This window comes from Carassius carassius, chromosome 7, assembly GCF_963082965.1.
Source record: "Carassius carassius chromosome 7, fCarCar2.1, whole genome shotgun sequence".
Classification (NCBI taxonomy): domain Eukaryota; kingdom Metazoa; phylum Chordata; class Actinopteri; order Cypriniformes; family Cyprinidae; genus Carassius; species Carassius carassius.
The window spans coordinates 1,709,937-1,960,435 of NC_081761.1; the positions used below are offsets into that span (position 1 = coordinate 1,709,937).

Genomic DNA, 250,499 nt, shown 5'->3' on the forward strand with positions numbered 1-250,499 from the left:
AGATCTGACACCATATGTTCTCATAATTCTTTACCTTTACTGACACACTTCAGGTTTTAAGTCTCTACTGAGCTGATGAGTTGAATCAGGTGTTAGATGAGAGAGACAGTGCTAGCCTGCTCCGCAACATTTTTGAAAACCACTGCATTTGAGTCACATGTTATGTCTCATGTGACTGTGTCTAATGTCTAATGTGACTCATATATAACAAATACTTATATACATACACATTTGTAGGTAACTTTAATCGCCCTTTTGGTGACTTCATAAGTTTGCATGCATGCAACAGTTTCATTTGTGCTTTAATAAGAAATTATATAGACTACAGCGCACACCACTGCATTTGTGCATTCAATTCACTCTTCGCAAAGGGCTTGATTGAAAGGCGATCTGACCAATCATAATGACAAATCCACCATTTTGTTCGACAAACAAATCAGACAGGATAGAACAGATTAACACACTTGAAAAATTCTGTGTACTGATGTCTTTCAGTTAAACCAATTAAATACAACATTTTTTAGATAAATATACAAACACTGTATATTGTATTATTTATTTTGCATACTGCAGTAAATGAGGTTTCATGAAACATCTCTCCTTGCTTTCTTTTCCAGGTGAAAGAAAAGTTCCAGAAAGATCAAAACCCTTGTCAAACTTATCCACAACTTGTGAAGCCCACGACCTGAGTTTCTGGCATGCCTCGGCAGTCTAGCTGCAAGATGAAGAAGCCTGTCCCACATTACTCGAGAATACTTATCACAAATGAGTGCATTCAGTACCATCAAGCATTGCACATGACACATAACACAAAAGTCGTGTGTGACTGTAGGTGTCAGAAAGCTTCTTATAGTGATTGCCTGATTTTTTCTCTATGGTGTTTCCACACACATTGAATCAATAAACATCTCCTGAAGACAAAGAAATTTGATTACAAGCATTACAGGTGCCCAGTTATACGTCTGGAAACTAATGACATCACAGGCTGGCTGATCCAGTGGATTTGGAGTGTTTTCACACATGAGTCAGACTGCAGTCATGCTGATGGCATTCCCCTTAGTGTCCACTAGAGGACACAGTGTGAGTTCCCTTGAAGGGGAACATCCGTTTACAAACATGGTAGATTGTTCTGCTTCCTTCTTTTTAGAGATTAAGAATGAACTGACAATTGTGCTGTTTTGTTTCAAGCTGGGTGGAAAAAGAAACATACTACAAAACAAGAAGACCTTCTTTTGGGAATAGGTGCAAGAAGACAGTCTTTAGATATTTTCAAAATGAGTCAATTTAAGTTTATAAATTTATCAGATTAAAATCAAAACCTTCTCCCCCATTGATCTCATGAAAGAGAGTTTGAGTAAATGCTTATTGCAGGGTACAAGATAGTAATAGAAGTAGTAGTAGTAGCTCAAAACATAAGCACCTTCTCAAAAGAGTCCTGAAACATGCTTTTTGTTTAATTGCTGACAGACGCCAGTGTTTCCCACAGACTTGCAAATGCAAATTCATTCTCTGCAAGCAGGAGGCACTGTTGGAGCAGGAGAAGTATAGAGGCTGTATTCAGATAAGCACTGTGCTAACAAACACTGCTTTATCAGGCATTACAGGAAAGACGAAATCAAAATGATATTGGAAGCTTTTTTGAAGATGGGCAGTTCTTTTCAAAGATACTACATTCATATAAAAACACCTGCGCTGCATTTTAATTTTGAAATGTGCAGTGCTCAGTTTAGCCTATTCAGTGAAGAATAAGTAGGGTGGCTAAAGCTTTCCTGCGGTGCCCCCCATTCGTTTTGCACCCTAGTCAACTGCCTATGTCTCCTATTTCACGGGCCGGCCCTGGCTGTTGAACACTAGTGACTTGTCTCGAAAACAGTGCCATCTGGTGGATAATGTGTGCCATCTATTCTGATCATTTTCAAAATATTTATGTTATGGTGTCAAATGTATTTTTAAAAGTATTTCAGGCAAGAATATATTTATAAAGACAGCGCCTATTTAAATATGTATTTTGCTGATTTCAGCTCAAATTTCGACAAAGTTCAGATTTTTCAACTCCCGAGGAAGTGAATTAAATGCAATATTTGTAAAATAGCCTACACAGACGTTTTAGAAAAGTTTTCATGAGCAACAGAAACAGGTTTTACATACTGCTTAATACAGCGGTATATTTTCAAGAATAAAGTTCAACATAATCATATACTATTTAAATACTAATACAGTGAGGCATATATGCTTTTATCTGTGTTGTATGATAAACTTGACTCAATACAACAGTGCAACTACAGTATAAAAGCTTTTACCGGTCAAAAAACACAGATTTGTGGCCAATAGTGGAATTAAAAATGATGAATAAACCCCGAAACACAAGCGATCGTTGTCACGTGGTAATTACTGTCTATGGTCAGACTGCGATCGGTTTGCGCAATGCTGCGTAAAGTCGAACGCACCTTATACAAGCTTCGAATCGAGGCTTCATCAGACACGCCCCTTTATTCTCGACACAAGTTCCGATGCCTCGGGTTCAAAAGTTACACCACTACTGAACACATTCTGCTGGTTCCTGTTTGGGAAATGTGTCATTTCGATCCCAGACTAAAGTAAAGAGGGGTTTTTTCCTAATTAAAAAGTATAAATTGCTAATGTTTTTTTGTTTGTTTGTTTTTGCAGAGATGTTGAATGAATGTAAGCTATAAAACATCTTGATGTTATTTGTGATTATCAGGTCAAATGAGATGCAAAGAAATTCGCTTTTTTTGCGATTTGTGTAAGTTTACATGTTTTTACAATGTGCATTCTTTGAAACCTATAAGTCAAATAAACTCAATATTTTCCCCATTAAAAAAAAATTACCCCCAAAGAAAAATATCGTGCTTTACAAAAATGTACACTTATACGAGAAATCATATAGCATAATGAATTAATATTTTGTTTAGCAACAAGCCGTTCACATAATTCGCTAGCCATCCAGTTAATTTCTTACCTCTGAACTGAGTGCATTTTGCCCTTTTTAGTGGCCAATCAGAAACTTCCCAAAGCCATTCCACAAACCTCCAGGTGTATCAAACTCTTTAAAACACTATAATTTAACATGGCATAAATGTGCAGTGCGTTCATTGAAGAAATCGCTAAACCCAGCAGCAGATCTGACCCTCGAGTGAGCGCGCTGTGTGTGTGTGTGTGTGTGTGTGTGTGTGTGTGTGTGTGTGAGAGAGAGAGAGAGAGAGAGAGAGAGAGAGAGACGGAGAAGGAGCTGCGCCCCCCCCCCCCCCCCCCCCCCCCCCCGCGGGGTTCTGACGTCAAGAGGCGGTCACTTCAGTTATTCAGTCATTGACATCACATTTTATAAATGACTTTGAATTATATGTAAGTCTCTTGGTACAAACTAAAACCAAAAAAAGTGCTGAAAACATAATGCTTTGAAAGTATTGAAATTTTCTTCCTTTCTATGTTCAAGTTTCTCTTATGTTAATATAATAATGTGAATATGCAATGACTCTTGTACTCTTGTAATTACTTAAAAAATCTAAATGTGTGCCTTGCATATCACAAATTTAGTTTCCGTTTAGTTTTAAAGGTGTTACTCATAAAATCATCATGACGCTGATCATTTGCATAAAAAAATCCTAAATGACGTGTTGCTATTGGAACTTTATTCTTGGAGCAAATTAGTTTATTTGGTAATGAACGAATACATCAAATAAAGGTGACTTGGAAAGAATGGGGTTTCTCAATGACATCTCTTTTGCTTATGTGAAAACATTTAATTAAGGAAAGGTGTGTAGTTGTTTGATCCACTCTTAAGACTTTTTGGGTCAAACCTTCGCCTCTGCAATGCTTTTGCCCTTGTCCTTTTTTCTTCTCTATTTTGATGTGGGGATTTCCGTGGGTTTTCTGATAATGACTTACCACAAGAACTTCTCCTTTTTCTTCTTTGAATAATTGTGCTGATCTACGCACAAGTTTAGTATGTGCATCAGAGCAGAGACTCATATATTTATCATTTATACAGTACAGGATCCTAATTCATATCAGCCTTTCAATGATGCAGCAAATGTTTAATGTTCAAGGTCCTTTCAGCATATGTTTCTCTTAATGCTTCACTGGACTGAGTCTCTCTTCTTATCAGATGCAGTTAGAAATTATTTAGTAAATAGTAAAACTAAAAAGCAATTTTTGGTAATATATTTGAGATGGTATCTCAGATAACCTTTCCCTCTCTGTAAGTTATTGTTTTTCGCCAGCTGCAGTATGAAGCACCCCTTTTGCAATTTAGTCAAAAACATTTTTACAGCTATTAAAATATTATAAATATCTCTTTTATTCTTGTATTAAAAATCTGTTTTTGCATGGCTATAAATAGCTTGTATATTCACCTCTCTTTAGTCTATCTTTAGTAATCAGCTCTATCTAAATAGTTATTTAATATTTCAAAAATAGATATTTAATGGCTTGTTTGAGATAAGGGAACATTTTTAGAAAAAACCTCTGGTCACGAAGCACCTGCCTCACCCATTCACAGCAAGTTTGATATTATTTCCTTTGTCCGACACGTAAGAATGATTTTCCCAGGAACCTGATATACAGATAGACACGCTGTCAGTTTGTGAAGGAAGACAAAGGTCTATTCCTGATTAAAAAGGCTGTGTGTTTTCAGCAGATTAAAGGCGTCTAATATGAAGACGGAGGTTACAGGTGATGTTCTCAATGCTTGTCACAACTTGCTTTCAACCTTGCTAAGGCTTCTTTCATTTATTCACTCCAAGCATTTGAAAAAAAAAACGAAATCTCTCCAAATCCACACCTTCCTAAAAATAGCCTTTGCCTTGAGGAATGATTTTAAAAGCACGTTTCAAGCTTTCCTCGCAAAGTTAAAGGTTACATGATAGTGACTGTGTACATTAAAACATGCTTTGACTGGCTTTTTGGTGTCATGCAGGTTAAAAGACAAGAACAGTTTGTTGGTTCCTCCGGGACCAAAAGAGAAATTAAAGAGTTGAATAACCAGTTTAATAAAGACTGTTTGTCATTCCCAATAAAAGACAAGTTCATTGTTCCAACAGGTGGATCATTCATCAATCTTGAGAGACTACAGGCAGTGTGTCTTAATCCATTTAAAAATTTAGTATTATACATAATATAGATTTAGATTGATAAGTAAAAATGTAGATTATATGGCACAAGAAAGACAAAGAGCTGTATGCCATCTGTGATGGAGATGTTGTGAAATTCAAGGGGCCTATAAGAGAAAGACAACATTACTACGCTGATGACGTAATGGATTTAACCATAGACAGTCTTAACAATGGCACACACTTTATAAAGGTGGTAGATCATGTTTTTACAACTTTAAAAATTGGTATTATGGAGTTTTTTGTCCACTATAAGGTTTTTTTCTTTTCAGAAAGATGTTTAATCATCGAACAATCAGTATATTGTTAGATACCAAGCCATGTTGTTGCTTTTGTCATTGTTACTTGTCCTTTGTTTTATCAAAAAAGGGGGGGTCCATAAACTGTTTGGTTACTGATATTCTTCATGAAACTCATAAAGTTTTAGAACAACTAGAGGTTGAGTAAATGACAAACTTTTCCTTTTCGGATAAACTATCCCTTTACCCTTGAGAACACCTCTCGGAAAGGTTTATTTATGTTACACCCTGTCCTTAGATCCAAGTTGCAATAAATAGAAATGTTCAAACTGTATTAAAATGCAAACTGATGGTTCCCGTACACTGTTTAATGATGGCACAATATATGCAGACAGTTTGAAGGACATGTGAGACTCTCTTAACTCTGTTCTGTCTTCTATTTAAAGGTCTTTTTTATATAGTTCATATATACATATAATTACATTTTATATCTCCAATAAACCTACCTCAATAAACCCAGGAGAAAAAATAAAAAATAAAAAGAAAGTGTGTTTATAGACTCAACAAAGTTGCATTGTAAATGATAGTGATAAATTAAAGGTGCAGTAGGAGACCTCGGAAAAAATGCAAACTTTAGCCTGAGAGCAACTTTAGCTGAAAGAAAACGTCCCACCTTCCCTGGAATCAGCGTCCAAAGCCACGCCCCCTGAACGCATAAATGGCAATATTTCCGCCCGTGTTCTCTGATTTGTAAGGCTACTTAGATTTCAATGAACTAAGATCCCCGTTCACACCAAGCACGATAACCATAAACATATAGTTCTAAACTCGTTCTTAAAGGGGTCATATAATGCTTTTTTAAATCATTATTTTGTGTATTTGGTGTAATAGAATATATTGAAACACATTATTTTTAAAGTACTGTACATTATTGTAGCTCCTCTATGCCCCGCCTCTCTCAAATGCGTCATTTTCTACAAAGTCCCTCCTTCCAGCACAGTCTGCTCTGATTGGCCAGCTGAAACAGTGCATTGTGATTGGCCGAACACCGCAACCACTCATTGGAAATAAAACACCCATTTTCATAATCATGAGCTTCTTCTTTCCAAATAAATGTAAAGACAGTTAATAATGTCCTTAGTTTTCCCATCAGTTCAAGCCTGAAAGATGAACAGAGAGGTGTGACAGACACAGTGATGAAGCTCGTATGTGTTTGCAGTAACAAGACACTGACAGTTAAGACAGCTGACTCCACTGTGTGACCAACACTCTCTCTCTTTCACACACACACACACACACACACACACACACACACACACAACATGCAAAACTCAGCATTTGAACATTCAATAGCAAATACTTTAACTAATAACAAAACATACCAGGGACGTGTGGTCAGGGTAGGCAGGGTAGGCAGTGCCTCACCAAAGGAAATGTTGACATTACATTTATTAATTCCAAGAGCTTTATTAATTCACCACATTATTAATTGCATTAATTTTATTCCAAATATTATTTTTTGTAACAAAAATTTTCAGGAATACACATAATATACTCATTTTGCCATTGTTTGCTCCTAAAAACCGTTGTTTCATGCAGGAAATTCAAAAGCCATGGCCATTGAGGCAGAGGTGAGCGGTGCCTCTATGGTCCATAGAACGTAGTTTATGTAGATTTGCGCATGCGCAGTCAGTTCTCATGCTGTCTTGAATTATCAACATTGAGGCATAGACCGAGCTTGCTTCATGTCACGTGATCTACTCGCTCTCACTCAATCCGAGCGCTTCCCGAATACTAGCATCTAGTATACTTGCGTGTCGGTGTGTGCGCCTAGCAGTTTGTAGGAGCGAATAAGCTGTTTTTGTACTTTAAAGCTGTACTGCTGACGCAATGTTTTCTGACTGTAGCCTGGTGCGCCGTCACCAGACCAAAAGTGTGTGTGTGTGTGTGTGCGCCGTGGCTGTCTGTGCACGTTTGCGCATTTTGATGGAGTGACTAGGCTGCCGCGCCGCCTCCTTCTCTGTGTCCCGCACAAAACATTTGTTTGTTGTATAAGTCATAAGATAGATGTGTCCATTAATTTGATTATTATATTTGATTGTGCATTAGCCTCACATGACTGACTTTGCTGAATGCAGGCAGCGATCTGATGATGCCTAAAATGAACTTGGGTTGCTAAATTAACTGAATGAATATATGAACATATATTCCACACATTGATAGGTCACAACCTACCCATGACAAGATTTCACCGCACGTTACTGAAACATACTTACAGTATCTGATTCAGAAGTGCAGATTGTTTGAAGCAGTTAGAATGACCTCCTCTCTAGGTTCATGAAACGGTTGTCCATAAAATGCGTTGCTGTTCTGTTGTAAGTAATCTTAAAGATTCCTAAATGCATCTACTTTCTGAAGGACAAATAAAGTGGTTTTTCTTTCTCCTAGATACACACAGCATCTCCCTAACATGACTGCTTCAACACTAACTGTGTTACTGAAACCACGCCTTCTTTCTTTGCTTGAACATTTGGGTGGCATTATGCAAATATTTCCACACAGTGACGTAGACATCAGGGTGAGTGTTTAAACGAGGCGTTTTAGAGTCTTAACTTTGATAAAGAATATCTCTTTGCAACTTTGCAACTTAACAGATCTTCTTTATGCACCAAGAGCTTATAACACTCCAAATATAAAGGAAAAATTTAAATCCCATCATATGACCCCTTTAATATTAAAGTACATAAGAGTCCACACCACAGCTATAATAATAAAGGCACAAAGAAACTATATCGCTGAAATCACTTTTTTTTCCAGCTGATGAACATTAAAATCATTGACACCCAATCCGAATAAATCCTGCTGTCACAAGCTTGATCATTTAAAGCGGCAGACGCACATGGGCTTAGTAGAAACAGATGATATCATCCACTGATGTAGGTGCTAATATCATTATCTTTATCTTCTGCTGCTTTCCCTATTTCTTTCATGCATTCACTTCTTTGCTCTTTGGTGGTCTGGGATTAAATGCATCCTAGAAAAAAAAAGCAGGAGATGATTACGTGTATTTTTTCAAACACACGTGCCAAATTCGCCTACTTATTATATACCCTAACAGTATGTACTCTTATTGTGAAGAAGAAGTACACACTTTTGAGTATATATCAGAATAGTAGGCAAGCAAAGTTTTAAAATACTTTTTATGCATGTTAGTAGTTCTAATTAAATCTTCGTCCACCATGCAATGTGTTGTGGGTAATATTAGTTGTGAATTTTAATCTCAAGTAGTAGACCATCCAGGAATCTTTGGCATACTGTTTTCAACATACTACGATTTGGGACATACTAATTCTATTTTCTAATACTATTTAGGATGGATAGCATGTGAATTGGGATGCAGCAAGATCTTGTTGATCACAGAATTACATATTATTCACACAATAGCAACTAATAATTCAGAATTCTCGGATTTTCCAATAATTCGTCTTTTTCATCTTCTAAAATAGCCTATACCGCTTTATTTATATTCAGAAAGTCTTCCAGTTTTGTGGAGATTCACATAGAGAGAGACCGGACATGATAGTTATAGGATTAAAATATATATATATATATATATATATATATATATATATATTTCAGGTTTAAGAAGTGTTTTAAAATTGCATCAACAACTGATAAATACATCAGTTTCTATTTGAATTATCACTAAGTAGGTTATTTAACCGTGTATTATTATAGCTTTCAAAGGCTTTTGTCTTTCAAACATACTAAAATGCACAAAGTCACATTATTTCTTGCTTTATTTTCATATAATGCAAGCATTCCCCGAAATGTATTTATTTATTTTTGTCATATGAACATCTTTCACCCAGTATATTTATTTGAAGTTTTTAAAATAAATATCTTAATAATTAAATATCAAATATGCATGTTCACTGTTAATGGTCAGATGACATGCAGGTAAAAAAATCAAATATTTAGGAGTTTTATTTTGATTGATGCTATTTTAAAATGACTTGTTTTAGTTGTACTTAATTAGGATTTAATTAATTATTAGCTGTTTATTAACAAAAAAACCCCTGGAGTTGCTTTACAAACCCCAGTTTGTAATGTAATGTTTAATGCATTTCATGGTGTTAAAAATACAAATAAAAATGGAACATATTTTCTTACTATTTGTAATTTTATATCATAATGTTACAAGATTATCCTATTTAAATCAATGTGATGAACAAGTTAGTTCAAAATTATTAGTCTGATTATATTACTAAAATGTGTAATGTAATGGATTACATCACTAACTAGTTTGTGTCATGCAATTAGGAATCAGTAACGGATTACAATTTGTAAGCTCTGTTAGTATACTAAAAGTACAATTGCAGGGTATTTTATTAAATAGATAAACATATAAATGTATTTGTAGTATATTCAGCATTAAATAATGTATTTCAAAAATATTTGAGTATATTTATTTTTCACTATAGGGAATGCAGCTCAATTTATGAGATATTCATTTGAACACTAAATAGATGTTGGTGGAAATAGTAACCCAAATAACAACTCTCTTAACTCTGTTGCATAAGTTAACAACTCATCCTTTTGAAGTGTCTTTGACCTTTTTTATATGTGTATCTATGTTAAAATGTTATATATCCCACCCTAACTAAACAAACCCATGAAAAACAATGAAATAAAGTAGTCAGGATGTAAAACTAGCTGACGGGTGTGAACAGAGTGTGTTTATAGCTTCAACAAAGTTGCATTGTAAATGAATTTTAAAACATTTCATTTCATTTACTGTTACAGAATAGTCTCATTTTCAGCAATACGACCAATTAAATGGAGCTCAGTTTACTAGAAATTAATTCAAACATGAAACATGAGGTTGGTGGAAATAATAACCAAGACATTTTAACCATGAACAGGAATATAGTTTGTTTCGAAATTAGGTAAATAATCCACAATTAATCCCCTAATATTTCTTTTCTAACAGCATGTTGGCTTTCAGAAATGTGATTAATGATCAATACGCTGAAAAAGAAGTTAAAATTGAAAGACTAATCTTGAGAACATCTTGTAAAACATAATCCAGTAATCTTCAAAACACTTTCAACAAATGAACATTTTAACATTTGTTCAACAAATAAATAGAACAACAGATTATATTAATATTTAAAATTCATGGCAGAGTTCAACAAATGAATCAGAGGGATTTAATGAATCATGAATTTAACAATAGACAATCTTTACAATGGCACACACTGTATAAAGGTGATAGCTCACATTTTTAATCTTTCTACAGTATAATGGAGTCGTTGTCTGCTTTTCAGAAAGACGTTTCATCAGCTGAACAATCATTATGTTGTTAGATGCCAGAACAAACCATTAATATACTTCAGTCCCTCACAGACTTGTTTTCATTTTTTAAGCAAAAGTTAAATATACTGCTTCCCTGAAGATCTATAGCAATGCTTTAACGGTGATATATGTTTTTTAAATAATGATAATAATTCCTACCTTGTTGTGATTGTCATTGTTGCTTGTCCTTTATGTTATAATTATTGTGATCAAAAGTGCGTTCCAAAAGAATACTATTATTAGGACCATAAACTGTATGGTTACTGATATTCTTCATGATATCTTCTTTTATGTTCAACAGAAGTAAGAAACTCATAAAGTTTTAGAACAACTAGAGGTTGAGTAAATGACAGACTTTTCCTTTTCAGATAAACCATCCCTGTACCCTTGAGAACACCTCTCGGAAAGGTTTATTTATGTTACACCCTGTCCTTAGATCCAGGTTGCAATAAATAGAAATGTTCAAACTGTATTCAAATGTAAACTGATGGTTCCTGTACGCTGTTTAATGATGGCACAATATGTGCGGACGTTTAAGACGGGTTGAAGGACATGAGGGCCGTGAGACTCTCTTAACTCTGTTGCATGAGTTAAAGAACATGTACTTTTTAAATGTCCTTTTTTAAACCTGTATTTATATAGTTATATTTTATATCCTCAACCTAACCTAAACAAACCCATGAGAAAAAAAAAGAAAAAAAGGAAAGAAAGGAAGAAAGGAAGAAAGCACTCAGGATGTAATACCAGCTTATGGGTGTGAACAGACTGTGTTTATAGCCTCAACAAAGTTGCATTGTAAATGAAAAACATTTTATATTTACTAAATATAATGTATATTTCTTTTTTAAAATGTTACAGGTTTTGGTCCTTTTCAGCAATACGACCAATTGAATGTAGCTTTATTTGCTAGAAATTATAGTATAGAGTATAGATAGTTAGATGAAGTAGTTTAGTAATATTTTAAATATGCATATAATCCATAACTACTGTCTAATATTTCTATTACATGTTGGGTTTTAGCAATGTGATAGGTAAAAAAATATATAAGTTACATTCATATTCGTTTTATAATCAGAAATATATCTCACAAGTTGAAAGACTGAAATAATATATATTTACTTTTTTTGTAAAACATACTCCGATAATCTTCAAAAATAATTGTTTTACAGTGTTACTACCAATAAATGAAAAAAAGCTTAATATGAAACATTGTGCATACCATTTTAGCATTTAATCCAACAAATCCTAGAATAAATAACACAACAGATTATATTAATATTTCAAATGCATTGCAGAGTTTAACAAATAAATCAGAGGGAAGTTTATGCATGAAGACCATATTCTCACAGTCTTGTTTACCAATATAAATGCCATTTTGATTTGGGATTTCATCACAAAATGATTTGCATTTCTTTCAGATGTAAATGTCTTCAAATGTAAATTAAAAAAAAAAAAAGGTAAAAGTATTAAAGGAAACCAGGGTGCAATTATTTCCATAGCAATACTTCATAAAAGACCAAATAAATACCAAGAACTAAACAAATAAGGATCTGAATGAACATTTAAAGGAAGTTATTTGTCCTGAGTTATTATTAACAAGCCGTAGATCTGTTGATAAGACAATAGTTAATAGACCAGTCCTTCACCTGGGTGTCACAGAAATGACCTACCTGTATAAACGAAGGTTAAATAAATGTTAAAACTAAATGACACCAGACAAACCCCTCCCTATTTTCCCAGAACACCTCCCCATTACACAGGTGAGATGGAAGGGTATAAATCAGGGAACCTGGTTTGGACACACAGGGACTTCTGTCTCCAAGACCAGACACAAGAAATCACTGGATTTTTGAGTGGACACCAGTAAGGAAAATGGGGCTCGGGGTAAGTCAGCCAAAGCTATACTGCGCTTAATTTCTTTCATTCTGCATGCATTTCATTTAAACATTTTTTGGGCGATGTGTTACATTTATTTGTTTTACATCTTACAGACAGGGAATGATACGTACAAATTGGCAGCAACGTCAGAAGATGGAGTCAAAAAGCCCAAAAAAGGGAAAAAGATCAAAAAGGACATGGATGAACTGAAGAAAGAAGTGGAACTGGTAAGAAATTATTAATTCATTCATTCATGCTTTTTATGCTTTCTGAATTTTCGGGATTTCAAACTTCTTTTCTCTTCCGCAGGAAGATCACAAGTTGACCTTTGAAGAACTTAACCGAAAATACGGCACTGACCTAAACAAGGTAACTAAGTTTTAGTGACACTTTTGGGGGAAAATAATGATGAATTATTTCTGTTTTGAATCATTTGTGTGAAGTAAATCTTACGTTTAGTTAGAAAGTGTAATGAAATAATGAATCTTTAGCCCATATGCATCTGAAATTATTATTTATGAGCATCTGTTTTCTGTATGCCTTTAATCGCTCCATTTTTATAACTTGTGGCAGGGTTTGACCAATTTTCGAGCAAAGGAAATCTTAGATCGTGATGGACCGAATGCCTTGACTCCACCTGTTACGACTCCAGAATGGGTCAAGTTCTGCAGACAGCTGTTTGGGGGATTTCAGACACTGCTGTGGATTGGTGCATTTCTTTGCTTCTTTGCATATACGATCCAGGCTGCCTCGTCGGAAGAACCAGCAAATGACAATGTATGACAGATAATGTTTTGTCTTCCTTACTGCAATGACATAACATAGTTAATATGTCAATAAACCTAGTAAAATTATAGTGTGTTTTGTTTATTAAATATTTGAACTGATACATTTAATTAAAAATTAAAATTACATTTATGCATTTAGCAGACGCTTTTATCCAAAGCGACTTACATTGCATTCAGACTATCGAATTTTTACCTATCATGTGTTGCTGGGGAATCGAACCCCCAAACTTGCACTTGATATCGCAATGCTCTACCAATTGAGCTACAGGAACACTTAACCATCATACTCTTGAGCACTGCATTTAAAATGAGGTTTCTCTCAGCGGATTAGTCTTCTAATAAGTGTGTTGTGAAATTTCGATAAAATAATCTAATTAATTACTAATTATTAATTTCCTTGCAGCTGTATCTGGGACTTGTGCTTGCTTTCGTTGTCACAGTCAATGGATGTTTCTCATACTATCAAGAGGCCAAGAGCTCCAGGATTATGGAATCTTTTAAGAACCTTGTTCCTCAGGTATAAAAATGTAATTTCTCTTTATGCCAAAAAAAAAGCTTTGGCAATGTACAAAGGATATTCATGTTTATGTACATTTGTTGTCATGTAGAAAGCCCTGGTTGTGCGTGATGGAGAGAAAAAGATCATTGACGCTGAGGAAGTAGTTGTAGGTGATCTTGTGGAGGTCAAAAGTGGAGACAGAATCCCAGCTGATATTCGTGTCATCTCTGCACAAGGATGCAAGGTAAAAGCTAAAGAATTTAATGGAAAAAAAAATTGTCATGAAACATCTCTCCTGACTTTCTTTTCCAGGTGGACAACTCTTCCCTCACTGGAGAATCTGAGCCCCAGACTCGTTCTCCTGACTTCTCTAGTGAAAACCCCTTGGAGACAAGAAACATTGCATTTTTTTCTACCAACTGTGTTGATGGTACAACATTAAACTATCTTTAAAACAGATGTGGACAAAATGTATGACTAAATGTCTTAAATGATGCTTGAACATGACAATATTCCATATAGGTACCGCCAGAGGGATTGTCATCAACACCGGTGACCGTACTGTCATGGGTCGTATCGCCACTCTTGCCTCCAGTCTGGAAGGTGGACAGACACCAATTTCTAGAGAGATTGAGCACTTCATCCACATCATCACTGGTGTAGCTGTCTTCCTGGGTTTGACCTTCTTAATCCTGTCCCTGATTCTTGGCTACTCCTGGTTGGAAGGGGTCATTTTCCTTATTGGTATCATTGTCGCTAATGTACCTGAAGGTCTCCCTGCCACTGTAACCGTAAGTCAGCGTAATATTATGTTTTATACATATTTCCAAATTCCAATGATTGCTTACTGTGCATTTCCTCACATAGGTGTGCCTAACTCTGACTGCCAAACGGATGGCAAAGAAGAACTGCCTGGTGAAGAATCTCGAAGCCGTGGAAACTCTTGGCTCAACGACAACCATCTGCTCTGACAAGACTGGAACTTTGACCCAGAACCGAATGACTGTCGCTCACATGTGGTTTGACAACCATATTCATATAGCAGACACCACAGAGAACCAAACTGGAACCTCATTTGAGAAGAGCTCTGCTACTTGGGCCGTCCTCTCACGTGTTGCTGGCCTTTGCAATCGTGCCGTCTTCCTATCAAGTCAGGACCATCTTCCAGTCCTTACGGTGTGCTATCTTAATATGTAGATTTTAGAAGTACATCAAAAATGCATTTAAAACCATGCACGTTTTAGAGTTTGTATCATTGAGAGTGGCAGCTTTTTCACATCACATCTGTTTTGCAGCGAGAAACAGCTGGTGATGCCTCAGAGTCCGCCCTGTTGAAGTGTATTGAGCTGTGCTGCGGTTCAGTCACTGAAATGAGAGAGAAGTATCCAAAAGTTGCTGAGATCCCTTTCAACTCCACCAACAAGTATCAGGTATTTTTGTTGAGATGTTCTTGAGAGTTTGGTTTTTAGATTAACTGGTCATCCTAATAGGCCTTTAAAATGCCTTTCCTAGCTCTCAGTCCACAAGAATCCCAATTCTTCGGAGTCTAAGCACCTGCTGTTGATGAAGGGAGCCCCTGAGAGGATCTTGGATCGATGCTCTACTATTTTGATTCAAGGAAAACAGCAGCCTTTGGACGATGAAATGAAAGATTCATTCCAAAATGCTTATGAAGAACTCGGAGGTCTTGGAGAAAGAGTGCTGGGTAAAGACACCTTATGAAGTTCACCTTGTGAAAACACTTGTTATGATTACAGATAAGTAACACAGAGCATAGTAGATCACATAATTATGAACAACTCAATGTTTTCCCTCATAGGCTTCTGCCACTTTTCCCTGCCTGATGACCAGTTTCCTGAGGGTTTTCCATTTGATAGTGAAGAAGTGAACTTTCCCACTGAGAACCTGTGTTTTGTTGGCCTCATGTCTATGATCGATCCTCCTCGTGCAGCTGTACCAGATGCTGTTTCCAAATGCCGGAGTGCTGGAATCAAGGTGTTGTACTCATTCAAGTTATACTGCTCGACTACACTGTAAATACACTAAATGATGGTTAAAGATAGGTGGTCAAACCATCTGAGAAGGAGGTTGAATTTACTGATGAAGTCCTTGATAATGGCCGTTTTAAATTCACAAAGTTTCTCATAGAGTGAATGTTGCACCTTTTTTCAACTGAAATATGTGAAACGATCAAATGATAAATCTGAATAATCTATTACAGGTTATCATGGTTACTGGTGACCATCCAATCACAGCTAAAGCTATTGCAAAAGGTGTAGGCATCATCTCTGAAGGCAATGAGACTGTGGATGATATTGCAGCCCGGCTGAAAATCCCAGTTGAAGAGGTCAATCCAAGGTATACTTGTTACCTTTGCCACTTACAACATATTTTCCCCTTCTATTTCAATATTCAGCAAACAAAAATGTTGCTCTAGATTTCTGTTAATACAAAGTGTATCTCCAGAGATGCTAAGGCTATTGTGATTCATGGTGGTGAACTGAAGAACATGACCCCAGAACAGCTGGATGAGGTCCTCCATTACCATTCAGAAATTGTGTTTGCCAGAACTTCTCCACAGCAAAAGCTGATCATCGTGGAAGGCTGTCAGCGACAGGTAACCTCAGACTGTTATCTATCTGATCCTACTTATCCTAGAGGATTTTACATAGCAAGTTCCATTTTAATGCATTTTATTTCTCTTATCAGGGTGCTATTGTAGCTGTAACTGGTGATGGTGTCAATGATTCTCCTGCTCTGAAGAAGGCTGATATTGGTGTGGCTATGGGTATCGCTGGATCTGATGTATCTAAACAGGCTGCTGACATGATCCTTCTGGACGACAACTTTGCCTCAATTGTCACTGGAGTAGAAGAAGGCATGATATTGAAAACTTAGTTTCAATAAAGAATAATAAAGATTACTTAGACACTTATTTCTCAAATTTATCTTCAACTTCAGGACGTCTGATCTTTGACAACTTGAAGAAGTCTATTGCCTACACGCTGACTAGTAAGATCCCTGAGATGTCACCCTTCCTCTTTTTTGTCCTTGTGGGTATTCCTCTACCTTTGGGCACCATCACCATTCTCTGCATTGACCTGGGCACTGACATGGTATGGAGAGGAACTCAGTTTAGATATTTAAATGTAGAGAAAGCTGTTAAATGTGCATGCATTCATTTTGATCTACTTATTGCCACAGGTTCCTGCGATCTCACTGGCCTATGAAACTGCTGAAAGTGACATCATGAAGAGACAACCCAGAAATGCTGAAAAAGATCGGCTGGTGAATGAGAGGCTCATCAGTATGAGCTATGGTCAAATTGGTAAGTGCATACTATTCTGTACAAAGCACTCTAGGTGTGCATTGCTGTTCGTTTCTTACTTGTCTTTATACTTAAATTTTAGGTATGATGCAAGCAGTTGGTGGGTTCTTTACTTACTTTGTAATTCTTGCTGAGAATGGATTCTTGCCTAAAGATCTGGTGGGAATTCGAATTGGTTGGGAAGACAGATTTGTCAGTGACTTGGAAGACAGCTATGGCCAGCAATGGGTAGGTGTCACAGCTTCACCAAACCAGAGAGATACCAAACCAACATTTCTATTGAAATACCTTTCTTTTAAATAATGCTTCTTGTCCGATGCAGACCTATGAGCGCAGGAAGATTGTGGAGTATACATGCCACACAGCCTTCTTTACCAGTATTGTGATTGTGCAGTGGACTGACCTGCTCATCTGCAAGACCAGGAGGCTTTCCATCTTTCAACAGGGAATGAAGTATGTACACATCAAACAAGCCATAAAATATTGGCGATATCTATCAAACAGATTTTTGTTCTTTTCAGTTCTACCAGTTGTTACTCATTGTACATCTATAAGCTCAGCTTGGCCAGTTATTAATCTTATTATTTTAATTTCTTTCACAGGAATAGAGTCCTTACCTTTGGTCTGTGTGTGGAAACCGCTCTGGCAGCATTCTTATCCTACTGCCCAGGCATGGATGTTGCTGTCCGGATGTATCCAATGAAGTAAGTGAAATCAGAAAGTTTTAATGATACTTGCTTAAAGGCATTACATTTCCTTTTTAACCTATTAATCGTGTTTTCTTTATTATTTAGACCACTGTGGTGGTTCTGTGCAATGCCATATTCACTGCTCATTTTCATCTATGATGAAGTTAGAAAATACATTCTTAGGCAGAACCCAGGAGGTAACATTCACTTTCACAGTACATCTAAACACGTTTCCCAATTATAAAGTTTAATTTTAATGACAGAGAGGACTTACATTTTAAATTTGTTTGTCACATTTCATTCCTTTTAGAGATCAAGAATTAACTAATATTTGTGCTGCTTTGTTTCAGGCTGGGTGGAACTAGAAACATACTACTAAATCAACATTTCTATTGAGGATGTTCAAGAAGACATTCATTTTGATGTTTTCAAAATGATACAAAGTCAATAAATACGTAAATTAAATGAGCTGAATTTGTATTTGTCTTTTTAGGAAATATTATAAAAAAGATTAAAGTGACTTTCACGATAAAGTCAACTTTACATTAGTTGCATGAAGCAACATATGATATTAACTTGGGAATCATAAGAATATAGTTTTCAACACACCCTTAAATGAAAGCTATCACCATTGACTGCACTATTTAAAATACACATTTCCATATTTGAAGTTTTGAGTGGTTCATCCTCTTTGGGGCGCCTACGGACACAAGGCACATCCCTTATCAATTATTATCGTTATTTAGTAATAATCATCTGAATGACACTATCACACTTTATTAGACACCAAATTGAAAACACACAGTAAGTTATTAATAAGAATTTTGTTTTAAACTATTCAGACATTTTCACCACTATTTTCATTGCACTATTGTTTCATTATTGGTGAAACAAATGTAAGACATTTTATGCTGACAAGACAACAATTTGGAATTCTACCAAATGTACAACAAGACAACAACAATTTCCTTTTGAAGGACTCGGTCCATACATTAAGACCTACAACACCAACACTATAACCTAAAACTCACTATATATTGATTGCAAGACAGCACAACTGAACAAAACAAATGACAATACTTATTGAAGATGGAAAATAAAGTTCTAACACAATGTGTTCAAAGTATTTTCAAAAAATGTATTTGTCACATCAGCTCTTTACAACTGCCTGGAAACCATAGCATTGATTGGATCCAGACTTAACAGTGTCAGTAATACTGCACCTGATCGTGTCGGAATGATAATGGAAGGTGAAATAATGATCACAACTATTACATTTTAATTGTGCATCCCCAAGCACATGCTAGTAAAAAAAAAGTAGTGCAATTACCATGTCCCAAATAAAAAAAGAAGTTTTTTTTCTTTTCTAAAATACATATTTTACAGTCACGGTTATGCACATTTATCATAAACAGAGCTCAAATTCTTCCTACGAGTGTGTTCCAAAACATTTAGCAGTTTTATTACAGCAAAATGTTTCATATTTCAAACAAATGTAATTTATGTACATAATCAACCCATGGTAAGTTTAAAAGCAGCCCAATTTCCTGGGAAAAAAACAGCAACCCTGCATCCAACACCAGCTGCAGAAGTCAGATTGGACTGATCACTGACAAGATGGGAGGATTTGATCCTCAACAGATCCAGAGCGTCCTAACGGATGACGTCAAATATAGCATTCCATAAGTAAACTACACAGAACGCCATTACTCAGACAAATATACATAATGAAAAGATGATAGAAAATTGAATACCTTGGAATATGCATTTTACAATATTTTTTTATACTTAAGGGCCTTCATTTAAAAATAATTATCAACTTTAAATACTATTTAGACCCCCTTTTAAGACAAAATCATCTTTTTTATTTAATGCAAAAAGAAAATTAACTTTTTATGAAAAATAAAGTGGTAAAACAACTAAAAAAGTCAAATAAATCAAACCAAATAAATAGGCTTAATCCAGACCATAAAATCTATAGCTTTTTGTTTTTCTGGATAAGAGCAAATCTTTGACAAGCCAAATGGAAAAACAGAGCAGGTAATCTTCACTGTGACACTAAAGTTTATTAGTGATGGTGAACTCCTAAAGGTAAGTGCAGGCATACATTGGGTACTTTTTAGTTCTGCCATTTCATGAAGATTAGTAACATGAAGTCAGAGAAATTAACTCTAATTTGATGTTAAATGACTATAAAAAAAACTTGCCAAATTACATCCAAAAAATAAATAAATGGCAACATAAAGGTAAAAACATTTCATACGTATTGTATTTAAAATATCAGTTTTAAGGAATATGAAAAGGGCAGTATACAAAATAGTGATATAAGGTTTGCCACATAAGTAATATAGGTTTGCATTAACATAAGGTTTACAAAGTATGGCTGCAAATCCGTTATTTCAGAGCAAGCAAACAAAAACCTAAATAATTATAAATACACTTCAAGTAAGCCAAGATTCAGTGGAAAAAATGATGACATGAAATTCCAAACATAACATCTATGGGTGTAACCCACTTGGCTCACAGAACCTGAGGCCTTGAAAAGGAAAGTTTTCGATTAAAAGTCATTCTTTTAAATGTTGAACTTGAAAAATCCAGTGAAGTTCAGTTTAGAAAGGTCATATATATATATATATATATATATATATAAAATGAAATGTATGGAAATAAACTACATTAACAGCAAACAAATCTCAGGTTATTACATGGTTCACTGATATACTTGATTCTTATTAGCCATTATTTCTGAAAAATGTCCAGGACAACATTGAGATACCAATGTTTCCTATATGTGATTGCACTGCTTCTCCACCTTCTCTACATTTAAATTAAACTAATTTTAACTTAAATAAAAAAGTAACTATATGTATTAACTAACATGCAGCCATGTAATAACTGAGCTTTGCTTCAGGGTGCAGATCATTCTGTTTTGCTATAATGACAGAGCTAATTTAGGATCATCTAGCACCAGCCACATCTTTGTCTTACAAACAGCCCAAACCCATTTATTTGAAACATTCAATTTATATAGATAATAGATTTATGTACAATACTTTAAGGATTTATTTTGGTTAATGTGCTCTCCCCAAACTTAAAATTACTGAATCATTTACAATGTCGAAGTCTTGGCCTTTGCCAAAGCATGCACTAGGGCTCTCAAGTCTCGAGTCTAAGATAATGAAAGCTGATGTTGGGTAGCCAACTCATGCTAAAGTTTTATTATTGCAGTCAAAAACTGCTTTGCAACCAGAAGCTTAAACTTAGCTCTGGCTCCCAGAAACTAAGGGAATAGCTAGAGAGGTTATAACATTTGGTAAATCTGATAAAACTGACAAGTTCATCCAAAATAAAATAAATTGTTCTGTATATTAAAAAATACAAAGACATTTGTACTGCTTGAAAATTGAACTCCTAGCAAAACCTTGAGAATTGGGTGCTGCAAATATTTGAGTGGCTCCTCCCCTTTTAGTGGCTCATCATATTCCAGTGCCCCTCCCCTTTGTGTGGCCCCTCCTCTAACAGATGTAGTCTCACTCCAAACATTTGCCCTAACTTGAGAGCCCTGCATACACTGGCAAATTACATTGATTGAACATACAAATTTAACTAAGCACATCTGTTCGAGAGAGACGATCTGTAACAGATACATAAAGTGTCAACGTAGGTCAACATGTAGGATGATTTATGAATTATGTATGAGTAATATTGTATAACTGCTCCTTTCTAAGAAATTAATTTCAGTTCAATGCAGGCAACAATTGTTTCAGTTCCTTGATCTGTTCCTGTGGAATATTTTTTTTCCCCCAAGATGATAAAATGTACAATGATTCTTCAGCCACCATAATGCAGGAAGTGTTGTTTCATGGATGTAGAGCAGTTATTTTCTAGAAAGCAAAATTCAACAATGACCTAAGAGGAAATATTTTATAAACAGATTTGATAAAATAATGAGATATGACAATTACATAAACGGCAATAAAATCAGATTATGAAAGGAGAAACATCAGTCCAGATGCTAACCTTGACCTACTGTTGTTTCTCATCTTCTGGAGAGGTAACCTCAGACTGTTATCTATCTGATCCTACTGATGCTAGAGGATTTTACATAGCAAGTTCCATTTTAATGCATTTTATTTCTCTTATCAGGGTGCTATTGTAGCTGTAACTGGTGATGGTGTCAATGATTCTCCTGCTCTGAAGAAGGCTGATATTGGTGTGGCTATGGGTATCGCTGGATCTGATGTATCTAAACAGGCTGCTGACATGATCCTCTTGGACGACAACTTTGCCTCAATTGTCACTGGAGTAGAAGAAGGCATGATATTGAAAACTTAATTTCAATAAAGAATAATAAAGATTACTTAGACACTTATTTCTCAAATTTATCTTCAACTTCAGGACGTCTGATCTTTGACAACTTGAAGAAGTCTATTGCCTACACGCTGACTAGTAAGATCCCTGAGATGTCACCCTTCCTCTTTTTTGTCCTTGTGGGTATTCCTCTACCTTTGGGCACCATCACCATTCTCTGCATTGACCTGGGCACTGACATGGTATGGAGAGGAACTCAGTTTAGATATTTAAATGTAGAGAAAGCTGTTAAATGTGCATGCATTCATTTTGATCTACTTATTGCCACAGGTTCCTGCGATCTCACTGGCCTATGAAACTGCTGAAAGTGACATCATGAAGAGACAACCCAGAAATGCTGAAAAAGATCGGCTGGTGAATGAGAGGCTCATCAGTATGAGCTATGGTCAAATTGGTAAGTGCATACTATTCTGTACAAAGCACTCTAGGTGTGCATTGCTGTTCGTTTCTTACTTGTCTTTATACTTAAATTTTAGGTATGATGCAAGCAGTTGGTGGGTTCTTTACTTACTTTGTAATTCTTGCTGAGAATGGATTCTTGCCTAAAGATCTGGTGGGAATTCGAATTGGTTGGGAAGACAGATTTGTCAGTGACTTGGAAGACAGCTATGGCCAGCAATGGGTAGGTGTCACAGCTTCACCAAACCAGAGAGATACCAAACCAACATTTCTATTGAAATCATTTCTTTTAAATAATGCATCTTGTCCGATGCAGACCTATGAGCGCAGGAAGATTGTGGAGTATACATGCCACACAGCCTTCTTTACCAGTATTGTGATTGTGCAGTGGACTGACCTGCTCATCTGCAAGACCAGGAGGCTTTCCATCTTTCAACAGGGAATGAAGTATGTACACATCAAACAAGCCATAAAATATTGGCGATATCTATCAAACAGATTTTTGTTCTTTTCAGTTCTACCAGTTGTTACTCTTTATATGTCTATAAGCACAGCTTGGCCAGTTAAAATTAATCTTAATTTCAAAAACAAAAAGTGGAAAGCATTGCAAAAAAAAAAAAAAAAAAAAAACGACGGGTTTTGTGCTCAAAGGTCACATATCTAAAAATCTCAAGGGACATGAAAGTGGGGAAAAACTGCAAATTGAACAAATACCAATAAAAAACACTTACAAACATATCTAAATATTACAAAAATATAGAAAAATCTATATCTCCATTAAGACCAGGATATTAGAAAGCATTCTTGCAGTGGTATCCACTTTTTGTTTTTGACATTTTGTTCCTTCTCTAGAGGACCCATAGTCTCGCCTCTGAGTACCTGATGTGCCTATTGACTATTAATCTTATTTTAATTTCTTTCACAGGAATAGAGTCCTCACCTTTGGTCTGTGTGTGGAAACCGCTCTGGCAGCATTCTTATCCTACTGCCCAGGCATGGATGTTGCTGTCCGGATGTATCCAATGAAGTAAGTGAAATCACAAAGTTTTAATGATACTTGCTTAAAGGCATTACATTTCCTTTTTAACCTATTAATCATGTTTCCTTTATTATTTAGACCACTGTGGTGGTTCTGTGCTATGCCATATTCACTGCTCATTTTCATCTATGATGAAGTTAGAAAATACATTCTTAGGCAGAACCCAGGAGGTAACATTCACTTTAGTACATCTACACGTTTCCTAAGCAGAAAGTAGAATTTTAATTACTGAGATGACTTGCATTCACATTAGTTTGATGTATTTATTTTTTTATTCCTTTTAGAGATCAATAATGAGCTAATATTTGTGCTGCTTTGTTTCAGGCTGGGTGGAACTAGAAACATACTACTAAGACACCACACTTCCATTGGGAACGTGCAAGGAGACATTCATTTTGATGTTTTCAAAGTGATATAATGTCTATTAAAGTCAATAAATGTGTCAGATTAAATGAGCTGAATTTGTTTTTGTGTCGTTTTAATGAAGAATGATTAAAACAAGGATCCAAGTGGAAAGTCAATGCGCAAAAGTATATGTAACATAATTGCATTTGCAAAATACCACAAGTCATCCTACAAATATAGGTTTCAAAAAACTCTTGAGTAAAATCTAACACAGATGACAGTAATATTTAACATATCCATTTCCCATTATTTTAATGACAGACAATTAGTAGTGGTGACCACAATTACAAATTTATTTAAAATGGCCAAAGTTTTTAAACTTTTGGTCAACATCTGTCCATCCATCAAGACTGCTTTTTAATCATGCAGGCCAATGCTTTGCATTAACTGAAATAGATCATGCTAGTTTTTCAAACTTTTGGGTATGGGGTGATTTGTGCCAAAGGGCCTGTGTTAAGTTGTGCCAGTGGCACCCCCACTTGTGATTATTTTCAACACATTAATTTGTAATTGTACATTGCACTCTTGCATTTTAGCAGTTAAACTATGTGGCTCCTTAATTTTAGACAAAAACCCATTATGCCACGCACTTATAAACAGAAGACCGACAGGGCATCAACTGCTCTTGAGGAGTTGGACAGAGCAGTGAAAGAGATGCAACAGGGAAAAACCATATGTCAGGTGGCAAGGGAGATGAATATCTGCAGGATGACCTTGAAAAGATTCAAGGGAGAAGAAAAAGGGTTGCCATGATTTTGCCAAGTAAGACATGTTCCTGGATCAACATCTTCTGATGATCCTGGATCAACCTTATTGTCCAAAAATATAGACTTAACCCAATCCCTTTCCCTAAACCTAACCCTACCCATAATTTAGTCCTAAAATCAGAGGGAAATGAGAGCTGATTAACAATGGTGTAGAAGCTCCTAATCCTGATTGTAAGCCTAAAACAGATATTTCCTGAAAAGTTATATCTCACTTCTGATTGGTTGATTGGAATGTTGTTCCTGGATCAACAAGGATGTTGATCTAGGAACATGTTGTACTTGGTGAAATGATGCTCGCCAAGAAAAAGATAGGAGAAGTAACTAAGAAAGGGTATAAGAGAACATCTCTAAAGTGATGGACAGGTAATCATCAATCATATAACAAATTCTATATAACACACACACACACACACACATTTAAAGAAAATAATGAAGGGGTTATCCCTAAAGGTGATGTGCTCAAGAAACTACCCACAACCCAGTTTATATTGACAAGTGGGATGTTAAGTAGTATGCCAAATCCAGACCACCTAGACCTACATACCATAGTTTGTGTTTCCCCAAAAACTACAAAATATGTATGTCTTATTTCAACAGTTTAATAGGGTGACAATATCTGAATAAACCTTAAATTTGTAATTTTGTATTGAATTTGTCTTGCTTTCATATAGCATTACAGTTCATAACATTAAAATGTTCTGTTTTACTTCAGAAATCACTGGCACAATTTACCCCAACGTATTCTCCCGCACCAGGGGCAAGTTGTGCCACGAGACCACTTTTTTCCCAAAAGCTATATTTCTGAAACAATTTGTTTCAGATCCAAAGTTATTGTTCTCAGGGATGCACCACATCCTGAAATATATGTAAATTCTAAAGTGCAAGAGATTACTGTCATGGCTTCACTTTAAAGTCACTGAGTAAAAACTGGCACAACTCACCCCACTTTCCCCTAATAATACTTTTAATTTTTGTGGGTGTTACAGACAAATGAGCAGTAGGATAAGATTAATTAAATTCTGTCATCATTTACTTACTATGTCACCTAAAACGTGTAAAACTGGAGAACACATTTTGAGGCTTCACTTCCCTCGGACAGGGGCACCTGCAGGATTTTTTCCAAGGTTACGCACAAGGCTTTTTTGGTTGCACCTTATTTTACCGTATTTCCTATGTTTATGTCAGAGTGGCAGTGTCTCTCAGAAGTCAAGAAGGGCAGAGGTTCAGCAATTCCCCCAATGCTGCGGCAAAAAATAGTGGAGCAATATCAGAAAGGAATTTCTGAGAGAAAAACTGCAAAGAGTTTGCAGTTATCATCACCTACAGTGCATAATATCATTCAAAGACTTGCGTACTGTGCGTAAGGGTCAAGGCCTGAAAACCATACTGAATGCCCGTGATCTTCAGGCCCTTAGACTGCACTGCATCACATACAGGAATGCTACAGTAATGGAAATCACAGCATGGGCTCAGGAATACATTGTCGGTGAACACAATCCACCGTGCCATTCGCCGTTGCCGGCTAAAACTCCATAGGTCAAAAAAGAAGCCATAATCTAAACATGATACAGAAGCGCAGGCATTTTCTCTGGGCCAAGGCTCATTTAAAATTGACTGTGACAAAGTGAAAAACTGTTCTGTGGTCAGACGATTCAAAATTTTAAGTTATTTTTGGAAAACTGGGACCCCATGTCATCCGGACTAAAGAGGACAAGGACATACCAAATTGTTATCAGCGCTCAGTTCAGAATCCTGCATCTCTGATGGTATGGGGTTGCATTAGTGCGTGTGGCATGGGCAGCTTACACATCTGGAAAGGCACCATCAATGCTGAAAGGTATATCCAAGTTCTAGAACAACATATGCTCTCATCCAGACGTCGTCTCTTTCAGGGAAGACCTTGCATTTTCCAACATGACAATGTCAGACCACATACTGCATCAATTACAACATCATGGCTGCGTAGAAGAAGGATCCCGGTACTGAAATAGCCAGCCTGAGGTCCAGATCTTTCACCCATAGAAAATGTTTGGCGCATCATAAAGAGGAAGATGCGACAAAGACCTAAGAGAGTTGAGCAACTAGAAGCCTGTATTAGACAAGAATGGGACAACATTACTATTCCTAAACTTGAGCAACTTATCTCCTCAGTCCCCAGACGTTTGCAGACGAGGGGATGCCGATGTGTTGATGCCATGAAATTTAAAATCAACTTATTTTCCTTGGAATGATACATTTTTTTTTTCAGTTTAAACATTTGATATGTCATCTAGGTTGTATTCTGAATAAAATGTTGAAATTTGAAACTTCCATATAATTGCATTCTGTTTTTATTCACAATTTGTACAGTGTCCCAAATTTTTGAGAACCGGGCACTTTATATAAAATGAATAAAATAAATAGTCCTAAACAAACTATATTTATCTGAAATAATAACCATTTGAACAAAAAAAAAGTAATAAAAAAAGTAATAAAAAAAAACATGCAACAAGTTAAAGAAAACTGAAGAAGGCTGAAAGCCTTTAATAAAAGCACAATGTTTTGTTTTTATTGTGAGTATACGCAAATAAAAGTTAACACTTTATAGTTTTAAACAGTCTTATTCATATCTGTATAACCAAAAATGACAGTATTTTAAGTAATTTCCACTTTTATCAGGAAAAAATCCAACCCTAAGCCAAACCATAATTCTAATCATAAAGTACATGTAGTTAATTAATAGGGCCTATAACTCAGTCCTTAAATGTAACAAGGACACCTTAAAATAAAGCGTAACACCGGGACTGTCTACTGCTTTTCACAGAACTTGTGTAATTACCCTTCATACATTTGATATAGCCTGGTTTGATGGTTCGTTGGATCGGATTGCTTTCTCATAACAACCGAATCGATCCAGTTCGTTTTCAATCGAGCAGAGACCACCTCGTTCTGGCAGTTACATGAAGAAACAGAACAAACTGAGACAGACTAAATCCAGAGGAACTGTGGCAACATCTTAAAGATGCTACAGGAAACCTACCTACAAAGCTACAGTACTGTGAAAAGTTTTAGGCATTTGTGTAAAAATGCTGTAAAGTGAGGGTGCTTTAAAAAATAATGTCATAAACAGATTTAATCAATTAACTAAAATCAACAGTTGGTGCGACTCCACTTTGCATTTAAAACAGCTTTTGTCCTAGATGCACTTGTGCAAAGTTTTTCATCTAGCTTTACAGGAAGGTTTCTCGTAGCATCTGAGACGTTGCCAGTTTTCCACAATTTTATTTTACTGTTTCTTCATGTAATTCCAGGTGGACTGATGATGATGAGATCAGATCTCTGGGTGGAGCACTGGCTATCGTCAGACTCCTCTTGTATACAAAAATGTCACTATTATTATAATTAATAGAAAAAAAGAATGTTTGGAAAATGAAACTATTATTTCCTACAGACACCCTAAAGCAAAATATTGAAAAAAACTGGCTTAAAACCAATTTCTTTTTTTTTCGTGTGTGTGTGTGAAAATACTAATGGGTTAAGACTTCTGCACAGTACTGTATACACACACACACACACACACGTTTGAATGTAAACACGCCTAGCATAAAATCTTTTGTCATAAACTGTTGCTTTAAACATTTTGTTTATACAGTACACTTGAACATTTTGCATAGGGCTACAGTAAATGCCTCAACATTTCATCAAAACATTATTTGCAGACACAAACAACAATTAAAAACATACAACAGTTAATTGCTTTTGCCAACATTTTTAAATGGCAATTTTATTCAAACTTGATACATATTTTGGTATTTAAAAGTTGTTAGACATTGCAATAATGGACTATTACATAATATGCGAGATGGCGTGGCTGATTAGTAATTTACATTAGCACAAACATTTTAAAATAATGGCAAAAACTTTTTTTTTTATATGCTGAATCTTTTACATCTTTCGTATATGCTGAAAGAATATAATAAAATAAATTAAACTTAATGTAACTACAGTCATTGCAGAATGCATTATCTGTTACAAGCCATCTTTAAGCTCTAAAGGACACTGAGAGCAGAGGGAGTTTTCTCGAGTTCATGTAAATGCTCATATTCATTGCCACAATAGAGCACAATGGTGACCTGAGAGCTTCCTTAAATCTATTTTAGTCCCCAATTAAAGCAACAGTTGCGAAGGTAGTGTTTCACTGCAGTTCCTTTTTTTTTTTTGTAAGAAAGAAACGCATAGCAACCAGGTTTAACAGCATTTAGGGACGAAGCTCATGCAATTTTTATACATTCAAATACAGGTCTTAAAATACAAAATACATGTATGCATCTTGCAAACCACAAACAGGAATACTATACCCCCTCTCTTATGGTAAAAGATGAATTTCCATCCTTCAAACAGAGCTCCTCAGGGTCAATGTGATCAGTTATTGGGGCACATTTAGATTCTGCTAATAAAAGGTTGGAAGTGACCCCAGAGAAAGAGATACATTGTAGGCCTCAAAACTAACCAGCATTTTAAAAAAAAAGAAATAATAATTGTAATAAAAAGAAATCGCAATCTTTTACACTTTATATTGTAAATAACATTAGATATAAAGTAGTGATAGAAAAATGTTTACATAAAGCAGTGATAATATAATACAAGAATATAATAAGCAAAATCAAATGAAACCATGTCATTAGTCAACTATGAGAGAATCAAAACTGCACCCTTAACATGAAGATAAAAGTCCAAGGATTGTGGTAGTTTCTCATTTGGCTCAAAGAAGCTGAGGCCTTGAAATGGGGAAATGTATTAATGTTCCAGAGACATGGCTTTGTATGCGTTTTAAATTCCAGAATGATATACACAACACACTATAGACACTGAAGCATGGAAATATAAAAGCAAAAAAACAAAACAAAAAAAAAGTTTTACATTTGGATAAAAAACTAAAACCTGAATATTTCGTAATTAACACAGTAATTGCACATTTGCACAAACTACGACAATTGACCTAAAATAAAATGATATTTTATGTTTTTCTTTAAATTGTAATTTTGTAATTCATAACCAGCTTAAAAATTCTCTCAAATTCTTGCGACAAATTTGATATTCAGAACACATCTGAATAGCATTCAAGGCCAACACAGCTGACACAGAAAACATTTATCAAAGTAACTAAATGAATTGTAATTGTCTGGAAATGAAAGTAAGAATGTGTTCAAAACTATAAATCTTGCACTGTATGCCATTATTTTTCAGATTTCACATTGCTGCAAATATAAATTACACACTTTGCTCATTTAGTAGTTAACAGTCTAGAAAATAACTATTCTGAACATATTTTTTTTATTTGATTGTTTTATTTCTCAGTAAATCAGCTTTTCCCCAATCAATTTATTCCATCTAATATTCATTACGGCACTGTCTATTTACACTGGGTGCAAACACAAACTATTTTTACCAACTCAACCAACCAAAGCCTAATTCACCAAATAAATACTAATCACACTTTGTGTGATCACCATTATTGTCTGCACTAAGTGCAGTCTGTTGCTATTTCTACTTGGTACAAACAATATATACACCTATTTACACCCAGTGTAAATAAAATCTAACCTTTGCAATACAGATACACCACCTACACTGGGCACATGTCAGATAAAAAAAGCAAAAAAATTTAATAATAAATCTTTATAAATGATACTGTCCACACTGGATGCTTCGTGTCCACATCAGAAACAGTTTCTGAAACGCATGCTTGCACTACTTCTGACAAGAATGGATTTGCACCCAAATCTGTATCAACAGCTTGAAGTGATCGCTGTGTCTTGTATCAACATTTGTTACATGTAGTTAACAGCTGTGTTAACAAACAGTTATGAGACTCAATATAATTTAAAACCATATCTCATGTAACTCATACTGATCTTTGGCTGTTCACACATTCGATTAGTATTATCACTGTGACCGAGCGGAACACGCCAGAAGTGACCGCATCAATACACTTATTTTGTTTGTTTCTCTTTCTAGTGGACACCAATGTCATCACAGGGCCAAAAAGGAAACTGGCGTGTATCAGTAAGCTTCTGAATGACAATTCTAAGTCAAGATAAGTCTATATCATCCCTAACGCAACCAATGCAGATAATACAGATTGTCAAAAACATTGCAAACAAGGCACAGATTAAACTGATTATACACAAACAGTGTGGATAATTGGATAAAAAGAGAATTCCCAGTGTGAACAGTGCAGCAGTTAAACTGAGGGATGATTTGTGAACGCAGGGGAATAATATTGAAAAGTTTAGAAATAGGACTTTAAAAAAATAATAATTCCACATTCAAACAAAGTTTACATCTCATGTCTGAGAAAAAAAAAAGAGACTGTTCTTCAAAAGGGGATCCGATGAAAAGTCCTCATTCTGAAGTTTGTTTCTTGACCAAATCATGCAGAAATTTTACAGAAGCAGAGCTGTTTTTTTCTCTAGAAATTACAATAAGTCATGATTATTTGTATTTGGAGCATCAAAACAGGAACTATCTACTAAACAACATGCTGACCTGAGCAGCAAAGAGATTTTCTTGATCTCGATCAAATTACTGGTACTGAAACTAAACATGACATCCAGCAGTATGAACTTACCTACCAATACAGTCTCGGGTTAATTCATTTAATTAGATTCATCCGTGAGATTTTGACCTATGAAATCACAATAAAAACAAGAGTTTAATTAAACATTATACAAGTGTCAATGAACACATGTTCAGAGAATGCAGAGTAAAGCATTATAAACATCTCAGTACTTATGTTAAAATGAAGCCAGCTCTCCAGTGTCTTTGTCATCATTATGATTACATATAGATATTATACACTTTAAAACAACTTACACTAGAACTGTAATAAGAGAGCAAACCACTTTAAAAATAACTTGAGTAAAAGTTAATGATAAGATAAACTAGAAGTCTTTTTCTTTGTGAAGGACTGTTTATGAGAAAGCAATAATTTATTATAATCTTACCTGAGCTGTCTTTGTTTTTTTTCCCCTCATCACCTTCATAATTACCAAATAACAAACAATTAGACTTATGATGAAATGTTAACTCTTTTTGTAATAAGTTACAAAAAGTTGGGAGCTAACTGGTGCCTTAATGTTCAACTAGCCAATCTCTAATTTAAACCTGGATTCATTCATTGGTGTACCAGTGTTGCTAATGATTGATCAAATATATGAATTTAATGATGGCTTTAACATTAGTGTTAGCGTCACTGATTGTTTTGGTTTATTTTTATGATTGTTCTTACCGGTCTGTTTTGTTGATTCCCCACCAGCCTGTGCACCTTTGTTTATAATGAGAAAGGAAGAAGAGAGCATTTATCAGTTTTATGTACACTGCTAAAGAATAAATTGTGTATAAAGTGTTAGCGTCACTTTTTTTTTAGATTTCTTGTGACAGATTTATTTTTCTTACTGGTCATATTTGTTGTTTCCTCATCAGACGGTTTAGCTTCATCTATTATGAGAAAGGAGGAAGATGGAGTTCATCAATTTCATGTATATTGGTACAAAATAAATTACTACTAATAAAAATACAAAATGTAATGGCCTAAAAATTTTTTTTAAAAGCAATTAATGTTTAAAATCTCTCACTTTGTTAATTTTATGTCAATATTACAGTAGGAAGTATCACAAAACTTTTAATACACTGAATTTCAGCATAAAAAATATGATTTCCTTTTTTTTTTTTGTCGTTTTGTAAAGAAATCTTGCACAGCCCAGAATAGAAAATAACAAATAATCTTTCAGAAGAAAAGATGAACATACGTTCAAAATAAATAGTTCTAGTTACACAAAATTAACATTTAGCAACTAATTTAAGAGCATGCTTGTATATAATATTTAAAAATTATTTAGAGAAAATGTTAAAAACGTGAATGAAAAAATGACATACTATCTTTATTTCCACCGAGACAGTCCAAAAACCCTGAAGAGAGAAACAATGTTATATGTAATTGAATGTTAACTGGTTCAGACTTATCAAGTATTTCACATAAAGTTGGTTGGGCACATGACTGAAGACAATAAACTCCAAAACAAACATAAACCTACCTCCTATACATGGTTTGCCTTTGAATTTTTTGTTAACATTTTCTGTTGTAGGATAAAAACAAAAAACAATTACAAATCAACTAAAAATACAAAACATACAACGAGAATCCAACGCCAAGAGCTTATAAGATTCCACAAGAAGAATACAATTAATTTCAACACTCTGTGCTCATCTTCATTTTCCTGCATTAACACCAAAAGAAGTATATATATATATATATATATATATATATATATATATATATATATATATATATATATATATATATATATATATATATATATAGATAGATAGATAGATAGATAGATAGATAGATAGATAGATATATACATAAATTTAATCTGCCTTCAAAATACACTTTCACAGTAATCATAAAGCATACAGAAATACAGTAGCGGCCAAAAGTGATGTCCAGAGGTAACATTCACACTATTTGCTTTAAATAACCCTACAAGTTTAATTAAATACTTGAAATATGAGACACACATTGGTTAAGGTATTTAACTGTAAAAACTATTTGCCAAAAAAAAGCATACTACAGCTTATCGTAGATACAAGCATTTTTTTTTAACTATGCAAAAAAAAAAAAAAAAGTATAGAAAAACTAAAAATTACAGAACAGGGAGCACATACAATAGTTTTACACTTTCCAAGCACAACTATGCAATACACTTAGAAAATCTAGGACGAAGATCATTCTTCCTATGCTGGACATCACTTTTGGCCACTGCTGTACACTACTACTGTATACACTGGGTACAAGTTTATAGACAGTATTACACTTCTTAAACAACATAAGAGCAAAAAAAAACATATCTTAAAAGAAAAATAACACAATAGGTAACTTACTACGAAACTTTTCCCAGACCTTATACAGGAGAACAAAAACAATAAAGAGAGCCAGTATCAAGATTAGGATGATGATGGGAGCTATCCACACAGATCCACCCTCTGAAAGAAAAGAACATGACGTATAAACATAATAAATAACTTATACATGACTTATAATATACTTGCACAGCTGATTCATAATGCACTCTAAATGACTGGAAAACAATATCCTGGTAAAATTATCAGTAATCACAGAAACCAAATTGTATGACATGAACTCTTTCCATTTGACTTGATACAAAGTCCAAAGTGCTTATTTTGCCACTAGAACAGAGTATGTTGCCAATATAGTATTTTGTTAACATTAATAATATATACATTAATGCCATTTGCTGTCTGTTACTCTGCTAAACAGCCAGTAGACGTGTAGTAATGGTTTCCTTGACAGAGTTATCACTGTATTACTGTACTACACTAGTTGATATTTTCTGATGAAGGGTAACATACTGTAATTTGCCGGTCTCTACGATGGTAAGGCCATCATTTACAGTATTACATGGCATACTGTATTAAAAAATAATGCCTGACAAATTGCAAATACTCTCTCTCTGACAAATACTTGAAAACTAAGGGTAGATTACATGATATAAATTACTCCTAGTACGACAAGAACTGATTATATTTGGTCGTCTGGTTTGGAAATACTAAATAGCTGAAAATCTGTACCAATTGATTCACCGAGTAGCCATTAACATAAATTGGATTAATTTGCTGTCAAATATATTGTATAAAATGAAAGAGGATAGATGAAAATGTTATGTTCTATGTAACAAAGAACAAGGTACACACTACCAGTCACATTTTTTAACAGTAAGATTTTTTATGTTCTTTAAAGAAGTTTCTTCTGCTCACCAAGCTTGCATTTGTTTGATTCAAAGATCAAATTCTAAAATATTTGTACTATTTAAAATAACTGTTTTCTATTATAATATACTGTATTTTTCGGACTATAAGTCGCACTTTTTTTTCATAGTTTGGCTGGTCCTGGCACTTATAGTCAGGTGCGACTTATTTATCAAAATTAATTAGACATGAACCAAGAGAAATGAATCAATAGAAAACATTACCGTCTCCAGCCACGAGAGGGCGCTCTATGCTGCTCACTGCTCCTGTAGTCTACACTGAGCAGCATAGAGCGCCCTCTCGCGGCTGTAGACGGTAATGTTTTCTCTTGGTTCTTGGTTCTAAATAAATTCGACTTATAGTCCAGTGCGACTTATATGTTTTTTTTCCTCATCATGACGTATTTTTGGACTGATGCGGCTTATACTCAGGTGCAACTTATAGTCCGAAAAATACGGTACATGTTAAATTTTTTTAAATCATTTATTTCTGATGTGCAGCTTTATTTTCAGCACCATTACTCCAGTCTTCAGTGTCACATGATCTTCAGAAATCATTCTAATATAATGATTTACTGCTCGAAAAAACATTTCAGATTATTATCAATATTTAAAAGTTACAGTAAATTTTTTTTAGGATTCTTTGATGAATAGATCCAAATATCAGCATTTATCTGAACTAAAAGCTTTTGTAACATTATACACAAGCTAAACCATTCAAAAGCTTGGAGTCCGAATATTTTTTTTAGGAATAACTAATAATTTTTTAATTATTTTATAGAAATTATTTTATTCAGAAAGGATACTTTAAATGGATCAAAAGTGATACAGATATTTATAATGTTACAAAAGATTTCTATTTCAGATAAATGCTGAAACTTACATTTTAATATGGACAGTCTTGGAATTTGTCAAAGTTAGCATAAATTAATCAAATCAAATCTCCATATGGAGCAGTATCTGTAAATGTTAAGCCGCAAAGTTGTTTGAAATATGAATCTGTGTTCTGCGCGTCTCTGTGTGAATTAATGAATGGCAGAGATGTGCGGGTTTGTTTACTACATAAACTGAAGCGCGTGACGCTTGCATTAATTTCAGCATCTGAGCTTCAGAGTTCTCTCTCCATCAAGCGAACATTTCAGTTTCTCACACATGCAAAAGAGAGAGAGAGCGAGAGTCTTACCACGCTGAATCGACACGCTATATGTAAACTATTCTTTATTGTCTTTTCCTGTAATGGAGTTCATTTAGAATTATTCATATTCATTTTTGAACAAGCAGAAGACATACCGGTTTCTCCAGTAGTGGGCGGAGCTAATGCGCAAATGCCAATTTCATTGGCTGGCGCTGATCTAGTACCACCCCTGTTTTGATTTCAGCAAATCATTTTGACCGAACGCAGACAACGTGATTAATATTCATGAACCCAGCAGCTCATCAATTCATAGTGCATTGTATATATATTAGTATGATAGTAGAATTAGTAGTAGTATTATCTTTTAATAATAATTAATATGATCTATTACTATTTGTTTTTACAGAAACCACCAATGACCAACAATATCTTAAGCATCACCACCAGTCTTAAGTTCAGTTAAAATGACAAATATGCATTCATTAGGCCTAAAAGTTAATTTTTTCATAAAGGCATAGTGCTAGAAATATTACTATTATTATTTTTTAAGAAATAAATCACAATATTTCTTCCATGTTTTAATTTTAATAGCAAATCCCCTTTATTTACCAAAAATAAAATGTGTTTAAATTTCATAAATTAAAAGACAAATTAAATTTGGGTGAAACTTGTTTACTGTTTTTCATAATTATATAACTTGTAGAAAAACTTTAAACACAATTGTAAATAAGTATAAAGAATGGCATTGGTTTTATTTTTAGTGCTACAAAGTTTTTTTTTTAATTAGCATATTTTTGTGTTTTGCTTTGGTACCGAAATTGGTACCGAGAACCGTGGATTTTCACTGGTATCGGTACCGAATACTGAAATTTTGGTACCGTGACAACACTAGTATAGTGTATAGTTAGTAACTACAGTAAGTAGTGTTTAAGTAAATCACTGTCTTACCTTCAAACAGATCTCTCCTAAAGACCTTATCACTGGTTTTCTCACTCACTTCATTCTTGAGTGTGCATGTGTAGTAGTCGTCTGGATGTCCATTTTTATGAACTGTGATGAACTTTCCTTTCGGAAGGTGATCTTTTACATCCAGTATTTCTCCAGCAGAATTATTCCAGATGATCGTTTCACTGTACTCGCAGATTAAATACACAAAATCAGACGTTTTATCTGACCTATCTGTTTTTATCTCAGGGTTGGGGACCGGATCTGTGAAATAAATGATTAAAAACATTAAGTTGCAGTCCACAAAAAAAAAAGAAATGTAAAACAACTATTCTACCTTTAAAAAAGTCTTGTTAAAGTACAATGCTATGGTACTAATACGATGGTACTAATAATGAGTCGTTTAGCAGACGCTTTTGTCCAAAATGACTTACAAATGAAGACAACGGAAGCAATCAAAAACCTCAAAAGAGCAATGATATATAAGCATTACATTAAATGTCTATCACTTAAAAATTGTAAACTATATTGTTTATTTGGAGAAGCATCGTTCATGGTATGATATTAGAATCACACACACTATCTGTGTTAAACAGTGTAAGTGCATCAGTGTAAAGGTTTTAATGTATATCCACTCACCCATAAAGGACAATTTGTATTTTTGTTCCTGTTCTTTACTATTGATGTCAATGGTATAAAGTCCTTCATGTTCAATATTTAATTTAGTTATAGTGATTTGTCCAGTCATTCTATTAAGAGATGTGATGCCTTTGAATCTCGGATGCGGGATCGATTCACCATCGTCAGTATCCCATTCAATCGCTTTTACAACAGGTCCAGTGCTGCTTCTGTGTTTCCATATAATGCTACTGACAGTTGGATTTAAGCTGGTAGGACCAAAAGACACTCTACCACCAAGTGCACCAAAAACTTTCACTTCTTGACCTAGTTTGTGAAATAAAAGAGTATGTTAGTCGACATTCAACAAGCACATTTCTGTATAATAGTTACTAATAGCTTCCGGACCGGAAAGCACGGCAACAAAAAATTGCCTTGTAGGGTAACTTATGTCATATACACACACCGTACAAATATAAACAAAACTCATAATTGTTATTGTTATTATCATCATGTAATAATAACATATCCAAGGCATAAACATCTGAACTATAAGCTAACGTTAGGCCAGCTTTGTTGCGGTGTAGACCTCGGCCTGCTGCTAATAACTTTAAACTAACGTTACACAAAACTAGGCCACGACAAAGACTGTCGTTGATATAATTACCTTCAATACACCGCAGTCAATTGGTATTTGTAAATTATACACGCTATTTTAATATCCTTTAAAATTAAACGACTCTGAAGTAATGTTAGCTAAGATCTGAGCTAATGTTAGCTAATAGCAGGACGCCGCCCCGCCATCGAGAAAATGTTGAACGAAATTTCGAGTAACTTTACCAGAAGCAGCTCCGATGGTGATGAACAAAGTGCAGATGACGGTCGTCAGGTATTTAAGAGGATACATTTTTCATTCAAAATACACTTTCATGTGTAATTCTAGATTTTTTTGAAAATATTTGAGGAAACGCCTCAGAGGCCAAGCGAGCACAAACTGTAGAGGAAGCCAGTTTGAAACAAAACCGAAAGTAGGTGGGGTCCCCGGATTTAGCTGAAGGTCAGCGGTCTTATGCTGCCATCTCGTGGCTGGTCGATGTTAGCATATGCACTTGGATTTCGGAGGCTGTCCTCTGGAGGGAGATAACCGCAGAACACTTACGTCACAGCAGTCTCTCGTGTGGAATGATATTGCGGACATTATTCAAAAGGAATTGCAAATTCCTTGCAAAGGAATTGCAAAATTGTATTTGCAATTGCGTTTTCAATTTGTGGACGCATAAAATGTGACATAATCCAAACGCAAATGCAAATCGCGCATTACCGTTTTCATTTTCGATTAAGTGAATACACAGTGTCTGCCAAATTTAAAATGGAAATGCAAAGTCCGTTTGCAATTGTGTTTCCCATATCTTATGAGCTATGAGCCTGTCATATTTAAACAGCAATATTAATTACCACATTTGCCTTTTCACTCTCTCTGCACTGTGCATGTAAACTGCCAAAACTCAAATGGAATCGCAATACCTTTTGCATTTGAATTTCCAACGTCTACACGGAAACCTGTCAATCAAAAAATGGCTGCCCACTGCTCCGGGTGTGTGCTCACAGTGTGTGTGTGTGTTCACTGCTCTGTGTGTGTGCATTTCGGATGGGTTAAATGCAGAGCACAAATTCTGAGTATGGGTCACCATACTTGGCCGAATGTCACTTCACTTCACTTCACTTCACTTCATCAAGTGACAGGGGTGGGGCCATTTTATTGGGCGTGTTTGCATTGGGAAGTGACGCCACTCACAGTCGATGGTAATAAATAATTATTAATTAATTTGTGTGGACTTTGTCATCTAAATACTTAATAACCAATAAAATTAAGGATGTGTCTTACAAATTACTTCATCTTTTCTATCCTGTGAAGCTTTAAAAAAAGATGTTTCCTGCTATTGACACCTTATGCTCTTTTTGTGGTGCTGAACACGAATCCATTTCTCATCTCTTCTGGGAATGCACATATACAAGTCTGTTCTAGTAGAATTTTTGTATCTTCGATCGTACTAAAATGTACCATGTTTTTACTAGGGTAAATATGAGTTAACGATAGTGTTTATAATTAAGCCACAGTAGCCACAAATGTACAGTTGTCTGAGACGTTATGAAATGTTCTTTAACATCATGAACCATAAAATGTAGTCAGTGTTCTGCTATTGTTTATTTTCATAATAGGTAAACACAGGTCACAAGTTAACACGGTCACATTTCCTTGATTCAGCAGCTGCACGATGTAAAGCCGAGAGTCCTGTCTTGAATCTAGAGATCTGGTGTTGATTTAGTGTAGCTTGGTAGCTCAGTGCTTAGTGACTGTCATCTCTTATGGCATACTGTCTTTTAGCGCGTGTTCGAAACCCAGGCCAACACAGACGTTCTTTATTTTTTTGTTTATCCTACTAACTTCAGCCGCCAAACGGGCAATCATACAGTGAGGAAAATTGCAGTAGTCAAGGCGAGCTGACATGTTATCAAGTACGCTGCTGTTTGCAGAATTACCGGACCTGCGTCCTCGCAGACATCACACTGCCGAGTCGAATGCACAAAGTCTGATTGACTGAGGATGCAAGTCCGAAATCAGCGTACTTTGTATTGAGAAACGCGCGCAGACCTACGTCACCAGTCTATTTGCCTAATCTTCCCGGTGTTACGGTTTAACTGGTTACTGTGTTATCTGGTGACCAACTTTCTGGTTCTGGTCTCCGCTGCAGATGTGCTGGAACGACGGCAGCAGACTTGGCGATTCTGAAAGCACAAACTGACGTGATATTAAGTGTTAATAAACGCAGACTTGCTGATTGCATGATTCAGATATTCTAAAAGACAGTATGCCGTGAAAGATGACAGTCACTAACCACTGAGCTACCAAGCTACACTGAATCAACACCAGATCTCTAGATTCAAGACAGGACTCTTGACTTCACATCGTGCAGCTGCTGAATCAAGGAAATGTGACCGTGTTAACTTGTGACCTGTGTTTACCTATTATGAAAATAAACAATAGCAGAACACGGACTACATTTTATGGTTCATGATGTTAAAGAACATTTCATAACGTCTCAGACAACTGCACATTTGTGGCTACTGTGGTTTAATTATAACACTATCGTTAACTCATATTTACCATAGTCAAAACATCGTACTAGAAAAATTCTACTAGAACAGACTTGTATATGTGCATTCCCAGAAGAGATGAGAAATGGATTCGTGTTCAGCACCACAAAAAGAGCATAAGGTGTCAATAGCAGGAAACATCTTTTTTTAAAGCTTCACAGGATAGAAAAGATGAAGTAATTTGTAAGACAAATCCTTAATCTTATTGGTTATTAAGTATTTAGATGACAAAGTCCACACAAATTAATTAATAATTATTTATTACCGTCGACTGTGAGTGGCGTCACTTCCCAATGCAAACACGCCCAATAAAATGGCCTCACCCCTGTCACTTGATTGACAGGTTTCCGTGTAGACGTTGGAAATACAAATGCAAAAGGTATTGCGATTCCATTTGAGTTTTGGCAGTTTACATGCACAGTGCAGAGAGAGTGAAAAGGCAAATGTGGTAATTAATATTGCTATTTAACCACATCAACTCTGGGGACCCACCGGTGGGTCCAATATTGCATATGCCTAATTCTCAAAAAATCAAAATAACAGCTCAAGTGGTTAAATATAACAGGCTCATAGCTCATAAGATATGGGAAACACAATTGCAAACGGACTTTGCATTTCCATTTTAAATTTGGTAGACACTGTGCGTTCATTTAATCGAAAATGAAAACGGTAATGCGCGATTTGCATTTGGATTATGTCACATTTTATGCGTCCACAAATTGAAAACGCAATTGCAAATACAATTTGCAATTCCTTTTGAATAAAGTCCGCAATATCATTCCATACTCTCACGTGCACGTTGAAAATTCCAGTCGCATTTAAAGGGATAGTTCACCAAAAAAATCATAATTATGTCATTAATAACTCACCCTCATGTCCTTCAAAACCCGTAAGACCTTCATTTATCTTTGTAACACAGTTTAAGATATTTTAGATTTAGTCCGAGAGCTCTTAGTCCCTCCATTGAAACTGTCTGTACGGTATACTGTCCATGTCCAGAAAGGTAAGAAAAACATCATCAAAGTAGTCCATGTGACATCAGAGGGTCAATTAGAATTTGCTGAAGCATCAAAAATACATTTTGGTCCAAAAATAATCAATCACCAAAAGAATCAGTTCGGTTCAGACTATCTGTGTATACATGAGCAGTATCATCAGCTCCTCGGTTCTCGAATTGGAATTCTGTCTGACAGAAACGGTTCTTGACTCGTGAACATTGCTTTTTAACAATTAACATTTATAGCTTTACAAACATATTCTGTGATCAATTTGTCATTTACCAGTTCATAATTCAGTCTTGCAGCAGCCTAATTATGACTGCATGAGAGAAGGTACATTTTTAAATATATTTGAAATGCACTTTTTTTCTAAGTATTCACTGCTCTTTTTCACACAGATGGTGGCAGATGGATTTTACTTTAAATTTTACTTTAAATTGTGAGTTCCATTGAGGTTTCATGCCATTGGCACTTTATTCAAAGGATTGTTTACAATTTCACAGCATAAGCTGTAAAGCTGTTTCCCAGGTATAAGCTGTGTGTTTACAGGAAAAAAAATGATAAAATGCAATTTACTGCAATTTTATTCTGTTTTATTCTTATTCTTTGTGATAATATGTTCTGAAAAATTCCTTAATAAGCTTTGTTCGGGATGTTAAACTACGTTAGGAGCCCTAAGGACTGCCATGGTGAAAACATTATTTGAAATCTCCTTGTGAAATTTGCTAGAGTACGTATGGGTCAGTGTTTTTATTGCAGAAGAGTTCGACAAAGGATTACTAACACATAATAAAACACAACTCCAGGTACGTTTTTGATGAGGATATGACAATGCAAAATAGTTAAAATCTCTAAAAAGTCTATGTTGAATGATAAAGACCCTTGGGCAAAATCGGCAAAACTAAAATATAAGTACATAAACCGATCAATCGTGAAAATAATCGACAGATTAATCGATTATCAAAATAATGGCTGAAAAAATTCCCAAACTCTCTGCTAGTTATAGGTGGGGATTTCAGTATTGCAATTGACAGTGTTCTTGATCAAATTTAAACAATTAATGGAGAGACTTGACGAGATTGATGTCTGGAGGGCCAAATTCCCTAATACGAAAGCATTTACTTGGAGCAACAAGGCTACTTCTCTTTTTTCTCATATACACTTTTGGCTGATCTCTAAATCTATTGACATTTCCAATACTTTAATTGATATTCTCCCAACTCCCCTAACTAAACATAAGGCTATCTACAGTATATAAAAATTAAGATTTCAGTAACCACTTTAAATTCTATCAAACCATCATATTAGAAGTTAAACGGCTCTTTATTATGTCATAATACCGTTAAGCTTAGAAGAAATTATTTAATTAACCATTATTTGAAAAAAGCAGTAGCCTAAAGGAATGCTCTTTTAGTAATAATTGGGAGTTACAAAAATTTGATATTGGTAAATTTATTAGAAGCTATGGGAGTAGGCTAGCCAAGCTTAGGAAAGCTGAGGAAGAGGCAGTAATTAGTGAAGTTGCTGTCATTACTCAGAGGCCCCCTGAATATCTTTCAAATGTAGAAACTGCTTTGCTTTCTAAATTACAAAACCAACTTGATGATATTTACAAATGTAAAGCTGAAGGCGCTTTTGTGCGATCTAGCAGGAGATGGATGGAGCAAGGCGAACAAAATTCTGCATACTTCTTCAGATTAGAGAAATCTAATGGCAGTTATAATAGCATGACTAAACTCAATGTTGATGGTATCATAACAGATAACCCCAATACTTTTTTTAATTATTGCTATAAGATTTATAATTTGTTAAATACCTCTAGGTTTGATGAGGATGACACATCCTCATTTTTAGACTCAATAGTAGGGCTGTGCAAAAAATCGCATGCAATTTTCATGCACATCTCATCAGTAAAAACGCTCCTGTAATTAGAAGTATATCTCCAGCACGTGCGTTCGGATCAGGGTTGCCAGGTTTTCACAACAAATCCTGCCCAGTTGCTTCTAAAAACTAGTCCAAAAATAGTCCAATCGCGCTTCCAGGAGGTTCCCCGATAAAAATTGCTTCCCGGGGTTACAATATAAGTTTTTTGGAAGGGTTGCTTTGGTAAAATTCGCATTTAGGGGCTAAAAAAAAAAAAAAAAAAACAACCACAGACTTGGCAACACTGGTTTACATTTACTACACCGAGCCTTAATTCACTGACAATCTACACAAAATCTGTTAAAATCGCAGGCGATTCTTTGCCGATTTTGAAAACGATTTTGAGACTACAGCTCTGTGTAGTAACTGCCGCTCCACCTGAACCAGTGTTGCCAAGTCTGCGATTGTTTTTCAGGTCCGTGGTTTGAAGCAACCCCAATACCAATAACGTGATATTTAGCCCCTAAAATGCGAATTTTACCAAGGCAACCCTTGTGAAAAGTGGGTGTCCTGACGTGCTCCAAAGTGAGTGGGCTGTCGGTCACTCGCTGCTTTCTGTGGAGAAACGAGAGAAGGATTAGACCAGCGTTGCATTCGGCTCGAGACCGTCTTCTGAGTGCCGCGTGTGCTGCTTAAAAGTGCGCAGGCTGATGGGGAGCAGCTGTGACCGATCAGCCGGCGGTGAGGACGTGCAGGTGTTCTATGTTGATTGCCAGGGCGACGCTGATCCCTCCGAGGACGCTCGTCACATCCCCCCCCCTAAGCGTCATTCTGGTCCTGTGAACATAGGCAGAGAGTAGGGGTGAAGTTAGGGGAGGGTGGGGAATGACCCCTGACAGACCTGCGTAAGCTGTCCAGATTCGGGAGAGGCCATCGGCGTTCGCGTTGGCGGCCCCGGCTCGATGGCGAACTTCAAAGTGGAAGTCCTGGTGTGCTAGGAACCAGCGAGTCACCCTGGGGTTGGTGTCCTTGGCGCGGGCCATCCACTGTAGGGGCGCGTGGTCGGTTACCAGGGTGAACTTGCGGCCCAGGAGGTGGTATCGGAGCTCCAGGACTGCCCACCTGATGGCCAGGGCTTCCTTCTCCACGGCGGCGTACTTCCTCTCGGCTGGGGACAGCTTCCTGCTGATGTAGATGATCGGATGCTCTTCACCTTCCTGAATTTGGGAGAGGACCGCTCCCAGTCCCGTGTCGGAGGCATCCGTCTGCAGCAGGAAGGGGCAGCTAAAGTCCGGGGAGCGGAGCACAGGCGAGGACGTGAGTGCCGCTTTGACCTGGGCGAAGGCCTCTTCCCCCCAAGGGAGTCCAGCATACTTGCTCTGGCTGCCCCTTCCTGGACAGGTCTGTCGGGGGGGGGGGGGGGGGCGGCTAAAGAGGAGAAGTTGGGGATAAAACATTGGTAATAACCCGCCAACCCCAAGAAGGCTCGTACCTGGGTCTTTATCCGGGGCCTTGGGGTGGCGTGGATGGCCTCGACCTTCTTGTCCTGTGGCCGGATGAGACCTCAGCCGACTTGGAAGCCCAGGTACTTGGCCTCAGAGAGGGCTAGGTGGCATTTTCAGGGGTTGGCAGTGAGTCCAGCCCGCCGGGGCTCCGAGAGCACCCTCCGCAGACGATCCAGATGTTCTTCCCATGCCTCGGAGTGGATCACAACATCATCCAGGTAGGCGGCTGCCTATGCCTGGTGGGGCCGCAGGAGGATGTCCATCATTCACTGGAACGTCGCGGGGGCCCCATGTAGGCCGAAGGGAAGGGTCCGGTATTGCCAATGGCCACTGGGGGTTGAGAAGGCAGTCTTCGGCTTGGCGGCCTCGGAGAGCGGTACCTGCCAATAGCCCTTGGTTAGGTCCAGGGTACTGATGTACCGGGCCCTTCCTAGGCGGTCCAGCAGTTCGTCTACTCGAGGCATGGGGTACCCGTCGAACTCGGAGACTTCGTTCAGGCGGCGGAAGTTGTTACAAAAACGGAGGGTGCCATCCGGCTTTGTGACCATCACAATAGGGCTGTACTACGGACTCCGGGATGGTTCTATTACCCCCAACTTCAGCATTTGTTGGACCTCTTCCTCAATAGCCTGCCGACGAGCTTCTGGGACCCGGTAGGGCCGTTGCCTGATGACGACTCCAGGGGGTGTCCTAATGTGGTGCTGAAGCACGTTGGTCTGACCGGGCTGGGAGGAGAACACATCCTGGAACTGACTGACCAGGTGCTGCAGCTCCGACTTCTGGGCAGCCGACAGGTGGGGGTTGACATCCACAACCACGGGTTCGGTGAGGCTCAGGCCAGCTACTTGGTCCCGGGTCCCCACCCACTTTTTCAGGAGGTTGATGTGATAGAGTTGCTCCATCTTCCACCGTCCCGGCTGTCTCAAGCGGTATGTGACTGGTCCAATCCTCTCCACCACCGAGTAGGGTCATTTCCAGGAGGCCAGGAACTTGCAGGCGGAGCTGGGGACCAGGACCATGATGCGGTCATCGGGTTGGAACTCACGTGGTTGGGCTGCCCGGTCGTAGTGACGTTGCTGTGCTTGCTGGGCCCTGGTAAGGTGTACCCGGACTAACGGCATCACTCGGTCGATCCTTTCCCTCATTTATCGTTCGTGCTCGATGATGGTGCGATGAGGGGCAGGCTGCTGCTCCCATGCTTCCCGGGCCACGTCCAAGAGCCCCCGTGGTTGAGGGCGAACAGGAGCTCGAAGGGGGTGAAGCCAGTTGAGGCCTGAGGAACTTCGCGGATCCCAAAGAGCACGTAGGGGATCATGAGGTCCCAATCCCGCTTGTCCTCCGCCGCCATGTGTCTGAGCATTTGCTTGAGGGTTTGGTTAAATCTCTCCATGAGCCCATCTGTCTGTGGGTGATAGACTGTGGTCCTCAACTACCTCACCCGCAGCAGCCTGCAGAGGTCCGTCATTAGCCGGGACATGAACGGGGTTCCCTGGTCAGTCAGGATCTCTGAGCGGAGGCCGACTCGGAAACAGCTCCTGGGCGATGGACTTCGAGGTGGCCTTTCGCAGGGGGACTGCTTCTGGGTACCAGGTGGCGTAGTCGACGATGACCAGGATGTGCTCATGCCCACGGGCAGACTTTGGCAACGGCCCCACTATGTCCTTTCCAATCCGCTTGAAGGGCGACGTGGCCTGACAGGTCGGGCAGGCTTGGCAGAACCGCTTTACTTCTGCCTCCAGGCCCGGCCAGTGGAAGCGGTCGCGGATGCGTTGGGTGGTGTTGGCTGCCGCGAGGTGACCTGCCATGGGTTGGGAATGTGCCAGTTCCAGGAAGGTCTCGGTCTTGGCTCGAGGCACGACTAGCAACTTTTTCTCCTCCCCCCTCCGCTGGGCGACACAATACAGCAGGCCATTCTCTATGACAAAATGTGGGAGAGGGTGGGGCCGGGGGAGGACGTCCTCTCCATCCACGACTCTCACCTGAGTCCAACAGTGCTTGAGTCGGTCGTCCTCCCACTGTTCCTTGGCGAAAGAGCCCCCTCCAGCGGCCTGTTGGTACACATCATAGAAAAGATTAGCAGATTGGGAGGGGTCCAGGCGGCCGCCTCGGCCTTCGACGGTTCCCCTTGGGGCTGGCAGGCTGAGTAGAGGCGGTGAGCAGCTTGTCGAAGCCAGGCCAATCCCTTTTGAGCAATACGGCCACCGGCAGGTCCTTCACCAGGCCTACCTCCACCGGCCAGGTGCCTTGGGGGGACCAAATGACCATCTCACGGGCCGGTACTTGGCGAGTGTCTCCGTGCACGCAGGTAATCGGCAGGAAGTTTTTCTGGCTGCTTCGGGGGGCGCACAAATGTGACTGGATGAGGGTGACCGCACTGCCTGAGTCCAGCAGGGCCTGGAATCATCTCCCATCCACCTTCACCTCTGCTTCGGGGGCTCCCGCTGGTGGACGATGCAGCCTGCCAGCCAGGCTCGCGGGGGTGATGGTGGGTCAGCGCTAGGCATGGGCTCATTTCGCGGTCGGGGAACCGTCGGCCTGCTGACCGGTTGCGCGGTGCCTTCCAGCGGGCGTCGCTCCTGGACCACCTTCCGGGGAAATGGCAGCAGCCGGTCCGCTGCCCCTCTGTGATGGACAGCATCCGCCAGCTCGATCGCCTCCACAAGTTCCCGGACGTTGTTCGGGTTCCTCATCCCGACGGCTTGACGGTGGGCGTGAGGTAGCGCGCTAAGGAGGCGATCGACCACCACTCGTTCCGCTACCTGTGTTGGGGTGGGGTCTCCCTCCAGCAACCAATGCTGGGCGATGCGACCGAGTTCAGCTGCCTGGGCACGGGCTGGCACCTGGGGCTGTTATTCCCATCCGTGAAACTGCTGGGCGGCACAGACAGGGGAGAGGCCGAGCCTCGCCAGGATCTCTCGCTTGACTTCGGCATAGTTGTTGCCAATCGTCAAGGGGAGCGAGAAGTAAGCCCTCTGTGCTTCTCCGGTGAGGAGGGGTGCCAGCGCACGTGCCCATTCCTCCTCGGGCCATTCCTCACGGTGGGCGGTGTTCTCGAAGACCTGTAGGAAGGCCTCCACATCGTCATCGGCTGCATTTTTGGTAACAGGCGGGTGGCTTGTGCCCGAGGTTCAGGTAGCGGAACGCGCTGGGCTACGGTGGCACAGACGGCGGTGAGTTCATCCTCCCTCCTGCCCAGGCGAGTGGCGAGGTGTTCCACTATTTGCTGCTGGCGGATACTCACTTCAGCGAGGCGTTGCAAGACATCTTCCATCGCGGGGACGCGCGCGCCGCCTTCCGTGGTGCTGGTGACACAAACAAGGAAAGAGGGAAAAAAAAGTTAGGAGTTGGGGCGGTGAACTTGTTGGTAATCCTCCACTACTCTGCCTGCTTTCTCCACCACTTGTCACGGGGTGAAGAATCACTCGACAAGGGTTCGTGAATTAAATGCCCCGGAGGGTGCACTTGGTGAAGTAAGGTGAGCCACTTCCTGATGGCTGGTGCTTCCTGTGCGTTCCCGTGCTCTTCGGTGCAAATCCAAAGTGAAAGTGGGTGTCCTGACGTGCTCCAAAGTGAGTGGGCTGTCGGTCATTCGCTGCTTTCTGTGGAGAAATGAGAGAAGGATTAGACCAGCGTTGCATTCAACTCAAGACCGTCTTCTGAGTGCAGCGTGTGCTGCTTAAAAGTGCGCAGGCTGATGGGGAGCAGCTGTGACCGATCAGCCGGCGGTGAGGACGTGCAGGTGTTCTATGTTGATTACCAGGGCGACGCTGATCCCTCCGAGGACGCTCGTCACACACTATATAAAGAAAGGTACCTTGAAAGGAATTCTCATTGCAGAAGGAGAAGTAAAGATCAGCCAATTAGCAGATGACACTGCTCTTTTTTTAAGAGATGCCTCTTGGGTCCCTATTGCCATCAGCACAGTAGAAAGTTTTTCTAGAGCTTCTCACCTTTTTTTTTTATTTGTCTAAATATTTAATTTAATTTTTCCCCAATTATTGAGAAAACAAAGAAAATTTAATTTATGGCTGCAGAGACTTATCTCTGAGGGGAAGAATATTACAAAGAGGAGGGAATCTCCAGATTATCATATGCTGCTCAGTCTCTCCATGTTGATAACAACATTCTCAAAAGTATTGACAAAATGTTATTCAATTTCATATGGAAAAATGGCATACATTATATCAAGAAATCTGTTGTTTTAAAATACTTATGAAAATGGTGGTCTCAATATGTCAGATTTTTGCACATTTAATAATACTCTTAAAATTAATTGTGCTAAACGCTTTCTTAAAAATCCAACCTCATTCTGGAACTTTATTCCACATTATATTTTCTCCAAATTTGGTGGATTAAATTTTTTATTACTTTGCAATTATAATGTTGAAGAAATACCAGCTAAATTATCTAAATTCCATAAGCAGGTCCTTCTCACCTGGTCTCTTCTGTACAAACATTACTTTTCTCCTCATAAATACTTTATATGGAATAACAGAGATATTCTATATAAAAAACAGATCACTTTTCTTCCAGGGCTGGTTGGAGGCAGATATTTTGCTTGTAAGTCAATTATTTAATGCAAATGGCCTTGAGGAATTAGGGTTCGTCTTAATCGTTTTAACATTCCCATTACCCCTAAAGAATTTGCTATTGTATTCGATGCCATACCATCTGGAGTTATTTGATTATTTCAACACATCCCCTACCCCTCTGTTTTACCTTCTTTAGACCCTACTGTTACAATGGTAGGGAAATATTGCTTTTCATCCACTTCTTCTAATAGATCAATACATTTATTATTTCTCAAGGAAAATGTTTCAGTTCCAAATGCAGACATCCCAAGTCTCCCGGAAGTTCCGGGAGTCTCCCGCATATTGAAAGCGGCTCCCTGAGACCCGCAAATTAGTTAAAATCTCCCGGAATCTAGACCGAGCGAGCAAAAGCGCGCATGCGAAACAGATACTGTGTTTCAAACCGTGTAGTGCACGCACGGCAGAGAGGGAGAGGGAGCGAGAGACCTTGCGTGTGTGTGCTAATGTGCGTGTGTGTGAAGCGCATGTAAGACAGAGAGCATCCTGATTGGCCTGTTTCTGCAAATCAACCAATCAATTGTCAGTGTGGGCGGGCTTTTATCTCTACTCCCGAGTCCCGAACAAAATTAATCTATTTTAATTTATGTCTATCTAGAAACAGGAGCACCATGGCAGAGGGAGAGTGCCACAAAACAAAAAAAGTATAAGACACATTTTACATTTTATAAGAACCTCTCTGAAATGACCTTTTGCAGGTTGGGATGTCTGCAAATGTCATTGTTTATTGGAAAACCTTTGTTTTTGATATTGCCTGGAGGAAAATTTGGCCGATTCCAAATAGATACTTAATTACTAATAAGATAAGAGAAGTTTCTTTTCGTATTATCCATCGTGTTATCCCGTTAATACCTTCTTAAAGGTCACGTTTTTCATGTTTTTTTTTTAAGTTTTGATTGTGTTTACAGTGTGCAATATAACATGCGTTCATGTTTTCGCGTGTAAAAAAAACATAGTATTTTTAACACAATTCACTTATCTGTATACCGTTTTCACTGTCATAAAAACGGGCTGATGACTTCCTTGTTCTATAAAGTCCCTCCTTCAGAAATACGTAACGAGCTCTGATTGGGCCAGCGGTTCCTGTGTTGTGATTCGACAGCTGCTTAGCGCACGCTGCCCTCCTGGAAACGCGATTGGGCTAGTTTTGGAGTAGTTTTGAGAAGCAAGTGGGCAGGATTTGTTTTGAAAACCTGGCAATCCTAATATGAACGCACGTGCTGGAGATGTACTTCTAATCACAGAATGCCTATACTGACGAGATTCGCATGAAAATTGCATTCGATTTTTTGCACAGCCCACCATCTAGTTAACAAAGCTAAACAGTGTTACCCAGTAGTGTAGCCAGAAAAGAGACTCTGGGTGTGCATATGAAAATCTGGGTGTGCCACATTTATTGTCAGATTACTGTGCAAAATTATGGGATAGTATTTTTGTCCCACTGCTTCCGTCCAACCATACTCCTAGTGGTAATTTGCAGGTCGTGTCAATGTGTAGTTAATTGTTAAATGTAATAATTTTCTTCCAAATACGATCATTTAGAACTTCTGGTACGATGGTTGGACATTTCCAATCTGGCAACACTGTCTGTTGATGTTGGCATGATCTCATCAGATGTAACGTTAGGCCTTGTGTCCGGCTGTCCATCAAGCCAAGGTTTTTTGCTAAAAAAAAATTAAGAAAGGAGCTCTGCGACATATTGCTAGCTAGCAATGTGCAATCAAAATTATCTGTTTATATCATAGACAGTAAGGTTTATATGTAGCAAAGATCTCTGGGGAGCTTCTGGGGTCACAGTCAGCTGCTGTTTGCTGATTGGTTGGCAGTCCGAATGTCGGCAGATATATTTTAACAAAATTAATTTAAAATGTAAATTACATTTTACAATTAGCATTATTGCACCATATATTGGATTCTTATTTCTGTGCCCCTGAGAGTATGATTTATAATGTTCAGTGGCGTCACAGAACTGCCAGATTCAAACTGTTACCACAGCGTAACTTGAAGTGGGCGTAACTTGTAGTAGGAGGCGTAACTTGAAGTTGTCCAAATCACACAGAACCACGCGAGACTTCAAAACGATAAGTTGTTGGCAATATGGCGGCACAGAGTAGAATATTGATTACGTTTTAAGGGAGGCAGGGGTTTTAGGCAGGATTTGATGCATGATGTGTGTGTAGATAATAAAGTTAGGGGACAATATGAGAGTGTACGTTTTAGTAGGAAAACATCTCGGTTACGTATGTAACCTTGGTTCCCTGAATAGGGAACGAGATGCTGCGGTGACGTCACCACTATGGGAACACCTTTGGTGTGACGAATGTCTGAAGCCCTATACCATCCCGCCAATCGTATTGGCCAAATAGCACGTGGCACCGCCCATGCATGCGTACGCATATATATACCTGGTGCCGTGCGCCATTTCACTCAGATTTCATGACTGAAGAAGAATGCTATCAAGGTACGGCACGGCCAGAACCGCAGCATCTCGTTCCCTATTCAGGGAACCAAGGTTACATACGTAACCGAGATGTTCCCTTGCATAGGTCACTTCAATGCTGCGGTGATGTCACCACTATGGGAACGCTATACCATAACGCCTGACGTACCTGATAGCTGGGATCCAAGGAAGCATCTGCTCAAACGGAGAGAACCCGGGAGCCAGGAGCCATCCTCACATCCAGACTGTAAGTCTTGATAAAAGTGCTCGGTGAGGACCAGCCTGCCGCAGCACAGATATCATCCATAGAAGATCCACTGAGAAAGGCTTGAGAAGAAGCCACTGCTCTCGTGGAATGACCTTTTACTCCTAAGGGCGAAGCGAGCCCGCGCGCCTCATAGGCTAAATATATTGCCTCCACCAGCCAATGGGACATGCGTTGTCTGTAACCGCATGGCCTTTATTCCTTTGTCCAAACAGACAACAGCTGGTCAGACTCAACCATGGGGCAGTACGATCCAAATAAGTCTTAAGCTCTCACAGGGCAAGACTTAGATCCCCAGACTTCACCACAGCAGGGGAAAAAGCCTCCAGGACCACCTGCTGAAAGCGAAAGTAATAGATGCGACCTAGGGACATAATTAGGCCTTGGTCGCAACAACACTTCCACAGAGTCTGTGTTATAAAAGTCAGGATTTATCCGGAACAAATTCCAAGGGCTCAAACAGATGCCCTGATAAACCATGCAACACAATGGAAAAACCATAAAGGAATTCGCACGGGGCGGAAAGGCCTCAGCCGTCGCGCACACTGTATGAACGAGAAACAGTGGATGGCGGCCCACTGAGGCACCATTTATATATTCGTGGTAAGCTGAATGGCTGCCACGTAAACCTTAGGGTAGCTGGTGTCACTCCATCCGAAAAACGTTCCTGAAGGAACTCCAGTACTGACGCCACTGGGCAGTAAAACTGGATCCATATTATGAGTTTCACACCAGGCCGTAAACAGTCTCCACTTGAAAACATATAAACGTCTCATAGAAGCTGCTCTAGAATTCAGTATAGTCTCGGTAGTTTCAGCAGAAAGACCGGGACATATGAACTCACTCCGCTCAGAGGCCACGCCCACAGATTCCATAGATCTGGCCTCGGGTGCCAAATCAGTCCCTGTGCTTGTGATAATAAATCCTGTCTGAGGGGAATCTCCCATGGAGAGCCCGCTAACAGATTGATCAGATCCAAAAACCACGGCTGTGTGTGTGCCACCGCGGAGCCACCAGCAGCAGCTGTTCCACCCTGTCCACCCGTATTCTGCATAATACCGCCGAAATCAGACAGATTGGGGGAAAACGCATACAAACTGGTCCTGGGCCAGTTGTGGGCTAATGCATCCAAGCCCAGGGGTGCTGGAGGGCATAGGGAGAACCAAAGCGGGTAATGCGTAGTCGTGTTTCACGCAAACAAATCCACTTCGCTTCCCCGAAAATCTGCCATAGGAGACTCACCGTTTGGGGGTGTCAATCCCCACTCCGCTTGCTCCAGAGTCTGCCTGGATAGCAAATTCGCTCCAAGTCCAACGTCCGGGGACATTAACAGCTCGGATCGATAGAATTTAGTTCTGAAACCAAAAGAACATGTTTCGCCAGCCTGCACAGGGGGCGAGAGCATAATCCTCTCTGATGATTCAGGTATGACACAACCGCTGTGTTGTCTGATCTGAGCAGCACATGACGGCCGATCAGCAGATTCGAGAAATACTGGAGAGCCAGAAAAACAGCCAGTAATTCCAACCTGTTTATGTGCCAACTCCCTTGACAAACAGCTCCCCAGTCGGTCAAAGACGCATCCGTCGTGACAGTCTCTCGGGAAGCGCAAATCCCCAGCCGGAATCCGGTCGGGAGAATTCGGTTGACATACATAGTTTTAGCGACATCACACACCACCGTGTCACCGGAATCGTCCGATGCGGAGACAACGGGGTGAAATATTCCATGCCTAAGCCCAGGCTGTTAAATGATTCAGCACAAGATCCCCATGAGAGTGTGGTTGAGTCTGCGATTTACACCAGCCAATTGCCAAAAATAGTTCAAACACGAACGCCCTGGGGTCGCATCATCCATGCACTTTGAGAAGTACTGATACGCTTTGCCCTCTACAGCGAATCTGAGGAACTTCCTGAGTCTCCTGATGATCATCAAAATCTTGAATTTCCTCGGCGTGAGTGCAAGATTCAGATGGTGTAAATCCAGAATGGGTCGTAATCCGCCGTGTTTTTTTTTTTTTTTACCACAAAATGACGGCTGTAAAAAAACCCGCCTCCATCTGAGAGGGGTGTACTTCCTCTATAGCCCCTTTGCTCAGCAGAGTTGACATCTCCTGTCGCAGCACCGCTATTTCCATCGGTTTCGCCACCGTGGAAAGAATTCTGCGGAAAGGAGGCGGGCCTTATTGAAACTGAATGGTGTATCCGTGACAAATCGTGCGTAACACCCATAAATGTCGGGCAAGCGTTCACACACGGCCCGAGACCATACTAGCGGTCTCAAAATTTCCGCTTCCTGCAACGCTGTCATACATGTTAAAATGTCCGGGCACGACAAGCTCGTGGCGTTCGTGCACAGGGGAAGTGTATGTATAAGAGCCATTGTGTCTCGTTGTGTATAATCCTGAAACGTGTCCACGGCAGGATTTAATCCAACAAGATAAACATCGGGCCACGCTGCTAGCGAGAACGCGGCAGCTGTGTGAGCCGTCATACACTGGCCATCTTTGCCAGCCTCCGCGCCGTCCCTCAAACTCTGAAGGCTGGATTGTGCAGAGTGTCTGAGGGGGCGCGCGAATGAGAGCTCAGTTCAATGACGCTCGAGGTGCATTTGCTGCGAGACAGTCAATGTTAGAGAACATGAAGGAAAAAGCATGCATCAAACTCGCTGCGTTTCGTTGTGTATAATCCTGAAGCGTATCCACGGCAGGATTTAATCCAACAAGATAAACATCGCGCCACGCTGCTAGCGAGAACGCGGCGGCTGTGTGAACCGTCATACGCTGGCCATCTTTGCCAGCCTCCGCGCCGTCCCTCAAACTCTGAAGGCTGGATTATGCAGAGTGTCTGAGGGGGCGTGCGAATGAGAGTTTAGTTCAATGATGCTCGAGGTGCCTTTGCTGCGAGACAGTCAATGTTAGAGAACATGAAGGAAAAACGCATGCATCAAACTCGCTGCGTTTCGTTGTGTATAATCCTGAAGCGTATCCACGGCAGGATTTAATCCAACAAGATAAACATCGGGCCACGCCGCTAGCGAGAACGCGGCGGCCGTGTGAACCGTCATACGCTGGCCATCTTTGCCAGCCTCCGCGCCGTCCCTCAAACTCTGAAGGCTGGATTGTGCAGAGTGTCTGAGGGGGCGCTCAAATGATAGCTCCGTTCAATGACGCTCGAGGTGCCCTTGCTGCGAGACAGTCAAATGTTAGAGTGTGGAAACTGCAGTGAGAGGATTAGATGTGCATTAGCAGTCCAACAGAGCTCTCTGGAGGCGGGCACAGTCCTTGGCAAACATGAAGGAAAAAGCATGCGTCACGTTCGCTGCGTTTCGTTGTGTATAATACTGAAGCGTATCCACGGCAGGAAATAATCCAACAAGATAAACATCGGGCCACGCCGCTAGCGAGAACGCGGCGGCTGTGTGAACCGTCATAGGCTGGCCATCTTTGCCAGCCTCCGCGCCGTCCCTCAAACTCTGAAGGCTGGATTGTGCAGAGTGTCTGAGGGGGCGCGCGAATGATAGCTCCGTTCAATGACGCTCGAGGTGCATTTGCTGCGAGACAGTCAAAGTTAGAGTATGGGGACTGCAGTGAGAGGGTAGATGTGCATTAGCAGTCTAACAGCACTCTCAGTGAAGGGCATAGTCCCTGGCATATTAACATGAAGAAAAACGCATGCGTCAAACTCGCTGCATTTCGTTGTATATAATCCTGAAACGTATCCACGGCAGGATTTAATCCAACAAGATAACATCGGTCCAAGCCGCTAGTGAAAACGTGGCGGCTGTGAGAGCCGTAATCCACCATGCGAGTAGCCACATAAATAACTCACTGAGGAAGGAGAGGCGCGTTTCTCCTGTCCGCTCGGAGGGAGAGAACCGCGTATGCCGGCCAGAGCCTAGTTTGAAGAGCAAAACTGCTGATTAACGCGCTCGAGTGGGGGAGAGCGAGCACATGGAACTCCAGTACATCACTGTATTCATAGTCAAGCCGCACATATCGCCCCTAACCAACACCTCGTGCGGGGCCTCGGCGACCGCAGAAGCGAAACGGTGGGGGTTAGACGCGAGGCGACTTAAGAGCGCGGATACTTCCTATTGGCGTTTGTGCACAGGGGAAGTGTATGCATATTTTACTGTAGCCGTAGGCTATCAAGGAGAGAACCTGTAGAGAGGCTGCAACAAACCTCTCATAAGTGCCTCCTCGTGATAACCCATCATACGGCTCCTACCTTTCGTTGACTCATCGCGTCCGTGGTTGAGGAGTATACTGCTCGTGACGATCGCTGTTGAACGCGAGATAATAGGGCACAGAAGATTCGCTTCGTTACTGAAGGAAAGAAATCTGAGTGAAATGGCGCACGGCACCAGGTATATATATGCGTACGCATGCATGGGCGGTGCCACGCGCTATTTTGCCAATAGGATTGGCGGGATGGTATAGGGCTTCAGACATTCGTCACACCGAAGGTGTTCCCATAGTGGTGACGTCACTGCAGCATTGAAGTGACCTATGAAAGGGAACGTATGATCTGACCCACACTCCGGAACAGAAGAAGGCGGTATTGCATCAATAAGCTGGATGCCAACTGCCGTTAAACTGGAAAGAAGACCAAAATGACAGCTTGCTGTGAGAGACAACGGTGAGAATCTTATTTTTTTCCGAGATAATTATTTAAATTGAAGTGTATAAGTCATTTTCATACAGTGGTATTGTTTTTGGAGTTAATAATTTATTAAAACTAAGGCGTAATTTTTTGTGCCTTTGTGATTTAGCTGTAAACATGTTTTATAATGCATAACTAACAGGGGAGCTCCATTAAGTAACGTTACACGACTCAATAGTGGATTTACATAAACCATATATACTTCTTGAAGACTATTACTAAAATGTATATTTATCATCTGACTGGATAATGTTTGATAAGAATTGTAGATGAGCACATCTAACAGACATGAAACAGGTGTCTGAGTGATGTGTGTGTGATATTGTGTAGAATTCACTTTTGTCAACACTGCTATAGATGAGTGTGAGTAATGTAAACAAACAAATCTACATAAAGTAACTAAACATAAGTTATCTATTTTATTTGTCCATTTGCAATATTGATAATTTAAGGAACATTTGTGTTGGATAAAAAGTGAGTTACATCAGTTATTAACTCAACATGTAAATGCAGTATATCACAGATAAATCACAGAGGAGACTGACTCTTGTCTGGATATTACAGGGACAGATGAGACACATGTGTTTTTATCTGCTGCAGAGACACTGATGAAGGAATGCTGCCATCAAAGGATTGGTGTAAGTACACTACAAAAATAAATGAAACATTTTAAATCTTAAGTTGTATTTTATTTTAATTAATTTAATTTCAAACAACTATTACACCTCCTTCCTTATTCTTGATTTCTGTGCATTTGCTTCAGATCTTTTGTGGTGCAGCAGGGCCTGCAAGGAAAGGTGAAAAAGAGGGAAAACCTGAAACAAAAGAATAATGTAATTACTTTTTGTATTGTGTATGTGTATTTTTGTAGGGCATAAAATGTCTGTAGACTGGTGTGTGCACTGAGGATGGAGAAGACCACAGCATCATCCTGGAAATGATCGAGAGTCACAGATGAGACGCTCCATCACTCCAGCTCTTACTGTCTCATCAGGACCAGATGCTGCTGTGGTGTCTTCATCCTCAGTAACCCCAGAGCCAGTGAGAGCATCTAGAGAAAGACCACAAGACACTGAGGATGTGATTTTGGTAAAGTTTGTTCAGCTGGTTAATGTTTAAACAATGAAGGCTGACTTTCAGAAGCTTCAAAAGCATCATCAAAAAATGTGATGGAGCTTTTATCTGAAGTGATTGACAGTGCTATTATTACAGGGGCCTACAATCCCCTGATCAACCTGGAGAAAAGAGCCGTAGTCAAGGACACACTGGTGTTCCTGTGGCTCAAGTGGTAGAGCATTGCGTTAGCAGTGCAAGGTTGTGGGTTAGAATAGCAGGGAACACATGTTAGGTAAAAACTGTTAGTCTGAATGCACTGTAAGTCACTTTGGATAAATGTATAATTTTTTTTTTTATTTATAAATTTGAACCACTTCAGTGGTTTAGCCCACTACAAAAGTAATAAATCAATGCATGTACTTGTAAATTCTGTGTAAATAATAAATAATAATAATTCATTACATTTATATAGCGCTTTTTCTAGGCACTCAAAGCGCTTTACATAGTCTGGGGGTATCTCCTCATCCACCACCAGTGTGCAGCATCCACCTGGATGATGTGACGGCAGTCATAGTGCACCAGAACGCCCACCACACACCAGCTTACTGGTGGAGAGGAGACAGAGTGATGAAGCCAATCAGCAGATATGGGGATTGTTAGGAGGCCATGATGGTCAGAGGCCAATGGGCGAATTTAGCCAGGATGCCGAGGTCACACCTCTACTCTTTTCGAAAGACATCCTGGGATTTTTAATGACCACAGAGAGTCAGGACCTCGGTTTAACGTCTCATCCGAAGGACGGTGCTTGTTGACAGTATAGTGTCCCCATCACTACACTGAGGCGCTAGGACCCACACAGACCACAGGGTGAGCATCCCCTGCTGGCCTCACTAGCACCTCTTCCAGCAGCAACCTAGTTTTCTCAGGAGGTCTCCCATCCAGGTACTGACCAGGCTCAGCCCTGCTTAGCTTCAGTGGGAAACCGGTCTTGGGCTCCAGGGTGATGTGGCTGCCAGCAAATGTTTTTCAGGTAGTCGTGCTCATGGGGTGCAGGCACACGAAAGTTTGGAGCAGACACAGCAGTCAGATTGTCCTGCACGTATTCTCCTGCTCGAGCTTCAAGGTTGTGTGGCTCAGAGAGCCGTCATCAAGGTCTTCTTCATCCTGTTGCTCAATGACATCCCCGTTGAAAAGAGTGAGATTGTGAAGTGCAGCAGCAGAACTGTATCAGCTGTGTTCAGATGGCAGGAGGATGTTGGGTTCACCATCTGTTAATACTTGATTGTTAGAACAATAAGTTTGAATGAAGCTTTGTATCACGTGTTGTTGACTTGTACATGTATGCATTTATTGTGATGCTAACTTTTATACATTATTTTAATCATTTAGACATGTTTTTTGTTGTCAGTAAATAACATATAAATATTTGATCCATTCATGTATTAATTGCTCGACTGAAAATGGATGTATTCACATCGACTGCATTTATTTAACTAGTATATATTCATGTATAGCGGTGTCACAAAAGAATATACATTTGGCTTCTTTTACTAAAATGTAATTTTAAGAAAATAAATTATATAATTATTGGTTGGCATTTATCCTTATTATTGCATGGTAAGTGTTGGGGTGGGCGAAAGATGCAATTCATTATGGGGTAATGTTAATTTTCGAGTAGTAATACTTACATTTTTAGAGTGTCAAATCAACAGTCTTCTGCAAAGCTGAGATCTTCAAGCAGCTGATCGAAGTACCCTTTGTGCAGATATCGCAGAGTCGCTGTGAGGTGTTTGTGCACCTGACCCTCTTTTTTTATTGTTATTGCCAAATTATTTCATAAAAGATCATGGTAAGACGGTTGTATCTAACAGTAAACAATCATAATGCCATAAAACAGTAAATAAAAAATCATGTTTTCATCATAGTATGAGATGCTATACAAGAAAAACATTTTTCACGTAACATAATTGAAAAAATATTCAAGAGATGATGAGAAATGATTTTGGGTTTTCAAATTATAAAAAAAAATGCTTTAAGGATAACACTTGGTCACATTAGTGGAGTTAAAAATATTAAAAAATTAAAATCAACAGTATTGGCTATAGCCTACTACAATCACAAAATAAAAAGGCAGCCGTTTCTGAAACATGTTCTTCATTATCAAGATAATTACAAATACATTAATTAAACCTGTCACTTATGTCTTTTACGTTTTTGTGCTTGTTTTAACTTTGTAGTTCACATGATCAACATAGCGGATGGTGATATACAATTTGCATTCATACTTCATACATACGCATTTAGGCTGTAGAGTATGTACTCTTTTAGCGCTCGTTAAGTTAGTACTTATTGAAATTAAGTGCCTAATTAAAGGGTATGCGGTTTCGAACGCATCCCGACAAAGGTCTCGCGTGGTTCTGTGTGATTTGAACAACTTCAAGTTACGCCTCCTACTTCAAGTTACGCCCACTTCAAGTTACGCCCCCGTCTTGCAGTCTGCAGACAGACCCTTCTCTGGCACTGAGCCAGAGACGGACGCGCTCATTAATATGCAGTGTTTTCAACCATATAATGTTTATTTTAGGTTTCATACATTTAAATATACATAATCACTAGTAAAACAATACATTGGTAGTTTGTAAAATACACACTGATGTCTATGGAAGCAGCAAAAACTATCTAATCAAATGTAATTTGCCGACGTGTTTTATTCATATATCAGACACACATAGCAGAACAATAAAGTTTACTCTATTCTTCGTCCAGTTCAACAGCCACTTACTTTCATGTATTTCGGGAGAAACTGGGGAATTCAAATGCTGTACGTTAAATCCGGCTGACAGGACTCTGAACTGCAGCGCTCATCTCGTTATAGATCAAGATAATTTATAAAGGTTTTTAAACGAAGAATCGGAATATCAGATAGTTGACATGGTAAGCAAGTTTGTGTATATATTTTAATAAAAAATGAAAAACTAAATAAAACGAATAGAGATTCATCTGTTAGTGGCTGCGGTGTGTCACGTTACAATCATGACGCGTCGCCATGGAAACAAGGGGTCATTTAAAATATATGAACTTACGCGTGAAAGGGTTGATTTAATATATATATATATTTTAATATATATATATATATATATTTATATATATATATATATATATATATTCTAAGTAAACAACAATAGCCCAAATTTAGTAAACATTTTTTATTGAGACTATAAAAAATAATTCTATTTTTAGGTATTACCCTTTGTGTAATAAATACGTTACAGAAACTGTTAAACGCACCAACTTAAATAGTAAAATAAACTTACATTGTGATCCATAAACAACGCCTTCTCCAGACAAAGAGGGAACTGCTCCATCTTTCAAGAATAATCTTTGTGCGAATCCGGCATTAAACTGAATGAGATTGAGGAAGCTCGCTGTCCAAAGCAAAATGTGCTGCACATAGTTTTGCATAGGCTACTGATAAGTATTAACATAAGTATTAAATAAATTGTGATTATTAATATATTATATTCTTTAAGAAAATAGTTTATTCTTAAAGAAAATAAGCGACAAACAAAGGGATGCTCCAAATAATTGGACTGTACCCTAATGTAGGCTGTCTGCATGCAGGTAAAAAGTTCATAAAAATAAAATGGCCTTATATTTTAAGAGCACATAAATGGCAAAACTATTTTAACTGCATGCGCCATGCATAATGAATGTGTTAGAATGATGTATTATATTTACGTCATGAGTCATGACATGACTTCCGACAAAAAAAAAAAAAAAAAGACTTTCGTGCAGCGCCCCCATTCATTTTGCTCCCTAGGCAACTGCTCAGTAGTAGTTATATTTCTTGAAACTTATTAGTAGATAATTAATAGTAGTTCTTCAGGAGGTATGAAAGAGAAAAAAAAACCTTTATTGATTAGCTTGTTACTTAACAAAATCATATAATTATATTACATACTGATTAGTTAACACATTTTCCTTTGTAGTTAACAGTAGTGAGTTAAGTGTTAATAAATAATCACCTGTTACTTCTTCAGTAATTCTTTATTAGTTATGGCTGGATATGGCTGAATAGGGATTTACATTACATTAGCAAAAACACATTTTAAAATAATGGCAAAAACATTTACTTCTTTCTTCACACATTAAAAGAATACTGTAAAAAAAAATAACTAAACTAAATTTAAATTGTCATTGCAGAATATAATAATTGTACAACCCATCTTTATGATCCAAATAACACTGACAGCAGAGATAGTTTACAAGAGTTCATGTAAATGGTTTATGTTCATTGCCACAATAGAGCACAATGGTGACCCGAGAGCTTCCTTAATTCTATTTTAAACCCTATTTAAGAAATGGTTGTGTTTCTATGCAGTTCCTTTTTTGAAACAGAAAATAAACAGCAACAAGGTTTAATACCATTTAGGGATGAAGCTCATGCAATTTTTATTCATTCAAATACAAGTCTCAAAATACACAAATAAACGTATGTATCTTACAAAAACCACAAAGAGGAAGTCCACACTCTCTCTGTCAAAGACATATTTCAATACTTCAAACTGAGATCCTCATGGTCAATGTGATCAGTTGTTAAGGCACTTTCAGATTCTGGCAAATAAAAGTTAAGTAATGTCACCCCAGAGAAAGTGCTCTATTGTAGGTTTCAAAAACAACCAACATTAAAAAGACAAGCATTGATGGTGCTTGTATTATAAAAAAAAATAAAAATAAAAAAAAAGTTAAAACTTTATTTGAGGGTTTCTTGGTTTAATTTGAGGAAAAAGTCATAGTTAATAGAGAATAAGTGTTCCCTATTCCCTATAGTTTTACCAAAAAAAAGAAGAATATTTTACACTTTACATTGTAAATAAAATAATAGATATAAAATAGTTAAAAAAAGTTTGCATAAAGCAGTGCTAATATACAATATATGAGAACACATTAAATAAAAAATCTATGGGCTATTAGTGACTCAAACAGCACCCTTGACAAGCAATGCGGGAGTTTCTCATTTGACTCTAAAAAGCTGAGGCCTTGAAATGGGAAATGTAACATCATGCCACAGACATGGCAGTGAATGCGCTTAAAACACCAGAATGAAAAACACAACACATCTGACATCGAAACACAGGAATATAAAAGAGAAAAAAAATTAAATTGGTTTTTCAATTGGATTATAAAAACCCTGATATTTCTGAATCAACACAGATGACATTTGCATAAACTGCAACAAATTACCTAAAATGAAATTTTCCAGTTTTTCTTTGAATGACAATGTTAAAATTCATAAAGTAAAAAATAAATAAATAAATAAAAATTAATTTGTCAAAGTAGCAAAAACAGAATTCTTACAGTCTGAAAGCACACGTAAGAATTTCAAAACAATGAAGCCATCAGCAAAGTTTAGCATTGTATGTCATTATTCTTTCAGATTTCACATAAAAAAAAAAAAAAAAAATTAAACACTCTGCTGATCATTCAATTTAACTCTTCTAACCAGCATTTCATTCCTCAGTAGCAAAGGACAAGTTCTTACTATTTTTACTAACTTACTAACTATTTTTTACCAACTCCACTCTCCAGTGCTCAGTTTTTAATCTTTATAACAAACAGCATTATACCCTTAATCACACATTACTATCTGCTAGGGCTGTCAACAGTACTGACCGCGATACCATTTGGTAAAAAAATGAATAAAAAAAAAATAACCGCAAATCCCCTGTCCATTTCCTGCGAAGAAAGCACTGCTGTTGAGCAGATTCTTAAACCATGCTGATCAGTCATTGTGTTCACACACTCAACAGATATTAAACACATACATCTTCATGAGAAATGTGTACCCTACATTACATACTGTTTTTCATGTACAACATAGTACGGAAGCTGCTGCTCTCAAAAGTGGCACACAGATGCCTCATCATTATTACCTTAACACATAGTTCTCCAGCTTGTTTCAGGAAGTCAGGAAGGGCCTTTCACACCGCAGGAACTTTTTCATAGTACCAGAACTAATTGTGGAACTGCCCACTTTTGGGCATTTTCGCACCACAAGAACCTGGTGTGAATTCAGTACCGTACTGCCTTGTACGGCACTGCCTTGTCTTGAGAACCAAATTTGCTCCTAAGGGTCTAACCAGCACAACTGTAATAACCCAAGTAGACACTGGTTGGCCAGACATTTTCGAAAACACCCTCACCCACCATGATTTAGAATGCTGTGTAACACACTGTAAACATTGTTTCAACTTATTTAGCAAGTATAATGATCAGAAATAAATATACAGATGCTGAAGTGCAGGAACTTGTAGCAAATGTATCACTGCCAGTTGTCGTTGGAGATTCTTAATCCTACTTTCCATTCAAAATGCAATGCCAAGAATATGCCATGATTAAAATAACAAATAAGAATAAAAAAATAACAGATTAACAGAAAAATTATAAAGAGCTGTTATTTTCTAGGAAGTAAAATAAGAAGATTTTGCATTCAGAAAATGTTCAAAAACAGGAACAATGTACTGAATAACATGCTGACCTAATAAGAGCTAGATTTTGATCTTAATAAAAAATAATAATACTGAACTTTGATTATGAATGAGAGAAATTCAGAAACTCATTCATGTGCAATTATCTTACCATCACTGATTCTGACTTTGTGTCACATCTGAAATATTCTCATAGACATTTTCCTGGTCTGTAATCAGAGACATACTGACCATTAAAATCACAAATATGAACAAACAAGAGTCAAGGACTGCTAAGCACTAAGAGTGTCAAAAACAACAACAACATATTCAGAAAATTATTATAAGTATTATATATACTTACTATATATAGTATTATAAAGTATTTTTTCCCCCAAGTTTCTCATCATCATCATAATGTGAAGAAATTATTCAAATTAAAAGATGCCGCAAAACTATAATTGACAGTCCACTGTAGATATAACTTAAGAGAAATTGTTAAGTGTGTTGCTTAACTAGCCACAATTCTGTAATTTAAACCACCTGAATATCGGTGTAGCAGATACTGTTTAGTTAGTGATGATTTATGGGAGAATAATGTTTTTCAAAGTAGCTTGAGGAGAAAACAATCAATCACGATAGCTTTACTGAAAACGTAACATAGATATGTTAAATATTTGTAAAGAGATGACAATTTATTACATCTTAAGGTTAGGGTTATTACATGCTTACCTGTTGATGGTGGATTAAACTGCTCTCCTTCAGTGTCATTTGTGAAAAAGAAAGAAAATCCAGGAGTTACACAGACATATAGAGCAGGTCAACCTACTGCTGCATTCCTTAAAGGGGTCATATGATGCAATTTAAAATTTTCCTTTATCTTTGAAGTGTTACAAGTTCTTGGTGCATAACGGAGATCTGTAAATTTGCAAAGACTAAAGTCTCAAATCCAAAGAGATATTCTTTATATAACTTAAGACTTGTGCACGCCCCTCTAAACGGCTCATTTTAACACGCCCCCACATGTCTACCTCACTATGTGGAAAGAGTTGCATAATGCCACCCAAATGTTAACACAAAGAAAGAAGGCGTAACTTTTATTCTTGCTGTTGCCGCCTACAATGGGTCTGTGATCAAAGACTATTCCTATAAAGTTGGGCAATTCCAAATTTGCAAGGACAGTCTGGCGCTTCTGACTCACTGCCTGTAAGTACATTTTTTTATATTGACTTTTGAGCAGTGTAGAGTAGCGCTTGTTGTTTGTCGTTCCTCTGATCACAAATGCAGGCATGGTTTTATATTTACGCAGAATGATACGCAACACGATGCATAAAAACACAGTCAAAGTCATTATAATCAGTAATTATGTTCCCACTGGATGCAACGAATGCCTTGTTTTAAATGGGTTTTATAGAATTTGTCTCGTCACTGTGGGACACACGACTGAACAATATGTTAAGGGGCGTAACTTTTTCTTCACACAGTATTCAGCCAATCACAATGCACTTGATAGCTGGCCAATCAGAGCACACCTCGCTTCTCAGACCAATGAGCTTTGTAAAAATCGACGCGTTTCATAAATTCGGGGCATAGAGAAGCAGTAATAATGCACATTGTGTGGAAAATAACGTGTTTGTTTTTTTTACCTTAAACTGCATAAACATTAAATTACACCAAATAATGTTGTTTTTAGCAACGTCATATGACCCCTTTAATTACAAAATATAATGGCCTAAAAAAAATATGAAAAGCAGTTAATGTTTGAAATGTCCCACTTTGTTCATTTTATGTCACTATACACTGAACTTGAGCATAGTATGCATCTATCAGAAGAAATAATGAACATACGTTCAAGATTATTAGGTCTAGTTACACAAAATTAACATTTAGCAACTAATTTGAGAGCATGCTTGAAATATACTATCTTAAAATGCTTTAGGGGCAAATTATAAAACTATTATTCTAGTGTAGAATATCACTCCGTACTCATCTACATTTTCCTGCATTAACACCACTAGAAGTATATATATTAATTTAATCTGCCTTCAAAATACACTTTCACAGTAATCATAAAGCATACAGAGATACAGTAGCAGCCAAAAGTGATGTCCAGAGGGAACATTCACACTATTTGCTTTAAATAACCCTACAAGTTTAATTAAACAATTAAACAACTACACAATACACTTAGAAAATCTACATCAACATTAATATGTTTGATTAAAGGGTAAAGATATCATTCTTCCTATGCTGGACATCACTTTTTGGCCACTGCTGTACATTACTACTGTATACACTGGGTACAAGTTTATAGACGGTATTTTAAACTCCTTAAAAAACATGATAAGAGCAAGAAACCCATATCTTAAAAGAAAATAACACAATAGATAACTTACTATGAAATCTTGACCAGACCTTATACAGGAGAACAAAGAGAGCCAGTATCAAGATTGGGATGATGATGAGAGCTATCCACCAAAGTCCACTCTCTGAAGGAAAAGAACATGAGGAATAAACATAATAAATAACTTATACATAACATACAGTGGGGAAAGTGAGTATTTGACACATCAGCATTTTTATCAGTAAAGGGATTTCTAAGCTATTGACAAAAAAATTCCACCAGATGTAGCCATCAAGCCAAATATTGAATTCATACAAAGAAATTTGAGTCATAATAAATAAAGTAAAATGACACAGGGAATAAGTATTGAACACATGAAGATAACAAGGTGCAAAATGGCATAGAAAGCCAGGAGATCACCTGAAATCTGTCCGTATTGAAAGAGAAACCCTGCCCCCCATCAGTACTAATTGATATCAGCTGCTTTTGTCCTAATTGATGGCCTATATAGGCTTTTCATTACCCAGGAGGCACACAGGAAAGACTTCATGATGGGTAAAAGCAAAGAACTCTCTCAAGATCTTCGCAATCTTATCGTTGAAAAGCATTTTGATGGGAATGGTTATAGGCACATTTCCAGAATGCTGAATGTTCCTGTGAGCACTGTGGGGGCCATTATCCGGAAATGGAAAGAGCATCAGTTCACCATAAACCGGCCACGATCAGGTGCTCCAGGTAAGATCCCTGTCCGAGGAGTTCAAAGAATAATCAGAAGAGTTCTCCAAGAGCCAAGAACCACTCGGGCAGTACTTCAAGAAGACTTTGCATCAGCAGGTACTGTTGTTTCAAAGAAAACTATAAGCAATGCACTGAACCGCCATGGCATCCATGCACGCTCACCACGAAATACTCCATTGCTGAAAAAGCATGCTGAGGCTCGGTTAAAATTTGCAAAAGAGCATTTTTCAAAAAGCCTGTGGATTATTGGGAGACTATAGTATGGTCAAATGAAAGCAAAATTGAACTTTTTGGCAGTCATTATAAACCCCATGTTTGGAGAAGAAATGGCACTGCTCACAACCCCAAGAACACCATACCAACAGTTAAGTTTGGCGGTGGAAGCATCATGGTTTGGGGCTGCTTTTCAGCAAGGGGTACTGGCAGACTTCATGGTAGTGTTGGGCGATATGGTCATTTTTCAAATCGTCATATCGTCAGCCCGTGAGATCGACGATACACGATCTTATCGTGCATGTGTGGAGCAAGAGAGAGACTCTTTGTTCTTGTGTTTTAAACCGTCCAGGTGCGTGAGAGAGCCTATGGAATCACCAATTATTGAAAAAAATATACTTTAAAACATACTGATAAACTAATGTTAAATATAAAAATACTGTATTGAAACCGCTACATTCTTATATATAGTCGGACACAACTGTCATATTGTGCGTCCTGTGACAATTTGCCGCATCTGCGCACGGAGGTTATCAGTCTAAATGTTCTGCATAATCAGTCAACGGTGAAAATCAATGTTACATTTCATTTAAAGTCCAACAGTTTAACACTAATATTGGGCATAAACCAACAAGTTAAATATAAAGTATTTAAAACAGGTAAGTTGATATATTTGGAGTAAAGTTGAATTGAACTGATGCATCAGTCATACAGCGCTCCGGACCGTGCGCCTCATGACGAGCTCGACGCACTGCAACAGAAACAAGAATGAGATGCATTCTAACATAACTGTGGCATTAAACTCAGTGAGGGCTCGTTTAAAATAGTGCACATATATAGGCCTTAGTAACGGCCAAAACTCTGTATTTTGCATGCATCACATTATATATAGTGCGGAGTGCATGAAAATAATAACAAGGCTGCAGAGCAAACTTATCCATAGTGGTTCTCACGTAGTCCTTCTACGTCATCACCACATAGTGAGTGTTATAAGTGATAAGTCTAATAGAAGGACTACGTGAGGACCACTGTGGATAAGTTCGCTCTGCCGCCTTGTTAATATTTTGTCTTTACTTTATTTGTAACGCCAAGAAAGAGTTAATCTGTCATGTATGAGAAGAGTGTGTTGTCGTGTAGCAGCCATTAAATGTGTGGGACACCAACTCCTCGTTTTCTCTCTTTCATTTCATGGATTTAACGAGTTATCAGAGTCTAGGCGGACAGTTTCAGTGACTACAGGCTCTAATCCTCCTGCGCTCGCACGCGCTGTGTGTGTGTGTGTGAAATGCGATTCTGAAATTAAATAGCTGGGCAGTTTTATTTTAATAAGCAGCCTAATAAAAATAATAGTTATTATTATTATAATAATCTAATACATTAATAGGAAAATGAGCCTAATATCATCTTGATTATCGACAGAGAAATCTGCTTATGTCAATATCTCTGACTATCGTTGATACGCGATATTATAGTCTATCGGCACAACCCTACTTCATGTTATTGAATGCAGGATGAATGGAGAAATGTACAGGGACATTCTGGATAAAAATCTGCTGCTATCTACCAGAAAATGAAAAGAGGTAGGACATTTCAGCAAGACAATGATCCCAAACACAAGGCCAAGGAAACAATGAAGTGGTTTCAAAGAAAGAAAATGAAGTTGTTTGAATGGCCCAGTCAATCACCTGACCTAAATCCCACAGAAAATCTATGGAGAGAACTGAAGATCAAAGTTCATGAAAATATAAATTATAAATTTTTATTTTAATATAAATTTTAATTTTATTATCAATATTTAAAAGTTACAGTACTTCATTTTTTTTAGGATTCTTTGATGAATAGATCCAAATATTAGCATTTATCTGAACTAAATACCATTCAAAAGCTTGGGGTCAGTTTAAATCACAGGAATAATTTTTAAATATATTCAAATAGAAAATAGTTATTTTAAATAGTAAAAATATATCAAAGTTTTACTGTTTTTTTTTTTCTGTACTTTGGATCAAATGAATGTCTGCTTGTTAAGGAGGAGATACTTATATATATATATATATATATATATTTGAAAGTTAAAGGGGTTGCGAGTCAGTCTAACAAATGTGTTTTCCAAGTTCAAGTCTGCTTTATTGTCAATTTCCACATGTACAGTACATACATACAGAGAATCGAAATGGCGTTACTCTCAGACCCCGGTGCATACAGATAACATTACATTTTATATTTGATCTAGATTTTTTAGGCTTTAAATGTTAGATACAACTATACAATAAGGGAATGTAAAAACAAAAAGGCATATAATAAAATTAAAAATAAAGTTAAATAAAGCAGCGCAAGGCAAATGACAGATATAGTGCAAATCAATGAAGTGAACAACAGTGCAGATAAAAGATTTTTAGTACAAAAAAAATCACTTATTAAAAAATACCTTATTAAGTCTGAGTAAAGTGACAAGTGACAAAGGGCTCAAGAGCAGTTATTTTATTTAACTGACTGATGAGGTAGTTTCCCATTTCAAAATTATCAAAAAAGTATTACTCTACCAAAACATAGTGGGGGATCAGACACTAATTTATCTATAAAGGTCCTCTAGTATGCAGATAAATACATTGCATTTATATATGTGTATATGTGTGTGTGTGTATATATATGACATCAGTGTCCATTTCCATGTTTGTTCAGTAGTAAAAGTTTATGGACATTTAAGTTAAACTTAAAAAACACTTAAATACAAATAAAAGCCTTTATAACAACTTTCCGGCTCTCTGGTAAAAACATACTATAGCATGAAAACCAGTAAGTAATATTTCCCACTGATATCATCCTTGGTTGTATGACAGCAACTGAGAGATTTAAAAATCAAAATGAATCACAAGAATGTGTACCACAACGTCCTTTTGCAAAATTTTTGTGTAATATTTGCAAAATTTGCTTTGATTTTTATTCTATTTATTTTTTATTCCAATGCAATAACATACAGATATGTTTAAGCGTGATGTAGGTCAGGGGTCATCAACTATATTTGTCAAAGGGCCAGAATTTTTCTCGGCAGACACTGTAAGGGCCAGATACTCGTAATATAAAATACAATTCGAATTGTATCCTAATATGTTATTATTTGATATACTAATTCTAATTCCTAATTTATGTTATTTTTTTTTACATATTACCTGTACTGCAGCGAGCCACCAGGGGGCGATAGCGATATTTTATGCTTCATATTTGTGAGGCTGTCAAGCTGTCCATCACAGTCACATGGAGGTCGTAGTTTGTGGAGAACACTAGAACAAAGGCCTTCTGAATATATTTAAATGAAAAAATGGCACTCTCAAAGAGCCTTAAGCGAAAAGTTGATTCAGAGAACCTTAGTTTTAATGAAGAATGGACTGATAATTACCTATTCATATAGTGCCTGTTAGAAATGCTCTACCTGCGTGCCTCATTTGCTTTTTTTCTCGTTAGATTTAAAAATAAATAAATATGGAACTGAACCCGAATATTCATTCGGTGGGTTGGTATTCGATTTGAAAATTTGACATTCGAATATTATTATTATTTTTATTGTATTTTTTTGCACATCTGGGACCCCCCCGCGAAACTGTTCTCATTCTCCGGCAACACACTGGCTGTGTGAGCGTCTCAGCTGCGTGGCGTGTCCGTTTTTTATTTCAGCTCCCATTTAACAGGTTGGAGTTTGCACACTGAGACACGCGTCTCAGGCGCGCTCGAGCCACGCGGAAAACGCGTGCATGCTAGAAATAGAACCGACGCGTGTTCCAGCAACGGGAGTGTTCTCTGGCTAGAGCGCAGAACAGCGGAGTATGTATGGACCGAAGTGCATGTCTGAGCTTGTGTTTTGTTGCTTTGACATTGTGGAAAATAGAATAATAGAAACAAAATGTATTAGCATTTTTACCCGTTATTATTTATCAGATAAATAATAATGGGTAAAAATGCTAATACATTTAAATTAAAGAAAAAACGAAATTTAAATAAGAATAAACTAATTTTAAATAAAGAAAAAACGACATTTAAAAAAAGAAAAAAAAAAGAAATTTAAATAAAGAAAAAACGAAATTAAGTTAAATTAAAAACGAGATTAATTTAGATTCTATATTCTATATTTATGATCCCTCCATGCGGGACCACAGAGACAGCCAGATGGCACAGAATTCCTGGAGAGAAATTGCAAAGACGTTGGGGAAGGAAGAAGTTTTTTGTCTAAAAGTATGGAAAAGTCTGAGAGACAAGTTTGTCAAAGCAAAGAAAAAAGTCCATGGAAGAAGTGGTGACTCAGGTGGATACAAGAACAATCCTTCGATATTAAACGAACTTGGTTGGCTGTTCCAGTTCGTAAAGCACCGTGAAACCGATTCCAATGTGGAAGTTGAGGTGAGCAATATTTTTGTTTAATTACTTTTTCTCTTTTAAAAGAAAAACAAGGTATTACTCACATTTTGGGGGGGGGGGGTAATTTAATTTCGTTTTGTTCTGACGTAATTATATGATGCACTGTAACACTTTTTGCATTTTGTCTTTTAGTTAACATCAACAAACACAACAACTCTTCTTCAGCATTCAGCACGTCCAGAGCCAGAGGCGCCATGTTCTCAGTGTTGTTGTTCCGGCAAACTACTTCTTCGCCGCCGATTCCAGGTGGTTTAGAGGAGAATTACTCCGAGTCGCCCCCTGTCGGTTAAAAAAATAGTACAACGGCGAGCGCGTCAAGTATAAACGCCTCGTCCGTTTGCGGAGGTGCGCGCAGTCTGCGGAGACTCGCGCTGCGGAGCCAGGCGAAAGTATAAACAAGGCTTAAGCCCTGCCCGCGTGAGGTGCGCCGCTTCCAGCTCGCGCTGTTCTGATTGTAGTTTACTAAAAGTTAATTAATTCTGAATGTGTCGCTTCTTGCGTGTCCATCTATATTGCACCAAATGCGACACTGCACTCCCTTGTGAAGCCGATTGGATGAACGGTTCTCGAAATAAAAAAAATGCAAACGGACATACAGACACAGATTCCTGCATTTATTAGAGAGAAAAATGTTAATTACTACCGAAGCTTCGAAGCTCAAAAAATGGTATTCGGACCAGCCCTAAACCTTTTCCTCTTACAAGGCTATTCCTGAATTCAGTATTATTCTGGGGGCCGGATGGAAATCTCTGGCGGGCCGGATTTGGCCCGCGGGCCGCCAGTTGACGTTGCATGATGTAGGTAGTATAGTGTATAGTTTGTAACTACAGTAAGTAGTGTTTAAGTAAATCACGGTCTTACCTTCAAACAGATCTCTCCTTAAGACCGGATCACTAGTTTTCTCACTCACTTCATTCTTGAGTGTGCATGTGTAGTAGTCGTCTGGATGTCCATTTTTATGAACTGTGATGAACTTTCCTTTCGGAAGGTGATCTTTTACATCCAGTATTTCTCCAGCAGAATTATTCCAGATGATCGTTTCACTGTACTTGCAGATTAAATACACAAAATCAGACGTTTTATCTGACCTATCTATTTCTATCTCAGGTTTGGGGACCGGATCTGTGAAATAAATGATTAAAAACATTAAGTTGCAGTCCACAGAAAAAAATAAATAAATGAAATGTAAAACAACAATACTACCTTTAAAAAAAGTCTTGTTACAGTACAACGCTATGGTAATAATACATAAAATTTTATATTACATTTACATTTGAGTCATTTAGCAGACACTTTTATCCAAAGTGACTTACAAATGAGGACAACGGAAGCAATCAAAAACACCAAAAGAGCAATGATATCCACTCACCTAAAGGATTATTAGGAACACCATACTAATACTGTGTTTGACCCCCTTTCGCCTTCAGAACTGCCTTAATTCTATGTGGCATTGATTCAACAAGATGCTGAAAGCATTCTTTAGAAATGTTGGCCCATATTGATAGGATAGCATCTTGCAGTTGATGGAGATTTGTGGGATGCACATCCAGGGCACGAAGCTCCCGTTCCACCACATCCCAAAGATGCTCTATTGGGTTGAGATCTGGTGACTGTGGGGGCCATTTTAGTAAAGTGAACTCATTGTCATGTTCAAGAAACCAATTTGAAATGATTCGAGCTTTGTGACATGGTGCATTATCCTGCTGGAAGTAGCCATCAGAGGATGGGTACATGGTGGTCATAAAAGGATGGACATGGTCAGAAACAATGCTCAGGTAGCGAGTGGTTATTTCAGTCAAAGTTGCTCTTCTATCAGCTTGAATCAGTCGGCCCATTCTCCTCTGACCTCTGGCATCAACAAGGCATTTTCGCCCACAGGACTGCCACATACTGGATGTTTTTACCTTTCACACCGTTCTTTGTAAACCCTAGAAATGGTTGTGTGTGAAAATCCCAGTAACTGAGCAGATTGTGAAATACTCAGACCGGCCGTCTGGCACCAACAACCATGCCACGCTCAAAATTGCTTAAATCACCTTTCTTTACCATTCTGACATTCAGTTTGGAGTTCAGGATATTGTCTTGACCAGGACCACACCCCTATATTCACTGAAGCATCTACCATGTGATTGGTTGATTAGATAATTGCATTAATGAGAAATTGAACAGGTGTTCCTAATAATCCTTTAGGCGAGTGTATAAGCACTACATTAAATGTCTATCACTTAAAAATTGTAAACTATATTGTTTATTTGGAGGAGCATCGTTCATGGTATGATATTAGAATCACACACACTATCTGTGTTAAACAGTGTAAGTGCATCAGTGTAAAGGTTTTAATGTATATCCACTCACCCATAAGGGACAATTTGTATTTTTGTTCCTGTTCTTTACTGTTGATGTCAATGGTATAAAGTCCTTCATGTTCAATATTTAATTTAGTTATAGTGATTTGTCCAGTCATTCTATTAAGAGATGTGATGCCTTTGAATCTCGGATGCGGGATCGATTCACCATCGTCAGTATCCCATTCAATCGCTTTTACAACAGGTCCAGTGCTGCTTCTGTGTTTCCATATAATGCTGCTGACAGGAGGATTTAAGCTGGTAGGACCAAAAGACACTCTACCACCAAGTGCACCAAAAACTTTCACTTCTTGACCTAGTTTGTGAAATAAAAGAGTACGTTAGTCGACATTCAACAAGCACATTTCTGTATAATAGTTACTAATAGCTTCCATAAGGCACGAAAACAAAAAGTACCCTATAATGTACTATATTCAGACAATATGTAATATACATACCGTACAAATATAAACAAAACTCATAATTATGATTGTTATTGTCATGTAATAATTAAATAACCAAGGCATATACATGAACTATAAACTAACGTTACACCCGTTTTGTTGCGGTGTAGACAAAGACTGTAGTAGATATAATTATCTATCTAAAATGTTGAGCGAAATATCGAGTACCAGAAGCAGCTCCGATGGCGATGAATAAAGCGCAGATGACGGTCGTCGAGTATTTCAGAGGAGACATTTTTCAGTCAAAGTACACTTTCATGCGTTATTCTTTTAGATTTTTTAGAAAATATTCTAAGAACACGCCTCAGAGACATCTACAACAAAAACGGTGGAGGAGGAAGTCGGTCAGATGAAGAAACTTAAAGTAGGTGGGGTTCCGAAGATTCAACTGACGCTCAGCGGTTTGCTGCCATCTCGTGGCTGGTCGAAGTTAAATGTTAGCACATACATTACCAGTCAAAAGTTTGTGCATTTATTTGCATTTATTTGTGCAAAAATACAATAATTTGTTTTTATATTGTGAAATGTTATAATTATGTAAAATAAAGTTTTTTTTTTATTTTAATATACATTAAAATCGAATTTATTTCTGTGATGTGCAGCTGTGTTTCAGCATCATTCCTCCAGTCGTCAGTGTCACAAGATCTTTCAGAAATCATTCTAATATGATGATTTATTATCACTGCTAGAAACTGTTGTGCTACTTAATATTTGTTTTGAACCTGTGATAGTTTTTTTCAGGATTTTTTTGATGAAGAAAAAGTTAAAAAGAAGAGCATTTATTTAAAATAGAAATATTTTCAAACAATATACAGTTTAAAAGTAAAATTTTTAAGTTAACATTTTTATTCTTTCTATTTTTTAAAGAAATTACAACTTTTATTCAGCAAGGATGTGTTAAATTGTTGAGAAGTGGTAGCAAAGAAAGCTTTAAATATTTATATATATTGAATAAATGCTGTTTTATTATTTTTATTTATCAAAGATTCCTCAAAAAAGTATTGATTTTCAAAATATAATAAGAAAAATTGGCAGCACAACTGTTGCCAACATTGATAATTCTAATACATTACGTTCCTGTATTAAAAGTTAATCTGTAAATAGAGTAAAACCACTTTTGTAGAAAATGGGTGACTGGTTCTTTTTGAAAAAAGTGTATTTTCTCCTGGTTTTTTTATTAGACAGGGAAGTGGGATGTATTTTTGGTTTTATATTTCTTTTAAGCAAGATCGTGTCTAAACAAACAGTTAGTTTTGGTTTGTTATTTTGGCTCATGCCTATTTCTGAAGCTGGCATTGTGGCTTAAAAGTTCAAAGAAAATTAATTGTTTGCTCCTATAGTAAATGGAAGTCTATGCTTTCAGTTTGTGATGTTGTTCATTCATGTTACTCCACATTACCCCTAGATTCTGGGACACAACAAATAATAAATCAGCATATTAGAATGATTTCTTAAGGATCATGTGACACTTTATACTGGAGTAATAGATTATGTAAATTCTGCTTTGCATCACATAAATAAATTAAAGGATATTAAAATAGAAACCATTATTTTACGTTCTAATATTACGTATGCAAGATTAAGGTTTTTTTTCTGTATTTTGATCAAATAAATGCAGCCTCGATGAGCAAAAGAGACTTCTTTGTTAAACATTAAAGGACTGCCTATGCATAGGGCCCGGCATCTTGTGCAGCGCCCCTGCGTATAACATCAAATCTGTTTTGTAAGCACAAAACACAAGATACTTCTCTTTTCAACATGGATAAAACTTTATTAGATAAATCTAAGACATATAAACTAATCTAACACATAAGCACACGCACACACACATTCATACAAGTTGCAGTAAGATAGAACGTTAGGGAAGAATGAGTTTAAGAGAATGAAAATGTGGAATCCTAAGTTTACAGCAATACTTGAAATTGCATAGACATGAACAACCATCAATCACTTAATTAACCCTCGCATGGAGTTCCTCAATAATGTTAAAATTATATTAGATACACCAGTACAGATCAGAGTCTGGAGGTTAGTTACTTGCGTCGCCTGTGTAAAGGGGGTTCCCTTTGTCAGAATCAGAATCAGAATCAGAATCAGAATGAGCTTTATTGCCAGGTATGTTCACACATACGAGGAATTTGTTTTCGTGACAGAGCTCCGCAGTGCAACATAACAGCGACAGAACAAAAAACACAATAAGGAATAAAAAATACAAAAAAATACAAATAGGTGGGTAAGGATTGACAATATACAAATTGACAATGTATGGCAGGTATATTAAAAAGAGCATTTATGTATGTACATGTATATTATGTGGAAAAATTGTAACTGTACGCTAAGTATGTGTGTTTGGATAAATAAGTGTATGTGTATATAAATATAAATATAAGTAGTATAGTGTGTTCCATGTATGTACATGTATATTATGTGCAAAAGATTTACGTGTACGCTAAGTATGTGTGTTGGATAAAAAGTGTAGTGTATATAAATATAAATAGTGTAGTGTGTCCCACAGTTATTATCAGCTGTTCATAAGATGGATTGCCTGAGGGAAGAAACTGTTCCTGTGTCTGGTCGTTCTGGTGCTCAGTGCTCTGTAGCGTCGACCAGATGGCAACAGTTCAAAGAGGGAGTGTGCTGGATGTGAGGGGTCCAGAGTGATTTTAACAGCCCTTTTGCTCACTCTGGATAAGTACAGTTCTTGAATAGATAGGAGGGTTGTACCGATAATTCGCTCAGCAGTCCGGACTACCCTCTGTAGTCTTCTGAGGTCCGATTTAGAAGCTGAGCTGAACCAGACAGTTACTGAAGTGCAGAGGATGGATTCGATGATGGTGGAGTAGAACTGTTTCAGCAGATCCTGTGGCAGGTTAAACTTCCTCAGCTGGCGAAGGAAGTACAACCTCTGCTGGGCCTTTTTCACAATGGAGTCAATGTGAATGTCCCACTTCAGGTCCTGAGAGATAGTGGTGCCCAGGAACCTGAATGACTCCACTGCAGTCACAGTGCTGTTCATGATGGTGAGTGGGGGGAGTGCAGGGGGGTTTCTCCTGAAGTCCACGATCATCTCCACTGTTTTGAGCGTGTTAAGCTCCAGGTTGTTGAGAGTGCAGCAGACAGCCAGCTCTTTAACCTCCTGTCTGTAAGCAGACTCGTCACCGTCCTGAATGAGGCCGATGAGTGTGGTGTCATCTGCAAACTTCAGGAGCGTGACAGAGGGGTCCTTAGATGTGCAGTCATTAGTGTACAGGGAGAAGAGCAGTGGGGAGAGAACACAGCCCTGGGGAGCTCCGGTGCTGATTGTACGGGTGCTGGATGTGTATTTTCCCAGCCTCACTAGCTGCTGCCTGTCTGTCAGGAAGCTGTTGATCCACTGACAGACGGAGGTGGGCACGGAGAGCTGAGTTAGTTTGGGCAGGAGGAGGTTTGGGATGATCGTGTTGAAGGCAGAGCTGAAGTCCACAAACAGGATCCTCACATAGGTCCCCGGTCTGTCTAGGTGTTGCAGAACATAATGCAGTCCGATGTTTACTGCATCGTCCACAGACCTGTTTGCTCTGTAGGCAAACTGAAGAGGATCCAGCAAGGGTCCAGTGATGTCCTTCAGGTGGGCCAGCACCAGTTTTTCAAATGACTTCATGACTACAGACATTAGAGCCACAGGCCTGTAGTCATTTAGTCCTGTAATTTTGGATTTCTTTGGGATGGGGATGATGGTGGAGCGTTTGAAGCATGAAGGCACTTCGCACAGCTCCAGCGATCTGTTGAAGATCTTTGTGAAGATGGGGGCCAGCTGGTCAGCACAGGATTTAAAGGGTTAGTTCACCCAGATAGCAATATTATGTAATTAATAACTTACCCTCATGTTGTTCCAAACCCGTAAGACCTCCGTTTATCTTTTGGAACACTGTTTCAGATATTTTAAAATTTAGTCCGAGAGCTCTCAGTCCCTCCATTGAAGCTGTGTGTACGGTATACTGTCCATGTCCAGAAAGGTAAGAAAAACATCATCAAAGTAGTCCATGTGACATCAGAGGGTCAGTTAGAATTTTTTGAAGCATCGAAAATACATTTTGGTCCAAAAATAGCAAAAACTACGACTTTATTCAGCATTGTCTTCTCTTCCGGGTCTGTTGTGAGAGAGTTCAAGACAAAGCAGTCTGGATATCCGGTTCGCGAACGAATCATTCAGTTCACCAAATCGAACTGAATCGTTTTAAACGGTTCGCATCTCTAATACGCATTAATCCACAAATGACTTAAGCTGTTAACTTTTTTAATGTGGCTGACACTCCCTCTGAGATAAAACAAACCAATATCCCGGAGTAATTCATGTACTCAAACAGTACACTGACTGAACTGCTGTGAAGTTTGCAGATGACACCACACTCGTCTGCCTCATTCAGGACAGGGACAAATCTGCTTACAGAGAGGAGGTTAAAGAGCTGGCTGTCTGGTACAGTCTCAACAACCTGGAGCTCAACACGCTTAACACATTGGAGATGATGGTGAACTTCAGGAGAAACCCCTCTGCAATTAATAATCAGCAAATTAGGACTTCTTAAGGAAATAGTCCTAGTTAATAGAGAATAAGTGTTCCCTATTCTAAAGTTTTACCAAAAAAAGAAAGAATAAAAAAATATTTTACACTGTAAATAAAACAATAAATATAAAATAGTGATAGAAAACCTTTGCACAAAACAGTGATAATATACAATATATCAACACATTACATAAAAAATTAAACTATGACAACATCAATGAGCTATGAGTGAATCAAACCGCACACTTAACAATAAGGCAAAAGACCAAGCATTGTGGGAGTTTCTCATTTGGCTCTTAAAAGTTGAGGCCTTGACAATTTGGGGAAATTGGTTATCAATCCAGCGATATGGCTGTGAATGCGCTTAAAACACCAGAATTATGGGATTTAAATGCTGCCATGATTCAAAACTGAAAATACAGGCCTGAAAGGTTGAAACTAAGTGTTCGAAAACTCAAAATCTTACAAAAAAAAGTTTTGCAAGATCGAAAAATAAGATTTGCAAGCTTGCAAAATGTAAAAAAAAAATAAAAATATCTCTGCAAACATTATGTTGTTTTTGAGATTTCCTTCTTCAGAACTGCAACATTTTTTTACGATGTTGCGCAAATAATTTTTCAGAGTTTCAAATTTGTCAGTGTTCTCCCACTGTATTAGATTGTTTTCCAGGTTTGAAAACTGGTGTGCGAATGTGTGAATTTTTTTTTGAAACTCTGAAAACAGAGCTTTGCAGGCTTGCAAAGTGGTAAAAAAAATTACATCTCTTCAAACGTAATTTTGTTTTTGAGTTTTCCCTCTTCAGAAGTGCAACACTCTTTTTTATGGTGTTGTGCAATCATTTTTTCAGAGTTTCGAATTTGTCACTGTTCTCCCAGTGTATAGTTTGTTTTCAAGATTTGAAACCTTGTAAATAGTGATCTGAAAACTGGTGTGCAAATAGGTGAAAACAAGTTTTGAAACTCTGAAAACTGAGGTTCGAAAGGGCGAAACTTATTACATTACATTACATTTGCACTCCTATTGCAGACTATTTTTTCAGAGCTGAGTTTACAACACCCACTTTGCGGAGATACGCACACACAGTTGCGAGCTTGCGTCTCACGTGATTTGTGGCAGTGTTGTCACGCAGCTCTGCTCTGAAACTCTGAAACTCAGACTGAGCGAAAATGAAGCTTCGCAACCTCGCAAATAAAAAAAGGCCTGGAGGGAGGGCCTTCTGCTCTTGGCCAATGCTTTGCTGTCTGCTGACGTACAGTCCAATCACAAGTCGTATTTACTGGAAAGGTGGGATTGACAGACTGCTCCGCCAATAACAAAAGCGCACAGGATACGCAAACAGAGGATGCACAGATTTCTGTCCACAAGGCGGTCCGTCAGCTCTATCCTCTCTCAATCCGTCACAAACAGCGTATGAGGACAATGGAAGCAATAAAAAACAACAAATATACAAGTGCTATAACAAGTCTCAGTTAGCTTACACGTAACAAAGGCTTTTAAATAAAATAATAAAGAAATACTGATAACAGATAGAATAGAAAAAGAATAGAGCAAGCTAGAGTTAGAGGTCTTTTGATGTTAAGATTATAATTCAGGTTTATTTTTACAAAATATAGATTTTAAAACGTCTCAATACATATAGCCTATAGTGATTGCAGAAAAAAGTTAACCATGCATTCATAAATTTGTAATAGGCAATTATTTATAATTTTACTGAAATATTTTAATAAAAGTAAAAAATACACTGTACACCTTTCTGAATATTTCAATATAATATCTAAATATTCTTTTGGATGCACTATTGAAGTCACTTTAATTGTAATATTCGGTCTCTACATGAAGAGAGAGTCAGTGGTCCACTGCGTGAGGAAAGTGAATCGTTCGCTGCGTGAGGAAAGTGAGTCGCCAGCTGAGGAAAGTGAGGTGAGTGTGTATACTGATGCACCGCCGGTCTATCAGTGGTAAACTCAGTAGCTACTGGCAATTGTATGGTGAATTTCAGCGACAAGTGGGTAAACCTTTATTTTAGAACTGGACCGCGACGGGACCGCCTTGTGGACAGAAATCTGTGCATCCTCTGTTTGCGTATCCTGTGCGCTTTTGTCATTGGCGGAGCAGTCTGTCAATCCCACCTTTCCAGTAAATACGACTTGTGATTGGACTGTACGTCAGCAGACAGCAAAGCATTGGCCAAGAGCAGAAGGCCCTCCCTCCAGGCTTTTTTTTATTTGCGAGGTTGCGAAGCTTCATTTTCGCTCAGTCTGAGTTTCAGAGTTTCAGAGCAGAGCTGCGTGACAACACTGCCACAAATCACGTGAGACGCAAGCTCGCAACTGTGTGTGCGTATCTCCGCAAAGTGGGTGTTGTAAACTCAGCTCTGAAAAAATAGTCTGCAATAGGAGTGCAAATGTAATGTAATATAATAAGTTTCGCCCTTTCGAACCTCAGTTTTCAAAGTTTCAAAACTTTTTTTCACCTATTTGCACACCAGTTTTCAGATCACTATTTACAAGGTTTCAAATCTTGAAAACAAACTATACACTGGGAGAACAGTGACAAATTCGAAACTCTGAAAAAATGATTGCACAACACCATAAAAAAGAGTGTTGCACTTCTGAAGAGGGAAAACTCAAAAACAAAATTACGTTTGAAGAGATGTAATTTTCTTTTACCACTTTGCAAGCCTGCAAAGCTCTGTTTTCAGAGTTTCAAAAAAAATTTCACCTATTCGCACACCAGTTTTCAGATCAACATTTACAAGGTTTCAAACCTGGAAAACAATCTAATACAGTGGGAGAACACTGACAAATTTGAAACTCTGAAAAATTATTTGCGCAACATCGTAAAAAAATGTTGCAGTTCTGAAGAAGGAAATCTCAAAAACAACATAATGTTTGCAGAGATATTTTTATTTTTTTTACATTTTGCAAGCTTGCAAATCTTATTTTTCGATCTTGCAAAACTTTTTTTTGTAAGATTTTGAGTTTTCGAACACTTAGTTTCAACCTTTCAGACCTGTATTTTCAGCATTTAAATCCCATACAGAATAAGATTATAAAAACCTGGATATTTCTGAATCAACACAGATGGCATTTGTACAAACTAAAACAAATGACCTGAAATTATATTTTGCAGTTTTTCTTTGAATGACAGTATTATAATTCATAAGAAAACAAATCAATGACGTTTTTTCAAAGTAGCAAAAACTTTATTGTTATAGTCTCGAAGCACAAGTAAGAATTTCAAAACATGAGCCATGAGCAAAGTTTAGGACTGTATGCCCTTATTTTTTCAGATTTCACATAAAGTAATAATAAAAAATAAATAAAAAAAATACTTTGCTGATAATTCAATTTAACCATTCCAGCATTTTATTTCTCTGTAGTTAAGGACAGGTTCCTCCTCCAGTACAAAAGGATAAACTATTTTAACCAACTCCACCAAAAGTACTGACTGTAATACCATTTGGTACTTAAAAAAAATCTGTTGAGCAGATTCTTAAACCGTGCTGACTGGTCATTGTGTTCACACACTCAACAGATATACATTGCTTAAACCTTAGTGAGAAATGGACTTTTTAAAATTTCAGTACCGAATGGTGTCGCAGTCTGTACTTTTGACAACACTACTGTCTGCACTAAATGCTACTTGTTTCTATTTTTACTTGGTACAAACAGTAATACACTTATTTAGATGGCCCATTTTACATTCATTTGTGCCATTTCTAACACCAGAAAAAATGATATGCGACAATGGACACTACCAATTAAGACAAAGTGCAAGTGTAAATAGCTGATGCATTCTATATAATGGCAACATCTTGGAAAAAATACAATGTAATACACCCTCAGGGCCGGCATCTGCTGGACGGGGCGCGGAGATGCCTCATGAGATGAGATGCCTCATCATTGTTACCTTAACACACAGTTCTCCAGCTTGCTTCAGGAAGTCAGTTTTATGTCAAGGATTTGGTCTAAATTTGGTCAAAATGCAATGCAAAGAATATCCTATCACAAAAAAAGAAAAGAAAAAAAAAGTCCAATAAAGATTGCTGAACATGTAACAAATAACAAATAAGTCCAAGTGATTTGCACATGACAATGTGGACAGTTAGATTTGGGTGGGGGAACAATCCACTGAAGTGTGAACACAATTAAACTGAAGGCTATTTCATGAAAATATACAAATAATTTTTAAACCTTTAAAACTAGCCATATTTAAGCAATTTAATAAATATGAAGCTCACTGCCCAAAATATATTTTGTAAGCCAATAAGAAGAAAAATCCTCATTCTGCTGCTTTGTTATCGTTTCTTGTCCAAACTCTACTGACATTTTTAGAGAAGCAGAGCTGTTATTTTCTAGGAAGTAAAATAAGAAGATTTTGCTTGAAGACTTAGAAAACATGCAAAAACACCATAGATCATGACATTGTAACGGTGGTTGACTGGTCTCAAAGTCTCAAAATATAACACTGTAATAATAAAACCTTCGTAATCATTGGGAAGAAGGAGGCGGGAACCGGCGGACAATCAAACAAAGACTTTAATAACAAAATAAAGACAAAACAGCACATCAGCCCCTCACGGACGACTGATGCGCACAAATAAAAACCAAAACATAAAATAAAGCCCAGGCCTGGTCCTCTCTCGTCCTTCACTTTTGTCGCTCCAGTTTTATATCCTTCCATCTCCTCTGTGGGACTCGAGACCGGTGGTGGGTCGTAGGTGTCGCTCATTTCCCAATCACTCCACCGGCCTCGCTCATTCCCACATCCCTCGGCCCCGCCCCACTCGTCACAAACACAAATCAAATACACCCCACCCCCACCCCAAAACAAAAACTTCTGAAGCAGGAACCAAACCCTGGTCATCCGTGTGATGACGCAAAGTCCTTATCGCCAGACCACACCTTACTCTTAGTGATGACTGCATGCAGACTTTAGTCGACTTTCCGACTGAAAGCCTCAAAAGAAGAAAAAAAAAACCTATTATTGTTCGGGGTGCCAGACAAGTCTATACCTGCCACATTTGTATATTCATTTCATTCATCCCGGATAGCACAACAGACAAACCAATCCATCCACTACATACAAAAATAAAGACAGAAAACAGGAAAGTTGTATACATTCTTATCAGTGTTTAAAAAGGTAACGTTACTATATTACAGAAAGGTTTTTAGATCCACACATTTCCACTTCAAGGAAAAAAAATATAATAACAACAACAACAATGATAATAATAATAATAATAATAATACCAATAACAGCAAAAATAATAGTAAACTAATGAAAAAAACAAGACAGAAATCAAAACAAAGAGCACACACACACACACACACAAACACACACACACACATATATATATATATATATATATATATATATATATATATATATATATATATATATATATATTATCTAATATACCTATATCTATCTATCTATCTATCTATCTATCTATCTATCTATCTATCTATCTATCTATCTATCTATTTATATATATATATATATATATTATACAGAAATGAGTGCAAGGTGTATGTGTGACTGATTAAAGCGAACACTGACCAAGCTGGCAGAACAGGTGGCCAAAGTAACTCAGGAACATCAGCCTGACTTGCTCTTTCTCCAAGTCGCTGTTTTTTTTAGGGGTAGAGTGCGGAACTCAAGTTCAATCCCAGAATTAACAAAGAGGCATTCGGTGGCCAAGAGAAAATGCCCGTTAGCAACAGGCTAAACAGGTAGCACCACCTCCTCTTCTCAATTCCTGAAAACTCATACTCTGAAAGATCCACGCGTAAGGACTGCCTCCAACGGGAACGTATCACACACGTTCTGGTCAGTCGAATTTCCTCAGTCTCTAAACCTCACTCTATATGTACACGTACTCCTCCTCTTAATTGGTCCTTGCCTCCAGTCGCTATGTATTTTAGCTGGAGGGTGGTGACAGAGCAAATGAAAGTAAACAAAACACAAAACATCACACTATGCCAGTTATTTCTCTATTTGTTTCTCTCTTTTGCCACGGACTTTACATCCTGTGGTAACTAGGACATACACAAGCTCCAGTCTGGATCCAGAACACCCGAGAAGAGATGATGCCAACGCCTCAGAGGACCCCAGATGTAGCTAACCCTGAAACAACATACAGAACTAAAAAACAACTGGTATTCAATAAGAATGCTCTGCATTTTCTGAATATTGAAAAATTATTCACTTTAAAGAGCATGCAATAGGACTGAAATTGACAGTCCACTATAAATATAACTTAAGTTAAAATGGTAAGTCTTCATCTTTGTAAAGGACTATCGATGTAATTATTTATTTTTTATTTTTCCTACCGGGGATGACTGCACCTTCTTTTTTCTTATCACCTTTATAATAAACCAAATAATAAACAATTAGCCATACAATGAAATTCAACTTTTATATATTATGTTGACAGACATTTGTCAACATATCATCATCATAATGTGATAAAATTATTCACTTTAATAGAGCATGCAGCAGAATTATGAAAATAATGAAATGTAACTTTTTATATTATACTGACAGTCATAAAAAGTTAGAATTGAAGTGTGTTGCTTAACTAGCCACAATTCTGTAATTTAAACCACCTGGATATCGGTGTAGCAGATACTGTTTAGTTAGTAATGATTTATGGGAGAATAATGTTTTTCAAAGTAGCTTGATGAGAAAACGTAATCACATTAGCTTTACTGAGAACATACCATAAATATGTTAAATATTTGTATAAATAGATAACAATTTATTACATCTTATGGTTAGGGTTATTACATGCTTACCTTTTGACGCTACATTATACTTCTTTCCTTCAGTGTCATTTGTGAAAAAGAAAGAAGATCCAGGAGTTAGACAGACATATACAGCAGAGTAAGCTACTGCTGAATTCCTTAAAGGGGTCATATGATGGGATTTAAATTGTTCCTTTCTCTCTGGAGTGTTACAAGCTCTTGGTGCATAAAGAAGATCTGTAAATTTGCAAAGACTAAAGTCTCAAATCCAAAGTGATATTCTTTGTAAAAGACTTGTCCACGCCCCCCTAAAATTCCTCGTTCTAACATGCCCCCACATCTCTACGTCATTATGTGGGAATATTTGCATAACACCACCCAAATGTTCACACAAAGAAAGAAGGCATAAATTTTATATTGAGTTTTGAGCAGTGTCGAGTATCGCTTGTTGTTTCTCTGATCACATGCAGACATGGTTTTGTGTTTACGCAGCGTGATATTCAATGTTATATTATAATGTTATAACGTGATATTCTGCCCCACCCTGGTGGGCTCCAATGCCACCTGCTCTGCCTTGGTGGACCCGTGTTCCCGAGTTAGGCCCACAGCAGGTTCCTGTTACCGAATTAAGCCCATGGCGGGTCCCTGTTTCCCCTGTCAGGCCCAGGAAGGGCCCTTGTTTCCCATGTCAGGTCCAGGAGAGGCTCCTGATCTCCATGTTAGGCCCAGTTCTGCCTGCTCTGCCCCGGTCCTCGACCACTGCACTTCCTCATGGACCTGGCCCTCCCCCCCTCCCCCTGTTCCGCCTCCGCTCCACCGCCCTCCTAGATTGTTTTGAGCGTCTGGAAGCCGCTCCTTTGGGGGGGGGGGGGGCTATGTCACGATCATTAGATGGAGTGCCCATGAATTTCAGTAGAGGGCACTCCAATCAGGACCTTTCCACATCAACCACCAGATGTCACTCGGACTCTAGCACTCATCTGTTGCACCACACCTGAACTACATTCCCCATGAGTCACTGCATCACAATCACCCTGCCACACCTGCACATCATTCATCAGCCAATTTCCTTGCCACACCTGCACCTCATTTACACACACATAAAAGCAGCACACTCACTCCCACTCTCTGCGAAGTCTTGTTTAGCCAGTCTGACTTTTCCGAGCGTTTTCCTTATGTTTTCCTTCTGTACCTGACCTTTGGATTGTTTATACCAACTCTGATTCTCTGCTGCTTGCCCCCGAAATCTGCCTGTTTCTGTTATCGATTCTGGTTATCCCTACATACCTGACGCCGTTACTGATCATTGCCTGTCTGACCATTCTCATCATTAAAGTTCTGCACATGGATCCGAACGTCTCTGTCTCATCATTACAGATGTTCATTTATATATTTCAACATGACACAATACCAGTCAATACCAGTTTGCTAAAGCAGTAATATTGTTCAAAACTTTTACTATTTAAAATAACCGCTTTCTATTTGAATATATTTTACAATTCAATGTATTCCTGTGATCATAGCTAAATTTTCAGCATCATTAGTCCAGTCTTACTCCAAGTGTAACAATATACACTATACCATTCAACAGCCTATAGAGTCCCAACCGTATATGCTGAGCGTGATTTCACCAAGTACAACATGTTACTGGAACATCATTCCAATCAACCAATCAGAATTAAGGATGAACTTTTCAGGGAATTTCAGTTTTAGGCTTACAAACCAGATTTGGTGCTTCTACAGTCTTGTTAATCAGCTATCATTTCCCTCTGATTTTAGGAATAAATTATGGGTAGGGTTAGGTTTAGGGGTAGGAATTGGATTAAGTATGTATTTCTGGATAGTAATGTTGATCCAGGATCATCAAAAGATGTTGATCCAGGAACATGTCATGGCAAAATCACGGCGACCGTCAGTATATATAGAAATTAAAACTTTTATTTAGCACACACGTGATGATAAATAAAAACAATTACTACAATAAATGTTCAATCAATTCTGTTCTTTCAATTTGAAAAAACAAAAACAATATTCTCAACATAAATAATAATAATAATTATATAAACTTATATATATATATAAACAGTAGTAGAAAATCTGAATATTAGAAGGATTTCTGAAGGATTGTGTGACTGGAGTAATGATGCTAAATATTCAGTTTGAAAGTCAGCTTTGAGTGTGCCTAATAAACTGTTTAACTGCACTTGCAAGTGAATCTCAAATAATTTTGTGGGATAATTAAATATATTCCAAATAAACTACAAACATAAAAATATTTATTTTGTCCTCAAATTCTTTCTTGTAACTCTTCCCTCTCAGTCACACACTTGACTGAATGGCTCATTATTCAGCTCATTATGCGGGTCTTTGTCTTCTCAGGTTTAAATCACAAAAATATTCATGATAGTTGATGCCTACTTGCATATGACTTTTGCAAACAAAGGGCCCTATAATACACCTGGCGCAATGTGGCACAGCACAAATGCATTTGCGCTCATTTATGCGCCCATAAGCGTGCTGGTCAAAAAAAAGAGGTGTGTTCAGGTGCATTGCTGGCACAATGCTATTTTAAGGAGCTGAAAATAGACTGTGCCATAGACCAACTCAAAACTGGTCTATAGTCTGGTGCAATGTTATTTTTTTGTTATTTAAAGAGCATACACGCTGCTTATTAAACACAGGGATGCACAGCAGCACACAAACATGCCAAATATTACAAATTAAAGGATTGCAATGCATAAGATTTTTTTTGTATGCTAATTAATATATATATATATATATATATATATATATATATGCCTACATGTCATAATGGATAGTCATCGCATGTATCAGAATTAGGCTATCTATTTGCTCACACACGAGCAGCTCTATTTCATCTCTGAGACGTGTTCTGTCTTTGCGATTGCCAAATTCCACCGTGTGAATAGTAAATCTGCCTTGGCACGAGCGAAACTGGCTCTTAAAGGGAATGGAAGATGAGACTCTGATTGGTTTATTGCACGTTATGCCTAAAAAAACACTCATTACTCATTAAGGGAATAGGGACAACCCGTTTAGACCATGCGCCCGGGCACACCAACCGTTTTTCCGTTGTTAAAATAGCAAAAGCCGTGCGCTTTACACTTTGCTTTATATTGTTAAAATAGGGCCCAAAAAGTGTCTTAGAAATATTTTTTATCAATCTATTGTTTTCTGAGAGTAAACAAGATGATTTTCACATCATTTAGAAAGAAAAATTCTACGCTTCAAGATCCAGGTTTGACAGTCTTGTGAACAAATATTCTGTATTTGATTTATGACCTTATTTCAGTGACTTCAAAATTTTAGGTTTTCACTAACTACGCATGAGCGTTGTTTTCTCAAAAACAAAATCATGTAGATACATGCTATTTACATATTATTTTAGCCAAGTTTGTGCTGATTACAGTGTTTTCAGACTTAAGCCATGTATAAGCTTAGAAGCAACTGAAAAAAGCACAAAAGTCAGGGCATGTCAAAACTTCTCCAGGCCCCCAAAACCTCCTAGACCTCAAAGGGTTACACCGCATAAACAAATTTCATTACACCAAATACACAAACTAATGCTCTTTTGAGCAATGTCATATGACCCCTTTAATTACAAAATCTAATGGCCAAAATATTTTGAAAAGCAGTGTTTGAAATGTTCATTTTATCTCACTATTACAGTAGGAAGTGTAACACACTTTTTTAATACTCAAGTTTTTAATACACTTTCACAGTAACCATAAAGCACACAGAAATACAGTAGCAGCCAAAAGTGATGTCCAGATTCCAAAATCCAAATTAAACACTTGTACAACTACACAATACGCTTAGCAAATCTACATGAACATAACATTAATGTTTGATTAAAGGGTAAAGATATCATTCTTCCTATGCTGGACATCACTTTTTGGCCACTGCTGTACATTACTACTGTATACACCGGGTACAAGTTTATAGACGGTATTTTAAACTCCTTAAAAAACACAAGAGCAAAAACACATATCTTAAAAGAAAATACAATAGATAACTTACTATGAAACCTTGACCAGACCTTATAAAGGAGAACAAAGAGAGCCAGTATCAAGATTAGGATGATGATGAGAGCTATCCACCAAAGTCCACTCTCTGAAGGAAAAGAACATGAGGAATAAACATAATATATAACTTATACATAACTTATAATATACTTGCACAGCTGATTCATAATGCACTCTAAATGACTGGATAACAATATCCTGGTCAAAACTATCAGTAATCACAGAAACCAAATTGAATGACATGAACTCTTTCCATTTGACTTGATACAAAGTCCAAATGGCCCAAAATGTTTGTACTTATTTTGAAAGTAGAAACAGAGTATGTTGCCAATAAAGTATTTTGTTAGCATTAAGATATACATCAATGCCATTTGCTGTCTTCTATGCTAAACAGCCAGCAGACGTGCAGTAATGGTTTTCTAGACACTGTATGTTTGTACTAGTTGATATTTTCTGATGAAGGGTAACATACTGTAATTTGCCGGTCTCTACCATGGTAAGGCCATTGTTTACAGTATCACATGGCATACTGTAATAAAAAATAATGCCTGACATCTCAAATGCTCTCTCTCTGACACACACTTTGAGAACTGGGGTTTCATTACTTGATATAAATTGCTCCTAGTACGACAAGAACTGATTATATTGGGTCGTCTGGTTTGGAAATATTAAATAGCTGAAAATCTGTACCAATTGATTCACCGATTAACCATTAACATAAGCTGGATTAATTTACTGTCAAATATATTGTATAAAATGAAAGAGGATAGATGAAAATGTAATGTTCCATGTACTTAAAATTGCAAAAAAATAATAATTTTTTTGAACAGTAAGATTTTTGATGTTTTTAAAAGAAGTTTCTTCTGCTCACCAAGCTTGCAATGTTTTATTTACTATTTAAAATAACAATTTTCTATTATAATATATATTTTAAAATGCTATTTATTCCTGTGACGCACAGCTGTATTTTCAGCATCATTCCTCCAGTCTTCAGTGTCACATGATCTTCAGAAATCATTCTAACATACCGATTTACTGCTAAAGAAACATTTTATTATTATTATTATTATTATTATCAATATTTAAAACAGTTGAATATTGAGTAAAACATTTTCAGGATTCTTTGATGAATGGATAGATCAAAATGTCTGAACTAAAAAGCTTGTGTAACATTATACACTAGCTATACCATTCAAAAGCTTGGAGTCAGTATAATGTTTTTCTGAATAACTTTAATTTAAAAATATTTTGTACAGAAATTAATCCTTTTATTTAGCAAGGATGCTTTAAATCGATCAAAAGTGATGATAAAGACATTTATAATGTTACAAAAGATTTCTATTTCAGATAAATGATATTCTTCTGAACTTTCTATTCATTAAATAAACATGAAATAAGTCTACTCAGCTGTTTTCAACATAATAATAATAATAATAATAATTATTGTTTTATGAGTAGCAAATCAGCATATTAGAATGATATCTGAAGGATCATGTGACTCGAGTAATGATGCTAAAAATATATATTTGAAATCACAGGAATAAATAAAATTTTAAATTATATTCAAATAGAAAATATTTTAAATATATATTTTTTTCTAAATTGTCAAACAAATGTCATTTGCTTTGATATATATTGTTTAATTCTATTCCATTTACATTCAGAACATTAGAAGTGTGAAATGTCCAAAAACTTGAATGTACATACAACATCCAAAAACAATCCACCTTATTTTTCATGTAAGAGCAGAATTTTCTAATTTCTTTATCGATGATCCTATTTGGGCATGAATAATATTTAGTGCTAAGCTGAAGTTGTTGATAACAGTAGAAACCTAACATAAAAGCACAAAGAGGGATAGCTTGAATGAATATTCTGTCATTTACTTACTCTCAGGTTGTTGCAAACCTGTGTTCATTACTTTTTTGCTGCTGAACACAAAGGAAGTAATTTCGAAGAATGTTTGTTACCAAGCAAATCTTGGGTCCAATTGACTTCCATAGTAATAAGAAATAATATTATGGAAGTGAATAGGATCCAAGAATAGTTTGTATATTAACATTATTCCAAACTGTACTGGGACTGGAACACCATGGTGCCATGAACAAAATACTTTTGCTATTTTTGGTAAATAGGGGGTACGGAGTTTATCGGTTTCTCCTGAGCATCTGACTGACTTCAGTGTTTTGTTTTGCAGATTATGAGCAAGGTGGCCATGAGACCACACGAACTGAACCATTGCAGCTGCTCCTTCAGTACAGTGATGCCTAAAGTCCAGGCATTGACAGACCACACTTATGCCTCAAGGGTTAAAATAATGTTACACAAGGCAATATAATTCCACGGTGAAGATCCCTTAGCCCTTGCCATTTTCAAGAATGACACTAGCACTTTATTGTACACTGTTAAATTCTACACTTCCCATTTTAAGATGCACATAATTAATCAAATTCCAATGATCCAAAATAAAAAATATATTTTAGTTATATTTTTTTATCACTCCTACGCACATTAACTAACGGCTAGCGAAACGGAAGTCTAACACATAATAAGGAATTATATCATCGTACATGTCACAGTATTCTGTCTTTCTGTCACTGTCTTCTGTGAGTGTTGTGTTTGTTTGGTGCCATGTGCTTTTGTCCTGTCTCTTTTCTTACCCCACCTATCTTGTTACCTCATCATTGTTTTAGTTGCTTCACCTGTATTTCTCCCTTGCTCCCAGACTCATTTACCTTCACTCTGCACACCTGTCTCTTAATCACACACACAGCTGTTGCTCATTGTCATGGACTATATATTCTCGTCTCACACACCACTCTGTCAGGCTGTATTAATTGTTAGATGTTAATCGTGTTTGCATTTTGCCCTTTTCTGATTCTGCTCTTGTCCTTGTTATCGGTTCTGTTTTGTTTTTGCCTGTTTTGTTTTAATTAAAAGATTCTTCCCTGCATTTGGACCCAGACCCTGTTCTTTCCTTGGCGCCCTCTGACGCGACATGACAGTACCTATTTCCGCATTTCAAAATAAGGTGGATAGAACATCTCGGAACCACCTCAACATAAAAACTAATCTGACACTCAGTGATTTTAATAAATGATACTTACCTTTAAACAGATCTCTTTCATAGACCGGATCACTGGTGCTATTTCTCAAGGCATTCTCGAGTGTGCATGTGTAGAAGAAATCTGGATTTCCTTGTTTTTCAACTTTGATAAGTTCTCCATTTGGATAGTGGGGTGAACCCTTCAGTGTGCCTCCAGTAGAATTCTTCCAGATGATCGTTTCACTGTACTCACATATTAAATACACCGCATCAGGGTTAGCTTTAATCGTCTCTATTTTTATCACAGGTTTGCGGACCAGTGCTGTGAAAGAAACAAAGAAAAAAACATATTAAGTTCCACTTTTCTTTTTAGAGTACAATATGATTGCACCAGAGAATAATGCTGCGATACTAACACAGACTATCACTTACAAATGTAGTATATTGTATATTTGGAGGTGTACCATGTTTGGTGATATTAGAATCACACATACCATCTGTGTTAATCACTGTAAATGCATCAGTGTGAATTATATCCACTTACGCAAAACTTCCAATTTGAATCTTTGTTTCTCCTCTTTATGGTTGATATCGATGGTATAAAGTCCACTATGTTCAACAGTTAAATCAGTTATAGTGATTTGTCCAGTCATTTTATTAAGAGTTGTGATGTCTTTGAATCTCGGATTCGGAATGGAAACAGCAACTTCTTCTTTATCCCATTCAATCGCTTTTACAACAGATTCACCGTTTCTTTGTTTCCATAAAATGCTGCTGACAGGAGGATTTATGCTGGTCGGACCAAAAGACACTGTACCACCGACTTCAACAAAAACTTTTTTCACTTCTTGACCTGGTTTGTCAAATGAAAGAATATGTTAGTTGACATACAACAAGCAAATTTTAGGGGTGCACGTTAAATATCGTCCGAAATCACGCACCTGATAGAATTTACTACTGATTAGAGAACCAGCTTTACTCATGAGATGTGCATTCATTATCAGCTGATATCTATTGTGAACCCCTAGCAAAATTCTAGCTTCTGGAAAGCATGGCAACAAAAGTACCCGATAATGAACTATATTCAGACACGATATGTCATATACCTACCATACAAATATAAACAGAACACATAATTATAATACCTTACATTTATATAGTGCTTTTCTAGGCACTCAAAGCACATTACATTGTGAGGGGTATCTCCTCATCCATCAGCAGTGTGTAGCATCCACGTGGATGATGTGACGGCAGCCATATTGCGCCAGAACGCCCACCACACACCAGCTTACTGGTGGAGAGGAGATAGAGTGATGAAGCCAATCAGCAGATATGGGGATTGTTAGAAGGCCATGATGGTCAGAGGCCAATGGGCTAATTTAGCCAGGATGCTGAGGTCACACCGTTACTCTGATTGTTATTATCATGTAATAATAAAATAACCAAGGCATCAAAATCGAAACTATAAACTACACAAAACTAGGCCACGACAAAGACAGTTCTATATCTTTATATAATCTTTGCACCACAGTCACTTGGTATTTGTAAATTATACACACTATTATAATGTTTTAAAATTAAACAGCAGTGAACTAACATTAGCTAAGAGCAGCCACCACCCCGTCATGGAGAAAATGTTGAGTGAAATATTGAGTAACTTTACCAGAAGCTGCTCCGATGGCGATGAACAAACTGCAGATGACGGTCATCCAGTATTTCAGAGGAAACATTTTTCAAAGTAAACTTTCATGTGTTCTTCTTTTATTTTTTTTTTTAGCAAGTATTTGAGGAACATGCCTCAGAGGCCAAGCGAAGACAGAAACCGTAAAGGAAGTCAGTTTGAAACAAAACTGAAAGTAGAATGTGGTTCACATTGTTGGATAGGCCTATACCACCGTTTGTTGTGGTTTTCAAAACATTTTTAATTAGGCCTATAATAAATATAAAATACCGTTTAATCTTTTTAATAATTTATAAATACTAAATATACCTCATATATTGCATTTGAGGGTTTATAGTCATCACTTCTAGCAGAGTTAGGGCTGAGGGATCATAAGATTCAGGGAATATAAGGCTGAAGGAACACATAACATTGGATACAACATTTCTATACATAATACAGTTTGTTTATATTCTGATCATATGTTCTGTTCTAAATGTTCTGTATCATTTTTGTATCATTTAGTTAGAAGGTTCATTAGTAAATATTAGTTAACTACCTTAGTAATGAATGAATGATTGAATGAATGAGGCATTTGCATAGTACAATTCGACTCTTTACAACAAGTGCAATGGGATCTTTAATGACCACAGAGGGTCAGGACCTTAGTTTAACGTGGGTTTTCTTTCTTTCTTTTTTTTTTAAATCTGTTTATTGAACCTGTACAATAATAACAGGATACAAATAAAGGAGAATCATGAAAAAATATATCTGTATCCACAGCAGGAGAATGTGCTGTCTAGCTAATAATGTTAAGAATGCAAAAGTCTTTGCAGTATTTCCAGATAAACCAGTGACATTTGAAGAAAGTCCAAAAAGTGCAACCAAAGTGCAAGGCTCGATCTGTTTCTCTGTCACTAAAGAAAAACAATTAAAGATTGATAGCCAAAAAGAAGTTATTGATGGACATAACCAAAACATATGTATTAAATCTGCAGTGTTCTGATGGCTACGATCACAGAGAAGATCAATACCAGGTTAGATTTTTGCCAAACTCACTTTTGTCCAGTAAATCCGGTGAAAAAAATTTAATTGGATAAGACTATGATGTGTACAAATGGAGGTGGTCTGAACACGGGACAGGATCTGGTTCCAAGTCTCGGCAGAGATCCGACTCCCATTGTTGTTAAATAAAAGAGAGAGAGGAAGTGGAAATGGAGGAAATCAGCCTGTATAGCGTTGACAACACCCCCTTTTTATCTAAGGCTACTTCAAGAATCTGATCAAGCAATGTTCTTTGGAGGAAGATTCTGACAATCAGGGAATGAGTTTTTAACAAAATTTTGGAGCTGCAATTATCTAAAAAATGTGCACCAGAGAGAGATAATTTTTATTTCAACTGAGAAAAGCAGGGAAAACATTATCAATGTAAATTCCCAACTGAAATACTTTTCTGAAGATACTCTAAATCTCCTCCTGAATTTGAATTTATGAATTTAAAAAATCTTAAAACATTTTACTTTCGCCAGAGGATTTTATTTAAAATGATTTACATTCAATATATAGGCTTACCATGTAATTAGTTCATGCATGCCCTGAGGAGAAAAAAAATCAATCCCATTGCATTGATATCTACATTTAACAGAAAATAATACATCATCTACTCTTCACCCAGTCCAAAAACAAAGCTATGGTGCCATTTAGAGATTATGATATTGTCCTTCCTTGAACAACAACAAAAAAAAAATCTTTGCATATGTATTCATATTCATTCATATATTCAGGACATTCATGTTATTCATAAATGTTTGTTTTCGGTTTTAGAAAGCAATACACAGAATATTAGAAAACACATTTCAAATGTTTTAAAAGATTACACAATAATAGTGTCATGAAAAGGAATTATAATCAGGAAAAGGGTGATAATAAAGTTACACAGAGATGTATTAGTTTGCTAAACATGTCCTCTATGATTAATAATGTTGTACTGCTAGTAAAGGCTGTCTAGTCTTTAAACAGATCTCTCTCATAGACCGGATCACTGGTCTCTGGACTTGTGCTGTTCTATAGTTTGCATCAGTAGAATTAAGTTTTCTGGATTTCCTTTTTTCTCAGCTGTGATGGATTCATCTGTGGGATGGTGCTCTGCGCTCTTCAGAATTTGTCCAGCAGAATTCTTCCAGACGTTCATTCCACTTAGATACACAACATCAGGGCTATATTTTAATTCTCTCTATTTCTAATCACAGGTTTGGGGACCGGCGCTGCGAGAGAAATGATAAAACAGTTTATGCATTTCAAGTCCACAGAAATGCAAAACAAAACAAAATGAAGCAACTACATTAGCCTTTAAAATTGTTCTGACAATATCATAGTACAATAATTATGTCTGTTTGTAATACCATGGTACTTTAAACCAAAGCCAAATGCTTAAAAAAAAAAGTACAATAATAGTACAGTGTTTTTCGGACATGTACCTTGGCAGTACTTTGACATTTTCTTTGCGGTACTTTGGACTATCAGGTAAATATGAAAGAAACATGGTATTAAAACCTGACATTGTTGTATGTGAGGTAAAGCAAAACAACCATAATATTAATACAAAAAATAATACAGTCTTTTTTACACTATTAGTATTAATGAATAAAATAATCAATATCCTCTCACCCATCACTTCCAAGTTGAATCTTTGTTCCTGTTCTTTACTGTTGATGTCAATGGTATATTCTCCACTATGTTCAGCATTTAAATGAGTTAAAGTGATCTGTCCAGTTTTCTCATCAAGAGTCGTGATGTCTCTGAATCTCTGATTCGAGATGAAAACACCATCATCAACATCCCATTCAATCGCTTTTACAACAACTCCACCGTTTCTGTGTTTCCATATAATGCTGCTGACAGGAGGATTTCAGCTGGTCGGACGAAAAGACACTCTACCACCAACTTCTCCAAATACATTCACTTCTTTTCCTAATAAATAAAACATGAAAGTAGCAAATGAGAATCAATAAAATTGTTACATGTATATGAATTATTATACAGTTTGAGGCATGTCTTGTAAATTATATATTTTTAATTAATTTGAATGACAATAGATTTATTGAAAAAAGATGGCCAGCAGACTTCAATCACAGGTAATAAGGCAAATACAAAAGCGCTAAGTTTCACCGCGGCAGCCCTCGTGTGAGCCCTCCTCGTGTGAAGACTGACGAGTGTAAAGACAATCGACTCTATCTGCGCGACTCCGCCGAGCACGGACACCGACAGGGCACTTGAATATTGCTTTTCTCCTCTTTCTTTACTTTTTGTATACCTTGTTCTCAAATATCTCTTACACTTGTAGTCACTATGTGCTTTCAGATCTCTACTATCACTACTAACACTCGGAGAGCACGCAAGTACGTCGCAGGAAGGCCTGTCTGACAAACCTACGGCCTGTCCCTCTGACCTCTACTACTACGCTCTCTATTACAGTTGGTCTCTGGAACTGCCAGTCTGCAGTTAACAAAGCAGACTTCATTTCTTCTATTGCTACTCATTCCGGTCTCAACCTCATGGCACTGACAGAGACTTGGATCAAACCTGAAGATACTGCACCCCTGCAGCCCTCTCCACTAATTTCACTTGTTCCCACACTCCTCGTACCACTGGGAAGGGTGGAGGTACAGGTCTCCTTATATCAAAAGAATGGAAATTTGATCTTCAGCCATCACCTACAGGTAATGGTTCATTTGAATCACATGCCATCACTGTAACTCACCCTGTTAAAATCCACTTTTTGGTCATTTATCGTCCCCCAGGTCAATTGGGAATCTTCTTGGAGGAGTTGGATGTGCTGTTATCAAACTTTCCTGAATATGGTACTCCTCTGGTACTGCTTGGTGACTTCAACATCCACCTAGATAAACCCCAGACTGCTGACTTCAAAACTATGCTCACCTCATTTGATCTCAAGCTAGTGTCTACTACAGCGACTCACAAATCAGGCAACCAACTGGACCTCATCTACACGCGCTGTTGCTCTGTGGACAACTCTTCAGTTGCTCCACTGCACACCTCAGACCACTTCCTCATTACTGCCAACCTAGCACTTACTCCTGAAGTGCCTCACACTCCAACGCCATCTCGCCTATCTTCTGTGGTTTCATCCTCACTTCCTGCACTCTCTCAGTTTTCTGCTCTGCACACGAACAGCGCTACGGACACTATTTGCTCCACTTTAAAATTCTTGCTTGGACAACTTTTGCCCACTGTTGTCTAGACCAGCACGCACCGCCCCATCTGCCCCCTGGCTGTCCGAGGTTCTCCGTGAACATCGCTCTAAACTCAGGGCTGCAGAGAGGAAATGGCAGAAATCAAGAAACTCTACCGGCCTCAGTGTGTCTTCCTTCTCTGCAAATGTCTTCACGGCTAAAACATCCTACTACCACAACAAAATTAACAACTGTTGTGACCCTTGGACACTCTTCAAGACTTTCTCTTCTCTTCTTAATCCGCCGCCACCACCTCCTCCATCGACTCTTACAGCTGATGACTTTGCAGTTTTCTTCACAAATAAGACAAGATCCATCAGTGACCAATTCTCCACACCGCAGACTGAGGACAACTTCACAATGACCGACGCACACTCTTTCTCCTCCTTCTCCCCACTCTCAGAGATAGACATCTCCAAACTTCTCCTGTCCAATCTTCCTACTACTTGTCCACTTGATCCGATCCCCACTCACCTCCTTCAAGCGATCACATTTTCAGTCATACCTTCGCTTACTCACATTATCAACTCCTCTCTTCACTCTGGAACATTTCCCTCAGGATTCAAGCAGGCTCGGGTAACCCTAGTAAGGTACTGCTCAAGAAACCATCTTTAAATCCAGCGCTTCTTGAAAACTACAGACCGGTATCCCTTCTTCCATTCATTGCAAAGACACTTGAGCAAGCTGTGTTCAAACAGTTTTCTATGTTCCTTGTACAGAACAACCTCCTGGACAGCAACCAATCTGGCTTCAAAAGTGGCCACTCAACTGAGACTGCTCTGCTCTCGGTTACTGAAGCCCTGCGACTAGCAAGAGCAGCTTCGAAATCCTCGGTACTCATCTTACTGGACCTGTCTGCTGCTTTTGACACTGTTAATCACCAGATTCTCCTGTCCACCCTCAGAAAGATCGGCATCTCTGGAACTGCACTCCTGTGGTTTAAGTCCTACCTCTCTGACAGATCCTTCAGTGTGTCTTGGAGGGGTGATGTTTCAAAGTCACACCACCTTGCTACTGGGGTTCCTCAAGGCTCAGTACTTGGACCACTTCTCTTCTCCGTCTACATGACATCATTAGGATCTGTCAGTCAGAAGCATGGCTTTTCTTATCACTGCTACGCTGATGACACCCACCTCTACTTCTCATTCCAGACAGATGACCCGACGGTAGCTGCTCGCATTTAAGCCTGTCTGAGTGGCATTTCTAGCTGGATGAATGACCATAACCTTCAGCTTAACCTTACGAATACAGAACTCCTGGTGATTCCAGCTAACCCATTGCTTCATCACAACTTCTCTATACAGCTGGGCTCATCAACCATTACTCCTTCGAGGACAGCCAGAAACCTAGGAGTTGTGATGGATCATCAGTTAAGCTTCACAGACCACATTGCTACAACGACCCGGTCCTGCAGGTTTGCTTTATACAACATTAGGAAGATTAGACCATTCCTGTCAGAGCAAGCAACCCAACTTCTTGTCCAAGCTCTTGTTCTCTCCAGACTGGACTATTGTAATTCTCTCCTGGTGGGCCTTCCTGCATGTACTGTCAAGCCTCTGCAATTGATCCAGAATGCAGCAGCGAGGGTTGCTTCAATGAGGTTGTCTTTCAAAAAAAGCTCACATTACTCCTCTCCTCATCAGGTTACACTGGCTACCAGTAGCCGCTCGCATCAAATTCAAGGTACTGATGCTTGCCTACAAGACGACCACTGGCACGGCACCAACTTACCTAAACTCACTGGTTAAATTTTATGTGCCCTCCAGAAGTTTGTGCTCTGCAAGTGAATGACGCCTTGTGGTGCCATCCCAAAGAAGTACAAAATCACTCTCACGGACATTTCCTGGACTGTGCCCAGCTGGTGGAATGACCTCCCAATCTCAATTCGTACAGCTGAGTCTTTACTCATTTTCAAGAAACATCTAAAGACTCATCTTTTTCGCCTGCACTTAACCAACTAACACTAGCACTTTTCCTTTTCTTGTCTTTTCATTTAAAAAAAAAAAACACACACCAGGCTATGCGTTCTATACTAGACTAATTGAGACTTGTCATGGCACTTGTATACTGTTGTTGTTCTCTTCTTGTAACGATTCGTGTACCCAGAGAGACACAGGAGAGGGAGATCCAAAAGCAGTTATGCTTTAAGGGGTAATCCAAAATCGAGGTCAAACAATCCAAGGTCAAAACCAACAATCAGTCCAAAACAAAAACAAACAAAGGAAAGGAAAGGGAAAGTAATGGAATGGAAACTCGGAAAACGAGAAGGCAGGGAGGAATCTCGGGGAACGAGAAGGCTGGATATATGAACGGTAAGGACTCCAAACAAACAACAGGGAAAGACAGGTATTTATAAGGAGGCTAATGACAATAGATTGCCTGCACCTGGTGCAATTAATTGGAGAGCAATTACTGTGAAGACAGGACCAGATTAGAGGAATTATAGTGACTATGGTGAAGTGCCTAAGGGGAAGTGAGCCCACTAGTGGACACCCAGGGAAACAGAACTCCTGGTGATTCCAGCTAACCCATTGCTTCATCACAACTTCTCTATACAGCTGGGCTCATCAACCATTTCTCCTTCGAGGACAGCCAGAAACCTAGGAGTTGTGATGGATCATCAGTTAAGCTTCACAGACCACATTGCTACAACTACCCGGTCCTGCAGGTTTGCCTTATACAACATTAGGAAGATTAGACCCTTCCTGTCAGAGCAAGCAACCCAACTTGTTGTCCAAGCTCTTGTTCTCTCCAGACTGGACTATTGTAATTCTCTCCTGGTGGGCCTTCCTGCATGTACTGTCAAGCCTCTGCAATTGATCCAGAATGCAGCAGCGAGGGTTGCTTCAATGAGGTTGTCTTTCAAAAAAAGCTCACATTACTCCTCTCCTCATCAGGTTATACTGGCTACCAGTAGCCGCTCGCATCAAATTCAAGGTACTGATGCTTGCCTACAAGACGACCACTGGCACGGCACCAACTTACCTAAACTCACTGGTTAAATTTTATGTGCCCTCCAGAGGTTTGCGCTCTGCAAGTGAACGACGCCTTGTTCTGCCATTCCAAAGAAGTATAAAATCACTCTCACGGACCTTTTCCTGGACTGTGCCCAGCTGGTGGAATGACCTCCCAATCTCAATTCGTACAGCTGAGTCTTTACTCATTTTCAAGAAACATCTAAAGACTCATCTTTTTCACCTGCACTTAACCAACTAACACTAGCACTTTTCCTTTTCTTGTCCTTTCATTTAAAAAAAAAAACACACACCTGGCTATGCGTTCTATACTAGACTAATTGAGACTTGTCATGGCACTTGTATACTGTTGTTGTTCTCTTCTTGTAACGATTCGTGTACCCAGAGAGACACAGGAGAGAGAGATCCAAAAGCAGTTATGCTTTATTAAGGGGTAATCCAAAATCGAGGTCAAACAATCCAAGGTCAAAACCAACAATCAGTCCAAAACAAAAACAAACAAAGGAAAGGAAAGGGAAAGTAATGGAATGGAAACTCGGAAAACGAGAAGGCAGGGAGGAATCTCGGGGAACGAGAAGGCTGGATATATGAACGGTAAGGACTCCAAACAAACAACAGGGAAAGACAGGTATTTATAAGGAGGCTAATGACAATAGATTGCCTGCACCTGGTGCAATTAATTGGAGAGCAATTACTGTGAAGACAGGACCAGATTAGAGGAATTATAGTGACTATGGTGAAGTGCCTAAGGGGAAGTGAGCCCACTAGTGGACACCCAGGGAAACAGAACTCCTGGTGATTCCAGCTAACCCATTGCTTCATCACAACTTCTCTATACAGCTGGGCTCATCAACCATTTCTCCTTCGAGGACAGCCAGAAACCTAGGAGTTGTGATGGATCATCAGTTAAGCTTCACAGACCACATTGCTACAACTACCCGGTCCTGCAGGTTTGCCTTATACAACATTAGGAAGATTAGACCCTTCCTGTCAGAGCAAGCAACCCAACTTGTTGTCCAAGCTCTTGTTCTCTCCAGACTGGACTATTGTAATTGTCTCCTGGTGGGCCTTCCTGCATGTACTGTCAAGCCTCTGCAATTGATCCAGAATGCAGCAGCGAGGGTTGCTTCAATGAGGTTGTCTTTCAAAAAAGCTCACATTACTCCTCTCCTCATCAGGTTATACTGGCTGAAGTGAAGATGGTGAAGTGCCTAAGGGGAAGTGAGCCCACTAGTGGACACCCAGGGAAACAGAAACAGCGTGACATTACCCCCTCCTCCACGGAGCAGCTGCCAGATGCTCCACCCGAAACCAAGGGAAAACCAACAGAAAAAGAGACTAGGAAGGAAGTGGAGCTGCGGAGGACTAGGGGGAGGGACGGAGGGCCAGATTACATGGTAAAACAGAGACAAGAGGACCAGGTAGAATGGGGAGACAGAGACAAGACAACCAGGTAAAATGGGGAGACAGAGACAAGAGAAGTGGAACACAAAACAAGGAGTCCAGGAAGGTGGTGGACTGGCGGAGGATCAGGGGGAGGGACGGAGGGCCAGGTCCTAGAGGGAAATGGAACAACAGACACAGACTCAAAACCCAGGAGGGAGGTGGACCGGCGGAGGATTAGGGGAAGGGACGGAGGGCCAGGTCCAAAGGAGGAAACAGACAGAAAACACAAAAGAAAAACCAAAACACAAAAACATAAGTCCATAAAGGACATCACGTGACACCCACCAGGGCGGAGCAGAAGACCACCACAACCGTGTGGTCAGGGCGGAAGCCCCCCAGGGCGGAGCAGAAGACCACCACCTCCGTGTGGTCGGGACGGATGCCCCCCAGGACGGAGCAGAAAACCACCACCACCATGTGGTCAAGGCAGAAGCTCTTCAGGGCTGAGCAGAAGACCACCACAACCGTGTGGTCAGGGTGGAGCAGAAGACCACCACATCCTTGTGGTCGAGGCCGGAGTCCCCCAGGGCGGAGCAGAAGACCACCACAACCGTGTGCTCAGGGCGGAAGTTGAAACTCTGGTAATCCTATGGTGTTTCTACTGGATTCCAGAAGATCGGTGCTGACTTGACTCCGCTCATGAAGATTATTGTTGACTTGCAATTTTTCATGAAGATACCCGTTGACTTGACTCAGTCCTTGAAGATCACCAGTGACTTGACTCTGTCCTTGAAGATCACCAGTGACTTGACTCTGTCCTTGAAGATCACCAGTGACTTGACTCTGAAAGGTCAACAGTGACTAGCCTTGTCTCTGAAAAGTCAATGGTGACTAGTCCTGACTCTGGAAGGTCCACGAGCACCTGACTAGACTCTGGAGGTTCAACCGGAACCTGACTCAACTCTGAAAATTCAACGGTCACCTGACTCGACTCTGGAAGGTCCACAGGAACAAGTCCTGACTCTGGAGGGTCAACGGTGACTAACACTGACTCTGGAAGGTCGACGGTGACTAACCCTGACTCTGGAGGGTCTACGAGCACCTGACTCGACTCTGGAGGGTCCACGAGCACCTGACTCGACTCTGGAGGGTCCACGAGCACCTGACTCGACTCTGGAGGGTCCACGAGCACCTGACTCGACTCTGGAGGGTCCACGAGCACCTGACTCGACTCTGGAGGGTCCACGAGCACCTGACTCGACTCTGGAATATCAATGGGCACCTGACTCGACTCTGGAATGTCAACAGGAATCTGACTTGATTCTGGGGAATCAACTGGAACGTGACTCGACTCTGGAGGGTCAACCGGAACCTGACTCAACTCTGGAAGGTCAACCGGAACCTGACTTGATTCAGGAGGATCAACTGGAACGTGACTTGACTCTGGAAGGTCAACAGGAACTAGCCCTGACACTGGAAGGTCAATGGTAACTAACCCTGACTCTGGAAGGTCGACGGTGACTAACCCTGACTCTGGAGGGTCCATGACTCTGGAAGGTCAATGGTAACTAACCCTGACTCTGGAAGGTCGACGGTGACTAACCCTGACTCTGGAGGGTCCATGAAGACCTGACTCGACTCTGGAGGGTCAACCGGAACCTGACTCAACTCTGGGAAGTCAACGGGCACCTGACTCAACTCTGGAAGGTCAACAGGAATCTGACTCAACTCTGGAGGGTCAACCGGAACCTGACTCAACTCTGGAGGGTCAACGGGAACCTGACTCAACTCTGGAGGGTCAACGGGAACCTGACTCAACTCTGGAGGGTCAACGGGAACCTGACTCAACTCTGGAGGGTCAACGGGAACCTGACTCAACTCTGGAGGGTCAACGGGAACCTGACTCAACTCTGGAGGGTCAACGGGAACATGATTCGACTCTGGAAAGTCAATCGGAACCTGACTCAACTCCGGAGGGTCAACGGGAACTTGACTCAACTCAGGAAAGCCCATTGTAACTGCCATCCTCTGCAGTGGCTCCAGGCTGGCGGCCATGTTGCGCAGCGGCGCTGGGTTGGTGGCCATCGTATACTGTGGTGCTGGCTCAGCAGACGTGATGTGAACAGTCTTGGGAATCTCTAGGATTTTTGACAGCATGGAGAAATAATAAGCTGATAAGCTTATTATAAGATAAGCTGGCGGCCATCTTGCACAGTGGCGCTGGACTGGTGGCCACTTTGTGCTGTGGCGCTGTGCTGGCGTCCATCTTGCCTCGTGGCGCTGGGTTGGCAGCCATCTTGTGGTGTGGCGCTGGACTGGCGGCCATCTTGCCTTGTGGCGCTGAGCTGGCGGCCATCTTGAACTGTGGCGCTGGACTGGTGGCCACTTTGTTCTGTGGCGCTGTGCTGGCGTCCATCTTGCCTCGTGGCGCTGGGTTGCCAGCCATCTTGTGCTGTGGCGCTGGGCTGGCGGCCATCTTGCCTCGTGGCGCTGAGCTGGCGGCCATCTTGTGGTGTGGTGTGGGGCTGGCTTCCATCTTGCCTCGTGGTGATGGGTTGGCGGCCATGCTGCGCAGCGGCGCTGGGTTGGCGGCCATCTTGTGCAGCGGCACTGGACTGGCGGCCATCTTGCACAGCGGCGCTGGCTCAGCTGATTTGCGCCTCCTCTCCCCTCTCTGTCCACAATGGGGAAACGGCGGCTCCCATCCGAACCCCGGGTAAACTGGAGGCCACAGTGGAGATCACTGCCGGACATCCTCTCGACTACTCGCTCCGGAGCGACCTCCCCTGGTTCCACGGAACACAACCAGGCGAGTACCCTCAAAGCCATTCCTCTCCCGCTTGATGGCTGGGGAGGAAATTGGAGCAGACATACCGCTGGATCTCTAGGATGGAGTCCTTCTGTAACGATTCGTGTACCCAGAGAGACACAGGAGAGTGAGATCCAAAAGCAGGTATGCTTTATTAAGGGATAATCCAAAATCGAGGTCAAACAATCCAAGGTCAAAACCATCAATCAGTCCAAAACAAAAACAAACAAAGGAAAGGAAAGGAAAGGAAAGGAAAGGGAAAGGAACGGAACGGAATGGAATGGAATGGAATGGAATGGAATGGAAACTCGGAGGACGAGAAGGCAGGGATGAATCTCGGGGAATGAGAAGGCTGGATAGACGAACGGTAAGGACTCCATACAAACAACAGGGAAAGACAGGTATTTATAATGAGGCTAATGACAATAGATTGCCGGCACCTGGTGCAATTAATTGGAGTGCAATTACTGTGAAGACAGGACCAGACTAGAGGAATTATAGTGCCTATGGTGAAGTGCCTAAGGGGAAGTGCGCCCACTAGTGGACACCCAGGGAAACAGAGACTGACGGCGTGACACTTGTTGACCTGACTGCTTCTATTGTTCTCATTTGTAAGTCGCTTTGGATAAAAGCATCTGCTAAATTATTAAATGTAATGTAAATGTAAGATAAGTATCAGAAGAGACTGAAAAGTTTACAACCATTGCTGAAGTGATTGTTTTGAACCAGAATTAACTTGCAAAACATACAATACTACTTGAGCTAAAATATTTGTGTCAGTAGTGTGGGGTAAAAGGCCCTCCTCACCACCTCATACAAGCTGCTCCATAAATGTTCAATAAAAAACACATTTTACCCCTCTGCAATCATAATGTAAGTAATAAAAAGCGCATATCCTTAAAGTGTATCTTCAGGTGTGTAGGCCTATTGCGATACCATTATTGTATCATGGCACTTCTTTATGTATGACTAAAAAAATACACAATATTAATAATAATATAGCTGTCAGATTCTGTTCTGTGTTTTGTGTGATTTGCTCCTCATGTGCCTTTCTTGCCCTTCTTTGGTCCTTCCTGTTCATGTCCTCATTGTTTCTTTATTAGATCATCAAGTTTCAGCTGTGTGTTATTAATTATCTCGTTTAGTTCTTCTGTTTAAGCCCTGTGTTTCACTGTCTCTAGCGTCTGCTGTTAAATGTCATCTCTTCACTCTGTGTGATTTCCTCATTGTGATTCCTATGAATGATTCAAGACTGTGATATAGTAATTCTCATGTGCTTCATATTTCCTCACTCCTGTGAATCGTGACAATAGTGTTTTATTAGTATTATTTTTAAGAACATATTAATCATATTATGCACTCACCCGTAACAGTCAACTTGAATCTTTGTTCCTGTTCTTTACTGTTGATGTTGATGGTATAAAGACCACTATGTTCAGCATTTAAATTTGTTATAGTGATCTGTCCAGTTTTCTCATCAAGAGTTGTGATGTCTCTGAATATCTGATTCGAGATGAAAACACCATAATCAACATCCCATTCAATCGCTTTTACAACAACTCCACCGTTTCTGTGTTTCCATATAATGCTGCTGACAGGAGAATCTATTCTGGTCGGACGAAAAGATACTCTACGACCAACTACACCAAATACATTCACTTCTTCACCTAATAAATAAAACATGAAAGTAGCAAATGAGAATCGATACATTTGTTACATGTATGTTAATTATTACACATTTTGAGGTTTGTCTTAATTATATTTTTTTAAATTAACATATTTGAATGACAATAGATTTACTGAAAAAAGATGAGTATCAGAAGAATCTGAAAAGTTTGCAGACATTGCTGAAGTGGTTGTTTTGAACAAGAATTAAGTTAATAAATGAAACATACAGTACAATATTACTTGAGCTAAAGTATTTGTGTCAGTAGTGTGGGGTAAAAGGCCCTCCTCACCACCTCATACAAGTTTGAAAACAGAACAGACTTATTTTATCATTTTGCAAGATGTGCTGCTCCATTAATGTTCAATAAAAAAACACATTTTTCCCCTCTGCAATCATAGATTATGTAAGCAATACAAAAAAACAAAAAAAAAACACATTTCCTTAAAGTGTATCTTTACTGTAGTTGTAACTGTTATACCATAGTACCAGGGTAGGCTTATTACAATACCATTATTGTATCATGGCACTGTATTATGTATCACAAAAAAAGCATTATATTAATAGCCTAATATTATAACGTTTTAACAGTATTACGTTTAAGAACATAATAATCATATTATGCACTCACCCGTAACAGTCAACTTGAATCTTTGTTCCTGTTCTTTACTGTTGATGTCAATGGTATATTCTCCACTATGTTCAGCATTTAAATTTGTTATAGTGATCTGTCCAGTTTTCTCATCAAGAGTTGTGATGTCTCTGAATCTCTGATTCGAGATGAAAACACCATCATCAACATCCCATTCAATCGCTTTTACAACATATCCACCGTTTCTGTGTTTCCATATAATGCTGCTGACAGGAGGATTTAAGCTGGTCGGACGAAAAGATACTCTACCACCGACTTCTCCAAATACATTCCCTTCTTCTCCTAATAAATAAAACATGAAAGTAGCAAATGATAATAGCTAAAATGATATGTTACATGTATATGAATTATTATACATTTTGAGGCATGTCTTGTTAATTATATTTTTACAATTAATTTGAATGACAATAGATTTATTGAAAAAAGATCAGAAGTATCAGAAGAAACTGAAGTTTACAACCATGGCTGAAGTGATTGTTTTGAACCAGAATTACTTGCAAAACATAAAATATTACTTGAGCTAAAGTATTTGTGTCAGTAGTGTGGGGTAAAAGGCCCTCCTCACCACCTCATACAAGTTTTAAAACAGAACAGACTTATTTTATTATCATTCGCAAGATGTGCTGCTCCATAAAAGTTCAATAAAAACATATTTTTTCCTCTGCAATCATAGATTATGTAAGTAATACAAAAGTATATCTTTACTGTAGGTGTAACTGTTATACCATAGTACCAGGGTAGGGCTATTACAATACCATTATCATTTCATGGCACTGTATTATGTATGAAAAAAAAAAAAAAAAGAAAAAAAAAACGTCTAAGGTTACGTATGTAACCCTGGTTGCTCGAAGGAACGAGACGCTGCGTCGAGAACGTTTGGGGAATGCGTCCAGCTCTGAATAATGTGTATAATCAGTCCAAAGGAAGGGCGAGACGTCATAGGCAAGTGACGTCAGAGACCAGGAAGCATAAAGCATGAGCGGCAAAGCCGGAAATCAGCCTCAAAGGATGAAGCAAGCACCAGCCAGAGATGCCGGAAGTTTGGCACTGCGACGTAGCGTCTCGTTCCTTCGAGGAACCAGGGTTACATACGTAACCTTAGACATTCCTCTTCAGGATCTCGAGCTGCGTCGAGAACGTTTGGGGAACGAGAATGCCCACGCCGCCAGACTTTCAAATCTCTGCCTAGTGTGGAAGAGCTAAAGCAAGAGAAGGAGCCTGACAGAATTCGGGGACAACCCGTCCAATGGTCAAACTTCAGAAGGAGGGAGTCTTGACCCCCAGGAGAGGGGAGATCAGAGGAATCGAGGCTTAGGATAACATCCTGATCACCGCTTAGCATAAGCTTCTTCTGGCCAGAGGCCTCAGCCTCAGGGCACCATGGAAGAAACATGTAACCAGAGGGTTTCTGCCCACTGACTGGCCACCGAGAGGGGCGTGGTAGGCCACCATGGCCGCCACATAGACCTTCATGGTGTAGTGGGTCAACCCTGTGGAGAGCCTGCAGGAACTCCAGCACTGTACCATACAGGCAGTTAACTGGGTCGAGCTGGCGGTCTCCGCACCAAGAAGTGAAAAGCTTCCACTTCAAGGCATACAGTTTCCTCATTGAGGGAGCTCTGGATTGGAGAACGGTCTTACAACCTTGGTTGAGAGACCGGAAGCTAAGAGTTGTGCCTCCTCAGAGACAGCACCTACAGCCTCTAAGCTCCATGCGGGGGCGCACCCTCCGCCTGTGAGAGGAGATCTCTCCTGACGGGAACCTCCCATGGAGTGCCGTCAAAAAGAGAAATCAGGCCCAGGAAACCATACCCGGCCTGTCCAGAACGGGGCAACTAACAGCAGCCGGACTCCGTCCCGGCGCACTCTCTCCAGAACTCCCGAGAGCAGAGCAATCGGGGGAAAAATGTACAGATGAAGCCTCGGCCATGTCTGTACCATGGCGTCCAGCCCCAGTGGAGCTGGATGAGTCAGAGGAAGCCAGAGGGGACAGTGCGATGTCTCTCGAGTCGCAAACAGATCCACCAGAGTCTGGCCCCACTCTCCAGCTCTGCTTCATCACCTTGGTGTGAAGCCGCCATTCCCTGGGCCTTGGCCCCTGCTTCAACAGGATGTCTGCTCCCATATTAAGATGCCCAGGAATGTGAACTGCTCTGAGCGAGAGGAATTTGTCTTGGGCCCACACAAGGATCTGGTACGCTATTTGTATAAACGGCGTGAGTGCAGACCTCCTTGGTGGTTGATGTAAGAGACCACCGATGTGTTGTCGGTGCACACCAACACATGGCAACTTCTTAGGTCTGGGAGAAAATAATGAAGTGCACGAAGCACGGCCAGCATCTCCAGACAGTTGATGTGCCATGTCAGATGGCGACCACTCCACAGACCGTGGGCAGGGTGGCCACCGCCCAGCAGCCCCTGACCGCCTCAACCTCCTCAGAGGAAGAGCGGTACACACGTGTTCTCACATAAGAAATTACATCCCTAGAGCCCCTGCACATCTAACTTCACATAGTCAGATAAATATTAATATATAGTAGTCAACAACCAGACGATGTCAACACGGTCTGGTGTAGAAAAAAAACTCACATAAAGATGAAACAATGTAATACATGTGTTGCCTCTGCAGCGTGCATGTTCTATTTTTTTTTTATTATATATATATATATATATATATATATATATGCTACTCAGTCACACAGACAGCATCAATCTCCTCAGAGAAAGACGAATGCTGCAGCGAGCTCTGCCTCCGAGGACGAAGAAACCACATCATGGGTTTTTAAACCTTGAGACCGAGCTCTAGATCTAGTGAACACGGGTGGAGATAGAACGAGCCGTCTCCAACCCGTTCGCCAGATCATGTGCGATTCCCGCTATCGCAGTCGCCGCCGTGCATCAGCCCCAGCACGACCGCAACCGCAAGATCGCATGCACGGATACACTCCTCATAGCGTGCCCGACGAGAGAGCATGCAGCAGCAGCAGCGAGCTGTCTCAGAAGGCGAAAAACCCGTAGGACTCTGCAACCCAGCGCTGGTTTCCAAGCCTCGAGAACGAGCTCTAGATCTAGTAAACACGGGTGGAGATAGGACGAGCCGTCTCCAACCCGTTCACCAGATCATGTGCGATTCCCGCTATCGTGGTCGCCGCCATGCATCAGCCCCAGCGCGACCGCGACTGCAAGATCGCATGCACGGACACACTCCTCAGTGCCCGGCGAGAGCGGAGCACTTAACAGCGAGAAAAGCACAATCAGCCCCCCGAGAGCCGACTGCGCGAGCTCCACTCCTCATTAATGCTGCTTATTATAATATTAGGCATAATATGCGTGTGTAACTGGTGCTTGTGTGACTGGTGCTTGAACAACTGGCGAGCTCATCGACGCCTTTCCATATCAATCTCCTCTGAGAAAGACAGGCAGTGCGTCGCGCCCTCTCATCAGGGAGAAAGTACCGCAAACGCGGGCTTCCGAACCCCCGAGAGCGGGCGCCGGATCTGGTGGCTAAGAAAGAAGATAGGGACTTGAAAAGACGAATCCCGCGAGCACAACCACCGCTCCGTTTTTTCCTCGACAAAAGCGGGGCTGGCACCGCGAGAAATGCCAATGAAGGCTCTCTTTGAGGAGAGTGAAGCAAAGGCTCTGAGAGTGAAACAAAGGCTCGCATCGCAGCCGTCAACTCCCTCGAGAGCTGACACTGCGCACTTCACTCTCAAGCAGACAACACACGAGCTGCGTGTGTCCCTACCTTTTTTTTTTTTTTGGCAGGGAAAACACACAGCCTGAACGCTGCCTGCTCTCGCCCAAAACTTTTTTGATTGAAGCTTTGACAATGGAGTTTATCAGTGGACAAACGACACTAAATAAGACTCACAAACAGATAGTGACTGACACACACACACACACAGAGCGCTTGCTGGAGACACAAGGCTGATTTCCAGCTTTGCCGCTCATGCTTTATGCTTCCTGGTCTCTGACGTCACCCGCCTATGACGTCTCGCCCTTCCTTTGGACTGATTATACACATTATTCAGAGACGTCACGCTGGACGCGTTCCCCAAACGTTCTCGACGCAGCTCGAGTTCCTGAAGAGGAACTTATATTATTAGCCTAATAATGTAACGTTTTAACAGTATTATTTTAAGAATATGTTAATCATATCATGCACTCACCCTTAACAGTCAAGCTGAATCTTTGTTCCTGTTCTTTGTCTGGACGAAAATAAATTTCGTCACCCACTGCTTTCTTCACATCTTCGCCTAAAATATGGGAGAGAATGTTCGTCAGCCTAAAATATGCAAAAGTCTGCCATACACTGCAGTTAGGCTAAATTAATTAATTAATGTAAATTAGACTACTAGAATATCGTTTATAACTGCTGTGCCATCGTCGATTAAAACGTTAAACACATAATGCACCTGAAACAGTTTCTGTGGAGATGAACACAACGCAGATTAAGACCAACGTCAAGCATCGTGGAGACATTTTTGTTATCCAAAGGACACGTTAATGCACTGTAATACAGTATTTTGCTCAGAAAGTCTTTTACAGACCCAAGACGCAAACAGAAACCGCAAATATGAGGCGTTGTGCTGGTCTTCCACTAAGAGCAGTGTGGATATTTCCCCCCAGGGGGCGCTCTGTACCGTTTCAATGGAGAGTAAAACACTGATTTAAACTTTACATTTTGATATAGAAAGACTTAAAATACAATTTTCTTTTCAAACATATGCCAATAAATATGGCTGATTTTCCTTTTTATTTACAACTTCAAATATTTCAAATAATTTTGCCATCATGCAAAATGTAAAATTACGCATGCATTTGCACCAAAATATACAGTGGAGTTGACACACAACCACTAACGTTTCCTCCTGCAAGCTGCAACCCATTTTTAGATCATGAAACAGCTATAGCGTTCCCTAATCGATAAAAAGCTGACACTCAGTTCACAAAGCTGAAAGTCTTGTTACAATCAAGAAGCTCTTTACACTGCGCAATCTCATTTATATCATGTATACACTGTTTGTTACAATGAGAGGATCCTAATCAGAGCCGTATGAGAAATCAACAGATATATCTGTGATTGACTGCATTGCTCAACGCTACAAAAACACAAACTAGGAGCTTTCAATGATCTCCAGAGCGCAATCACAAACACACACTGAGAGTTGTCAAATCTGATTCGCTAGTATCATATTATTACAGTTTCAACTGAGGACTCTATTCACTGCGTGCACAACTGAGATGTGACGTGAGAACAGTGTCAGTGGTGAATTTCACTGCATTCAAGGTGTCATATGATGCTTTTTTAAAGATCATTATTTTGTGTATCTGGTGTAACAGAATATATTGACATGCTTTAATTAAAAAAAAACTTTTTTCAAATACTGGTGCGTGGCAGAGTCTTTACTTTGATAAAGAATATCTCTTTGGATTTTAGACTTTTGTCTTTGCAACTTTAGAGATCTTCTCTTTGCACCAAGAGCTTGTAACACTCCAAAGAGAAAGGAAAACTTGAAATCGCATAATATTAAAGGTTGTTCCTCCTTTAAAAGGTTAAAGAGTTTGCAGCCTTTATTTAATTTGGTCTGTATAATCACTGACATCTTAAGCTGATGATTCTGCATAACCAATAGCTCCCTGAATGCAAACTTCCTGTTTTTTTATTTTCTGTTTCTGTGAACGGAAGTTATTTCTGTGTCGTCGAGCTGCTGGTGTAAAGGTTCTGGAATATATTTGATGGTTTCAGAAGAGCAATGACCTGCCAACACCTTCTCTTATTTTTATTCCTCTCTGGCTTTGCTGCGCTCTGTGGTATGATTTCATTTTGTGTATAGCTATTTTAATAAACTTAAGTAAAATCTTGTTTTTCCTAAATTTTAGTGATTTTACTGTTGGCTGAAGTTTTTTATTGTTGAGATAAAAAGTTACAACGTGATTAAAATCTAAGAATAGTAAACCACATTAACTTTTGTTCTCATGCACATAGTGTTATTTATAGAAATAAATGTCTAATACATTTATACATTAAGATACGTGTTAAGGGGCAGGTCAGATAAAAGCCAAAAACTGCATCACAGTAATTTATTTGACACTTTTAAAAGTTTGTGTGTGTGTGTGTGTGTGTGTGTGTGTGTGTGTGTGTGTGAAATTTCAGTATTATATGTTTGATAAATTGGTGAACAAAAATGTAAAGGCAGTGTTGAATTGAATTTTAATAGGTGTCAGGTCAGTAAAAATATGTTGTACTGTAATTTTACACTTTGTTTAATTCCTATTGGCTTTAACAATGGTTAAGTTTGTGGATAAGATCATCTGGTCCCCACAACTTACCCCACACAGTGTGATGACAGCCGCTGTTGTTATAGGAGTCGGTGTGTGTTACTGTAAATGATCTGTAACGTTTTCGTGGTAAAATAATGGAAGAACAGAATATTTTACTATTACTGTTGTCTACACAGAAATTGACTTTAAAAAAGAAACAAATGTTTATTCTTCACTCTAAACCACATATGATTGCATATGAACCCTGCTGAGCTTATTAAATTCTAATATGATTTTATTTTTTATAGTTGCAGAGATATGTAAAACCGATCTACTCGAGGGAACGTCCTGCACCTTTAAGCTGAAAACAGAAAACACTGACAAATCTTATGAGATCAAATGGATCCATCTCTCTAGTGATGCTGTGGTTCACAGGAAAAATGGGAGGATTAAGAAACCAATTCCAGGTCTAAGAATGGAAGAAGATGGATCATTAACATTTGAAAGTGTTAGTCTGAAGAACACCGGCAGATATACATACACTGTTTTTAATGATGTAGGTACACAGCTTGATGCTGGAGAAAAGGAAATTAAAGTTTATGGTAAGAGGACAAATATCTAAACCCTTTCACCATAATAACAAAATAAGACTGTACATTTCTATTGTAGTTTCATTACTAGGAAATAACACACCATGTTTCTTTCACAGCAAAGGCTCCTAAACCTACTGTGAATATCAACTGCACAGATGGGATCGCTACACTCACCTGTGACTTTAGACACCGTACAGATCTGACTGTATCCTGGTATAAAGAAGACAATATCATCCAGAATGAAAACAACCCAAACCTGCTCTTGACATCTGCTCAAGTACAGGAGAATAAACCGTACTCATGCAGTGTGAGCAATCCTGTCAGCAAAGAGCAAAGTGACAGCATAACAGTATCATGTAAGTGTTTTTTATTTTACATGCTTCTCATTATTTAATGTACTAACTTTGTGTTATATAATTATGCTTAGTGCAGCTTTTAGGATATTCCTTTTTTAAATGGATGTTTTATTTTTATTATTATTTATTTTTATGATTGACTTGTTTGTTATGATTTCATGACATCTGCTATTATCTTACAGGTCCTACAGGTGAAGGTGTCCCAGGTCCTACACGTGAAAGTGTCCCAGGTCCTCGTAAAAATCTCTTTGGTCCTGATTTCTGGGTAATGTTGAGCATTTTAGCAGGTGGAGGAGCCCTTCTGCTGCTACTGATCTGTATTCTTATCATCTGTGCATGTCGAAGCTGTAGCCAACTCAAAAAAGCACAAACAAGGTGAGAGACATCCTCATCCCCTCTGAAATTAAATTATGCAGTGTGTGTTTGTATTTTCAACTAAAGGGATACAAACTATGAAGCGATTGCTGTTCTTGTTGAGCTTTAAAAGCCCACACCACAATCCTCCACAGTCATATTACATTTATTCATTACGCTGATGCTTTTATTCAATGTAATAATAGGAGTATAATGATATAAATAATATTTTTTTGCTTTAAGTAACCTGCAATTGTACAGGAAATTCAAAGGCTTTTACCACAGGTTCCTGTAGTCTATTAGATTTTAGTAAACAGATCTTAACATCCTGTTCTGAGGCAACAGCTCTTCAAAGAACCCACACTTAAAAAAAACAAGTTTATCTGTCAGAATGATTCACGCTGATTCGTTTTCAACTTTACTTAATCGTCTGGATTGATCTGAATAACTCTAATTTTTGTAACATATTGTCTTTGATATCTTCCAGATGAAGAAGTCTTCAGACTGAGGATTATTCCAGCTCTGGGGTGGAGGGGGGTTTCAAGAAAGACATCAAGAAAAGAAAAATGCTCTCTTCTGAAGACTTAAAGGAAAATGACTGTGGTGTTTTATTTTTTCTTTCATTTCTTAATTTATTTATAGTCATTTATTTACATCTACATTTAACCATATAGTAATGTATAATAACCATAGCCATTTATATACTCATTTCATTTATTCACTTATTGATTGGTCATTTATATTACATTATTGTCTTTTTATATTATTTTTCCATTGTTGTTTATTCTTATGACTGTGTGGTTTTTAATGTCATAGAAACTGAGAGCTCTGTTGACTTTGCCATATTTTCTTCAGCACATGCATGGTCTAAATGTATGTATCTGTAACAGCTCAAGCTTAGTTGTGTTTTAATACAATTTTGTTCCATTCCATAAAATAAGTGACTTAAAAACAGCAATGCTGAATAGGGGTTGAACAATTATGACACAGCTGTTTTATAAAACATTACATTATATATTGAAATTATCACTTTTAATATTTCAGTTGTCAGGTTGTGTTTTGTTCCACATGCATGCTCCCGGTGTCCTAATGTTTAGCCCTTTTTTGTTAATTTCCTGTCCTGATTATTTCATTGAGGTCGTTAGTTTCCACCTGTGTTTGATTTGATTCAGGTGCATTTAATTCACCCCCTAGTTATGTCTTGTATTTAAAGTGTATGCTGTGAGTTGTTTCTTTATCGAGCCTGACCGTCATTATCTGTTATCTGCTGTGTGTTTTCCTGGTTCCATGTTAAGAAATAAAATAATGCGTCATCGTAAATTCCCCTCCGTCTCTGTGAAAGAGAACCAGCAAACTGCTGTATATGCAATATTTATAAAATGCTGGATCTTCAGAAAAACGTGTATTTTTGAAGTACTGGAGTCTTTCAATTTTATTTTTTTTGTTTGCACATGTTGCACATGCATGTTTCTGAAGACAATCACCTATCGTTCCTTTAATTAACAGTATGTTGCTGCCAAACAAATGATTTATTACATATCGGAGTTCATTTGTACAACAAATATTGAGTTCATACAGTATATTAAGATTAATGGGGGGGGGGGCTTCTTTCTTTGCATGAACATTTAGGCAGCGCTATGCAAATCTTCCCACATCGTGATTTAGACATGCGGGGGGGTGTTTGAACAAGCCATTTTAGGAGGACACGATTGACTCTTACATTTATAAAGGATATCTCTTTGGGTTTGTGACTTAAGTCTTTGCAAATTTACAGTTCATTGCAAATAAGCAAGTGTGCATTTATTAGACAGCTTAATATCTTGTCAGTTTGTGCTTTCAGAATTGGCAAATCTGCTGCGGTCGTTCCATCACATCTGGACCGGAGACCTTAACCAGGAAGCTGGTCACCAGATAACACGGTCACCAGTTAAACCGTAACACAGGCCTTGATCGACAGCTCCCTGAATGCAAACTTTCTGTTCTCTTTTCTGTTTCTCTGAACAGAAGTTATTTCTGTCTTGTCGAGTGGATTTTGAAAAGGTTCCTGAACATTTGCTGTTTTCAGAAAAACAATGAGCTGCCAATATAGTCTCTTATTTTTATTCTTCTCTGGCTTCATTACTGCAATCACTGGTAAGTTATGGATTCATTTTGTGTAGATATTTTAATGAACTGAACTAAAACAGCCCGATTTACAAATCTTAGACGCAAGCTGCTGCAGTTAGAGTTTGTGCACATCCTCCTTTACTAGAAGACACTTACATTATGTCAAATATATAGGAGAGACCAGTTGAATATTTAACATTGCATTCTACAAGTACAAAGTGGGAAACGATTATTTAAATGTTCTTCAAACTAAGAATTTTTTATTTTTTTTAAGGGAAACAGGTAAATTTAGCTCAAATAGAATCATTTAAGATTTTTAAGGGAATTTGAATAGAATCACTGCGGGTGATCACTGACACATCCAGCGATTCATTGAATGAGCCGTATAACATCAATTTTGCAATGGATATTAATATCCAAAGTATAGTAAACACTATCAATTAGCACATTAACAAGATCGGCAGTTTAATACATTAACTTGTAAGCACGAAACACAAGATACTTCTCTTTTCAATATGAATAAGGCTTTATTAGATAAATCTAAGACATATAAACTAATCTAACACTTAAGCACACACACTCACACATTCACACAAGTTGCAGTAAGATAGAAAGTTAGAGAAGAATGAGTTTAAGAGAATGAAAATGTTTCAAGTTTCAAGTTTAATTTATTTATGTAGCACCATTTACAACAGCAGCAGCCGACCAATGTGTGTTACAGCATCAAAATCAAATAAATAGTAAATAGAGCATCAGAATGATAATTAAATAAAAGCTAAAACCAAAATTACAGTATATCCACATTTAAAATATATAACAAAATATAAGAAATGAAACCAGAATTGTCATAAAAATCGAGTACAGAGATGGAGCATCAAGGGACATTGAAAGCAATGGAGAAGTAATGTGTTTTGATTAAAGATTTAAAAACCTGTAACGTAGCAGCAGATCTAACATGAAAAGGTAGGCTATTTCAAAGTTTAGGGCCTACAACAGACAATGCGCGTTCACCCCTTTTCTTTAATGTAACTCTAGGAACAGTGAGCAATCTAAGATTACTAGATCTCAGAGCTCGAGAGGGGTTATGTAAGGAAAGCAGTTCAGATAAATATGAGGGAGTGTTTAAAGACCTATAGACAAAAACAAGGATTTTAAACTCTACTCTGAAACACACAGGCAGTCAATGCAGAGAAGCTCAGACATCAGTAATATGAATACATTTACGTAGGCCCATTAAGAGTCTTGCTGATGCATTTTGGACCAACTGGAGACGGGCCAAGGTAGTCGTATTCCACAATACAAGGAGTTATAGTAATCTAAACGTGATGATATAAAAACATGAATTACTTTCTCAAAGTCTTGAAAAGTGAGGAAAGGCTTGATTTTAGAGAGAAGACGGAGATGGAAGAAACAAGATTTAACCACTGAATTTACTTGACTATCAAGTTTCAGCTCGCTGTCAAGAAAAAACACCCATGTTTTTAACAAAGGTTTTGGCTTGGGATGTTTCAAAGTGACTACTGAGATATTTTAAGGGAATGGCACGAGGGGGACCAAAAATAATAATTTCAATGTAAAATCAAGTTTACAGCAATACATGAAATTGCATAGACATGAACAACCATCAATCACTTAATTAACCCATGCATTGAGTTCCTCCGCACCAAAAGGGGCTTCCCGAGGTTGCTGATTGGCTGGAAGTTCAGTAGTCATTGAAGTTACATCTTGGGAAGCTCGTGGTTGGCCGCTGGCTGACAATGCAGTGTTTTCGGAGAGGTCGGACTAGGAGGCACAGCGTTACAAAACTTAACTCAGAACACAAAACTCTCAATGGAAAAGAAAAGAAATTAAAGTAAAAGAACAGAAGTAAAGTTTGACAAGAATAGGTGGTGTTTCTTCTCATCGTGGCTAAGTAGCAGCAGGCTTGCAGGCCAAAGCACGCTGGAAACCACACGCTAAAAGTGATGACTAAAAGCAGCCGCTAAGAGCTGCCATGAATAAAAGCAAATGCTAAAAGCTGGCATGACTAATAACAAAAGCTAAGAAGCAAAAGATAAAAGCCAACATTTGATGGTGGCTGATTTGGTAATTCTTTGATGTAGTTTTTACAGATTAACAGAGATTCTGTGTCTGACCCCCCAAGTGTTATGGGAAACCATTAAATGTTTTATTGGGGTAAATGTATACGTTTCTCATCCTATAATAAAAAACGTTGGTAGAGCCGTAAGTTTGAATTAGAAAAACAAATAGATCTACTAGAGAAGGAATTTAAAAATAATTTTATTCAATTAAAATCAATATATTTATATAGAGCTGAATTAATCATAAATATAGGTAAAAATTGGTAGCTTGAATGCACTGTAAGTCGCTTTGGATAGAAGCGTCTGCTAAAGGCATACATTTAATTTAATTTAAATTGAACTATCAGTCTCTTCAGGATAAGATTAAGAGCGATCTTCTGTGCTGGTCTTCACTCTGTTTGGCTCTTCATGGAAGGATAGCCACGGTTAAGATGAATATACTTCCGAGGCAAAGCTATTTATTTTCAGTGTTACCTCTGACACCACCTACTGACTATTTTAATGAGATCAATACAGCAGTATCAGAATTCTTGTGGAACAATAAACGGCCTAGAATTCGGCTTAAATCTATGCACAGGTTAAAACGTCATGGTGGCTAATCCCTACAAGATTTTTGGTCCTATTATTTAGCGTATCAGATGACGCTACCAATTATATGCCATTCTATCAAAACCTGGAAAGCAGCAGAAAAGATTATGGGAGCTTCAGATTCTTACAGTGACTCTACCCCCCATTCGGCAAAAATAATCTTCGTACTGGTAACAAACCAAATCCTGGTCTGAATGTGGTATTTACACTTTAAAAGACCTGTACAATGATCATGGGTTCAAGTCCTTTCAAATCCTAAAGGATGAGTTTTCTCTCCCAGGATTCCCCTTTTTCCTGTTTTTAGATTAAGATCTGCACTGAAAACTTATGGAGTACCCTGGCCAATTAAAATAACTCCTCATCCCATGATAGATTTTAGTTTGGCTTCTAAAAGGTTTTGTGAGTATAATTTATAAATCACTTGTGGTACGATAGTATTCAAACATTCCAATACGGTTTTGCTGCCTCTAAAAACCCAGCTAACAAAAAGATTCATTATAAGTTAATCTATAGGGCATAAGCCACTCATTGTTTATTATATAAAATAAAAAGAAAGCCTGACCTCTTCTGTCACTTGTGTAATAACTCAAGTCAAGGTACATATATACATATGTTCTGGGACTGTTCCTGAATTGCGTTGCTCTGGTCCTTGGTACAGGACTTATTGTCAGATCTTCTGAAGACGAAATGACCCATGCTTTTTCTTTTGCTGGATGATTTGTTGCTGTCATTGTCTGTTAATCAAAATAGGATTCTGTTTGCTGCACTGACCGCTGCCAAAAAGGTTATCTTAAAATTGTGGTCCATCTACCCCAATTAGACTGATGTGGATGTCATGCTTGCTGCACATCGACCTTTTGGAATGTACCACAGCCAAAATACACGGTGCCACCAGAAAGACAATACAGTTTTGGTTGGACCTTATTGATACGTTATCAGATTTATTGAAATCCTGAGATGTACTTGTTAACCCGCTATTACTGTCTCGTAAAACTGTATTGTAAACCCCGGGATTTATAATAATTTTGAAATAATAATTCTTTATTTATTTCATTTTATTTTTTTATGTATATGGGCAGATCTTGGGCTCTGCTGTAAAATAAATATTATAAATAAAAAAATTAAATATAATAAATAAATAAAAAGAAATGGCCTTTAAAAAAGAAACCAACCCTGAGAAACCTAAAGTACATTAAATGCTAACATTATTGTATTTTCTTATAGCTGCAGAGATATATAAAACAGATCTACTCGAGGGAACGTCCTGCACCATCAAGCTTCCAACAAAAAACACTGACAAATCTAATGAGATCAAATGGGTCCATCTCTCTAGTGATGCTGTGGTTCACAGGAAAAATGGGAAGATCAGGACAAACACTCCAGGTCTAACAATAGAAGAAGATGGATCATTAACATTTGAAAGTGTTAGTCTGAAGAACACCGGCAGATATACATACATTGTTTTTAATGATGTAGGTACAAAGATTGATGCTGGAGAAAAGGAAATTAAAGTTTATGGTAAGAGAAAAAATATCTAAACCCTTTCACAATAATAACAAAATAAGACTGTACATTTCTATTGTAGTTTCAGTAGTAGGAAATAAACACAATGTTTCTATCACAGCAAAGGCTCCTAAACCTACTGTGAAGATCAACTGCACAGATGGGATCACTACACTCACCTGTGACTTTGGAGACCGTACAGATCTGACTGTATCCTGGTATAAAGAAGACAATATCATCCAGAATGAAAACAACCCAAACCTGCTCTTGACATCTGCTCAAGTACAGGAGAATAAACCGTACTCCTGCAGTGTGAGCAATCCTGTCAGCAAAGAGCAAAGTGACAGCATAACAGTATCATGTAAGTCACTCTTATTTCATGTGCTCCTAACTCGTAGCCAGACCCCTGCTCTCTCACACACAATCCTGTCAGGAGCTTTGTGAAGAGCAGCGATTAAGGGACAGGGTGATGATGATAATTAGCGGGAGTCAGCCAGTCCGTCACTTCAGCAACACATTGACTGTGCAGAACAGCATTAAACTGTGCACTAACTAACTGTACATCACACATCCGATTTGAGAAACAATGAGCTGATTCTCGTTCTCAAGTCAAGAGCCAGTTGCATTGATTTTATGGATCACCAGCAGTGTTGGGAAGATTACTTTGGAAATGTAATAGGTTACAGATTACAAGTTACCCTGTTTAAAATGTAATAGTAGTGTAACTTTTTCAATTACTTTATTAAAGTAATGTAACTAATTACTTTTGAGTACTTTTTGATTACTTTTCTAAATTTGTGAAAATAAAAGAATAATAAATGAAAGCATATACATCAACTTAAATACATTTATCTAATAAGCATGTGACGTATTCTGTGTAATAAACTCCTGAAACATTGGTGTTTTTTTTAAACTGCTGTCTCTTTGTATATGATGATAGTTTTGTCAAAATAAGTAAAATGCATATGAAGTGACACAGAGCAGTTCTAGAAATTATGTTTATGTGCTCGTGTACTCCTATATTGAGGCAGCAGAGGTTGAAAACACTGCGAGCTTCAGTAGGACTATGTGTAGTAAATGAAACCATGTCTTTGCCATTAATTTACAGCAGGGGCGGACTGGGATAAAATTCAGACTGGAAAATTCAAACTCACACAAACAAATTCATGGACAAAACTATTTTTTTGTATGGACCTGACATAAAAAAAGGTTTAAATCTTTAATTTGGGGACATAAAAAATAATTAAAAGTTCTCTCCTGAACTGCACCTTCACTTCTATTTTTCTCTTCAGTCTCTTTATTTTGCCCTGTTATGCATCTCTCTCGTGACTTAAATACTCAAGATTGAACAAAACTATACTTTACAATACAATACTCTACAATACTACAATATCTTTATAGAAAAATCCTAATACTGTACACGAGTCATGTTTTTCCCTTACAAAAAATTACCATGCTTTTATTAGCCTATATAAAAGTAAAATAACCTTGTTTTGTTTTTGTTTTTTTGCAAATGGATTTGTATTTATTTTTAAATAAATACATTTGTAAAATAATTGTAAATTCTTGGTTACCACAGTTAAACAATAGTAACCATTTTCTCTGGATTTATAGTTAAATATTAAAATGTTAATTTTCGTAAGGGTTGTGTTGTTGTCTGTCGTAGCTCCCCCTAAACCTATAAAACAAAATCTGATTTTTTTTCAGCTAAATTACTACTGTAACATTACAACTGATAATAATGATGTCCTTTATATAGTATTTTGAGTGATGACTGATGAGCAACGTGCTGCTGCTTGATTAATTAAATAAAAAACAAAGACAAAAAAGCATCTTTACAGATGAAACTGACCTAAAACCCTGAACAGTAGTTCTGCTTCTCTGCTCCAGCTGTGAGCTTCCACAGTCCACTCTTTTCTCTCTCTCTCTCTCGCATTTATTACTCGGAGTCTGATCCAAACCGTTTGGCGGAGGCGCGGAGAGCGCGCGAGTCATGACTAACAATTCATGACTTATTAGAGATTTAATTATCAAATGGCGAATTCGCAAATGATCACTTTAGTACATTCAGCAGGCAATTATACAATAATGATATTAAATAGTGGGGCAAAATCGGCTGCCAGGCCACCGGGAATTGTCCCGGATCTCCCGGTGTCCAGTCCGCGCCTGATTTCCACAGACACGCAGAATGTGCAAGTCATATATTGCATTTTTGGGGCTTTATATTCACAGACACTAGTCCATGTCATGTTTTGATTCAAGTGTACTGACCTACTGTTGATTTAGTAATCCAAAATGTGGCATATTCCGTCCGCGTTAGGCATTCCGTTTTTATGACTGGATTCTACGAACCAGACTGTATTTCCGCATCCCGGAAATTATTAGGGCGGTATGTCTCAGAATAGTCAGTGCAATTTGGGAGAGAAATCAGTTAAATCTGTATGTGGATGTGTATAAATATTCAAATGTAATCCCCTTTGTAATCGTTAAAAATTTCATAAGTAACTGTAATTTAATTACTCATTTTTTCGTAGTAACTGTAACTAATTACAGTTACAATAATTTTGTAATTAAATTACGTAACGCCGTTACATGTAACTAGTTACTCCCCAACACTGATCACCAGTACACTGAACCGAGAACCGTTTCTTTTGGACACGTCTGATTTAAGAACCGATAAGCTGATGGAACTGCGCATGCTTGATTCAGCGTGAAGCTACTGAACAGAACATGATTTGCCTACTATTACTGCACAGCACGTCTGAACCAAACTGGTTTCATTTAGACAACTGATTCTATGCTAATGTTATGAATGCGGGTAAACAGAGGACTTGAATAAAGGGCAATCTGGCAAAACATAAGTTTATTTAATAACAAAAAAAACACAATGGATTATGTAAAATAGGTGGATTATGGTTTCTGTGCTGATGACAACTTATTTATTTATTTTATATTGTCAAGACTTAAATCCTCACATTCACATGACTGCCTGTTACTGTATTTGGGTGCTTAGTTGCAAAATTAATTTTTAATTTCATGATTATGACTTAAGTTATGATTACTGACTTTATATATTTGAATGTGCATTTTCATCCCAGCCGTGGATGATAAGGTGCGTCTCAAATCGGGTACTTACGCACTATTATATGAGGTTTTGTAGTATAAAAAGTGTGAGAGGTGTGTTCACACTGACAATTCCACAAAGAAAAAGTGCACTTTAAACACCCCGATGATGCATTAAAAAACAGAAAAAAATGAAGTGTGGAATGTTGGACTCCTTATGCACTCAAATGTTGCAGCTTTAATTAGTCTATGTAACGAGGGGGGAGGGGCTACCAGACTCCAATTATGAATGACAAAATAACCTTATATCATTGATACACTACACTGTTGAGTACATAGTGCATAAGCACAGTGTATGAGTGTATAGTGAGTCATTTGGGACACAGCTATAGACTTCCAACAAAAAATTAAAATTACATAATCTCGAATTATGTTACGTTAGGGCGTTAAAAAAACCCAATATTTTTTTTTAACCAGTTAATTTAAACAAAATATCCGAAAGAACCGGTTTGCAGAAAAGAACTCGACTTCCCATCAGTACTTTAAATCAACCGTATTTTTATGTTCAGTAATGGCAGAATATAATATTTAACAGAGTTCATCAGTTTTGTCTAAAGTTAATGTCTAATTAGAAATTGGCTTTTAAAAAGTAACCAACCCTGAGAAATGTGAAATTAATGCTAATATAAATGTATTTTCTTATAGTTTCAGAGATATGTAAAACAGAACTACTCGAGGGAACGTCCTGCACCATCAAGCTTCCAACAAAAAACACTGACAAATCTAATGAGATCAAATGGGTCCATCTCTCTGGTGATGCTGTGGTTCACAGGAAAGGTGGGAAGATCAGGACAAACACTCCAGGTCTAACAATAGAAGAAGATGGATCATTAACATTTGAAAGTGTTAGTCTGAAGAACACCGGCAGATATACATACATTGTTTTTAATGCTGAAGGTACACAGATTGATGCTGGAGGAAAGGAAATTAAAGTTTATGGTAAGAGAAAAAATATCTAAACCCTTTCACAATAATAACAAAATAAGACTGTACATTTCTATTGTAGTTTCAGTAGTAGGAAATAAACACAATGTTTCTTTCACAGCAAAGGCTCCTAAACCTACTGTGAAGATCAACTGCACAGATGGGATCACTACACTCACCTGTGACTTTAGACACCGTACAGATCTGACTGTATCCTGGTATAAAGAAGACAATATCATCCAGAATGAAAACAACCCAAACCTGCTCTTGACGTCTGCTCAAGCACAGGAGAATAAACCGTACTCCTGCAGTGTGAGCAATCCTGTCAGCAAAGAGCAAAGTGACAGCATAACAGTATCATGTAAGTCACTCTTATTTCATGTGCTCCTAACTCGTAGCCAGACCCCTGCTCTCTCACACACAATCCTGTCAGGAGCTTTGTGAAGAGCAGCGATTAAGGGACAGGGTGATGATGATAATTAGCGGGAGTCAGCCAGTCCGTCACTTCAGCAACACATTGACTGTGCAGAACAGCTTTAACTGTGCACTAACTAACTGTACATCACACATCCGATTTGAGAAACGATGAGCTGATTCTCGTTCTCAAGTCAAGAAAAAGTTGCATTCATTTTATGGATCACCAGTACACTGAACCGAGAACCGTTTCTTTTGGACACGTCTGATTTGAGAACCGATAAGCTGATGGAACTGCGCATGCTTGATTCAGCGTGAAGCTACTGAACAGAACATGATTTGCCTACTATTACTGCACAGCACGTCTGAACCAAACTGGTTTCATTTAGACAACTGATTCTATGCTAATGTTATGAATGCGGGTAAACAGAGGACTTGAATAAAGGGCAATCTGGCAAAACATACGTTTATTTAATAACAAAAAAAAACACAATGGATTATGTAAAGTAGGTGGATTATGGTTTCTGCACTGATGACAACTAATTTATTTACTTTATATCTTCAAGACTTAAATCCTCACACTCACATGGCTGCCTGTTACTGTATTTGGGTGCAGTTAAGTTTTAACTTCATGATTATGACTTAAGTTATGATTACTGACTTTATATATTTGAATGTGCATTTTCATCCCAGCCGTGGATGATAAGGTGCGTCTCAAATCGGGTACTTACGCACTATTATATGAGGTTTTGTAGTATAAAAAGTGTGAGAGGTGTGTTCACACTGACAATTCCACAAAGAAAAAATGCACTTTAAACACCCCGATGATGCATTAAAAAACAGAAAAAAATGAAGTGTGGAATGTTGGACTCCTTATGCACTCAAATGTTGCAGCTTTAATTAGTCTACACTGTAAAAAATTTTACGCCAGTACAACAAAAAAAATCTTAGTACCAATTTCCTTCAGCTTTTTTTTGTTCACTCAACTTTTGTAAATATCAGTTATACTGACTGAAATTAATTTGTCAGTCATACAAAAAATATTTAATTGGGTCAACTTAAGATTTTTAGTTTTGTGAAGAGGTGCAACTATTTTTTTTAACAAACCTTTTTAAGTTGCGCCAATTCAACATTTTTGGTCTGTAGAACTCAATTTCTGAAGTTGAGTGAACAAAAAAATTCTATTGGAAATTGGTACTAAGTAATAATATGTTACAACTGGAAACTACAATAACATTGTCCAAGTCAAAAACTGAAAACAGTGAGTCAATGTTAACAAAACATTTATTTTTGTTGGAGGCAAAAGTTGGTTGGTAAGTGTAATTTGCAACACTGCAAATTGAAATACTGCAATACAGTAAAACAGTTTTACAAAACACTGCCAATGCACATGAGAAACACAAACTTTACAAATACTTTTCAAATTTAAATGGTAAATGGTAAATGGACTGCATTTATATAGCGCTTTCAACAGACCACATGGCCATCCAAAGCGCTTTACAATTTGCCTCACATTCACCCATTCACACACACATTCACACACCGACTGCGGTGTCTGCCATTCAAGGCGCCATCCAGCTCGTCGGGAGCAGGTGGGGTTAGGTGTCTTGCTCAAGGACACCTCGACACTTGGTCAGGTGGAGCCGGGGATCGAACCACCAACCTTCCGGTTTGTAGACAACCTACATGAACCACTGAGCCACTGCCGCCCCGGCATGCTAAAAGAGCATCCATCTACAAAGTAATGGCGCACCTAAACATGAAACATTTAAATATCAATTGAATCAAAAAATATAAAATAAATGAATAAGCATTTGGCTCTTTAGATAATTCAACCCAGTACAAGTCTTAAAAATTCAAAATATTTAAGCCAAAGCGATTCAAAAATAAAAATTGAAATACTGCAATACTGCAAGTAAAACTCCTCACTGCTGTTAAAACAGCATTACAAAGCACCAACTCTGGCTATCAATCCAACAGGGAAAATTGAAATACTGCAATACTGCAAGTAAAACTCCTCACTGCTGTTAAAACAGCATTACAAAGCACCAACTGTGACTATCAATCCAACAGGGAAAATTTAAATACTGCAATACTGCAATTAAAACTCCTCACTGATGTTAAAACAGTATTACAAAGCACCAACTCTGGCTATCAATCCAACAGGGAAAATTGAAATACTGCAATACTGCAAGTAAAACTCCTCACTGCTGTTAAAACAGCATTACAAAGCACCAACTGTGACTATCAATCCAACAGGGAAAATTTAAATACTGCAATACTGCAATTAAAACTCCTCACTGATGTTAAAACAGTATTACAAAGCACCAACTCTGGCTATCAATCCAACAGGGAAAATTTAAATACTGCAATACTGCAAGTAAAACTCCTCACTGCTGTTAAAACAGTATTACAAAGCACCAACTCTGGCTATCAATCGAAAAAATAAAAATTGAAATACTGCAATACTGCAAGTAAAACTCCTCACTGCTGTTAAAACAGCATTACAAAGCACCAACTCTGGCTATCAATCCAACAATGAAAATTGAAATACTGCAATACTGCAAGTAAAACTCCTCACTGCTGTTAAAACAGTATTACAAAGCACCAACTCTGGCTATCAATTCAACAATGAAAATTGAAATACTGCAATACTGCAAGTAAAACTCCTCACTGCTGTTAAAACAGCATTACAAAGCACCAACTCTGGCTATCAATTCAACAATGAAAATTGAAATACTGCAATACTGCAAGTAAAACTCCTCACTGCTGTTAAAACAGTATTACAAAGCACCAACTCTGGCTATCAATCGAAAAAATAAAAATTTAAATACTGCAATACTGCAAGTAAAACTCCTCACTGCTGTTAAAACAGCATTACAAAGCACCAACTCTGGCTATCAATCCAACAATGAAAATTGAAATACTGCAATACTGCAAGTAAAACTCCTCACTGCTGTTAAAACAGTATTACAAAGCACCAACTCTGGCTATCAATTCAACAATGAAAATTGAAATACTGCAATACTGCAAGTAAAACTCCTCACTGCTGTTAAAACAGTATTACAAAGCACCAACTCTGGCTATCAATCGAAAAAATAAAAATTTAAATACTGCAATACTGCAAGTAAAACTCCTCACTGCTGTTAAAACAGCATTACAAAGCACCAACTCTGGCTATCAATTCAACAATGAAAATTGAAATACTGCAATACTGCAAGTAAAACTAAACACTGCTGTTAAAACAGTATTACACAGCAGTAACACTATGTTATGTATATGAAATCTTGCTAAGCAGTAGCAAATGTAAACATAAGCATTTTACTTTTAGAGAATTCAAGGCTAACTTTTAAACACTACAAGCATCTTGAACTGCCTATACAGTAAGTAGCTTATTCTTCAGGGACTGAACTCTGTTGGTGCACTTTTCACCCAATCCCACAAAGATGTTTTGCACTGCCTCAAATGTGTATTTTAGTCCTTTTGAATACTCAATGTTCAGTGCATAGAGAAGTCCAAAGAGTACCATGAAAGCAGTAGGAAAGTCAGGTAGGTCCTGCATGACCACAGTTTCCTCCAGAATGATGCCGAAGTTTAGACATGACCTTGTTGTCTGTGAGATATCGTCCTCCATAACTTCAAGGATGCACAGTTTCACTCCTCTTGTGTAGGTCTCCTCCAAATCACTGTCCTAAGAATTATATAAATTACATGAAAAATTGTTGTTCATATGTACAAATATAAAAAAATAAATCAAAGCTCAAACTCTAGCAAAAAAAAAAAAAAAAAACAACAAAAACAAGCAGGACAAGGATAAGAACCATGGGAAAAAAACGCATCCTGCCTCGTGACTCACAAAAGAGGCCCAGATGACTAAAAGGATCAGAGACAACAGTGCACGACGAGGGAAGACCAGGCCTGGACTATTTTTGGTATGTTTTATTTATGTCTGTGATGCTGTCGTCCGTGAGGGGCTGCTGTTTCAATTTTATTTTGTATTTTATATGATTAAAGGTCCGTTTGAACGATCGCCGGTTTCTGACTTCTCCTTCCCTGATCCTTTAACTGTGTTGGAGCTGAACCCCAGGAAGGAGGAGGCAGGAACCAGCAAATGTTCACAACTTTAATTATAAATAAACACAAAACTAAAGTAAAAGCGGCAGCTCACAGAGCACTGTCGCTCAAACATAATCAAAACATAATGCAAATAGTCCAAGCCTTTATCCTTCACTGTCGTCGCTCCTCCTTTTATCAATCCAAAGCTCTTCTGTGAGACAATCGAAACCGGTGCTGCACGCAGGTGAATTGCCTTATCAATCACGCCACCGGCCTTGCACCATTCTCACGGCTCTCAGCCTCGTACTGCTTGCCACAGGCACAGTACGTGTTAACAACTTAACCTGATGTAAATACTTGATGAAAACAAGCCACATGGAAACTGTCAGCACCTTTATTAAATTTAACCACACATTTCATAAAATAACAGTGGTCATTGAAAATATGACATGAACAAAAGCTAAAAACTTACCAGACAAGTCTTTGATATTGCATCGTGCTCCCTGAGGTACAAGGGGAGACCCCGTAAAGCTGTAGCGTTTCTGTGTGATAAGATGTCTGTTGTCTAGAGGGAGATAAATAATTTTAATTATGATTTACTTCTGCATGAATCCTTAAAGATCGTTTAAAGAGACTTAAAAGCAGAACTCCGGTCAATTTTAACATTGAGCTAATTTTTTGGGTAAATTTGGAGTGCTGTCAATACAGAGAACAACGATAAAAATAGGCGTTGCCTACACCGTGTTATCTTCTTTTTAAAATGGGCACCCTGTTGACTTCAATGGGGCAATAGTTAAACCTGCTTTTAGCCTCTTAACATCCTTGATGTGTCATTACAAGTGCACAGCCAATGTGAGTGATTCCTTCAGAGTGAACGTGGGTGAATCTGACTGCAGTAGATGTGAAAGATATGAAAAAAAAAAGATAATTATTCAGCCAGCGCTCATACCTGTATTTACATCCTGTTTTCGGTCGAAGTCCACAGTAATCGATTGTCGAGTTCACGCACGTGATCATAGGTAACTAAACATATGCACGTAAACTCCACAATCGATTACTATGGACTTCGACCGAAAACAGTATGTAAATACAGGTATTTGCGCTGGCTGAAATAACAATTTTTATTCATATCTTTCACATCTACTGCAGTCAGATTCACTCGTGTTCACTCTGAAGGAATCACTCACATTGGCTGTGCACTTGTAATGACACATCAAGGATGTTCAGAGGGTAAAAGCAGGTTTATCTATTGCCCTATTGAAGTCAACAGGGTGCAAATTTTAAAAAGAGGATAACACGGTGTAGGCAACACCGATTTTTGTCGTTGTTCTCTGTATTGACCGCACTCCAAATTTACCAAAAAATTAGCTCAATGTTAAAATTGACCGGAGTTCTCCTTTAAAGGGATACTCCACTTTAAAATGAAAATTCTGTCATTATACTCACCCTCATGTTGTTTCAAACCTGTATGAATTTCTTTCTTCTGCTGAACAGAAAGGGAGATATTTAGAAGAATGTCAGTAACTAGGCAGTTTTTGGTACCATTGACTTCCATAGTAGGAAAAAATATATAATATGGAAGTCAATGGTACCAAAAACTGCCTAGTTACTGACATTCTTCTAAATATCTCCCTCTCTTTTCAGCAGAAGAAAGAAATTCATACAGGTTTGAAACAACATGAGGGTGAGTATAATGACAGAATTTTCATTTTAAAGTGAAGTATCCCTTTAAAAGAGTGTCATGGGGCTCAGGGCAAAATAATCTACAAAAACTGACAACAAAAATGTAATCATACTTCCACAATCTTTTGAAATTAGTGGTTATATATTTAAATCGTTAAAATTAATGTGACAGATTTTTGTATTATATACAAAATTATAATATAGAATATATAATAATATAATTATAATATAATATAATTATATTATAATTGTATATACAGTATGTCACATTAATTATAATGATAATCTTAAATAAGATTTAGAGAAATAACCCCAATTTCAAAATAATCATGAGTATAGAAATCATACCTGCTCATCAAAATGATCCAGAATTCTTTTCATGTCATCTCCAAGGTCTTTACTCTTTGCCCGATACATTTTGATGAGGGCGTTGCTATATTTGTTAAGAGCTGTCATGAAAGCTGTTTTAAGGTCCACACAAGTGATCCTTTGGAACTCTTTACAAACCTGAGGAAAAGAAAGGGGAAAAAAAATATGTGAACAATAAACTCCATATACAATCAAGACAAAATAATGTACAGAAAAATTGTAACTTACTTGCTCCTCCAAAAAGAGGCCAGGCCATCGTTCTTTGATGACAGAGACCAAGGGTTGCTCATTAACCATTTCTTTTCTCCTGAGAGGGAATGTAGTTTCCATTTTGGTGTTCAGTTTTGTCATGTCAATGTTCTTCTTCTTCACTTCAAGCTCAAGCTGTTCCCTTTCATGTTCCAATGCAGCATCATCTAACCCAACAGGATTGTCTGGAAGGAAGTTGATTTCTGATCTTCTTGGTTTCTTCTGGGGTACTCTTGAACCATCATCTCTTTTATTGTCAAGCTCACTACATCCAGCACTGCGTAATTTTTGCCTGTAATTCCCCATTTTAAATTTTAAGCTCATCTTCCAGCCTTTGCATCCTGTGTCACAGCCAAGTTCCCTTAGACAGGGATGTCTGGAAACTAATGCAAGTGCCACCTGCTCAATTTCAGAATCACTTGGGTAAGCTTTAAAGGAGTACATTGTTTCTGCTAACTTATCAAGTATTTCTATCTTGATGTCTCGTGTAACACACATGGTAGTGTTCTGTTTTTCATAGACTTCATTAGCTTTTCTCAGTCTGAACTCTACATCATAGGAGAAATTTGGAATTAGGAAATTGGGTGGCCAACGCTCTTCCCGGACTGTGGAAGAAGATGGACTGGACAGATTGGATGAGATGCTTGCTGTGTCTAGGGTAAAATCAGTTTCAGACCCTGTTCTTTCATTTCTTGGGGGTTCTTCTATTGAGGCAGTTTTGAACATTTCCCAGATAATCTTCAGTGTGACCTTTTCAGATGGAAGTTCTTCTATGTCACTTAAATTACAAAGCGAACCATCAAAATCGGGGTCCTCATACTGGATCACAAAGTTTTTTATCAATTTTCAGTTTGTCACAAAGAATTTCTTTGAGCTCATCTACTGATGATGGCACTTTGGGGAGTGTCAGCTTTTTTATGCACTCTGGATTCACGATCACTCGCAGCAACATTGTGGTCTTCTGAAACAAAATATACCATTTAGTGATTAACATTCTCTTGCTAAACTGTGTACAAATGTTAAAGGAGAACTCCGGTCAATTTTAACATTGAACTCATTTTTTTGTAAATTTGGAGTGCTGTCAATACAGAGAACAACGACAAAAATCGGTGTTGCGTACACCGTGTTATCTTCTTTTTAAAATGGCACCCTGTTGACTTCAATGGGGCAAGTTTTAAACCTGCTTTTACCCTCTGAACATCCTTGATGTGTCATTACAAGTGCACAGCCAATGTGAGTGATTCCTTCAGAGTGAACACGAGTGAATCTGACTGCAGATGCAGTGAACGAGATGGATACAAATGATAATTATTCAGCCAGCGCAAATACCTGTATTTACATCCTGTTTTCGGTCGAAGTCCACAGTAATCGATTGTCGAGTTCACGTGCGTGATCATAGGTAACTAAACCTATGCGCGTGAACTCGACAATCGATTACTGTGGACTTCGACCGAAAACAAGGATGTTAAGAGGCTAAAAGCAGGTTTAAAATTTGCCCCATTGAAGTCAACAGGGTGCAAATTTTAAAAAGAGGATAACATGATGTAGGCAACACCAATTTTTGTCATTGTTCTCTGTACAGACAGCACTACAAATTTACAAAAAAATGAGCTCAATGTTAAAATTGACCGGAGTCCTCCTTAAATGCTGCTTGCAATCCCAATCTGAAAAATGCTAACTTTAATGTAACAAAAAACGTTTAGGTGACACCATGATATTTCCCCCGATACTGTAGGCTGCAAGTGGGTAGAAGTCATTTAAATCCTTGAGCTCCGCAACAATCAGATCTTCGTATGGAAGTTCTTCAACCTTAAAGGCACGAACATGTTCAACATACCAAGAAGAAAATCTCTCCAGCACAAAAGCAGCCTCACTGTCAACAAATAAAATGCAGTGGATCTTTGCAAATTCTGGCAAGCCGCCACAATGTCCAACAGACACCATCATACCTTTGGAGTATGAGGTCCCATGCAATTCAGTGTTTGATGCAAGAGATACCGTGTTAAGGTGAGCATATTTTTTCTCAACAGCTGTTTTCACCCTTCTTTGCAGAGAGGACACCTTCACAACTTTTACTTTGTCAACATGAATGGATTGTTTGAAAAAGCTGGGAGACTGCATGACATGTGCAACCATAAGTTGGTGCTGGGTAGACAATGTCTGCAATATGTTTTTGAAATTGTGCATGTTATGGACAACACGCTTGAAGAAACTGTGTTTTGCCTCAAAGCGCATTGTCCATAACTCCACACAAGGACCAAAATGGCGTATGAGGCTTGGGTAGTGTTCCAGAAAATGGTGTTTTGGTTTCAATTTTTCATTTGGAAACACTTCTTTAAAAAGGTTGCGATGGTCAGATATTTTTGTCTCCAGGTAGCAAAGACTGTCCTCTGAAAACTTGGGTGAAACAACAAGCTCCACTATGTCTTTAAGATCCATCAACAGTTGCCATGCCTTCTCAGTTTCTGGAATAATTTTGCCAATCATGAGTGGTATGAGCCTAATGAGTGTCCAATTTTCGTGTCCATTTCCACCAATGGTTTTTTTGGAGAAGAACGTTTTGGGGATTTTTTGAGGCCGGTTCACCTTGTCAGAGAAACAGTAAGGGAAAGACTGAATTACACTGTTCAACTGGTCAAGGGTAAAGAACTTATCAGCTATTAGCTTCTGGAGACACAAAGACAACTCATACGGCACAATTCCTTCAAACAAATCATGCAATGCATCTGGAGGAAATCCAGTTACTGGGTGAAAGAAAGCGAGATGAGTTTGTAAGACACATTCTCCTTTTACACCTTGTACATTTGTCAGAGTTGGGGTTGCTTTCAGCTCCTCAATAAATTGGTTGTGTTGTTCTATAATTCTTAAGGGAAAAAGTCCCTTGCTCACATCAGTGGTCTGTATATCCTGGAAAGAAGCGAGACAAAACCTACAGAACTTCTCAACACGAAAACTTTCCTGAAATCCTGCTAGGCCATGTGCTCCTAGATTGTCTGCAGAGACAGTAACGACTGTCCCTTTGATATTTTCCCTAAAATGATCTACATACAAACCCTCTCTTTCAAGTGTCTGCACATCCTTCATTAATGGCTCAAAAAACATGTCATAGCCAAATTCTCTTACATCAGCACTCTTACCCAACAAGGCTAGTTGAATAGCATGCAAATTTGCTCTGAATTGGGAGGGCCAGTTCAAAATCACCCAGTAGACTGCTGTAATCTTGTGCTTTTTACGTGATGTTCCCAAAGGATTGGCAACCTCAAAGTCATCAATATATAGACCAAGTGCAATAGCTACATTCTCATCACAAAACAGAGGATGCTCTTTGAAATGCTGGCCATCAAAACAAGATGCATAGAAGCCATTTGTGGTAGGATTAGAAGAACAAGTCTTTTGCACGGTCTCACTATGGTCTAGAAACTTTTTCAAAACTTCAAGAATAGGAACATAAACAAATGATTTATTTTTTTGCCTACTGAATACAAACTCAACAGGTTCAACGACATCAAAGTTTTGTTTGTAATATACTTTTCGTTTATGATCAGTTGATAATGTTCCTTTGTTAGTGGTAGCATACAGAGGATTTGTTCTGAGAACAGCTTCATTGATTTCTGTGATTAAAGATTGGTCAGCTTCACAGTTGTGGTGGCATAAAATATCTGTAATCACCTTTTCTGTGGATGGTTTAGACAGGTTTAATATTTCATTCAGACTTTGAAAAATGTGCTGTGTAGCACTTCTAGATACACATAGTTCTGTCTGCATACAAAGGAACAAAGAAGCTAACTTCTTCTCAAGAGTTTTGTTAATATCTTCAACATCAGCAGCTTCTACATGTATATCATGCAATGTATCCTCAAAGCATTCTGAAGCAGAATCTAACCAATTATCAGAGTCTGTGCGATCGACAGTTACAACTGATGAACTATAATCACTTATTTTGCATTTTTGGTGATGTTTGAACTTGTGACTGTGAAATGTTACATAGACATTAGTTTTAAAATTACAGTGCAAAAATGGGCATTGCACTGTCTCATTCCTTTTCAGATGTGTACCCAGATGACTGATAAAGTTTTTTTCAGTACAAACATTGTGATAATCACATAGGTCACATTTAAATGTAGCTTGCCCTGTTGTTTTATCAGAATTTGTGTGGACCCTATATAAATGAGTTTTCAACGCACCTGGTGTTTTGAAAGAGCAGACACACTCAGGGTACAGGCACAACAATGGTTCACGTCGGCCTGGGCGCCAGTGCTTTAGCCTGTAGTGTCTCAGCAGCAGATTTTGACTGGCACAATTGTATTTACAGTGTCTACACTGCATGAAGTTTGCTCTCAAGGTAGATCTGTTTAAGAGAAGAACACAAAGTGAATGATCAGTTTGAATGATCAGGCAAATACATGAATGAACAATGAAATAGAAAATGAATTTATACTTATGCTTTTTAGTTTTTAGTGTATGACAACTGCTGAGACAGAGACTTTCAAAAATCATTATCTCTTCAGAGCATTCAATTAATCTAACTTACTAGGCCTACTGTTGTAGCAATTAATCAGAATTCTTAGCTGCCCTTCAGTACTAACGTTATTAGCAGATCAAGAACCATGTAGCCTAATATGGCTGAAATCAACAGAATGTGAACGACTTCAAAAATATTAACGTTACTGTGCAGCAAAATCCATCTCAACAAAAGATAAAAACTTAAATATTTCACGTAACATGTTGAAATTATTAAAAATAAAGCTAATTTAAACATTCAGTAATGTTTATAACTTACAAAGTAAAGTTGTGGCATTTCTATTTTTCCAACGAACCAATATCATCTAATTCAGAAGTAAAGTACAACAAAACCAAATAAAATCACTCACCATTTATTCCTCTGGATTATTATCGCCACGTGCTGCTTTGTCTTTAATAAAGATTTTCTTTCTCCGACCGCTTGATGAACACGCCTTGTCTTCTCAAGTTGTTTCTCCCGCATTAAAAAGTGAACGTTGACGTTGACTCACATCAAGGTTGTGCAAAGGTTACGTACTGAGGGGCGTGGTTTGGCCCGAGAGGAAAATATCATTTTTATCGTAAAACATGCTGCTAATTATTTTTAAATGTATGTTTTATTCAAATGTAACATTTCAATTAAAAAATAACTCCTAATTAGGCTAACTGTGTTCTGTTCTGTCTTCGAGGGCATGGGTATTATGCAAACTAGTGAGATGAGAGCATTGGCGCCCACTAACGAACTTCACAGTAAAAGTCTTCTTCCGCCAATTTAATGCTGCCTTACTTAAATTTCCTCCCGCTTTTGAAAGACTTGAGTTCAATTTTGACTTCATGTGTGTGTGTATGTGTGTGTGTGTGTGTGTGTGTGTGTGTGTGTGTGTGTGCGTGCTTGCGTGCGCGCGTGTGTGTGATGAAACTAGTATTTATAAGAATTAAATTAGCACGTAAAGGCAGCATAATTTCCAGAGTTCACAATATACTGCTGTGCACAATATACTATACTATTACTTGTAACAATAATAATACTAATACATTACTATTGTACATTATCTGTACAATATATTATAATTTATACAGTGGGGATGATTTAATTTATTAATACTATTATTCACTAATACTTTATTTCCAGACTCCAGACTTCCATAAATAAATAAATATATATATATATATATATATATATATATATATATATATATATATATATAATAACACTATTACATTTGACACAATGAAGTTATTTAAAAAAAATAACCAAACAACATTTTTTCTTTAATGTGCCATAAACAAATGGTATTAGTATTTGCTAGTGGGAGGGCAGGTCCTAACTCAACTTAATAAGTTGGCCAAATTTTTTTTGGATGAACTTGCAAAACCTTGTTCACAAAACTTAACTTTTTTAGTTTATAGAAAGAAACTTGGTTTAGGTTGAATAAATGTATTAAAAATAGTTTGACTGACTTTTTCATAGAAATTTGCTGAGCCAACAAAAAAAACCCAGTAATTTGAACCTTTTTCGAGTTGGATTTTTTACAGTGTATGTAACGAGGGGGGAGGGGCTACCAGACTCCAATTATGAATGACAAAATAACCTTATATCATTGATACACTACACTGTTGAGTACATAGTGCATAAGCACAGTGTATGAGTGTATAGTGAGTCATTTGGGACACAGCTATAGACTTCCAACAAAAAATATCATTACATCATCTCGAATTATGTTACGTTAGGGCGTTAAAAAAACCCAATATTTTTTTTTAACCCGTTAATTTAAACAAAATATCCGAAAGAACCGGTTTGCAGAAAAGAACTGGACTTCCGATTATTACTTTAAATCAACCGTATTTTTATGTTCAGTAATGGCAGAATATAATATTTAACAGAGTTCATCAGTTTTATCTAAAGTTAATGTCTAATTAGAAATTGGCTTTTAAAAAGAGACCAACCCTGAGAAATCTGAAATTAATGCTAATATAAATGTATTTTCTTATAGTTTCAGAGATATGTAAAACAGAACTACTCGAGGGAACGTCCTGCACCATCAAGCTTCCAACAAAAAACACTGACAAATCTAATGAGATCAAATGGGTCCATCTCTCTGGTGATGCTGTGGTTCACAGGAAAGGTGGGAAGATCAGGACAAACACTCCAGGTCTAACAATAGAAGAAGATGGATCATTAACATTTGAAAGTGTTAGTCTGAAGAACAGCGGCAGATATACATACACCGTTTTTAATAATGAAGGTACACAGATTGATGCTGGAGAAAAGGAAATTAAAGTTTATGGTAAGATCACAAATATTCATACCACCATAATTACAAAATAAGAATGTATATTTCGACAGTAGTTACAGTAGTAGGAAATAACCACCATGTTTCTGTCACAGCAAAGGCTCCTAAACCTAATCTGACGTTTCAAGTAGTGACGATGCTGTCCTGTGACATTGGAAACCATACAGATCTGGCTGTATCCTGGTATGTAGATGGCAAAATCATCCAGAATGAAAAAAACCCAGTACTGCTCTTGACATCAGCTCAAATGCAGAAGAATAAACCGTACACATGCACAGCAAGCAATCCTGTGAGCAGCATGGAAAGTGACAACATGACGTTAACACGTAAGTCGGTTGATTCCCTTTCTTCAATATATTGGCTTAATGTTATAATTATTTATAGCATATTTCATTTTTATCTTTTAAAAAATGCTCCTCAACAATCTAATCTATTGCAATGTATGTTGCTTTGGACAAAAGCGACAGCTAAATGACTAAATATTAAATGTAAATGTAAATCATGATCTTTTGGACTTTTGATTAGATTTGACCAGATTTGATACAGATGTAAAAAAAAAAAAAAAAAAGTTTAGGTCTGGTAGATTTTATGTTATTTTATGTTATTATTATGTCAATTGACCGTGTTATTGATTTCACTTGTGTTTTATGAAATATGCTCAAACATTGACTGTGCAGAACAGTATTAAACATGGAAACATATTTTACACTGGCAGTCAAAAAGTTTGTCAAAAGTTGCACTTATTTACTGTTGAAAAAGTTGTCACTGAATTCAATGGCATATTTTAATTTGAATAAAGTCACAATTTTAAGTCAGCAGAAATTTGTACATTTGAAATGAAGAGAAAATTCAATCAACTTTACTGACTTAATGACTTAACTTTCTGACTTACATGCATTTTATCGACCATCTAATGAAATAACTGTGGCCTATGTAATGTTTAATGCATGTCATTTGTAGGATTTTTAATGAACCCATAAATATATCTTCTCAAAACTATTTATTTGTCATAATTAGCCAGCTGACAAGAGGAAGGCAACGCATTTCGCCAGTTTCCTATAATTACATATGTATTTGATTCTAATAAACAGATCTAAATCCAGATTCAAACAAGATCCTCCTAATACCCTCTATACAGGCCAATGTGTAACCAGAGGAATCAATTGTTTAGTGTCAAAAAAAAGGAAATTCCAGGTCTAATTCCAGTTGGTTACATTTGCCATTCTTTATTTAAAATCCAAAAATACTCAGAAAAACATAGAGGAAACCACTAATCAATCATAAACTTAAAATCGCGATAACATTATATATAATTTTTTATTTTTTTTGCCTAAGAATTTTAAAATGAAAAAACAAAACAAACAATTAAAAATAAATACAAAATATAACACACAAAAATACTGCCATGTGACCATTAACCATCATCAATGAACCACGAGCATGGTAATTTATGTTTAATTATTGAAATATTAACTAAAATTGTAAATATTTTACTGTTTTACTGCACTTTTTGTCTTTGATATCTTTCAGATGAGACAGGATAACGGAGTTCTGAGGAATCTTCAAGCTATACCTAAATCCTACCAAAACAGATCCAAACTCAGTGAAAACAGATCATTACAGATGTAAACCTGAGTGTCCGTATTTCTCTAAACACACAGAAATCACCTTATGAATTTGAATTTTGGAATTCAATAAAAGCCTTAACAAGATGCATTTAAAATTTACATTTGGCAGATCATTTAATGTTACTGACTATTGGTCCATCCCTCTACCATGTACCTTGGTATCTATTGTGTGCTTGCATTAAAAAACAAAAAAAAACAAACACACACCTGTCCTTTTCCATAGGATTATAAATATGAGAAAGAAATCCCAAATTCTCTTAATCATCACAAAAGTCTAAATAAAAAATAATAAAATAAAATCTCTTTCACCACACATTCTGTAGGATTTAAGGATCCTAAAATGCAAACGTAAAGTTTCTGATGAAAAAAAAACAAGCATTTCTTTTGTGTTTTGCTTTTACTTTCATTTGTTCATTCATTCCTTTATAATCATTTACCATTAGATCATTTTATTATTACATTTAATCATTTACAAGAACCATTATAGCCATTCATATATACTCATATCATTGATTCATTCCTTAATCGGTCATTTATATTATATTCTTGATTTTTATAATATTATTTTTCCATTGTTGTTTAGTCTTATGGGTGTGTGGTTTCAAGGGATGTTTGTCTTCATGAATAAGAAATAAGAGGCAATGTTTATGGAGATTTAAAGTTTATGGAATGTTGTTGTGAAGAGGTTTGGTGTAACATTACTTGTTGGATTTGTGCTGGTCAGACGAAGTTCGAGCATTGAAACAAACACAGCTAAGATTATTCAATAAACTCTTGTTGCTTTTTTATCATCACTTTGTCTCATGCTTCTGCTCTTTACTGGCTTCTTGGCTTCTTGACTGACAGAAGACTGTTAATACAGTTGTGGGTACAAGACAATAATTTCTGTTAACAGATTTTGGGCATTAGACAATTTTATTGTTCTGTTACCAGACAAAATGTATAGGCTATTTTATTTTGATGCATGATGTAACATATTCAAGAACATACTCCAGCATATTCATTTCTCAGACACTACTGGAACTTCAAATGGGACTGGGTTTTATTGTCATCTATTTGTAAAGTGCTTTTAACAATACAGATTGTTTCATAGCAGCTTTACAGTGTCAAATATGAAAATATTGTGTCAATAATGCTAAATGACAATAATAAACACTCAATTTTCAGTTAAAGGCAGTTCATTGTTGAATACAATGATGTCATTATCCAGCTCAGTTCAATTTAAAAAGTGTATGTGCAAACAAGTCAATAGCCGTGTTTTCACTATCAAACTTAAAGTGGGCGTGCTAGTGTGTGCCAGGGCCAGTCGCGTTTCCACTGTCACTTCCGGGGCTTGATCGTGCCTCGTCGGGGCTTCCTCGGGGCCAACGGCCAGGTTTTTTTGGCCCGAAGAAAACCTTGGGCCAAAGCGGGCCAACTGGGGCTAGAGGAGGGGTTATGAACAAAGGCGGAGTTTCTCTGCGTCTAGAGCGCTCAGCGCTGCGGATCATTTCAGAAAGATAACAGCTTTATCACCGGTATTAAAGACTTTTTAAAATAAGTTGAGCTCAAAACTCATTCTTGGTTAGCAGCAAGTGTTTGAAATAACTTGATCCGATGTGGAATATAATCACTAAACAAGACAGAAATATTTATAAGCGATGTAAAAGACTATGCACGCTAAAAATTTACGTTACCATAGTAAACATGGTAAATATGACTGCTTGGATAAATCAGACGTCAGCTTCTTATTCTCTATCACAATTGTGTATTTATTAAGTAACATTTTATCTGTCGTCTCGTTTCGTGAGTTTAGCTCCACGTTGCATATCAAAATATTATAATGATTTTTGTTCGGGAGCTTTTATAAAAATAGAGAGTCTGCACTGTGGATCATTTCAGAAAGATAACAGCTTTAACACCAGCATTAAACACTTTTTTAAATAAGTCAAACTCAAAACTCACTTTCAGTCAGCGGCGAGTGTTTGAAACAACTTGATCCAATGTGGATTATAATCACGTAAACAAGGCAGAAATATTTATAAGCGATGTAAAAGATATGCACGCTAAACATGTTACCATAGTAAACATGGTAAATATGACCGCTTGACGAAATCAGACGTCAGCTTCTTATTCTCTATCACAATCGTGTATTTATTTAGTAACTTATATTATCTGTCACAAGCCTCGTCTCGAGAGTTTAGCTCACGTTGCCTATTCATAAAAAAAATATAATAATGTTTTTTGTTCGGGAGCTTTTATAAAAATAGAGATATTATCATTCATTCTAAATGTGACGTATAGGCTATAAAACTGTGGCTACAAATAAACAGAAACATACTCGACTGAATAAGCAGGCTATTTTCATAAGCGTTAAAAATAAATAAATAAAATAGAAATAAGTATTTATGTGTGATTAATTTTGAGTCCTGATAAATTAAATCAATATGATCAATGTATCCCTTATTCTATAGTTAAAACATCAATGCTTTTGAATTTCAATATATAACAAAGCATGCAAACAAACGGCCGCTTTTATCATGTTCGTTTTGTGATTGCGCATGTTCCAGTGACTTATTTTTTTGTTTTCTGATAACTTCTCTCTGTTGGTGAAATGATGGGGTTGCGTGACGTTGTTCTGAGAGGTGTGTAAAGGGCGTGTTTTAGTGAAGCGCAGCGGAGCTTCAGGCTCGACTGTGGAAACCCTGCACTATTCTGGCCTCGGTGCTACTGGCCCGAGGCTATTAGCCCTGGCTCGCACTAGCCCGACAGTGGAAATGCGGCTAATGATATCTCTGGAAATTAAGTGTCCCCAACTAAGCAAACCAGAGGTGACAGTGGCAAGGAACCAAAACTCCATCGGTGACAGAATGGAGAAACCTTGGGAGTAACCAGACTCAGTCGGGGGGTCACTTCTCTTCTGGCCAGATGAACCAGCAGGTTGTTCCATGCTGCAGCAAAGTTAGATTGTGCAGTACTCATCTGGTTCCTGTGGTCTATTTCTGGTGGCCGTCTAGGAGACAAGGTCTTCACTGGGCATCTGTCTCTGGGGCTCATCTAGTTGTCCTGGTCTCCGCTGACATTCAGGGCTGTAGAGGTCATCTCTAGGTGCTGCAGTGACCATCTGATCTGGATACAGACTGGATCTGGTGGCTACAGTGACCTTGGAATAAGATAGGAACAGACTAATATTAGCATAGATGCCATTCTTCTTATGACTATAACAAGTACATTGTGTGTTATGGGAAGTGTTCCCTGTTCCGGTTGACCTAATAACGACCTAATAATCTAGAATCATTCAGAATAACAGTTGCCAATTCCTATCTATGATATACTTCACAGTCAAGTTATATTCTTTTGAATTAGTTTTTATCTTATCAAAATTTAATGCCAATAAATTTCATATTTCTTGTGACCAATTTCAATATCACAAAAAAAAAATAATAGTAGCTTAAGAAAAGAATCGCAAGCTTACTGATGACAAGTCAGGAATAACAACAGAACAAAGGCACACAAGAAATCGACCTAATCAAATATACAATACATAGTTCTCTTACGAGAGCTCTCTCGTACTGCGTCTTAGCTAAGACGCTACGGGAAAAGTCTCTTTTCACGAAATACTGAAGCAAAAAATTATCCTTAATTTTGTATTTTTGTAAAGCGCATTTGCAGCAGTACACAGCCATAGGCGAGACGGCTCGCTCGCTCACTGGCTTGTTCTGCGGCAACTGCACAGCCTATCGAGCGCAGGCTGATGCAACATCAGACCAATAAGGGCGCTTCGCGCCCTTCTTGCCACTTCCCGCCGAAACGGGTGTGGCCCAACCTATAAAAGGAGCTCGAAAAGGCTGACTCACCTGATTTTTCATCTCTTCAGCGAAGCTCACGCATCGCTGGATCACGAGGAAGCAAGCGCCGTCTGGAAGAGCATATCAGCAAGACGAGCCATCCTGAAGCCGCTGGCACCGCCGCCTTCCACTGCCGTTCCTGCTGCGCTATCCGGCGCCCATATCCTTTATAATCCTTGTTCTGTTATATTCTGTGTGTGTGTTCGCCCTGCGACGCACATTCACAAAAGAGCTGCGTCTTTTTAAAGATGCCTTCGTGCGGCTCGTGCAGAACCCCGCTCAGCGAAGGAGATCGTCATGTCATCTGCGTCTCCTGTCTGGGTGAAGACCATGCAGCACTGGCGCTCGCTGATGGCGGATGTCCTCATTGCGAGCTGATGCCTATGGTGACTCTGAGGACTCGCCTGGCATCCTTCTCGAAGCCTGCATCATCCGCTGCGCCGCAGCGCCGTAAGAAGCGCCGCTCGCAGCGCCTACCAGAACCGCCTCCAGCTCGGCCGAGCTCGCCGGTTCCCTCCGCTTCGCCGGTCTCCCCTGCATCGCTTCCCGATGCTCAGTGTCCGCTGCTTGCCGACGCGTCATCGGAGGAGGTGGATCTCAGGCCCGCGTCGGAGGAAGAAGACACGTGCTCTCTGCTTGCTTCGGGCAGTGAGGGTTGGACGAGCTCCGTGGATCTCGCGCCAGCTGCTCAGAGGCCCAGCAGACGGGGGGATATCGATAAGGAGCTGATGCGTGTACTCTCGTTGGCCATGGCGAGCCTCGGCCTCGAGTGGTCTGCACCAGCGCCCCCTTCACGTTCCCGGCTGGATGGTAGCTATCTTCCGGATGAGCGCTCTTCCTCAAGCTCAAAACACGCCCCTTTTCTTCCTGAGCTTCACGAAGAAGTGGCGAAGGCTTGGGACGCTCCATTCTCGGCGAGAATCCGCTCATCTGTTTCGCCAGCATTCTCCACACTGGACGGTGCTAAGAACAGAGGCTACCTGTCACTTCCGCCGGTGGAACAGGCTATAGCAGCGCACCTTTGCCCGCCCTCTGCTGGACGGCGGACTAAGGCGGCGTTGCCATCCAAAGCCTGCCGCATGACGTCATCGCTGCTCACACGGATATTCTCTGCTGCTGGGCAGGCTGCGTCTGCGTTACACACCATGGCGACGCTACAGATTTTCCAGGGCGATCTTCTCCGCAAGCTGGATGAGATGGGACCTGAAGCAATCTGTCTCGCGGATCTGAGGAGTGCTTCGGATCTCTCCCTCCGCGCTTCTAAGTCCGCTGCACAGGCCATGGGACGGGTTATGGCTTCCGCTACGGTGGCTGAGAGGCATTTGTGGCTGACGCTTTCTGACATCAAGGAGTCTGAGCGCGCTGCGTTTCTTGACGTTCCGCTAACTCCTGCCGGCCTCTTTGGATCTTCCGTCAACGAGTTTGTGGAGAGATTCGCCGAGGACCAGAAAGCTTCGCAGGCGTTCAAGCACTTCTTGCCGAAGCGCTCCAGTTCTGCAGCTAGCCGCTCTAGACCGGCCCCACAGAGCTCTCAGTCACGCCCACCGCCTCCTGCTGCGCCATCACGACAGCGTCAGCAACGCAGCTCGGGACCCCGTTCTCGCTCTTCGAGCCGTCGCCCCGCGCCGCGGGAGCCGCGGCAGAGGATTGCGGTGAAGCCAGAAGCCCCGAAAGCATCCTAGCACTGCTGGGAAAGCGCCGGTGTTCGAGTTCCGCTGCGGCCGAGCTCTCACCCAAGCGCGCCGCTGTTGCAGTTCCAAGAGTTGTGACTGCCTCAGTGTCTTCTGCAATGCGCAAGCCTGCACGAGTGCCCGCTTGCCTGCACACAAAAGCCGTTATCACGGCTACCCAGATGTTTCACAAAAACAGCGTTTTTTCTGGTGTCCCGGCCACGGCCGATGGTGCTATAAATGTTGTGACGATGCCCACTCCTCAGTGCCCATCTCCACATGTAAGCACAGCCCTACACACAGGGCCTGCGCTCATAATGTCGGCTCAAGTCGGTCGCGCACACTACATAGTAAACGTGCCCACCCCTCAGTGCCCACAATTACTATGTCACACGCGTCATGCGGTTTCTGTAAAAACGAAACCCGTGCACGCTCGTCCGGCCACGGCCGATGGTGCTTTAAATGCAGTGACGATGCCCACTACCCAGTGCCCATCCCCGCATGTAAGCACAGCCCTGCACACAGGGCTGGCGCACATAAGATCGACACAGATCGGTCGAGCGCGCCGCATAGTAAACGTGCCCACTTCCCAGTGCCCACATACACTATGTCACTTACGGCGCGGGGCTTCTGTAAAAACGAGGCCCGTGCACGTACATTCTGCACAGGCAGACGGCGAGTTGGAAGTGGTAAAAGTGCACACATGCAGCCCACGGTTACTCGCAGATATATTGAGTCCCACGGGACCCGCTCAGCCTCCCTCCAGTCGGTTAAGCGCCGGAACGGGGTCGAGGGTGAGCGATCTGCCCGCTGTGATCAGCGCGCTCCCCGCCTCAGATGCGCAGCACACTCGAGCGCCGCCGTTGCCCAGTCAACAGAGCGCGTGTCACATCCAGCCCTTAGCCATTCATGCAGATGCATGGTCAGCGCTTCCAGGGGTTTCGGATTGGGTGCTAGGCATTATAAAGAGAGGCTACTCGCTACAGTTTTCTCGACGCCCACCGCGCTTCTCAGCGCGCGTCGAAACTACGGTCAAAACAGAAGTAGCACACATACTTCGGGCCGAAATATCGAAACTGTTGAGCAAAGGGGCTGTAGAGCCTGTGTTTCAAGCTCAAAGCGAGGGGGGGCTGTACAGCAGATACTTTCTGGTGCCCAAGAGAGACGGGGGTCTCAGGCCCATACTGGATCTAAGGCAGCTGAACAAGGCATTGATGAAACGCAGTTTCAAAATGCTCACGACCAGGAAGCTCCTCGCGCAGATTCGCGGAGGGGACTGGTTCATGTCAATAGATCTGAAGGACGCGTATTTTCAAATACAGATAGCGTCAAACCACAGGCGGTTTTTGAGATTCGCCTTCGAGGGCCAGGCATACCAGTTTGCAGTCCTGCCATTCGGCTTGTCCGTAGCTCCTCGTACGTTTACGAGGTGCATGGATGCAGCGCTCGCTCCTCTCAGACTCAGAGGCATACGAGTGCTGAATTATTTGGACGACTGGCTGGTTCTGGCCCAATCACGAGCGGAGCTCGTGGACCACAGGGCTGTTTTACTCGATCACCTCGAGAAGCTCGGCCTCAGTGTCAATTGGGCGAAGAGTTCGCTGAACCCCAGTCAGACGATCCTGTTTCTGGGTATAGTTCTGAACTCGTGTTCCATGACGGCGCGACTGTCACCACAGCGCACGATGGGCATTCAGCGCGCAGCGAGTTCTTTCCGCTGCGGCGCGACTGTGTCGCTCAAACACTGTCAAAGGATGCTGGGTCTCATGGCCTCAGCATCTCCGGTTCTGCGGCTGGGCCTGCTCCGCATGCGCCCCCTGCAGTTCTGGCTGAAGGCTCGGGTGCCGCGCAGAGCGTGGGCGTCTGGCCGGCTGCATTTCAAGGTCGATCAGAGCTGTGTTGCGGCTCTAGCACCTTGGACAGCGAACGGCTGGTACCGATCAGGTGTAAGCCTGGGGACTTCCCCGAGTGTGAAAATGGTGTCGACAGACGCCTCCACTTCGGGATGGGGAGCGCTGCTCGAAGGCAGACCGTCCTTTGGCCTATGGTCAGAACGGGAAAAGCTCCATCATATCAACTGCCTGGAAATGCTGGCAGTGGAGAATGCGCTGACGCGCTTTTGTCCCCATATCAAGGATCACCACGTCATAGTCCGTTCGAACAACATGTCCGTGGTGTCCTACATAAATCGCCAGGGCGGTCTTGGGTCCCGAAACCTGTACAGGCTGACGGAACGCCTCCTGATTTGGGCTCAACGCAACGTGCGCTCGCTGAGAGCGGTGCATGTGCCTGGACTGCAGAATCTGGGTCCAGACAGGCTGTCCAGAGGCAATGTCCCTACGGGCGAATGGTCTCTACACCCGCAAACAGTTCGGCTGTTGTGGGAGAGATTTGGCATGGCGGAGGTGGACCTCTTTGCGTCCCACGAAAACGCTCACTGCCCCGCATTCTTTTCCAAGAACGAAAGCGCGCTGTCACGGAAATGGCCGTGCTGCCCGCTTTATGCGTTCCCTCCCGTCTCCCTCCTTCCGCAGGTGATAGAACGGGTGAGAGAAATGAGATGTTCAATACTGCTTGTGGCACCTCTTTGGAAGAACCAACCATGGTTCCCAGATTTGATGCAATTAGCAGATGTCGCCCCATGGCCGGTACCGTTGAGGAGAGATCTCCTCTCGCAGGCCAGGGGCTCGATTTGGCACCCTCAACCGGAGTTGTGGTCCCTCCATGTATGGGCACTCAACGGTTACCCGCTGATCTCGCAGGGGGAGTGCTAAATACCATCACTCAGGCTAGAGCTCCGTCGACACGACGTCTGTATGCCTCGAAGTGGTCGGTGTTCTCCAGCTGGTGCACAGCTCGAGGTTATTCACCCATTAGTTGTGAGGTGACGGAGGTCCTCTCCTTCCTACAGGAGCTGTTGGATAAGGGCAGAGCCCCATCCACGCTCAAAGTTTATGAGGCGGCCATCGCGGCGTTTTCTGAAACGGCGTCCGGTCAGTCAATAGGAAGGAACGATTTAGTCATCCGGTTCCTCAGAGGAGCTAGGAGGCTGAATCCTCCCAGACCTCCGTCAGTCCCTATGTGGGACCTCGCGGCGGTTTTGGAGGCCTTGAAGGGTCCCCCTTTTGAGCCTATCCAATCGGTTAGCCTTCAGCATCTGTCGTTCAAGACAGTATTCTTGTTGGCTCTCGCTTCTGTGAAGCGTGTGGGTGATTTGCACGCGCTCTCGGTGAGCCAGTCGTGCTTGGAGTTTGGGCCCAATGACTCAAGGGTCATACTCAAACCTAGGCACGGTTATGTGCCGAAATCCCTCAACACACCGTTTCGGGCTCAGGTTATTGCCCTGTCTGCCCTGCCGGTGTCAGGGGAGGATGGAGACTCGAGTCTTCTTTGCCCTGTCAGGGTTTTAAGAGCTTATGTGTCTCACTCTGCTGCCTTTCGGCAGACGGAGCAGCTATTTGTCTCGTTCGGTGGACGTTCCAAAGGAATGGCTGTTTCGAGACAGACTCTATCCAGATGGATAGTTGACGCCATAGCGTTAGCTTACGCTTCCAGGGGCCTTCAGTGCCCGTTGGGCGTCAGAGCACACTCCACAAGAGGCGTCGCCTCGTCGTGGGCGTGGTCTACTGGGATCTCCTTGCAGGATATATGTATGGCAGCGGGTTGGGCCTCGCCGTCTACATTTATCAGGTTCTATAACCTGGAGGTTCCCGCCTTGCAAGCAAGGCTGCTGTCGGTATAGAAGAATCAGGGCCCTGAGGGGAATTCTGAATTCATGAGCGCTAGGCGCTGCCGACTGTTATATGGGCAGTATTGCGTAAGACCCGCATTGCCACATTGGTCAGGCCTTGCCTCGGCTGTGTGATGTCATATTGCCGCATCTACGGATGCTGCTAGATATGGGACGGAGGGTTTTTCCCCCTTTGTTCTGTCCCGGACTCTCTGTGAGTCCCTCAGGTGACTGTGCACTGTAAATCCTGGGCGTTGCTTCAGGTTTATCGGTGTGTGATCCCTGCGCGCACGGCGTTTTACATCGGGTTCCCGTAGCGTCTTAGCTAAGACGCAGTACGAGAGAGCTCTCGTAAGAGAACGTACTCGGTTACTAAACGTAACCTCGGTTCTCTCTAGAAGAGCGAACGAGTACTGCGTTCTCTGCCGTGCGTACGATTCACTCTGGTTCGCTTCGGCGATGAAATAAATCAGGTGAGTCAGCCTTTTCGAGCTCCTTTTATAGGTTGGGCCACACCCGTTTCGGCGGGAAGTGGCAAGAAGGGCGCGAAGCGCCCTTATTGGTCTGATGTTGCATCAGCCTGCGCTCGATAGGCTGTGCAGTTGCCGCAGAACAAGCCAGTGAGCGAGCGAGCCGTCTCGCCTATGGCTGTGTACTGCTGCAAATGCGCTTTACAAAAATACAAAATTAAGGATAATTTTTTGCTTCAGTATTTCGTGAAAATAGACTTTTCCCGTAGCGTCTTAGCTAAGACGCAGTACTCGTTCGCTCTTCTAGAGAGAACCGAGGTTACGTTTAGTAACCGAGTACGTTTTCACTATAAATTCAACATTCATTCTTATTTATTTTACAAAAGTGATTCAGTCAAGGGCAGTCAATTACTTCCTTTCTGATGTTTGATTAACATTGACACAAATGGTGACAGCAGCTTTATTAGCAGCCTCTGTCACTTTAAGACCTCAGGGTCTGAACTCAAGTCAAGCGCCCTGTGCAAAACTGTCTCAAATTCAGCATGGTCTCAAACTAGCATTTACAAAATGAATTCTCTCTTGCTGCTTATTGTGCCTGAGCAGTTTTAAATAAATATTTATCTAAACCACAATGCTTAAAAACGCATTTAAATTATAAACTTACATTTCGATGGTGCAGCACAATTGACATATTTCTACCAGATATATTATCGCCATTGGCTAGTAGTCAATCTCCTCCTGGCTATAGCCCCGCCTAGCCCTATTGTTAATGCGGCTGTGTGTGTAAGGGCCCTATTTTAAAGATCTAAATGCAAAGTGTAAAGCACATAGTGCTGGTGTACTCAGGGCATGTCCATTTTTATATTTATGTAGCCTACACAATAATATTCTTTTACACTGTATTCCTTTTGTCTTTTAATATTTGGCATGTTTGTGTGATGCGCATCCCTGTGTGTAATAAGCTAAGTCAACGTGCACTGTGGACCCGCTGTGCACTGCGCTTTGTGTCGCATTGCGCTGGGTGTATGATAGGGCCCTAAGTGTGTTAAGTGTAAGACAGGTAAAAGAGATGGGTCTTTAATCTAGATTTAAACTGACAGAATGTGTCTGCCTCCCAAACAGTGTTAGGAAGATTATTCCAGTGTTTTTGATGCTAAATAGGATAAGGATCTGCTGCCTGCAGTTGATTTTAATATTCTAGGTATTATTTAATTGGCAGAGTTTTTAGAAATTCCTGGAAAAAAAGAAGGGGGGAAGCCGTGGCCTACTGGTTAGAGAGTTTGACTCCTAACCTTAAGGTTGTGGGTTCGAGTCTTGAGCCGGCAATAGCATGACTCAGATGCCCTTGAGCTAGGCACAGAACCCACAACTGCTCCCTGTGCGTTAAAAAACTAAATAAGTAGCTGCCCACTGCTCCAGGTGTGTGTTCACAGTATGTGTGTGTTCACTGCTGTGTGAGTGCACTTTGGATGGGTTAAATGCAGAGCATGAATTCTGAGTATGGGTCACCATACTTGGCTGTACGTCACATCACATTCCTGAAAACAGCAGAGATGGAGGACTTTAATGCGATAAGAGCTTGCTCAAGTACTTACATGCTAAACCATTCAGGACTTTATAAGTAATTAGCAAGATTTTAAAATCTATACAAAGTTTAATAGGGAGCCAGTGCAGTGCTGACAGAATAGGCTAATATGGTCATACTTCCTGCTTCTGGTAAGAACTCTATTTAACACATTGTTTTTTTTTCTTCAGAATTTAGCATTAAGAAACTACTAGTCATCCAGTTTTTATACTGTCGATTATGCATTCCATTAGTTTTTATCAAATTGGCGTTTTGCTAGTTTGTGAAAAAATATAAAGCTGAGTATCATCAGCCTAACAGGGAAAGCTAACACTAGCGGCATTTCCACTGTCGGGCCAGTGTGAGCCAGGGCTTAAAACGGGCCGGGCAGAGCTAATAGCCTTAGGCCAGTAGCACCGAGGCCAGAATAGTGCAGGGTTTCCACAGTCAGGCCTGAAGCTCTGCTGCGCTTCACTAAAACACGCCCTTTACACACCTCTCAGAACAACGTCACGTAACCTCATCATTTCACCAACAAAGAGAAGTTATCAGAAAACAAAAAAATAAGTCATTGGAACATGCACGATCACAAAACGAACATGATAAAAGTGGCCATTTGTTTGTATGCTTTGTTAAAGGGTTAGTTCAGCCAAATATTAAAATTATGTCATTAATAACTTACCCTCATGTTGTTCCAAACCCGTAAGACCTCCGTTTATCTTTGGAACACAGTTTAAGATATTTTAGATTTAGTCCGAGACCTCACAGTCCCTCCATTGAAGCTGTGTGAACGGTATACTGTCCATGTCCAGAACAACATGAGGGTAAGTTATTAATTACATAATTTTAATATTTGGCTGAACTAACCATTTAAGGAAGTTATTAGAAAGAGAGTGACAGACAGAGAGAGAGAAAGAAAGAGAGAGAGAAAGCTTGAGTGAATTAGGCTAACGTACCTCTGTGCGTCTCCAAACACTCTTCTGCTGCAGCGTTTCTAAACACCGCTCTCCTCGCTAGTGAGAAATGCCACGTGTAGTCTTTAAGATGCTACACTATATGGCTAACTGATAAAATAGTCAGAGCAGTGCTGACAACACCTTTTTGTGCAAACTGTGTGACCATTATAGAGGGTTTTCACGGACGCGTCATCAATCCAGAAGTCGGCCATGTTGGAGGCACAGAACGTAAACAATGCCACTGAACGGACTCGCAAATTTGACTGAGATTATTGCTGCTAAAAAAATTGTCGAGTTTTTGTCTGTACTAATCAGTCGCAACGGTTAAAAACATTTCGAGTTCTGTCAAAAGATAAAGAGAAGAGAGGAAAAAAAATGATTAAAAAAGGCGTTTGTAGTTTAGAGAGGTACAGTTACAGCATCAGCTCATCAACTACATGCACATGTGTAAATGAATTTTTACAAAAAGCTCATCCACCGCTTCCAGTGATTCGATGGGCACATTCAGGACACTGGCTCTTGAGCAACCTGCTGCTCAAGTGATTGACCTTGGCCACCAGCTGGTCCTGCTGATGCTTAATGTGCTCCAGCAGGCTTAAAATGTGGACCTGAGCAGCTGTTGAATACATAGTATTATAGAATAATTATGTTATAGGGAACATGCTTAAAGTCGCTGCCGAAACAAGGCTTTTTTTGTTTTCTTTTGTTTGTTATTTTTGAAACCAGCGCAGCGCGGAAAAAAAGCTGTAACATTACATACCAGCCTCCTACAGTTCTGCAGCTCAAGACGCAGTAGTCCAGCGCCGGCTACACATTTCCACGTTGTAAAATTTTAATAAAACAACATATCTATCGCAAATGTAAACACCTCCATCAACGCAACGTCATTCCCGTATTGCCAAAGAGCTACATGGACACACAAATCAGATCTGAACAGTGTGGACATCATTATTTTAGATCAGATTCCAATCAAATACAAAGATAATAGTATTTGGACTAACAGTGTGAATGTAGCCATAGCTAACTATGTCAACATTTAAGCCATAGTCGACACTTCATTTAGACATGTGCTGTAACTGTACCTCTCTCAACCACAAACGCCTTCTTTAATCACTTTTTTGCTCTCTTCTCTTTAACTTTGACAGAACTCGAAATGTGTTTAACCTATGCGAACGGTTAGTACAGACCAAAACTCTACCATTTTTTTTTGCAGCAATAATCAGCCAAATTTGCAAGTTCAGTGGCATTGTTTATGTTCAGTGCCTCCAACATGGCCGACTTTGGGATTGATGGCGCGTCCGTGAAAACCGTCTACTATGGTTTAACTATGCGAAGTGATAATGGAACTGTAATGCGGTCAAGAAAGCTGCCTGGAACTACAGTACGTTTGCATGCGTTTCCCAGAAAATAATTACATACCTCAGAACGTTCGTCAGCCAATCAGATTCAAGCGTTCAATGGCAGTAGTAAGATTACGATTACTGATAAATAAACTTGCGGTGGTGATGACGTCCATAACCAATGACATGCAGAAGTTTTGAAGGTACTTTCAAAAGTAAATTTAAAATAATATTCGTAATATCATTAACACCATTTTACCTTGGAATAATTCAATTTAGTTTTATAGGATTTTGTTGAATTTATTGCTTCCTTTTGATCTGTAGGCCTATAGCGATTAAGAGTATGGCTCGCCAGCTTATATTTATTTATTTTTTAACATCCAGCTTTCGCATAATCTTTTGGGACGCCCCCTACCTTTCGTTTCACCAATGAGAAAGCTTTTGGCACAGATTTCCAGCTAGGAATCCGTTAATTCATGCAGCAAGTAATTACTATGATTGACAGTGGCAACGGAATTAATCATCTGACGAGCCAATGTCAAAAATAGAGCTGTGCATCTTCATTCTTCATACTAACAAAGCTACAGCAGCAACAAGTCTGTGTTGGACAAAACTTTAGTGATGTAGTTATTAAATTAAATCTAAACATTTCAAAATATTGAATGCATTATTTAATGTATTTGTAATGCCATTTTATTTAATTTATATTTAACTATATTGGTATTTAAATAATTCAGCATAATAGATTGTTGTCTGGCCTTATTTATTTATTTATAAGTCATTAAGTGACTTTGTAACTACCTGCACTTGCTATATTAATTTATACTTTAGTGCGATTAAGTACTACATTTTTTCTAAAATTAATTGTATAATAAATCAAAAGACATGAAGAAAAAAATTAGTTGAAATGGCAGCTGCAGCCAATGAATGATCCTGAAGCCCTATTGCATGGGATTAGTATTATGGGTATAATGGGGACCTCCAGTCATTTTCTGTGGTTTTTGTTTCCTGTGTGCCTTTTTATCCATCTTTGGTGAAAAATGGAGCTGCATTTGATTGTTGTCATGGTTGGTAAACCGTGATCTCGGGTCTTTCACTATGTGGGTGAAGTTTGTGTGTTTGTGTTGTCCTGTCTTCCTGGCTGGAACCCCGTCCACTCATCTCATCACTGGATTTCACCTACCTTCACGGCTCGACCCCCCGCAGTTCCTGTGTCACCCTCTCCTCACCATCGCACTCTGGATCCTCTGAATACCTGCCTCTTCCCAGACTGTGTATCCCCCACCAAGAATCACCAGTTTCCCTGTCTTCATGTTTATTGTTTGTGTTTATCATTAAATACTGTTTACTCGCACTTGCTTCCTTCCCTTCCTTTGCAGAAACATTATAATTGTTTGATAGTTACACAATTTGCGGAAAGCAGAGCTGAAAAGGTTTTGAGGTTAATGTGTATAAAATAAATCAAGAATAATGCTTGAGATATATTTTAACCTGGTGAAATAAATTATGTTATATTAAGTTTCGGGAGAAAGGCCTAATCATTGATGGTTTATCAGCGTGCTGGTTCACTCTGTCTGTCATCTTATCACAGACCCAATTTTCCTACCAACGAAGAGATTTATACCGAGGATTTTTCAGATCTGCTGCTTTAGCCAGACCCTTGATCATTCCTAGCCAGCCGAACATGGCCGCTGAGCACCATTAAGCATCATCGCGACAGCTGCTCTTCTCGCCAAGCCACTCATTGTGGCCAATAGACCGTGCAAGCCCTGAGCCGCTCAAGACCGGGCTCTTCTCCAGCGCTGGATCACAGCATGTCACTTCCCGCCTTTTCCGGCCGAGGCGCAGTTTGAGGTTGCTTCCACTAGCGGTGCAGACGGCGTGTCGTGAATCAATACATTTTCAGGTGAAGATGCTAAAAGCAGGTTCGCGGCTAAAGTTTGTTAAATGACGTCATGACGTAGTTCTGTCAGATGACGATGCAACTTTTAACCACGAAGCCAAGGCATTATTTCCAGAATCTTCATCCACACTGAAATGTCCAAAGACATTACATTTGCCTTACCGTGCCTTTTTAGAATTGTAATACGAAAAGCAGGCAAGTAAATATCTTTAGAAACTGCTTGGAACTGAATAGCACATAACTGCAATTAACGTTACTGCTATAATCATGTCTTTTGGTACAATGTTATACAAGACTAAACGTGCTTCATCGTTTTCAAAAGCCTCTGTTTCCACAGTCCATACTACAACGTGAAAACAGTGTTCCAAATTTATCCGCCCTGGAGAACATTTAAAAAGGCCAGAGGCCAAAATGAGAGGAAAGATGCTTTTCCAACAGGAACACACTAATGTGGACAAGGCTTGAGGAATTGTCAAATCAGGCAACCAATTGCTAAGCTGGCAACACAGTAGGCTACCCATTCATTTTTAGCTTGCCCCATCAAATGTTACTAACCCTTTTACTCTTCCCGCAGCCAACATCTACAGCAGCTGAAGCAAGCTACGCAGGCAGACCAAGCAGCTATCTCTCCATGCCCCCCTTTACTTCTCTGTTTTCTGTATCTCCCCACTGCCGCTGCAGTGTCTGTTCCCGCAAAAAAAATAAAAAAATCATAATCTAATAACAATGTTTTTTATTATCATTATTAGGCAGCCTACTATAATTCGACTATCAAACTGCTCCGTTATCCCATTTCAGCACGCTCGCCCGTGCTTGCAAAGGATGATTTGAGCCTGTAGGCAGTGAAGAAGTCTCCATCCACAAACAGATATACATCGTTTGCAGATATAAGGTATTTCATTGCACTTTAACAGGTAATCCGATACGCGCAATATTTTAAACAAGCTCTCACTAACAGAGTTTAATGCCACAGTTACGTTAGAATGCACCTCATTCTTGTTTCTGTGGCGGTGTGTCGGTCCCATCATGAGGCATGTGGTCCGGAGCGTGCATGACCAAGGCATCAGTTCAACCGAACTCACTCATATATGAACTTACCTGTTTTGAATACCTTATATTTAAGGCGTTTGTTTACGTCCATATTAGGGTTAAATTGTTGGACTTTAAATGAAATCGACTATTGTTTTTCACCGTTGACTGATTTTGCAGAACATGTAGACTGATAACTTCGGTGCGCAGATGCAGCAAATTTGTCACAGGACAAGCGAGATGACAGTAGTGCAGATTACATGAACTAGCTGTTTTAAATATAGTATTTTTATATTTAACACCAGTTTATCAGTACGTCTGAAAGTATATTTTTCGATTATTAGTGCCTCCATAGGCTCTCTTTCGTGCACCTGCATGGTTTAAAATGGCAAATAGTTATGCTATGACAAGAATAAAGAATCTTCTCTTACTCCACCCATGCACGATTACATTGTCGAAATGTACCATCGATCTTACGTGCTGGCAATATGACGATTCAACAATGACCATATCGCTGATTCATGGCACCTATTTGGGGTACACTGGCACAGGAAATTCAATTTATTTTTCCTACGCTCAATTTTCGAATACAATGACTGCACCAAGATTTTCAGACTCGTTATCGGAAGCAGCTCATTGGATTTGCTAAACAATTATCCAAGTAATCCTCACGGCGTCTACCCTTGTAGACAACCAAATTGTTCTTAGTATTGAACTCCCTGTCAGGCGCTGCAAGAGTGCTCCTGGTTGAGCCAACCTTTGCCTTCTCCATTCAACTACCAGCAAAGCTTACTCTTATGATATCTCGAGTATTAAACTCCTGTCAGATACTGCAAGAGATTTCCCGCTTAAGCAATCTTGGCCTTTCCATCCGACTACCAGTGGTGTTGTAAGTTTTTAAACTCCCACCGGATGCCGGCAATAGCCTCCCGGCTAGATAACCTTACCTTTTCTATCCTATGGTCAGCAAGGCTTCCCTCTTTCAATGACAAGAGCTCGAGCTCCCATCGGATGCTGACAAGAACCTCCCGGCTAGACAACCTTACCCTTTCTATTCTGCGGCCAGCAAGGCTTACCCGTTCATTGCCAGGAGCTCACGCTCCCTTCAGATGTAGGTGAGAGCCGCCCGGCTACCCTACTTTGCCTATATGTCCTACGCCCGGAGCTAAGCTCCTATCGGACATCGGTGAGAGCTTCTGGCTAGACAACCTTACCTTTTCCATCCTTCGGCCAGCGAGGCTTACCCGTCCGATGTGCGTGCTCCCTTCGGACGCCGGCAAGAGCCTCCTGGTTAGACAACCTTACCTTTTCCATTTCTATGGTCAGCGAGGCTTACCCATCCGATGCGCGTGCTCCCTTCGGACAGCGGCGAGAGTCTCCTGGCCAGACAACCTTTACCTTTCCATTCTACGGCCAGCGAGGCTTACCCGTTCGATGCGTGTGCTCACATCGGACGCAGGCGAGAGCCTCCTGGCCAGACAACCATTACCCTTCTATGTTGTTTTGGTCGCCAAACCGATCTACCCAATATGCAAGCCGTCCGGTGCCGCAAGTATCAAACACACAAACAAACCCATCTTCCATCCTACGGTCGTCGAGGCTCACCCGTCTCATACATGTGGTTGTTTTTTTGTCATGTCACTTGTGGGGTTCGTGCTGGGTGGGGTAGAGCATTGTGATCTGGTATGTGTGTGTTGTTGTGTTTTGTTGTGCTGTTTTTGACTGTGATATTTGCTCTGCTGTTTTGGTTCATTTTGCTTTGATGTACTGGAGGACCCCCTCGAAAACGAGATGTTTCATCTCAAGGGGTTAATCCTCACAATAAAGATATGTTAATAAATAAATAAAATATGCACAAAGCTAGCACGCAAAAAAAAAGAAAAAAGAAATTCATTGACGATCTGCTGCATGAGATCACATGAGGCGCTCCCTCTGGCATGATAATCTTAATGATATCTTGCCGTGCGTGATGTGCCACGATGTTCAAATCTTGTAGTGTGTTCATGTCATCTATTTGAGGGAAGATAATCTGTAAAGATTATCCTCGTGTGTGCTGCAACCAGATTTCAAAATTGGTTATGATTTTAAAACTCCTGTAGTGTTAGCCGGGCTTTAGTGATCTAACTCTGCCATGCCATCTATCAGTAGGCTATGCAATGAACACTGATCGAATGCGTTATTCTCCACATTTCATTTCGACTTTTTTTTCTGGAAACACAAAGACTTTATTCTCGAAATTTAATGAATTTATTCTCAAGATTGTATTTCGACTTTTTTTTCTCTCGAAATTTATCGAGTTCTTTATCGAAACACAATGATTTAATTTTCTATTTATTTCGTTTATTCTCAAGATTGTATTTCAATTTTTTTCCTCGAAATGTTACGAGTTTACTCTCCCAATATAATGACTTTAATCTCAATATGTTTTTTTTTTGTGTTTTTGCTTGGCCCTTATCCTTTTCCGTACCTAACTGCCTAAACAGATATGATAATGTTTATTTGTCAGTATTTAAATGTACAGTTTTGTGTCTGGGTAGCTACTTTCCTGGGATTACCAGACTCTGCATATAAAATGTATATGTTCTTTAATAACATGAAACTGTATGTTATTCCGTTATCATTATTTATGAGGTTGCAATTATTTTGTTTCTCAGTTTCTGTTAAGAATAACTGGAGAGTATTCTGTGAGAGTCTCTAACTATAGCCTATATATCGCATATAAAATGAGAAAAGATTAGAGCTGATTTATCTTTATCCGGAAGTTATAAATGGCGCTCCTTTCATGTGGTCGATTCCGCAGGAAACCACGGACTTGGTAGTGCGTGAGAAAAGAGTCAGTTGTGTATCTCACTGCATTAAGAGTTTGCAGCCTTTATTTTGTTTGGTCTGCATAATCTCTGACATCTTTAGTTTATGGAAACTTTCTGTTCTCTTTTCTGTTTGTGAACAGAAGTTATTTCTGTGTCGTCGAGATGGTGGTTTAAAAGTTTTTGAAATATATTTGCTGTTTTCAAAAGAAAAATGAGCTGCCAATACAGTCTCTTATTTTTATTCCTCTTTGGCTTCATTACTGCACTCACTAGTAAGTTATGGATTCATTTTGTGAAGATATCTTAATGAACTGAACTAAAACAACCCTTTTGCAAATAGGGTTACCAACATCAGATGTTTTTAATGAAGTCTCTTATGGCCATCAATGCTTTATTTCTTTGATCTAAAAATACAAAAAACAAAACAGTAATATTGTAAAATATTATTGAAATTTCTAATATTGGTAACTCTTTACAACTTTAAAACATTATTTATTTATGTGATGTGCAGCTGTATTTTCAGCATCATTACTCCAGTCCTCAGTGTCACATTATCCTTTAGAAATCATTGTTATGCTTATTTATTATCAGTGTTGAAATTGTTGTGCTGATTAATCTTTTTTGGAACCTGTGTTTCATAACAATATCACCTTTTGTTATCCAAAAAAAAAAAAATTACTGACCCCAAACTTTTGAATAGTATGTATACTTAACAAAAAAAAATTATTTTAATAAATACTGATATATATATATTTTTTTTTATCAAAGTATCAATGAAAAAAGGAATAATAAACTATTTCACAAAATAACAGTTTTTTTTTTCCTGTAATTTTGAAAAAATAGATGCAGGCTTTATGAGCATGATAAATTTCTTTAAAAAACATTACAAATCTTACTGATCCCAAACTTTTTATCGGCAGTCTACCTCATGAACAGTTAAATGTTTGTGCAACACAAGTTTGTGTAATAACCTTACTATTTATCACTCTACATCCTAGTAGGGTGTAGTCAGCTAAAATGGGCTTCATACACACACGTTTACACTGAAATGGGGGTGAAAATAGGTTTATAGGCCGAGATATGTATGATTATAGAATCTAGTTTTAAAATAAAAATAAAAACACACATAAACTACCAGTCAAAAGTTTTCGAACAGTGAGATTTTACATTTTTAAATATAAAAATATTTTTGCTATTTAAAATAATTGTTTTCTATTTGAATATCTTTTTACAAATTTAATGTATTCCTCTGATCAAAGCTACATTTCTAATATTCTGATTTGCTGTTCATGAAACTTATTTTATTAAGTTGTGTAAATTTTTTCAGGATTCTTTGATGAATAGAAAGATACAAAGATCAGTATTTATATGAAATAAAAAAGCTTTTGTAACATTCTACATTCTACCATTCAAAAGCCTTGGAGTAGATATTAAATAATACAAATATATTTCAAAATTTTACTGTTTGCTATGGCACAATAAAAACAAATAAATAAAGTCAATTTACTGTTAAAAATAAAATAATTTCAGCCGAAATTAGCTGTGTTGTTATCTTTTATATTAGCATTTTACTTGAATGTTGTGCCAAAACCTTCTTTGGTTTATTTGCTAGCTCTGTCATTGTGTTGGTTTTGAGACCCAGGCTACGAGTAAAATATCCCTTGCATCCCAATGTGCATACTGTCCTACCTATCCACCATAAATAGTATTGATAATTACTAATATCACATATCATGTGTGATGGATAGTATGCACATTGGGACGCAGGCTAAGCAGGTCGGACTATTCTGTTTTAGCTGATAGGAGGCTCAGGTAGCAGCAGCAGAAGAATTCATCCGGTTAAGAGTTGTTCAACCACTGAAATAATTTTAGAGGTAAATTATGTTAAGGTAAAAAAAAAATCGACATTGTGTTCCTTTAAATCAACCGTATAATTTTTATGTTCAATTATGGCAGAATATAATATTTAACTGAGTTCAGCGGGTTTATCTAAGGTTAATGTCTAATCAGAAATGGGCTTTAAAAAGAAACCAACCCTGAGAAATTTGAAATAAATGCTGAAATAAATGTTTTCTCTTATAGTTGCAGAGATATCTAAAATAGATCTACTCGAGGGAACGTCCTGCACCATCAAGCTTCCAACAAAAAACACTGACAAATCTAATGAGATCAAATGGGTCCATCTCTCTAGTGATGCTGTGGTTCACAGGAAAAATGGGAAGATCAGGACAAACACTCCAGGTCTAACAATGGAAGAAGATGGATCATTAACATTTGAAAGTGTTAGTCTGAAGAACACCGGCAAATATACATACATTGTTTTTAATAATGAAGGTACACAGATTGATGCTGGAGAAAATGAAATTAAAGTTTATGGTAAGAGGACAAATATTTAAACCCTTTCACCATAGTAACAAAATAAGACTGTACATTTTATTGTTGTTTCTTTCACAGCAAAGGCTCCTAAACCTACTGTGAAGATCAACTGCACAGATGGGATCACTACACTCACCTGTGACTTTGGAGACCGTACAGATCTGACTGTATCCTGGTATAAAGAAGACAATATCATCCAGAATGAAAACAACCCAAACCTGCTCTTGACATCTGCTCAAGTACAGGAGAATAAACCGTACTCCTGCAGTGTGAGCAATCCTGTCAGCAAAGAGCAAAGTGACAGGAGAAGAGTATCACGTAAGTCATAATTATTTCATGTGCTTCTCACTCGCTGCCAGACCCCTGCTCTCTCACACACAATCCTGTCAGGAGCTTTGTGAAGAGCAGAAAATAGTGGTTTTCATCTGACCACTTTCTTGGTAAAGAAAACACATTTTTACTCAAATTAATCTAAATTGATTTATTGCATTTACGACCAAACTCTTCAAATATATTATATTGTTATGTTTCATAATAATTTCTGATGAAATGAAACTTATTATTTTATGGTTGTACAGACAACACTTAGGCTGCGTGAAAGTCCATAAGAAAATTCCAAAAGGCAAAGGTGAACAGGCAGGCAAAATGTTCAAATACAGTCATCAGTCCAATCAGGCTGCCAAAACAAATTAATAATCCACACAATCATGAACGGAGTAAACGGGCAAAACCATACACAAGAAAATCAGGCAAAACAAAGAAACTGATCAGTGAACTGGCAAAAGTGGCAATACTTCATAATGACTAAAATCAAATGTGCATACTATCAATCCTAATTTCTATGTGATATTAGTAATGTTCTATACTATTTAGGGCAGGTAGGGTGGATAGAAAGCACATTGTCAAGCTTTATGGCAGTCAAACAGGAAATGATAGAAGAGGGAGCATGTCAGTACTGTCAGAGGGCTCCCTCTGCTGGTGTGGTGTTACAGAGCTCACTAATGGCACAATAAAATAGTTCTGTCTAAGGTTGGTAACTAAACAGAAATCGACTTTTAAAAAGAAACACACCCTGAGAAATATTCATTCTCTATAATGTTTGCTTATTCCTCATAGTAAACTTCTTAAGAGTGCATGCATCCTGCTTTGATTTATTAAATGCTACAGTAATATCATCTTATTACAGCCTTAAAGATGTGCATACAAGAGCTAGGCTACTAGAGGGAACGTCCTGCACCATCCAGCTGCCAACAAGCAACAAAGAAAAACCTAGTGAGATAAGATGGACCCATCTCTCTAGTGGTGACTTCATTCACTGGAAAAATGGGATGATCATGAGAAGCACAACAGGTCTAACAATGGAAGAAGATGGATCATTAGGTTTTGAAAGTGTTAGTCTGAAGAACACCGGCAGATATAGATACACTGTTTTTAATGCTGATGGTACACTGATTGATGCTGGAGAAAAGGAAATTAACGTTTATGTTAAGATCACAAATATTTGTACCACCATAATTACATAATGAGATTGTATATTTCTACAGTAGTTAATTAAGGAATAATTGACTACGGGCCATTAAATTATTAGAAAAATAATGCACACCCGATGTGGTGATGCAAACACGGTGTAGATTATTTTTCTTTTATTTTTATTAATCAACGGCCCGAAGTCAATTATTCAGTTTATACTACAGTACCTTAAAGCATCGATCAGATTATATATTTAAAGGGATTCGTCCAGTTTTTGTACTTAAATCACTAGGATTGCGAGTAGGATTATTTCTTCCGCATCCCATCCAATGCCTCTTTTGCTGTTTCCAAAATGTCATTTTAAAGCTGCTAATGGAGGCTTGAGCTGCTGATAGCATTCTTCTACAGTTATTAATGAAGTTATTATAACGAGAGTGAGAGAGAGAGAGACACAATAAGGAAGAGAAAGAAAGATAGAGAGCTTTTGTGAATTAGGCTACTGTACCTCTGTGCGTCCCTCAACAGTGTTCTGCAGCTGCGTCTCGAAAAGTGCTGTCACTACGACACAGTCTTCAGGGCATTAGTTATGGCTTTTGTTCACACAGTGCTCGTTCAGGGACTGAACCCAGCAATGTTACTAGATCCAAATATGGGCACAGAGGGAGAAAACACAAACACAGTCCAATAGTCCACAGGGCTGTGAAACTAGAACAGTCTACAGGGTTTCCCATTAGGGGGTTTCTGAGTTAATGAAAGTCTAATAATTAAATGCTAATGTCAAATTAAAATGGAGAAGAACAATTCATTGCAATAAAATTGAGATCGTGATATAATTTATAAAAACACTTATAGATAGATATGGTTTTCATATGAAATTAAATATTAAGTTCAAATCACAAATATATATATATATATATATATATATATATATATATATATATATATATATATATATATATATATATATATATATATTCTACGGACCGTTGAATGCTTGAATCTGATTGGTTGACAAAGGTTCTGAGGTATGCAATTATTTTCTGGGAAACGCACGCGAACATAGTTCCAGTCAGTTATCTTGACCGCATTAGAGTTCCATTTCACTTCGCACAGTTAACTGTAATAATGGAAAGTTCAGGACTAACAAAAACAACAACATGACAGACGATTTTCCGAAAGTAAATACACATGACATTTCTCACTAGCGAGTTAATAACAGCACTGTTTCGAGATGCAGCTGCAGAACACTGTTGAAGGACGCACAGAGGTAGAGTAGCCTAATTCACAAAAGCTCTCTCTCTCTCTCTCTCTCTCTCTCTCTTTGTCTCTCTCTCTCTCTCACTCCCTCTCTCTCTCTCTCTCGCTCACACACACACACACACACACACACTCACTCTCTCTCTGTTTGACTCTATGTTTCTCGCTCTTTTCCTAATAACTTCATTAATAGCTGCATTAGAATGCTATCAATGGCTCAAGCTTCCATGACCAGCTTTAAAATTAAGTTTTGGAACCAGCAAAAGAGGCCTTCATCTGATTAATGTCTTGAGGTGTGGTAACCATAGTATAAGCGGAATAACTGCCTCAGAGCCATTGAATTATTAGAAAAATAATGCACAGCCAAGGTGTAACTCCCCTTTGCGTCCCCTTTTTCTAATAATTCAATGCCTCGGAGTGATTTATTCCTTACATATATTAATACCCCTAGAGATTATTATAAGAAAAATATCTGTGTATTATATTCCCATTCATATTTACAATTTAAGTGCACCAGGGTGACTATGCTTCCTGTTCCATATGATTATAAATATATATAAAAATAAAAGCCAAAAAGTCTATAAGAAAAATTATAAAAATAAAACATCTTTCACCACACATTGTTTGGGAGGCTTTCATAAAAAAATTAAGAAAAGAAAAAGCTATTTTCTGAAGGATTTAAGGATCCTAAAATGCAAACTATGTATGTTTTGCTTCAAGAGAAAAACCATAAGTTTCTGTTGTGTTTTACTTTCACTTTCTTTCTTTCATTCGTTCATTCACTCATTTAATCATTTATCATTGAATCATTTTATTAGTACATTTAATAATTTACAATAACTATTATAGCCATTTAGATACTAATTTCATTGATTCATTACTTAATTGGTCAATTATTTTGTAGCTATTCTTTTTTTTTAATATATAATTTTCATTGTTGTTTAGTCTTATGGTTGTGTGGTTTGTAGGGCTGTTTATCTTCATGAATAAGAAATAAGAGGCAATGTTTATGGAGATTTAAGGTTTATGGAATGTTGTTGTTGTGAAAAGAGTTGGTGTAACATTGCTTGTTGGATTTGTGCTGGTCAGACGAAGTCTGAGCATTGAAACAAACACAGCTAAGATTATTCAATAAACTCTGCTACTTTTTATCATCACTCTGTCCACTGCTTCTGCTCTTTACTGGGTTATTTGCTTCTTGACTGATAGAAGACTGTTAATACAGTTTTGGGTACCAGACAAGAATTGCTGTTGACAGGTTTTGGGCATTAGACAATTTTGTTGTTCTGAAAGTTCATAATTGAATTCAGTGATGTCATCGTCCAGTTTAGTTCTGTTTAAATAGTATCTGTCGAATCAAGTCAATGATATTGCTGAAAAATAAATGTCCCCAATTAAGCAAACCAGAGGTGAGAGTAGCAAGGAACCAAAACTTTGGTGACAGAATGGAGAAACCTTGGGAGTAACCAGACTCAGTCGGGGGTCAGTTCTCTTCTGGCCAGATGAACCAGCAGGTTGTTCCATGCTGCAGCAAAGTTAGATTGTGCAGAAGACTCATCTGGTTCCTGTGGTCTTGTCCCAGTGGCCGTCTAGAAGACAAGGTCTTAGAGGTCTGCAAGCCTGACGGTCCCGACACGCTGAGTCCATTCGGGCTGGGCTCTGGAATTTTTTTTTTTTTTTTTTTTTTTACAGATCAGGCTATGGCTCATTTAGCTTCTCTCCTTTTGTTGTGCCCATATACATGCAAAACACACATAGGCTATTGTATGAAATTCTGTTAAAATGATTATAGGCTATTATACACAGACTTCTCTTAAATCCAAAACAGTCATAATTATTTAATGAATTATTGGGTTATATCAAATTAATTGTTATATGTCATCATTACATCAACATATATAGCTACATATAACAAATAATATGGCTATTAATAGGGATGTGCACAAGTTTTCTGAAATGACAGCGACGACTGATAATGTAAACATGATCGGTCATGATTAGCCTATGTGTGATGCTACTTTTTGCTGACTTCAAAACTCAGTACCAACTCTAAAATGAGTCAGATAGGGAGCTTTATTTATCCTTTTATTTATCATTAAGACTTTTTTCTCTGGATAATGTTATATGAAGCACCATTACTTCAAACAAGTTACACTTGAAGCCCGCCCTCAGAGAAATACTGAAAATATTGCTATAAATCATAGCAACACCTCCCCCTTTACCCTTTGGACACGGCTCATGTTTATAACAGTAATCTTGCGGGATTGATGCATTTAAAATAATGTAATCATCTGTTTTTTTTTGTAATCAGCCAGGTTTCTGTCAAACAGAGCACATCTACGCAATGATCAGTGATCATATCATTTACAAAAAGTGTTTTTGTAGAAAGTGACCTGATATTCAATAAGCCCTAGCTTTATCAATTGTTTCTCTGTATTAAATGCAATTTTTATTTGTTGAACATTCATTAAACTGTTACCCTTAAATAGGTTTGGAAGGGTTTTTCTTTTTTTTTCTTTTTTTTTTTTTTTGCATTTTCGAGTTTGGGGGACAGACACAGTCTCTGTAGTGTTATATCTAGGTGAAAGAGTCTCTATGTGCTGAGAATTAGCTGATTTCTGTGACATGAGGCGGCTAGCAGACGGTCGGCTTAGCCAGTCTGTCTGCTTCCTGACCTGGGCTCCAGTTGGTCAAGTACAAACTCTAAGACTATGTGCCATATTTCTAGAGAGAAGAGCGCCGCCACCCCAGGAGCGATGAAGACCATCTCTTTTCAACAGGTCAGGTCTGCCCCAAAAGCTTGTCTCACACCTCTTTAACATTATTTCTAGAAATTTTCGAGTGGTGAGGTCAAACATCATTAGCGCCAGTGTGAATAACAGTCTTGATTAATTAACATTTAGCATTAACCAGCACTGTTAAATGTCAGGTGCTCTGGCTCCCGATAAACATTGGACTATGGTGGCTGGTGTCTCTACTTTGGCTCTACTCCCTCAGCTGAGGGAGGGAAAAACAGGAAAAATGCAGTTAATTTAATGTACATTTTAAAAACATAGCTGAAGTTGATCATAGATTAAAATCTATTTGATTTGTCTGTGATATTGCACATAATATGTTCGGTATTTATGATATTGCACATAATACTTTCACAAGGAATTAAGAAAATAAACTACTCTGGAAATCTTGTTAAATCATAATGGTTGAAATTTGTCTTTGACCACACCAGCAAAAACCAAACACACTTACAAACACATACTACAAAACACGTAAATACCATTATACTAAATCACATACCTATTTGATTAACAAATCCAATTGCAGCAGGTACAAAAGATCTTTTATAAATATTTGTCTTTGCTCTAGACATTAAAAATCGCTTTCTAGTGGGCAATAAAACAAACCGATCACACAGGGGATGAGTTGGGTCTTTTAATATAATCTCCGCTTTCCCAACACATCTTGAAGTGTAATAATAAATGTTAAGCTCATAAAGCAATTTCACAACCGCGCACCTTTAAGTGATTAGATATAGGTTTTTAAAGACATTGTTCACCCAAAAATTTAATTACTGTGATTAATTACACTAGTCTCGCTTATGTCGTTCCAAACCTTAAGATCTTTGTTCATCTTCAGAAAACAAACTAATATATTTTTTATGTGTTATTAGCCTACAATACTTTAAAACTAGGTTAAAACTAACTGGTTTATGTCTTTTACAAACACACTCAAGATGCAAACTGCAAATACAGAGGAAGTTCAGAAACAGAAACAACAAACATATGGCATAGGTTTGGTCTTTCATTAAGTGTTCAGCATTTATTGCTGCTATCTTGTGTTTATCTTAGTGTCTCACCAAAAATATTAATAATGCAAATAAGTCCTGTGTGGAAGAGAGCATAAGGGTTTTAAAATTGCAATTAAAATGTTAAACTTAATTTAAGAACACCCAAGAAAAGTATTTTTTGTGAAATGTGGCTGAAAAGTTAAGTGTGTTTGTGTTGTCATTCATTCTTCCAATAGATTACACTTTCATTGACATTTTAATACCTAATCCTAATGCAATGACATTCAGATATTTTAAGCATTAATATAAATACTTGTTGAATGTAATTACTTCAGCACCATGGTATATATCACAGGACCTTGGTATCACAATCTGATACCATCAGAGTACCGTAGTACTGCCACAAGGCAGTGACATAATTATTCAGTACAATTCACGCAATTGCACAGAATGATTATCTCCTGGTATTATTATGTTACAACAACGCATGTCAAAACACATGATAATACCATGCTACCTTTTGTTTGCTTAATAATAGTTGTTTTATTATTATCACAATTAATTAAAACATATATTAACAACATGAAAATTATATTTTACACACATACAAAGATTGTTAAAAAATGATGACAGAATTAATAGATGTAGTATATGTTTATTAAAAACATTATAATGATTACCCAAAAATTTAAATTCTGTCATTAATTACTCTTGCTTATGTTGTTCCAAACCTTAAGATCTTTGTTCATCTTCAGAACACAAACTAAGATATTTTTGATGAGATCCGAGAGCTCTCTGACCCTGCACAGACAGCAAGGGTCTTATCACGATCAACGTCCAGAAACATAGCAAGGATATCGGTAAAACAGAGCATGTGACATCAGGGTTTCAACCGCAAATTAAGCTATAAAACTACTTTGTTCATTACCTTCAGAAAGTATGAAAACAAAGACAAAACCTGGATATTTTAGGCCCTAAAATTCAGTTCGGCCTTTCGTCCACGCGAAAACGCAGTTTCAGGGTACCGAAACCGAACATTTTTGAAAACTACGGCCAGGGTGAGCATTTTCAGAAACGCCAGTTGCCGTGTTGTCGTGTGGACAGTATTTGCCTTGCGACGTCACAGTGTGCGCCGTTATCCGCTGTGTTTGACGTCAGATTGTGCGCCGCTGACTGCTTCTGATTGGCCAAGGTGACTTTACAATTTGGGTTATATCGCCCCCTGCTGGTGTGGCATGCTCTTGACAACGCTTGATAACATGTTTTGGCATTTTCATGTGGACGGGATTTTTTTTTTAAACGCAGGAGGAAAAACTCCGGTTATAAAAATACCCGTGTCCGTGTGGACTAGGCCTTAGGCAATATAGAAACCCCGGCCAGGACGTGTCCGGTAAAGCCACCCTGATAATGACAGAATTAAAAATTTTGTGTGAATTATCCCTTTAAAAAAACAAGTCATATGTAAATGACTTATTTTCATGTTTTTAGGGACTAGTCAAGTTTAAATTAGTTTGGATAAGGAGATATTGTAGGGTAATAAAGAATATGAAAATATGTAATAATGTAATGATCGGGACACAGGAGACGAGAGATCCAAGAGCAGTGTGTGTTTGAGCAATCCAAAAATCATAATCCAGTAAGCAAAGGTCAAAATTTCAGGTAAGCAGTCAAAACATGAAACAAACAAGAAACAAGAAACTAGAACCACAAGGGAACGCAAGGAAACTGGGTGACGGAAAATAAGGACTCCATGCTTCATATAGACAGGATAATGAGGATGAAAGTGAAGACAGCTGAGTGCAATTAACAGGTGTGCAATTACCGTGATGAAGGGACAAGGCTTTGTGGGAAATGTAGTGCCTGCAGTGAGGTGCCTATGGGGAAGTGAGACCACTAGTGGACACCCAGGGAAACACAGACCAGACACCATGACTTTACCCCCTCCTCTATGGAGCAGCTACCAGATGCTCAACCTGAAGACGAGAACAAACCAAGGAACACGGAGACCAGGAGGGAGGGACGGGGGGCCAGGTAATGGAGGGAAACAGACAGGAAGTGCAAAAAACAAGAAGACCAGGAGGGAACAGAAAGTTCGGGGCCCAAGGCCGAGATGACAGGGCAAGTATCCCGGGTGGATCAGGAGGAACTGGAACCGTGCAGTCGAGACCGAGACCAGGGCGGCGCAGAAGACCACCACAGCCATGCGGTCGAGACAGAAGTCCACCAGGGCGGCGCAGTAGACCACCACAGCCGTGTGGTCGGGACAGGAGCCCACCAGGGCGGCGCCGAAGACCACCACAGTGGGATCTATGGCACAGGAGAGCAAGTCTGGTTAGGTAAGTCTGAAATAGAGAACATGAACAGATTAAGGGTGGCCTACGTGGCCCTTAGGAGATGGTAGATGGTCTCCATAGCCATGACAGGGCAGGCGGTGAGTTCCTGCATGGCCTCCGTGGCCACGACAGGATAAGTTGAGTGCTCCGAGAGTTCGACTGAGACGTGGAGAGACTCTGGAAGTTCAGCAGAGATGTGGAGTGGCTCTGGTAGTCCAGCAGAGACGTGGAGAGGCTCTGGTAGATCCGTGGTGTCTTGACTGGATTCAGTAAGATAAACGGTGACTTGACGCTGCTTATGAAGACCAATGGTGACTTGACTTTGCTCATGAAGATCATTGGTGACTTGACTTTGCTCATGAAGATAGTCGGTGACTTGACTTTGCCCATGAAGAACACTGGTGACTTGACTTTGCCCATGAAGATCAACGGTGACTTGACTCCTGAGGTCTAACTGTGATAGTGCTTAACTCATGAGTGCTAATGGTCACCTGATCCGACTCTGGAGTGTAAACAGTGACCTGACCCGACTCTCAAGGGTCAACGGTGACCTGACACGACTCTCGAGGGTCAACGGTGACCTGACCCGACTCTCGAGGGTCACCTGTGGCTGTCATCTTGTGTAGAGGCGCTGGGCCGGCGACCATCTTGTGCAATGGCTCTGGGCCGGCACCCATCTTGTGCAGTGGCGCTAGACCAGCAGCCAACTTGTGCTGTGACACTGGGCTGGCGACCACCTTGTGCTGTGGCGCTGGGCTGGCGGCCATCTTGCACAGTGGCGCTGGGCTGGCAACCATCTTTCGCAGTGGTGCTGGGCTGGTGGCCACCTTGTGCTGTGGTGCTGGGCTGGCGACCACCTTGTACTGTGGCGTTGGACTGGCAGCCATATTGTGCAGTGGTGCTGGGGTGGCGGTCCTCCTGTCTGTAGACCCCAATCTAGAGTCGGCCATCCTACCTGGAGAGACAGGTGTGGCTGGGGTATCCCACTGAGACCAATGTTGCAGGTATAGTATGAATCCCCAAAAATCAAAGACCTCCAGCTCATTAATTTCACTCTCCGGCACAGGGTTGTCCAAACAGACGTTAAAAAAAAAGTCTTTCAAGGCCGCATCATTATATCTCAATCCTACCGCCAAAGTCCAGAACTCTTGTGCCACACCACCCACCTCATTCCCTTTCTGACGGAGGGTGGTTAATTTTAAGAATCTTCTCCTCCACTCCTCCATGCTGGCCCCCACAAATCCCACACCGCTGGATCTGATCTGGATGGAGTCCTTCTGTAACGATCGGGACACAGGAGACAAGAGATTCAAGAGCAGTGTGTGTTTATTTGGGCACTCCAAAAATCATAATCAAGTAAGCAAAGGTCAAAATCCAGGTAAGCAGTCAGAACATGAAACAAACAAGAAAAAAGGAAACAAGAAACTAGAACCACAAGGGAACACGAGGAAACTGGGTGATGGAAAATAAGGACTCCATGCTCAGACAGAAAACAGACCGGTTTATATAGACAGGATAATGAGGATGAAAGTGAAGACAGCTGAGTGCAATTAACAGGTGTGCAATTACCGTGATGAAGGGACAAAGCTTTGTGGGAAATGTAGTGCCTGTGGTGAGGTGCCTATGGGGAAGTGAGCCCACTAGTGGACACTCAGGGAAACACAGACCAGACACCATGACAAATAATCAATAAGTAATACTGTATTTTAAACATAGTATTGTAGTATCATAGTATTGTAGGCTAATATATATATATATATCGTTTCTCTTTTTTATTTAGCTTACAATACTATGACCTTGTTTAAAACTAGCTGGTTTATGTCTTTTATAATCACACTCAAGATGCAAACTGCAAACTACAGAGGAAGTTCAGAAACAGAAACCACAAACATGCGGCATTTAGTTGGTCTTTCTCTAAGGATTCAGCATTTATTGCTGCTATTTTGTGTAAGTTCATGGCAAATATTCAATTTTAATGTCTGGTACAAACACACAAGACTAGCATCAAGACTAGCAGAACCACAAATAACCTATCAACACTTGCGAGACGGTTAAAGCCGGTCCACTGGGCAGTGGAGTTGCTAACTTGGCGACTTTGTCGCTAGATTTAGCGCCTTTTTTGCAAAAGCGACTCGCGACAAATCGAGCGACTTTTTGGACAATCATTATTTACAGTCGTGGCCAAAGGTTTTGAGAAGTACATAAATATTAGTTTTCAAAAAGTTTGCTGCTAAACTGCTTTTAGATCTTTGTTTCAGTTGTTTCTGTGATGTACTGATATAATTACAAGCCCTTCATACGTTTCAAAGGATTTTATCAACAATTACATGACATTTATGCAAAGAGTCAGTATTTGCAGTGTTGGCCCTTCTTTTTCAGGACCTCGACTGGGCATGTTTTCAATCAACTTCTGGGCCAAATCCTCTTTAGGAGACGATCCTGGCGCTTGCTGGACTTTCTTGGATGCCCTGAAGCCTTCTTTACAAGAATTGAACCTCTTTCCTTGAAGTTCTTGATGATCCTATAAATTGTTGATTTAGGTGCAATCTTAGTAGCCACAATATCTTTGCCTGTGAAGCCATTTTTATGCAACGCAATGATGGCTGCATGCGTTTCTTTGCAGTTCACCATGGTTAACAATGGAAGAACAATGATTTCAAGCATCACCCTCCTTTTAACATGTCAAGTCTGCCATTCTAACCCAATCAGCCTGGCATAATGATCTCCAGGCTTGTGCTCGGCAACATTCTCACCTGAGTTAACAAGACGATTACTGCAATGATCTCAGCAGGTCCTTTAATGACAGCAATGAAATGCAGTGGAAAGGTTTTTTGGGGATTAAGTTAATTTTCATGGCAAAGAAGGACTATGCAATTCATCTGATCACTCTTCAAAACATTCTGGAGTATATGCAAATTGATATTATAAAAACTTAAGCAGCAACTTTTCCAATTTCCAACATTTATGTAATTCTCAAAACTTTTGGCCACGACTGTAGTCTCTGAGACTCTCTGGTGCTGCCGCACGAGCGCGAGCTCTCTCTCTTTCCCAGCGCGAGCCTCTCTCTCTGTATCTGCTGTGTTCAGCGAGCGCATAGAGGAACAGCACTTTCAGTAAAAAAAAAGATATTCTGTTGCTTCTAACTCTATTTTACAAGCAAGTATAGCCGACATCAGTCACAGCACAGTCTGACTTTATCGTATGTGTATTTGATTTCATTAGTGCAGATAAATGTTTGAGAGCTGGTTGTCTAGTCTTAATGGACCGCGTTTCAGTCATTGTAATATTCATTCCGTTGTCTGACAACAGAAACATTAAAATATAGTAATAAAAACAGTTTTATTGAGAATTAAATTAAATGGCTAAATTAAAATTGCAGTATGTGAGCATAGGGAGGCAATACAATACGACGCACTTACGTCATACATATGCTAATTAGCATATGACGTCATATAGTTAATGTTCTCATGATTTATTTTTATGAATTACAATGTTTCAAAACATCCCCCCCTCTGTTTTTCACAAATCGCACCCTGACAATAATAATAATGCAAATAAGTCCTTGTGTGGAAGAGAGCATCTGAGGGTTTAAAATTTGAATTAAAATGTCAAACTTAATTTGAAGAACACCCGAGAAACATAATTTTTACTGAAATGTTAAGTATGTGTTTGTGTGTCTAATAGATTACACTTTTGACATTTTAATACGTAATGCAATGACATTCAGATATTTTAAGCATGAATGTGAATACTTCTTGGATGCAATTACAACTTCTGAAGAGAAAAGAGCAAACAACCTAACCAAAGCATCACCTAAACATTAAAAAAAAACATTCTCTTTCTTGTTGAAATAAATCTTACCTTTAAACAGATCTCTCTCATAGACCGGATCACTGGTTTTCTCACTCACTGCATTCTCGAGTGTGCATGTGTAGAAGAAATCTGGATTTCCTTGTTTTTCAACTATGATAAATTCTCCTTTTGGACTCTGGGGTGAACCCTTCAGTGTTTCTCCAGTAGAATTCTTCCAGATGATCGTTTCACTGTACTCACATATTAAATACACAGCATTAGGGTTCATTTCAATCTTCTCTATTTTTATCTCAGGTTTGGGGACCAGTGCTGTGAAAGAAACAATGAAAAACTTCAATGATGGTATCAGACTGTAATATCCTAGTAATCAATCATAACTCACACTAAGAAAGCGTCATTGTATTATCATGTTTTGGGGCATGTGCTATGTTATTCTTTGAAGTACTTCAACACCATGGTATATATCACAGCACCATTGTATCACAATCTGATACCATCATAGTACCGTAGTACTGCCACAATGCACAGAATGATTATCACATCTCCTGGTACTTTTACATTACAACAATGCATGTCAAAACACATGATAATACCTTGCTACCTTTTGTTAGCATTATAATAGTTTTTAAAATATCTTTATTATTACCACTAAAACATATATTAACAATATGAAAATTATCTTTTTTTTAACACATTCAAAGATCGTTTTAAAAAAAGTTATTTTTATAAGACAGAATTATTAGCTGTAGTATATGTTTATTAAAAGCATCATAAAAATTTATTTTACAGTATCAATAGTAATATAATATAATATAATATAATATAATATAATATAATATAATATAATATAATATAATATAATATAATATAATATAATATAATATAATATAATAATCAATATCCTCTCACCCAACACTTCCAACTTGAATCTTTGTTCCTGTTCTTTACTGTTGATGTCAATGGTATAAAGTCCACTATGTTCAAAATTTAATTTAGTTATAGTGATTTGTCCAGTTTTCTCATCAAGAGTTGTGATGTCTCTGAATCTCGGATTCAGGTCGAAAACACCATCATCAACATCCCATTCAATCGCTTTTATAACAGATTCACCATTCTTTCTGTGTTTCCATATAATGCTGTTGACAGGAGGATTTATGCTGGTCGCACCAAAAGACACTGTACCACCAACTTTATCAAAAACTTTCACTTCTACACCTAATGTATAAAATATAAAACTTAGTTAACCTTCAATAAGCAAGTATCACTAGTCATTTAAATGTATAACTTATTCCCATACAGTCATTTATAATTTATAACTTATAAAATACAGTCATTTATAATTTCTATATAACTAGGTTATACTTCAATATAATTTAAAATCAAAATGTTTTAGGGTCTACAAAAACAGGTATTCGATAAAACCTTAAAAAAAAGATTTACCTGAAACGGCTTCTGTGGTGATGAACACAACGCAGATGATGATCAACATCAAACATCGTAGAGACATTTTTCTTTCTCAGAAATGTCTTGTAAGAACAATTTAGAGGAAGCTTGAAAGCTAAAACCACACTGGATGCTATTGGTTGGTAATGCTGCTATCTTATGTGCATACATGGCAAATGCTTGATGTCAGACCAAAGTGTGTGTTTGTGTTCAGGAGGACTACTAACCACGACCCACATGATGCACTATATACATAGTGCATGAAAAATGACCACGAAAGATGATGTCTGGGCAGATCTCACTCGCCAGGGGGCGCTCTGTTGTGTCTAACTAAAGGCCAGAGAAATGCATATTTCAGTTAAATAAGAAAATATATAGCCTTTAAAGCTATTAAACTAAACTGTTTGATGAAACGTTTGCTATCTTCATACTTCCCCAAAGATGCTCTAAATCTGCTTCTGAAATATGAATGTTTACTTTAAATAAAAGTCTTAACACATTTTACTTTTGACAGACAATTTTTATTCAGAATGACTGACATTATGTCCAGTGTACAATATTTCAGTAGTTCATGTATTACCTGAAAAAATAAAAATAAAGAATAAAACCACTTTCATACAGAAAACTTTTACAGAAGAATTTTTTTCTTACTTTCATCAGAAGGATAGATTTGAAGTTGAGTGAATAGCCAACCCAAAATCAACAAAAGAGCAATGATACGCAAATGCTATAACAAGTCTTTGTTAGCTTAACGCAGTACACATAGAGTTTTTATAATAGATATATAATATAGTTTTTATATTAAACAGAGTTTTTCATATTTTTTTTTAATTATATAATAAAAAGAAAAACAGTCCAGAAAAGGAATAGAGCAAGCTAGTGTTAAAGGCCCTTTTTTTCTTTTTCTTTTTTTTTTCTTTTGTTAATTGTATAATAAATAAAAATACACAAATGGATAGAACACAAAACTATTTTTTTAAGAAAACAAGCAATAAATGAATAGAGTGCAAGTCTAAAAGTGCTAAGTTTTTTTAAATAACAGAATTAGAATAGAGAGTGCTAAAGTTAGAGGGTCAAATAAAGATGGAAGAGTATGTGTGATGCGTTTTTAGCCGTTTCTTGAAGATGGTAATGAAGAATATAAAAGTCTGTAAAAGTGACTTTGTGTTTCTTTGGGATGAACAATCAAGCTACGTTCACTTGCAGAACACAAGCTTCTAGAGGGCACATAAGTCTGAAGTAATGAATTTAAGTAAAGGGGTGCAGAGCCAGTGATAGTTTTGTATGCTAACATCAATGCCTTGAATTTTATGCAAGCAGCTATTGGTAACCAGTGCAAATTGATAAACAGAGATAACTTAAATCAATACACAGGGATAAATGACCCCTGTAATTGAAAAAAAAATGCAAAAAAAAAAAAAAAAAAAAACCTTCCCTGAAAGTTTCTGTTGAGATGAACAAAGTGCAGATTGCGACCAGCGGCAAGCACTGTAGAGAAAATTTTGTTATAAGGAGGACACATTAATGCACTTTTATCCATATTTCTCAGAATCTCTTTTACAAACCCAAGACACAAACAGAAACTGCAAGCATCTTATTGGTCTTCATTATAACCAAGAAGCTCCCTACAGTACTGTTCAGTGAATGTCATTTATGTTGTGTGTACACTGTTACGAGAGGATTGCAATCAGAGGTATTTGAGAAATCAACAGATAGAGTGTGTCTGTGATTAAAACTGTGCTCAAAACTACAAAAACATGAAATAGGAGCTTTCGATGCTCGCCAGAGTGCAATCACAAACACACACTGGAGAGTTGCCAATATCATATTATTACGGTTTCAGCTTAGGACTCTTCTTCTTCTAAAGCTGCTGGACTGGAGTGTGAAACAAAAGACTGTCTGAGAAAAATAAATAAATAAAGTTTCTCTGAGCTATTGGATAGGCTGAGGAATTGAGATAAATTATAAAATTTACTTACAAAGCAATCTTTTGTGGTAGAAGTGATGGTTCTACCATACTTGTAACAAGAAGTAGAATTTACAGTTTTAGATATATGGAATTTACACAAGACTAGATAATCATCTAAGATAGCATCGCTTTGCTGCAGATTTTCAACACCATTTACATCGATTCCATGTGACGGTATTAAATCTAGAGTATGATTTCGACATTGAGTATGACCTCACATGTGTTGTATAACTCCAATAGAGTTCAGACTGTCTAGAAATGCTGATCCCAAAGTATCTTTTTCATTATCAACATGGATATTAAAATCCCCCAAAATTAAGACACTATCTGCAGCCAGCACTAACTGTGATAGAACATTTTTAATAAAGTCTGTATGGTTCCCTGGTGGCCTTTATACTGTAGTCAGTACAAACATCACAGGGTTTTATCATTAAACTTGTTCTAGATTCGGCCCGGGCCAATCCGAAGTAATGGACCAGATCCGGCCCACATTTAGGCCAAATGATCATAATCCACATTTTTTTTAAGTTCTTATACAACGCTCTTAGAAAACAAAAAGTTTAGTACTGATTTAGATAGTCAATTACTTTACTGAACACTAAAACAATATTCATATTAAAATGATTGAATTACTACAAAAAACAATGCAAAAAAATGTGCTACTGTGCATCTTTTCTTTCCTTCTGATAATTGTTGTACAAAAAAAGCTTATTTAAAATGTATTTAACACACTACCCCAAGTAGTACAAGTCTCTACTTCTAGGGCTTCTTGTACATAATATTCAATAAGCTTAAAGGGTTAGTTCAAAATTTTTTAATTCTGTCCTCAAAAGGGGGCTACAATGGTGTTTCATGTATTCAGAGTTGTTCACAGTGTTAAAGAGATGGAGAAGTATAAAAAAAAATGGACGGATGACATAGAATTTCTGTGCTGAAAATCTTACTTCCGGGTTGGTACAAGTTTCGTCTGTAATTTTTTCAATCGTGGATCTAATGACGTAGACGATAGTGGAGCTCCTTATATGAGCATTTCTCTTGGAAAATCACGCACACGTTGACAAGAGGAGAGCGAGACTGCGCACATCAACGTGCTTCATCTGGAAATCGTTGGCAGCGCTGAATAGGATTTGTTTGAAAATGTCTCCAAATAAGTGTGTTTTTGGATGTGAGGGAAAGTTTACCGTGTTCAGCTTCCCAAAGAACCCAGCGTTACACGAACAGTGGATGCAGTTTAATTTTCCGGGGGGCAACAATGGATTGTAACAAGTGTAGCACGCCTCCAGGAGCTCTGCTTTTTCCAGAGAGAATCGGAAAGCTGTATTTTTCTTTTATAAATATGATAAAACTAAAGACTTTTTGGAGATATGAAGGATGTATATAGGTTCTCAAGATTAACATGAGATTAGGGGAAACTGTGTATGTTATGTATCCTTTAATTACTCACCCTCATGTCTTTCCAAACCCATAAGCCCTTCATTCATCTTTGGAACACAAATTAAGATATTTTTGATTAATCCTGAGACCTCTCTGACCCTCCCACATACAGCAAAGTAATTACCATGATCAAGGTCCAGAAATGTGGCAAGGAGATCAGTAAAATAATCCATGTGACATCGGGGGTTTAACAATAATTTTATGAAGCTACGAGAATACTTTTTGTATGCAAAGAAAACAAAAATAACAAATTGTCTCCTCGATTTCACCGTAGTGCCATTTTGGAGAATATCCTCGCACTGAATGTAAACAGCGCATTCCATTCTGTGTCAGCTGCATCACGCAGGTACGCTGAAAGGTCAGAGAGGTCTTGGAATTCTTCAAAAATATCTTAATTTGTGTTCTGAAGATGAACAGAGGTCTTACAGGTTTAGAACGACATGAGTAATTAATGACAGCATTTTCATTTTTGAGTTTAAACCAGTGCTACACAATACGAATGAGAATAATCTGAATAATTACCACAGGGAAATGTTTATATCATAGAGAACATTCTCATAAATGTGTGTCACCATTGTGTGCATGAGTTTGTTCTAGTTGTAATAGAGTCCTCTGCAAAAATTTAATTTTTGGGGTAAATGTGAGGCCTCCATCTGACTCCACAGTTTACAGACAATTCCCTCCCTCCCCTCAAAAAACATTAAATGTGGACAAAAATGTTATTGCCATATACTCACATGCATGCATACATACTGTACACACTCAAACATATTGTATATACACACACATACGTTTAAAAGTTTACATACACCTCGCTACAAAAATGTTACAAATTTTAATAAAAGAGGCATCATACAAAATGCAGCTATTTGTTTATTTAGTACTGTACTGAATCAGATATTTCACATAAAAGAAATTGTCCTCAACAGAAAATAAAAGTTGACTTTATAAAAATGACCCTGTTCAGTAGTTTACATAGACTTGGTTCTTGATATTGTATTGTTAGCTGAATGATCCATAGCTTGTTTTTTTTTTTTTTTTTTTTTTTTTTTTTTTTTTTTTTTTTTTAGTGATACTGCCTGCTGTTCTTTAGAAAGATCCCTTAGGTCCCTCAAATTCTGTGTTTTTTTTCAGCATTTCTGTGTATTTGAACTCTTTCCAACAATGGCTGTATGATTTGGAGATCCATCTTTTCACACTGAATACAACTGAGGGGCTAATATGCAACTATTACAGAAGGTTCAAATATTCACTGATGCTCCAGAAGGAAACAATGCATTATGAGGGTGAAAACTTTTTGAGTTTGAAGATCAGCGTAAACTGAACTTATTTTGTCTTGAAACATGCAAGTATCACTTGTAGCTTCTGAAGGGAAGTACTAAATGAAACATATATTTAGGCAAAATTAGATAAATGTAAACATCTTCATTCTGTTCAAAAGTTTTCACCCCCCTTTAATGCATTGTGTTTCCTTCTAGAGCAAAAGTGAGCACTTTTCACTTACAGTTCATATTGATTATATAATTATAAGATATATGATTGTAAACTAAATTAATAGTAATTGATGTGGTTAGGAATTGGTAAAAGTGCTTAACAGATTATGATCAGAATGTTGACTCGCCTAATAACTATGCACGCACTATGTATGCTTTTCCACATTATAAATGTTATCCATGTTCAGCATTTTTGATTTTCCTGTAATCGAGTCATTTTGTCCTGCTTTGCTTGTCAAGTCAAGTCAAGTCACCTTTATTTATATAGCGCTTTAAACAAAATACATTGCGTCAAAGCAACTGGACAACATTCATTATGAAAACAGTGTGTCAATAATGCAAAATGATAAAAGCAGTTAGTTCATCATTGAATTCAGTGATGTTAAATAGTGTCTGTGCATTTATTTGCAATCAAGTCAACGATATCGCTGTAGATGAAGTGACCCCAACTAAGCAAGCCAGAGGCGACAGCGGCAAGGAACCAAAACTCCATCGGTGACAGAATGGAGAAAAAAAACCTTGGGAGAAACCAGGCTCAGTTGGGGGGCCAGTTCTCCTCTGACCAGACGAAACCAGTAGTTCAATTCCAGGCTGCAGCAAAGTCAGATTGTGCAGAAGAATCATCTGTTTCCTGTGGTCTTATCCTGGTGGTCCTCTGAGACAAGGTCTTTACAGGGGATCTGTATCTGGGGCTCTAGTTGTCCTGGTCTCTGCTGTCTTTCAGGGCAGTAGAGGTCCTTTCTAGGTGCTGATCCACCATCTGGTCTGGATAGGTACTGGATCGGGTGACTGCAGTGACCCTCTGATCTGGACACAGACTGGATCCGGTGGCTACGGTGACCTCGGAATAAGAGAGAAACAGACAAATATTAGCGTAGATTCCATTCTTCTTATGATGTAGCAAGTACATAGGGTGTTATGGGAAGTATTTCCGGTTCCGGTTTACCTAATTAATGCAGCCTAAAAATTAAAAAAATAAAAATAACGGATTTGGATATTAAAAGCATATTTGTATGTTATGTGTAAGCCAGGTTAAAGAGATGGGTCTTTAATCTAGATTTAAACTGCAAGAGTGTGTCTGCCTCCCGAGCCATGTTAGGTAGGTTATTCCAGAGTTTAGGCGCCAAATAGGAAAAGGATCTGCCGCCCGCAGTTGATTTTGATATTCTAGGTATTATCTAGGAGTTTTGAGAACGTAGCGGACGTAGAGGATTATAATGTAAAAGGAGCTCATTCAAATACTGAGGTGCTAAACCATTCAGGGCTTTATAAGTAATAAGCAATATTTTTAAAATCTATAGGATGTTTGATAGGGAGCCAGTGCAGTGTTGACAGGACCGGGCTAATATGGTCATTCTTCCTGGTTCTAGTAAGATCTCTTGCTGCTGCATTTTGGACTAGCTGTAGTTTGTTTACTAAGCGTGCAGAACAACTACCCAATAAAGAATTACAATAATCTAACCTTGAGGTCATAAATGCATGGATTAACATTTCTGCATTTGACATTGAGAGCATAGGCCGTAATTTAGATATATTTTTGAGATGGAAAAATGCAGTTTTACAAATGCTAGAAACGTGGCTTTCTAAGGAAAGATTGTGATCAAATAGCACACCTAGGTTCCTAACTGATGACGAAGAATTGACAGAGCAACCATCAAGTCTTAGACAGTGTTCTAGGTTATTACAAGCAGAGTTTTTAGGTCCTATAATTAACACCTCTGTTTTTTTCAGAATTTAGCAGTAAGAAATTACTCGTCATCCAGTTTTTTATATCGACTATGCATGTCATTAGTTTTTCAAATTTGTGTGTTTCACCGGGCCGCGAAGAAATATAGATCTGAGTATCATCAGCATAACAGTGAAAGCTAACACCATGTTTCCTGATGATATCCTAAGGGTAACATATAAAGCGTAAAGAGTAGCGGCCCTAGTACTGAGCCTTGAGGTACTCCATACTGCACTTGTGAGCGATATGATACATCTTCATTCACTGCTACGAACTGATGGCGGTCATATAAGTACAATTTAAACCATGCTATTGCTAATGCACTTCCATTAATGCCAACAAGGTGTTCAAGTCTATGCAAAAGAATGTTGTGGTCAATTGTGTCAAATGCAGCACTAAGATCCAATAAACCTAATAGAGAGATAAAGCTTGTAACAGAGATAATGTTCATTCTGCTTACTGCCCATAGGTGTGAAGTATAATAACTGATATTACAGAGAAGAAAAGCAAGGAGAAAGGTGCCACCTGTATTACAAAACAAAAAATACACAACTAATTGCATATTACACAGATATGTTATGAATGCGTTTGTTTAATTTAGTATTAGAAGTAAGGAAGGCTTACACATAAGAGTCTCAGTCTAAGTTTATTAACATGCTCTACTGTGGTTTTACGGTAAGTAAGATTTTCAACATTTTTTCGCTAGCGGCAGAGCCCGATGTTCAATCTGTTGGCCTAATTCCTGCCGTGGACACGTTTCAGGATTATACACAACGAGACGCAACGGCTCTTACGCATACACTTCCCCTGTGCACGAACGGCACGAGTTTTTCGTGCCCGGACATTTTAACGTCTATGACAGCGTTGCAGGAAGCGGAAATTTTGAGACTGCTAGTATGGTTTCGGGCCGTGTGGGAATGCTTGCCCGACATTTCTCAATGGGTGTTACGCACAATTTGTCACGGATAGACCATTCAGTTTCAATAAGGCCCGCCTCCTTTCCGCAGAATTCTTTCCACGGTGGCGAAACCGATGGAAATAGTGGTGCTGCGACAGGAGATGTCAACTCTGCTGAGCAAAGGGGCTATAGAGGAAGTACACCCCTCTCAGATGGAGGCAGGGTTTTTACAGCCGTTATTTTGTGGTAAAAAAAAAAAAAAAAGACGGCGGATTACAACCCATTCTGGATTTACACCGTCTGAATCTTGCACTCAGGCCGAGCAAATTCAAGATGTTGATGGTAAAGTCTATTTGTCTCAGATTCAACCAAACGATTGGTTTGTCACGATCGATCTGAAGGATGCATATTTTCATATTCAGATCATCAAGAGACTCAGGAAGTTCCTCAGATTCGCTTTAGAGGGCAAAGCGTATCAGTACTTTCTCAAAGTGCATGGATGGAGCTCTGGCCCCGTTGCGGCTCCAGGGCGTTCGTGTTTGAACTATTTAGGCGATTGGCTGGTGTTAGCACAATCGCAGACTCAAGCACACTCTCATTGGGATCTTGTGCTGAATCATTTAACAGCCTGGGTTTACGCATGAAATTCAAGAGAAGTGTTTTAATCCCCTCTCAACGGATAACCTTCTGGGATTAGAGTTGGACTCTCGCGCGATGACAGCGAAGCTTTCTCTCCCGCGCGCTCAGTCGATTGCATCGTGCGTGCGGCGCTTCAAAGCGGGTCGCACAGTGACAGCAAGATTGTGCCTCAGACTTAGGTCTTATGGCAGCGGCATTCCCTGTTATTCATCTGGGATTACTTCACAGGCGCCCTTTTCAGTGGTGGACGAAAAGGCGGAATGTTTCACCCCGTTGACTTCCGCATCGGACGATTCCGGTGACACGGCGGTGTGTGATGTCGTTAAAACTATGAATGTCAACCGAATTCTCCTGACCTGGGTTCGGCTGGGATTTGTGCTTTCCGAGAGACTGTCACGACGGATGCGTCTTTGACCGGTTGGGGAGCTGTTTGTCAAGGGCGCCCAGCCCACAGAGTGTGGACAGCGGCGCAACGCAGTTGGCACATAAACAGGTTGTAATTACTGGCGGTTTTTTCTGGCTCTCCAGTATTTCTCGAATCTGCTGATCGGCCGTCATGTACTGCTCAGATCGGACAACACAGCGGTTGTGTCATATCTGAATCATCAGGGAGGATTACGCTCTCGCCCCCTGTGCAGGCTGGCGAGACATGTTCTTTTTGGTTTCAGAACAAATTTCTATCGATCCGAGCTGTTCATGTCCCCGGACGTTGAACTTCAGAGCAGATTTGCTATCCAGGCAGACTCTGGAGCAAGCGGAATGGAGATTGCACCCCCAAACAGTGAATCTCCTATGGCAGATTTTCGGAGAAGCAAAAGTGGATTTATTCGCGTCGAACACGACTACGCATTGCCCGCTTTGGTTCTCCCTATGCCCTCCAGCACCCCTGAGCTTGGATGCATTAGCCCACAACTGGCCCAGGACCAGTTTGTATGCGTATTCCCCAATCCGTCTGATTTCGGCGGTATTATGCAGAATACGGCTGGACAGAGTGAAACAGCTGCTGGTGGCTCCGCGGTGGCACACACAGCCGTGGTTTGCGGATCTGATCAATCTGTTAGCGGGCTCTCCATGGGAGATTCTCCTCAGACAGGATTTATTATCACAAGCACAGGGACTGATTTGGCACCCGAGGCCAGATCTATGGAATCTGTGGGCGAGGCCTCTGAGCGGAGTGAGTTAATATATCCCGGTCTTTCTGCTGAAACTACCGAGACTATGCTGAATTCTAGAGCAGCTTCTACGAGTCAGTACTGGAGATCCTAAAGGGACCGTTTTTCGGATGGAGTGACACCAGCTACCCTAAAGGTTTACGTGGCAGCCATTTCAGCTTACCACGAGTATATAGATGGTGCCTCAGTGGCCCGTCATCCACTGGTTTCTCGTTTCATACAGGGTGCGCGACGGCTGAGGCCTTTCCGCCCCGTGCGAGTTCCTTCATGGGATTTATCCATTGTGTTGCATGGTTTATCAGGGCATCCGTTTGAGCCCTTGGAAACTGTACCGGATAAAATCCTGACTTTGAAGACACTTCTTCTTATGGCTTTATCCTCTCTCAAGAGAGTTGGGGATTTACAGGCTCTTTCTGTCTCACCCTTGTGCATGGAGTTTGCACCGGGCCCTGTGAAAGTGTTGTTGCGACCAAGGCCTTATTATGTCCCTAAGGTCGCATCTAATCCCTTTTGCTTTCAGCAGGTGGTCCTGGAGGCTTTATCCCCTGCTGTGGTGGAGTCTGGAGATCTAAGTCTTTGCCCTGTGAGAGCTTAGAGACTTATGTGGATCGTACTGCCCCATGGTTGAGTCTGACCAGCTGTTTGTCTGTTTTGGGCAAAGGAATAAAGGCCATGCGGTTACAAAACAGCGCATGTCCCATTGGCTGGTGGAGGCAATATCTTTAGCCTATGAGGGGCACGGGCTCGCTTTGCCCTTAGGAGTTAAAGCTCATTCCACGAGAGCAGTGGCTTCTTCTCAAGCTTTTCTCAGTGGATCTTCTATTGATGATATCTGTGCTGCGGCAGGATGGTCCTCACCGAGCACTTTTATCAAGGCTTACAGTCTGGACGTGAGGATGGCTCCTGGCTCCCGGGTTCTCTCCGCTTGAGCAGATGCTTCCTTGGATCCCAGCTATCAGGTACCCACCCAGCTATAGCGTTCCCAAACGTGGTGACGTCACCGCAGCATCGAAGTGACCTATGAAAGGGAACATCTCGGTTACGTATGTAACCATGGTTCCCTGAATAGGGAACGAGATGCTGCGGTCCTGGCCGTGCCATACCTTGATAGCATTCTTCTTCTTCAGTCATGAAATCTGAGTGAAATGGCGCGCGGCAACAGGCATATATGCGTACGCATGCGTGGGGCGCTATTTGGCCAATAGGATTGGCGGGATGGTATAGGGCTTCAGACATTCGTCACACCGAAGGTGTTCCCATACGTGGTGACGTCACCACAGCATCTCGTTCCCTATTCAGGGAACCATGGTTACATACGTAACGAAGTGTTCATTCTTTTTTTTCTGAGGAAATCCATTTCTCAAATCCTCAACCACATGACATCTTTTTGGGGTGAATTATGTCTTATTCCTCTCATCGCGAAGCAAACAGTAAAATAAAAACTTGAAGAACAGTCTGGCTGCTTTTTCTTCTGTGTGGGCGTATTCAAGCCGCGCGCTTCAGTTTGAATCTGAATAGCGCTTCAGCGCGGGGGCGTGGTCACATTAGATATAATGAAGGGAGACATGAAAAACAGACATCGCGTTGTTTTCATATGGATTACTTTATCACAGAATATCTGTTTTCGGCGGCACTTGTTTAGTTTAAAAGTAGACATGTCAAGCTTTCTATAGATATCTCTCTCATGTCTCTTCGTTGAGTATTCACGGAGTTACAGTTCATTTTAATGACGTGTTTGTAAATGAAGATCAGCGCAGACTGAGTGCACAAAGTTTTGTTGTTATTATGTCTGTATCCAAAGAAAAGTAGACCCTTTACAGATTCGATTGATGTATTGCTCTTATCTGTACGATTAAAACTGAAAGTGTAATTTAAGTTATTTTCGGGGTTATCAGGAGAAAATGACTCAAAACGCGTATCCGCGTTAATCGACTTCAGAGGACTGACTTGAGATGAAAAATAGTTTGTGCCAAAATGACACACAGACTTATTATAGCATTGATATAGGACTATGACTCATAACAAGTATGTTAATGATGCTGAGTGTGAAGTTATTTTAAGGAGTATTTCTTCAGAAAGCTGCAAGCCACAATCGGCCCTAACAAACTTTAGTTAATGAGTTAATGAACAGCGCTCTCTTCCACCCTCAATAACCATGGCTGAAGTGCCCTTGAGCAAGGCACTGAACCCCCAGTTGCTCCCCGGGCGCTGGATATATAGCTGCACACTGCTCCGGGTGTGTGTTCACGGTGTGTTTACTTCTCACTGCTGTGTGTGTGCACTTTGATGTGTTAAATGCAGAGCACCAATTCCGTCCCGGCTCTCAGGTGGAACCTAAAATTTAAACAGATTGTTATAAAGTGCGGCTTGACAATTTCTAAATGAATTTACTTAATTAACATGGAGCATACCATTAACAGAAATAAAAACATCTTCTGGCAAAGATTGTATATATATATCCAGTCCAATACAATCCATTCTTTATTAATCCAACACAGGGGTAAATACAACATGGAGAACAGGAGAAAGACAAACGTATTTGACTTGTCCAATCCCGACAAATATATTCAAAACCATGATATGCAACCATTGAAATGTTTGATGTGTGTGTGTGTTTTTAAATAGAAATGAGTGTTTTCATTCAGCATACAGGCGTTACATTGATAGAAGTAAAACATTTATATATATATATATATATTGTGACACGTGTCCCGATGCCTCATCAGCGTCGCCCTGGAAACACACGAGGAGCACCTGGAAACCTCATCACCGGCCGATCGGTCACGGCTGCCGACAATCAAGTGGCGGCTACATAAGCCGCCGCCACTGATACACAAGTGAGTGATCACTCCAGAAGACTGGATGCTAACGCTGTTCTCCGTGTTCCCTTACAGAAAGCTCGTGACCGATCAGCTCCCCCACGCACGGACACGCCGCACCCGGGATACCACCACGACCAGCGCACCAGCACCTCCCACCGCTAGCCAGGTGTCGGAGCGTGTGGTCGTTGACTGGTTCTTGCGCGCACTACCCCGGCCCCATCGTCAAGCGACAGGAATGCTGAATCCCACGCCGGAGGGCGCCTCGTGACCAGTGAGCAGGCCGGCGGCTCCCACCCCCCAGGATGAGCCCATGCCCACTGAACCACCCCGCCCTTCCATGCGGACGTGGCTGGCAGACTGCATCGTCCACCACGCCCCACTCCGCCGAAGACCCCTCCGGAAGAAGGGGGACCGATGTCGTCCCGTGCTGCTGGCATCCGACAGCGCTAGAGAGGGTGAGTCCCCAAGTGTCCTTGCTATATCTTGATGTCTTCCAGCAGGTGTCAGGAGAGGGCGACTTCAGCAAGGCCCAGCACGAGGACGACCGGTTGAAGCACTGTTGGGCCCAGGTCCGGGTCATCGAGGGGAAGGAGGTCCGGCCAGGGCCCCACCCGGTCCCACACTTCATCGTCAGGAAAGGCCTGCTCTATTGTGTCGCATCGCGAAGAGGGGAGGAAAAAACCTTGCTGGTAGTGCCTCGGACGAAGACGGATGGAGCTGGCCCACTCACATCCCATGGCACGAGCACATCCTGGTGATTGTCGACTACACCACCCGGTACCCGGAGGCTATCCCCCTACAGAAGGCCACCGCCAAGGCCATTGCCCAGGAGCTGTTCCTCCTCTGTAGCCGAGTCGGCATCCCCGCTGAGATTCTGACCGACCAGGGGACCCCCTTCATGTCCCGGCTGATGGCGGACCTTTGTCGGCTCCTCAAGGTAAAGCAGCTCCGGACCACGGTCTACCACCCTCAGACGGACGGCTTAGTCGAACGGTTTAATCAGACCCTCAAACAAATGCTGAGACGTGTGGCCGCTGAAGATAGACGGGATTGGAACCAAATGCTGCCCTACGTCCTCTTCGGCATCCGAGAGGTCCCGCAGGCGTCCACTGGTTTCACCCACTTCGAGCTCCTGTTTGGGCGGCAGCCCCTGGGCCTCTTGGATGTCGCAAGAGGGGCGTGGGAGCAGCAGCCAGCCGGCCACCGGTCGTCGATCGAGCTTGTCCGTCTGATGCGGGAGAGGGTCGACAGAGTGATGCCCTTGGTCCGGGAACACCTCAGTCAAGCGCAGCGAGCCCAACAACGCCACTACGATCGGACGGCGCAGCCACGGGAGTTCCGGCCGGGAGACCACGTCCTGGTCCTGGTCCCCAACGCGGCTTGCAAGTTCTTGGCCACCTGGCAGGGGCCGTATACCGTGACCGAGAAGGTGGGCCCGGTCACCTACAGGGTGCGTCAGCCCGGGCGAAGATGGGAAAGCCAGTTGTACCATATCAACCTGTTAAAAAAGTGGATTGGAACCCGGACCCAGCTCTCCGCCTTTGCCACCTCCTCTCCCGTGGTTGTGGACATGGAGCCCCACCTGTCAGCTGCCCAGAAGACTGAGCTCATCGTGAGGCAGCGGCCCTATCGTGTCCCGGAGGCTCGGCGACACGCCATCGAGAAGGAAGTTAAGGAGATGCTGAGGTTAGGGGTGATCGAACCATCCCAGAGCCCCTGGTCCAGCCCCATCATCCTGGTCCCGAGGCCCGATGGCACCCTCCGGTTCTGTAAATGACTACCGTCGCCTAAACAAGATCTCGGAATTCGACGGCTATCCAATGCCCAGAGTGGACGAACTCCTCGACCGACTCGGGAAGGCCCGGTATATCTCCACCCTCGACCTGACAAAGGGGTACTGGCAAGTCGGACTCAAAGAGGAGGCCAAGCCCAAGACCACCTTCTCCACTCCAAGTGGCCACTGGCAATACCGGACCCTACCGTTCGGCCTGCATGGGGCGCCGGCAACCTGCCAGCGCATGAGGGACATCCTCCTGCGGCCCCATCAAGCCTACGCGGCCGCCTACCTGGACGATGTCGTCGTCCACTCCGAGCGGTGGGAGGACCACATAGAGCGGCTCCGGAGGGTGTTAGGAGAACTGCGGAGGGATGGACTTACGGCTAACCCCCAGAAGTGCCACCTCGCCCGTACCGAGGCCAAGTATCTGGGGTTCCAGGTGGGCCGCGGCCTGATTAAACCCCAGCAGAAGAAGGTAACAGCTATCCTCTCCGCGCCACGTCCCAGCTCCAAGACACAGGTACCCGGGCGAAAGACACCAACGCCCGTGTAACGCGGTGGTTCCTATCGCTCCAGGACTTCCACTTCAGCATACAACACCAAGTCGGGACGGCCAACGCCAATGCCGACGGACTCTCCAGGATTTGGTCAGCTTTTGCAAGTCTGTCAGGGCGCACTCCCCACCCACCCCCAATTTCCCCGTTGTACAAGAGGACCAGGACAATGCTTAGGGGGAGGGGAGTGTGACGCGTGTCCCGATGCCTCATCAGCATCGCCCTGGAAACACACGAGGAGCACCTGGAAACCTCATCACCAGCCAATCGGTCACGGCTGCCGACAATCAAGTGGCGGCTACATAAGCCGCCGCCACTGATACACAAGTGAGTGATCACTCCAGAAGACTGGATGCTAACGCTGTTCTCCGTGTTCCCTTACAGAAAGCTTGTGACCGATCAGCACCCCCAAACACGGACATGCCGCAACCGGGATACCACCACGACCAGCACACCAGCACTTCCCAATTCCGACCACTGAACAAAATTGCTGAACGTTTACAGGAATAAATTAAGGTTTTTGAAAAAAACTTTTTCTCTAAATAGTGGACTTCAGTGTTCAGTGTTCATATTTTATATATAAAAAAATAAAATACTTTTTAATCTCAAATGCTTGTCTTGTGTAGCTCTGAAATTTGATACCAGAAACGCAGTAACTGTAAGAGTAAATAATAATTAGTTAGTTAGTTCAGGCAGGCCACATTAGTCACGCTTGCATCAGCCGACTATCAGCTGTTTCTGACGTGTACCAATCCAGTGTTGACAACCATCACATGTGGCCTATTTAAATTCCCATTCTTCTGCGTCTCTTCCATCACATCACTGATGGCAGTTAACTCCGTCCACTAACTCCAACTCCACCAACTGAACCTGTAATCCGATCTAACTTTGTTCTTTCTTTACAGTCACTTCATTTGAAGCAGTCTGTATCACCTTTCGTTTACAACTCATGTAATTGTGAATTGTAATTATGTATTCATAAAACGGTTCTGTTCTGTACCCCAGGGGGGTTTGTCTTGCCGCTCGCCCCGCTCTGTACAAGCATGGCTGCATTGACAGGCGTGTAGAGTGTTGCCCAGAACATTACCACACCGCCAACACTAACCGTATGCAATATAATTGTCATAAATATACTTGACGGAAGTAGTCCTGATTGAAGTATGCTTTTAGTTTACTTTTATGTACTTTTCAGAAATGGGCTTTATGTACTCCTCAGAAATATAGTTAAAATGACATTTAAGTATACTTGACTTATACTTACAAAATTTCTAAATATATTTGAACTACTGTATGCTCCTAGAATCCATGTTTTCATTATTATACGGTAGAGGGCACTAGTACACATCTTCTGCACAGAATTTCCAAAAAAAAAACACAAGTGAAGAAGAAACAACAGATACTAACATGTAATCTAACATGATCATCTGACATGAAACAGGATCAAAACTGTAATGATATGGAATAAAATGTCGACTGATGAAGAGATAATAATTACAGTCAAGCTTTGGGGTGTTGATCGACTCCATCTACGTTTTGATAAGCATTGTGAATGCAATTCATAGTCTTTTTTCAGCTTTTTGTTCAAAATGTTATTTCTTTATTTTTTATTAAACTTACCCACATTAAAGTGTTTAAAAAATAATGCATGAAGCTTGAATAAAATGTTTTTGTTTACAAGCAGATACCATGTTCTTTTTTTTTTCTTTTTTTTGTATGTTCAGATATTCATATAACAAAATATATACAAATTAAGACCTAAATAGGGACATAGTAGTATACTTAAAGTATGATGTAAAGTTCACTTAAAGAAAACTTATGAGTATACTTCGAGTATAAAACGTACTCGGTTACTAAACGTAACCTCGGTTCTCTCTAGAAGAGCGAACGAGTACTGCGTCTTAGCTAAGACGCTACGGGAAAAGTCTCTTTTCACGAAATACTGAAGCAAAAAATTATCCTTAATTTTGTATTTTTGTAAAGCGCATTTGCAGCAGTACACAGCCATAGGCGAGACGGCTCGTTCGCTCATTGGCTTGTTCTGCGGCAACTGCACAGCCTATCGAGCGCAGGCTGATGCAACATCAGACCAATAAGGGCGCTTCGCGCCCTTCTTGCCACTTCCCGCCGAAACGGGTGTGGCCCAACCTATAAAAGGAGCTTGAAAAGGCTGACTCACCTGATTTATTTCATCGCCGAAGCGAACCAGAGTGAATCGTACGCACGGCAGAGAACGCAGTACTCGTTCGCTCTTCTAGAGAGATCCGAGGTTACGTTTTGTAACCGAGTACGTTCTCTTACGAGAGCTCTCTCGTACTGCGTCTTAGCTAAGACGCTACGGGAACCCAATGTAAAACGCCGTGCGCGCAGGGATCACTCACCAATAAACCTGAAGCAACGCCCAGGATTTACAGTGCACAGTCACCTGAGGGACTCACAGAGAGTCCAGGACAGGAAGGGGGACGCCCTCCGTCCCATATCTAGCAGCATCCGTAGATGCGGCAATATGACATCACACAGCCGAGGCAAGGCCTGACCAATGTGGCAATGCGGGTCTTACGCAATACTGCCCATATAACAGTCGGCAGGGCCCTGATTCGACTATACCGACAGCAGCCTTGCTTGCAAGGCGGGAACCTCCAGGTTATAGAACCTGATAAATGTAGACGGTGAGGCCCAACCTGCCGCCATACATATATCCTGCAAGGAGATCCCAGTAGACCACGCCCATGACAAGGCGACGCCCCTTGTGGAGTGTGCTCTGACGCCCAGCGGGCACTGAAGGCCCCTGGAAGCGTAAGCTTACGCTATAGCGTCAACTATCCATCTGGATAGAGTCTGTCTCGAAACAGCCATTCCCTTGGAACGTCCACCGGACAAGACAAACAGCTGCTCAGTCTGTCGAAAGGCAGCAGAGCGAGACACATAAGCTCTTAAAACCCTGACAGGGCAAAGAAGACTCGAGTCTCTATCCTCTCCTGACACCGGCAGGGCAGACAGGGCAATAACCTGAGCCCGAAACGGCGTGTTGAGGGATTACGGCACATAACCGTGCCTAGGTTCGAGTATGACCTTTGAGTCATTAGGCCCAAACTCCAAGCACGACTGGCTCACCGAGAGCACGTGCAGATCACCCACACGCTTCACTGAAGCGAGAGCCAACAAGAATACGGTCTTGAACGACAGATGCTGAAGGCTAATTGATTGGATAGGCTCAAAAGGGGGACCCTTCATGGCCTCCAAAACCGCCGCGAGGTCCCACATAGGGACTGACGGAGGTCTGGGAGGATTCAGCCTCCTAGCTCCTCTAAGGAAGCGAATGACCAAATCATTCCTTCCTATTGACTGACCGAGCGCTGTTTCAGAAAACGCTGTGATGGCCGCCACATAAACTTTGAGCGTGGATGGGGCTCTGCCCTTATCCAACAGCTCCTGTAGGAAGGAGAGAACCTCCGTCACCTCAAACTAAGGGGTGAACTAAGGTCCCTCCTCAACGGTACTGGCCACGGGGCATCATCTGCTAACTGCATCAAATCTGGGAACCATGGTTGGTTCTTCCAAAGAGGTGCTACAAGCAGTATTGAACATCTCGTTTCTCTCACCCGTTCCATCACCTGCGGAAGGAGGGAGACGGGAAGGAAAGCATAAAGCGGGCAGCATGGCCATTTCCGTGACAGCGCGCTTTCGTTCTTGGAAAAGAACGCGGGGCAGTGAGCGTTTTCGTGGGACGCGAAGAGGTCCACCTCCGCCCTGCCAAATCTCTCCCACAACAGCCGGACTGTTCGCGGGTGTAGAGACCATTCGCCCGTAGGAACATTGCCACTGGACAGCCTGTCTGGACCCAGATTCTGTAGCCCAGGCACATGCACTGCCCTCAGCGAACGCACGTTGCGCTGAGCCCAAACCAGGAGGCGTTCCGCCAGCCTGTGCAGGTTTCGGGACCTGAGACCGCCCTGGCGATTTATGTAGGACACCACAGACATGTTGTCCGAACGGACTAAGACGTGGTGGTCCTTGATTTGGGGACAAAAGTGCATCAGCGCATTCTCCACTGCCAGCATTTCCAGACAGTTGATATGATGGAGCTTTTCCCGTTCTGACCACAGGCAAAAGGACGGTCTGCCCTCGAGCAGCGCTCCCCATCCCGAAGTTGAGGCGTCCGTCGACACCATCTTCACATTCGGGGAAGTCCCCAGGCTTACACCTGATTGGTACCAGCCGTTTGCTGTCCAGGGTTTCAGGGCTGTGACACAGCTCTGATTGACCTTGAGACGCAGTCGGCCAGACACCCACACTCTGCGCGGCACCCGCGCCTTCAGCCAGAGCTGCAGGGGGCGCATGCGGAGCAGGCCCAGCTGCAGAACCGGAGATGCTGAGGCCATGAGGCCCAGCACCCTCTGACAGTGTTTGAGCGAAACGGGTCGCGCCGCAGCGGAAAGAACTCGCTGCGCGCTGAATGGCCAACGCGCGCTGTGGTGACAGCCGCGCCGTCATGGAACACGAGTTCAGAACTATACCCAAAAACAGAATCGTCTGACTGGGGTTCAGCGAACTCTTCGCCCAATTGACACTGAGACCGAGCTTCTCGAGGTGATCGAGTAAAACGGCCCTGTGCTCCACGAGCTCCGCTCGTGATCGAGCCAGAATCAGCCAAATAATTCAGCACTCGCATGCCTCTGAGTCTAAGAGGAGCGAGCGCTGCATCCATGCACCTCGTAAACGTACGAGGAGCCCGGACAAGCCGAACGGCAGGACTGTAAACTGGTATGCCTGGCCCTCGAAGGCGAATCTCAAATATCGCCTGTGATTTGACGCTATCTGATCACAGCGGGCAGATCGCTCGTCCTCGACCCCATCCCGGTGCTTAACCGATTGGGAGAGTGCTGAGCGGGTCCCGTGGGACTCATGATGTCTGCGAGTAACTGTGGGCTGCAAACGTGCACATTTACCACTTTCGACTCGCTGTCTGCCTGGGCAGAGCGTACGTGCATGGGTCTCGCTTTTACAGAAACCACGCGCCATGTGTGACATAGTGTATGTGGGCACTGAGGAGTGGGCACGTTTACTATGTGGCGCGCGTGACCGATCTGAGTTGATCTTATGTGCGTGAGCCCTGTGTGCAGGGCTGTGCTTACATGTGGAGATGGGCACTGAGGAGTGGGCATTGTCACGACATTTATAGCACCATCGGCCGTGGCCGGACGAACGTGCACCGGTTTCGTTTTTACAGAAACGACATGACGCATGTGACATAGTAATTGTGGGCACTGAGGAGTGGGCACGTTTACTATGTAGTGCGCGTGATCGACTTGAGTCGCTTTTATGGGCGCGGGCCATGTGTGCAGGGCTGTGCTTACATGTGGAGATGGGCAATGAGGAGTGGGCATCGTCACTACATTTATAGCACCATCGGCCGTGGCCGGGACACCAGAAATTACACCTTTTTCGGAAAATATCTGGGTAGCCGTGATAACGGTTTTTGTGTGCAGGCAAGCGGGCAACCGTACAGGCTTGCGCATTGCAAAAGATGCTGAAACAGTCACAATCCCTGGAACTGAAACAGCGGCGTGCTTAGGTGAGAGCCCGGCCACAGCGGAACTCGTACACCGGCGTTTCGATGAAGCAGCCATCGTGTGTAGTGCAGACGCAGCGTCACACAGCAGGCTGTAGATTGCAACACTGCTTTTGCCACCGTCCAGCAGAGGGCGGACAAAGGTGCGTCCCTATCGCCTGTTCCACCGGCGGAAGTGACTGGTAGTTCCTGTTTTTAGCATCATCCAGTGTGGAGAATGCTAGTGAGACAGACGAACGAGTTCGCGCTGAATATGGAGCATTCCAAGCCTTCGCCACCTCTTCGTGAAGCTCAGGAAGAAATGAGGCGGGCTTTGAGAAGTACGCTCATCCGAAAGGAAAATACCATCCAGCCGGGAACGAGAGGGGGGGCGCTGGTGCAGACCACTCGCGGCCGAGACTCGTCGCGGCCAACGTGAGCACTCGCCCCGGCTCCTTCTCGATGTCAGCTCGTCTGCTGGGCTTCTGAGCAGAAGGCGCGAGATCCTCGGAGCTCGCCCAGCCCTCACTGCCCAAAGCTAGCAGAAAGCGCGTGTCCTCTTCCCCCGACGTGGCCCTGAGATCGACTTCCTCGGACGACGCGCCAGCAAACAGCGGGCGCTTCCCACCGGGAAGCGATGCAGGGGAGGCCGGTGAAGCAGGGCGAACCGGCGAGCTCGGTTGAGCTGAAGACGGTTCCGGAAACCGCTGGAAGCGGCGCTTTAACGGCGCCTCAGTGCAGCGGAGAATGCAGGCTCAGAGAAAAAGGCCAGGCGAGTCCTCAGAGTCACCATGGCAACAGCTCGCAGTGAGGGCATCCGCCGTCAGCGAGCGCGAGCGCTGCATTATCTTCACCCAGGCAGGAGACACAGATGACGTACCGGTCTCCCTCGCTGAGTGGGGCTCTGACGAGCCGCAGGAAGGCATCTTAAAAAAGACGCAAGCTCTTTTACGAGTGTGTGTCGCAAGGCGAACACACACACACACACATAAAGAACAGTTGGATATAACAGAATTGAAAGGATATAGGCGCCGGACAGCGCAGCAGGAACGGCAGTGGAAGGCGGCGAAGGCCAGCAGCTTCAGAATGGCTCGTCCCGCTGATATGCTTCTCAGATGGCGCTTGCTTCCTTTGTGATCCAGCGATGCGTGAGCTTCGCTGAAGAGATGAAAAATCAGGTGAGTCAGCCTTTTTGAGCTCCTTTTATAGGTTGGGCCACACCCGTTTCGGCGGGAAGTGGCAAGAAGGGCGCGAAGCGCCCTTATTGGTCTGATGTTGCATCAGCCTGCGCTCGATAGGCTGTGCAGTTGCCGCAGAACAAGCCAATGAGCGAACGAGCCGTCTCGCCTATGGCTGTGTACTGCTGCAAATGCGCTTTACAAAAATACAAAATTAAGGATTATTTTTTGCTTCAGTATTTCGTGAAAAGAGACTTTTCCCGTAGCGTCTTAGCTAAGACGCAGTACGAGAGAGCTCTCGTAAGAGAACTACTAAACTAGTAGTTTACTGAGACTATACTTCAAAGTGTACAAAGTATTTAATTACATAACTATCTACTTACATAAGTTCACTTTTAGTATAATTGCAGTACAAATTACAAACACAGAGGGAAACTAGTTGTGTACTCAAAATGTGCTACTGTCATACTTAAAGTATGCTTAAAAGTATCGAGAATAGGGACAACCCATTCCAAAAATGTGCCTGTCTGAGGTTTATGTGCTAGATGAAAACATTACTCATACAACATGTTTATCTGATTATTGCCAAATGAGGTTATGCTTATTCAGCTTGTATTTTCAAGAGGGTTGTGTCTTTCACTTCTGCAAATTCTATATATATGCAGCACCATGTATAACAAGTTGAGTCTGGCAACAAGGATGGAATGATTCAAGGGATTTTCTTATAATACAGTCTACGACAAACCAACAATACTCTTGGTATTAAACAAAACGTAGCCGACTACGCCACCTAAGTTGTTTACAGAAACCCAGGACCCAAGTTCACCCGATTCAAAAATTTACTGAGGCTGGACACTATTGACACTCAACCAGTAGTATATTGAATTACAAAGTATTTTATTACCATACAATTAGGAGGATATAAATCTTAAAACAAGTAGGAAAAAAAGGAGATGCAGTCCTTAGCACAATCTGGTATGACGTCTTTATGGTCAAACAAATGAATGTCCTGGGTTGGTTCCACTGGATGTAGGTCTCCACAGATCCAGACAGTAGTTTAAATATGACCGGGTAGCAATTCCCACTACCCAGTCTAGTCAGTTTCCAGCATTGTGCAAACCCTCCGTCGTAGTCTCCGAACAGCTCTCGCTGAATCAGTCGTCTCCAAACAGCTGTACGAACGTGGATACTTTGGTGGTGCTCACAAACCGAGGATGCCTCATCTCCAAACAATCGCAGCATCAATACATCATAGTCGTGGCAACACTTTGACTCACCAGTTCCACACAGCTGTAAAATGTTCAGTCATCACTGTGCGGTGTTCTTTCTCAGATGCCAGCACCTGTGCCCAATACACTTGACAGGGCGTCAACTTCCATGTAAGTGAAGCAATCCAAACAACACACCTGTCAGTCTCTCAAGCACGGTCTTAAAGGGCACCATTCTCCACCTTCTTTGCCAACTTACCTATGACACTAAGTCACTGATTAGTCCAAATTAGTCCATCAACCGTCGTAGGAAAATGAGCATAACAATACAAATCCTTGATCGATGAGCCAATCAGATAAACATTAAAATATATATCAAAAATGCATTCATCTCAATTCACTCCCATCACATCCCCCCACACCAAAATGTCACCAGTCCCTGTGATTACTTAACACCCTTCATCTATACCACAAGGGATGTTGCCCTAAATTCGGACATACAGAATGTCTAACTTTGTTTTCTTCATTCACATGATCAGGCTCTGAGGTAATCCATAGGCTGGAAGGCATGGGATCCAACGCTCGCCTAGTCTCTTCACGCACTGTTGGTTGTGGGTGTCTTAATTATGGAGCAGAACATAGCTTAAGGTCTCACCCCATACACCAGTCCAGTATTTCCCAAAGTTCATAGTACAACATAAGGCGTAGGGTCCCACCAACTGCATAACTTCCTATGCAGTGTTGGGGCTAGTTACTCAAAAAAGTAATATATTACATATTACTCTCAAAAATAGTAATGCCTTAAAGTAACTAGTTATATTACTAGTTATATTACTAGTTACATTTTTTTTCTTAATTACTCTATAATTGCCCGAGATGCATCAGATGGAGGGAGAACATACAAAAGAGGAGTGTTCTTTAGGGTCTTTATTACGCCAACAACAGACTGGCACTGTCTAGCACAAATAACTACAAACAACTGTACTTGTGCAATCAAGTACAAACAAGTATTAACTTCCTCAATGTTTAACAAACACTGTCTAGTGCAAACATTCAATGTGTTTGTCAATTTATAACAAGTACAAGAACATATTAACTTCCTCAATGTTTAACAAAAAACATCTAGTGCAAAAAATCAATTTGATTGTCGATCAACAAGTACAAACAAACAAAAAATATTAACTTCCTCAAAAAAATATATCCATAAATAAAAACAGACTGGCCTTACCAGCACTGTGTAGAGGAGAGGTAAATTGTTAAAAAGCAAAACACAGTGCAGAGGAGAGGTAGGTTGTTGAAATGAGTTAAAGCAATAAGGAAGACTCAAAGTAAATAAAAGGAAAAATACAGTTGGCATTTACTGTAATGCATTTTTCTGGTGCAAAATATGAGCTTCTGAATGTGTCAGCTTATTTGTCAAAGTAGTTGTTATACCTCATAAGGAGGAGTCTCTCAAAGCGCCTGTCTCCTAACCTGTTCCTCCTTGGAGTGAGAACAAGGCTTCCCAGGCTGAATAGCCTCTCCACTGGAGCACTGGATGCTGGTGCTGTATTGTATTTTAAAGATAAGTTCTTAATTCTGGGGAAGTTGTCTAGGACCCCCATCTCTGACCCAGACTTCAGGTATTCCATCACCTCCCTGTCTGGGCCAAAAGATCCTGAATCCTGCTCTTCCTCAAACACAAAAAAGTCATCCTCACTACTGCTGGATGCTGGACTAATCTGTGGAGGCCTGACCTCATGTTCCTCATTGTGGGGGGCAGCCAGGGGTGAAGCACGACACTCTGTTATCAGCAGATTCTTTAGGGCCTCTCTCCTGGTCTCTTCCCTCAACCACCTCATCTTGAACTTCGGCAGAGTGACAGCAGCCAGGAGACCCTCCCTACTGTCCAAAACAGAAGCAAAGCGGGTTTTGATGGCCTGTAAGAAAGAGATTTCTAAAATTAGATTTCTCTTAAAGAGGAATGTAATAATATCAACCTTCATATTCATCCGGAAGAAGGAGGCGGGAACCGGCGGACAATCAAAAACATTTTAATAACAAAATAAACACAAAACAGCGCACCAGCCCCTCACGGACGACTGGTGCGCATAAAATAAAACCCAAAACACAACTAAAAGCCCAGGCCTGGTCCTCTCTCGTCCTTCACTGTCGTCGCTCCAGTTTTATATCCTTCCATCTCCTCCATGGGCCTCGAGACCGGTGGGACGAACAGGTGTAGTTCATCTCCAATCACTCCCCCGGCCTCGCTCCCATGTCCCTCGGCCCCGCCCCACTCGTCACAAGGAAAAACATACCTTCCTGTGGAAGGAGTTGACATGTAAATGATGTAACAGGCATATTGACTATACCAGTTCTTCAGAAACACAGTACCAGTATACAATTCTTACATTCTCTAAGAGCCTATTTCAGTGAGAAATTTAGAAGACTGTGATAATGGAAGCATCTGTGATAGTGGAGGGATGTGCAATTGTGCATATGACAGGCTTCTCTCATATCACACAAAGTTACAGTCAGTAAGTCTTAAATACACACTCACAGCCTACCTGCACTATGACATCAGGCAGATTTGCCATAATCTCGGAGAGGCCGGGACGCAATGCCAAGGTCTTTGACATCAGAGACCCCAGTGTCGGTAATAGATTGCCATAATAACAATCATTTTCCCCTGGAATGAATGAATATGAATCAATGAATGAATGAATTGTTTGATTCAAATGTTTAACATTCAAAAAAAGGAAAGGCAAGAAGTCACAGGTTTACATTAACCGATACTTTATCTCACCTTGTAAACGGTCCAAAGCTTTTGTAAGCGGTTTTGTGACTGTGCAATACTCTACAAGGAATTTGTACTCTCGCTCGGAAAAGGCTCGTACACCTAACTGACTGCAGAGAGTTGTCAACTGTGGTCTGGATATCTCAGTTATTCGTGCAACTGCATTGTGGAAAGAGTTCCATCTCGTCACTGAAGGCACCATGAGCTTTTTTCCACAAAGGCTTTCCACTAGCTCTGCAGCTACTGTAGACCGGCTGGCCTTAGTCCAGAGGGCAGAGCACTTTGCAGTGGCACTTCTGTAAATTGTTTTGTTTGTCACTGTCAACCATTTTTCAATATCAACAGTTGATATCAAATTAAGTGTGTGCGAGGCACATCTTAAGTGAGGGGGGAGAGTAAAGTGTCCTGGGTCTTCTTGTTCCGTGGAGAGCACTTCTTGTACATCGGTAAATGACACTTCTTCATCCTCCCCTGATCCCTCGTCCTCTGAATCGGATGCTGCTGCTGCTGCTGCTGCTGGCTTGGGCTCATACTACCTGAATGTGAGAAGTGCAAGAAGAAGAAAAAACTATAATGTGTGGCCTATTCAATTCAAATTTTATTTTTGTTATAATTGTGATTTTATAATATTTAGATATGAATCCAACTGAATCCAACTTGTGAAAAGATATCTTTCAGGTAGTCATATAGCATATAGCATATAGTGGAGCTCTATCTGAGCTCTATCTAGTGGTTAAAGTGATTTTTTTTATTTTAAAACTGCATTTTCCAAAAAATGGGCATAAATGTTACATTAAACCATTTAAAATGATTCATGTTATCCCCATGAATGAAAGTTAGAAATCTGGGTCTTTTATAAAGTGAATTTTACATCAAATGCTGTTTTTTTGTAAAAAGCTTATTTAAATAAATATGTATTTATTTATTTATAGAAATTTAAAAGATATCAAAAATTCTCCAAAAACTGCACAAATGTTGAGTAAAAACATTAACAAACAGAATAAAATTACATTTGTAAAAAAAAAAAAACTATTATCTTGTTACAAAATTAAATGTTATTGTCTGGGGTCTCTGGAGACCCCAAAAAACACGAGTGTACAAATAAATAAAGACCATCAGAGGGGTAATGCAATCAAATTAAACAATTCATTAACTTATACATTTGCAAATAAGTACAAGTAAGTAAACTATTATTCAACTGACCTGAAAGCCTTAACAAAATTCGATCCATTGTCTGTGACTGTGGCTGTGACCTTCTCTGACAGTCCGTAAGATGAGTGAACCTGCTCAATTTCAGTGGCCACAATATCATATGTCTGTCGTCCTTTGATTCTTTTGCAGGCAAGGGCTGCTTTTTCACGATGGAAGTTGCTTGGATCAATCCATTGGGCAGTCATGCCTATGTAGCTTTTGTTGTGCCAGGTCCAGATGTCAGCGGTCGTTGACACATACTCAGTGCTCTCAAACGTTTTCTTCAGCTCACTTTCCATCATGGTGTAACATTTATCTAGGTACATTGCGAAGGTTTTCCTGTCGGAAAACGGCTGGTCTGTCCCTGCTATCGGTATTTTGCAGAGTATGTTTCTAAAAGACAGCGATTCGACGGTAGAAAGAGGTAACATTTCTTCTACTACGTACGAGGCAACAAGCTTATTTATCTCGGATTTTGATGTTGGTAGTACTTTATGTTCAAATGAAAGTTTTTGCTGCTTGTGGGGCTGCTCGTTCATGTCACTCTGTCGCTTCGCAACGAGCTTGATGTGTCCGTGCTGTCGCTGCAGGTGCTTCTTCAAGTTGGAGGTAGAGTTACAAGCGGTGGAGAGCAGCTTTCTCCCCGGGCAGAGTGTGCACTTCACCGTCAAGTTACTTTCCTTCCGTTGAACATATTCAAAATAATTACTGAATCTCCACCCGTCGAAACTAGCTTTCTGTTGCTGGGAACCTTCCTCTGAAAAAGAGCTTGCCGTTGTTGACGCTTCCATTTTTCCCCATCTGTCTTTGAGGGTGCCGCTCTGCTGCTGGCTGCCGGGTGTCGACCAATCGGTGATGGTAAATGATACCTCGTGCCAAACCCAGACCAATCACTGTTCCATTCACGCCCTCCTCCCCTTCCCTTCTGTTCTCTGTGTTGTGTGCCTTGTGTGTGATGAAGGTGCTACTGGCAAATGTAACGCAAGTAACTAGCTCGGGAAAATTGTAATAATATTAAAATTTTCAGACGAGTAATGCCTTACACTACCAGTTACTGAAAAAAGTAATATCATTACACCCAACACTGTTCCTATGTCCCTGCCCATTTCAGTCCCGAACCCAAACATGCTGGCCCGCCAAAAATGGCATAGCTTTGGCCCTACGATCATAGATATGTTTAGATAGTGTTGCAGTATTATCCATGGCTCTTTTTGCCAACGCATAAGCCCATCTCAATTTTTCATGGTGCTCTTGTACCCACCCAGACTAGTTTTTCCTACTCCAAGGCTCATATCTACAGGCGTCCGCAAGGAATGACCAAACATCAGATACGAAGGTGTAACCCTGTAGACCCATGTATGGTATTATATGCCTGCATCAACTCGAGGAGAAATTCTGGCCACCTATCCTGCTCTCTCTCTCTAAAGTATGCAGCATTCCCAATAAGGTCTCATTCACCCTCTCTACTCTACCATTCCCAGCCGGATGGTAAGGGGTTGTTCGGCTCTTAGCTGTACTGTACAAGTGGCAAAACTCTTTCAATGCGGATTCAAAATTTGCGTCCATATCAGAATGGAATCACAAGGGACAACCAAAAGTCTGGATGACTTGTTCCCATAAAGCCCTGACTGTCGCTTTAGCAGTTTGATCCCTCATAGGAATAGCCCATGCATAACAGCTCTCAGGGTCAACAGAGGGGCATCACCCAATCTATAGCTAGGAAAAGTATCTTCTAGCATACTCTGCCACATTAAAGTTATTTGCGACTCAGTGTCTAACAAGCCTTTACAAGGAACATTCTGAATCACACTATAGGACAATCAGCAAAAAAGGAGTGGTTATCAATAAAGGAGTGGGTTCCTTGATTATCGGTTGGAACATGTAACCCTGTCGTCTAGACCTCTACAACAGGGCATTCTCGTTTAAAGCTTGTCTGGGCTCTCTATTATCTCTACAATGGCGGGCAACATGACCTGATTTCTGGCAGCGTCTACAAATGGGCCTACCATCAGTTCATCGACTGATACTCTCTCTTCCTAGGCACAGGAAAAGCCGGCTGTTGCGAGGATGCATGATTTACAGGGGCGGCACAATTAGAAGTCCTCAACTCTCTTACCATTTCCTGAGACTCTTGAATCTGGCCCTTGACTTCCTCCAAAATTTCATGCTTTAACTCAGCTTTCCAGTCAGGCTTATATGGGCGTGGATTCGGTGTATCAAGCTGACTTATAGCAACATATGTGGTCTCATACCTCCCATGGCCATACTCCACCTCCAGCAATAATGCCTCTTGATGCAACTCAGCAAAAATCCCTTTTGCGTGATGGCGGGCATGCATCTTCAAGGCTCTCTGCATCGGCCCATGCTCCATCCCCATCAATAGCTGTTCCTTCAGCTGATCTTCCACCAGGGTTCCCTCTGGACTGTGCCAATGTAACCTACAAAAGAGTTCTCGCAACCGTAAAACAAAAGATTTAAAAGACTCAGATTCACTCATCTCCAACAGCTGCGCCTGTGATTACATCAAAGTCTTCACAACACTTCGACTCACTCGTTCCACAAAGTTGTAAAATGTTCGGTTATCACTGCATGTATATATATATATATATATATGACTTATTTTCATGTTTTTAGGGACTAGTCAAGTTTAGATTAGTTTGGAGAAGGAGATAATGTAGGGTAATAAAAAAAGATGATATAAAATACTAATCAATACGTTATACCCTAATTTAACAGTATAATAATAATAATAATAATGAATAGTTATATATCAAGATGCAAACTGCAAACTACAGAGGAAGTTCAGAAACAGAAACCACAAACATGCGGTATTAAGTTGGTCTTTCACTAAGCATTCAGCATTTATTGCTGCTATCTTGTGTAAGTTCATGGCAAATATTCAATGTCAAGGTCTGGTACAAACACGCAAGACTAGCATCAAGACTAGCAAAACCACAAAGAACCACCACAGACTGTATAATGCTTGACATATGCCATACAAATTGATGGTAGGGCAGAGCTCAGTCTGCCTCTCTACATTGATTAAAAAAATTTTTTTATTTAATTTATGCATTTAGCAGACGCTTTTATCCAAAGCAATTTAAAGTGCATTCAAATCGAAACACATGATAATACATTGCTGCCTTTTGTTAGCATAATAATACAGTGTAGTTTTTATTTTTATTATTATTACAATTAACTAAAACATATATTATTATTTTTTACATACCTACAAAGATTGTTTGAAAAAAATGACAGAATTATTAGCTGTAGTATATGTTTAGAATAAACATAATAAAAATATAATGATTTTACAGTATTTATAGTAATTAATATAATAATCAATATCCTCTCACCCAACACTTCCAATTAGAATCTTTGTTCTTGTTCTTTTCTGTTGATGTCGATGGTATAAATCCACTATGTTCAAAATTTAAATTAGTTATAGTGATTTCTCCACTCATTTTATCAAGAGTTGTGATGTCTTTGAATCTCGGATTCCAGATAACAAAACCATCATCAACATCCCATTCAATCGCTTTTACAACATATTCACCGTTTCTGTGTTTCCATATAATGCTGCTGACAGGAGAATCTATTCTGGTCGGACCAAAAGACACTGTACCACCAAGTACACAAAATGCTTTCACTTCTTGACCTAATGTATTAAATATGAAACTTAGTTAACTGTTAACTGTCACCCGTCCCCTCTGTGGGACGTCTACATTTACTTCACTATATTACAATTAAATCTAATCTAATCTTGACAAACTATATATCGTTGGAAAGGTCTAAGACTCCCAAATATATATTTTACCAATTCTTTTTGTTAAAAATTATGTAGGAAAAGTAATCGATTAATTTATTACAAGAGTGCACCCTCAAAAATCTAAATTATAACTGGAGTTTTGACCTTTGTTTTAAAAAAAAGACTTCTTTGTTGCCTTTTTCTCTATCACATTTTAGAAATCATCAGAAATTATATATCGGCTGAAAACTTAAAATCTCAAAATTCATCCTTTAAAACCCATTTTAAAATCAGACATTGCATTACCATGTAAATGGTACATAAATATCATGTTACAAAATATTTTCATTCATGAATTATAAAAATTTAAGTTTGGATTGTACACTACAAAGTCTATGTTTAAAAATGTGAGTGACAGTTAAGGGGTTTTAACCTTAAACAAACAAGTATTACTTGTCATTTAAATTTAAACTTATTCCCTACAGTCATTTATCATTTATAACTCATTAACTACAGTCATTTATAATTTATAATTTGCACATAACTAGGTTATACTTTAATATAATTTCAAATCAAATTTTTTTAGGATCTACAAAAACAGATCCTCGATAAAACAATCTTCATAAAAAAGAGATGTACCTGAAACAGCTTCTGTGGTGATGAACACAACGCAGATGACGACCAACAGCAAACATCGTAGAGACATTTGATGTATTGACAGATGATGTCTTGCCAGATCTCACTCGCCAGGGGGCGCTCTGTTGTGTCTAACTAAAGACCAGTAGAGGAGATGCATATTTCAGTTGAATAAGTAAATGTATAGCCTTTAAAGCTATTAAACTGAACGGAACTGTTTGATGAATCATTTACTATGTTCATACTTCCCCGATGACGCTCTAAATCTCCTTCTGAAATATGAATGTTTACTTTAAATAAAAGTCTTAACACATTTTACTTTTGACAGACAATTTTTTTATTCAGAATGACTGACATTATGTCCAAAAAAAAAAAAAAAAAAAAATCACACGATTAGAATGAAACATCATTTTAACATAAAAAAATTTACAGAAGAAATATTCATTTTTTACTTTCATCCAAATCAGGGTCAAAAGTTAAATAAATCTTAATATAAACTTAATATAATAATTTAGTAGCTTATTTATATACAGTTACCAGAGCTGATTACTTTTTTATGTAATCAGTCCACTCTTTAATTACTTTTAAATAACTTTTGTCGTAACTGTTTAAACACACTTTGATTTAAATACAAAATATGTGATTTATCCCTAACGAAGCCTACTCTACAGCGATGAGAGATAAACCTTTAACCGTTATACAATGGACACGTTAATGAACTTTTATCCAGTATTTCTGAGAATGTCTTTTACACATCCAAGACACAAACAGAAACTGTAAGAATTGTTTTGGTCTCCATTATAACCAAGAAACTCCCTACAGTACACTGTGCATAGAGTGTGTCTGTGATTGAAACTGTGCTCAACTCTACAAAAACATGGACTAGGTTGCTTTCGATGCTCTCCAGACAGTGCAATCACAAACACACACTGGAGAGTTGCTAATATCATATTATTACAGTTTCAGCTTAGGACTCTTTTTCTATAGCTGCTGACTGGAGTGTGAAACAAAAGACTGGCTCAGAAAAATAACAGGATAAAGAAAAGAGGGGTTAATACGTATATTTAAAAACCCCTACTATTCTATGTTCTTCATATTCGTATCTCTTTCAGATATGAAATTAGCTGTATATTTTCCTTAGTGCTGTTCCAAGTATATTTTCCAAAGTAAATTTAAGTTTACATTTTTTCTAATACTTCTTTTAATATTATTATCTTAATTTCATATGCATGACATTCTATTATTATATGTTTTACTGATCCAGGTTGGTTATAATGTGTATATAATCCATTTGTGTGTTTACCCATTAAATGCAGAGTCTTATTGAGCCCTGTATGTTCTATTCTGAGACGTGCAATGACGGTTTCTTTTTTTACTCATTACTCATTTTTACCCTACACCAACTTTGAATATTATAAAAATGTATTTCTGTATCATTAATATCCCAGTATTCCTGGCATAGATTTTGTGAATGTACCTTTATTCGTCTTGGCTTCATCTCAACTTTATCTGGATATCTTTGAGATGTGAGAGATTGTTTTGCTAAAATATCTACCTCTTCATTTCCTTTCACACCTACATAAGCAGGAACCCAAATACATGAAACATTCGCACCATTAGCTCAGGGCTCTCTTTTCACTGCGTGCAAAACAGATGTGTTGCGTGGGCAGGGTTGCCAGGTTTTCACTGCAAAAACCGCCCAATTGCTAATCAAAACTAGTCCAAAACTAGCCCAGATGCTTTTCAGTGGCGATCCAACGGTGTAAACACATATTTTTAGGTCGGTTTCCCCTGGTACAAGTCGTATCCCAGGGTTAAAAATCACGTTATTGGGGTCGCTTTAACCCGCCGACATGAAAAACATCCCTAGCGCAGTTACGCGGGAAACCGCGGATTTGGCAACACTGGTGAGAACAGGGTCAGTTGTTAATCTCACTGTTTTAAGAGCTTGCAGCATTTTTTTTTTTTAGTTTGGATCTGCATAATCACTGACATCTTTAGTTGATGATTCTGCATGATCGACAGCTCCCTAAATGCAAACTTTCTGTTCTCTTTTCTGTTTGTGAACGGAAGTTATTTCTGTGTCGTCGAGCTGGTGGTCAAAAGTTTCTGGAATATATTTGCTTTTTGCAGAAGAGCAATGAGCTGCCAACACAGTCTCTTATTTCTATTCCTCTCTGGCTTCATTACTGCAATCACTGGTAAGTTATGGTTTCATTTTGTGTAGATATTTTAATGAACTGAACTAAAACAGCCCGATTTGCAAATCTTAGATTAAACTGCTGCATTTCGAGTTTGTGCACATCCGCCTTTACTAGAAGACACTTACATAATGTCAAATATATAGAGAGAGACCAGATGAACGTTTAACCATTGCATTTTACAAATACATAGATTATTTAGATTTATTTAGTTCTTCACCTTAAGAAAATAAAATGGTTCTGCCTTAAAATGGTTTTGATAGTATCTAATGTTCATTGGTGAACCTTTTTAATTTTTTCGAGCATTGACACGAAAAACTTTTGAAACATTTTTCTGACAGAGAATCCGTTTCTTACCAGGTTTTTACTGAAAAGTCTTATTTGCTAATTCAATCAAGCACTAATTTGTGGGTTTTAAACATCTAGTTCAAAACTGTAAAAAATAAAATTCAAATAAATAAATTATATATATATATAGTATAAATGTCAGGTCAGGAACAATAGTTTGTAATGTTATACATTTTGTTTAATTCCTATTGGTCATAACAATGGTTTATTTTTAATTGAATATTTTTTATTTTATTTTTTATTTTATGGTTTTATAATAGTTCTGCTATTTTTATTCTGATAAAAAGCCTTGTTCCCATTTGTGACATCTTATCCCACACAGTGTTATTTGTGACATCTTATCCCACACAAAACATTATTTTGTGTGTTTGGTGTAATAGAATAAATTGACATGTTTCAATGCTCAAAAAACACATTTAAAAAAAAATACTGTAGATTATTGAAGGTCCTCTATGCCCCGCCTCTTTTAAATGTGTCATTTTTTTACAAAGTCCTTCCTTGCAACAAGAGCAGTCTGCTCTGATTGGCCAACTGACCCAGTGCATTGTGATTGGACGATCACTGCAAACACTCATTGGAAATATAACAACCCTTTCCATATTCACGAGCTTCATCTTTCAAAATGAATTTAATGAAGAGAGTCAATAATGTCCTTAGTTTTACCATCAGTTCAAGAACAAAGAGGAACAGAGTTGCGTAACAGACACAGTGATTAAGATCGTATGTGTTTGCAGTAACAAGCCACTGACGGTTAAACAGCTGACTCCACCAGTTTTGCGCCGCGTAAACATAAAACCATGTCTGCATTTGTGATCGGAGAAACGACAAACAACAAATGCTACTCTACACTGCTCAAAACTTGTATTTGAATCATCAGTGGCAAATTCTTTAAATATAAAAAGCGTACTTACAGTCTGTGAGTCATAACAGACATCATTGTAATCTATTCTCCCAGAAACAGGAAACAGTCCTCCATAAAATGTATTTGACACATCTGAATATTTGGGTTCAACTGTTCTGGAACAGTGTTGTTAATACATAACCTCTGATTTCTAGTCTTGTTCTCTTTTGGAAGGACAAAATGTAGTTTCGCTTTCACAATAAAACACAGCATCTCCACAACAAAGCAGCGCTGCAACAACAATACTACAGTGAGAATAAAAGTTATGCTTTGTTTCTTTGCTTAAACATCTGGGGGGTGTTATGCAAATCTTCCCGCAAAGTAGGGCTGGGCGATATGGTCTAAAAAAAACCCCCAAAAAACAATCTTTTCACAAAAAGTCTGATTTATGATTTAAATCGGCTACCAACCCACGCAACCACCCCCACTTAAAATCAATATTTAGATGACAAATAAATTGTTTAAAACTAGTTTTAACTTTATGTTGTTTTGATTTTAACTTCTGGGATAACATAAAGTGTAACATAACATTATTAACATACTGGATACAGTTTGTTAATTTTTTTAAGACTGTCAGAGTTTTTTTTTTTTTCACGGGAGCTGCACTGATAGGGCAAAGTCAATCAGAGAAACAGTTTTACCGCAAAGTATCTAACGTTACATTTAGTCATATATAGGCTACCATGTCTTTTTTTTTATCAATCTGTCATCCCTGATATGCAATGAAATGCAATACAAAAGGGGCTATCACTCTTTCTTATTTACCAGTCAGATTTGAAACTGAGACAAGATGATAAAAAAGCAGGATTACCATAATGCTGGAAATACCTTAATTATATATATATATATAAATATATTACCAATGATATATTTCCATCTTGTAATGCCGCTGGTGTAGGTTTTATATATATATATATATATATATGTGTGTGTGTGTGTGTGTGTGTGTGTGTGTGTGTGTGTGTGTGTGTGTGTGTATATATATATATATATATATATATATATATATATACATTATTAAATAAATAGAGCATATACTGTCTAATTGTGTCTATACTGGACGCGAGTCTGTCTAAACTTGATGAATGACCAGACTACAGATGCAAATCTGAAAGTAGTGTCAGTACACTTCATCATAAATAGAACGAGGCATCAGTTTACTGATGGGGATTGTGTCACATCACGCTGCTTCCAGTGTAGGCAACATCACTGGGTTCGATTGTCTTTTGTCGGATTGCGTCACTCGTGTCGGGTGTAGACATGGCGTGAGTCAATTAATGGGTTATGTTATAGCCTTGCTTGTTTTTAATGAGTTTATGAAATATCTGTATTGACTGCATTATCATATCATCATATTATTTACTGCCATGCGAGCCACAAAAGTAAAGCTTGGAGAGCCACACAATGAGTAACACTGCTGCAGGTTGCTTTTGGCGAGTGTGCTTGTGCTGCCGTGGACTTGTTCATTTCGTAGGGCGAAACATTTCTCTCAGCAGCATGAGTGGAGCGTCGGCAGATGTTAAAAAGAAAATGATTTTCATTCAAAAATTTAAATTGCATCAAAACTACATTGTGTTGCTTTAAATCAACCGTATGGTTTTTATGGTCAAAAATGGCAGAATAGAATATTTAACTGAGTTCAGCCGTTTAGTCTAAAGTTAATGTCTAATCAGAAATGGGCTTTAAAAAGAAACCAACCCTGAGAAATCTGAAATAAATGCTGAAATAAATGTTTTCTCTTATAGTTGCAGAGATATGTAAAACAGAACTACTCGAGGGAACGTCCTGCACCATCAAGCTTCCAACAAAAAACACTGACAAATCTAATGAGATCAAATGGGTCCATCTCTCTAGTGATGCTGTGGTTCACAGGAAAGGTGGGAAGATCAGGACAAACACTCCAGGTCTAAGAATGGAAGAAGATGGATCATTAACATTTGAAAGTGTTAGTCTGAAGAACACCGGCAGATATACATACACTGTTTTTAATAATGAAGGTACACAGATTGATGCTGGAGAAAAGGAAATTAAAGTTTATGGTAAGAGGACAAATATTTAAACCCTTTTACCATAATAACAAAATAAGACTGTACATTTCTATTGTAGTTTCAGTAGTAGGAATTAACACACCATGTTTCTTTCACAGCAAAGGCTCCTAAACCTACTGTGAAGATCAACTGCACAGATGGGATCACTACACTCACCTGTGACTTTAGACACCGTACAGATCTGACTGTATCCTGGTATAAAGAAGACAATATCATCCAGAATGAAAACAACCCAAACCTGCTCTTGACATCTGCTCAAGTACAGGAGAATAAACCGTACTCATGCAGTGTGAGCAATCCTGTCAGCAAAGAGCAAAGTGACAGCATAACAGTATCATGTAAGTGTTTTTTTTTCACATTATTCTATGAGTTTGTTTCAGTTTTTAGGATTTTAACAGCCTAAAATAGATAAATGATCCACTTGTTTGTTACTGATTTCATAACATTTGTTCTTGTCTTACAGGTTTTACAGGTACTACAGTTAAAAGTGAACTGGATCCTACAACTAAAGTTGTCCCAGTTCCTCGTACATTCTTTGGCTTTGATTTCTGGATAATGGTGAGCATTTTAGCAAGTTCAGGAGCCCTTCTGCTGCTGCTGCTATGTGTTCTTATCATCTGTGCATGTCGAAGCTGTAGCCAAAGCAAGCAGCACCAAAAAGGTAAGAGATGTCTTCATCACCTCTGAAATTATACTGTATGAGCATTTGCATTTTCAACAAAAGGGAATCTGATCAAACTATGAAGCTGTCGCTGTTCTTGTTCAGCTTTAAAAGCCCACACCACAATCCTCCACAGTCATAAGCATATTTAAATGCCAAACCATAAACTTACATTTATTAATTTAGCAGATGCTTTTATCCAATATTAAATTATAGTATAGAAAGATACTAGTCAGGTAAATACAATTTGAAATCTCTGGAATTAAGCTATAAATTAATCTTCTGAAAAATAGGTTAAAGTAAATAAGAAAATAAAAAGCTTATAGAAAATGTATTATTAATTATTATAATTATTTCAGAAAATGTACATACAGTTAAAGGGATGGTTCACTTTCAAATTAAATTTTGGTATGTTTTAGCTTACCTCAAGGACATCCAAGATGTAGGTTTCTTTGTTTCCGCAGTATTTCCCATTTTGATATTTTTAGGTCAAACCGTTCTTGTCTGTGACTCATATAATGGAGGTCTATGGTCACCACCTCAAAGAGCATGCACAGAGAAGTCCAAATTAAACAATTCCCCGTCGTTAGTACACATTGATGACCTAAGACACGAAACAAGTGGATTGTGTAAGAAAACGAACAGTATTTATATCATTTTTTACCTCTTGTACACAACCATGTCCAATTGATCTGAGGGCGCGCGTGCTTCCTGTTTTCATGTGACGTTTGCACGTGCTCTGGCTTAGTCTGCGCAAGCGCAGAAAGCGCCGGAAGTGATCTCTCGCGCATGTACGTCACTCATTGTTTACACTTACTGTCTATGGTTTACACAGAGATTTCGGAAGTGTTACCTTTCACTGTGAAGATTTAAACATATTTAGACTTACAGGAAATTGAAATGGAAGACGATTTCAATATATCAACAGACAAACATTGAATTTTTTTCACAACCATATTTATTTGAACCAGAATACATAGATCAAGTACTCAGAAGCGATCCGCTGCAGCAGCACGTCTTCAAGCCTCAGAGAGACAGAGATCTCTTTAAAATTGGTGGTGTTTTAGTAGCAAGTGTTGTGAGATGCCAACAGAAGTGGAGAGCATATGTTGTCACGAATGGAACAACTACAAGACGACAACGAGGACATTGACAGTATCGCATCACACACCTGACTGACTGACAGTGTTGGGAAGATAACTTTGGAAATGTAATAGGTTACAGATTACAGGTTACCCTGTTTAAAATGTAATAGTAGTGTAACCTTTTCAATTACTTTATTAAAGTAATGTAACTAATTACTTTTTAGTACTTTTTGATTACTTTTCTAAATTTGTGAAAATTAAAGAATAATAAATAAGAGCATATGCATCAACTTAAATACAGTTATCTAATAAGCATGTGATGTACTCTGTGTACTAAACTCCTGAAACATTGGTGTTTTTTTTAAACTGCTGTCTCTGTACATGATGATAGTTTTCTCAAAATAAGTAAAATGCACATGAAGTGACACAGAGCAGTTCTAGAAATTGTGTTTATGTGCTCGTGTACTCCAATATTGAGGCAGCAGAGGTTGAAAACACTGCGAGCTTCAGTAGGCCTATGTGTAGTAAATGAAACCATGTCTTTGCCATTAATTTACAGCAGGGGCGGACTGGGATAAAATTCAGACTGGAAAATTCAAACTCATACAAACAAATTCATGGACAAAACTATTTTTTGTATGGACCTGACATAAAAAAGGTTTAAATCTTTAATTTGGGGACATGCAAAATAATTAAAAGTTCTCTCCTGAACTGCACCTTCACTTCTATTTTTCTCTTCAGTCTCTTTATTTTGCCCTGTTATCCATCTCTCTCATGACTTTAATACTCAAAATTGAACAAAACTATACTTTACAATACAATACTCTACAATACTACAATATCTTTATAGAAAAATCCTAATACTGTACACGAGTCATGTTTTTCCCTTACAAAAAATTACCATGCTTTTATTAGCCTATATAAAAGTAAAATAACCTTGTTTTTTTTTTTGCAAATGGATTTGTATTTATTTTTAAATAAATACATTTGTAAAATAATTTTACATTTTTGGTTATCACAGTTTAACAATAGTAACCATTTTCTCTGGATTTATAGTTAAATATTAAAATGTTAATTTTGGTAAGGGTTGTGTTGTTGTCTGTCGTAGCTCCCCCTAAACCTATAAAACAAAATTGATTTTTTTTTCAGCTAAATTCCTACTGTAACATTACAACAGATAATAATGATGGCCTTTATATAGTATTTTGAGTGATGACTGATGAGCAACGTGCTGCTGCTTGATTAAATAAAAAAACAAACAAAGACAAAAAAGCATCTTTACAGATGAAACTGACCTAAAACCCTGAACAGTAGTTCTCCTTCTCTGCTCCAGCAGTCCACTCTCTCTCTCTCTCTCTCTCTCTCTCTCTCTCTCTCTCTCTCTCTCTCTCTCTCTCTCTCTCTCACTCTCTCTCTCTCTCTCTCTCTCACTCTCTCTCTCTCTCTCTCTCTCTCTCTCTCTCTCTCGCATTGATTACTCTGAGTCTGATCCAAACCGTTTGGTGAAGCCGCGGAGAGCGCGCGAGTCACGACTAACAATTCATGACTTATTAGAGATTTAATTATCAAATGGCGGATTCGCAAATGATCGCTTTAGTACATTCGGCAGGCAACTATACAAAAATTATATTAAATAGTGGGGCAAAATCGGCTGCCAGGCCACCGGGAATTGTCCCGGATCTCCCGGTGTCCAGTCCGCGCCTGATTTCCACAGACACGCAGAATGTCCAAGTCATATATTGCATTTTTGGGGCTTTATATTCACAGACACTAGTCGATGTCATGTTTTGATTCAAGTGTACTGACCTACTGTTGATTTAGTAATCCAAAATGTGGCATATTCCGTCCGCGTTAGGCATTCCATTTTTATGACTGGATTCTACGAACCAGACTGTATTTCCGCATCCCGGAAATTATTAGGGTGGTATGTCTCAGAATAGTCAGTGCAATTTGGGAAAGAAATCAGTTAAATCTGTATGTGGATGTGTGTAAATATTCAAATGTAATCCCCTTTGTAATCGTAAAAAATTTCATAAGTAACTGTAATTTAATTACTCATTTTTTCTTAATAACTTGTAATTAAATTACGTAACGGCGTTACATGTAACTAGTTACGCCCCAACACTGCTGACTGAAGATCCTGAGTTTTCTCCGCTGTTAAGATGCAGCGTTTTGCACGTTGTGTTTTGTTTGCCACGTATAAACTGGAGGCGACGTCCAATGGCAGAGGGACCCAATGGCATGCTGTCAATAGAGTGAGTAATGTGTTTTATAATCGCAACAATTATAGGGTGCATTATAAACAAATTAATTAATTACAATTACTGCATTATATTTCAGACAGTGCAGATTGGTGGGGTATCGTGTGGTAAACAGTAAACAATGAGTGACGTACACGCGCAAGAGATCACATCCGGCTCTTTCCGCGCTTCCGCAGACTAAGCCAGAGCGCACACAAACGTCACACGACAACAGGAAGCACGCGCACCCTCAGATCAGTTGGACGTGATTGTGTACAAGACGTAAAAACGATATAAATACTGTTCGTTTTCTTACACAAACCGCTCGTTTCGTGTCTTAGGTCATCAATATGTACTTACGATGGGGAATTGTTTCATTTTGACTCCTCTTTGCATGCTCTTTGAGGTGGTGACGATAGACCTCCATTATATGAGTCACAGACAAGAAAGGTTTGACTTAAAAATATCAAAATGGAAACTACTGCGGAAACAAAGAAACTTACATCTTGGATGTCCTTGAGGTAAGCTAAAACATACCAAAAATTTTTTTGAAAGTGAACCATCCCTTTAACAGGAAATGCAAAACCTTTTACCACAGTTTCCTTTAGTCAATTAGATTTTAGTAAACAGATATAAATCAAGCTCCACTTAACATCCTGTTTAAAGAAGTAATGTGTTTTTAACAATTCAATCAACACCAAAACAAGTTTTCTAAGAACCCACACTTTCAAAAGTAAGTTCAATTATAATTAATTTTTTCATATTGATTCATTAGCAAATTATTTATAATTTAGTAAATATTATGTAAAAAATTAACTGCAGCTTGTGTTATTTACTATCTTTTAAATTAAATAGTGTATTATATATATATATATATATATATATATATATATATATATATATATATATATATATATATATTGGAGATACTGGATATAGCAATATTGGATATAGCAAGATATAGCAATATCTTGATTACACCAAGATATTGGCACTGGCCATCAAAAAAAACAAACAAAAAAAAGCATTCAGTCGAAATTAAAGGGCTTTTCAGACTGGCGGTTCTTGATTTGTTTGAAAGCTAATAAATAATAAAATTGCATGAAAATTGAAAATGGGAAAGCATAATTAATTGCAATTAAATGTAAATTTGTGATATGATCTATACTTTTCAGTATGAGATGCTTAAACTAAAACACTTGTTAAAAAAAGTTTAATAAACATCAAAGACCCATGAACATTTTTAATGTCTTCTTAAATTATTCAAATATTGGCAATGATGGCAATTGTATGAAAATCTTTTCTTTGATATCTTTCAGATGAGAAGGAGTTCAGACTGAGGAATCTTGAAGCTCCAGCTCCTACCAAAACAGATTCAAACACAGTGGAAACATCTGATTACAACTGACAACTTAAGTGTTCATACTTCTATAATCTAAGCTCTGCGGACCCAGATATGGGTCCAAAATCGCCTTAAAAATGTTTATAATTCATTTACATAGCATTCCTTTTATGGTATCAGCCCCTTATATGGGTTTATTTGAAAGCTTAGAGTCTCTTCTTTACAAAGAATACCATAACTCTTGGTTATGATACATAAAGAAGGAAAATTAAGCTTAGAAATGTATTCGTCCCACATACGAATTTCCACCTAACGACTGCAAATAATTTTTCCTAAGAATCTGTATTTTATATATTGTTCACAAAACAGTCAAGATATTTATCACAAGAAAGCTCTCAGAAATTCTCAGGAATTCGACAGATCAAAGATCTAATTTGATCACAGATCAAATGATTAGATTATGATCTCTACTTTCAAATGAGACCATTTTCACATTTCTGCGTGCTTCCATTGCTGAGATATATGGTGTTTTGTCCAGACACACACCAGGAAAAAATACACTCTTTTTGCTCTTACCTTTTACAACTCTGTGCTGCCCAGTGGACTGCAGTTGGTCATATTACATGTCAGTAATAGCAATCTATGAATGTGGCTATGAATATTTGGCATATGGCCAAACATTACAATTTAATGGATTTAAACATTGTTTAATTATACTGTAAATACCTCTACAGATATGTGTTATGTTCATATTATGTATAGGAATATTACATTATGTATTTTAAAAGGTGTTGTTCAATAAATCAAAACCACTAGTGTCGATAAGCAGTGATATTGCTCATAATTTTCCAAGTGTATGAAGCTTTCCTTCTTCAGGTCAACCATGTTTTCATGAAAAAAAAAAATCAATTTGTGTATGTCAAATTTAGGCGAAAATAAACACACACACACACACACACACACACACATTAAAAACCCCCAGTGCTTACACACATAAAGCACCTTATGAATCAGAATTTTTAAATTTCTTTTTTACATTTTTTTTAATAAATAGCCTATTTATTATTAGATACAGTGTGAATTATCCATGGGATTATGTTATTCATAAATGGTTATAATTTTAAAGTTTTGTGTTTTGAGTAAGCTTCAATGGAAATGCTTCAAATGCTTCAAGAGATTAAACACAGTCTTACGGTGAAAATGAATTTTAATGGAAAAAAGGATGATGATAACCACAGTGATCAAAGAAATGACAATTGCAACGACAAGACTTCTGTTCAGATCTAATGAAGAGGGAAAATACACATCATACTTATAAAACAAATCCAGTCCTGTAATATGCATTGTTATTAGATTAGGAAATAACATACTGCATTACTGAATTTTGCCATGATTTAGAAAAAACACAAAACATAAGTATGCAGTTAATCTACATACAGATTTATGTTGTATTGAGTTTCTTCACTGTCTCACTATTAAACAGATGTCTCACATGGATCACTGGTCGCTTTACTCACTGCGTTCTCGAGTGTGCATGTGTAGAAGTTTTCTGGATTTCCTTGTTTTTCAACTATGATGAACTCTCCTTTCATTTGTTGCTTTAAGCCCTTCAGTGTTTCTCCAGGTGAATACTTCCAGATGATCGTTACATTGTACTCGCATATTAAATAAACAACATCTGGGTTAACGCTCCTCTGTGATTTGATGACAGGTTTAGGGACTCCGCTCTGTGAAAGAAACAATGAAAAAGTATTTTAACTACAGCCTAGGAAAGTGTTCTGTGTACACTATCAAAAATAAAGGTACAAATGCTGTCACTTGGGTTGTACCTTATCTAAAGGTACACTTATGATCCTAATAGGTTGTAATTTGTACACTTTAAGTACTAATATTTACTTTTAAAGTACCAAAATGGACCCTTTAGGTACAAACATGTACCTTTTGAAAAGGTACAGCTTTTATACCTTTATTCCTGAGAGTGCATGATACGATGATGGTGTCGGTTTTCAGTAACTGTGCCAAATACAAAGGATCTTTCATTTGCACCATTTGCAAAAAAAAAAAAATAGAAAAATCTATGAATCCAGCATTTAACAGAAAGAGAATGAGGTTTCCATCTTAATGCAATCATTTATTAGCAGATATGAAGCCAGCTCTGATTAAATATTCAATATTGTTAATTTAATCAATAACAAAAAAGGGGCAGTTACAGGTACATTTGTTGAAACCAGAGCAGAAATTATTGGTAGTTAATTAGACTATCATAATTATAAAGCTGCTTTTGATCGACAAGTGACATCATCGACAAAACTGTAATAGCGTACCTGAAGCAGCTTCTGTGATGATGAACACAACAATAATGACCAATGTCAAACTGCGAAGTGACATTTTTGATATAGACTAAGAGCACTTTTAGTCACTGTTCTTCTTTATTTTGCTCAGAGACTCAAACACGTCTAATCGCGGTCCAAAAACAAGATGATAGTGAGGAAAACAGAAACTGAAAGGCAACATGCGGTTGATCTTTTACCGGCAGTAGGTTATATCCCACATAAAAAAATAAAATAAAAAAAAACCTATAGTAATTTATAAATACTACAGTGTTTTTTAAACTATACTATAGTAAAGTGTATTATACTGTATATATATATATATTATAGTATTATAACTGTTGTGTATTGTAGTGTAATATACCCAATAGTTGTAAAAAAACTTAAGACAGTATTGGTAAAGTCATTTGTTTTTATTATTATAGCTGTTACACAGCATGCTATAGAATTACCACAACAAATGAATTCAAGTAAAGTATGGTTCAAAAACAATTTAGTATTTACTACACAGGTAGTTTCAAGTAAGAGTCCGTTTAATTACAGTTTTATATTAATGTGCTGCTTTAATTGATGCACACGTACACACACACACACACACACACACAGAGAGAGAGAGAAAGAGAGAGAGAGAGAGATCGCAGATTGCGTTGCGCACACATAAACTTATTGTCAACGCTTCCTTGCTATCTTCATTAGCCTACACAAATTGTCTGAATACTAGATTGTTACATTATATCCCTTAACGAGGTGTAGAGGGATGTTTTGAAGTAATTAATAATTGTTGGTAGAGAGAGAGACTAACACGCACCGTCATCTCTTTCTCTATCTTCTCTTTTTCTCTCTTGGTCGATCGATAATTCAGTTAAATCAATTCTATAATTCATTCAAAGAAATGTGATCTTAACGTAATATTTCATCTCTGTGTTTGAAACGAACCGTAACTGACGAAAATTACTCAGTTCCTCTTCAGGAACTCGAGCTGCGTCGAAAACGCTTTGGGGAACGTGCTTAGCGTGAGCAACTCTGAATATCATGTGTAATCAGTCCAATGGAAGAGCGTGACGTCACAGGCGGGGTGACGTAAGTGACCAGGAAGCTATAAAAGCACTTGCCGTGCAGCTGGCTTTAGCTTCGTCTTCAGCAAGCGCTCTGTGTGTAAATGCCCTCTGTTTGTCTTGTGAGTCTTATTTACTGTTGTCTGTCCAGTAGAGCTCCAAGTCATGTCTATGAGCAAGGCGAAAACTAAGGATTTAATGGGAAAATCCGGGTCGCGTTTCAGGTTGTGTGTTCCTCCCTGCCCGCGATATATAACGAGTGGGGATACACACAGCCTGTGCGTGGTCTGCCTGGGTTCGAAGCACGCTGAGTCGGCTCTCGAGGGGGCCGACTGTCCGCACTGCAAGAGAATGTCGGTGCGGCTGCTTCGTTCCCGGAGGGCTCTCTTTGAGGAGGGAGCCTTCGCCAGCGTTCCCCGCGGTGCTGGCCCCGCTTCTGCTAAGGCAGAACGGCAGCTGCACTAGTGGGGTTCACAAGTTGATTTGGCGGAGGCAATGGAGACAGGCGAGTTCCTATCTCCTTCCACTTCCGCCAGATCCGGCGCCCAATCTCTGGAGTTGGAAGCATGCTCTGCGGTTCCTTCCACCCAGGGAGAGGGATCGACACTCCGCCTTTCTTCCTCCGAGGAGGTTGATGTGGAATCTGTCGATAGGGATTCGCCACCCCACTCGCCGCAGTATGAGGAGCTCTTAGAGGTGGTGACTCGCACGGTGGGCAAATTAAGCATTGAATGGCCCACCGAGAAAACAACTGAACCGCAGCGAAGCAAGCTCGATGAACGTTTTCTGCAGGAGAGTAAACCACCTCCTTTCCGGGGCCTTCCGTTCTTTCCCGATCTGCATGAAGAGATCGCCAGATCGTGGAAACGCCCATTCTCAGCCCACCTCTACATCCCCTCGTCAGATTACTATGGCAATGTAGTGGGGATGGGAGAGCATGGCTTCAGAGGACAGCTTCTGCTGTGGTAGAGCGGTGTACACCGCAGTACACGGTTCCCGTCTAGCCTCAGTGCCCTCTGGGGGCCGATCTGCCAACCCTGCCAGTGTTCCAGGGTGCAGCTCAGAGAGCTGCACGGGTCCGATTTTGTAAATCCACACCCGCCCGTATCCGCAGTGCTTAAAACTGCATCCGACCCGTTTTCCGACAACAGCACTGATTAAAATCTGCACCCGACCCAACCCGCTTAAAAAAGAACCGACACCCGACCCGCACCCGAAATCAAATCAGTTAAGCCAATCACATTAGACACACTTTTTTCTAATTTCATTGCCAGCTCATACAGAATTTATTTATGGAAAACTCTTTTTAAAAGATTTTATACATTTTATCTTAATTTTGATCAATGTTTTATCAATCAATTGCCCGTATTTAATAAATAAGAAGCAAATATATAGCAGACAATGTAATAACCTTAGTGTAATTGACAGAATTACAAAAAAATATTTTGCTACCTAAAAGTTATATATTTTTTGTGTCACGCATGCATGCATGTCTGTTTCCCTAATATTAAATATAAAACGCATGTGGACTGATATTTTTCCAATGTCTGGACTCCTTCATTAATGGAGTATATAAACAGATGTTTCATTATATTGGTATTAAATGCATTTTCTGAGAATTTATATTTCACGTTTTTGCTGCAAATGTCAAAATACGTGCTCTTTGGTCCATCAGTGCTCGAGTCACTGATCACATTAGAATAAAATATCTCATAATAAAATACAAAATTGACTGATTTATGAATGTATATGCATAGTTCTCATCAGTCGGAAATACAGATAAACACTTTCATTTGTTGTATTTTTGATCCTGAAAGAAAACAGAACAACAAAAGAGCGAATCATACCACCGTCTGAGGTTGTGCTTCAAGTCGAACGCACCCATTGTTAAATAGTCCACAGCTGAGCATCGCGAGAGGCGGATCTGCACCAGAGCGCACATGTGAATGAGCTGCACAAAGTCCTTTTCAGATGCAATTAAAAAAACAACAACCCTGGATAGCCTAGATTAGGCCCATATTCACAAATTGTGTTGTGAAATATCTGATATTCAGATTGTCAAATACATGCAAGTGGAAGTGTATTGTTGTTTAAACACCTTTATAACGGTTGCGTTAGTTGAGCTGTATGCGCGATATAATTTTATGACACAAATTTTGAAATAGGCTTAAATCAAACACATTTGAATTCAGATTCTGTATATATATATATATATATATATATATATATAAACGGAAAACAAAAACAACGAAAAAAAAAAACAGCTGGCTGATCTTTTACGTCTGTTAACTAATGACTCATGCAGCCGTTCGCGCGGTTGTGATTTTTTTTAAAGTGGAACGTAGGCCTATTTTTACGTTTGCACGTGACTGTTTTGAACCCATGTTTAGACCCGTGTTTCCCCTGTGTCCGACCCGAACCCGTGCAGGACTCTAGCGCAGCAGTCCCCAGTGAGCCTTGTTCTCAGTATCTTCCACCCATGCGCGTAGCAGGGCTGAGACAGATCATAGATCTGCGGGTCTTAAATCGATCAGTTATGAGACTGAAGTTCAAAATGCTCACGATCAAGCATGTTGTAACTCAGATCAGGTCCGAGGACTGATTTGTCACAATAGATCTCAAAGATGCACAATTCCACATGGGGGCGAAGCTTACCAATATCGAGTAATTCCCTTCGACCTTGCACTCTCACCCCGCACGTTCACAAAATGTGTAGATGCGGCTCTGGTCCCCCTGCGCATGCAGGGCATCCGCATTCTCAACTATATCAATGATTGGTTGATTTTAGCTCAGTCAGAGCAGGTTGCGGCTCGGCATCGACATGACATTCTTGCACATATAGGGGAGCTGGGTTTGAGACTGAACGCCAAGAAGAGTGTACTTTCTCCAGTTCAGAGAACCACCTATCTAGGCGTAGTATGGGATTCGACCGCGATGCAGGCACGATTGTCCCCTGCTCATATCGAGTCGATCCTCATCTCAGTCGAGAGAGACAAAGAAGGCCAGTCACTCACTGTCAAACAATTTCAGAGATTGTTTGGTCTGATGGCAGCTGCGTCCAATGTGATACCTCTTGGCCTGCTGTACATGAGATCCCTACAGTAGTGGCTCAAGACCAAGGGATTTTCCCCGAGGGGCAATCCACTTCAAACTATCAAGGTCACGCGGCGCTGCCTCCGTGCCTTAGACATGTGGAAGAAACCTTGGTTCTTGAATCAGGGCCCGGTGCTGGGAGCGCCTTGTAGTCGTGTAATACTAGCGACGGATGCATCCCTCACTGGCTGGGGTGCGGTCATGAGTGGCCACCCTGCCCGTGGTCTGTGGAGTGGTCGCCATCTGACATGGCATATCAATTGTCTAGAAATGCTAGCAGTTTATCGTGCACTGAAGCACTTCCTCCCAGATCTAAGGGGTCACCATGTGTTGGTGTGCACCGACAACACATCGGTGGTCTCTTACATCAATCACCAGGGAGGTCTGCGTTTGCGCCCCTTGTACAAGCTGGCGCACCAGATCCTTGTGTGGTCCCAGAGCAAACTCCTCTCATTAAGAGCAGTATATATTCCTGGGAAACTAAATATGGGAGCAGACATACTGTCGAGGCAGGGGAATGGAACTTTCACCCCGAGGTGGTGAAGCAGATATGGACAGTTTTTGGCAGAGCTCAATTAGACCTCTTTGTGACTCAAGATACATCGCAATGTCCCCTTTGGTTCTCTCTAGTTCATCCAGCTCCTCTGGGACTGGACGCTATGGTACAGACCTGGCCGAGGCTTCGTCTGTACGCCTTTCCCCCTATTGTTCTGCTCCCGGGAGTTCTGGCGAGAGTATGACGGGACGGTGTCCATCTGTTTTTAGTAGCCCCGTTCTGGCTGGGCAGAGTATGGTTCACAGATCTGGTCTCGCTCCTCGACGGCTCTCCATGGGAGATACCGATCAGGACAGACCTACTCTCACAGGCGCAGGGCACAATAATTCACCCTCGCCCAGAGTTGTGGAACCTGTGGGTGTGGCCCCTGAGGGGGCACAACTAGTAGCATCCGGTCTCTCAACCGAGGTTGTTGAGACCCTCCTCCAATCCAGAGCTCCCTCAACGAGGAAACTGTATGCCCTGAGGTGGAAACTCTTTACCTCATGGTGCAGAGACCGCCAGTTAGACCCAGCAAACTGCCCAGTTGATACAGTTCTGGAGTTCCTAGAGGCCAAGCTCTCTGCAGGGTTGACCCACTCCACGCTGAAGGTTTACGTGGCGGCCATTGCGGCCTACCATGCCCTTCACGATGGTCAGTCTTTGGGAAGACACCCCTTAGTAACAGCCAGAACGGGGGAAATACGGGACCTCCAGTACGGTCCCGTATTTCCCCGTGGGACTTGGTTGTGGTGTTTAAGGCTTTGTGCAAACCTCTGTTTGAGCCCATTCAAGATATTTCAGACAGACATCTGACTCTTAAAACAGCCTTTCTGTTGGCTATTACCTCTCTGAGGAGAGTAGGAGACTTGCAGGCTCTCTCAGTGGCCCCTACCTATCTTGATTTTGCACCTGGCATGACCAAAGCGTTCATATACCCTCGAGTGGGATATGTTCCTAAGGTTCCCTCTGTTACACCACAACCTGTAGTGCTGCAGGCTTTCTGTCCTCCTCCCTTTCGGGAGCCCGACCCAGCGAAGCTAAATTGTATGTGTCCAGTTCGAGCGCTGGACGCATACGTCCACAGAGCTGCCCTGTGGAGAAAAACAGACCAATTGCTTGTATGCTACGGTCCCCCCAAGAGGGGTTCTCCTGCTTCTAAGCAGACTATTAGTCATTGGATAGTCGAGGCTATGAGTCCTTTGGTCGTCCCCCGCTGTCGGGAGCCAAGGCTCACTCCTCTCGGGGTATGGCGGCCTCCAAGGCCTTTCTAGCAGGTGTTTAATTGTCTGCCAATTTCCACATACATTTCATAAGAAAAAGCAGCGGTATCGTCAAAGGATAAACATGAATGAATGAATCAGGAAGTCTTCATTGTAAATAAAATCTACATTCCCAACTCAAAATTTTAGTGACTGGTCACATCTAAATTTTTCCAATTTCTTTTTTTTTTTACAGTGTTGTACATGGCTCAGTCAGTACTCCTACTCCCATATATGAAATACAGGGAATACAATGGAGTAGTGGATTGCAGTAAGGTTAGTAGTATACAACCCTACCCTAATTTAATATTTTTTCATACCCTTATTGGGGGCTGAGCCCCCCTAAAATGAAAACGCTTTGGGGAACGCAGCATTGCAGATGTCCAGCATGGACACACCTGCTAGAAAGGCCTTGCAGGCCGCCATACCCCTTTCTAGCAGGTGTGTCCATGCTGGACATCTGCAATGCTGCGTTCCCTAAAGCGTTTTCAATGAAGCATCTTGTTCCCTCGAGGAACTAGGGTTACATACGTAACCTAGAGACGTTTTAGCGATAGCCTCAGGGTCGATAGCCTCAGGGGTGTCACTAGGCCCTTTTTAGGGGAACTTCTGCCAAGAAAAATGATTTTCTTCCAACAAAAATTAAGCGATTAACACCCATGAAAAACATACTTTAGACAACGATCATGATTTATTTTAATTTACTTTTTAAAATGTATTATTATAAATATGATTTATTATTTTTATTAATATTATTGTGTATTTCGGCATTACATTATGCAGCCATGCATAGAAATGATTAAAGACACAAATCATTGTCTAAAAGCACTAAATGGCACAGAGAGAGAAACATCATGTGGAGTTATTTTGTTTTGTATTATTAAATATAATTTTGTATTAATTAATAATGAATCATTAGTGTATCATGATACATATATTAGAGTAAGAGTAGAGAAAAAGGGATTTGTGATTTTTTTTTTTTGTGGCAAATTGATAATTCATGGTGTTATATTTAATAAATATAAATAAATATTAAACAGATTAAACATTTTGCCAATAGACAATTACATTTAATACATGTTTTGTCTATATTCTTAATGAATATTAGCCTGTTAGTTAAATGATTTGAAATTTAAAAAAATTTCAGGGGCTGATGTGATGTATAACCAACCGTATTGTTGATTAAAAATGCTAAAAAGCTAAAAAAATAAATAAATAATAATAATTTACTTTAATGCGGTCTGCAAATGAGCAACAGAGTATGGCACGTAGACAGCCTCTCATACACAATACCACTGTGTTCCCTAGATTCATAGCAGTCATTGAACGCCTTATGTTGTTTTAATTGTCTGCCAATTTCCACATACATTTCATAAGAAAAAGCAGCGGTATCGTCAAAGGATAAACATGAATGAATTAATCAGGAAGTCTTCATTGTAAATAAAATCTACATTCCCAACTCAAAATTTTCACATCTAAATTTTTCCAATTTCTTTTTTTACAGTGTTGTACATGGCTCAGTCAGTACTCCTACTCCCATATATGAAATACAGGGAATACAATTGAATAGTGGATTGCAGTAAGGTTAGTAGTATACAACCCTACCCTAATTTAATATTTTTTCATACCCTTATTGGGGGCTGAGCCCCCCTAAAATGAAAATCTTTGAATCGCTCCTGAATAGCCTAATAGTTTTAAATTGTCTATAACTTGGCAAATAAACATGAAATAAACGGGACCAGGGGCGTCACTAGGCCCTTTTTAGGGGGGCTTCAAATGTATTGATTAATACATTTTTATCGCTTCAGTCCCCTTTAAAAAAACTTATTTGAAACGGCGGCAAGCTGCGTCAAGTTTCGGCTCCTCCCCTTATCTGAGTCTGCTTGGATTTAGCGCATTTTTCAATCTTCAGTGGCGCCGAGCAGAGCGAACATCAGAGAGCACAAGGTGTGTCGTGAGTGCATTTATTGATCGATTGCTATGATATTACATCTGCATCGGTGCAGTTCTTTGTCATAAATGCATTGCAGTTTACATAATGTAATGTTACTGGAGCATTGGGAGCAACACGGGACGGTTCGGTTTCTCATCCAATACCAATACGTTTCGCTGCGTACACACAGTGTGATAGTTGTTTTTTATTCCTACAAAAATGAAGCGATTAACACCCATGAAAACATACTTTAGAAAACGATCATGATTTATTTTATTTATTTACTTTTTAAACTTTAAAACATATTATTTTGTATTTTGGCATTACATTATGCTGCCATGCACAGAAATGATTAAAAACACACATCATTATCTGAAAGCACTAGATGGCCCAGAGAGAGAACATCATTATTATTTTGGAGTTTTTTTGTTTTGTATTAATAAATATAGTTTTGTATTAAGTAATAATGAATCATGAGGAGTGTACATACATATATTAGAGTAAGAGTAAAAGGGATTTGTGATTTTCTTTTAAGTACTTGATTTATAGAAGTGGCAAATTGATAATTCATGTTGTTATTTTTAATAAATAGAAATAAATATAGAACAGATTAATCATATTGCCAATAGACAGTTACATTAATACACGTTTAGCTGGTTAGTTAAATGATTTGAAATTAAATAGATTTTCACGGGGTGACTTGGTGAATAACCAACCGTATTGTTGATTACAAAGGCTAAAAAGCTTAAAAAATAAAATAATTTATATTTCATTGCTGATGGACTTAGTTACCTAGCTTTCCTGGTAGCTTTGTCTGAGAAAATGATTCATAAATCAACCTATCAGTTGACCCTATGTTTACTTTCTTCACTGACAGACAAAAATAAAAAGCCTATATCAGTCAAAGCTCAGCTTTACGAGGGAAAAGACAGAGCAAGATAAAAACCAAGAGAAAAAGGGTGTGATGCTGATGAGGTGAGAAAAAAAACAGCTGCCCGCATATGGTTTTAAATCTATTGTCATCCAATTTTTTTGGCCTTCAAAACATCTTAAAATGCACATATGTAGATCAGAGAAATCAAAATTTTCTCGGGGGAGCATGCCCCCGAACCCCCTAAATACCTCACATTCGGTACCTCAGTGATTATAAAACTGTGCCATATGCATGTTACTGGATGAATGAATGAAACTAGTTAATAATGAGCATTAGAGCATAAATTATTATTTTTTTTTTATTTATTTTTTTTTTTACATCATACCCTCATTGGGGGTTGAGCCCCCCTAAAATGAAAATCCTAGAATCGCCCCTGAACAGGATAATCAATCGCTTGCCATACATTAAAGGATTTTAAATGCACTTAGCGTCGGTGTGGTTCTTGGCCCCACGTCATGCATTTAAAATCCTTCAATGCACGGCAAGCCATTGATTATCCCTTACCTGCAGTGTTTTTTTGTTTTTTTTTGCATTTATAAATTTCTTTAAATGTACTGTGCATTACATTAGCACATAGTGGAGCAAAAAGGGAGTATGCAGTGAATAGGGTTTGCCAAAATCATTCTGTGTAAATCTTCTTTAATAAAATGTTATACAAACAAAGTCTCATTACGAAAACAAACAGAGGAAGGAAACGTTTTTGATTGCAGAGCAAAACAAGATGGGGCGGGGGGCGCAATGCATGAATTAATGAGGACCGAATCATCTAAGTGAACTAACAGAGATGGGTAAGCTGATCTCTAAAAAAAAAACAAGTCGGGATAGAATGGTTGCTATAATTTGAGAGAAATTGAGAAGATTGTTATTAAAGATGCAAACTAGTCAGCTTCCATCGAAAATTAACACTTTTAATTCAAAGTCGACTATTTGTGTTGTTTTAAAGTGTTTTTTAAATGTTATAAAAATTATTTTATAATTTCTAAATGTAAATCCAAAATCAAAATGCAGAGAAAAAATGTGTATCTTCAATTTAAGCATGGCAAATTGTTAAAAATATATATATATATATATTATAAGTAATAAATGATCTCTACAAGCGAAAATTTAAAAATGCTAGTTTTTTTAAAGTGAATGTTGTGTTCAGTGTTCATTTTGTATCATTTTTCATTTTTGTTTTCAACAGTGTTCATTTTGTATAAAAATATAAAAAAAAAATGAATAACATTGAGGCAAATGAATAATAAAAAACATAAATACCCCCAGAAGTGAGCAGTATTATAAAAAAAAAAAAAAAAAAAAAAAAAAAAAACGTTTTACCTACTCTCTTTTTTATTTATGTTTTTTATGTTTTTCTTGCATAGCCCTCATTGATTGTGTGGTTGCACCCCTGTTAGCACACTACAAACTGACTACCTAAATGTGCCGATAATCAGCTGTTTTTACATTAATCTTGGAGTAAATATCTGGAATGCAACAGTAGCTCATTTTCATATTTTCTGACATTTATTTAAACTGCAACCTATTGCACAATACAAACTAATGTGTTATGTAAAACAGAGATGTTAAATTGATTATAGCTTAGATGTTTCATTTACATGTGTTGCTGTTCATATTTCCCTGAAGACACAAATCTCTTTGCCTTAGTTTTCATGTATACCATTTCAGGTCTATATGTCTTTTATGTTTTAATATAATAGACATTTTTAGTAGGTATTTATTTCTACACAATCAGCCGCGCATGCAAAACTCTCGCTTGGTGCCAGTAAGAGATTCTCATTGTTCCTCCTTGAAAACTAAGTATGCTATTTGCATATGTAACATAGTATGCAGAACCAAAGCATGAAGTTCCAGCACCATCAACGAGGTCCAGGAGACAGAAAGGGCCAAAAGCAACAGTCAACGTTATGAAGGCACAGATGGTTAGGAGCTTCAGTTGTTTCAGTAAAGCTGGGATTTAGCGCTGATGACTAGACGAAAAAGGAAAGGAAATCCCCTTGAAGCTTTGCATCTGAAAGAACAAAATGGGTCCATGATGTGGCAGGTAAAAGCATCATTCTTATCAGTTTCATGTCTGCTTTGCAAATGTCATTTTAATATTTTTTTTTTTAAATGTACATTGTGATAAACATGTTCAGTTCCTGTCCTTGATGCTGATTGGTCAGCCCAGTGCTAATTTAAACAGATGTTTATCAGCTGTTATCATTGCAAACAACATCAACCTCTTAGATCAATTTAATTCATCTGTGATACTTCAGTAATGATTCTCCACATGTAAGAAAATCAACTTACCCTGGAATGCTTTAGTTTCTCACGGTGAGCAGCAAGACAACCTTAAAGAACGACAGTGACAGACTCAGTCATTTGCAGTAAACATTATCAATCCAATTTACTTTATTAATACACATTCAGTGTGCACACGTTTTCTGCTGGCATCAGTCAGGTAGCCTGCTTTTGGGTAATGTTAACCAATAGCCTAATAATAACAATTTAGGCATTGTTTTAACACACTTTACCAGCCCAACATATATATATATATATATATATATATATATTATTCTTGCTGAATTTCTGATTTCACACTGAAATGTGTGACATTATGGGAGTAGAAAGTTTGCAAATGACAACTTACCCCAGGTGGTTACCACCACAACGATCAAAATAATTGAAGTAATGATGACTGCGATGACAATTCCTGTCTTTGAATCTGCTAAAGATAACGGGGGGGGGGGGGTAGGTGGACTGTTAAAAGTGAGTAATGTGATGCCAAGTATGGAAACCCATACTCAGAATTTGTGCTTTGCATTTAATCCATCCAAGTGCACACACACACACACACACACACACACACAAACAAACACACACACACACACACACACACACACACACACACACACACACAGCTAACCATTTCCTATCCAATAAAAAAATGTTATGTGCTCCCTGCTGCTGTCTTACCATGAAACAGATCTTTTAAATACACTGCATCACTGGTCTCCACACTCACTGCATTTCTCAGTGTGCAGTTGTAGTGGCTGTCTGGGATACTGCTGTTGGTCACTGTTATTGTCCTCAAATTAGGATACTTTTCCTGAACCTTCTTTCCATCCCAGTATTTCCAAATGATTGAACCATCAGAAGGGGCTTCCCCCACACAGCTCAAGGAACATTCAGGAACATCTCCCGGTGTGCACTCTTTTGTAATATAAGGTTTGCTGACAGGCTCTATGGATTAGAATCAATAAATATTATTCCATTCAGCATTCGGTAATAATAATTACTATTACCATAAATGATTAATACTAAATATTATTTTAAAAGTATTTGTCTACACATTTTATTTAGTCTATTATTGCTTTCTATCATTACTAATAAATAAAGACTATTACTAGAGACAAAAAAACAAACAAAGCAATGTTATTAAATGTGTTTCTGAGACTGATATGTAATAATGCAATGTTCTACAATACATTAACTCACCCACAACAGTTAGGGTGAATTTTTTTCTTTGCTCTTTGCTGTTTATGTCGACGGTATAAATTCCGCTGTGTTTGAGCTGCAGATATTTTAAATTCAGATTTCCAGTGCTTTTGTCCAGAGTTGCGTGGGATTGGAAGTTGGGATTGGGAATGTCAGTGCTGCCCTCCACCCGATCCCATTCAATGACCTTCACAACAGCTCCAGCATTGTCTCTGTGTTTCCAGATAATGCTGGTGGTGCTAGGAACTACAGATCCAGGCACTGGAGCGAACGTGGTTTCACTGTTCACCGCTTTTGTCACACCATTTCCTATAAATAAGACATAAATAAGAAATTGATTCGACATTATAAAAATTATATACTGGCAGCAGAACACTTATTTCATTGTATCTTACATTATGAGCCTACATTATTCCAAAACCAATGTTAAAGGAATTTGAGTTCAAAATATTTTCAGTTTTTCAAAACAAATTTGATTGTACATAAAACTCTTAAAGCACCAAATCAAATGTGAAATTGCAGTTTAGTGGTTAGAGTTTCTTTAACAATGACTTCTTACAAGGGTAAGGCATGGTGGTGCCATGACATGCGCTTGAGGTATCATGTAAATGCCAAATATTAATTCAGCACCGAGTATAAACATACTGTAGTATACGCATGTATATGCAATATAAGCACATAACTATGCATATGCATTTATACAAACAGCTTAATTTGTAAAAAATAAATCAGTAAAATAACAGAAAAAGTACTGGCAGCTCATTTTACACGACATTATCTATTAATTAATATACAGACATTTCTTATGACTCTAAAACACGATGCAGTAAAGTGTAAAATTCAAAATACTGATAAAACACCTGTTAAAATATTGATTTTTTTTTTAAATTGTACAGTAGGTATATTGTGCACTATATTTACAGATTATTTAGAGTGTACCTGAAACAGATTCGCAGATGATCAAGATCCATATAAAATGGCATCGTCTGAAGAACAACATCTTTCTGCTTTCTTCTCCTTGGTTGTCTACAACAGTCTACTGAGGCATCTGTGAGTTTGCTGAACACTTGTGAACAATGCACTATTGTTTGTAGGTTGAGTTGGAGATTGTGTCTGTTTTGTGCCATCTTGTTAAAGAACCTGGTATGAACTTTCCAGCAAATTCAGAAGAATCTCTGCTTATTAAGAATCACATTTTAACTTAAATATAACTTAAATATACTGTAACTTTATTACTTTAGCAGATGCTTTTAATCCAAAGATAAATTATGTTAACAGTATAATAAAACATACAAATGAATGTAAATGCAGTTATAAATAATTGAAAGAACCTATTTTCTCAAAAACAAGAATGCAAAGCATCAGTTTCTTGTAGTCTCATATGCATTAGATTCAACATGTTGAGTAAGATGCAGGTTGCATTAATAAACTGAAACACGTTTAATACATAATATCTGTTACATTCAGTGACTTTCTGTTTCCTTATTTGGTCATCTTCCTTTTCTTGTTTGGTTAATTGATTAATCCCCACCTGTCTCCATTCACCTGATTTCTCCCTCGTGTTTAAATACCCTGTCTTTTGAGTTCCTCTTTTTCCGTGATTAATGTGATGTTGTATCCTATGTTAAGTTTATGTATTATGTTGGTTGTGCCCAACATAAGTTCAGTTCACGCTGAAAAAACAAAATGAAATCAAACGCAACTTACAAAAAGTTTGTTTTTGGACATTTACCATGATAGCACATGGAGCTGTTTCACAGGCTAAGTACAACCATAAAGTAAATATACAATGTTGTATTCATATTAATTAATTTAATAATCAATATCCACTCACCTATAACAAAAAAGGTGAGTTTTTGTTTCTGCTCTTTGTCAATGGAATTAAAAATATCTCAAAAGGGAAGTTGTCCAGAAGATGGCAGTATTGTATGAAAATGTCATGCAGTTGTTTATATGTTAAAAACCCACAAGGTCAAGGGTATATAAATGGCAAGGTTTTTATTATACTTATAAGGCTATTTATTTACTGTTTTGTTCATTTATTCTGCCTTAAAGGACGTCCATAAATATGTCAAATCAATAGCAAGACACAGACATAGTCGTACAGAAAGCATGACGTATCAGACCAGAATATGACATAAACACATTGGGCTAAATATTTTATTTTATAACTTTTATAATTAGCCATTTTGCTAAATGACTGATAGTTTTGCACCAAAATATATCATGGAGTTTGACACACAGCCATTGATGTTTCCTCCCACAATTCAAACAGATCTAAAACTTATTTTTAGGTCGTGTCCCACCAGTTGAGAAACACTGTCCTAGATTGATCCAGCATAAGATTGCATATGCATCACACTCAGAGCAAGCCTTGATCTGTATGCTTTTTCTATCTGCCCAAATCATTTTTAAATCACTGCTTTCAGCATTCTAGTCTGCAGGATTGAGATAAAAATAACTGGCCAAGTTCACAAAATATCAGATCCAATCTATATTGTTCAGACAGAAACACCTGCTTGGCAGCATATTAGTTGGCATCCTTCCACACCTGTGATGCAAAGTGTCAAAATGCCTCCGTCTGCACAACTGACATCTTTAGTTCATGGTTCTGCGTAATTCATATGTCTGCGTAACCGCCAACTCTGTTCGCAAACAGGAAATTCTTTCAGCTTCCTCCAGTTGATTGTCAAAAGGTTCTGGAACATTTGCTGTTTTCAGAAGAACAATGAACTGCAAATACTGTCTCTTATTTTTATTCCTCTGCGGCTTTGCTGCACTCTCTGGTAAGTTGTGATTACATTTTGTATAGATGTGTTGTTAGTGGACTAAAGTTTATTGTCTCTTTTTTCCTTAATTTTAGTGGTTTTACTGCTGACCTTAATATAGTTTGTTGTTGAGATCAAACATTACAATGTGATTAACATATTAAGGATAGTAATCCACATTATTCTTTGGTCTCATACATATTGTGCTATTTAAAAACAAAACAATGACTATAAATGATGTGAAAATCTGAACTGTAAATAGTGGGGTTTTTTTCAGTTTGACTTAAAAAAGTGCTATATATAGGAATATCTAAACTTTACTTTGTTATTCAAGAGTCAGATCAGGTCGAAATATCTCTTAAAGGCAACACATGCTCTTTTACAGTGGACACTACAACTGGACTGAGCTAGTCTACAAATCTAGTGACGTTTACATGCAAACCGCTGCAATGAGAGTTTGTTCCCATTTACCTTTTAATAGAAACACATACAGAAAGTCTAACTTATAGATAAGTAGTAGCATGAAAGTGTTTCCATGAAGAACATTTAACATCCATCGAACGTCTGCATTCCACAAAAGGTTCTTTATAGTTATAGAAAATGAATCTTTAGATCATGAAAATAAAAATTCAAACTATGGGGGGAGGGGGGGGGGTATTTTAACACTTTTGACTGAAAGGTTTTTAGAAGACATAAAATGGTCTAAAGAAACCTTTTTTTTCTTCTTTTTTCTTTGGAGAGTTCGGTATAGAGTAGCTAAATTATTAAATAGTAACTAAGATTTCAGTAACTAAAAGGTTTGAGTCAAAATTTCACAAATGTGCATTTTATTAGTCTCTGATTTGTTGTTTTCAAACATCAAGTTTAAAACTTTCTTAAAATGGAACAATTTTTATTCAATTCCAGTATCATTATATATATATATATACATATATATATATATATACATATATATATATATATACATATATATATATATATAAATTTTGTTTTGATTTTTTGGACAGAAGACACAAGTCACTTTAACAAAGGCAGATTTGTTAGATTTCTGTATTTTCAGGACAGAGTCTTTTTTCATATAAATGTCAAATCAGGGCATATATTTAGCAATTTTACATAGTTTACTTTTATTTTTATACTTATTTGAATTTCTGTTGGCCAGCTTGGTTTGTGTTTTGTGTTACCTTTTTTTGCCGTATCCTGAATTGCTGTTTCATAATAGTTTTACTGTTTAGATTTGTAATGAAAAGACTGTAATATGTTCTCTAAAGCAGGTCCACATTTGTGAGAGCTTTCCCCATTCAGTTTGATAACGAGTCAGTGTGTGTTAAATGAACCCTAACATTAATGGTAGAATATGATTTTGAACTGAGATTCGTCTAAGGTGTCCCCTTAAAAAAAATTTAAAAAAATAAACTAATTCTGAGAAATACTCGTTCTTTATAATTTAGATGTTTATTCCTCATAGTAAACCACATTTGAGTGCATAGATCCTGCTTTTATTAAATGCTAATATCATTGTATTTGTTATAGTTTCAGAGATATGTAAAATAGATCTACTCGAGGGAACGTCCTGCACCATCAAGCTTCCAACAAAAAACACTGACAAATCTAATGAGATCAAATGGGTCCATCTCTCTAGTGATGCTGTGGTTCACAGGAAAGGTGGGAAGATCAAGAAAAGCACTCCAGGTCTAAGAATGGAAGAAGATGGATCATTAACATTTGAAAGTGTTAGTCTGAAGAACACCGGCAACTATACATACACCGTTTTTAATAATGAAGGTACACAGATTGATGCTGGAGAAAAGGAAATTAAAGTTTATGGTAAGAGGACAAATATTCATACGCTTTCACGATAATAACAAAATTAGACTTTATAACTCTAAAACAATTCCAGTAGAAATTAACCGCAATGTTTCTTTCACAGCAAATGCTCCTAAACCTACTGTGAAGATCCACTGTGTAAATGGGAAAGTTACACTCACCTGTGACTTTGGAGACCGTACAGATCTGACTGTATCCTGGTATAAAGAAGACAATATCATCCAGAATGAAAACAACCCAAACCTGCTCTTGACATCTGCTCAAGTACAGGAGAATAAACCGTACTCCTGCAGTGTGAGCAATCCTGTCAGCAAAGAGAAAAGTGACAGCATACCAGTATCATGTAAGTCTTTTTAATTTCACCAAATTCTCATGGTATTTCACATGCTTTGCTTGAATTATTATTATATATTTTTAAATGCTTGTTTTTTATTATGCTTTGAGGTTGTGCTTTAGGAGAATTAATGATTGCATGATTTTTAATGATTTTACATTTGTTTCATGAAACATGCACTAATTGTTTTGTCTGGTTGTTTCCTGTTTTTATTGTTGACATACAATCACGAAACAATGACCAAAAAAAGCAACAACAGTAATTTCTCAGTATTTAATCAGTATTTTACATGTTGATACAGAATGATGTAAAACTGTGTAGTGAAGATAACTCAACGTATTTTGCCAGTCAAAAAAATAAAAAAATAAATAAAGTTTCATTATATATTTTCATATAATAGAGGCTCTGAGATTTTAATACAACTAGACTTAATACAACTTCAGATATCAAGTTGAATAAAATTCACATTTACTTTAAGTTAATGTTTGTCTGGAAGTTATTTAGTGCCTAAAAAAAGTTTAATAACTTTCAAAAAAAAGAAGAAAACACCTTCTTGTTGTTCATGTCAAAGGTCAAGTGTCCATGTATTTGAATTTGCCAACATGCCTTACTTAAAAAATGGCAGTGTAGATTTTTAAAGCACATCCCAGAATACATTAAAGACGGTTTGTTTGGTACTGTATTGAGTCATTTATTGGACGATGAACACAGATTCTTATAAACTTATTGATGCGTTTACGTCATTCACCAGTAGTCAGTAAAATTCAATAAAATTAAATGTTTTCATGATGTACACAGTTATAGTTGCTCCAGAACGAATTCCAAGCATTTAAACAGAAGCTTTTAAATCAAAAGATTATTAATATAATTAGGATTGACTTTTATTGTGCATTTTAAGGACCGTCTCGTGATTGAACATTGGCCTATACAATATTATTCATGATGCAGTTCTTAGGATCTTAAACTGCTTAAAATAGAGTTTTTTTCATTGATCCACTTGTATTTGTTACTGATTTCATGACATTTGCTTACAGGTCCAGATACAGGTTCCACTGATGGCACAAAACCTCGTACACTCTTTGGCTTTGATTTATGGATCATGGTGAGCATTTTACCAGGCGGAGGATCCCTTCTGCTGCTGCTGATATGTGTTCTGCTCATCTGTGCGTGTCGAAGCTGTAAAAAACAAAAACAGCACGAACAAGGTAAGAGACTTTTATATTTGTATTTTCAACAAATAGAAAACTGATCAAATTATGAAGCTGTCAATGTTCTTGTTGAGCTTAAATCAGTGTTTTTAAATGCCAAATTGAAATTAAAGTCATAGAATTATCAGAAAAGTAATTCTTAAAGATAACTGAATGAGCATATGAAGGTATCTTCTCATAAACTGTTATTCACTGTACTTAACAAGTTTAAAACAGGAACGCAAAGCCTTTTACCGCAGTTTGCCATAGTGTCAGGTTAGAGGCTCTATTATATGAAAATATATACTGAAACTTAAACACATTTTATGTGTAATATATACATAAGTTATAATATATATAAATAATCAATTCATTAATTATTTTTTTATATATGTTAAGCCATTGTTAGGTGCAAAGAGATTTGTGCATTAGCCAAATCTCTTTGTTTAGGTTGCACCAGACAGATCTAGAGACAAGATACAACAAGCTCCGCTAAATATCCTGTTTATAGACGTTTTTATGTGGTTTTCTGAAGCATTAAAAGAACAATCAGCACTAAAGGTTTTCTAAGAATCCACACAATCAGCACTTTACAGGTTTTATAAGAATCACCTTCAAATATAAGTAGAATAGCTTATAAGTGGTTATACAATACATCACCAAGGATGATATTGATTATGTAGACTTTGCATTGCTTGGTCTTTATTTGAGAAAATATAATTGCAGCAACTGATAGATCACTAAGTGCACTGCTGGTTACAGTGTTTACTTGGTTTCCTGTTTTTAGCTTGAAAAAAAAAAAACAATCAAGAAGTTTCTATCTAAAGATAAATCTGGGTATATTACAAGATTAGAATTTCTTTATCGTTCAAATTATTTATCCAGATATATTCCTTTTCAAATTATTTTATTTAGAATTTAGAAGATAAATATAAGTGTGTGTGTTATTGTTCAAATTAGTTAGAAAGTGAGGTATTAATGCATTTTTAGGATGCAGTCAATATATATGTATTGCAGTATGTGTTATCCATAAATAGTGTGGTATCATATATCAGTCATCAGCCACAATACTTGCAACATAACAATTTTACTTCACAGTCTTTAAAAAATTTTGAATTTGAATATCGTTGTATTTGATATTTTCCAGATGAAGATGAGCTCAGGCTGAGGATTTTTCACGATGAAGGTCATAACGGTACAGCCAGATCCAAACAGACTGCTCGGGGGCAACCAGCGCCCCCCATCCCGCAAGATGAGACATCTCCACAAACCCCAACTCAAACCCAGACTCAGCCCAAAGCCCAGGCCCGCGGTCGACCTCCACCACCTCCTGAAGAAGATGATGAAAATCCTCCTCCCTTACCTCGGCCGAGGAATAAACAACACCGCAGGAAACACGAAGAACCGTATCGACCAATGGAATGAGACGCTTGTGTGTTCACTGAATGACAGTAACTCGGGGCCTTGATGGAGTCATTTTCTTAAGCCGTACTGCGATGCTGAGATGGGCATTTAAGAGATAGCATGGTCATGTATTCTCCTTCATGTCGTTACAAACTTGTATTGTTTTCTTTATTTTCTTCAGACACCAACGGAGGTCTTAGGCAGAAAGTCAAAGTGGTTCTTGTCTATACGAGGAAAAGAGATGGTGGTTTATACTAAAACAATAGTCCTTTAGATGCTTGTGTGTGCTATACTCAAAGTCTTCTGAGGACTATTTATCTAATGATTTACAATGCAAAATGTTGATAATCAAAAGATACACTTTTTTTTTTTTTTAAATCAAGAAAACGTACATAATTAGTACATCTTCCAAAGAGAGTTTGTCTTAGTCTAAATCACTGTAAGCTTCTAACAATTATTTATATTTTAAAAGTTCTCAGGGAGAATTTCCTGAGAAACTGCATGCTTTCGTCATTACGCTGTTTATGTTCTGTTTATGTCATATTCGTGAATAAAAGAAAGCAATCAGAATATCACTATATTAATAAGTGGATGTAGCTTGAAGAAGAAACAGCTGAATATTGAACCAAAAAGTGAAAAGGGAAAGCTAAAGTATCTGTAATAAAACACAAATCAATATATTTGACATAGAATCACATTTGCTGTGCGCTGGCTAGGATCACAGAACGATGTTTATGTCGGTAACAAAATGAGTTACTACTTTGATCTTTTTTTTAATGAATCCCATTATATCCCGACTAAAAAAAAAAATTATTGCGATGAATTATCGATTTATCTCACAATTCTGAATGACACAATCAGCCCAATCACAACTCAAGTGATCAAAGCAATGTTACTCCGCGAGTAACGTCAAACACCGTCTGTGAGGTGAACGTGAGTATGTAATGACTGAATTTTCGTTTTCAGATGAATTATTTATCAGGTGTACTTAGTAGATTATTTTCTCTCAGGTCTTTTCTGTGTATAACAAGAGATGTCTTGATCATTATGCTGGCACATCTGCTCTCTAAAAAAATCTATTTTGGGTCAAATTTGGACTAACCCAACTTTTGGTTTAAAGATTTAGTGTAAAAATTGAACCCAGCGGTTTGGTTAGTCTATATTTGACCCAAAGTTGGGTTGAAACAACCCAGCATTTTTCAGAGTGTGTCGATGTGCATTGTGTTTTTATTTATTAACTCAACAGTTATATGATTTTAACATTAGATTTTAGATTTTCGCTTATGTTAAATTAACTAACTTTTGTTGTCCTAGTTTGCATTAAGACATAGATGTAATTATACTGCATTTGGGTTGTCACTTTTCAGAGTTACAATTAACTTAGTGCACCTTTAAGTAGAAAACAAAAGTGTATATGAGTTGAGTATTTTCTAGAGAATTTTTTCCTTTTGTGTGTGGGTGTTTTATAAGACCATAAAAGTAAAAAAAAATAAAGACATACATTTCCAATGTTTGTGCACCTATCAGTCGTTTAAATATTTTTCGGTTCAAAGATTTCAGTTCATTCTTTTGCATTACTTCCTCATTAAGGTCTTCTCAGAACATATTTTAGACTATAAAATAGACAATTGAATATGTGTGAATGTGTTCTTTCATTTTGACAATACTTTCAATTGCACAGAATCATGCAAATGCAAAGCAAAAGCAAATGCAAGCATGAACACGTTTCATTTCTTGTGCACTGTGGTGACGTTTTCTCACTAAAAATTGACATCTAACTAGCGAGTGTGAAGGCCTTCGGGGATGTGGTTAACTGCATCTCATGTCACCCACTGACATGTCAGCTTTTTCTTGTATTGTTTGCAGTTTTCCTGTGCGTGGGAGATGATGAGATGATACGGCCCCCGAAGGCTACACAAGACACTTAAGACAAAAAATACATTTGTTTCCATATATATTTTAAACTCTTATTAATCCCATTCATGCTGTGAAAATATGATTCCATAGCTTGTTCTTTGTGGTAAAAATGAATAATAGAAATGAATAATAGCATAATGGGGTCCAGTCATGGTGTGAACTGAGGCATTTGTTCTTTTAAGACACAATAAAGGTATATATTATCTTACATGCATGCATAAATATTGAACATATACACATATTTAGAATATTTGCTTTATATTTCAACATCCTGTTGTATTGTGCTAAATGTGTAAAACAAGGTTTAGGCTTTACTTTTGAACGTAAGCATAAATGTAAAGATTTTAAAGTTTTAAAAGTCCTTAAAACATAATATTACAAAATTGTAATGTTTGCATAAATGCATTTAGACTTGTTATGTTAACTTTATAGCCCAAACCATGTTAAAATAGCTGGAAGACTGAATTCCTTAAAACTGGTTTATTATATATAGTATTTACTTAGTAAACAGTATTTTGACTAGTCAGAAAATGTGGTGATGTGCATTGTGACACTTATTCCAATTAATCATAAGATCTTTTTTCCATAGTTGTGTTCGGTTGAGAAGTGTTTACTAATCTTGGTTTGGATCAGAAATTTGTCGTCATGGAAAAAGACGCTTTAATCTCATTTGAGGCCACACCATACAAGTTCATCTGAAAGGCAACCAACACTAACCTGTTATACATTTCTGTATGTAGGTGTTTCCTGTTTTTGACTGTCCACACAGGAAGTGGCTAGAATAAGTGATTATCACGTTCTTAGATACACCAGAAGCATGAATACAAAGCAGTTGGGGACAACAAATGAAGAATTTTTTTTAACTGTGTACATGCATCAAAAATTAATTATATTAATTAATTATAGTTATTAAATAAGAAAATTATTTAAAGGGGTCATATGATGTGGCTAAAAAGAATATTATTTTGTGTATTTGGTGTAATGCAATGTGTTTATGTGGTTTAAGGTTGAAAAACCACATTATTTTCCATATAATGTACATAATTTTTTCCCCTTTATGCCCCGCCTTCTAAAACGTGATGATTTTACAAACCTCATCATTCTGAAAAAGTGAGGTGTGCTCTGATTGGCCAGCTATCCAGTGCGTTGTGATTGGCCGAATGCCTCAAGCGTGTGATGGAAATGTTAAGGCCCTTAACATACTATGCCGTCTCTCTGGCCAGCGACATGAGACTTGTGTGTTCAAGTCATGTCGGATACATCGTATTTACGAGTTAAACGTACATGAACGCTCCCACAAAGTCGTAATTATGAGTGGGAAACTCTGAATTTTCTTTAAGCTCAGAGTTTCTGAGTTGGGGGCGTGTCAGAGAGAAACATGGTGGAATCGATGGTAAAGCATCCTTGTAGATGATAAATTTGTGTCGAAATCAATATTTCAGTTGTTGTATAAACTTAAATTGGTAACGTTCTTGTTATGCAGCTAGTTAATGAAATCCGGGAAATAAATCCCCGCACACTCCCGCTTACCAGTATCAACTAAACACTGGAGTTTCAAAAGTATGTGAAATATTTAAAGTTTGTGGCATAGAATCTATAAAATACATCCAAGAGTTTTTCACAACAGCGGGGCCGCTGCTGGCCAAATGGGTGCCCTAAGCAGGATTGTGCCCCCTTCCTCAAATATGATGCACCATAGAGGTGAAAATAGAACTTAAATCAATTAAACATTTGCTCAAGGATTGTCAGTCAGCCCCTTGAGAAGCTTGATGATTCAGCTTATCATAAGAATTTTTTAAGACTGGCTGATAATATAGTTTCTGTCCTACATAATGAGTTTGAATTATTACCATCAAACCGGAGGTACAGAGTCCCAAGATTTAACGAAGTTAGGCTGAAACATACTTTTGTGCATCAGGCAATCGTAGAGTTGAATAAGAAACTTAATTAAAAAATCTAGGGTATTGTGAACAGTTGTATAAGTGTAGCAGGAGGGTAAGGTATAATGTGTTTTTCTAGTTCTTGTGTGGAGGAAGTGCATGTTATTATTTAATGGATGTTTATTGTTGTAAATATATGACTGTGACACAAGAACAATTTTAGACTTGTCTGACAATAAAGTGCTATATCATATATCATATCATATCATATCATATCATAATAAAATAGAAAAATAAAAAAGTAAATAAATTACAATTGTAGCTCTCGACATTTACCTATGGCTATAACTTTATTATGTTTCTAATGTATTTTATAGTCTCAAGCCTTCAGAAATCATGCAAAAGAAAATTAAGTAGTTTTATTATGATAAAACAATGGTTTATTTTTTTTAAGGGTTGTGACGTCCACATGTATTTTTGTATTATTATTATTTTTTTTTTTTTTTTTTGTATTTTTGGGGAGTACCTTTCCTCGAGTTTTTATATTTCAGGCAACTTTTACTTTTACTCCGCTACATTTCATAATTAAAATTTATACTTTTACTCCGATACATTTCTCCTAAGTATATTCGTTACTTACTACAAAATAGTCAGAAGAACACAGACTGCAGGAAAGCAGGTTTGACAAATCAGTGGTCTGGGGTTTGCTAGTTAGACTCATAAAAACACATTTGCTCGTGTGCAAACAGGCACACAACCGCGGATGATTTCATTCCACTCTGATCGAGTCAGGGTTGTGTGATGCAGCATCGTCTGTTATAATATTGTATGTGTTGTTGCTGTAATGATGTGCTACCAAATATCACCAGCCACAGAGAGTGCATGCACATTGATTTATTAGTTTATTCAAACTCAAAATTGCAGGCATTCTAATGTGTAGATGGCAAAAATCCTTCTGTATGCTTTTTATATTTATATAATTTCATTTATGCCTAGTTAACTTAATCTATATCACACAAAGAGTACTGTCTTCCTGCAGATGCATGAACACATAATAATTATTTTATGCAAGTTCAGTAAAGCAATAAATGATTTACATTTTAGACATAATATTGCTTGTTTTTGCTCAATTTTGCTAACGAAAATAGTTCCAAACAAAGATCACAGCACTGTTTAGCGTCTCTGAGCAATGGCGTCTCTGAACATTATCGTGCAGACGCTGAGATCGTTCGCCAGCTTCAGTGAAAGTTAACATGCCTAGCGTTTTCGACTCATACATTACACGTAAAACATCCTTATGTCACGTGTCTTCACAGGACATTTACGGGTTGTGTGTGAACGCACGCACATATTCCGGGTAATCACTGGCAGTGTGAAAGTGCAAGATCTAGCGACCCGGGAACAATTGCCGGTGTTGTGCCCAATTTCGACCCCCTGTCGAATTATTACCCCCCTTGTTCAAATCACTACCTGATTGCCTAATCCTAACCCCACCCCTAATCCTAAACCCTCCCCCACACCTACTCCAAAACCTACCAATACTAGGGGGGTAATAAATCAGCAGGGGGTCAAAATTAGGCACAACACCTGGACACATAATCCATGTATTTTCTGGAATGGCAGTGTGAAAGGGGCTTAAGAAGATCCGGTTAAATAGAAAGATTTGTTCATGATCCGGTGTTCTGTCGATTTGTCCTAGCCTGTCAGATTTTCCTACATCCCACTAAAACAGTGGGTAGTACAATTCGACAACAAAAAATGCCACAACCCTAAATCTACCATTACAGTAATGCAAATACAGTAATTATGTGTTTTATTCGCGGTTGTAGCTAGAAGGGATACACTTACAGGAAACCAACTATAAATATTTTTTTCTACCAATTAGATTGTGTTTTTATTAAAGTCTACACCTACCCCAACCCTAAACCTACCCTTACAGTAATGCAGATACATTAAAAATTGTTATTTAGCATGAGAAAAAGGAAGCGATACTAATGTTTGCAGGCGCAGTAAACCCTGGGAGGAAAATCTGACTGATAGGATAAAATGTCGGGACACCGGACATCAGATGAGACAGAACCAGTAAAACCCATTACACATGAGGCATTTGTTGCATCCAGTTAGGACATTATTACTGATTATAATGACTTATACAGACTTTTTACATGTTGTGTTGCGTATCGCGCTGCGTAAACATAAAACCATGTCTGCATTTGTGATCAGAGAAACAACAAACAACAAGCCTACTCTACTGCTCAAAACTCATAGACATGTGGGGGTGTGTTAGAAAAGCTATTTTAGGTGGTCGTAGTCGAGTCTTACCTTTTATAAAGAGTATATCTTTGGGTTTGAGACTTTAGCCTTTGCAGCTTTACAGATCTTCTTCCTGCACCAAAAGCTTGTAACACTTCAAAGAGAAAGGAACAATTAAAGTCACATCATATGTCCCCTTTAAACACTGTTTGAGGTACTAAACAACAGAGTGTGTTGCAAAGGCCTTTAATGTTTAATAAAAGGGTTTTCCTGTACAATCAGCACTGAAACCATTTTGTACCGTGCTCTTGAGTTTATTTGACGTCCAGTAAGCAGAAGGAAATTCTGCATTGATTAAAAGTGTATTCTCACTTCTCTGTTTTTATTTTGAACTGAAACCACACAGCTATAGGATATACCATGAAAGTGGGACTTTTGCTAAAAAGATGCACCACAAACTTAGTTAACTGAGTATAGACAATCAGTTTAATAATCAAATTAGACATTCAAGCAGAGTTAAAGCATATACATATACATATAAAGCAGTGCTGTGATTTAAGACTGACAACCTGAAGATTGTGTGTGGTTCAGACCCACCAAGAAATGAGTCATAAAGAGTGTTGTCAGTGTCCCCATGGTGTCTCTGAAGGATACTTTTAAAGTCACTCATGTCATGTCTGCAGGTCATGCATCTGTGTCTCAACACTAGATGGGGTGAGAGGCTCGTGCGCCTCTGATCTGCTGCTGAGACAATGTTAACTCGATTTAAAAGTCATTTAGCTACTAAACAGATTACAGTTATGATTCTAGAATGGAGCTGAAACACATCATAGATCTAAATTGCAATGATGCATAATTATTATACATAATTAGGCTATCTATCTATCTATCTATATATCTATCTATCTATCTATCTATCTATCTATCTATCTATCTATCTATCTAATTTTATTTAATTGTTTATTTATCGTCATTTTTAAATGAAGTTAAAATCTATCTATCTATCTATCTATCTATCTATCTATCTATCTATCTATCTATCTATCTATCTATCTATCTAATTTTATTTATTTGTTTATTTATCGTCATTTTTAAATGAAGTTAAAATCTATCTATCTATCTATCTATCTATCTATCTATCTATCTATCTATCTATCTATCTATCTATCTGTGTGTGACGCAGAGTGTGTGACGTTCCTCCAGTCTCTCGCCGGGAATCCCGCTTCACTTCCGTCACTCGCTAGTTTCGGTAGTTAAACCTCCGCGAGCGCGAGTCAATCACGCGTCCGTCACTCGTCTCCCGCTCGCGCTCAAACGGAGCGCGTGACGTCACCGCAGCGAGGGGCTCCGGTTCTCAGGTGTATCCCGGTCCTGTCTCTCTCTCCGGCGGTCGGTCGGTCGGTCGGTCGGTCGGTCTTGGGCTCGCACCGGGAATAACGCGGCGGACCGCGCGTCTCCAGCGACATGGGAAAGACTCGCGCGCTGCTCCTGCTGTGCGCCGCTGTCGGTGAGTTTCCTGCGGGAAAAACTCGGTTACAAACGTAGCAAAGAAATGACAAACCCTGCGCGAGCGAACGGCGTGCGTCTGTCGTATTGACAGGTAACAGCGTTCCTGTCAGAAACACTGAAGTGCTTTGCGAGGTGACCTAAAATGTGTTTCACGTGGTGACATCTGAATTAGCTGCTTTTCTTACTGTCAAAATATGATTTACTATGAACCTGATTACATAAGATTACAGTGATTGCACGTTTTACAGCGTTAACGCTAACCTCTCAATCATTATAGATTTATTCTGCAGTAACTTCTTCTTGTTAGATTGAAACGATGAAAATCTACAATAGATACCTCAAAGCAGGTAAAGTGTATTCATATCGAAGTATAGTTCAGATTTATTAAAATTAACTATAAAAATCAATATAGCCAAAATTTACTATAACATCATTGGATTAATCTGCCTTATTTTCTGACTATTTTTAAATTTGCTTTGTCAAAATGTACAGTTTATACTTGAAATAAACCATTATAGAAATGTGATTTAACTTATTATCTTATTGTTCTTATACATTTTTTATTATTATTACAGTTTAGCATAGTCAGATATAGTCTACTGAAATTGAAGACTAAAATAATATTAAATAATTGATTTAAATGACACTCAATTACAAAAAAGATCAAGCTGGTTATTTTAGTATCATAGTTTTTAGTTTAATAATTTGTTACAATTTTTATATTTTCCTTTTTCATTTTAAATGTTGTTTTTGGAACTGTTTTTGAAATAGTTTTTAAAAAAAGTTGTTTAAATTTATTTAACTAATTTTTATCTCATTATATTTTTAAACTTAACTAAAATGAGAACTGATGACTTGGGAACTATTGTAAAATAAAACAAGTGTTTTTTTGTTTTTTTTTAGATGTTTCTATATATATATAAAAAAAACTTTTTTGCATATTACACGATACCTAAATAAACCTCTAATTTATTATAGAAATGTCTTGATTATGTGTTTCAGATTTACATAGTCAAAACAGTGTCTACATTAAAATGTAGTTGGTACAGTAAAATTTTCAGTTCATGATTTACAGTGTGAGATGCTGACATGTCTTAATGCATGCATGTATTTGCATACATATTCTCATGTGCACCTGTGCACATAAACAAACTTCAAACCAGACCAGAATATATCACCGCTCCTCCCTTTTTCTTGCTATTCTGTATTCATTTATCACAGACCGGTCTGTTAAACACTCCTCTATCGACTACAAAGCTAAAAAAAATAATATTTTGTGATTTTCCAACGCTGACAAGATTCCCAATGGACTTTATTTACTTTAATATAGTGCAAAAGAGAATAAATGAGTATATGGTGAAAAAAACAATGCTTTAAAGCACACATTTCTCCTGTGTTTTCCCCAGTTTTGAAGTTGCTCAGTAGGCGCCTACAGCCGAAAGCGTGTCAGTCTGTTACAGAAGCTTTCCTGTAAGAGAGGAATATTTTAGGATAGTCTTTTTTTTCGTGCAGTGTCATTTGCAAGTCTAGTGGGGTGAGAGTGACAGAGTTATCATTAGCATGGTGCTTCATTTGCATTTGTGCTCTTTTTTATGAAAGTGCTGCATGCTTTGAATATAATCCTTATTATCCCATTGTAAAGTGC

General features: G+C 39.0%; 8 protein-coding genes and 3 long non-coding RNA genes across 17 annotated transcripts in view; 7 read left to right on the forward strand and 4 right to left on the reverse strand.

Moving 5' to 3' along the window:
- Positions 1-12,514: 12,514 nt before the first annotated feature.
- On the forward strand, positions 12,515-18,374 carry LOC132143349 (sodium/potassium-transporting ATPase subunit alpha-1-like). The gene is made up of 22 exons (XM_059553488.1): positions 12,515-12,610; positions 12,718-12,831; positions 12,914-12,973; positions 13,178-13,381; positions 13,796-13,909; positions 14,001-14,135; positions 14,204-14,321; positions 14,414-14,682; positions 14,759-15,067; positions 15,187-15,321; positions 15,404-15,596; positions 15,711-15,886; positions 16,113-16,249; positions 16,358-16,508; positions 16,601-16,769; positions 16,853-17,007; positions 17,096-17,219; positions 17,302-17,447; positions 17,542-17,672; positions 17,822-17,923; positions 18,014-18,105; positions 18,259-18,374. The coding sequence occupies exons 1-22, from the start codon at positions 12,599-12,601 to the stop codon at positions 18,285-18,287; spliced, it is 3,075 nt and encodes a 1,024-aa protein (XP_059409471.1). The 5' UTR covers positions 12,515-12,598; the 3' UTR covers positions 18,288-18,374.
- A 1,151-nt stretch (positions 18,375-19,525) lies between these two features.
- On the forward strand, positions 19,526-24,172 carry LOC132143262 (sodium/potassium-transporting ATPase subunit alpha-1-like). The gene is made up of 9 exons (XM_059553385.1): positions 19,526-19,573; positions 22,004-22,223; positions 22,307-22,461; positions 22,550-22,673; positions 22,756-22,901; positions 22,995-23,125; positions 23,604-23,705; positions 23,796-23,887; positions 24,042-24,172. Exons 1-9 carry the CDS (start codon positions 19,526-19,528, stop codon positions 24,068-24,070), a joined length of 1,047 nt encoding a protein of 348 aa, XP_059409368.1. The 3' UTR covers positions 24,071-24,172.
- Positions 24,173-28,825: 4,653 nt separating this feature from the next.
- LOC132143352 (uncharacterized) lies at positions 28,826-31,529 on the reverse strand. The gene is made up of 2 exons (XR_009434242.1): positions 31,500-31,529; positions 28,826-31,340 (listed from the first exon to the last, which is right to left on the reverse strand). It is a non-coding gene; the product is annotated as an uncharacterized LOC132143352 (long non-coding RNA).
- Positions 31,530-32,745: 1,216 nt separating this feature from the next.
- Positions 32,746-38,552, reverse strand: LOC132142973 (uncharacterized). Its single transcript, XM_059553152.1, has 6 exons — positions 38,237-38,552; positions 37,418-37,723; positions 36,782-37,042; positions 33,815-33,916; positions 32,965-33,006; positions 32,746-32,839 (listed from the first exon to the last, which is right to left on the reverse strand). The coding sequence occupies exons 1-6, from the start codon at positions 38,301-38,303 to the stop codon at positions 32,778-32,780; spliced, it is 840 nt and encodes a 279-aa protein (XP_059409135.1). The 5' UTR covers positions 38,304-38,552; the 3' UTR covers positions 32,746-32,777.
- An 18,265-nt stretch (positions 38,553-56,817) lies between these two features.
- Positions 56,818-59,259, forward strand: LOC132142974 (uncharacterized). The gene is made up of 4 exons (XR_009434136.1): positions 56,818-56,852; positions 57,441-57,514; positions 57,640-57,709; positions 58,963-59,259. It is a non-coding gene; the product is annotated as an uncharacterized LOC132142974 (long non-coding RNA).
- A 7,456-nt stretch (positions 59,260-66,715) lies between these two features.
- On the reverse strand, positions 66,716-177,627 carry LOC132143356 (uncharacterized). Of its 2 annotated transcripts, none has more exons than XM_059553498.1 (7): positions 177,559-177,627; positions 177,028-177,333; positions 112,871-112,957; positions 108,678-108,980; positions 74,457-74,762; positions 72,963-73,223; positions 66,716-66,888 (listed from the first exon to the last, which is right to left on the reverse strand). In XM_059553498.1, the coding sequence occupies exons 1-7, from the start codon at positions 177,623-177,625 to the stop codon at positions 66,731-66,733; spliced, it is 1,488 nt and encodes a 495-aa protein (XP_059409481.1). In that variant the 5' UTR covers positions 177,626-177,627; the 3' UTR covers positions 66,716-66,730. The 2 variants fall into 2 exon arrangements, 1 of the variants encoding a protein (XP_059409481.1); XR_009434243.1 differs by lacking the exons at positions 66,716-66,888; positions 72,963-73,223; positions 74,457-74,762 and adding exons at positions 96,472-97,221; positions 97,625-97,927; positions 107,745-108,047.
- On the forward strand, positions 114,381-219,891 carry LOC132143354 (T-lymphocyte surface antigen Ly-9-like). 5 transcript variants are annotated; one of them, XM_059553491.1, is made up of 11 exons: positions 114,381-114,515; positions 115,274-115,567; positions 115,675-115,914; positions 122,268-122,561; positions 122,668-122,907; positions 126,315-126,608; positions 126,715-126,954; positions 139,859-140,152; positions 163,540-163,779; positions 214,292-214,489; positions 219,134-219,891. In XM_059553491.1, exons 1-11 carry the CDS (start codon positions 114,458-114,460, stop codon positions 219,220-219,222), a joined length of 2,481 nt encoding a protein of 826 aa, XP_059409474.1. In that variant the 5' UTR covers positions 114,381-114,457; the 3' UTR covers positions 219,223-219,891. The 5 variants fall into 5 exon arrangements, with proteins under 5 accessions (XP_059409474.1, XP_059409475.1, XP_059409476.1 ...); XM_059553492.1 differs by having other exon boundaries at positions 214,292-214,481; positions 219,132-219,891; XM_059553493.1 differs by having other exon boundaries at positions 214,340-214,489.
- LOC132143355 (carcinoembryonic antigen-related cell adhesion molecule 1-like) lies at positions 210,224-241,986 on the forward strand. Its single transcript, XM_059553497.1, has 7 exons — positions 210,224-210,531; positions 213,526-213,819; positions 213,927-214,166; positions 238,077-238,370; positions 238,474-238,713; positions 239,745-239,909; positions 241,039-241,986. The coding sequence occupies exons 1-7, from the start codon at positions 210,345-210,347 to the stop codon at positions 241,314-241,316; spliced, it is 1,698 nt and encodes a 565-aa protein (XP_059409480.1). The 5' UTR covers positions 210,224-210,344; the 3' UTR covers positions 241,317-241,986.
- LOC132143357 (uncharacterized) lies at positions 219,887-220,843 on the forward strand. The gene is made up of 2 exons (XR_009434244.1): positions 219,887-219,971; positions 220,019-220,843. It is a non-coding gene; the product is annotated as an uncharacterized LOC132143357 (long non-coding RNA).
- LOC132142975 (uncharacterized) lies at positions 231,666-234,870 on the reverse strand. Of its 2 annotated transcripts, none has more exons than XM_059553154.1 (6): positions 234,715-234,870; positions 233,776-234,084; positions 233,254-233,520; positions 232,928-233,002; positions 232,588-232,628; positions 231,666-232,306 (listed from the first exon to the last, which is right to left on the reverse strand). In XM_059553154.1, exons 1-6 carry the CDS (start codon positions 234,773-234,775, stop codon positions 232,253-232,255), a joined length of 807 nt encoding a protein of 268 aa, XP_059409137.1. In that variant the 5' UTR covers positions 234,776-234,870; the 3' UTR covers positions 231,666-232,252. The 2 variants fall into 2 exon arrangements, with proteins under 2 accessions (XP_059409137.1, XP_059409136.1); XM_059553153.1 differs by having other exon boundaries at positions 232,928-233,005.
- Positions 241,987-248,513: 6,527 nt separating the features above from the next.
- Positions 248,514-250,499, forward strand: part of LOC132143361 (prostaglandin F2 receptor negative regulator-like) — a 38,845-nt gene continuing 36,859 nt past the window's right edge. The window contains exon 1 of the mRNA XM_059553516.1: positions 248,514-248,852. Coding sequence (XP_059409499.1) covers positions 248,810-248,852 — 43 coding nt within the window. The 5' untranslated portion in view covers positions 248,514-248,809. The remainder of the gene's footprint in view (positions 248,853-250,499) is intronic.

Bases quoted from the DNA above. Each gene is read 5' to 3' on its own strand.
- LOC132143349 (XM_059553488.1), top strand. The intron at 13,910-14,000 runs GTATAAAAATGT...GTTGTCATGTAG, and splicing joins TTAAGAACCTTGTTCCTCAG to AAAGCCCTGGTTGTGCGTGA. The intron at 17,448-17,541 runs GTAGGTGTCACA...TGTCCGATGCAG, and splicing joins ACAGCTATGGCCAGCAATGG to ACCTATGAGCGCAGGAAGAT.
- LOC132143262 (XM_059553385.1), top strand. From the start codon at position 19,526: ATGGGAGGATTTGATCCTCAACAGATCCAGAGCGTCCTAACGGATGAC. The intron at 19,574-22,003 runs GTCAAATATAGC...TACTGATGCTAG, and splicing joins AGAGCGTCCTAACGGATGAC to AGGATTTTACATAGCAAGTT. The intron at 22,462-22,549 runs GTATGGAGAGGA...TTATTGCCACAG, and splicing joins TTGACCTGGGCACTGACATG to GTTCCTGCGATCTCACTGGC.
- LOC132142973 (XM_059553152.1), bottom strand. From the start codon at position 38,303: ATGTATCCTCTTAAATACCTGACGACCGTCATCTGCACTTTGTTCATC. The intron at 37,724-38,236 runs GTAAAGTTACTC...TTCACAAACTAG, and splicing joins CACCATCGGAGCTGCTTCTG to GTCAAGAAGTGAAAGTTTTT. The intron at 37,043-37,417 runs GTGAGTGGATAT...TTTATTTCACAG, and splicing joins ATACAAATTGTCCTTTATGG to ATCCGGTCCCCAACCCTGAG.
- LOC132143354 (XM_059553491.1), top strand. From the start codon at position 114,458: ATGACCTGCCAACACCTTCTCTTATTTTTATTCCTCTCTGGCTTTGCT. The intron at 115,915-122,267 runs GTAAGTGTTTTT...ATTTTCTTATAG, and splicing joins TGACAGCATAACAGTATCAT to CTGCAGAGATATATAAAACA. The intron at 126,955-139,858 runs GTAAGTCACTCT...ATTTTCTTATAG, and splicing joins TGACAGCATAACAGTATCAT to TTTCAGAGATATGTAAAACA.
- LOC132143356 (XM_059553498.1), bottom strand. From the start codon at position 177,625: ATGTCTCTACGATGTTTGATGTTGATCATCATCTGCGTTGTGTTCATC. The intron at 177,334-177,558 runs GTAAATCTTTTT...TTTATACATTAG, and splicing joins CACCACAGAAGCCGTTTCAG to GTGTAGAAGTGAAAGTTTTT. The intron at 74,763-108,677 runs GTGAGTGCATAA...TTCACAAACTAG, and splicing joins ATTCAAGTTGACTGTTACGG to GTCAAGAAGTGAAAGTTTTT.
- LOC132143355 (XM_059553497.1), top strand. From the start codon at position 210,345: ATGATCGACAGCTCCCTAAATGCAAACTTTCTGTTCTCTTTTCTGTTT. The intron at 210,532-213,525 runs GTAAGTTATGGT...TTTCTCTTATAG, and splicing joins CTTCATTACTGCAATCACTG to TTGCAGAGATATGTAAAACA. The intron at 239,910-241,038 runs GTAAGAGACTTT...GATATTTTCCAG, and splicing joins ACAAAAACAGCACGAACAAG to ATGAAGATGAGCTCAGGCTG.
- LOC132142975 (XM_059553153.1), bottom strand. From the start codon at position 234,775: ATGTTGTTCTTCAGACGATGCCATTTTATATGGATCTTGATCATCTGC. The intron at 233,521-233,775 runs GTGAGTTAATGT...TCTAATCCATAG, and splicing joins ATTCACCCTAACTGTTGTGG to AGCCTGTCAGCAAACCTTAT. The intron at 232,629-232,927 runs GTAAGTTGTCAT...TCGTTCTTTAAG, and splicing joins TGTGGTGGTAACCACCTGGG to GTTGTCTTGCTGCTCACCGT.